The sequence below is a fragment of the Xiphophorus hellerii genome, chromosome 8, assembly GCF_003331165.1.
Source record: "Xiphophorus hellerii strain 12219 chromosome 8, Xiphophorus_hellerii-4.1, whole genome shotgun sequence".
NCBI lineage: Eukaryota > Metazoa > Chordata > Actinopteri > Cyprinodontiformes > Poeciliidae > Xiphophorus > Xiphophorus hellerii.
Genome location: NC_045679.1, coordinates 23,305,489 through 23,564,045, shown reverse-complemented (window position 1 = coordinate 23,564,045; position 258,557 = coordinate 23,305,489). Strand labels below are relative to the sequence as shown.

Here is a 258,557-nt window from a genome sequence, read left to right as displayed (position 1 = left end):
ACGCTCCTTGACACTCTCCTCTGCAAACAACAGGAGTAAAAGCAAACGTTCCGGTTTTTTTTATAAAAGGCAGCTATAACATAACAGTGCCTTGCAAAAGTATTTGTATCCTTGGTACGTCTTTACATTGGTTCATGTTACTACTACAAACTAACCACGTTATATTTAACTGAGATTGTGTGTGGTTGGCCAACAAATGCTTTCATATAGCTGTAAAGTAAGTAAAATGATGTGTTCTTTATAATTATCTAAAGAGTGTGCTTAATATGTCATAATGTATTGACTAATAGCTGCTGCATTAGCAACTTTATCTTCATGTACTTTAGTACTTTGATGACATGTTAGTCCTGGAGAGGACACAATAAACACTGAGAAGGAGGTGTTCTGCTCATGTTCCATGTTTGCTGGATAACTAACAATGCAAAACACTCTTAAGGACACTATGGTGAAAAGTGGTGGCAGCATCATGCTGTGGGAATGACAGGGTCAGGGACGCCGGTCAGAGTTTCAACTATTTAGAAAAGAATCTGTCTCAAAAAGCAGACAGAGACATACCTCAAAAAGACATGCTACAAAAATCTATTACAAAGTAACACATGCAAATTCTTGGCACACTTTTCAGATTTTGAAGCGCAACAAAAGGAAAATGTTGTATAATTTTTCTATCCACTCCAGACTTCCACGCCACTTTTTATCCCATAAAGAAACTATTTCTGTCTTATGTCCCTAAATGAAAACTTCCCAAGAGATTTGTTCTTTCAAATATCCCCTCTTGGGACGTAGAAAGTATCTGTGGTTACATATGTTTTAGATCAGAAATGTCCAAACCTTTCAAAAATGTCAAGTTGAAAGTACTCTGGGGGCCACAGAACTTTTTGTGTTTTTCTTTTTTAACAATAGTAGCAACAACTGTTTTATTTATGTAGTTTTTACCTGTCAAATAAACAACAAACACAATATTTTCACGCTATAAGCAAAACAGTCAGATTTCTGAAGACAAGCGACACGTAAACTATAGATTTAACAGAAAAAGAAACAGAACAATAGACGCTAAAATTTTCAAGTTGATCATTTTTTTCTAGATTGTTTCGTGTCTTTTCATCAACAAGAATAGAATTTCACTCACTCTTGCTTTATTCTGTCAAGTTTATGAAATGGCCAAGTCTGCATTTTAGCTAAAGCGATTGGATGTTTTTAGTCCATATTGCTAACAAATCGAATTAAATTAAATTTCACCCTGGCACTGTTTCTAAATGTGCCACACATTAACCGCCTGAACCAGCGAGCAAAATTTTGGCTATTCTTGAGCTGCGATCCTGGGTCATCCCAAATCGTTCCAAGGGCATCAGATGGCCCCCTGACCGCACTTTGGACACCCCTGTCTCATATTATAAGAGCATTTGATTATTTTGGATTTCCACAATCAACTCACTGAACAACGTGGCAGGAGAACTAGATTGCACACAGGTGGACTAATAATTATGTGACTCAATCGCACTCAATTTTATTTAGCAAAAGATAGCTTAGAAAAAGCACGCCACACTTTTCAGACTTTTGTTTGAAAAGGAAAAAAAACCCTCTTCATATACTGTCTTTGTACTACGCTGTGTTCGTTTGTCACATCAAATCCCAATAAGATACCTAAAAAAAAACAATAGTGCTTGTAACATGTGTAAACATTTATGAGGTATAAAAATTAAATACTTTCACAAGGCAATGTGGTTCTGGGAATCTGGAGTCCAATCTCCAACACACTCGAATGAGAGAAGTGACATAATTTCTCAATGGAGGACGGACGTTTGGCATATCTGAAATGCTTACTGTAGACAGGAGGAACTCTGGATTGTGAAAATGTTCACTTTCAAAAAAGCCGAGTCGTTCCCGTCTGCTCTGGAGATGCTTTTTTTAGGTTTTCTGTACAGACTCCTGCTCTGGATCGGCCTTTCTTTTCACATCCCATTTGCCTAGACATATGATTATTTCAAATCACTGCTGAAAATCAAATTCTACTCAATGGCCTTTAATCCTGCCAGCGCGCTTTATTTATTGTATTTTTTTTTTTTTCATACCCACCCAATCTGAGATTGCTTTTAAATTGGCTTTACAAATAAACTTTGACTGTGCCTTTGATCAGCCTTCACTTGCTTACTGGTTACACACTCCAGCCTCATTAACCAGGCTATATAATGTGTAACTTGCGAGTAATAAATGGCTAATGTGCAACAGAAGTGAATGAATGATCCCAAAGTGGGAGACAAACACATTTCCCAAGCAAAAGGAGACACTGAGTCCTCGTTAAACTCAGTGGAAAAGTTGTAATTCAGCTTGTTTTTTGGGTTGTTGTTTTTTTTTCTCTCTCTCTTTTTACTCTATTTAGGGGAAATTGTCTTTCTTTTTCCTATGTTGTAAAGTCTACTGTTTGAAGGGCAAGTGATCTAGGATTTTAATGACACTAATTTATGCAAACAACATCACATAAACATCCTGTCAAATCTGGTTCCTGCAGACAAAATCTTATCTGTCCCTGCGGTTTTAAAGCCCACACGTCTGGGGAGGGGGGAGAGAGCGGAAGACATTTGGGCTGACCGTACTAAGGCAATTTAAAGGAACAAAACCAAACAAAAACAAATACAGCCGAGCTGAGATAAATAAATTACCGTCAGGACATCTAAGTGATGAAACAAGGATTGAGCAACTTCTTGACGCGTCTGAAAGTTGCCGGGTGAGCGGCGCACTTCTCATTCTCCTGCCTATTGAAACCGCAGTGTTATGAAACATTCCTGTGATTAGTGGGATATCTTGTGACCAAAGGCATGATAGTGACATTACAGAGAGGTGGAGGCGGGGAGGGGTGTGTGTGCGCGTGTGTGTGGGAGGGGGGGGCATGGGCGAGGTTATCACAATCAAAAGGTCCTCTGGTGTGGGCAGAAATGCCTTGGTGGGTTGAATGTTGTTGAAAACTGTGGGGTTTTGTCACAGAGGACCTCCACTCCCTTTGCAAACACCCCACTATAACGCGAGTGGGACGGTTCTCATACAAACACAGCTGAAATCACATCTTCACACACGCGGTCTAAAAAGTCACATTACTTTTTTTTTTTTTTGTCCTTTTCTTACTGACATTAAATCAAAGCAATAATGTCCAGTTTTGGGTCAGTTAGGATTACCTACATTTTTTTTTTCTCTTTTTGCTAAAAGCCACAATAAGGAAATTCAGGAGTTTGCTACTACGTTTGCTGTACTTTTAAGTCCAGATTATAATCTCATGGCTTTGTAAACGGCGGATATGTCCACTCACATCATTTGAGTTAAATGGAGATAGGTTTGAATTCCTTCCATGGCAACACCTCCAGCATTCTGCTTCCTTGCGTGACATCTTGGCCTAATCCTAATAAATCAAACAAAAATATCAAGAAGAAGATCATGGGGATGGACAATTCTGGTTCTTCCTTGGGTATGAAAATGTTTCGGTGCAAATTGTGCAACAGCATCACCAGAACAAAACCAAACAGTCTAGTTAAGATGCTGTGTGAAGAGACTCGTTATTTACAGAGAAACAGGTTCTGGTCTTACAGGTTGCTGAAATGCCGCTCAGAAAGGAAGAAGCAATTACTCCAGGAAAATAAAAGAATAGAAATTAAAAAAAAACAGCATACAGTTACAGAGAGCTATATTTTTATAGCTGTAGTATGGAATGATGGAACAAAATCAAAGCGTTTGACCAGAATGATAATCTTTACATTTATTTATCATTAATAGGATTATTAATGATCCCTACTACGGGGCATGGAGGTGCCAGCATCATGCTGTGGGGTGTGTCTGGTATACTTCACAAAACACACGACAGTGGAAACAATGAAGAAACATTTTGAGACATGAAAAGTACAGCGATGTTTCAGCGCGGCCACCACAAAGCCCTGATTTCCAACCCAGTGATCCAAGTGCCGCAGTGTAAAATACAATTCTCCTAAGGAAATATCTAAAAATATAAAGGAAGTTAAACTTAATAAATAAAACCTACAACTTCTCCGTCTCATTCCACCCTTTAGCAAGTATAAATAATTTAATCACGTCTGACCTAAGACAGGAAAAGTTTGGTCTAGTTTAATGTCAGAAGGTTTATGTTACATCTGTTTGCCGTCAACCCTGAAAAAACTGCTTACAGGGAGACTGGAGCTGGAACATCTGAGTGCCTGAGGCCACAGTGACAGGCATTAAAGAGATGCTTGACCTCGATGACTGAAGAGGATCAGATGTTTTAGTTGTTGTTGCAGGAAAAAGAAAAAAAAAAAAAAAAAACAGAACTATTTGTCCAGTTATAGAACAGATGCAACTTATCTGCTCCCGTCCTCGTTAAAAGCTGTCTAGGAAATCTGTGTATCTTCCACTTGGAGAACATCCTGTGCTCCTCCTCCTGAGGTCACCGACTACGTGCTCAAAAACAGGAAGCGTATGATTGAGCTGTTTGCCGGCTTGTCCCGACCAAGTCCGTATTTATGGTCGCAAGGTTGATTAGTTCAGATACCGGATTCCTGAACCGCAGCAAATTTGTCAGCAGATTTTCTTTTTGCAATTTATCGTCTCCGATGCGAAGACGAAGGTTTAACTTTTACCACTAAAGGAAATTAATAGCCAGAGGTCATGCGGCGCAGGGCAAATTTACATATCCCGTGTGGGAAATGAGCGACAAGAAGCCGCCTTTGTGAATATTAGGAGTGTGTGCGAAACATATGCTACTAAATCAGATTTTTTTTTCTCTCTCTCTCTCTCTTTCACACAGAAGTGACCTGCAAAGGAAGAGGTTGGAACAAAATAAAAGGAAGGGAAACCTTCCTGAGCGTCAGCGACTTATCTTGTGACGCCTGCAGGGTATTGTTTCACTTGCTTCTCCAAGAAAAGAAACAAGGAGGAGGTAAAAATAATAATAATGATAAAAAGATGCATGTTTTTATATGACTTTCTTGTTTGCGGTGGTGGATGTTGTTTTGAATACATGCATACGGTCAACCAACCTGCAGCAGCAGCAAACAGGTCAGCCAACCCAGGAGGATTGGAGTACACTCCACATTTCTGCTCCGTTTCTTGGTTTAGCTGCAAACGCTGCATGTTTGGTGTCAGTCCGCCGCATGTTTTCTTTTGGGATCATCATAGTCTGGAAATCAGGCTGGCCTCGCCACAACAACAACAACCAATGCTGCTGGTCTGGAATAGAGATCACTGCTGTGTTTGAGGTCGGCTTGTTGGAAGACACATTTTAACAGCATTTCTTCTTTGGCGTAAGGCGAAACGACTACCTCAGTGAGTTTGATGCCTCCAAACAAATCTATGATCCCAGATGTGCAATAAAAAGAAGTGACACGGTAAAGTTGCAGTATGTAACTGTTATTTAAAAAAAATATGTTTTTTTCAATAAACTGTCACCATGTCGTGACAGTATGACACAAGACAATCTGTGAAGAGATCGATCTCCTCCACTTCCTCCCAGTGCTCTGCAGAAATGCATCGCTCCCGCTCAAAAACAGCCAATCAGAGTCAGGAGGAGGGTCTTAGAGTTGTCAATCAACCTTTTGTAGTCGCTGCTAAATGTGCTAATTGTGGAGAAAAAAAAAACTTACCGCTACAGGAAAACCGTTTAACCGCCATCTACAGTGGCTATGCTAACTAGCCTGAACATTCATGACAGGCTTGTTAGCAGAGAGGAGGTTTGTGTCCACAAACTTATCAATAAATCTGATATTGATCCTTCCTTATAGGTTTTTCTCTCCCTAATCATCTTTTCAATCAAAATATGGCAGAACCATCCAGTCGCTCATGGTTGGCTGGTCTGTTTGTTTTTATTACTTTGCTACGCATACCAGTAAGTTGCAATGTTTTTGCAATTTAGAAATGTAGAAATACAGAATCAAAAACAGTGATTGAGCTGGTCAGTGTCGTAGGACTGATTTATTTTGAACGCAGCTGAACACGAGGAATGTTCAGAACTATAAAAACGTTTCCTTCATTAGCTACGCATCGCATATTGACCAAAGAGATTTTGCAATTTCATAATACTGTAAAGTTAGAAGTAATGCCCTGCAGTAAAAATTTTATTCGCAGCTGAAAACACAAGCAGAAGTTGCTCCTTTAACAGTGGATGCATGTAGATATTAATCTTTCTGTAATGGTTTAACTGTGTTGTTTATGCTTCTAATGTCGCTCGCAGCAATTCAATTAAGACAGTTATTAGCGATTGGAAAAGAGGCTGAAGTGAATGCAAAGCCTACTGAGGTAGCAGAGAACATCACCAGGCTCTGTGAACGTTGAGCTCTGACAGAACCGGAGGATTTTGTTGACATTCTTGTCGTCCATGAGGACGACTGGAGCGGGACAGCAACAGAAGCTGCACTATCAATTAGACACACTTTAACAAAGAGACTAAAATTACACTGGGTGGCTCATGATGTATACATTTCCAGGATAAGTGGATTAGTAGCCTGCTTGTGTGGGAGAGCGACTGAGACTTCGCAAGCCCCTATGGACTTAAACTCCACAGTTTGAGTCTGTCGGGGCTCCCATCGTGTTTCCACCAGCTAATGAGTCTGGTTCTCTACTTTTTAAATGATTTATTTCGATAAATAATTGAGATATAGAGATCTTTTGCTCTATTTTGCAAAAGAACTCAAACTCCTGGAGAGGTAAAGAGGTAGACCAACACATTCCAGTGTATGATTGTGAAACGGGAGGAAAAGGATAAATCTGGATTAATCTGACAATTATTTTCATGACCCTGAAGCAGTTGCATTCTCTGCTTGAGGGCCACCTTCCAGCAGGACAACAACCATGAACATACAGTCAGAGCTGATTTGACTGGTTTAAACGACGACACAGTCCAGAAATAAAATCAACTTAAAAAGTTTGAGCTAAACAAAGTTGGTCAACTCTTATAGCTGCAGCAAAAAGTTTCTTCAAAGTTTTAATCAGGGAATTAAATCCAAATGCATGTCAGATACAAACATATATTATTAATAATAATAATAATAATAATAATAATAATAATGAAATAAATCATCCAGTCTACTTTTTATTGAAATATATACAATGCCAATCACATATATCTTTTTAACTCTGCAAAGTAGGAAAAGTACTGCAAGGGTATGATTGTTTTTGCAAAGGCACATTCTTCAGCAACAATAGCGACACGTTGTATGTTTGTGGCAGTTATCAAAAAGTTGCTAAATTATTTTTAATAGGGTCAGTTTAACCTCAGATGGCTTCAGCTCTCTGTCTGACAGCTGTCTCAAGTTACTGCCTGAGTAAAAGTATAGAAAGGTAAATGTTAAAAGACAACTTATTTTCCGACAAAAAGATGATCAAATATAGAAATGATTGAGTTACCGTTTAAGAAATGAATCTGGACAGTGAATTAAAGCGTTTAGTCCAAATTGCCTCTTGGTTTACTTTTATTTTTGTCAGTCTAATTTTAAAAACTCTGCTGTCAGCGTGACATCACCAAACCACAATATAGCCTTGTCTGCTTACACTGGAATAATCACAGCAGATAATGAGGAAGTCAATTTGTTGGCCCCTGCGTAATATTAATAAAAGGAACTTTAGTTAAAAAGTTACTAGTCTTCAACGCTCAAATTTATTAGTAAAAATAAATGTTAGTCTTCTTTTCTTTGAGTTATATTTATGCAAATTGAAACTTGGAATTACCAATTAAAACGCCAACCAGGATTACACAGGTATGCAGTAATACGATATATTCATAGACAATTCACATTTAAAGATAATTTGGCTCAAAACAAACCCGACTGCGTCGTATTTCGGTTGCCCACAAAGTGCTGAAAGCGAATCGGTGAATGCGAGGTTAATAAAAGAGGGAAGGAATGTACTTTATGTGGACTTAAGCCTCTTTCACACAGAGAATGGGCTCTAATGCGGCTAACAGACCCCCTCATTATGCTGCCTTTTCTCTATCACACCGAGCCAAACAAAGCTGGCCTAATGGCGCCCCGGTCTGTGTTTACAGAAAGCATGCTGACGTCCTAGAAATCAGAGACTTGAGTATTTGTCACATGAAGAGCGCAGCAAATCCTCGCACCGCCACAAACGCTTAATTGTGAACTGTGAAGCAGCTGCGCGGGGGAAAAGCGTCTGGACCCGACTGAGCTGAGGCTTATTTTCTTCTTCTTCCAAGAGGCGTCAAAAAGCGACGCAGTTCAAGAAAGTCTCAAGTGTAAGACAAATGGGAAAACAGTCAGATATTGCTGGTAATCATCAACTGACTTTATTTATATGTTAAACTGGGCGCAAAATGGTTGCTGTGTTTTTCTTTGATGCTCCGCAGCTTCAGCTCCGAGGTTTTAACCTTCAACAAAAAAAACGTAAGAATAATGTACATCATAGCAAATGTAACAAAGCATTTCGTGCACATTTGACATGTGCATAGAGCAACACGTACAACTATTGTTTCTACTAAAGTAGTAGAAAGAAATAATAAAAAAAATACACATCAAGAAATAATTTCAAAGAAAGTCCAGTGTTGCCATAGTTACAGAAACCCATGTTGTTCATGTTATCTACAACCCATTTCTGTGAAAAGGAAGCTACTTCTTCTCCTGTGACATTTCACAATGGCGGAGAATGGAGAAACAGAAAGTAAGAAAGAAAGAAGAAAAGAAAGGAAGGGAGAGAAAGAGAGAGAGAACTTTAATTCAATATTTTTCCCCAATCTTGTCCTCTTGTCCAGCATCCATGGAAGAAGGTTGATTGTGCTCTAAGTGAATCGTCTCCATGCTGTTTTGGTTTGTTTTTTTTATTTATAAGTCTTCATAAAACTTGTAAAGGCCTCACTAACTGTGTTTCCATTACGCAAAACGTATTCTACAATTTCACCATTGTTGTGTTTCCAATAACTAAGAAACGTAATAAAATCACACATAATTAAGTGTGTTCAATCGATATGTCATTAAAAAAAAAAAACAACATGCCATGTCATCACCATCCTACCGCTTCCTGTTTTCTCCTTTACGGCCTGCGCCAGTGGCAGTCTCTGGTTGGTGATCATGTGACTTGTGTGATGCAAAAAAAATTGTTTTCATTGCAGTTTTGCGAAATAAACACATTTTGATACGGCCAAAAAAAAAAAACACCCTAACAACGTTCTAACACCAAAACCTTTTAAATGGAAAACGAGTTTTTTTTAAAATTGGCATGCTTCCATTGAGCAAATGTATTTTTGAAATGACAAAGTGTGCAATCGTATGGTAAATGGAAACACAGCTACTGAGCTTTTTGCACGGTTGCAAGATGGCCAAGAGAAGCAGCAGCACAAAAACCACAGTTTAAAACTATTTGACGTCTAACAGAACAGACTGTAGGAATAAACCTTGAGAACCAAAACAACGGCCTCCAGCATGTTTCTGGGTAACGTAGGCCTGAAGGCATGATGGAAGCGAACAGAGAGCTGCATTAAAGACGAAGATATGCCGATGACTCAGTTTGCCAGCAGATAAGGTTGGTCATTCAACCTGAGCGCGTAATAAACAACGATGCGTCAGATCTTTCCAGGTCAGATGAAGCTCAATGCTCCCTGGTAGACAGTGACCAGAGCTTGTATAGAGAGACGAGAAAGATCACATTCAGAAAATCATACATGGACATGAAGGTTGCTTTTTTTTTTTTTTTTTGTCCTTATCAAAAGTTAAAAAAAAAAAATCCAACTTCAGTTTGAGCTCAGTGCCACCTGCTCCACGTGAAGCTCAAAAGATTGAAAGAGCCAGAGACGACCCGTTTTCAGTTTGCTAACAGAGTCTATAGTTATTAAAAAGAAAGAAGTTTAATCTTTATTAAAATTCTCACAAACATTCCCACAGAACCTCTGATCCTACACCGTGCTTAATAGTGGGCATTAGATAGTTTTCCACATATTTGTCACTTGTTATGATGTTTCTCCATATATTTAAACTGAAATATAAACAACAGAACCTTGAATATGTACGATTACGTAAATGACCAGAAACTGTTTTATTTGTTTTGTAAAGTGCTGGGAGATTATATGAATGGGACTGCATAAACAATCGGAATTAAACTAAGTGACACCTCGATAGCATTCAATGGCGAAAAGCAGGGAAACGCATCACTGTTAGTCCCTGTTGCTCTTACTACCAGAATAATGCAAATTAATTTAAAACTTTCTCTAAATGATTGTAAATAAATAAACAATAATATTTCATTCCACAGATAACAAAAAACAACTAACATTACAGTCTTGTTACTGTAATAGCATCTGTTATGATCTGCAAGGAACATCAATGTATCCGTTTCACCCTGTTACCTTGAATGACCTGATACTCTAGTTTCAATGCTAGAGTATCATTTTGTCCTAAATCTTAAATGACAAAAATAACAAGCTATTAAAGTTTTACTTTCATTCACTTTAATAACTTGAATAACTCCATGCATGACGCTATTAATAAACACTAATTGGTTGATCTGGTTCAATTTTTCGGGTTCCTGAGAACTTACATGGTTGCACAAAAAAGAGAAAAAAATAAAAATAAATAAATAAAAAGTGAACCTTTGATTTTTGAGCTGCACAAATTTGATTATTTGATGGTTTATTACATGTTTTTTCTTAAATAAATCCCAAATGATTATAAATTAAAGAGCTAATTTTTCTGCAACACTAGAATGACTTTCTCTACAATGCATGGGCATAAGGGTTCAGTTAAAGGAACAATTATGTTGCCACCAACATCTTTTGTTTATTATTGAATAATAAAAGTTGATTGAAATAACTAAACTAGCCAATAGACAAAACCAAAGTGTTGTTGACTTCCTTCACATCGTTTTCCACTTCTGATGAAAATGTGTTGAAAACGCTGGGAGCGCGCCCTGACACGGTTCATGGTGAGAACAATCAAATACCCCAAGATCAATCATGTCATTTGGACTCGAAAGAAAGATCAAACGTCTACGAATAAGTCCCAGACGAGTGTTTTACTTCTTACCTCAAACTCCAACCAGTTTTTTTTCCCCCGATCTCAATCGTCTTCATGATCGCCAGCAACCGTGGCCAGGAATCCAAACAGTACGGATGAGATTTTCTGGTCGTCTGTTAATCAAACCAAACGACTCTTAGACATCCGTTTGGAAGAATCGGCGACTGTTCGTGTGTTTCTTGGAGAATCTTTGAAACACAGATTTTTTTTTTTATCTTAGTGGCTGGAAGGAAAATATATCACATCAAGTTCCTAAAATCTGCCAAAGCAGAAGACAAATGGTCATGGGAGTCCATGTAGAAACATAGTGGAAATAAACTGTCATGAACAGCAAGCACATCTGGAGGGAAGGTACAGCACTGTTGAAAAGCATTTGTCTACTTAAGGATTTCTTTTAAATCAGGCAAACAACTTTTTTGCCGTAGGAAAACAGGTTTTCATGTGGTTATTTATTTTATTAAGAGAAATAAACTCATTCAACATTGACCAGAAGACAGATTGGAGAGATTTGTCGGAGTATTAACCATCCAGATGCATGTAAATGTTTGAGGATGAGGAGCCTGTTTATTGCCTTGCAATAGCAATGTGATTCAAGTCCAGGCTTTGACTTGGCCACTCCAAAAACGTACATTTTCATTTTTTAACCATTCAGAGGTAGACCTGCTGGGGAGATTTGGATTCTTGCTCTGCCGCATAACCCAAATGTTCTTGAGATTAATCTCACAAACTGATAGATGTCTCTTTTATGATTTTCTGCCGGAGAGCAGAATTTACGTCTACCTCTTCAACAACAAGTTATTCTAGTAATCTTGCAACAAAGCAAGCATAGATGGAAGTAAAAAAATAAAATCTATTTTGTCGTTTTGCCAAAGGTCTTGGGGATCCACTGGACAGTTCTTTGTTTTTGTCAGCCGTTGGTTTCTCTCTGGATCTGTCCAATGGAGGCCACTTGTGCCCATACAGTCTGTTGCCTCTTGTTGAATCATGAACAGTTATCTTAACCCATAAAAATCTTCCCTACCAACCATTAGATGCTGTAGTCTCTTTTATGATTTCACAGACGAGTCATAAAATCCAGGTTCAGTACGTACTTTGGTTTTAAAGTCACGGTTCAGTGTGTTTTCAGTCGACTTCAATCACAGGAAATAAATGAAAAGTGACCTGAATGGACCTGTGTGGAGGTAAGGGTTGAGGTGGTATGCCCTTTGACTGACAGATAAAAACAATAAAACTACTTGAAAATGGTCAATATTTGTCACTTAGGAATTTTCAAAAAACACTGTGTGGACATTTAAGAATGAAAACCACTCTGAAGCTGTTTGCAAGTCGTGTCAGATAAAAGCGCAGCTGTTGTGAAATCTCTGGTCAGACGGACTCATCAGGAATCGTTGGACGCTCCAGGCAGCTGGATTTGGACTTCGGCTAATATCGGTTATGTTCATATTCAGCTTGATGTCGTCACGAGCAAGCAATTAAGTGTACAGCGAACTACATGCAACATTGCTGTTGAAAGAGGCACGACCCAACGTAATGTTCCACTTTTCTATCTCCGCTGTAGCTGCATGAAAAACCTTCATGTTCAGTAGAAACAGAGTTCAGTGACAGCTGGGACTTCGCTCTGTTCTGCTTTGGTGTCATTTTCTAAATGGCGTAGCACACATTGAATAACTTGTGTATATTGAAAATAAACACACAAAAAAAGTATGATTTAAATTAAAGCAAAAACAATTTACTTAATACATAGCATAGGAAAATGTTATCCTCTCTACAAAATTGTGTAATTTAATTTAAAAAAAATTTGGGGGGGTTATGTAAAACATGCTAACAAAACAAGTAGACATTTGGTGCAAGTTTGCAAATAAAATTGACCTGAGTGTTAGAAAATTGGGTCTTTATACTTCATAAAATTGATTTAAACTTCTTAAAGTGAAAATTACAAAGAACTGCTATGTGTAAAATCTTGCCGAGTTTGTTCTAAATGAATGGCACTCCAAGTAGTTGTCAGTGTTTATGAGTAGCGGATATTTACAGTATGAATACTTGCACTGTTCCACTCCTACCACTGGTGCATTCTTAAAGGAGCAGCCAGTCTGCTCCTGAATTGCCTTAGATTGAGCTGCTTTCTGAGATCTTTTAGCCCATTTCAAATGTGCCAGGTTGTATTTTGGTGATTAATTATTTCTGCTGGGACAGCAATAATCAGGCCTTGGTGTGGCTGGTAAAATTTAACCAAGCAAAAAACCAGATTCATGAATTATCAGGAGGGGAATGATGTTTTTACACAGTAGAAAGTTGTTTAGAATAGTTTTTGCCATTATACAATCAAATCTTTATTTGAAAACTACATGTGTTTCTTTTTTTTTTACTAATTTATCTGAAAAATGTATGTGTGACAAAAAGTTAGTTCAAAAGAGATCTGTATTTTCCACAGCACTTTATAATAACCCATATATATATATAAATAAAACTTCAGCGCAAGTGAGAAAAGACACAGTCACAGATCAAAAGAAAGACTGACTGGTTTTGCCTGGTTTAGGTCGGGCTTTGCATCGACACATCCGATTACGATTGAGAGAGGAATGCTTATCTTTTGTTGGAGGCTTTAGGGTGATGTCATCAGTACTTTCCATGGCAACACCTGGGCACAATCCGCAGGAGGGCGGGGCACTGGAAGGCGGCAATCAAGCTGTAGTAATGTGGTCCGACTTGTCACCTGACTCACACCTTTTTTTTTTTTCCCCTCTAAAGAAGCTTTTCGACACAAGGCAGGCTTTAGTCTGTGGAGCCAAATAGATTAGCTGCCTGGTGAAGTGTGTAAACACAGAGATGTGCACGAGTGTGTGTGAGCCGCCTGCAGGAATGTGTGTGGGTGTCAGCGGTGTGTGGTGGTGTGTATATATCGTGTGATTTACGGGAAATAATGCCATAAACACAGAACCCTTGCAAAAAGTATTCACAACAGAAAGCTTTACTGTATTGTATTGGGATTTCATGTGATGGACGGAACAAAGTGGATATATTGACAATTTTCATAAAAGAAAAAAATTCCAGTGGTCTAGATTTCTATTCTTATTTCCCTAAATTTAAAAAAATCCAGTGCAACCAACTCACTTCCGAAGTCACCAAATTAATAAAAGGTTGCCTGTGTGTGGGGTTATGCTACAGTTGAAGTCAGAATTGACATTCACCCAATAAAAAGACACATACACATTTCTTTCACACCTTCTAAGCTTATATCAAACTTAAATTCAAAGATTTAATTAGCAAAGTTTGAAAAATCCGACGTTAACATACATTTGGTCCAGCGTTATAGTAATTCAGTGTTTGTTTCATTGTAGCTTAGTTTTATTTTGATGTGACCTTTCGTTTAATCCAATTAGTTTACTTTGTTAAAAAAAAAAAAAAAAGTTTATTGGTTAAAAAAAATTGCTTAGTTTTTATTAGTTAAAGAAGTAGCTTTAGTTTTTTTCATATTTTTGTTGATTTTTTTATGTGCAGTATTCAAAAAGGTCAAAGTACTGTGTTGTTATGTATACATCGATTGAGTAATGAATACTCAACAGAAGACGCCATTTTCAAAAAAGATAAATAAAACAAAACAAAAAAATAAATTCAGTTATTGTTGAACAACCAGCTGACTGGCGTTTTCCCCCAACTTTTGCCATCGCCATTGTGGATGACTATGGAGTGCCGTAATTTGGAGACAGCCGGCGTAAAAATAAAAATAAAAATAATATCACGTCAGTTTGAAAGGCTAAGAATAAGGTTCATAAACACTATGACTATAATTTCAGTATGTTTAAGATAGTTTTACAAATGCACGATGGTTCCCCCCGCCCCATTAATTACTCAGTTTAAAATTCCATTAGTTTTAGTTAACTATAAAAACCTTAATTTAGTCAATATTAGGGATAAACTCTTTAAAACGGTGCGACTTGGGCCAAACTTCCTCAAGTTTCTCGCAGTACTAAACTTAGTACTCCTCTGGCATGTTGCAGCTGTGATGCCGGCGGTGTCGAGTAGATGATGGTGAATACTTAATGAGAAAAAGGTTGACAGCTACTTAGGAAAACCACAGGGAACACAGGGAGCCAGACCCAAAACAGAAACAGGAATTCGGGAGCAAAACGCAGCTAATGCCTTTGTAAAATGTAAATGGGATCTAGTGGATTGGACATCACGTGACTCACGGTGCGCCACACGCGCTGTTGCTTTACGATATATCGGAATATCGGCGGTCGGGGAAATGACACTTCAAGAAAAGAATCTGAGAAGGGGACGCAAAGTTTTTATATTAATTGTCAACACTACCACAGCGAGATGACAAGGTCCAAAGGAATCACATTTCCCAGGTCAGTAAAAAGCTTTAATTAAAATAAGAAAGTGGAGAGCAGGTTAGTTATGCTAGCTTAGCTTTTATCACCTTAGCATGTACTCTTGCTGCGCAGTTCGGAGCATTTCGGTTCAATTAACACAAAAACAAGGCGACCCACATACATTTTCTGACAGATAATCAGAAGTGCAGGTGTTTAAATTAGCTAATCGATCACCTCCTAATGATGCAAAATGAAAATTCAGAAACATAAATCTGCAACAAAATGTTCTGTTTGGTGTTTGTACGTCGTTTTTTTTTGTGTGGGAAATGTTTTTGTGGGGTTTTTTTTAGTGTTAATTCCTGATGCACTTGTAACCTTTGCTCTGCGCTCCCGGGACTGTTGTTTATAGGTTGCCATGGCAACGAGTCTACGCGTGGTGTTAAGCTGACAGAGATAAAAATAATAATACAATCACCCGTTTTTCTACATTTTTCCCAGGACAGATTGCATCATTGGTTCGTAGAACGTGGCGACATTCAGAGCAATCATCAAATATTTCATAGAGCAAATAGGAGTCAAAGTTTGTTAAATTTTAAATCATGGCTCCTGCTAAGTAAAATTAAATTATGGGCCATTATAAAGAGAAATTTGCATCGTTCTCTCTTGTTTCTAGAACTGACAGAAACAAAACTATAGATTTATTAGCAGAGAGAATATATATTTTTACATATCCAAACATCAGCATCTCGGCTTTAAGCCACATTTTATAGAATCCAGTAACGTTGATGGTAACTTTACTCACCAACCAGACCCAAAAAAGGTTTTGCCTCTTCAATATTTGCTATATTAAAGACGCATCATATCTCATCTGCTACGTGTGAGTCAGCAGGACAAAAGGTTTGGCCAACCTACTGAGGGACAGCTGTGGAGTCAAAATCACATCATTGAAAAATACAAAGTTTGTACCGACCAGGATTCATTTGGTTTACACAGAAGTTATGTATTCTGATTTTGAAAAGTTTAATAACATTTTGATTGTTACAGAATCTCATGTTGTTTATGTTTTTAGCACTTGTTAAAATCAGGCAATCAAAGGCAACTATTTGATAATTCTTCACAAAAAATATTACTGAATTGTGAAACTGTTTTCAAGTGTAGGTAAGCATTCAGCAAATACAGGCTGACTCCATAAATTAGAAAAGTTCCTTTGTCAGCAGATCCATCACCAAATGAAAGACGTAGATTAATTAGATTAAGTATGTTTTAACATGTTTATATTTCGTAGCATGTTTAATACCTCCTAACCCCCGCTCCTCTTCCTCCCCACCAACTTCCAACACAAAGTTACACCCTTGTGTGAAAGTGAGGGCAGGAACAATAGACCGGCGCTGATTGGCTAACAGGTTGCAGGTGTGAGGAGAGAGAGAGAGAAAATGGCAGCAGGGAGAGCAAACAGGAGAACTAGGAAAATGAATCGAACTTCAGCAAAGCATAGACACAAGGAATAAATATGGATTAGAATAACTACCTGAAGTAAAGCAGAGACGAGGCTGATCTAATCACAATAAGAAACGCAGAACAATAATCAAAACCAGACTCAAATAATCAAACCCCGAAACCAGCCAGATCCCGTCCTCCTCCTGTCAGAACTGGGCCCGTTTTTGTAGGCCGCCTCACTCGCACACGCCTTTTTCAGATCTGCCCATAAACTCCCTGCCGGACTGAGATCAAGGCTTTGTGATGGCCACACCAAAACACTGACTTTGTTGTCCTTTGGTGACTTTACAACCACTTCGGCTGCATGCTTAGGGTTATTGTTCATCTGGAAGACCCATTTGTGCTTTATCTTCCTGGCTGATGTCTTTAAACGTTGCTTCAATATTTCCACGTAATGTTCTCTGCTCATGTTGCCGTCTGTTTTAGGCAGCGTACCAGTTCCTCCACAACATGATGCAAACTTCACAACTGGAGAGACGGCAAACATTCGAGGGAAAAGATGCTAAAGTGAATTGAAACCAACTTTAAAATTATTTGAGTTACTTGAAAAAATGCCATGCGAGTGGGACAACTAGACTGCAAAAAAACACAAAATCTGATCTTGGTCTAATTTCTTGTCCAAAATCCAAGTAAAAAGGCAAAGCTAATTTATGATTAAGTTTTCAGGAAGATTTTTAGGGGCTTTTTTTAAGTCAATAATTCCTTAAATATTGTTGGGAAAGTAGCAGTTCCACTGGTAGATCATTTCACTTGTAACATCAAGTGTCATAAGTGAAAAAATCTGTCTGACAGCGGAACAAATCATTTTTTATTAATATTGACTTAAATCCAAGGTCCTATGTTTGGCTGAAAAGTTGCTAGTAAGTTAATTTTGTCTTATTTAAGGTGTTCTAATTAATTTACACAAGAAACTAGACAAAAGCTCTTGGCGGGTATCTTGCAAATGCTTTTTGTCCGTGTGGACACCAGCTGCAATTCCATTGACCATAAAATGACATAAATTGGAATTACGACAATAAATTTGCTTGACGGAAACGCGGCAGTTTTGAGAAAACTCAAATGTTTTGATAAAAAGTTTGCGCGCCGGGATGATGTGGTTTTTCAGCCGTACCGAAATCGGTTTGTGTCGTAAAACTGCAACTGGAACACTTTATCCGCATCACACAAGTCATGGGATCAACAACAGGATGTTACCACTGGCAGAAAAGACGATAGAAAAACAACAGGAAGTAGTAGGAAGATGATGGCGCAGGAAGTTTTTTCATGACTTATCGCGAGAACAAACTTATTCACGTGACTTTAGTCGCGTTTCTTATTTAATGGAAACACCGCAAACTGCAAAACTGGGTTGTTTTTTTTGACATTAGTGAAACATCAACAAAGTTTTGCACACATTTGTAATGGAAACACAGCTGCTGAAGCTGGTCAGCGTTAATGGGAAACTTAACAGAGGACAACCCTGGAAAAAAAAACTCTTAGTAGTTGCAAAAGACCTCAGGAATTTGCTAAAATGGCCCAAAGTCCACACCTCAATACAACCGAGTATTGGACTCACATATTCTTTTTCTTCTATTAAATAAAAGTCAGATAAAGCATGTCTGAGCTCGTGGTTGTCAAGTGACAAAATGAGAAATGGTTTAAGGGATATTAATACATTTTGCAAGTGATTTAAAGTAGATGGACTCAATCTTTGAAAGAGTGATGAAAGAGCTGCAGTAAAAAAATAAATAAAAGTGAAGGTATTCTGGAAAGAGACAGCAAGAGTGAATTAAAGTTGGACTACTGGCTGAGCCACCGGCGCTGATGTTTGCCGTCTGATCCGCTCAGAGACAGTTGGCTGGCAACAGTCTGCCAGCCGCAACTGTACAGTAATTCAAAGCATGCGACGTGACGCCGTTCCCTCAGAGCTGAGGCTGCCGCCCACTCACTCACTCACTCACTCACTCGCTCACTCGCTCACATTCACCCACCCAGGTTGAAGCGGTGTATGCCATGAAAGTAACGAATGCACTGAGGCCTCCATTCAACGTGAGGCAATTGTTCACAGTTCCACTGCAGATTTTGGCTGAGGCTAATCTCTCCTATAACTGTGTTAAAAACGGTGGAGCGCCATTTTTGTTTTCTGCAGAGGCCAGACTTTGCAAAACAATAACAATAAATTTGACATGGTGGATTAGTGAAGCAGCATGGCTCTTGGTGGACCCAAAGTTCGTTGTGAAGTTATTATGCAGTCAATGCTGCAAACTACAAACTGCATCGCAGCGCAAGATATTCACTTATTCTGTGTAATGAAGCTTTTCTGGGAATATTAAACCCAAAGCTTTGTTTTTAGGAACTTTTTATGAAAGCCAAGATACATTTTCAAATTGAACAGTGAGCTGAGATGAAGCACAGTGTTAGCAAAAGAGTTAGTAAAAGGAAAACAAGATCCTATCTTTTGTAGGTTGGTTCTCATGAGCTTCACATGACTTGCATTTAGCCCCCCCTCTTCCTTCACCACTTCCCACCATGCACTCCCCCCCACTCCTCTCTCTCTCTCTGTTCTGCGCAGCACATAGACTTCCTGTGTGTCCTGGCCTGAATGGTATGTGCATGGAGTGGGTGTCTGGGAGGCCTTTCATCCGGCATGGAAAGAAAAGAGAAGTAGAGAGAAAGAGAACGGGAGAGTGAAGGAGGGAAAGGACAGAGAGGAGGGGGGGGGGGAATGTGAGAGAAGAGAGTCATCTTTAATCCGTTTGAGTCAGAGCAGTTGTCCAGAGGAGGGGCATATTTGGGGACGGGTGTGAGGGCTCTGGGATGCGTGCGTGCGTGCGTGCGTGCGTGTGTGTTTGTAAGCGTCTGGAGGGGAAGACAGGGGCCTGCTGGGAGAGCCTGCTGCCTGTTTTGCCTTCCTGGGACTGATGACATCCGGCTGGGGCATAGTTTGCATGGCTCAGTGAAGATACCGCACAGTAGACAGGATAAAAATTAACTCCAGTATGAGGGGGAAAAAAAAAAAAAAAAAGGTTAATGTCACGCACATTATGCAAGAAAGCACAAAACAACTCTTGTGACTGGGTTTTTAAAGCCAGCAGAACCTGCAGCCTCCAGGCTGAGGACGGATCTCTGTTTGAGGTCGTCAGACAGGGTGTAGCTGGCCAACGCCGGCTAGACCCTTACTTCACTGTGAGTCTGCCTCATGCCATGGAAATAACACACTCACTGCTCTAAGAGCGGATGGATGTGTGTGTGTGTACTTGTAGAGGACCACTTTCAACATTTTTGCCAACAAAAGTAGGTCATTTGTGGAAATCGAGGACTTTTCCTGGTCCTTTAGTTGTTTTTTTTCCCCAGTGTACTTCACTCTACCAGTTAGGCTTAGAGGAACGGAGTGAGTTAAGTTTTGGTTATGATTAGGAGCAGACTGGTAATGGTTCATGAATGCAGTTAAAAAAAAACGCAGAGTTGGGTAATAACTGGTTGCATCTACTCCGTTATGCTTACCGGTACTTGAGTAATTTTTTAAAATCTAGATTTAGAAGCATTTTTATGATGCTGTACTTTCTTACTTTTACTTAAGTAACCTTGTTATGAATTATCGCCACTCTTACTGGATGAAATGTCGTGGATACTCGACACGTTGTGAGCAACGAGCTCGTTTTATTCAAAAAATTCATCGGACCTGCATTTTTTTTTTGTTAAAGTTTAATAAGTTTTATATTGGGAAAAATAAAACCTGATTTGGAAAATGTTTGTTTTGCCTCATTTTGTAACGATTTATAAGAATTATTTTCATTTTGATCTTTAAAACACCAAACCTTCCACACAACTTAATATTTTAGTCCATCTGATTACGTGATTTTTAAATATTAAATCATTGATTTAATAAAAAAAAAAAATCAAATTCATTTTTACTGTTACTTGAGTAAAAATATGTTGAAGTAGTGCTACTCTCAGCTAAAATCAATGGAAATCAAAACAAAGATCTGAGTTGATGGGAGTACAAGGATGTGTGTGTGGGTGTGTAGGCATGAACAATGACATATCCAGGAAAGACAGCTTTCAATCAGAAGATAGGATACAGCGCCATCTGCTGTTTGGGTGCATCAAATAGTAGATGTTTTCAAATAGTTGTTTAAGTTCATTAGAGAACCTGAATCCACTTGAAGATTGTACTTTTCCTTCCTTATTTATGATGTAAAACTGTAAGATTTTGGCTTATTTAGTCCTTGTGACTCCATGAAACTTTTCAATGCCTTCTAAAAGTTTTGGCACATTACAACTCTGAACGTCATATTATATCCGTCCATCCATTTTATAATTTTTTTTTTTTTTTATGAACAAAAAACCCGAGCTTGCCTTTGTATTCAGACGCCCCGCGTCGGTACGTTGTAGAACAGCTGCTCACTGCCGCTACAGCAGGAAGCCTTCTGCTTGTTTTCAGTTTCCAGAAACTGCCGGTCCATCTTGGCAGAACAGCTCAAGCTCAGTCCGACTGGACCATCTATGAAGATCACTTTTCACATTTCGACAGAGTTCTGGACTCTGGAACATCCTGAGATGTTGAGACTCCGTCCCAGTCTCGAGTCTTTTTAAATCGCCGATAGATTTTCTTCAAGTTCGTCCCTCCCTGTTCTTTGGACCTCTGAGTCCATGCTGAAGAAAAGCGTCGCCGCAGCATGACGCTGCCACCACCACGTTGTTCAGTAGGGACAGTGAGTTTAAGGTGATGTGCAGTACTAGTTTATATCTCCTGTAACTTTGTATTTGTGGGTAAATGTATCCAACAAATAAAACCTAATTGTTGCTTGTTTTTTTGTGGTCTCATCCAATCACTATCCACCATCTTTCTTTATGACTTTTTTCTTATCATGCATAATAAATATTGACGCTATCCACATCTCCTCCTTTGACAGTTTTCTCCACATTTGCAGCAAATTTCTATGTTCAATAATGAGAACTTTTAGGTCGGTGGGTGTAGCATTTTGTCTCGAGTACAAAAGCAACGGCGTAATGAACACACTATCAAATCAAACATGCTTTACATAAAGGACACATAACCTATATAATTAAGCCGCCGTGTTAAATTAATAATACTGCAGGCTAATTAACCAACTTTCCTATTAACATGAGTGGAGTTCTAAAGGTTCAAACGAGTTATAATCATTACAGAAATGTCAGAGGACGACGAGGAATGAGGTAATTAGGTCCTCCAGCCATTGGCTCATAAATGGGATCAAATCTTAATATTCTCTTACGCATATCAGAATGAGCTGCCCACTCAGTCCATTACTGCATATGACTATTTTAATGCAAGTTGTTTAGTTTGGTGGATTTGATTACATATTTCACATTTGCTATAATTTGCTTTTTTCCCCCCCAACCGAGAGTCATTTAAACACTAATAAAGTTCACTGTGGTTTCAAATTGTCTCGAATGGACTTGATTAATACAGAATTATTAGACTTTAATGATTAGATTTCAACACATTGTGGTGATGAGGATCAATGATTCATTTTATAATTTCATGTTGACTCAGCTTTTTGAAATAAGTTTCTTGGGAAAATGTGTACACACAAACTGTTTTTCTTTTCAGACGTTGTTTCTCTATTCCCTACATTCAGATAAAAGAAGTCGATTGTCTCCATAAAAACCCAGGAACAACAGAGACGGCCCACATCAGATGCTAAAAGCGTGAAGCCCGGTGAGTCATGCTTTAAACTCGATTACTTGCTAGCTGTCAGCACATTTTGTGCAACACGCAACAGTTCAGACAATTGGGAATTCTCATTGGACGGCTGTTCAAAGCAGGGTCGACTTAAAAGTTCATTTCCCTCCGTTACAAAACGACACGTACTTTAAAACTTTCCCAGCAGTTGGACAGAGCATTACTGACAGTAGATTTTACTACAGTTGTTTGAATTGACACAACTTCTCAAGCAAATAACAAAATAAGATCCGCATTGCTAAATGTCCGGACTCCGGTGTTTGGTTTTGTGTCAGCGTTTGTACCTTTAATGGTAACAGTATGTTAGCTTCAGGGGTAATTCTCTAAAAAGCTCCAGGATAAAAACTATAACTATTTATGTCGTTGCTATTTTAAAAACTGTTCAACTGCTGTGATTTTTTAAATTTGTTTTATTTAAGAAGTAGTTCATGGTCATTTACGCCGGGGGTTATGGTGGACTGCAGTGGCCACCGTAATTTTTCTTACCAAATTCATACTAAACATGAGAAATAATACATTGTTCCACCCGGGGTAAGTCGTAAATGTCACATTTTTGTGGTGCAAAGAAACCGACTGGCATAATTACTTTACAAAACAAGAGGGAGAAAATGGGGGAAACAAACCAACCAAAATATGACTTTAAAAACAAAGAAATAGAAATAATAATTAAACAAAATGAAAAACAACTACAACAAAAAATAACTTATGGAAATTAGATTAAACATACAATGATGTACAGTACAGACCAAATGTTTGGACACACAGTTGTGTCCAAACTTTTGGTCTGTACTGTACATAACAGTGCTAGACTTTAACTAAACCTCCAATTATTTTTTTTTAAAATCCATGACTCCTAATTGTGCCAATACAATCTAAAAGTTTTCTGAAACAAAATAAATGTTCTAACGGCTCTGAAATCTATTAATAGTTTTAAAAATATTACACAACTGTTTCAATACATCTATTTACAAATAAATTTATTCAGTTGTTTTGTGTCAGTATGTTCAGGTGGCTTGTATGGCTTTGCAAACTTGCTGTAAAACACCAAGCCTTGATTTTCCTTTCAAATAAAACTTCTTGGAGCTGTGAGTAAAGTTAGTATTGGTGACTTTTTTTTTATTCCTAAAAATAAAGTTGCTTATTTTTAATATAAGAAATACCAAGTTAAACGTTTGTCAGCGGCTGAAGTATTCTAAAAATGTTGAACAACGTCTTGCAGGACTGAAACATTGAAAATGTCTTTCTATTGATAATTGAGAAGAGAAAAACGCATTTTTGATGTGCCAGTTTTTGTTGGAATATAAATACAAATAGAATTGTTATAGATAAATAAAATAAATCGGTACCTGGTGGACACTTGTCTTGTCATTTCCTGGAAGAAACAAACTTCCCGGCCGAATGAAAATAACTTCAAATCTAAATCTGTCAGGCGTATAAATAATTCACGCTTTAGGCCAAGAGTGAGCGAGACTCCGGCTTTCTGATCCACCTGGCCAGGAATTACTGCAAGGACACCAGGATGCCGTTCGGGTTGGATAAGTGCGGCAGACCGGCGTCCAAGAGAGGCAAGATGATCACGAACCGAAGGGAAGGAACCGCCATAGCAGCAAAGGAACCGGCTTTCATTAGAACAGTGGAGGCCAGCCTCCATTCCTCTAGACAAGACACAGACGATGCAGAAACGCTCCAGAAAAAGTCCTACGCATAATAGCTGGTTATAAAGTACAGGAGGGAAAAGAAAAGCGTGTATTAACAGCCATAAAGCATATGGCTGGAGTGGTGTAGCCGCTTTCATCGTCTTATTGACGATGACAGCGGAGAAGCTGTGTGGAGACCAGAGTGCCATTGAGCTGCACAGGCCCACATCAAAAGTGAATGGACTAGAAAACAGTTCCGGAGTTAGGTTACTATTTTATTTCACTTTAAAGTCAGGAAAGTCCCTTGTGAACTCATTAGGCGCTGATATCGGCTAAATGTTCATTAAGGTACGCAGCAGGACTCACTCCCTATGGGGCTTGTTCTCCCCACACTCTGGCTGTGACTAACTGCAGCAGTGCATTATGGGATGTATAGAATAATGAGTTGAGTGCTGCACAACCTACAGATGGTATATTAATAATAGAAACACGGAGTCATCAGCTTTGAGCTCGACATGTCTGAACTGAGCTATAGCTAGCATCGTTGTATTGATTATTAAAGAGGCACAGTTGGAGCGCGTTAGTCGCTTATTGTGCTTTTGCTGTTTAATAAAATGATGTTTTTGTAATTAAATTGTAATGTTTTGTAATTGTATTATTTTTCTGGGATATTTAGAGTCACTGAAAAAAAAAAAATCTAGTCTTAAAACTCAAATCTACCAAATAAATTTGGGACAGGCTTTCAGTGTGGATAAAGTGCAAGTTTACAAATTCTATAACAAGGAAGAAAGAGTTGTGATTATTGTGATAATATAGTTAATATAGCCAAACATGTTTTTTTATTTGGATTTTGACATAAATGGATTAATCCATCTATGTCAATTATGAGATTAAACAGAATTAAAGAGAATCCCGAGAGTCAGAATTCTGAGATTAAAGTCAGAATCCTGAGCAATAAGTCAAAACCTATTTTTCTTCTTTTAGTGGCTCTAATCTTCACCCATTTCTATTAAAAAATATTGAGATTATACTTGGATTTGACAGATTCTGTTTAAATTACCCCTGGATTCCAGATAATTCTCAGGAATTACAATCGGATAAAAGCCCGTTCGGAATTTTTCCGACTTATTTACCCTGGGAAGGCTCAGGAAGGTGTGCGCTAAATGTCCCTGCAGCTGTGCATCGTTAGCAGTGACGCTGTCAAGAGGATCGGAGGTAATCAATGAAGAAAAAGAAAAAAAGCACTTTCACTGCATATTTATTTCAACACAATACAATATATACAGCATCAAAATGAAACATTTCCAAAAGGAACAAAACTAAAACAACAAAAGCAAAAGAGAGAAAACATCACCACTGATTAGCAGTATGGCTATCACTCTTTTCCCCAACGTTAACATTCATATGGCACTAAACTCAAATGTTCAGCACAGGATCTGTATTAAAATGTTTCAAAGCAAACACACACAACTGCAATTAAGTATCAGTGTAACTCTTCAACTCATAAATAGTAAAGATTCATTTATCATCTCATATATTAAACATATTTAAAAGGCAGTAGTAGAAACAACAAAATATCTCTCTCCGGCGACACCTTTGCCGACCTTAAACGTCTTTAAGCGGCCACTGTTTTCTAGTTTTCCTTCCAAAAAGCGACGCGGATCTCACCAACGGCAGGCTGTGAAAATAAGACACACCGTCTCACACTCTGAAGCTGAAATAGTAGCGGTACCGGGATAGGCTGGATTCTCGAAAGACACGGAAACACATCTCCTCGAATGTGTCCTTTCCTCGCACTGATACACACTCCGACTCTTGAGTTTCAGGTAAAGGACGGCCGGCGGACACGCTGCAGGCGACGAGACGGCCGCGTCATCTGCGGTCGCCGTAAGTTCCTGGCATCGGAGATAACAGGTTTAAATGCTTCTAGTTTTTTTTTTTTTCCTCTCTCTCAGGAAACGCCTCTGCACCAGCTATAAGGTGAACACTGTGCATGGCAATACGCAACGCAGCTTTGCATATAACATCCTAGGTTCTCGGATATGGAGTAGTAAGAAACAACAACAAAAAAAACAAACATTCTGGTCAGGCCTGTCTGGTTACTCTAAACCCACACAAAGAAGAGGCACGATTCGTACACAGGTAACTATAAAGCTAGAAGTTTCCTTTTATAGTCTTTATACAGATGGAGGCAGAAAACTGGATTGTTATTAGAGAAAAAAAAAAACCCATAATCAACAAAACAAAGATTTAAATTGGGAACAGAAACATGTTTTCAGAGTGAGATTTGGCAGCGGGATATATTGTCCAAGCTTTAAGCCAAAAGTCACACAGGCTTTAAACAAAACCCAAACGTCCAAAGTAATCATTACCTCCAGCGGTGTGTGTCCACAGAATGTTTGAGCTGTGGAATGAGTCAGAAGCTTGTTACTGTTTTGTTATAGATCTGCATAGCAAGGCCAGACTCCTTCCCTGATTAGAAGTCATCACATAAGCCGAGGAATGTAGAGTCGTCCTGATCCGCCTGCCCAGAAAATAACAAGAGCCGGACTAATGCTTTCCACTTTAATGCAGTAAAATGGATTTTTTTAGTTTTATTTTTTTTAACGCAGGTGTTCAGTTGGTATTGGTGTAACTTGAAGGCTCCCCCTTCCTTACAGGTCAATATTTCCATATCCATCTCACAGTGCCGTCTCTAAATGAAACCAGCGGTTTGGTTGCTCAGCTGCCTACTTTTTTTTTTTTTTTCCCATCCTCGATCTTCAGGCAGACAAATAAAAAAAGAAAAACAATTCCTTCTGTCAGATATTGTTCTCTTCTCTGTTTCGGTCTTCATTAGCTGTTGATGTTTTCCTCTAATGAAGCAGAGGATCGGTGCCAAAGCAACTGCTTTACTGCTCTCTACAAGGAAAGCCGAGAAAAATTTGGGGCGGGCTTTTCACGGATTTATTAATCAGTTCCAAAGTCTCCTCTGGTTTCGATGCCCTCTCTCTTTTGGCTGGGATTTGTTTTGTTTTTACTTCCTAAGTAGCTGCCCCAAAGAAATATTTGTATGGAGCTCCAATGGACTGTTTTATCTAATTTATTGAAAGCTATTTCTAGAGCTCAGCTTGATGCAGAAGCGTAAATAAGTATGATGGTTTGCACAATGATGTCATGTTGCCAGAAATGGTTTGGCAGGATTTTCAGGACACATTCTGTGCCTCAGCAGAAATCAGGAAAAAAAAAAAGACGGCAAATAATTGGAATGTCTGGGGCAAAATATCAGGAAACTAAAGAAGTAAAGGAATTCAGATTCTTGATGTAAGAAACGAAGTTAATGGCATTTGTGGGATTTGCCAAAGCAAACCTCTGCTGAAGGTCAGCCTTGGGACTCATTTGCCTACAGGTGGTAATAAATTAATAGTTTTTCCTAAATCTTCCTGGAATATAGCTGCTCCTACTATAACAGAGTTATGAACATTAAATTGATTACCGTTTTGTGTTCTCTTCAAATGTTTTAAAGGGCCAGTATTATGTATTTTCCATTCATGTAGCGCAATTTTATAGCACAATCAAGTAACTACTTTACCTTCAGTTGTTATAAAAATGCTTTACGTCTCAAATATGACAAACGAAATTCGTGTTTGTAGTTTAATACCTTAAAATTGGGTCTCTGTCTCTTTAATAAACTCCTGCTCTTTCTGAAACAGGAAGTCATCACAACATCGCTCCTATATTAACCCTTTAGCAACATTTTCACCGGCGTTTCACTGAGTTCCACCAGGTGTTTGCTAATTGCTGCTCGCTAGTCTGAAGGAGCTGAGTGGAGACGTCGTATGGGACTGCTGCTCTGTGAGGCAGAAGCTCAGGAGCTGCAGCCCAGAGGAGGAGCTTCGTCCTTCAAGGCGGAGCTAGATCCAACCAAGCTTTATTCATAGCTGAGATTAAATGATTTCTCAACCATGCATAAAAGAGTGAAGGCAATACTCCGGGTATTATTTTTGATGAGGGAATAATATTACAACATGACATAAAGCTCAAAAAAGTCATCATTACATAGCACTGTCCCTTTAAATGGAACTCAATCTTCACTAAGAGCCCAAAAGCAGCTCATCAATCAAATAGTGAATTTGAATTCAGACTTATGTTTGTCTGATTAGAAATTTTTTTTTATATGAGGAAAGCCATGAAGATTCTTTCACTGGACGTATGAGGGCAGAAGCTTATTATGCAACAAAAATCAGGACACACTTGGAGCAGCAACATAGCAGAAAAACAATAAAGCACGAACATAAAGGAACGGAAATGACTTCTCTATAAGGGGAGATACTGTTTGGTTTGTACTGTAGTATGGTTTGGAATCCATTAAAATATATCTATGTATAACGGAGCAATCCGGACTCTAAGAACATTGAAAACATTTTCTTAAGCACTAACCACTAACTTCAAGGTATTTTCTTGGGATTTTATATAGTTATGCACTAAAATCCCAATAAACCAGCATGAAAGTATTGGTTGTAACATAACATTAATATAAAAAAAAAAAGGGTTATGGGTTATAAATCCTTTTCAAGGCACTGTACGTCATAAACTTTAGCAGATAATAAAACTGTTGAGCTTTAAGATCCACTTGAGTCCAATTAGAGATATACTCTACATGTTTCAACAGCTGAGCTGAATTCCGGGTGAAATCTTATATATATATATTTTTACATAGTGATATGTAGAGGAGATTATGAACAATAAAGCCATAAGCTCTTTATTCTGTGGTGTTGTATAGAGTGCCTTTGGCCTGAAGAGAACTGCAGGCCCGCATCGTTTTCATCACGTAGTCCTGACTGAAACTCCGTCTCAGCAGTCGCTGAATGAAATGCACACTCGTGTGGTTGAATATCTCAAGTTATTTCCATAAACGCACAAATCAGCAAGAAGTTCCTGCCGCTGAGCCAGAAGAACCACATCAATCTGCATTCATCCGTTACCTCTGTGACTACGAGCCGTGACAAATTCAGACCAGGAGTCCGTCCTGTTCGCAACTCCACACTCAAACGCAAGAAGAGCTGTCAGGAAATCCTCTGTTTTAAAAGATCTGAAGAATCTTTTTTAAGCTTTTGGGATCTGTCAGATTATTGGCTGCTGGTTTCCAGGTTTCCGACCTTATCACGAGAAGAAATCCCAAGATAAACAAGCAAGTAAGCTAATAGCTACCTGAGAGTTTTAGCTGTTTCTCAAAAGCTGCGAGTGGAAAAGGATTGACCTCGTTGAGGGATTTAAGAGTTTTTAAAAACCGCTTTTCCACTCGTCTAGTTATTCAAGTCAATTTTAGTGAGGACAATTTTCTCCACAATTACTGACTCTCCAGAACCCATTGTGTCATTCCTGGTAAAGATGGGTAAAAAAAAAAAGAAGCCTGAAAGCAAATTCACTTTTCATAGCAGTGGCAAAATCTTAAATTAAATTTAGAAAAATTCACCCATTTATTTAATAAAGTAACAAAAAAATGTAAAGAGAAATCCCCAGTGCCATAATTGTTGATATAACCACCATTTGTTATAAGATGAATAAAAATGTTCTGCTTATTTTATGTTATAATATACTTTTTAAGCTGACCACTGTGCCTGGGAACTTTTAAAAAGTAATTCATAACTTCATGCTGCCTCCAAGTATAAACACCATGAGCCACAGAGGCTGTGTTTTTTTGCCACTGGCCTCTAAGTAGAATAATTTTCTCGTTACCACACACAGTAATGAAGAAAAACAAAAAAACCCTCTGAAGCTTTTTGTTACGAGAACTGCAGCACAGAGGAATCTCCTGGGATCTCCGTAGCAACAATTAGACACATTAGACAGAAAAACATTTCTATCCGACCATCACAAACATAAACATGTGCTTACTAAAGCGTGTCGAGTATTTAATTGGAACCATGTTTGGTAAAAATGGAGCTTTTCTGCTTTAAATAATCCGCCTGGATGCGGCATAGACGAAGCATAAACATGAGGCACGGTGGAGGATCTGTGATGCTTTGGGTGAACCAGGTGGATTCTGGGTAGAAAATTGACTGAACATTCGGTCATTCTAAAGGATAATAATTATATGATCATTATGAAACATATGAAAGGCGCTTATACCAAGTACTGGCATCGTAGCTGTCTATAACTTGTTTAAACTATTATTTCTCCATAATAAATGCACTCAAATTACATTCTGAACATAAAATTATGGCACTGAAATAAAAGTTGCATTTATTTTAAGGCTTCTTCCACATTTTTTTTTTTTTTTTTTTTACCAACAGCACCAACAGGTTCTGTACTTTGTTCTTACTTTTTTTTACAAATCTATAACCCAATTCGATATAAAATCATTAGATGGGGGGGATATCAGGGGTCTCTATTTCATCTTTTATTTGAACACCAGATTCCTTTATCGCGCCGTAATGTGAGCTGCCTGGTCTGTAAGAGGTAAATGAGTTAAACAGATGGAAAGCGAGTCCCAACACCGAGTTGAACACAAAGTCACTTTATTATTAAGCTAAGGAGCCACTGATTGAGGGGAGCTTTTTTTTTGTTTTTTTTTTTTAAAGCTGAGTCAACAGAAGATTGTTGCTGGTGAGGTTGACAATGATGCGGTGGTAATGGACAAACTCCGGCTGCAGGAGACTCCGCTCTGACCGCACATCAAAAAACCAAATTTGAATTCAACCATAAAAGAGGAGGAGAAGAAGAAGGAGAAGGAAAAATCCCCAGGGATCTTGAAAATACATCCCACTTCACCGGTGCCAGAAATATGAAGGCTGTGTGGAATGAAGTCACATGTCACACATTAAATTTCCTCCAAATTAACCAGACGCTGATTACTTGAACTCACGGGGTGGGATGGGTTGGTGTGGGTGTGTATGTGTGTGTGTAGTGGGTTTTGGGTGGAGGTAAGTGGTTCACCTCTGGCTGCTTTTCCAGATGAGGCACAGATCAGCTCGTTCCACCTCTGCAGTCTCTGCTTTGATATTTCTCTCTGTCTGCCGCCGATTGAAAAATGCTCCTGCATGCTTGTGGCTCATTCTTAAAATTACAGCTATCAGCGTGATTCATCCATCCATTATCTTCTCAGCAAGTGGACGCGTATCCTTTTAGATACTAATCACCGTCAGTGTCTCTGACCTTATGGAATGGAGAGGAAAAAAAAAAACTTTATATCTTTCTTCGTGTTTAAATCAAAACTGCAGAGACATTGAATTTACACTGAAGAAAATAAATTTCATTAGAAATCTATAAAATGAATGAGAAAATACTGTAAGGATATTTTTTGTTGTTGTTCTGGCCACTTGGATTATTTGATTACGTCTGGTTCTGGAAAGGGTGCGTTTGAAACCGACTCTGTCCTAGTTGAAGGAAATCCTTCACACGAAACTACGAGCGACTGGATTGAGCTCCGGAGCTGTTTTTTGGGGCGCTTCTCAATCGCAGGTGGTTTACCTCGCTGACGAGCTTTCCCAAAACCCATCGGTACCTCTCATAACACAAACACTCGATCTGTCCTCGACTTTGTCGTGTCTTGTGTGGACCATTTGGTTTAGCAGAGGTGTTCCTTTAGTAACAGTCTCCTCTTCTCGGTGGGTACGTCGGCACACCCGATCGTCGGCGTTCATGCAGTAAAGGTCTGTCGGGACTCGGACTGCGCCAGAAACCCTTTTCCCTACCCGAGTCTCGTCAGCTCAGAGTCTTCTTTGCTGCAGCCGAGAGCGCCGGCCTCCCGGGGGGACTGGACCTTTCCGATTTCTTCAAGGGCGCTGGCCAGAGAGTCCAGGTCCCCGGGGTCCTGGTGCTGCGCTTCCCACAGGCTCAGAATCACCGACGACGGGCTCTGCTGGCATGCAAAGTAGCCCAGGTTCCTACAGGTTGGAGAAATGGATGCATTTTAAAAGTAGACCAAGAAAATGATGTGATTATACAAAGAAGGACATTAACAATCGAATAAATGCACAGAGGTCAGGTGATGTTTGGGATTTATTACTATAAATTGACAGAAATGTTTTTTTTCTTGTAGGTGCATCTGAAGGACATCTTAGTGAATATTTACTGTATGAATGAACTGATCTGATTTAAAATAGAAGTTTCACAAAATTCTATAATCATAAGCAGCCAAGAGGCCGATGGTAATCCGGTAATTCGTAGTCAGGATTACAAAATCCATTGAAGCTCGTGGTTGTGATGTGACAAAAAACGTGAAAACTCTCAAAAGGCTTAAAGATTTGAGCAAAGCGCTGTTTGTGCGTTATTTTAGAATTTTCAGTTACAAATATAAAAAGACAATCAGAAATGATTGATGAATCAAATCGACTGACGCATGTCTGATGCATTCCCATCTCGGTGTTCAGTTTGACACCAACTTGCTGCAACGTCAATCAAATGCAGACAACTAATTGCTCAAAGTTAAACGTTTTACATCTAAGAACTATTCTGCACCAAATGCAAGGAAATCTCTGTAACACTTTAATTGACAGGATGTGCATAAGACTGACATGATACTGTCATAAATATGACATAACATCTGTTATGGACATGAAGTCTTTATGAATGTTTGTGACTGTGATCATTAAGTGTCATTTGGTAAATAATGACACTTTTAATGCAAAGTTGCTTTAAAAGTGTCATTCAAAGTAAATTAAAAGTGCTAACTTTGCATTAAAGTATCCTTTTTTACTGAACAATGCAAAGATGACACTATTAATGAAACTTTTAAAGCAACTTTCCATTAAAAGTGTCATTATTTCCCGAATGACACTTGATGATCACAGTCACAAACATTCATAAAGACTTCTTCATGTCCATAACAGATATTATGTCGTATTTATGACAGTGTCATGTCAGTCTTATGCACAGCCGTTCAAATAAAGGTTACCAAATTGTCTACACATTTCCGTCTCTCGTTTAGTTTTACATGTAATTGATTGGCTTTATAAGAACTTATATCTGAGATGATTTGGAGAGTGCCGATTCTTCTTATCTTTGCATTTTGTTCTTCTCAGAGGATTTGTCCGTACTGGAGACATTTTTACTGATCATGTGGTTTGCCTTTTTTGACAAGGTGGCGGCCGTTAAGTCGTTTTATATATAGCATATATATTTCTTGTCTCATCTCCATTTTGCTTTGTAATATGTGTATCACAAGCCAGTCAAAACTCTAAAGCGGAACAAATCTCAGCGGTATTGTGGAATGTATTTTATTTAAAGGAATGCAGAGTAGTGCACAATAGTTTCATCCAACACATGGCAGATTGGTGCGCTGCACGTCAACAAGTGTTTTCCCTCTGAAATATAAGTAATAAATCAGCCTTTATGGTGCAGCACCTTGAAACAGTATTCACACACTTTGACACACAAACACACCTACAAATAAAAGCTTTTGGATGTATTTTGTTGGGGTTTTATGGGACAAAATAATATAAAATAGCACATAACAGTGCCATGGAAGAAAAATGGCACGAGTTTCAAAGTTTTATAGAAATTGAATTTTGTCTATGTTAGTACTTTATGAAACTTATAGACATGAAAAGTTCCAATTTAAGATAAGCACATAAGATGTTTTAAAATGTGAAGGACTTTTTATTAGTTTCCATTCCCTCATCCAGCAGAGACTACTTAAACAGATTATTCCCATGGATGACAGTTCATTCTGCAAGAAAAACAGACTCCCATTTGTTCTTTACCTTCATTACTCTTACAAAATCTCTCCACCAGAGGGCACTGTTTCATCGCAGTGACATTTCATCTTGCTGCCTCTGTCTCCTCTTTTGCTCTCTTTTCCACTTCCTCACCCTCCTTATATCATTATGTTCCCACACACTCACAGAAATAATTACAGAAATCAGCTTAAGTAGGTAGAGACATTCTTATTACATGCTTCTCAGCGTGTTTGACTATGCCATAAAAAAAATAACTCTGATATCCGTTCCCATTTCTCAGCTACAGATGTTTGTTTTCAGACCCGTTTAGGCAAAACTCCCCTAACTGTGTAGTTGGCGCATAGCTTCCCAGTTAACTCGTCTCGCGTTCCTCTAGCCGAAGAGAAACAAAGGCAGTCGCGAGCCAACCGCAAAGATCTGAGAGCGGTCGTGACAATAAGCACTTGGTTATTGACTTCTCTGAAGCACAAGCGGAGATCAGCAGATCTCCAAATAAATAAAATCCTCCCACGCCCACACAAACACTGACCTGACACGAGCTCCGGAGTGTTCAGCAGGGGCGGGGGAAGACGGAGCGCGCGTAGCTGCTGCTGCTGCTAATGAGAGGCGCTAACACGAACACATTTTATCTCCAGAGGGCTGGGCTGTCAGCAGTCAGAGACCTTTCCTCAGATTTCTGCAAGGCACCACATCCGCTTTGCAGCTACTGTATGCTAAACTGTGCTAAAGTTGACCCCAACGCCCTGTTCCCGCCACCTCCCTCCCTTCTCGCCTTCAATACTCGTGTTTTAGATCTATAATGAAATCAGTAGAGTGGTGCGCAAGTGAAGGCTGGTAGGCGATGAAAGATAAAGTCTGACACTGGCTTAATTCCTGCCTAAACGCGCAATTCAGGAGAGCTGTGTTTGCGCTGATGAAGGAGGCATGAGATACGCTGTGCTTCAAAACAAAAGCTTCATTGGAAGATGTGCCAATGGAGTCGACGTGGAACGTGAAAGCTTTCATTCAGACCTGTCTATGTGGAGCTTCTGAGCCAGCAGCTGCCAGTCCTTCCCGTTGGCGTTGGCCGTGTCAAAGGTGGCGCTGATCCGCTGACGGATGGACGGGGGGATTTTGAAGGCCTTTGACCCTGTCTGAGAGGTGATGGTGCAGTCGGACTGCGTGAAAAAGGGAACCGCTCCTTTTTCATTCTGAAAACGGCAGAGGAGGAAAGAGAGAAGACGGAGGACAAAGAGTCACTGAGACAATGCGGAATCCAGAAATGAAAAGCTCATCCAGCGAGCTCTTGAATCAAATCAAGAAGTAAAGTGTAGCATCTGCTAACACCGCAACCAGTCACATCACAATCGATGTATACCGTTTGGTATTTACCCTCTTACAGGTTTGAATGTTCAATTGACTGCTAAGATCATCAACCAAATTTTGATGTCAGTATAAGACTTCGTTCACACGGCAGGCGAAGGCGACTCAAATCTGCTTTCTTTGCCTATTTTTTTTCGCGTACATGCACCTCTCACTCCAGTCTGAGCATCCCAATTTCGATATTTTCATTCCCCCAAAAATTCAATCTATGCCAGTTCCATATATGGTACTAATTTGGATACTTATCCAACATTTTCCAAAGTGTCTGCAGTCTCAACATTTATGTCTCATTTTATTTGGCTTTTATGCCACTGATGTGAGACATGCGTCGTAGTTTTGCACAAGAAGAAACCAGACGCGGTAAATGTGGATGTAAACAATGGCTGAAAATTATGATTATGAACTTATGAGAGAAGTCTGCGAAGCGCATCAGATCAAAATCCCACCACTCTTACCTCCGACTACATCCAGACAGACTTCTTCCCTAGAGATGCTGCAGTCGGCGCTTCACAAAAAGCAGTCGCTATTAGTCGTGCTTTCGTTTTATTCGCTTCCTGCGGGTTGTTCTGATTTTGTAACAGTACTGTCAGTTTTCATTGCTGAACAAACTTTAAAATTTCATCTATTATTATTTCCGTAAACTGCTGTGTGATGTCAACGTTCTTCTGCGCATGAGGGTTGCTTTGTGGTCATAAACCATTCACACAAAAGTCTGATTTAAATATTAGTATGAACAGCCAGGCAAAAAAATTAAATATTTATTTCAGAAATAAAATCTGAATTGAGCATCAAATCCTGCTGTGTTTGATGCATGTAAAGATACCTAAAGATAACCTTAGTATGCAAATAATGCTAACCTGGGTTTATGTGAATTTGTTGCCCCACTTGATAAATCCTGAATTATCTGTGATCAACCACATATTTCTGAGGCAATTTCAGGTAGTTAGTTAGTACTGGGAGCACTGGGAGAAGGCAGTGGAGCTCAATTTTTCCACAGATTATCTGTCTGATACTATACTGTCATGACAGAGTGAGAGTTTCAACAAATATGTAAAAAACATATATTTTAAACATGTATTTCTATTAAAGCTACTTCAGCTATACTGCAGCTTTAAATATGATTGAGAATCTGTGCAATCACCTTAAGCAGGCTGTTCATGCTAAACAACGTTCTGCAGTGTGTTTAGTGGGTGATTACTTTCTCCCACAGAACCACGCTGGCTTAGAAAACTGCAATTTGCATTCACTCTTAACATCTCTGCTTGATATTAAAATTAGCTTGATGAACTGAAACATGCAAGTTACAAAAGAGACAAAAAACAAACAGCAAGTCTTTCAGGTACGTGTTCGCAGCGCTGTATGAGCGCGGCTCACCTCCACGACAGACGTGTAGATCTGGAGTATCTGCTCCTCTCCTGTGACCTGTCGCACGCTGATCTTGCAGGATAGCTGAGACGAGGAGAGGCTGTAGCGCTCCAGAGAGAAGGCACACTGCAGGGGACACCGGTTACTGGCCCACACCTGAGAAAAGGAGAACTCCTGCGGAGCAGAGAGAGACGGAGGGTGGGACAGGATGACGGGATTAGGCTGGGCGAACGGAAAAACTCATTGAATTCGACTCGGGTCGGTTGTTGTTTCTGAATCTCGCTCTGCTGTTCTGCATGTTTAATTACGAGTCAGCGAGTGGCCTTGTTAGCCAATCGATGACGTTAACGAATCAAGAAGCTTCACCCATCAGAAGGAAAATCGGTAGTTGTAAAGTATTTTGTACAGTAACGAGAGAAAATGCAATAATTTGAGAAATATCAGGTGTTATGTGGAGGATGTGCTAAATCTAAAAAAAAAAAAAAGAAAAAAAAAGATCTTGCTAGTATAATGCTAGCACAAGTAATAAACAGTTGATTTATACTCAGCCTGTCTGTCTGTCTATAAGTCCGGATTCAAAAATTAACATCAGTGATTGTTCCTCTTATTACTCTAAATGTTTTCTGTCTACAAAAGCAACAAACAACAGCATGTACCTTGAAGTACTTTCTTTCTTTTTTTTTTTTTTTAAATCAAATGAAACTGAAAATTGGAATAATAGGTTGGATTCAACACTGCTACCTCTATCAGGGCCCCTACAGCCCTTTTCCCCTCTCTTTTATATTAGATTCTTCCTAGAATTAACATTCTGGAATTGGTCAAAACTGAAATAGACAAGTCAGACCTAAAGGAGAAACATAATTCAGTATTTTTCAGAAACATATGTGGTGGCAAGTTAAACTAGCTTTTTTGTAGAGCACGCTTTGTCCCAATTCCACTTTTGCCCCACTTGTTCTGAATATGTGGAAGTTAAGGTATGAACCTATTTGCTTGTCACCATTTCCTGACCTGTGAGGCTAAACACGCATGATGACTTGAGTGGCTTGTTCTGTCATGTTTCTCAGTCTGAGGATGGGTTCAGAAATATCCAGCTCTCTGCGCCATGTAATATTTATGCTGCAGGAACACAGGATGCTCATGGATTACCAATAAAACATTTCCAAACACACTGATCAAGTTTAAAAAGTACAAATATAAGCAAATCTTTATCTGAATGATCGTAGTACCTGTGGTTTTGTAGAAAAGTTATTATATCCCTCCTAAACAAATTGCAGGTTCCATTTTACAAAAAGTTTACAGTGTAAGATTATGGCAACTGCAATAACACATTAATTTAGTTCACCGGGATGCTGGGGGCAAGTGCTAAGGGTGATCTTTTACTTTATAAAGTGGTGTTCTTACGTGGAAAAATATATTAATAGAATAAAACACATTTATCATCTTAAAACGGCAGCATTTTATTTCTTTCCCTGGGGGCTACTACATCCTACGCCTGTTTATGCAGGAAAAAACTGACCAATTTGGAAAAATAAGAAGTAATACTGATCGTTGAACTGTTTAGTTTGCAGAACGTCTGTTCCAGAGCATACCACTTGGTTAAGAAAGGAAAAAAATGTCCAGTGTTTGTTCTATTTCTGTACATCTTGCTAAAAAAAAAACATTAGTTTACCACAAAGCAAAGTCCACGTTATCAGAACTAGTTCATTTTGAGCTTTAACCTCAACTCTAAATATATATGTATATATTTTCACTGAACTGCGTTAGTTTGAGGATTTATTGTCTTATTCTTCTCCTCTCCTCCACAGTCCTGCTGCTAAGCTCGTATCTTAATGCCGATCTTTAGATGGGGATCAATGTCGTGATTATAGAATTAGGACAAAAGATCCCTTAATGCTCACAGTTTGCTCTGCATTTCCACCTCAAATGTAGTAAGCTTTAGAAACCAAAGCTACATCTGCTGAGCATATGCAATCTGAAGCACGCCGTCGCTGTTTCTGCCGCCGCTACTCACTGCTGCGTGACCCAGACTCTGTTGCAGCCGGAACGGGTCAAAACGCAGTTGTACAGATGAATCACCCGCTCTTCAGACCCATCAGAAAAGGACAGCCACTTATAACTGCCTGCTTTAGGTGGCAGTCATGTCTGAATTAGAGCCTGAAGCCATCTTCCTGGTCGAATCTTCGGGTTTCCTTGTTGGTATTCTGGAGTTGCTACGGTGGGCTAATTCTGCTAATAAGATGTCGCTGGTGGGATAAACATCACAGGGCAGAACAGAACATGCAGCATGAAGACCCCTAGGAAGATAACTATGATATATCTGAGTGTGTGTGTGCTTTTTCCTGCCTAGTGGTCATAATTAAGTTTGTAATGCTGTGTGTGTGGGTGAGATAGCTAGCCTCCTACTGTGCCCTTGCTGCTGCCCTTTAGCTTTGATGTGACCAAGCAAGCAAAAGGCGTGTGTGATGGAAGAGTGAGGCTGCCGCTGAAAACGAGGGCGAACGCCTTCTTTTCATGCACATGGTCGCCACGGAGCTGCGTGCGCTTTCGACTTTAATGCCGATAAACTCATTGTAAACACTCCTCGCCGCTTTACACAACAGTAAAGGGTGGAAATAGTCCAACCTGGCAGGTGGTGAAAGGCTTGATGCTCCAGAGTAACCGCGGGACGTCCTGGATGGACACCTGGAGGCTGAACGTGTTCCCCTTAAACAGCAGAATTTTAGGTTCTTCGAGGAGCCGTCCACCCCTGCTGCGCTCCCCCACCACCACCTCCTGATAGGGAAAGAGACAGTTTAATGGGCTTTTTGTCTTTGGCACAGAAGGAAAACAGTTGCCTTACAAAAGAATTTATTTTGCTAGATTTTTTTTACCATCACAGCTGCAAAAATTAAAGGGGCAGTATTATGCATTTTCCAGACATAGAGTAGCATAATCAACTAATGTTAACTTCAGTTGTTATAAAAATGCCATATATACACAGTACAGACCAAAAGTTTGGACACACCTTTTAATTCAACGAGTTTCCTTTATTTTCATGACTATTGACATTGTAGATTCACACTGAAGGCATCAAAACTATGAATAACACATGTGGAAATATGCACTAAACAAAAAAGTGTAAAACAACTGAAAATATCCCTTATATTCTAGTTTCTTCAAAGTAGCAACCTTTTGCTGTGACCTGACTGGTTGCAAGTGGACATGAGTCCAGCTGTTCTGCGAACCTGTCGGAGGTTTCTTGTGAGAACATTTCTTTGAAGAGGTGTTGGTGGTTAAACAATATCCTAAGCTTTTGCACATCTCATCCAAATAGGGAGAGAGTACAGCGCAAACACAAAACGATCAACACATGGCTGCCTACGAAGCCGACAAGAAAGGCATAAATCAGTGAAGCGGCCAAGAGGCCCAACGTAACTCCGGACGACCTGCAGAGATCCACGGCTTGGGTGGGAGAATCGGTTGGCAGCACTGACCAAAGTAGCCTTTATGAAAGAATGGCAGGAGGAAAGTCGTTCTAAAAGAAAGCCAAAAAATAACAACAATAAAAACAAATCCTGTTTAGATTTAAAAATGATTTATGTAAGAAATCCTGGAGAAATGTGATGTGCTAAGTTAATACTTAGCAGAGCTAATCGGCCAATTTCTTTTGGCCGATTTGGAAACACCAAGTGAGACAGACAGCTGGAACTCATCGTACGTTTCATAAAAATGGAGGTGACAGCACCATGCTGTGGGGATGCGTTCATTTAACAAGGACAGGGAAGAAAACCTGCTGTAGTTGCAAAAGACCAACAAACTTATCACCCCAGACTTACAGTTAGTTTGCAAACAGAATGGTTTGCAAACATCAAAGAAAATCTGTGTTAAAGTTTCCCAGTCAAAGTCCAGATCTATTTAGACCAAATTTTAAATTTGTGGGAAAACATGACAATTGAGATGAACAAATACCCTCCATTTAATCAGACTGAGCTTAAGCAATTCTCCTAAAAAAAAAATAATAAAAAAATTTAAAAAATGTTTTGGGCAACAATTATTTTTGTTGCCTAAACAACAAAAATATGTTTTTAAATATTTTCATTGAAAAAACAATCCTGAAGAATTTTACAGGAAAAAATTCCTGAAAATGTTTTCTGGGAATTTTGTGTTCACACTGTGAAGACTTGAACAAACTGTGCAGGTTTATATGGAGATGTTTTTTTCAGTCTTCTAATATCAACAGACGTATTAACAACAAACTTTGTTGTTTTATTACCAAGGCAACCTATGGTTCATCTAAAACATGAAGGCTTCCTTTAACTGTGTTCAGTTTCTTAGATTTTCACCCAAGTTTTTCTTTCCAGTTTTCATTTTCGACAGTAATGCATCGCTCCTTAAGTTCAAAGTCTAGATCTGGTCAAAATGAGCAGGTGGAGAAATTCTCTCTTGGCTGTGATGCAGCTACCTCCTGACAAAAAAAAAAAAAAAAAAACATCTTTTGCAGATGAAAAGATTTCTCATATAAAAATAAAACTATTACTCTGAGCAGAACAGATGAATGTTAAATAACCATGTTGCAGAACACAATTAAGATGGCTCTGTGCTGAAAACCAGACAAAAAAATTTAAAAGAAGTTGTCAAATAATAAAAGAGAGATATGATTAAAACAAGCGATGTTTGCTTGAATTTTTTATGATTGGCTGGAAAACTAAAGTGCATAAAACACCAAGGAGAGAAAAAGAGTGTGGAAAAGTGCTTCAATCAATTTGTACTTGAAAATGTAGTTTTGATGGTCTTACTATATTAAAAAAAGACATAAAATTATATTTAAAAAGTGAAAAATGTCAGTAGCAAACTAAGGCCTGCATGATTTCAAAACAATAAGCAATCAGTATCTCTATAGTCATAGCGGCACATTAGTTAGAGCACAATATTTCACTTAATATCTAAGAATTAAAGAGAGAAATGCTAAGAAACCGCATGCATTTTACCATTGTAGCATTTTCCTTTGAGTGGAAACAGCTATCAATAAATTGTTGGTGCTTGCCCTCTGTCTCCAGACAAAATAGATGCAGTGAAAAAAGGTCTACTGCATGAAAAATTAGCCAAATGCCAGCTTAGAGGCAGGTGGACAAACCCCCCCCCCAAAAAACTAAAAGACTTTGTCTATAAAAGAGAAAAACAAAGGTTCTTCTCTTGGCAGACAAGCACAAAAAAAACAACAAAAAACAAACCAAAAAACAAAAGACAGGGCGGTTGACAGTAATTAAAAGCTTCCCAGGATGACAACCAAAAGAGGACACGATAATCTGACGGAGAACAAAGTAGGCCACACTGAGAGAGGAGAACAATGGACAAAAACCGCAGCAAAAGGAAAAAATCACCTGAAACAAAGCACAGATCAAGCGTTCATACCTCATTTTATTATTTCTGTGTACCATGTTGTGGTTTCTCAACAGGTATGAAGATCCATAAATGATCTGATTATTTAAGCATGATCTGCCATTCTAACAGCTATTGTTTACAGTACAGTAAATGAAGGATAGTCCAAGTTAAACAATAAAGACGAACAAAACTGCAGGGTGTTTCTAACATTTAAGACGTATCAGCCATATTGGCTGGCTATTATGATAAAACAAGTATATACAGTATAACAATGTATTTTTTTTTACTACTATACGTATGTAATGGTCATTGAGTCCCTTTAATGTTTCATACCTTTACAGTTTTAGGTTTTTGGTGTCTGGCATTTTTATGTATGAAATGAGCTTACAGCAGTGCCTATTCATCAATTTGTACCCGACCTAAAGTTATTTTCTATAATCTATTCATAATACACTGGAAAGAAAATACATATGACTCCAGTAGTTAGTATCTGTCAGCAGGAGATTATGCAGTTATTTTGTTTGGATCAGCACAGTGCAGATGTGGGTTTGCATCCTCTCTGCCCTAACGGTGATCAACAATACTTTAAAGCTTTCTGACGCTTTCACTTTTAACTCTTGTAAAAAAAAAAAAAAAAAAGAAAGAAAGAAAAAAGAAAAGAAATGGCACACATCCCACCCTGACGGTAAGCGCCACCGCTAAGCTAACAAGCCCAAGCAACCATGAAGTGATGACGGCAGAATTTGGACCTGAACTCAGCTCAAACAAACTGGATGTTGCCTAGGATTGATGAGGTCCAACCAGCAGTGGACAAATAGGTTCTGTCATTAATCTTCCCGTAAGTTGCCTGCACAAGACCCAAGGCAGTGACTCAGGGATCTCATGGATGCATTCTTCAAACTCCCGGGCGCTATCTGCTCTGGTCATTGACTTGAAACACAAGCTGTCAAAGCCCAGTCCTCGACACTTTCAGGTTGTGTCTCTGAAATGATTTAAAAGAAATACTGAGGAGGTAACTTAGCCATTCGATTCAAGTGTGTTGGACCCCGGGGACACATCTGAAAGTTGCCAGACACCGACGCTCGAGTACTAGAGCGACTGCTTGGCTCAGTGTTTGGCTGGGACTGTTTGGACTGACAGAGCTAATGCCACGGCTGAAAGCAGATGAGGGAGCTTCTCCATCGCTAAAAGACCCAGGATCTTATCATCGTGGAGGCACGAGGAATCAAGGACCTCTGAGTAACGCTGATCAGCGGATTTGGAAACGAGGACGGCTGTTATCCCAAAGTCCTGAATCACAAAGACAAGTTCCAGAAAGTACTAATGGAGCTTGGCTATCAAGGTCGTCTTGATTTTTTGTGGGGCCGGTTTCTGCATTAATGTTCGCTGTCCAGAAAATGAAATTCTTCCCTGAAGTTCAAGTCTTTCAGACTAGTATCTGCATACTTTCTCTTTTTAAATTCAATTTAAAGTGTTTCTATTGGTAATTTTTTGTGTCTATTATGAGCTAAAATAAAAATCTCTCTTCGCACTTCTTTCGTTCATGGTTTCACTTATTAGCTATAGTTTTCTTTTCTCTTCTAAGCAGCTTCCATCGGACAAAATCTGAGATGAAGATTCATCCTGGATACATAGGAATATTTAACGGCTGCTGATTTTAACACACAGCAGCTTCTGTAACAGCTTTAAACTACATTTTAAGGAAATTGTAGAAAACCTTATAAGATTAATTGGAGTGAGAAACTGTGTTATCAGCTTTATGGTTTTCACCAGATGTCAACATTCTTATTGTACGGTAATTCAAATTCATAAGCATGACACGGACTAACCAAGAATAGAAAAAGCGGGACTTTCATCTGCTTCCATTCACTTACACTATATCTGAAGAAAACAATGCAATTAGCACAGCAGAATGAAAATGGAAAAATATATATTCAAGAGCTGAAAAATATATATATTTCTAATACTTCACTTCACTTCTACAGACTAAGAATGAAAATTCTTCTCAGGTAGAAACCTCCCTCAAAAAAGGAGAAAACAACAAAAAAATCTGCACTTTTTTTGACTGTCGATATACTTTTTGGGGATGCTGGATGTGTGCAATTGTGTAGTGTACTTTGCAGATAATTCAGAAGGCGAAAAAAAGAGGACAATGCCAAGTGTGCAGGCTGCCTATCGATTTTCAAGCTCACAGGGGAAATTATTGCATGAAGCACAAAAGAAAACAAAAGCAAGGAAGCAAAACAGAAAACAAAACAAAGAGACCAAATAACCACGTGTCACTGATGGAGAGGTAGCGTGAGTTGACTCTTGGCACCTACATCCAATTTCTCATTGAGTACTTGCAATTTTGTCTCTCAAATGAAGTCAGTACTGATGCAGAACAAGTGGGTAGTGAGAGGCGACTAACGGGACCGTTTCAGAAAACCTCTCGTTTTGTTTGTTTGGCTCAGATGGTACAATGGCTGCTGCGAAATTTCTCTCTGACCGAAAAGAGCAGTTTCAAAGACGGAAAGAAAAAAAAAAAAGCACTTTATGTTCTTTGTGCGGCGGAAGGATGAGGACCGCGTTTCCACACAGCTCCACACTCGAGAACGCGGCGATGAACCCCGGCTCCGTGTCGAGCTGTGCCTCATTTTAACGTGTTCAAGTACTTTACAGATGAAATGTGTCGCAGAAACACATTTAATTAACAGACAGCAAATTAAACCGCGCAAATAAAGGGCAGAGAAGCAACCCTGGAGCATCTGTTGTCTTTGTAATTAAAAGTCCTTCTTTGTCTCCTCGTCATCAAGCGTCTCCCAGTGGCAATGCTACTTAACGAGTGGATCCTCAATGGAGCGCTGCACAGGCTGCAGTTCTTCCACACGCAACACTGCTGGAGCCTTATATCGTCTGATAAACTTGTATGTTACACAAGAAATCTTCAGGGAACCATTGCTTTTAGTCTTACAACTAATGTGCTTTAAGACCCACAGTAAGCAGTTTATTGTGTCTGAAAATATTCAGTACTGCATGGATTTTCACAGGCATGTGAAATTCACTGTGAAATTAGAGCTCCCTCTAGCACAGCCATAATGTTAAAATTTGTAACTTATATAGGGAATTCTTTATTATTTGCATAAAGCACTGAAATAACATTGTGTCAAGATTTTTTTATAACTTACGGCAATCTAGGAGGTTACAACCAAATCGTAGTTCTAGACCTTTTCTTGCCTCTGTCTGCTCAAGTTCAATAAAGCATAGCATCATAAAAGCTCGGTTGCCTTTTAAAGTTTTCCTTTCTTTTCTTTTTCAAATCTTAGCACCTTTTGTTTGATTGCTAGAGTTGTTATTTTGTCTTACAATCTCAGACAAAGTAAGTGAATTTAATAATTTGTTTGTTTGACAGACCTGCTAGCTCATCATGATTCAATCTTTGGTGCGAGGCCCCTTTTTCTTCAGCTAGCTTTGTTGGCTTTATTTGGCACATACTGTTTTACACATTCACTTTGTCTTTTTCTCTCCTCACCTGAACTTTGTTGCCGATAAAGGCATCTGCTTTTCATTTAGAGAATTCTTTCCTCAGGATGAAAAATGACTCAATTCTTCTTATTTCTTGTAAGACTGCCATCCCATTTACAAACAACAAGCTATTTTTGTCAAGGCAAGATATGATGTCTAGTTCTGTTCCTTGTGCTCCTGCAAAACACCATTGCATATCTCCTTTGCATTCAGTAATGTAATAATATAGGCCGCCTTAGCTAAATAATACATTACCTTCCTACAAGTCTAATACTGCAGAAGAGGCCATCTGATCACCAGCTAAGGCGGGCTGCCGCCGAGTCGGATTTGGATTTTAAATAACTTTTGTTCAATCAAGAACGTTGGGTGTAGAAAGAAATGAGAGAAGCATTCCTCAAAAGTTGACAAAAAAAAAAAAAGCAATGTGAAAGTTGTAGCCATTTTAGATAAAAAAATACTTTTTTAATTAAAAAAGTGTCAGGTCAAAATGTGTTTGGCATGAAGAAATTATTGATTCCGAAATTAATGGAACTATTTTGGCGAGGGATTATAGCAACCCGAGCCGTTTCCTAACTGTTGAGCAGCTTTTTGGCCTTTTGAATTTAAATTGTGTGATGAGCTCCAAGCTTTAAGGGTCAAAGCCATTGACCCTAATTTTTAGCTACTTCCACAAATTCTATCTATTTAATAAAGATCTATCAGATTAAAGCCTGGACTGTGGTTGAGTTACTACAAAATATTACCTCCTATCATTAACTTATTCATTAAAAAAATTACTTCAAATGATGTAAATCTACTTGGAGTATAAATAATTACATATACTGCATATGTATGCAACTCATGCAAAGGTTATGCAAGTATTATTTAAATGGCTCAGTAATGACTCAATGTTTAATATCACATTACTTTATGCAGGCGCTCAGTCTCCACAGACAAAGAATTTACTAATTTTGGAAGGTTTAAACCTTGAAGTGGCTTCAACAAACAATATTGCGATCTACTTTCTGATTAATTCACTGACCAATAAGGAGCGCTCATCTGCGTATAAAGCTCTGACATTTCATCTGGGAATAAATAAGTTGTAAAAAAAAAAAACATTCACATGAAGGCAAAACAATGCAACCATTCCCTACTGATTCAGCTTAGTCACTATTCAAAGATGCATCAAAGTAACACACATGTTCCATAGAGGTGAAATAATTTTTCACAAAATTCACCTTATGTGTTAAGACATTTTTAGATGTATGCCAGTTCACAAAAAGGAAAAACAAACAACTGCAGTCTGGTTGTCATTCATACATATATCTGTCTTTGCAGGATCCTGGTGTTTGACTCTATTTTCTTTCTGACAACTAAAGCAGGAAAATATGTTAATGATATCAGCTTTATGATACACTCAAGTTTTATGAGAACAGAGACAGTAAGAAGTATTTTGATGCATGTGAATGAGCTGCCCAAGGCCAAAATGAAAATGTTAGGTGATAATTGGTGTGGAACAAATTCATACGGAAGTGTAAGTCTAGTTTATTTATATTTAGGTGCCGAGACATGTAAGCCAATTATTTCTGTTTTAACCTGAAACGCTAAACATAAAGTAAAAGATAAAAGAACACAACACAATGTAAGACGACACACAGCATAACTTCACTGTAGCTAGCTTCCACGCTAATATCAATGGACTTTTCATATATTCAACCTTAATTTTTTTGCAAAAAAAACATACAAAATATGAAAACAAGTTTCTCCATTCTTCACATATAGATTTTACGAAATCAGTATGGAATTAAAAAAAAAACTTTTATATATTATATTTCTTCCCCGATACCTGAAAGGCGTAGGGAGTGTCGTCCACACAGTACACCCTGAGGGTGAAGCCCAGCGAGTTGCTTAGGTCTGGACTGCCAAAGACGGCTAGCCTCAGTCGCTTGCCGGCCTCCTGGTTCAGCGCCTCCCCCACCAGCGCGTAACGACCCGGCTGCTCCAACAGCACATGGCACGTCTGAGCCTCCAGCAGACAGTAGCAGGACGTGCTCTCCTCATCCACTGACATCACTTCCTTTGGTGGGAGAGAAAAATAAGATAAGTAAATTTAATCGTGAGAATTTTTTTGCAAGTCATTTGATTACTTAACCAAATTACTTACCTTTGACAAATGACTTTTTTTATCCACATTTTGTAACTTTACTGTTGCCATTTTATAGCACAATCAAATAAGTATCTTACCATCAGTTGTTATAAAAATGCTGAGTATATCAAAGATGACTTAAAATAAACAACTTCCTAATTTATTGCCTTGAAATTGGGCCTCTGTCTCTTTAAGAAACTCTTGAACTTTGTGAAACTCTGCCTTCAGGAAGTCATAGCATTGTTAGATCCTCTATCAGTTCTTTAACAACCTTCTGGTCAAGTGAGATATAACTTGAAGTTTTTGGCCTACATGCTCTGAACACATTATCCCTTCAGTGAAACATGGTGGCGACAGCAATATGATGTGGGGATGCATGCAAGCTAGCTGGTCAGAGGTGATACAAAAATGGATGGAGTTTAAAGTTCTAAAAGGCTTCAGATTGGGTCAAACATTCACTCTCAAGTAGGACGACGACGCAAAATTTACAGCCACAGAGCTACAATAGAAAGGTTTAGATTAACGCGTACTCACATGGTACAGTGACCCAGTCAAAGTTCAGTTCTAAAAAGGGGAACATACCCCAAGTGACTTGTATCTGTAATAGCAGGGAAAGCTGTCTATAAATTATTGACTCAGGTGGGCTGGATGCATTAATTTATTTGCAAAATCTTTTGAAATCCACATATCACAATTTCTTTCCAATCGGCCGGGTCTGGCACAACTTGCGCCGGTCTGTTACAAAAAATTCCAATTTGTTGTACCATGTACATCCTCTTGCAGGGCATTGTATCAGCATCGGTATGCTTTCTCAACGTGTGCGTTTTTATTTTTTGCTCTAAACCATTACAATGCGGAATATGAGCGATATTATTAGTGTAATTTACTGATCATTCCCTAGGAAACCTCCCAGAAAACTTCGGATAAGAAGCTGTATGGGGGAAAAAAACGTGCAAATGAATAATGAGGCATCTCTCTTAACAGATGGGGGAGCTGGTAACACTGACACAACGGATTAGCAGGGGGCAGTTGTTTCCAGTGGCCAATTGCTCCTCATCATGTGCTAAGTTCTCCCTGAATCACCTCCTAACGTACCTGCGACCCGGTGGCCCCCTCTGCATATGGCCGTGTAAAGAAAAGCCGAGAGATTTTGTGGCCTACAGCTGCTTCAACCCGGGCCATTAGGGAAGCGGCATACATGACGGATATCTATGATATAGCTCACCCCCCCACCAGGCGGCGGCAGCTGGGGGAGAAATGATGGAGTCAAACAAGTGTAAAAACAAAAAAAAGTGGAAGCTTAAATGGGAATGGCGCTTAGAGGCAGACGGGGTGAAAGAGAAAAGTGAGGGCAAAGGAAAGAGAGGACAGAATGGGAAAGAGACCTTCATCTTTCATTATATCACTAATTTAGAGATTAGGATTTGAGTGAGCACCCTTCCTGAGATAAAAGCCTCATTAATTCTCCATGACAGAGATGGGCCACGGTGCTACATTTGGAAAATATATTCCCCGTCTTAACCTCCGTCTTCCTGTCTGTGTCCGACCTCGCCCCTTCCCGTTCTACGTCGGCGTATAGCTCCCATCAGCAATGGGTATTTTGATAGCTTCCTCTTTGTGCAACACATCTTGTGGCAAATTACATCTGTGTAAATGTCACGCCGAGTGAAAGGACCAGGTAGGCAAAGTCACAGATCCATCCCACCCATCCCACCCTCCCCCTGCACAGTTCAGGGAGAGTCTGGCTGTGAGGTCACTGTGACCTGATGAGGTCTCCAAAGGCTTTCGATGAGGTTACTTAAACATTAAAAGAGCAGAGAAAACACGGGGAGAAGAATGGTGACTGCGTGGAAGCGAATGCAGGTGTCTAAGTGCTCTTGTGCGATGGTGATAGGCTGCTACTCCAAAGGGCAGAGTTGAAGGACTTTTTTACAGCTATTATTTTATTAAAAGAGCTAGATGTGAGAAAAAATCACGGAAATAACACTCTAATGCATCGAGGGAAGGGAGGTCCTGAATCTTTTAAAAGGTGCACTTCACAATTTTTTATTTCTTTTGGTTTTTGCCTACTCATGGACGGCTTTGAGACAGAGATGTCCAATTTAGCCTTTAAAGTGTTTCGAATATTTAATTCTGTTTGTTAAATTGTTTTTTTTTTAAAATATCCTGGCAGCTAGGTGAGATACTTTTTTATTAAAACCTAAATCAAAATAATTCTCCTGTTTTAATCTATCATTTACAGAATATTTTATTCTTTTGCACTTATTACTCGGAGATTAAAAACGAATTAATTGTAAAACAGACACATTTATTCAAGTTAAGAAAAAAGAGAATTTGTATCTTAGTAAAAAGCTACTACTACCATTTACTCTAACAAGCCTTTTGGATGTTAAATAGTATGAGATACAGTTTTAATTACTATATTTTTAATTGTGCCAGACTTAAAATAACTATCAGCTGAAATATAATAAATATATTAAATATTGTTTATATTTACATCATGTTATAATGTTATAAGATGATAACATTATAGCATGTGAACTATTTTTCAGTTCAACACTCCTAAGGAACATCGTAAACAGCATAATGAGGAGCATTGTTGTGATGACGTATGGAAGGCAGAGTTTTGGAAAGAGCAGAAGTTTCTTAAAGTGACAGAGGCTAATTTCAAGGAATCAAATTGCGACATCAAATTGAGGTTTGGTGTCGGTAGATATAAAATTGATATAAAATTGAGGTTTTATCCATCCATCCATCCATCTTCTTCCGCTTATCCGAGGTCGGGTTGCGGGGGTAGCAGCTTCAGAAGGGAGGCGCAGACTTCCTTCTCCCCGGCCACTTCTTCTAGCTCTTCCAGGGGAATCCCGAGGCGTTCCCAGGCCAGCCGAGAGACATAGTCCCTCCAGCGTGTCCTGGGTCTTCCCCGGGGCCTCCTCCCGGTGGGACGTGCCCGGAACACCTCACCAGGGAGGCGTCCAGGAGGCATCCTGACCAGATGCCCGAGCCACCTCAACTGGCTCCTCTCGATGTGAAGGAGCAGCGGCTCTACTCTGAGTCCCTCCCGGATGACTGAGCTTCTCACCCTATCTCTGAGAGCCCAGCCACCCTACGGAGAAAACCCATTTCGGCCGCTTGTATCCGCGATCTCGTTCTTTCGGTCATGACCCAAAGCTCATGACCATAGATGAGGGTGGGAACGTAGATCGACCGGTAAATCGAGAGCTTCGCTTTTTGGCTCAGCTCTCTCTTCACCACGACGGACCGGTACAGCGCCCGCTTGACGGCAGACGCTGCGCCAATCCGCCTGTCGATCTCCCGCTCCCTTCTTCCCCCATTCGTGAACAAGATCCCGAGATACTTGAACTCCTCCACCTGGGGCAGGACACCCCCCCTGACCCGGAGAAGGCACTCTACCCTTTTCCGGCTCAAGACCATGGCCTCGGATTTGGAGGCACTGATCCCCATCCCGGCCGCTTCACACTCGGCTGCGAACCGCTCCAGCGAGAGCTGCAGATCATGACCTGATGAGGCCAGTAGGACCACATCGTCTGCAAAAAGCAGAGATGAGATCCTAAGGCCACCAAATCTGATCCCCTCAACACCTTGGCTGCGCCTAGAAATTCTGTCCATGAAAGTGACAAACAGAATCGGTGACAAAGGGCAGCCCTGGCGGAGTCCCACTCTCACCGGAAACGAGCCCGACTTACTGCCGGCAATGCGGACCAGACTCTGACACCGGTCATACAGGGACCTGACAACCCGTATCAAAGGGCCCGGTACCCCATACTCCCGGAGAACCCCCCACAGGGCTCACCGAGGGACACGGTCGAACGCCTTCTCCAAGTCCACAAAACACATGTAGACTGGTTGGGCGAACTCCCATGCACCCTCCAGGACCCTGCCGAGGGTGTAGAGCTGGTCCAGTGTTCCACGACCAGGACGAAAACCACACTGCTCTTCCTGAATCCGAGGTTCGACTATCCGACGGACCCTCCTCTCCAGGACCCCTGAATAGACCTTGCCAGGGAGGCTTAAGAGTGTGACCCCTCTATAATTAGAGCACACCCTCCGGTCCCCCTTTTTGAACAGGGGGACCACCACCCCGTCTGCCAATCCAGGGGAACTGCCCCCAATGTCCATGCAATATTGCAGAGTCGCGTCAGCCAACACAACCCTACAACATCCAGAGCCTTAAGGAACTCCGGGCGGATCTCATCCACCCCCGGAGCCTTGCCACCGAGGAGCTTCTCAACCACCTCGGCGACCTCGTCCCCAGAGATTGGAGAGCCCAACCCAGAGTCCCCAGGCTCAGCTTCTTCAATGGAAGGCATGTTGGTGGGATTGAGGAGGTCTTATATCTACCTTATTCTTATGAACAACTGAAGACAACAGTTACTTGAGTGTGTAATAAAATGACACAATGTACCTGGAAAATACATAATATTCCCCTTTTAAAAGTTTCGTGCACATACTTTGGCATTCAGTGTCGAAGTTCTGGGAAAAAAACTCAATCTGCTTACTTTTAATTGAAGATAAAACGAGTTCTCTCACCTCCCACTTGTCCTGGATTTGTCTCTTTAACCTGATGGTCCAGTTGTCAGCAGCGACTTCTGCACAGTGTGCTATAGTCATGGCTATTGGACAGGACAGGTCGAGGCCTGGCGGGCCGTATGTGACGGCAGGACTCAAAAAGATCTCTGCCCCGTCCTCCGGCACAGTACTGCACACATGTAAATATAATAACAGTTTTATGCATTTCCTGAACAAATTTACTGTATTAGTTCAGTCACTGTGTGTGGTAAATAAGACATTTAAAACAAGAAATGCCTAAAAAAAAAAATTGGAAACATTTGAACTAAAAAAGAAAAAGATATGGGACCATTCCTAACAAAAATGGAAACCTAGGGATAAGTAAATAAGGCCACAGCTTAATATTTTGTAAAGTTGTGCATGGGCACAAGGTAAAGAACAGCATTCAAAGGTTTACAATAATCCAAATAAGAGGTGATGAAAGCATGAAGATTTTTGTCCATTGTCTTTAATTGGGAGATTTGTTTTATCCTCCTCTGTAGTTTATATTTTCTGTTACATTAAAATTACACACCATAATTTCTGTAACATTTAAACCCAGCCACCTATGCCAAATATCACAGTTTTGAACAGTTTGCCTTTAAGTACACTGATAAAAATCCATCAACCTTAGTGGAAAAGTTAAATTAAAGGAAGCATGGCGTTCCCCTTTCGGCATCTCCACAGATAACGAGAAAGAGTAAAGCCTTTTAAAGAAACGTGTAACCAATAAAGTAAGAATATCTATGTTTTAAGATCAAAAGGATCACGGGTGCCAAGGATTGTTGATCATTCACCGATGTTGGGTTTGAATAGCGCAGAGGTGCCGCTGCAGCTCCAGCGTGTGTGTGCCTGGTTGCTGTTCCTAGGAGACGCATCTTACAGGCTTTAATTATTAAAGCTATGTAAATTATTACAAACTTCTTTTGAGCTAAAATAGGTTTTATTTCAGTTTCAGATCTTATTCAAAATGAAGCCGTCATAAAAAATATCTTTAGGTGGCCAAATGTAATCTCAGCTGGAGCGCTCCTTTTTTTTCCTGTCTTTCGTTATATTTAGGGGATTCTATTATTCAGGCTGCTTTTACCCAACAAGGACAATTAAACTGGTCAGAGTTGATGGGAAGATAGAAGGAGTTAAATACAAGAACAAACCTATTTGGGTTCAAACTACTTGAAACAGGAAGCTAGCGACAATAAAACAGTTGGAGCTACAGCAGAAATGTTGATGGGCTATAGTGACCAAGTCAGAGTCAAAACCTGAATTCAATGGAGAATCCATGGCAAGACTTGAAAATTGATGTTCACAGATGCCCTCCACCCACTCTCACCAAGGTTGAGGTATTTTGTAAAGATGAATGAACAAAAACTTCAGTCTCTAGATGTCCAAAGGCAGTAGAGACATGGTTTCTCTACCAACAAAGTGTTGACTATTGACTTTGTACCCAGTTTTGTAAACTGGATATCAATTTCCTTCCTTTGTCCTCTAACGTTCTCCAACGTAACGTCCCAATAAAATACATAAAATTGTTTAAGGTTGTAACACAACAAAATGTGAAACACCGTAGCTGAACGCTTTCACAAGGCACTGTACATCTTTACCTACTGGTCTCTGTGTAATTAGGACTCGGAGTGTAAAACTTACACATGAACACCGTAAACTCAAATCCCTGGACGACCATAATGAATCAATCGCTGACTAGCTGACGCGCAGACACACAGATAGAGGAAGATTAAAGCACCAAGACTAATGGACAGTGAGGGTGGGGAGGACAGGCTTTAGACCGGAGTGTGTAAGCTTTGTGGGTCGATGGAGCTTATGAAGGCTGCTCTGGCCAGCCTGGTGACAGATTAGCCGGGCCAAGCTGCTCTTGGCCAGGGGCCCAAACTTGGCTGGAAGCCCTAAAGACTGAGAGCAATCGATGGGACCACCATCAGTCATGCAGCTGGCCTGGCTGGATACCTCACGTACGCAGGGCACAACGCTGGTGCTGTTGTCGCTGCAGCAGCATGGGTGTTTTTCGGCATCATTAATATAACTGTGGCATGAACGGACCCTAACGTGAGCGCAGAGATGCATCGCAAATGTGGAGTGTGTGTCAAATCATACACTAGCAGGGACTAACGGAAAGTATCATGCTTATAGGTTGTGATTGTACGTTTTTAATCCATCACCCAATGCACATTTAAATTAATATTGGTGTTCAGTAATTATTCTGAAACCACTACCACTCCATTCTCCATTTGTCTTGCGTTTTAAGTTGTAGGAAGATGTGCAGCCTTAAGTAATATCGACAACACTCCTGCCTCGCCCTTTTATACAACCAATATTGAACCATACACAATTCTGATCTGCAGCTCAGTCAGCCTGCCAAGGCTTTATGTTTACGGACATAAAGTCACCTTCCTAAAATAGTGACCCAAGATATTTTTTGCCTAAGACATCTTATTTAAAACATCACTTAATCTCATATTACATTATGCAGAAGCTCTGTCTGTACTATTAAGATTAAATCATCATAGGTTTCCTAATGCTCGAAGTGGCTGCAGCTGACAACAGCCTGTCCTTTTTGATTAATTTGACCAGCAGTTATTAATGATTGGGGGCATTAATAGAAAATATATGAAACATTTAACTTTCATTCCAGGAAGGCCATGTTCAATTAAATATGAAAAACAGGGAAAAGGAACTGAGACACAAGAAATAAGTAACATAGTCTAAACTGTGATCTACTGATGTCAACACACACAATCTATAAAACACGAATGCATCAGTATATATAAATGTTGGGACAGCAGTTGATGTTTCAGAGAAAACACCATATTTTTATCTTTACATTCACTTACAGTAAAATGGCTGTTTACATACCCAACGCAAGAAGACAAAACATAGGAAACAAGAAAAAAAATGCATGGAGAAATTATGATGTTGTTTAGAAATATACATCTCTGCAAAACATTAACAAAAATAATAAAAAAGATGCATTGCTTTCAAACCTCAAATAATGCAAAGAAAACAAGTTCATATTCACTTAAAAACAACAATACTAATGTTCTAACTCAGGAAGAGTTCAGAAATCAATATTTGAAGGAATAACCGGGAGGTTTTCAACGGGGTTCAGTGCGGTGGTGTCCTCATTTTTTCCAGAGCTGAATATCAGCTGGAAAATGATTGAAAATTAAATGAAAGTTATAAAAGAAGCAATGCATACTCCCTCGTATGGATAATGCTTGTTGTCATTTTCAAATTCAAGTGCTTTAATATAACACCAAATCTCCTCTCATTTGCATTCACCTTCAGCAACTCTCATCATTTTATGTCTGGGTGCTCTTCTTTACAACATGCAAACTGAAGGAGTTATGAAAACTATTCAACTTTTAACAGATGGAGGATTTTTGAGTAACTAATTTATTATATTTTTGAAGATCTGAATCAAAATGATATAGTTCTGCTGGCAGCTGTGCAGATGTTACCCGTAGACTAGATAACATGTTTTGCTTTCGGACTTTTTAACCAACGTTATTCTTCTGATTCAGAGTGCTGTGAGAAGCGTTGTTTCTCATTATGCTGTTACCAATCAACAGTAGAAAATGAAAAGAATTGCAGTCCAAATGTAATTTCACACTTTCAGTCAGGCGGCACCTTGTCCGTACAGCTGCACTTTTGTGCTAATCAGCCCCCAGCTCAGAGGAAACCAAGGTTACCTGCTGCTGAGACTATGGTAATTAGCCAGACTGTCTGTGAACAAAGATTAAAGATGATTCTTTAGCATCCCTGATTGTGGTTATGGGAACAAAGAGCTATCACTGCAGTCATTGTTGGTTACAATTTCAGTTGCTGATTAAGTACGGTCTCGTGTGCAGATGAACATCATGCTGCGTTTCTGCATAAAACAAAACCTCGCAGGATGCAGTTTGTCAAACGTGTTGCTGACAATGCCTTACACGTTATCTATCATGTCCTGAAATAAAGCTACAACGCTTATGGGCTTATGAATTGGGACCTTAATTAAAGCGAACACTTCTCACAGTCTGTATTGGACCAGGCAAGTTGTCAGTGGAGGCAAATGGGGGAAAAAAAAAAGAAAGAAAAAAAATCCTTCTCCTGCCTCTGTGAGTCTGGATTTAATCCACAGAACAGGATGTGAACAGCTGTGGTGTGACAGCCCTTTCTATCAAACAAATAGTCCCCGTGAAAACTGCTGACAGCACTTCCATTTTATTACTAACTTGTCAAATGTTAATACCGAACACGAGACCGCTGTATGATAACGCTGTGTGTTTTACGCAGGAAACAACGAGTTAATAAAAAACGTAACAGATTGAGTGCAGCTTCCATTTGAACCATGAAAAGCTTCGGACTGTTTCATATAAGCAAACACTAATTATTTTACAGCAATATTTTCTCTTTTAATAGTGCCTTAATGTGAAATAAGCCTTCTAGTTGTTTGGTGGAGACCAGCACCACATATACAATGTCTCACAGAAAGTTTTCATACCAGCTACATTTATTACACTTTGTAGTTCCATAGCCACAAAATGCAGTGATTTTTTTTTCAGATGGAGTTTATGAAAGACCAACAGAAAATGACATAATATTGTAAAATGGAGGGTAAATTATAACTTGTGCTCTATTTCCTTTATGAATAAACATTTGAAAATGGTGGCATGTGTACAGAGAAGAATGCTGCTGGGGAGGCAATGGCTTATGTTGGGGGGTAACAGTAAACAAGCATTTAATTTGACATAAATACATAAACACACTTGGCTTATTAATACAATAAGCTTATGATGTAAACAGTGACTTATAGAAAATGCTGAGTAATTATGCTCAGATTTGCATAAACATTAGTATATGTTACAGAAATCTAATAATCAAACGTTTCCCATCTCTGAAGTCTATCTCTTTAAATGCACAATCAATTTAATCAAGTAAGATTAGCAATAGTTCATTACTATTAGCAAAAGTAAAAAAGGTACAGTGCAGTAAAACCACTCTTGTACCTTTTTTAACCTCCAAAAGATTTACTCAAATAAATGTACGGCTGAAAATACGTAGAGGACAGAGGGCACATTTATAGATTTCTGGATCAAATAGAGATATTAATAACAGAAAGTTGACCATTCCGAGGTAAAATAACTAAAAATAAAAGTAAATAACTAACTTCCTTTGTAAGAATGCCCAGGTTTTTTCTTTTCATCCCCAATTATGCACTAGTTTTTGGTTGGTTGTTTAGTTAAAGTCCAAGAAATTACAGTAAAACCTATAGTTGTAATGACTAAAGGCCTAATTTAGTCGATACTTTTCACTTAAAGGAAACGTGTTGTAGTGGCCAGATTAAAATATGCTGATTTAATCTAAACTGGTTAACAGTGGAGATAAGATTTAACAACAATGTCTCTGATTTAACTTCTGCTTTAAGTATTTTTGTACCACAATGAGGACATTTTCAATAAATGTTTCTCACTTTGAATCCTTTTGTAAAGCACTCTTATTTTTAGAACATGTGGCCTGGTCTCTCAGTCTGGGAACATCTCAAGGTGAAAAAAGGGAATTCAATCTGGAGAAATCAATATTTTTAAATGAGCAAAGGCTCTTATGATAATGCACGCAGTAAAAGATGTAGTGACAGCCCCGGAGAGAATCACCATCATGCCCCTGTGCCTAATCTCAGCTCTGCTAAGTTTTTTAATCACTTTTAATTGATTATTTTTACAGCTTTGCTGTGTTTCGATCACTCACTGCTGCTGCCCAATTGCAGCTGCCCTCATTAGCAGAAGGAAAGGGAGATTTTCAGCCAAAAGCTCCACAGTCCCAAAGAGACAAATTTGATGATAAACTGAAGAACATGGAGGGTGGGGGGGAATGGGACGCTAATCAGATAGATAATTCTCTGTGAGCATAGAGAAAACAAATGCAGTGCTTAGGGACTTATTAAATATTCACGACTCTTTCATTCAGGTGATTCGGGAAAAAAAAAATACAACTCTCTTTAGTTCCTCTCTTTATGTGAGTTGGAGGTGGCCATTATGTTGCACTGGGAAGCCTACGAGAAAATCTGGAGGTATGCTTTAGGGTTCAGTTGTAAAAGGAAAGTTTTAGCAAAGAAACTTCGTAAAACTCGCTTAAAACAACCTCCAGCCAAAGACTCAGATGGAACCAATCGGAGACAGGTTTATTCCAAGTTTTGACACTACAGACTCTCTCTATGTGCACAACCAAGAAAGGCACCCCTCGACTTATCCACTTTTGTGAGCCGTATCATATTAGACGCGTTTTGCCACACGCCATGATTTCGTCCTTCAGCAACCTTATGTCCCCTGCTGAGCTCAGACAGTTCACACACAGAAGAAGAAGAAGAAAAAAATAGCTTCTTGATGCCTGGAGGACATGGGGAAGCTCCTTTGAGCACCTGAAACTGAGCCGGAGCTGATCGATTCCTATTCTTTGAGAAGAAAAACAACGTCTTATGTAGATGACCGAGGTTTGAATGGGAAGAAAGGATCCAATTTCTCCCCTGGACTGTGCGGCTGTCAGAAGATAGGCTGTGACTGACAGCTCAGCGGTGCACGGATCCTGCAGCTACTTAAATGACAGCCAGAGAAGTAAACAGCATCAGGCTTATCAGAGCAAAGCAGCAGCTTGGAGGGCAACAGTTTGGCTGAACGGGAGCGACTTAAGGCACAGAAGTGTGCAACGAGCCCGCTAACTGTGCTCTGAGCCACAGCATCTATTCGACCTTGGATGTGTTTCCTCTCCCCTGTGACCCCAGGCACCTAATGGGTGTGTGGAACTGCAGCGAGATGACGGCTGAATTTCAGATGGAGCCAAATGTCACTTCTCTGCCCACTGCTATTTGGGTTCACTTTGGAAATCAAATCACATTCAGAAGCACAAGCAGATACTCATGTCCGTGTGATAACATCTTGTGAGAAATGGTTCGCACAGACATGCTGACATCTTGATAGTGGCTGCTTTAAATCAGAAACATGTCATAAGACTGACTTCTGCTTGTAAGATGTCTTCTGAGGGTCTGTTGCCAAGCAATCAGACATGTTAGACACAGTGCCTTGCAAAAATGTTCATATCCATAGAGCTTTTTGAACAAACCTGACTGTGCTTCAATGGATTTTTGGGGGAACTACACCAAGTGGTGCCTCATGGTCACAGTAAAACAAAGTTGTGTCAAGCTTTCATTCTGTCATCAAGTAGCCATCAGATGATGGCCAATCAATGGTAGGTTGTGGTGTTCAGACAATAAAGGGGCTTCTTAATCATCCATGAGCAGCCCAGTGTCTTTTGTTACGGCCTCTTTATTGTCTGAATAAGGACAAGAAAAAAATCCCCCACACCATTACCCCACCACCGCCAGTCTGAACCCTTGACACACAGCATTAGTGATCCATTCTTTGATTTCATTTACACCAAATTCTGATTGTACCATTTAAATATCTCAGCTGAAATCAATACTCTTAAGATGTGTAATCCAATCTGACATTGTCCAAATTTGTCAAATAAGTGTAGATTGTATCTCTTCCTCTTCTTCAGTCAGTGTCCTTGAATGTTTGAGAAGTTCTGCATTCAGAGACAGTATTCTGCGTGACAAGTGGTTACTTAAACTACTGTTGACTTTCTATCATCTGAAATCTAGTTTCCTACTTCTCTCACCTCTGAAATCAACAAGGCATTTCGTCCACACAACTGACACTCACTGAATATTTGAAGACCATACTTTGCAAATCTTAGGACACGGCCATACCACATTTGTAATCACTTACAGTTAATCCACGCCTATTTGGGGTTGAATATTTGTGGTTTTCTCTTAAAATCTTTGGAAAAAAAATGAAATTTGGGACGCTGAAATACCTAGCCACAATGCTACTAGAGATGCTATTGGCTGACAGCCAATCCAGGAGCTGCATTTATTTTGTTTTGGGCACTGATAGTCTGTACCCCCCAAAAGCAGAAATAAGGAAGATATTGAATGTTAGCTATCTTCCAGTATATTAATACTGTCTATATATATATAGACAGTATTAATAGTGTTTATATAAACATAGACAGTATTAATATACTGTCTATATTAATTCATATAAAGGTATATTTGGTGTGTGAGCTGTTACTAAAAGCAGTTTTAGGTGCTATTAAAGGGGGTATCAAGTATTTGTGGATCTTAGTGTAAGATGATTTATTTTTCCTTTTGAATTAATGTGGTTACATACAAGATCAGTTACTTACTACAGTTGATCCATAGCTAAGGAATTGTGCTGTGCCTTTAAGAGGAGCTGTTTCTTTCTTCTTCGTTGGTTTTTTTTTAGGAGTGCCCGAGACGGGTTCTGTTCTGTTGAAACGGAGGTTGAATAAAAGTCTGGACAGCTATGCTATTCCCTCTCAGTGTTTTACTCTTTTTGCACCCACGACCTCTTATTTTATAGTAACACAGATTTAACTCACATCGCAGTGTTACATTATCACCTATTAGCTACTATCAGGGGGTCCACTGTAAATCCCTTATCTTCCCCTTTTTGACTTTAGCAAGTTGTCTTCACCACAACTAGATACATTAACATATTGGGTAGCTACTGCCTGCTTGATCTTTTATTTATATTAACAAGTAATTAAACAGGTGTGCCTAATATGGTGGATGTCTGTGTTTGTGATCTTTCTCCACCAGGTCTTACTTATCGTGACGTTTTCTCCCCTGAGTCGCAAATTGGTGAAAATCTTACATTCTCCTGCTGCATCTGCATTCTGAAGCACATCATACCCAATCTCTGTCCATCTGACCAAACACCATTTATCGCCTTCACACTGCAGAGTTCACAGCGCTCGCATCTCTTACCAGTCAAGATGGAAAGAGATACTGTCACAGCTATATCTGCAAATAGAAAACAGACTACCGTAGTCATGAAGTGTGTTTTCCTCCACTGAGAGAGTTGCTTAGGGCAGTAATGCAATACGTCTACGGCTTCCAATGTATTTATGACACATCACATCCTCCCCCTGTGGTGTCGGCAAGATGACAAAAGAAGGCAAGCCGAGCGAGAACATGTGCATCTGTAAGCGAGAATATGTACATTGTGTATCACTTTGTGTGCTTCTTAAGAGAGCGTGTGTGTTGTCGCCTTTGTATGTTCCAGGCGCTTGTTTGGCAACGAGACAGCGTGACGGTGTCACGGCAAGATGGATGAGATATGCATGGGGAAGGGCTGAGAGATTAAAAGAGAGCAGCCTGAGAGGCAGACGGCGCCGCCTCTGTGAGAGTCCCTCACCTGCTGTCCTCCTGGTTGATGCTCATGTACATTTCCCAGGTAGTGTCTTCCGCGATCCCCCCATGAGGCACCAGCAGACTGATACCTGTGGAGAAAAAAGGCACGCGAGAGCTGATCAGCAGGCAGCCGGCCGTGCACACACGTGGCACACACCTGCTCAGCTGTCAGGCCTCTTTACAGAGGGTGACAGCTAGCGGGGTGACGGCCCCAGAAAAGGGTGACAGAAGAGAGTCTCGGAGGCCTTGTGAAACCCAATGCTGCCAAGACCGCCTTTGTCGCAAGCAGACACACTTACACGCTGCATCTTTCTTAAACGCGTCCTCGCAAAAAGCGTTAGCAGCGTCGTTGTTTGGTATTGTAAACAATTGCTACCAGTCTGGGGAGTGGAGGAAACTCCTGGAGGAATAGAATGATGAATGTTTGCCACAACTATGTAAAAGTACACACATTTCTTAGCAGTGTTAATTATATGCTTTCAAGTACTGAATTAAAGGCAGTAATTCATATATATTTAGCTAAAGATGTTCTATATACAGCATAAGACTGCTGTAGTTAGAAAAAATACCTTAATGTATTTTATTTGATTTTATGGAAGAGGATGAAAGAGTGGAAGGAAAAGTGGTGAAATAAATTTTAATATTTGTCCCAAAGAGTGTCATTTGTCAGATTAGAAGTACATTTTAAAACTAAAAACCTTTAAGCAGGAACTAAACATACATTTTTTATTTTGTAAAGATAGTTTTTTTTATTGATGTGATGTAATATCCTAATTTTAAATGGCATGTTTCTAAGTGGAAAATTATCATAATTAATAGAAATCCATACCTGTTGAGCTGATGCTTTTTATCAGCTGGGACATGAAAGCTGGTCAGCGTTTATATGGATAGAGCTAAATATAGAGTAAATACTGGAGGAAAACCTGTTAGAAGCTACAGAAGACTTGAGAATGGGGTGTATGGTCATTTTTAAACAAGAAACAAATGCTAGACATTCAGTCATAGCATTTCATGCACCAGAATGGCCAATTCATAGCACAGACTTAATTTTTTTATGAGAATTTCAGAAAATGTCTATAGAAAGTTATTGAACTTGATTCCAGCTTCCCAATCAAAATTCCACATCTTGTGTTTTCAGACAGCAAATTGGTCCACTTGACATCTATTGATTCATATGAGCTGAATATAAAAATCACCCTTTTTAGATTTTCACATTAAAAAAACAAAACTGAAAAACCAGGCCTAATTTTCCTTCCATTTTACTGTTATCCACTGTATTGCGTAAGATTTTAACATAAAAACCACCGTCATTTTGCAAATTGAAAAATTTGAAGATGGTGGTTTGTAAATGACCAAAAAAAATCTTCTGCCACCTTCACATTAAAGAAACCCGAGTTTACACTCCCAGGAGGGTCGCATCAAATCAAATTGCCTCACAGTTGGCTCACCTGTGTTGGGCAACACCAGCCTGCCTCCAGCATGGCCAAACACCGCCGTTGCTTTGTGCAGAGGCCTGCTGAGCGTCTGAAAGACCCGCGGAGTGAAAAGGTTTTTGCCTCTCCTGCCCAGCGTTGTCCCTACTGCAACCCCTCTGTAGTCTGGAGCCAAGCCCCGTGGAAATGTCTGAGGGTGGGACATGACGTGGTACTCTGCCCTTTCCGTTGCCCCTGCGGAAACAATGAACGCTTTGAAATTCGCTTTCTGTAAACTTATGAACTCTGACGTCTCGTCGGTACAGCTGTTCAGCCCAAACAAAAGACAAGCGGCGCTCAGTAAGCAGCTTTGTTTACATTTATGACACGCTCATAGTAAAGCGATTCGCCCTCTGACTGTTCACCAAAGCTAATCCTGAAAGAGCAACCGAAAGTGCAGCAAGCCTGCCTCTGCCAAGGATTTTGCCTCCAGCTGAAACAACGAGCCTGAGGGAAGAGCATCACTTTGCATCCAAAGAACCAGCAAAGTAGAGTCTTTACACGGTAGACTCTATGTAAAAGGTGATTTTTACATCCGTCACGTCTAAGTTTTCAGCATTTATCAGTTGCTGCTTTTCTGTCTTGTGTCAAACTAATACGCTTCAGATTGTCAAACAAATGTGCTTTTTAAATTTGTATTGTATTCATTGTGTAAGAAAAGCTTTCCAAACTAACCGGGCCCTAAGTAAAATGCATGTCACACACGCTCCACAGATGTGACAGGACTTGATGTTTCGCAAAGTGAAATTCATTTCTTAACATTTACAGACACGCAACACGTCTTTGTTATTCGTGTCAACATAAGGTAGAAGATTTAAAAGAGTGTGACAGCTGCTTCAGTTTCTCAGCCGCTGTTGTTGCTGGTGGCACAAATTCATGGAAAATAGGGCAGTTGTTCAAGATCGGCCATGTTGTGGTTTTCTGATATAGGATGTTGCTCCGAGCAACTTTGGAGGACAGAAAAACTCTGTCAACTCGTCAGTCCTCCACATCTGTTTTGTTCTTAGTCTTGTTTTATACTTTTCTTTTGACATCACTGAAGTTACCGATGAGGTCAATATCAATTATTTTTATTTAATAGTGTCAATGGATCTTTATTTGAAAGCCCAAATTATTTTTTAAGCATCTAACTCTAAATATATTTAAATATATTTAAAACGTCGGTCCATTGAACGGAAGAGCTCCAGACCAGCAGGGGGAGTCAATCACTACGCCCTCAGGATTGATTTCTTCGATGTCCAAAAGAAAGATGGAGAAAGGATGAAAAGGTGTGTTATACTTGTGTTTTTTAATGACATAGTCTTTTCTAATATTATACAGCACCAAAATAAACACATAAATAATAGTATGTACTCCAGACTCCCCCTAGTGACATGAAGCACTTCTGTTTTGTGAAGCTTTATTTGCAGCATTTCTAACTTTCTGTTTTTGCCATGTGTGAGTATTTTCCCTTTTGCTTCCATTTCCTGTGATTTTATCTGTGATTGCAGCATTTTTTTTGGTTTGCATTTGTCTTGTTGAATGTAGGTTTTTACTTCTATTTTTTTTCTAATTGCAAAATTTCTTGTTTGTAGCACATTCTGCTGTTGGCTGCTTGTTTTGCGCCTGGCAACCATTGTACAAAAATCCAACATAATGCTCAAACTGGTATTTTCAGGACTAAAATTAAAACGTCTTTTTAAATTACTTAAGTAGGAGCAGCATTCCTCCATAATAATGCTGCTTAAGTTAAAGTTGTAGTAAAATCACTCCTAGATGTACTTTTTTTCCAAACTGTTACTTATGTAAATGTAACTGAATAAATGTAACTAATTACTATTTACCATCGCCTGAGAGCAAATAAATTATCCATGTAAACAAAAGACCCTAATGTCAGAAGTCTTTATAGACAGAGAAATTGCCTGACAGTGAAACCCAAGGTTTATGAAGCTGATATGTGACTGGGGATATTTATTTTTTTTTTGGTGGTACACAACTTGTGACCAGTCAAGCATTTCTATCTGCAGAGTCGAGGTTTCTCAACCTGCCCCAGCTGATACTTCCAAATGCTTGTGGCTGAGCTGCTGCGGGTCATGAAATTGCAAGTATTTGAGAAATAAATTGCAGGTCACGTATTTTAATATCAGTTTTCTGGGCAGCGGTTTTGATGTGTGAGCTCCCGGGCCAGGTACCGCATGTTTTCTTGTTCGGTCATTATGTGCTTCTGCTGTTGCGGAGTGCAATTTATGTCTACTTGTTTACACTAACGTCAAAAGGGTAACACCCCACATAAGACAAAGACAGAGTGGAGTCACGCTGCTCAATCTGACCTCTAAAATTGTCTCAATAGAAGAGATTGGGTAGAAAGAGAGCAGTACAGCGTGTTATGTTGTGTTCTGACAAAGGAACAGCCACAGGAAATAGAAAGCCAATCATTGAAGAATTCTGCGCTTTTAAATCTCAGGGCATCATAAAAGCGGTCTGGTTATTATTAGGTCCTAACATTATTTAAATTGACTTCAGGTCTGCAGAAAATAATATTAGGCCAGAAGAAAGAAACTGTCAGAATCAAAGTCCAGCTTTACTGCTTTCATAGGAGGTAAGAGGCAAAATACCAGGAACATGCTGCTCCTGAAAGCACACGATTAACACATCAGCAGTCAGGTCTACCCTGGAAAAGGTGACCTGTTGGCTGTATCCTGGTCTGAAGAATACTGGTATGTCTTACCAAAGGCATAAGTAATTCAGTTGAATTAAATTTTGTTTACACAGCACCAATTCCCAACAAATATCATTTCAGGACGCTTTACTGAGCGAAACGTCACAAAGGACTGTGGGCTGGGAGACGACACGGAAACTGAAAGTGTTTTAACAGCAGCAGTTTCTCTTTTAGTTTCATCTAGGAGAGAAACGCGGCTAAACAGATAAGTTATGGGCCTGTAGGATGAAAAACAGAGTAGAGAGCACAGCTGGTAACAGAAATAGCGCAGAGACTAATGAAAGCAACTGTATCTCCCTATATAAAGCGTCACAAGGCTGTTTTTGAACAATTAAAAGTCCATCATTCTGTGGCGAGGAACATTAGGAACAGTTAGAGAAGCATCAATAGTCTTCCATTCCAGGAAATACATTCCAAAGGTAAGGTTGTATTATGCTTAGCGATATTGCAAAAAACCAAACAGGTTCATCTCACACTCCACAGACTTAGCTTTTAAAATCTTATTGCTTATGGATCAAAAAAGCTTTACAAAGTATGGCTCATGTGTAAGGAATTCCAAGTGAATGTCTCGTCTATAAAAAATTGCGGTTCAGATCTTAGGTACGCAAACAAATAATTGACGTCAACCTAACCTGCAATGCACTATACTGCTGAAGAGCAAATCACATTTTTCAACACAAACTAACTATTAAAAATGGGCACCTTCAGTCTGTCATAAACGCCTCTGTACACTAAGTTATTCTAAAGGCTAGCAGCTGGTTCATCTTTAGAGACATGATCTCCTACGCAGAAGCAATTCTGCCACAAAACGACAGAAAAAAGTAGAATCAGTGTGTTCCAATGGCCCAGTCAAAGTACTAGATCTCAACTTGATCAGAACTTAAGGGCCTTGCAGAAAGAATTGCATGCAGTACCTAAAAATCTGAAGCAATGTTACGAATGAATTCACATAAAACCCTACAGAAAATGGCCACACTAATTTACTGCTGCTAAAGGAGTTTCTACAAGTTGTTAGTTTTTCACACGTAGCATAGCGGGGGGTTTTTTTGTTTCACAGACATTGAGTGGAATCGGCTGTGTGATTTGGTATGCTCAAGGTTACATCTAAGCAATTTTAAAACCTTGTAAAGAACAGAAGCTGTGGCGCTGAAACAATGTGCTTCCTTTTCTTAGATATTTAGAACTTCAAGAAATTAGCTTGAACTTGTTAAAAAGGATGAAACATACCTCCTTTATGTGCAGTTAAGCTCATCTATTTAAAGGATGGATGAAAAAAAAAAGTCTGTGTGAGATAGAAGTGTTACTGTTAAAGGTGTAAGAAAAGGAGGTGTGCGTGCGTGTGTGTGTGTTTTATTAAGAATCAGAGACGGCTCTTTGCTCTGATAGAATTTGGCAGCTCGTTCCACCAACAGGGAACCGCAAATGAGAACAGTCTGTGCTCAGACTGCTTCGTGTTTAGAGACGGGCATCACCTGAGAGGAGCACGCTGTCATCTTTCAAAGATTTAAATAATTTCCCTATTCAATCTCAACTCATCTTACCGTTTCTTTTCAGAAATTTGCAAGAAAGGGAAATTTAGTAACGTCTATTCAACACAGAAGATCCCCAGCGGGGAGAATATAAAGTATGACCATGAAACTTGTAGTACGGCTCGTCTAAATGAGTCATTAAAAACCAAACAAAAGCATGTAATTTCTGATTTTTTGCTGAACATGTGTCAACAAATAAAGCTCTTTTAATATGCAAGTGTAAAATACACTAAAAGCATATTTATGGAAGTAAATATGTGCCATCAGAATTTGAATGAAAAATGCATCTGAAATTTGAATGTTGTATATTAGTGCTTACTTTTTCAGTGTTAAAATAAATTCAGAATATATTTTTAACCTAAAAAAAATTCAGTGTCATTATTTGTACATGGTTGCAATTTTCATTTATTAAAAAGATTCACATTCCTATTTCAAAGTGATCAAATTTTCAATATACATATTTTTCACAGTTTAAATTTTCAGTGTTAAAAAATTCAGCATATAAAAAATTCAACTTTTCAAAATTCGAATGCAATATTTTCATTGTCCTCCAATTCAACTTGCTCAAATTCGCTGTCTCAAATTCAACGTCTAAAAATTCGCTGCAAAAATGGCGAGGTTACTTCAGGTCACAGACATTAGCAATGGATGTCAGATTCCAGGACCCAGCTGATCACGTGACACAACCGTCATATTGAAGAAATACCAGCATCGCCGAGGCTGGCGACCATGGAGGCGAATGAAAACCCAACGGTGAGTTTAATGCTTTCATATTTCTGTATTATATTTTATTTTGCGCATGAAGTTTGATACATTATCTTAAATCTTGATTTAAAACACGGGTTGGGCCGTTGTTAATCTTACACCATGTAGTGCTAGCATATTACGTCTTGCTACCTCCTAGCCCCCCCAGCCCCTCACCCAATTTACCCCGTTTTATTTCAAAAAGAAATACCACTTGCGCCAAGTCTAGAATCTTGAAAGAGAACTGATGGGTGGCGACTTTCTGGGTTGTTTGATGTTGTCTTAGGTGAGACTGAGACAGGCAGTCTTAGTAAAGTGTAATTTTTCAGGAGATGCTACCGCTAATGTACTAAGCTAATATGGCTGCCTTGTATGCTTCAAGGAGGGGCTGTGAACACTACCGACATTAATTATAACCACAACCCCATTCTGTTCAGCTACTGTATTGTTCAGGTGACTTCATTTATGAATTAATTAAGAAATTTATTGTCATTACAACATCATCCAAAATACTGCTTCTCTTATCTGACAAGTGTTGATATACAATATTAATTTACATTATTTTTACTTTGCGGTATAAAACCTCGTTCTGTTACCTAGCAACACTATAAACAACTCCCTTTGTTTTTTCAATTGATTTTAACTCATTTTCAAGAAAAATATATGCTTGTAAGTACATTTGTTAACTTATTTTAGATTAAATATCATAATTTAATTTATATTACTGTGATTTCTCAATACTGACCTACTGATTTCAAAATACTTTTTTATTTTACTGACAATTTTTTTGACATGTTTTTTTTTTTTTCTCTTTTCAAGGAATTTTTGCTGGATCATATTTTTGATAGACTCCATGATCGTTTGGAGCATGTTCTTGAACGTATGCCCCTGGATCTCCTGGACTTTATCTGCACTCAAGAACTAGTTTTTTTAAAATCCAGAATCAGTTAGGATCGCCACCACAGCTAGAGGATCGGACTGACGTTTCCTTCTGTGCAGTCCCGTTCTGTTTAGGATCCTGCTCAGAGTGTACATGTTATTATTGGTTCCAACCACAGTGCAAAGCAGCATCCGTATCTCTGTGTTTTAGACTAAACATGAAGGGAAACTTGTCCAAGTCCTGTTAGCCACTGTACTAGCCTAGCATAATACTGCCACTTCCTGGACATAAAATTATCACGTTTATACAAGATGCGTATCATGTTTTAACAAGATAACTATCACATTTCAATAAGATACGTATGACGTTATAACGTGATAGCGCTCGATTTTTTCCCCCTGGATTATAGCAATAAGCTTCCATACCAGTTTCAAAATTCACCAGTTATGAAATGTAAAGCAAAATGCTGATCATGTTACCACAAAGGTGAATTTTAGTGTCTTTATGGTAGACATGTTTAAGAACTAAAATGTTCTAAATTTGTAATTTGATTGTTTTTTCTTTACTCAAAAGAAACCTAGTAGGTACATTTGTACATTGTTCTAGGACTTTAAATTTCTTGCATTATAAGAATCAGAAAAAAGTTTTGTTTGTCTTATGTAATTTATTTTCTAATACTTCAAGCATGTATGAACTCATCTAAGTACATTCAATAAAATTTTGCATAAAAAACAATTTCAGTTTCATATTTAAAACTGCCTGTATAAACAGTACAGACTCAGAGAAATGAAATACCTACTCTGAACATTGTGTCATTCTAGTTCCTCTAGTTTTGAATGTGACAAAACTAGAGGAACTAGAGTAACACGGTACTCTAATGAATAATACATATGATTACTATGTATCATATGTATTACATAGTAATCATTCATCCATATGAATACATTGTATGTATTCATATGGATGAATACATTCATATGTATCAAATTCATATTCAATACAATATGAATTCAATACATTCATATGTATTGAATCACGTTCAATACATGTGATTATATGTAATCATCTGACAAAATCAGAAAATTGAATTGATTCTACATTTCAACAAAACTTTCATTTGAACAAAGCTGCTTCACAAACAGAACTGCTACAGCTTAAATGTAGATTTTTTTTTTTTTTACAGGTCGATCATTCAAAGCAAGCCAAAGCCAGTTTGCGTAGAGGAAATGCAAGCTAAAAACTCATCACTGAAAGATTTGTAACTCCTGTAGTGACAAGGAATTCTTAGCGTTTCGTAGCAAGTGGCAGCTGTTGGGTAGTTTCCATGAACTATCTCCACAGACAGACTTGATGGCAGATTTTCCCATCCGGTCCAGAATTTCATCATGTCTTTCAGTTCAGGTGGTGTGGCTGTGGAAGAGAACAAAGCCACAATCACATTTTCAATTCTAATTTACCATACATCCGCAACTTATGGATAACGTTGTATGTTTGTAAGACTAAAGTAACTGGAAATATTCAAGACAGTTTTACTTTTTATTAAAATCCACATCAGTTCTGGAACCACATGTTGAGATAGAGCTAGACTACACAGAGAGAACACACAAACATGCATGCAATTCAACTGTTTGAATTTTGAGCTAAGATTAAAACTGAATTGTGAGGTACCACTGCAAGCAACTAAGAGAAGAATTCTCCTACAGCAGGGGTGTCAAACTCCAGTCCTCGAGGGCTGCAGTCCTGCAGTTTTTAGATGTGCCACAGGTACAAAACACTGGATTGAAATGGCTTCATTACCTCCTCCTTGTGTAGATCAGTTCTCCAGAACCTTAATGACCTAATTATTCTATTCAGGTGGTGCAGCAGAGGCACATCTAGAAGTTGCAGGACTGCGGCCCTCGAGGACTGAAGTTTGAGACCCCTGTCCTACAGGGATGTTTCATTGAAAAGTTATCTGAAAATCTCCAATCAGACACTGGTAACATTACCATTTGCAATTAACTGTTTCAGATATCCTGAAATGCGGCATCTGGTTTCCTTTGAGCAGTCGTCATCTTCATCACTTCCGTCATCTGTTTCTGGCCAAGTGATATGCTGAAGTACCACTTAAGTTTAGTAGAAAAAACTAATTGCGTTGTGTTTAACAGAAGTTTGCAAAGAAAATGTTTTATATAAAAGGCATTTCATTAAAACAATAACAGATGCAGCACCATAATTCCAGTTATTTAAATATACCTCTGGACACAGGGAGGCTTCCTCCAGTGGAAAAAGCAGCGGTACAGCATCAGGCCGCCGAGTTACCAGTGACCATATTGGGATTTCTTTCAAGCCTCGTCTAAGCTGCTTTATTTGTCTTGCGACACGTCCAAGAACCTAATTTAGAAAATGGTAATAGTTTATTTCTAAACAACTCATTTCATTACAGTCATTGTGCTGCTCTGGTAATTGAAACTAATAACAGGGATCAAAGCAGTATACAGTAAAACACAATGTGTATAAAAAATGTAATTCATGTGACACTGAAGATATGACAATCTTTACAATTAACAACTAATGTAAAAAGATTAATCTTTAAAAGTGAATCACTTGAGTTTTGCAAGACCTCAGAGAAAGTATGAGACTGTTCCTCAGATAGGAGCTTAAGCTTAAAAAGCTGTCATTTGTCTAAGGCAATCTAAAGAAACTGAAATAAAACAATTTGTTTGAAAGATTCTACCTCTTACCTTTGATTAGGTTTATAGAAAACACTTAAGATAAATTGGTACCAGACTATTTCAAAAATGTTAAAACAATGGCAAACCTGCACAATTCTTTATCCTTCTGTGTATCAAAATTGGATTTTAAATAAAATGTCATTTAAAACATAAGTTAAAGAAAAAAATACATGCAGTAGAAATGAATGCTGACTCACTGCATGAAGTAACAGCTTCTCAAAAAGCCACTTCCTATTGTTCTCTGTGGGGCAAAGAAGGTCCCATGAATATGCCAAGCTCTGTACTCTTTCCATTTGAGTATCAAAGAGCCTGGATTCTCCTTCGAGCTGCAAAAGACATCACAAATGACTCAGAGGGAAAAAAAAGCAAGAAAGAAAATAATGTAAATTAATATTGTATATCAACACTTGTCAGATAAGAGAAGCAGTATTTTGGATGATGTTGTAATGACAATAAATTTCTTAATTAATTCATAAATGAAGTCACCTGAACAATACAGTAGCTGAACAGAATGGGGTTGTGGTTATAATTAATGTCGGTAGTGTTCACAGCCCCTCCTTGAAGCATACAAGGCAGCCATATTAGCTTAGTACATTAGCGGTAGCATCTCCTGAAAAATTACACTTTACTAAGACTGCCTGTCTCAGTCTCACCTAAGACAACATCAAACAACCCAGAAAGTCGCCACCCATCAGTTCTCTTTCAAGATTCTAGACTTGGCGCAAGTGGTATTTCTTTTTGAAATAAAACGGGGTAAATTGGGTGAGGGGCTGGGGGGGCTAGGAGGTAGCAAGACGTAATATGCTAGCACTACATGGTGTAAGATTAACAACGGCCCAACCCGTGTTTTAAATCAAGATTTAAGATAATGTATCAAACTTCATGCGCAAAATAAAATATAATACAGAAATATGAAAGCATTAAACTCACCGTTGGGTTTTCATTCGCCTCCATGGTCGCCAGCCTCGGCGATGCTGGTATTTCTTCAATATGACGGTTGTGTCACGTGATCAGCTGGGTCCTGGAATCTGACATCCATTGCTAATGTCTGTGACCTGAAGTAACCTCGCCATTTTTGCAGCGAATTTTTAGACGTTGAATTTGAGACAGCGAATTTGAGCAAGTTGAATTGGAGGACAATGAAAATATTGCATTCGAATTTTGAAAAGTTGAATTTTTTATATGCTGAATTTTTTAACACTGAAAATTTAAACTGTGAAAAATATGTATATTGAAAATTTGATCACTTTGAAATAGGAATGTGAATCTTTTTAATAAATGAAAATTGCAACCATGTACAAATAATGACACTGAATTTTTTTTTCATGTACAAATAATGACACTGAATTTTTTTTAGATTAAAAATATATTCTGAATTTATTTTAACACTGAAAAAGTAAGCACTAATATACAACATTCAAATTTCAGATGCATTTTTTATTCAAATTCTGATGGCACATATTTACTTCCATACATATTACAGTCTCTCTGTAATATGTTGTGATTTAATTAATTAATTTTTTTTTTTTTTGTGATTGTTGCGGCCTAAAATTACTTACTTTTTCAAAAAGTAGCAAGTTTTAAAAGCTTTACTTTTGCCATAACCTGGCAGTTGACAAAAAAGTTTACATTGTTGCACATAACCTTTGCAAGAAAGACTTTTGACAATTTCAACATAGTTAATATTTAAAGTGAAAATAACATTTACAAGTACGTTCTTGAAATAGCTCCCTTAATGCAAATAAAATCATGTCACAAAGAGTTGTCAAAGTGCAAAAAAACCAAAAACATATTGCTCAAGTTAACAAGACAGAAAATTTCTAAATGGTTACTGCAAAAACAAAGAAGCAAATGTTACTGTTTAGCATCTTGTAAGTTTGGCTTTTTAGACACATCATGAAACAGGAGGTTGAGTTGAGAAGAGGGCTAAAGGGATTGGTTAAAATTCACCCAAGTTGCAGTGATTGGTCAGAAAAGAACAAAATACAAAAAACGTTAAGGGGATTGGTCAGATTTAAGGAAAAGTTGCAATGATTGCAAGTCTGAATGATGACTGAATTTGCATTAATAGTTGTGACTGCAACTTCCTGGAGGGACTGATGTTAGCACTAACATATCAGGGAACACGAACTGGAGAATCAGTTTGTTATGGATGAAAAGTTTCTTTAGAGACAAAATAAAATATATTCAAAGAAAGGAGAATAAATCTCCTACTACTAGTTGAGCTTTCTAACCTTTCGCCTTCAGATCTGGCAGCGGGTCAAGGAGTGAGTGCTCGGCCATTAACTCCTTGTCAATGGAGTCCTGGAAACATATGGGGCTGGTATATGTACGAGACACTGTGAGATCCGGCTGCATGGATGAGTTCATGAGCAGGGGGTTTGCTGAAAAACACACAGAGAAAGAGTGAATTGTTGACAGCAGATAGATTTCTTTTAAAGACATTTCAACACATTGACACTTTAGACAAGAGGGTTGTTATTACCAACTTATATAATCTGAGTGCATATCAATATAATGTAGTTGTTTTTTTTCATTGTGTGGAAATGACTATCATTTCAAGAATGTCATGCATTTACAGAAATAATGTCTTGCTTAGCAATGACAAACAGGAGCAGCAGGTGGTGTTATCTGATAATCAACTTTCAAAACAGCTATAAAAACTTACGTATTTGCATTTAAATAGTAATAACGTCAGGGCATAAAGGAGAGGATACCTCCATTGAAAGATGTACTGACTTACTCCAGCCAACAACAACAACACCCCCAGGTAGCACATGATTGTGAAATGAAAGGGAAGTGCATGTTTTCTTTATATCTGCTTCAAATAAAAGATGAGGAGGGCATTTATATTTGAAATGTCTGTTGTTCAGCGGGATTCATAATTTCCGAACAGAGGAACTCTGGTACAGCGGCAGAGAAACCCTGTGACCGTAACACAGAGCTGTTTAAATGCTTTCATCAGTGACAATAAAACCATAAGTGATGCACATGGATGGTCAATGAATTATACAATGGACCGGTAGAACGTAGCTCCAAACTGTTCTCGGACTTTCGTCTAGTCACGGATGTTTCTCATAGAGCACATGTCAAATTTTCAGTGGAAAAAATGTCGCGTGGGAGGTGCAATGCTACTTGACAAAGCTACTGGCTAGCATTGGCAAAGCAGCCAGTCCAGGAGCGCCTGGACAGTCATTTTCCTCAGCGTTGATCGGCTGCATCCCCAAAACTGTTTTTAGAGGGAGTCTCAATTTTTTACGGATTTTAGCTAATCACAGACCACTGTGGTCCTTTAGTCCCACGAATACCACAAGTCTTAACTTGCACAAGTTAAAGCAATTAGCTTAAGAGATGATGTTGCAGAATCTAACTTGTGATCTTCTATAGTGGCAGAATCATGTCAAAGTGCTGTGAGTGTAAATGAGATTCTGTGAAAGAAAAAATGATTTCAGGGAAAGGGGATTAAGCGAGCATAAAATATAAAATTAGACTAAATGTTTTTAGCTGTAAAGTAAAAATGTTCAGTGGGTATGAACACCTATACAAACAATGGTGTGACTTAATACTTTTACGGCAAAGTCTGTTCAAAGAGCACATAGAAGATGGGATTGTTTGCTAAAAAGGAATTGGATTCTTCTTTTTATTTGACAGATTTGATAAAATAACATTTTATTTTACGTAAAATGACAACAGAAGAAATGGGCTGAAGTAAGAAATAAAATTTCAGACACAAGCTCAGCAAAGTTTATGTCGGTGTAATATGTTCGACCGACAGGAAAAAAAAAGAAAAGAAAAACTGTAACTGATTGCTGTGATTTTACTTGTAGCAGCATATAACTGAGTGACATATCAGGAGGGGAGCACATGCAGGATATTATGAAGGTTCTAACACAAGGAGCAGAGACCAAGATTAAAGCCTTCTCTGCCACCTGTGGTGTTATCAAAATGAACTGTATTATGCCTGGCTGAGGGCTCCTGCTGTGGCCAACCATAATGCCTGTATGAAAAAAACAAACAAAAAAAACCACACAGACCAAGCCAGAACACTCTAATGTTTTTGCATTTGCAACATGAACATTTCATCCCTGAACTTCACAAAAAAAGAAATTGGAAACACTAATAAACTGATTTTTTATTCTGCTACAATGAATAATTGATTGAGGTGTTGTCGAACTTAGGATGATAAGTTCAAAAAAAGCGCCGTACTCTAAACATAAGCCTTTTTTCTACCATGTTGATTAATGAACGCCGCGGTAGGAGAACAAATATCTAAGTAATAATAGATAAGAGTGAAATTACACAGATTCTTTATATGTTTTACCGTTTGTTTCAACAAAGTTTTATTAGTCGGGCCGTGGCGTTGGTTCCAATAAGATTCAAAAAGCCCTGAATGTTTTATAGATTAAGCCACATTATATCGGTCATTTTAACTCCAACTCAGACATTAAGAATCTCCAAAAGCCTTGCAGTAAACAAACTGAAAAAATAAAAACTGTCATTCTCATCCCGGCTCCTACAGCATTTTAAAAATTGATGCCCATTAGTTATGTCATAACACAAAGAAATGAATGTATAATTCATGACATTACATGAATGCATACACTGTATGGACTGTGTGGATGGTGCTTTCATTCAGATACATTAGCATCAATATTTCAGCATTTTTTATGGTTTTCAAATTAAAATAAATACCAACATGAAAAGGACAAAATCTTTCATCCTTTGCAAAAGTAATCTCTGCTCCACTGTTAATCTTTGGGAAAGTAAAGAGCTAGTGATGATGTGTTTTGTGTTTGTTTCTTACAAAGCCAATCTGCAAGAGTGACATTTTTCTGTCTTTTTGTGTTCTTCTGCTATTTGAAGGGAAATGACATTTTTCATAATGTCTATGCAGCCAAAGAATGACATTCAGAATGCAATATGCTCTCACTTTATTTAGAAGGAACAAAACAGATTTGATTGGAGGGTTTTTTGTTTATGGCTCATTCAAATCATAAAACCAGTTAGCATACTAGATGACTGCCTGGATTTTATTTTTATGCATCACATGTCGAAGTCACGAAATGTATAATTTTGACAATACCAACAATTCGCAGCTTTATTTTCCACTATTTTCCTTTTTTACTCTCCTGATTTCTGAAAGTTAGGTAACAAGTAGAAAACCAACTGCGTTTGAGTTCACGTTGCACAGGAAAGTCAAACCCTATGTGCTAGAGCACAGAGCTGTGAAAATTATTTGTATGCGTTTTATTTCATGTGTTTTTGTGGTTTTGCTACATACATAAATGTCCAGGACCACCTGTATTTCCATTACATATGTGTGCAAAACCTTTATATTTTGCTAATGTCAAAAAATCTCTATTTCATAATTAAAGTGTTTCCATTAAATGAGAAACAAAATTAAAATCACATGTGAAAAAGGTGTTCATGCATTAGGTCATTAAAAAACATCATCCTTAATCTACTCCCTGTCATCTTCTTCGTGGTTTAGGTCAGTGGCAACATCCACCTGTTGATCATGTGACCTGTGGGATGCAAAAAGGTGTTTCCACTGCAGTTGAACCAATTTTGATACAGCTGAAAAACTACTTCATTATACTACCAAAAGCTTTTAGAGAAAAATATGAGTTGGTTTTTTTTAATTGCCGTGTTCCCATTAAGCAAATTTATTTTTGAAATGTAAAAATGTGCAATTTCATGATCAATAGAAAAGCATCTATTGTCAAAGTTTAGCATAAGATAAAGATGATCTGTGTAAAGAGCATTTTTTCCAATGAAGTGGCCCACACCGACCTGGCCGTATGTAAAAAATAATTGAACCTAAATTTAACAACTAGGTTTCCCCCTTGGTGGCAAATGGTGACATCAAAAATTTGTGACAACTGGCAATAAGTTTTGTGCATATCTATGGAGGAGTTAGGCAGAATCAGCCATACTGACAGCTGTTCAAATTCATACCTTGGCCTTTTCATCAAATTTTAGAGCATCTTGACTAGGCCCCTCTAGACAGTTTTTTTTTTGCTTTTCATCTTCGTCCTGCTGCATTATCTAGGAAGGTTTGAGCTTAAAAAAATGACGTCCAGATGTTCAACAGCAGGATTTTCTGATAAGTAAATAAATGTATGGTTCCATCAATTACTGCAAGTTGTCCAGGTTGTGGTTAACTAGACCAGAACCAGTTGACCAGCGTAGTACCCATGATGTTTTTTGTCTGAAATTCTTTGTTAGTAGCAGGGTGCATGTGTTTCAAAAACTAACATTTTTGTCTCGTCTAACAGATGGATATTTTTTATCCTGTTTGGTCGGTAGCTGTTTTGGTCTCCCATAGTTGCCATTTTTGTCCAATTGAATCATTAACAATGACCCTAACGAATGTCCTTGTTGGTGAGGACTGCTAGGCTTTATATGTTATTCAGCGTTCCAATCTCAGTGAATCATCGATGCGGCATTGAAGTAATTTTAGGTGGCTGATCATCCTTGAGAAGATGAACGGGCGAGCATGACTAAAACTACCAAGACATCATTCAAAACCTAAGGTTTGATACATATCTCTGCTTATTTTAAGTGGCTATAAAAACATCTAACAGGTTTTAAAGTTATTTTGGCATATATCATGTAGACTAGTTCACACTCAGAAGTTTGCGTGTCTAGTTTTTGGAAAGCAAGTTGGAATTAGCAGGTAAAATCTAAAACAAAGCTGGAAATTATTTTTTTTGCATCCGACAGTGGAAGTCTCGTAGGTGAAGGTTTAGTTTGAGCTGACTTATCCCTGTGAGACTCGGTCACTGGCTTACCTTGACGGGACGTCTTGAAGCTGAAAGACTGGAAGCCCCCAGTGAGGGCAGAGGAGTCGATGACATCGACCCCGTACTCACTTTGGCTCCGCCGATACAGAGTGACGGCGACGATCAGCAGCACCACGGTCACCACTCCCGCAGCCAAGCCTGAGTACAGGGCCACATCACTGGTTCTTTCCACTCCTTCGAAGGTTAGAAGGGAAAAGTTAGACTTTCTGTCACAGTCTGGGAAATGTTATTGTGTCTAATTAAGACGCAAGAAGCAGCTTCTTCCCTTAGAAGCCCAAGAATCCGTGTTGCTAAAGAATATTAAAGTTGTGGAAGTCGGTGGGAGGCAAATCTACCTCTGTTCCAAACTACATGAGAGCCTTTTTGTTTTCTTTCCACTGCCTGCCTCCTGATGCACAATTTTATTGTTCCTTTCTGCAGAGTTAAGACTACTAATGAGGAACCTCGGAAGGAAGGCGATTATAATCAACCCAACACCTGACTGTCATTTCAAACACCGCTTGGCTCTGGTGGTGGAGGCTCTCTGCTTTCCACTGGGATAATGTGACAAAACCAATTCATTAAATTAGCTCATCGGCGACGATTACGCTCTATCTGCTCCCGCCAGTATTGCGGCGTCCAACTCCACAAAGAAAAAGAGCGAGAGGAAAACAGAAGCTGCTAGCTTGTTCTTGAAAGATAATGAGATCTTTGCTAAAAACAGGACATGCTGAGAAATCCTCTAAGTAGCCTGAAGCTCAAAGGGAAGAAAATTGACAAAATATGCAAAGCGGTATTAGCAGCTACAGTGGCAGGTTAATTGAGGGCTCAGGAAAGTTACGGAAGCCTGAATGCATTTTTCTTACCGTTGGTGACAAATGAAAATACTGATTGTTGTTAAAGGACAAGTAAGGAGAACACGAGCTTCTGGCTCCGTATGGATCAAAATGACACTGCAGCAAATTCCTCATTTCCCTAAACAGCAATTAAGCATAAACCAGTGACTTTGCAGTGGATTTCCACCGACAGGTGTGACCTGGCACACCAAACCGGATGAAGTCAAAATTAAGAGATTTATTAAAGGGGAGCTACGTATTGACACAAGATGCTTTAAATGCTGCTTTTAACAGCAGCCTGCTTAGTTATCTATCCTACAAGGCAAATAAATGTCAGAAAGATCAGAATATCAATGAATTGTCTCAATTTAAAATGTGGGGATTCCACTTGGAGTTAGTTTCCAGACTCACATGTATTAAAGGGATTTATTTGTTAAACTAATGTAGGGCTATATTTTATTTTTTGGTCTATATTCTTCACGTTGCCACAATTGTGGGGTGTATGCTATGTTTTAACAATCAGGCTGAGGCACCATTATTAAGAAAAAGCACCAACTTGAAACACACCTGGTTCCACATTCAGGTGAATTTTCATACATCACTGATAACTATGTTTTTCCTTTTGTATTATTTTATAGCTGAAACATCCTAGTATCCTTTTCTTTGCATCAATATATTACTGGACAAACCTTCACTAAGGCAGTGAAAAGTAATCTATTTTATATGTTTCATCAGTAAATCATAATTTGCCCTCGTTGGAAGTTCCTATAATAACAAGGTGACTTTATTTAATCTAACATCATAAGTGATCGCTGTAAAAGTATGACATTGGTTGCGTATGTTTGCATTATTTTCCTTCTTGATGTGAGCACTGTAAAGGATGTTAGGTCCATGATGCTTACTGAAGCACAAAACACAAAAGAATCACATGTTCTCAATTTTTTTAAATTCTCATTGTTATCCAATGGAAACTGGTCTTGTTGATGGGATCTAAACCTCAACTCATAGTATAAAACAATATAGGTGCTAAATTCAGATAGATTGCACTGGGACATAGGATGCTCCTCTGCTAGAAGCAAGCTTAACAAGCTGTTATTGATTCCTTGTGGGAAAACAAAAAGATATGTGACTTAATATGTCTGAATGTATTGTATAAATGATTATCAATACTGCAGCAAATTCCAGCATTTGTTATTTCTTTTTGATATTATTGAGAAGAAAAAAATATCAAGACTAGAGAGTGCAGCGCATATTGATTCATTAAAATATCTTATATAAGGAAATAATAAAAGACTAAGTGCATTTGTGAACGGATGTGCAAGCTCAGCTTCTACCTCTTCATTTGTCGAGTGTCGCACAAAAAACCCCCCCAAGTAATCCATGAACCCTTCGTCCTCCGCCTATGACTCAGAAACAACTGGGACATTGCACCCCTTGGAAATTTAGGATTAAGAGCAAAGACTGATGACAATGGGTAAAACTGGATTAAGTCTTATTAATGATTACATATGATCCAAAAGAAGTCCTGATGACAGTAATTTCCCAGCCAACTAAAACTGCTGCTCATAGTAATCCCAGTAGGATCAAGAAGCAGTATGGCAGGGATCCAATGTTTAGTCTGTTGAATACATTTATGGATGATTATAGCTTAGCAAAATTGTAAAAAAAAAAAAAAAAAAGGAAAAATTATGTCTTGCATTTGGGGCAAGAAAAAAATAGCTCCACCTTAGCATTTAGTTTGCAGTGTTGTTTCACATTATCCTAAAGCACACGTCAAAGGACGTTATGAGTGGTTGTTTTTTTTAAGAATGTACTGACCATACAAAATACCTACACATAACTACTAAATGCAGCATTTAAAACAATTGAAATCAACATGGAAAATATGTTAAAACTTATGGTTCTCAAGAATATTATGATGAAAAATGTCCAAACAGTGCTACTGTTTATATAGTTGTATTAAAAAAAAAGAACAAAAAGTTCCTCTAGGGGTGTAAAGATTTCCCTTTTCCTGCCATGATTTCCACTGTAAAAAGGATGCTCCTCTCTAAAGTCCTGCGGGCGAAACATTCCCCGATAAAAGAACAATCTCCAATCCTCTATTGTCAATTCACAGAGGATTCAAGTCGATGGAGGTCCAAGACTCTGAGGAGGATCGATTTGGAGGCCCAGTCTACCTGGTAACTCACCATTTCCTAATTGTGCATTACTTCCTGTTCAGATCAACCTATCTCCTTCACAGAGTCTGATCTGAACGCCAATCCTCGTGTGAAACTGCTGATCAAATCTTAGATTTTGATTATTGTCAATAAAATTCACGCAGACTTTTCTGTGGACTAAGTTTTGGGTCAGATTTGAACTAGAACTTTTACAGCAGAGAGAAAAGCAGACATTTCTGAACAACCCTAACCTCAAAATTTACAATCATTGTCCTGAGTTATAAATACAGAGACAGTTGTAGTAATGAGAGTTGTATTTGCACTTCTGGCAGTCTGTATTAAGATAACTCTTCACACGTAAGGAAATTGGTTACTTTATGCCTCACTAGAATGTGAATGCAGAAAAACAAATTACTATTAGCTTGTGATGCTAGGGGTTGTTGGCAATTCAGGAAAAAAAAACCTGGCAAATGTGACAATTTTTTTTTTAAATTGCATCCTGAAGTTGTTGAAACTTTGTATATATATTATTTCTTGATTCAGGTTCTGACATCAGAAGTAAACAGAACATAAGCAGAAACAGGAACTTTTTTTTAAACACTCTTCTTGATCTATTTTTTAAAGCTCAATCTGTTTGAACTAATCTTTCTTTGGCCGATTTGCTTTATTAGCTGTATATTCCAGTTAATTGGCCGTTTCTGTGAATAAGTGATTCCAAAATTTCCTCTGAGGACCAATGAAAGCAATCCAATTACCACCAGCAGTAGTCTTAATACTTTTTTTTAAGTCTAATACAATGTTAACTTCGATCAATGATTTTAGACTCTAAATGAATCAGTTAAAAGGATGCGCTTACTCCTCACAGGTGTGTGTTTGTGGTGTGGATTTAACTACATTAACACGCTGAGATATTTATTTAAGCCCTTTTAGACTATTGTCGCAGATTAACCTCTGGTCATAAAAAAGCTTAATGCTGGTCAATGGATATTTGCATATTGGAAATCAAACTTCCTGACCAGTTAGTGGTCAGAGGTATGCCTTATTTTTATTTTAAATACCTAAATGTATAGATCATTTTGTAGGTAGAATTTTAACCAATTTCGGACAGTAATCCATTAACAGCAGATCAAAATACTCTAATCTGTCAGATACATTTTTTGTCAGTGAGTGGAGTTGACGTTAGAAGTTTAAAATTTATTTGAAAGTTTGGATGACATGAGGGAAAAACTCACCCTGTGGCTTTGCGTCATGGAGCAACTTCCGATCTGCAGGCAGACAAACAAATTAATTTCAGAGTTTGCAGTACGTTTGGAGCGTCGGTTCATTGTGCACGCGTCCCTGCCTGAACACACTGTGCTTAATGTAAGTCAAGTGGATGAATAATGAAGACGGATGAGGGTGTTGGTAATGAGCATGATTATAATGATGATCATGATCCAGCCTGCTCTGCCAAAGATGATAAACATTTAATGTATAATGACACAGTCTTTAAGCATCATGCTTACAGACAGTAATGATCCCCAACTGCCTTTTTTTTTTTTACTTCGTAAGCAGATGACGTTACCCACTCTGTGTGCAAAGGCCGCCCGTGCAGTTTTCCGCTGCCGAAGCCGCGCCGTCGCAGAGCCGTCCTCCATGTTTGGGCTCTGGAGCCGTGCACTCTCTGGCGTGCTGCCTGTCGCAGTCGGAACTACACACAGACCACTCGCTCCACTCCCCCCAGCCTCCATCGACTGAGCGATAAAATGCAGGCAGGAAAGAAAAAAATACATATCATTAGCATAAGGAATTGACAGAACAGACGAGCAAACACAAATGCTACTCACAGAAGAATAAAGCTGTGTTTTTCCTCTCGTGAGTACAGATTCCACTCCAAGTTGACTCTCTCAAAAGTTGTTTGATTCTTTAAGGGAAACACTTTTAAAGTAACCGCTGCGGTACTTACAACGGCTCCTTCCAACGGCCTGTCAAAATACTTTCGGAGTCTTCTCGACTCGGAGCACAGAGACTCTGTTTGTGCCATATCCAATCAAGTCTCCTTCCCGCCTCCAAATGTTCTGTAAGCTCCCTTCCTCCCGCTGATCTCATGAACCCTTTTTATGTCTCCAGACATGAGAAAGAACTCCTCCCAAGAGTGAGAGCGCTGGCTTCCCTGATAGCCAGTTTTATTGAATGTGATAGATGTTTTCTTCAAACCGTACAGTGGTTGAAATCCTACAGTTTGGGATTTATTCAAACACGTCAGCAGAGCAGATGAAGCGTTAGTTGTAGAAGTCGGAAGTTGCTCCGCTGTTGTGGTTGTCTATGTTTTCCAGGTTTCTTTATTTTAATTGTGCTTTCGGTTTCAGACACAGGCCAATTAAGTTCAGGCCAAAAGCTGCCCAAAGATTTTTAAACTACCATCATATTGTGTGAGACAGTACTTCTCTTTGTTTTGCTTTTATTGCACTGAAAAAGGAGAATGAAGTGCCAACTTAAAAAAATTGTGTTAATTGGTCATAAGTAATATAAAGAGGTTTGTCAAACTTAACTTATTTACGCATGTTTAACTTTAACTAAAATGAACTAGAATAAACTTATTTTGATGACTTGTGATTAAAATAAACATATTTAAATATGCTGGGTTACTTGGTCTCCTTTTTCAGTGTATTGAGGCCACCTTGCCTTTAAGGACATGTTAAAACTGTGAGCTGTTTAACTCACAGCCTAAAACTTAAACTTAGTAAGTAAGTTTAAGACTTTTATTTGTTTAATTTTTTTAGGCATGGAAAAAATAAACACATTTAAAAAGAATATTTACAGTTTTTCTTTGCTTCACAATGCAAAGAAACAAACTGTTTCCTGTTTCTCATAATTCCATCCATCCATTTTCTAACACCCTTTTCCCTAGTGGGGTCAGGAGGGGAAAGTTTGCCAGAGACAGACAGGACACACAACCATGCACACACACACACACACACCTAAGGAGAATTTAGAGAGACCAATTAACCTGACTGTCGTGTTTTTGGACTGTGGGAGGAAGCCGGAGTACCTGGAGAGAACCAGGTACATACATGCACAGGGAGAACATGCAAACCATGCAGAAAGATCCCAGGCCGGGAATCGAACCCAGGACCAGGCAACAGCTCTACCAACTGCACCACTGTGCAGCCCTCTCATAATTCCCTTTCTACCAAATGTTTTTTTTGAGCACACACTGTTGCCATTTTCTGAGAAAAAATATTTTGGGCTTTCATTAGTATAATAATCACCCTCAAAGGTAACAAAAATAAGTGTGTTGAAGTGTATCACTATGTGAAGTGCATTTATGTAATGCAGGTTTGCCTTTTTATATTATATTTTTGGAAAAAAATAAACCTTTTAGTTATAGTTTAATTTAATAAGATGCACCTGCGAGAAGCTTATTTGGTGCAACTCCAGACAGAAGTAACAGTGTGGACTGACCAGGAACATTTAAGCAAAAATATTTTCAACCTTCATGTTAAAGTAGCTCAAATTGTCACTATGCATAGGCAGTTTCAATCAACTGTTACCCCTCTCTTTAAAGCTTTAAATGCTGTTTACTGTGTCTATTTATTGTCTTTATTCTTGTCTTTTATGCTGATCTACCTTCCATTAGCATATATGGCAACAGCATATCAAAACCTAGGAAATTTTGATGACTTTTACCTTTTCTTCGAAAACTTTCAGTTGAGGAACTTATTGCTTCTTGGTTCTGTTTGATCACATAAATCCCTGGGCAGAAGAGCTGAGCCTAATTCAATCATGTTGACTGATAAATAACTCCAGGCAAATGTCAAAGTTGGAGTCCTAAAAGCAAACTAACACATTCTTTCTCCTGATGAAAGCCTCCTTGTTTTTGTCAGAACCCAATAGCCTAAATTTGACACTGATATCAGAGAACATTTGATCTTGTGGATCTACCGAGGACGGCAGGGCGTGACTACTGTGGATTATATTTGTTCCAGTGAATCACACAGATGCTTGATCGCATGGGGATCTAGAGAGTTTTAAGATTTAGAGGCTTTTTTCTTTCTTTTTTTTTGCTGTGTTGCCTGATCCACTTGTGAGGTTGCTCGGCAACAAAGTCGAGGTGTGTAATTTTTGTAGAAGCATAGCAGCCACATAAATGCGAGAATCCAAAGGAGTCCCAGCAGAACGCTGAGCTGCTGGTAAGACAAACAGTCCAATTCAGCCCAACCTGCCCAAAGATTTTAATATTCCTGATCTGTGATTTAATGCAAGTGCAGCTTTTTCCATGCATGCTGCAGCGTACGACAACGCACGCATTGCTCTCACCTGGACACACGGTGTTGCACGTGCTCTTCTGCACTGACATGCCCTCGCAGAAAGCTCCGCCGTTCAGAGGCGCTGGGTTGGTGCAGGTCCGCGATCGTTTCTGCACGCCACGCCCGCAGCGCACATTACAGGCCGACCAGTCGCTCCACGACGACCAGCCTCCGTTCACTGAGTGCAACCGAGATTCAAACGGGAAAGCAGTCAACGCCACATTTTCTGTTTCATGTACAACATCGGCGACCGCAGCGCCGAGTGAGTCACAGCCTTTCCGACGCAATGCAAGCTGTTTGACTAATCTGCTAATTTGTTGTCACAGGAAAAAAAAGGAAGCAAACGCTATTGTTCCATTACTAAACATTGGCAATGGTAGGCCTGTCAGAGCCCTTCATTAGCATTATGGAACTTAATAATTGATGGTCTTCAGCAAGCCGCCATAGTGAGAAAGAATCAAGATATGTTTCTGCTGCAGCTTAATGCTCTCGTTGAATAAATAAGAGTACGAGACGGGAGGTCGGTGAAATGGGCAAGGAAACACTAATCAATGCTTCGCTTTAGTCAAAGAAGCGCGATGCAGGCGTGACATTATGATTTCACTCTGCATTGGCCCATTAGAAGCCCGAGAACATTGTTTGCTTGCCTGTAGCTTTGAAAAAGGTATTTAATGCAGGCACAAATAAGCTGTGAAGTGTCACTGACCTCATGGCAGCTGCTTTTCAATCATGAATAATAAGACTCTTGTAAATATTGTGACTGCCTCCAGGCTCGATACGACTGATCAGTGATAATAAGCCGCTCACTAGACTCAAGAGTCCAAAAAGGACCATTTTCTAGTGGTGTGTATTCAGTCTATAGGAGGCAATTTGACACCATAGCATAAGAGATTGACATCTGATTTACCACTGCTTTCATTCCGTGTATTGCAAATCATTTATTATTCTACACTACTGCACTGCGTTTTACTTTCATATCTTACCGTAGACTACAACCATAGCCGTGGCACTACGTCTCTTGGCCACAATGTTGCTGGCAACACAGGTGTAGTTGCCGGAGTCAGAGAGGCGGGCCTCCGAGACGATCAGCTCATGGTCGCCCTTTTTACTGATCACGCCGTCGGCGCCAACGTTCAGAGGTTCCTCGTTTTTCAGCCATTCCACCTAGAAAGAAATAAAGAAAGAAAGAAAAAAGAATCAGATTGCTCTTTTTTTAGCACTTCAAGTACGAGAGGAGGTGCACTTCCTGTATTAGCAACTTTTCCACGAGCTGATGAAACGCCGCAGTACTAGGGGCTCTCTAATGTGAGACTTTTCAGGAGGATTACGCTGAGATAAGAGCGACGCGCGCCTTTTGTTTTATCATATGTTATTATGGAAGACTGTTGTACAAGTGTGTGATTTTGATTAGTATTTTGGAGCACGCTGCTCTTTTTCCTGCTGCTGCACACGGCTCCAAGTCACACTCACTACAGCACCCCTGATAAGATGTGTAAAAATAAGCGGGAAATTAGATTACGTTTTCACAGCACCAGCATAATCTCACACTCAAATTTTCAACCTTTGATTACGTTTGGAGTTTTTTTTTCTACATTCTTATTAAATTTTTCGATTCCTATCAAGTAAATAATGCACGTTTTTTATACCTTACTTTTTTTTTAAAGACTGATGATGATGTTACCATCAAGCACAGGGAAGTTAAAGGCCAGCTAATCTGAAAATGTGGCAATGCGAGACCATAGTAAAAAAAAAAATAAAATTAAAATTAGTTTCCTTACTTTTCATAAATCTTTTTTTTGTGCCAATAAACATGCAAAAAAGTGGGTCACAACTCTGAGTTACAACCCAGAACCATTTTTAGCTGTTAAGGATGACATGGTGTTTATCTGTCAACTTTCGGCAGACGTATCAGAGCCTGAACTCACTCAGAGATGCTGTGATTATGCCATCAACTTGATGCAAGTGAGCACAGTGGCTTATGCAAAACAGGCCGGTTTTTACAATTTATATCAATTTACATGATGCTTTAGAAGGTTAATTATGTTAAGATGCTAATTTTGAATGATAGAGCTTGTACTGTACTATGCTCCTTCAAAACATCTCGGGGAAAATGCTTCAGGAGAATGAAATATAAGCAAGAATGCAACGATATCAAAGTCTCAAAAAGACTGTCAGATGATGCTACTGACAGAGAAAGAAAAATAAGTGATATAGGGATGTTTACCACTGCGTTGCATCACTTCTGTAAGCTTTGAGAAGTGAAGAGACCCGCTGCCCGCAGCGTTAAAAGCAAAATCTTTGTCTATTGATGTTTGCTTCGAGATTTTAGCTCCGTGGCCTTGGAGGGCCTCCTTTGTCGAGTACTTTGTTTTCCATGTTTTCAGTGGACGACAAGTCAGAACTTTAAAATGAGACCAGCTGAGCCGCAAACAAAGCTCTGCCGTTGTAACGTATGCAGATTAAGGTTTCTCGGTGAGACAAAGATGCTCCTGTCGGGAAAAGACGGCTGTTTTGATGGAAGCACATGTTGCTCTGGATATCATGCAGCATTAATTGTGCCATCTAGATAAACGCTCATCCCATATGCTCAGGATTTTATAGTATGCAAAAGAATTTCAAGTTTTAAAACACCACATTCAAGATACAGCCTTTGAAGTTTTTCCCTTCCTTGGTCAACTTTAAAAGATCAACTTTTTGTGTGTTTTGAATCTTTGCATGGTGTGTTTGCAACTTGAATTTTTTGCATCTGAAGTTCAGCTGTGTTTCTGAGACTCACAGCGATTTTCACCACAGGATGTCTGCAATGGTTCAATACTTGGGGGATTACAGCCATTCACTGCTAATTTCCTCTGGTTTTTTTTTTGCTTGCTAAATTGACAAAATCTCAAAAGTTGTTATAGAGTTTACTTTGATAGGCAATATTCCTAAAATTTTGAGCAATTTTCACTTTTTGACAGCAGTGTAACCTCCTCCCTCCTCCTTACTTTTCTCTTTCCGAAGGACTAATTGGAATGTGCTTTCAGCTCCAAATTATCACGACTTGTTGGTGATTAATGTTCCACCGAGTGTTTTACACAAATTTTCTATAATTTTGTTGTCAACTTTCCAGTTCTTCTTTGGAAAGTGTCACTGGCGTCAGATTTTAAAATGACCCCCACATCAAAGAATTTTGTGTGTTTTATCCATTTATCTACTAATGTGATGCAGACTGTTTATCAAGCTAGTAATATTTGCCTGGAATATTTACTAAAGTAAAAAGTTGGACTAATTTATTATTGACTTTAACTCATAGCTTACCAAGTATCATACACTTTATACTGTGGGGAAAGTTTAGCCAAAATAAACATCTAACTCCAATTACTTAATTTAGTGGGGTAATTTCACAGTTCACTTCTTATTTCTGAGCAAGGTTGTCAAGGACCTTCTTCTATTGAGTTGTTTATAATGGCACTTTCAAATGTATCTCTAAACTTTATTGACAGTGTCATGAAAAAGTCAATTTATTCCGCTGGTTTTTATTATATTCAGATAATTAAGCAAATTGTTCATTTCATCCAAATATATTCGGAGTAAATTTAACATTTAAGAGTTCTTATTCTTAAGTTTCTTTTATTGAGGGAAAAACAGCAATTTAAACCAGGCTGACCCCAAGTGAAAAAGTAATTGCCCCCTAAACCTATTAGCAGGTTGCACTGTCTAATTGCCATTAAGCGTTCGCAATAATTGGAAGTGAGTTTCTTTTTCTATCAGTAGCAGTATTTTTCCATTGGCCAAATAATTGCGCAATTTGACATTAAGAAAACAAATTCACTTATTGGAGACATAGCAATTTCAAAAAAACTATTTTTTTTGATCAAATGTTTTGGAGCCAGGATGAGGTATTTCTTAATTTGGTGGTATCAAAACTGGTTTATTTTGCAAAACTGCAATGGAAACTCTTTTTGTGTCAGAGTCACACAATCAACAACCGGATGTTGCCACTGGCGCAAACATGAAGAAGACAACAACAGGAAGTAGTTGGAAAACCATGGCGCAGAATGTTATTTTAATGATTTGAATGAAACGTTCCAGATTTTCAGGTTTATGTTGTCAATTACCGGACGTTTTCCAGATGTGGTTTGAGTAGTTTTTTTCCCCACCCTCTAATAAGTGAAATTGTCAAACTCAGCTCCAAATTACCATGACTTGATGATGATTAATGCTCCACCGAACATTAAAACATTACAACTGCTTTTTTATATTTACTCTGACTATCCTTGTCAAAGTACACGTGAAGAGCGGAAACATTTCTTTGTTTAAAAAGTAAAAGAACAACAATGAAATCTGAAAGGGTGGAAGAAAGACTTTAACGCTGCACTGTGTACGTCAATTTTAACCTCGGTTATAAAAAAGAAAGAAAATACCAGAAATAGTTGACATTGATCAAGACGAGATGGGGCCCATTCTGCAGTAATTGCAAAATAAGTAGTTTGTAAGAAAGGAAGCACATTGCTGACAACAACCCAGAGTGAGTGATGTAGTAGGTAGGTCACATCCACTACCGTTACCAATTCATTGTCCGTGCACCGAGTGAAAGTAATAAGGAATTACAAAATAAAAGACACTCTGTTGATGCTCCCTTCCTCGCATGACTGGCTCTGTAAATTGCTATTAATGCGCCACTAGCATGAGCTGTTCATTGAGAGGGACGAGCCGGAGCGCGAGGAGTGGGGTTTGATTTATGGCCGTGTGTTTGGGGATTAAAACTCCGCCCCCGCTGGGAGCTCCATGTGTTTGTGCATTGGCGAGGTGGGGGCGTGTGGGTGGAAGGGGGCGTCCATTTGCCAGAGAAATTTAACAAGAACCACTGAACTTGGAGATTGCTTTGCTTTTTTCCAAAACCCTTGATAAGAAAAAAAATATAGAAGTCAGAAAATCGATAAATCAAGAGTCACGTTGTCACAACTTTGTGCTTTTTTTTGCCTTTGAAGGCTGAGGAAGTCTTTCATCATGTGGCTTTAATTTAGCTTTTTTTTTTTTTTTTTTACAGGACTTGGCTTCGGACCTTTCAGCACGCACTAAACAACATTGGTGGGTTGAATTGGTCCATCAGACAGCCTTATTTCTTAAGCAATGTTTAAGTCCTCCACCCATGTTCACCAAAACTGATCAGCCGATGAACCTATGAATAAAATAAAACAGCAAAACCACGTCTTCCATGTATGCTGGGGAGATTTTGTGTGAAAGAATAACGGAAAACAAAACTCATTGATGAAGTGGGTGGAAATAATTCTTGCCTTGACCAAGTTAGAATCATGCTGAAAAAAGATTCCACCTCAAGCCGCTCTTTAATTTCCATAATCGACACTGGTTCTCGGAAACAAGCAGACATGAAACCAAAACCGCATTTTTCAACATGGCCATATGTTTACTCAGGTAGTGATCAAGCAACAAATGACATTTAAAGGAAGAATCATACATCTAATTGAATGTTATACTCTTTATTGTCAAGCTACATAAAAAAAAAATCTTTCTACAATGTACCAGGGGAAAAGGTAATCAAATGGGATATTACTATAAACAATTTGCAACTTTATAAGCATAATAGTATGGCTTTTATTTCTTAAAGTTAGCATCCAAAGGCTCCTGTTTAAATTGGAAATGTGTTTCCATTTATAGTAAAAAGCAGCTAAACTAAAAACCATTTCCCCACATTTTATTAATCTTGATGGAGGAGTAAAAGGCGTTGGAGCTTAACCTCCAACCCTTTTGTTCTTGTCGTCAGATAAGATGCATATTCATGGAAAAACGTTGGAATTGAACTAGACAGGAACTGAATTTAACGCCTGGGTTGTGCGAATTTAATACATTTAAACATTTAGCAGATAATACCACCAAAGGAATTTCTTTAAGACTTAAAGATGGCCTCTGACAAAATATGCATGTCTAATTTCTGACAATGAAGCAAAAACAAATAGCTAGGAAACCGTGCCGCAGATCTTTTTTCTACATTTACACCTGATCTGAATTAAATCTATTGTACAAAGACAATAACGTGCGTGCTATTTAAAGTCCGAACTCTAAACATAAATAATGCAACTTGTGATTTGGTAGATTAAAGGCATAAATAAACTGAAGAAGTCCAAGGACATCTGCATGTGAAGACTCCAAACTGAGAGTTACTTTTTACAGAAATGTGGATGAGTTTTAAATTTATTAGAGTTGCAGAGCTGTCCTTCCGGAGCAGGTTTATTAAATATAATGATCCAATGCTGATGTCTGAAACCAGGTTATTTGAAGCTGTTAAACCAGATTTACAAGCTGATGAAAGTTTGTAGACTCTTTATAACTAGAGTAGGGAAGTTACAATGCAGATTTACTGACATTATGGTCCAGCTGGGATTTGACCCTTAGCAGTAAAGAAACACATTTTATGACAGAAGCATCACTGCATTCAAAGAAACTCAGGGAACAACTTTTTTTCCCCACCTTAAGAATCCATGTGTCATTTCACCATACAGGCATTCACTGCCGGTCTCTATCTGTTCAGCTCACTAAAAGTAATGGATCAGGGCAAACTTTGCCAAGATATCGCTTAAACTAAAGTTCTGGCCTTGCTGTACCAATTCATACTTGGAGAGTCTGCTCATTATTTAAAATAAAAATCTAAAATTTTAAGGCAACTTCCTCAAATCTGTAGTTTTGTAGGTTTCTCACATATTGTCCTAACTACAATTGTCAGTGTTTTTTTTTTTACTTATTGGTATTTTCTTTATGACAGACCAACACAAAGTTGTACAAAATGATGCAATGAACTCAAGTTCAGTCAAATCAGATGGAGATACATTTTCACATCTTCCTAGTTTGTTTGACTGTTTCCTGTTGCTTTTTTGCACTAATTTATTGTATTAGGCAACCGTCACACTATCAACAGATTATCCTACATGGGCTGCAGATCTCTGCTGATCCTCCAAAGACACCATGATTCGTGCACTGTAAAAACACAGAATCTCACCAAGTATTTCTGGCTCAGGTTCTAGTTTTTGAAATAAGAGAAAAGTAACCTTTCACCAAGACACAGAAGCTTGTTTTAAGTCAATAGTTCTTTAGCATTAATAAAAAAAGGCAGATTATTTTACTTGTAACAATAAAAAATGTCTAGATACAAGTCAAAAAATCTACCAGGGGTCTAAAAAGTTCCTTGTAAGCTAGTTTTGTCTCATTTCAAGTGTAAAAACTTATTTTTTACTAAAAACGAGACAAAAGTAATTGATAATATTTTGTGTTTTTGCAGAGTGGCTGCCTAATGTTGAACATAAATGTATGTCACACAGTCAAACGTTTTCATATCACATTTGAAAACCATGCATCGTTTTCTTTCCACTACCAAGCTATTCTCTGTTTTGCGTCAGTCGGTCACATCAAATTCCAATTGTGAAATTGCTCAAGGGGTATGCATACTTTCGCAAGGCAGCACAAGTCATCTTTATTCAGTGGCGACATTTACAGATTCCCAGAAATGTAATTGTTTTGTTTACACAGTCTGCCTGAAGGATGATGGCAGCGAGGCGACAAGTGAGTTCTTGCCACCCTCGAAGGTAAAATGCATCATTTATGTGTTTTTTTTTATATCTGCCCCAATCTTGCACCCGGACTTAAAGCGACTGCCTCCTAATCAATCTATCTAGTTGGTATTGATAACCCGTGAGCTGTGTCTGAGAGAAGTAGTGATCACAGCCGCTTTGATCTGCCCTTCACTAAGGATCATTCACTCGCTGTTTTTGCAATACTGCTGACTTGTTTAGGATGATACGTGTCTCGGAAAATTATTGGTGGTGTTCTCATGTTTGGCTGTTTGAAATCTGTGCGGTTGCGTGCACATTTTCGGATGGGTTGGTCTTCCCACAGGCATCTGGGAAGCTTGCGCCGATGGAACCCGAAGGGATAAAATGTTTTTTTTTAGCACGGGCTTACTCATAAAAGTCCTATTTTTGAAATGAAGTCAGTGTCAGAGGAAATTATATAATTATTAGGAGGAATACATTTAAAGCTATAATTAGCCCTACTTGGACTGATAATGAAAGTGTTTGATTGCGATTCTCTCTTTTGTAAGAAGCATCTGAGCGCCATGATAAAACGTGGAAGACAACGGCAGCAGAAAGACGTAGTTTAATTAAACCAATAAACATCAATTGTTGTCTTCCTTAATTAAACTGACCAAATAATCTTGAATCTAATTTCTCAGTGATTGCTGAGAGTATCGCAATTCAATTTTCTTAGCTAGATCTACAATTTCTTTTTTAGCTGGAAAGTTTTTTTTTCTGTTTCATGCTTATGCTTTGATCTATCTATCTCATTCTGCTCCTATTCCTTGTTCGCTACAGGATGAGCATAATCCCAGAGCAGGATATGCATGCTGTGTCAAACCTGGAGTCTCCCCTCTGGGTGGCTGGGGGGAGATTGGGGGAGATGAGGGGAAGCGATAGAGATGCACATGCTGATGAGAAGGCAGGGACAGGACAGACTCAAATGAGCCTGATAAGCCCCGCGCCTGGGGAGGAACAGAAACGGATTTGCTTAATTGGCAAATTTGTTCCACTTAGATAGCAGCGGTTGGGTGCTGAACAACACCTCGCCTTGCCCGGCAGACCGGGCCCCGCGGGGCGAATCTGCCAGCCAGGTGTCAAGGTCACGACGTTGGCCATTAAAAACCGTCGTCAAATTAAGATGGAACACGATCATGTCCGTACATCTCAGACTTTCCCTAAAACGTTTTGTCTTCATTAGCGGCCGAACGAGACAGAGTTCACTGTGGGTAGGGACTCCATGAACTACACAGAGGAGGTTTTCTCCCCCCCCCCCCCGCCTTTCTTTTCAACAGCTTCATGCTGTTTTTGAAGATGTTGAAAAGAGAGAACCAGCCCACCTGAAGCACCGTGCAATGGCATCATCTTAACACACAGGGGAATTTCCGCATCTCCTCGGATCAGATCGAAACACCGATTTTCATCAAGTCGAAGTCAGAATAAATTCCATACTGCGTCATAACAAAAGGATGACCGAAGTGACTGCAGTCAGATAAGATTGATCTCTAAAGCGGTGCGGGTGTTGATCGTGCCACTGCAGAAGCTTCAGTTTTGTGTTTTTGTTCAGAGGTGGACTTGCTTGAGTGCTTTGGATCAATGTACTGCTGCATAATGCAAGTGTTCTTGAGCTGAAGTCCACCACTGATAGTCAGACGTCACCCTTCAGGATTTTCTGCAGGAGAGCAGGATTAATGGTACCACTCCCGGGAAGATTCACCACTTTTCCATGGCTTTCTATTGGTGGGTGATGGCTGTCAGTGTGGCTTGCTGGAGACCCAAAGCCTTAAGCCTGGTTCACACAGCAAGATAATTAAGCTGATTTTTGATACAGTCTTCCCCTTTGGACAATCTTAAGGATGCCCATATTAACATGATGCCTGAAAGATAATCTTATGAGATATTCCTCCTTTGTATGCTGAATAAAGAGCGACCTAGTAGAATGTCCTGACTACTCCAACCTCAAATTGAGGATATTCAACATGCTGGATTGTCTTGGCAACAATGTGTAGCCAAACAGAAAGCAAAGGGGAATCCTAAACATGGAAGACAAGACAACTGCTATGGCGCAGCAGAAAGCATAAGACATGCTTTTTGTGTTTTGTTTTCCTTCGTTAAAAATTGTATACTGTATTTACTCTGGACTCACGTTTGACCTCAAGAGGTTTTGTGAGATTTAGCACCTGACATCTGAATGTTTGTGGGTGAAATCTGTTCGTTTGCTGTCTTTGTCGTGCGGCTTTACACCAACGTCTGGCGTTTGTCAGGTCTTAAAAACCAACCGATAATTTAAAAAAATGCTACCTGTTCTTATATTTAGTTTAGTTTATTTAGAATAAAAAGCTGCCTTTACCTTTTTTTTATTTATTTAGGCCAGACCTATTGAACTGATTTACTGATCCTATAGTTCAGGAAACGTTCAAGGCTGGATGTGGATAGTAAAGCTGGACTACAAAAATGGGGGCTTTGAAAATATGTGTTTAAAGAATGATGTATGCTTGCTTGATTACTGTCAATGAAAATATTAAAACCATTAGCATATAAGCATTAATTTGTACCTAACAGCCTTCATCCTCCAAAGAAGTACAGGAGGAGGTTATTGTTTTTAATTCACATATCTGTAGCAAGAGTTTGAAGTAAGTCAGAGAGAAACATTTTAAATATTGTGTCCCTCAGTATTTTGTCTCAATGAAAGCTTTAAAGCAACTTCTGCTATATGGACAATGTTCTTTTTTATTATTAGTTTTATTTATTTGACCTTTAATTATACAGGTTGTCTGATTGAGATCCAGGATCTCATTTACAAAAAAAGCCTCTTAAACTGTATTGTTTATCATTTGAATTACTTTTGAATGTTTTTGTTGTGTCTAATTTTTATCTGAGTTGTATGATTTTATGTGCTACTGTCAATTTGCACTAAAACAACTCTTGTACAATTGTACTCATAGGCAATCCAAAATGCTTTGAAGATAAAAAATTTCCCATAGCAGCCTTTCATAAAATAAAAGATGTTATAATTCAGCTACAGGTACCATATTTTCATGTATATTAATCAGGATATAAATAGTGGGACAGTAAAATAGTCTAAATAATAGAGGAGTTCTAATGACCTACATGTGTAATTATTTAAATGGGAGGTGAAAGCAACATGAAGGCAATTAAAAAGCAATTTGCTGACTTTTCTACAATCTGATTCAATTAAGCACACACCTTCTTCCTTTCCCCTCCCTCATGTCTGCACTCTGCTCTACCTCAGTCATCTATGACTTTTTCCTCAACCCACCAAAGACTGTCACGTCATCACATTAAACAAATGAGGCCTCCAAATTTGACAGCAACATATTCCATAATCCAAGGTGTATTTTTTGTGCCTGTGGTTTATCTTTACGTTGTATATCAGAGTGTTTTGTTTGTCGCCTCATAATTACATTTTAAGCACTTCAGATGACTTGGGATGGGAGGCGTGATGATTAATGAGGCTTGGTTTAGAATACTAGGATGTTTAATGCGGGACTAATGATTGTAAAACACTTTCGCTGAAGTTACCAGAGGAATATTTCTCCCACAACTACTCAAATTTTAGTCTAAGCAGACATCCACTCAACATTTGGAAGATAGCGCACTAACACAGCAGATGGTCATTTTTGGCTTTTCTTGTAAAAGCAATATTTCTGACCACATATTTATTTTAAATCATATTTACACTTAGGTTTGCCATGTATGTGTTTAGTATTTCTTGTAGAGTGTCACAGTAACCACATAATAGGGCAGAAAGAGAGATTAGCTTCAAATGCTAATGTCACATAAAAATGACATTAGCTTTAAAAATGTGTGATATGTGTGTCACTACAGTAAACTATACGAGCAATTCATGTGGTTAGTTGGTAAGGTCTAGTCTAACTCGGTGAAGAAACGGAAACTACTAAATTGGAAGAGTTTTGTTTGAGGCTTCAGCATCTGCTGAGTGCCATTTTTAAATGATCTATTTAAAATTGAAATGTATCACAAACAGATTTAGCATGTGAAACGGAGACCTTAAAGCATGTGCTAGCTGCAAAGTATAAAACATACTCTTTAGCTAGTTGGTAAAGTTAGCTTGTGTCTTTTAGCTACTTTGTTACATTGTTTCTTTACAGTTGTGAAAAATTAATATACTAAGTATGTTAAATTTTAACATACTTGAGCATACTTTAAGTCAGATTAATCATGAGTATACTTCAAATTCACTTAGGATTAGTTAACTTAAATTGTGACATTTTGGAACAACTAATTTTGTGCTTAGTTATAACATGAAGCTGAATGATTGTTATAGTAATAATCATAAAAGTCACAATAAAATGTATAAAATAATTATTTCTGAAATCAACGTAAGTTTGTTTATATCTTTACTGCACTGTTTATAATTAAACGAAGATAATTAGCATTTGGAAGAAAACTTACCACCAGCTAGCAACACGTTAGCAGCCTTCGTCTCTACTTTTAAGGCAATATTATGCGAGTAAAAATGGCGAATTTCTGTTATCTTCTCTGGCTTCTTGGCTTTTCTTCTTTTTATAGCGCTTTTCAAAAAAACTAAAAGTGTGCAATACCGCCACCATCTGGTCTGGAGTGTGAACTGGAGCTAATGTGGTTTACAGTGATCCCTCGCCACTTCGCGGTTCACTTATCGCGGATTCGCTATTTCGCGGATTTTCATAATGCATTTTTTTTTTTTTTTTTTTTTGCATTGTGCTCTGCATTCTGATTCGCTAAAAACTCACTCCCGCTTCTTGTATCAAAACATGCTACGAATTGTGCTATCATTTTGTCGTCTCGTGCAGTTGTGTACGTACGTAAAACAGCTTGGCAAAGTTAAAATTATCTTGTAATTTCGAACATCTCCTAAACCCATAATGTCGACGAAACGGCCTGGACCGACAAAAGCACCTGCGGATGGGACCAAACGGCGGAAGATGCTACCTATCTCAGATAAAGTTAAACTTCTGGACATGCTAAGGGAAGGTAAAAGCTATGCAGCCGTTGCTCGCCATTACGGAATCAATGAATCTTCCGTTCGTTACATAAAGAAGGATGAAAAAAACATAAGGACGACAGCAGCAGTCAATTTTAATACGAATGCAAAAAGGGTTGTAACTGTCCGCAACAAGACCATGGTACGGATGGAGACGGCATTAGCTCTGTGGATTAATGACTGCAGGAAAAAAAACATAACCCTGGATACAAACGTTATCTGCACAAAAGCGAGAATGCTGTATGAAAACTTTGCTGTCAGTGACGGGGAAGAGGGAGAGGATGCCGGGCCCTCAGCAAGTGCTGCTGACAAAGTGCCAAGCGCATTTAATGCAAGCAAGGGCTGGTTTGAAAAGTTTAAGAAACGCTTTGGACTTAAAAATGTTTGTCTGCACGGTGAGATGGCGTCTGCGGATACCGCTGAGGCAGAAGCCTTCGTGAACAATAAATTCAAGGCGATCATTGAGGAGGGGGGATATAAGCCCGAACAAGTTTTTAACATGGATGAGACTGCCTTATTTTGGAAACGAATGCCCTCCCGCACCTTCATCATGCAGGAAGAAGCCAAAGCCCCAGGATTTAAAGTTCACAAAGACCGTTTGACCCTGGCTATGTGCGGAAATGCCGCAGGTTTCATGATTAAACCGGGGCTGATTTACAGGTCTAAAAATCCCAGGGCGCTGAAAAACAAAAATAAGGATGATTTGCCTGTTTACTGGATGTACAATGCAAAGGCTTGGATGACAAAAGCGCTCAATCTGGATTGGTTCAAAAACTGTTTCATCCCGGAGGTCAAGTGTTATTTGAGAGGAAAGGGACTGGACTTTAAAGTGCTTCTGCTCCTTGACAACGCCGGAGGTCACGGTAATGATTTGGCATATGATGGTGTGCAAATCGAATTTCTGCCGCCAAACACTACATCCCTGATTCAGCCCATGGACCAAGGAGTCATCCGTGCTTTCAAGGCTCTCTATACGCGCAACACCCTGCAACATCTTGTTGACGCTATGGACTCGGATCAAGATTTCTCACTGAAGGACTACTGGCGTGGATACACCATCGCATTGTGTCTCCAAAACATTCAGAGGGCCATTCAGGAAATGAAAACGGAAACTCTGAAGGCCTGCTGGAAAAAACTATGGCTAGAGGCAGTGCAAAACGCAACCGGAGGCTCGCTTGACGAGGTCCACCAATCTGCCGTAGAAACAGCTGTGAATCTGGCTAAACAGATTGGAGGAGACGGCTTTAATGACATGAGTCCGGATGACATAAACGCCCTGATTGATGGAGACGCACAGCCGCTGACCGATGCAGAGCTGGCAGAAATGACAAAGCCACAAAGCGACGATGAAAGAGAAGAGGGAGAAGAGGACACGAGAGATGAGGAGGAAGGACTAACGCTTGGTCGCTTAGCAACCATGGTGCGAATGGCCACTGAACTTAAGCGAGTAGCTGAGGAATGGGACCCTTTGATGAGCCGTTCATTACAGTTCTCCAACATAATCGATGGTGGCATGTCGGTCTACAAGGATCTTTTTGCAAAGAAGAAAAAAGAGCGACAACAGCTGCCTATCACTATGTTCTTCTCCCGAACAAACACACCTGCACCGCGGGCTTCAGAAGAAGAGAACACTGCAGAGCGCAGTCAGGATGCAGCGCCCCAGTCTGAAGAGCAGTGAAACGGCCTACACGTGAGTCACTGTATTTGTATACATGTAATAGTTGCTAATTGTAAAAAAAAAAAAAAAAAAAAAAAAAGTTTTCTATTTCGCGGATTTCACTTATCGCGGGTCATTTTCGGAACGTAACCCCCGCGATAAACGAGGGATCACTGTACTTATAGATCCTACATCACACATCTGAAAATGGATTGGGTAAAAACAGCTTCCGAATACGGGCTTGTAATCAACTGGGAATTTTGGATTATCTTTTATGTTAATGCACTGACATCTGGCACACATATCACAATTTGTGCCATTTCCTTTATACATATTTATATTGATTGTCGTTTTCTTATCTTCTTGCTTTATTTTATGCTCCCCGTGGTAAATGTTTGTTATCTTCCTGAATTTTGTTCACAGTACATTTGTATTGTTGTTTTCTATATTAAATAAAGTTTAAAAAAAAAAAAAACAGCTTCCGTGTTTTAGTTAAAAAACTGAAAACAACAGATCATATTCGGAGAGATGTCAAACTGAAGATACCTGCTACATTTATTGTTAAGGACAAGTATTGTTTTTGTTGTAGCACCTCTGTCACTAAAGTGTCAATGTTTGATATTTTGGCATGAACACATTAGTTACTTTGTTAAACAACATTACATCAAGTTCCACTATAAGGATTTTTTTTTTTAATTTTTTGCCATTTTAACAAAAATGGCAAAAGATTATTAAGGCACCTAAAAAGGCGTACTTTATTAGCCTAAAGTATACACTGAGATATAATTTAAAACATACTGAAATTAATAATTTAAAGTAAGCGTTAAGTGAATTTTAAAAATGTTTATTTTGAGCATATAGTTTAAAATATACACAAAATATCTTTGACAGATATTTTAAATATCTTTTAAATATACACTTGAACAAGTGTATATTTACTCCTGGGCAAATACATATTTTGTTCACTTAAAGTATACTTTTATTTAATATAGTTCTTAAAAGTGTATTTTGGTAGAATTACATTTCAGTGTGTTTAAAGTTATAATGTCAAAATTGGTACAACCATACTTTTAGTATACTTCGTATATATATTTATAGGTACTTAATACTTAGTATACTTCAAATGTATTTACACAAATGTAAATATATTTGAAATATGCTAAAGTATTTTTTTTTTCACTAGGGTACGCCATAAGCAGAACTGATAGTTCTGAATATTCAAAGTTTATGATCACTGTTTTAATTTGTAGATTGAAAGCGGCACTGGAAGACTTAAAGGCACAGCTTTTTAGTCAAACATTAGAAAAGTATTTGCTCAATCTGAATCAGTAGTAGATAAGTTTCACATCAAACACGAAGAAGCTCAGAGCTCATTCTGCTTACACAAAAAAAAATGTATTCTAAAATTCCCCAACACAAACAAGTTGAAGCTTATCCCATTTTATTCCGTTTTTAGACATTTTCAGAAGATATCTTAAATGTTGGCACATTATGTAACGTGGTGATTAGCATATTTACTAGATCATCATGAATCATTCACATTTTGCCCCCTGCCTGCTTTTTTCCCCATCTGTTTGCTTCTCTCTTACTCCTAGAGAACCAGAAGTACTTTAAATAAAATCTTCAGAAGGTTATATTCTAATCGACGTGCCCTCATTCACAAATTGCAGCGTTTCTATGCCTGGACTGCTTAAAAGACTGAAACTGTTACATAAAGAATTTGTGTAAGTGAACTGGAGTCATCTTTGCAGTTATTCTGACAGTGTTTTATGTGGAATGATTAGCCAGAGAGCAGACAGCTTTAAAACTATTTTGTCGTCCGTCATTCTCTCTGCTGTCCCTGCAAGCCAAAACAAGGATGCACTCCGTCGTTAGAGGACAACTCAAAAGAACTTTTAAAGTTTAACTCAGGAAGGTTTGTATTTCTTTGAACTACATTTAAGACAAACTTGGAGAGCCACACACGTTATCAATAAAATATTAGAAAAACACAAGCATAGAGAGGTGATGTGTGTGCGCAACAGCCTGACAGCACAAAATAAACTGGGTCTGCCCTTGTGAGAAGACACTAGCAATGCTCTTCTGTAAGAGGCAGCTCAGATTTATCCAGAATGTCTCAGTGCACACTGTTTATTTTGTAAAAACGAGCATTGTTTAGTGTTTCTTTTGCGTTCAAACAGAAGAAGTACACTCAACATCCACAATGAAAGCATGGTGGTGGGAGCATCATGTCGCGGTGATGCTTTTTTTCCCCCCACCAACCACAAGAAATCTGATCAGAGGGCAGGCGAATGGAGCTAAAAACAGAAAATTCAAGCAGAAAACCTTCCAGAGGTCACCCTACAACAACTCCACAGGCGAAGAAATGCAATGGAATATTTAGATCAAATCCTATTCATGTATTTTCAAATGACCTAGTCAAATATCCAACCTAATTGGTGTTTGTGGTGTAACTTAAAATTTGCAGATGTTTTTAATTCGCTCAGTGTGAGCTTGAGTTAATTAGGATTTGGAGATTTGCAAAGCTTGAGGAGACATACCCCAAAACACTTGGAGCTGTAATTGCTGTATTTGCAGGAAAACAGTTCTGGCTCTGCCTTTGGTTATCCTACCAATGGGATGTGCTCAAAGATCTTCCAAAGGTAGGCAGCCTTAGAGGAAGCCGGATCAGATGACTCAAAGGGTGCCTCCTTTTGGATGTTTGCTGGGTTGGAGCTTGACTGGTAAACTGAGAGCTTTTCTTTTTGATTTGACCCCTTCTTCACTACCCACTGCAGACAAAAAACACCAATCCATCCGTCCATCTCATGATCCATCCAAAACAAGACACCAAAATATGTGAATTTTTCAGGCAAACCCCCATCTGAGACAGTCGTGAAGTCCAACACACACCTTATGCTGTGAATGGCCAACCTTATATGTTGAGAATGTAGAGAAAACGTCTCTGGCTCCATTTAACCCTTCCAGATCAAACAGATCGGCGAGGTCCCAGCCAAATTTGCAGTACTGTAATCCCACCACACTTTGCACTATCTAAAAAATTCCAATGGTTTCTGAAAGGGGAGACGATATTGGCTTTCCAGCCAATATCGGGTTTATACGGTAATTTCATCCCCGCCATAGCAGGGAGTGAAATTAATCTGGATGGCATTCTTTTAATAGATAGTAAATTACAAAAATAACTCGCTAGATGTTGAAAGTTCCAGTTGTTATGGATAAATGGCCAAATGTATTTATTCACAGGACATTTAAAGAACTGCGTACAATCAAAATAAGCAAAAATATCCAGGTGGGGATTTGAAACTTAGGTCATAAAAGGTTAAACAATGAACAGATGTTCATTGAGTTCTTGAGAACTTCCCTATACTTTTGAAAAGGTCCGTGGGGGAAACGGTTGTAAGCTTTCTCTACATCCATGTAAACCAGAAAACAAGATGGATGGATGGCATTCTGTCTCTGTGGTTGTTTAGCACACAGGTTGCAATGTGAACTGACAGGAGAAAGAACAGTTTAACTTAAGGGCGGTGGAGACAGTCCTCCAGATTATCTTGCAGTTTATTCTACCATGCAAGAAGAGAGAGATCATCATGGTAGCGTCCTGGTGTGTGTCTAACGCAATGAGAAACACAGCCCAGTTTTACACACACTGAAGTCACACCCCACGTTCCACAATAGATGCTGTTCCCCTCAAACTACAGTGCAGTAAAACAGATCCGAGCTGATTTTATTACAGCCGTGCCCCAGCTACGACCCCATCTAATCCACTACCTTTATCTGTCCCACTACCTTTAAGCCGTCCTTTCATCTTCAATATTCTTCGCTGTAAGATCTGTAAACAGTGCCCCGGTGTATCCCCAAACAAGCCACACATTTTCCACATGAATAAGTTTTCACACAGATAAGCAGATTTAACAAATGTTGCAAAAAATTTAAAAGTGCAAGAGGTACTCGTACTTTTGCAAGACCCCCTAAGTAAGCCTTTGGGTGTACGTGAATGAAAGCAGCCTAACACCAGCAGTGTAAGAAGCAAACAATAATGAAAATCTTTATAAGAGCAAAGGGTCCGTATATCTCAGTGCCAGTTAAAGTTTAACATGATGGCGGGGGGAGAAAAAAAATAATCACACTGAAACTGCTCTGTCTATAAAAAGAGGATCTAGTTTAAACTCTTGTCACTATTAAAGTGAAGAAGACTTAAGCTGTTTTGCTATGATCGATTCTCTGTGGTCTGACTTACAGTAGTGTGCAGATTATTGCTTCTAACACTGCTGGGAGCGATAATGTGGCGTTCTCTGGTGTTCATTAACATCCCGCGCAGCAGCCCAGCAAACCCCCGCATGGTTTGGTTACAGCCAGACACAGATAAACTTTTTTCCCCCCCCTTTCTCTGCTCGCGTTGCCTATGACAACTTGAAAAGAGAGGAGACGTAAGGGGATTTCGAGCCGCAAAGTCGGCCGGCGAGCGCATTAAAACAGCACCGAGCACAAAGTCGGAACTTATTCCATTTGCGTTTTGTCAGCTGACTGAAAAAATTAAGCGTCGGGACTCCTTCGACGTTGCGGAATATGAAAGCTCGCTGAAGATGTGTTGCAAGCCGGAGGGGGCCGTGAAAGCCTTAAGTGAATGTCATGACCAAAATAAACACGCCTCTGAACACAAACAGTGTTTAATACAGTAGATCACGCTGCATCGTGACCTCGATTCCTTAAAATCTAAGCTTTGGCGTCTTACTGAGGGAAGATTCCACTGCGCTGTCCATGGAAACGGCTTTAACCTCCTGACAATGGCTGATGTCACCAAAAGAGAAAAGTCCATTTCTGCTTCTGGGCGCCAGTAATTTCCATCTAGGTGTGACTAATGGAGGCTGCTGGATTTGTCACTGCATTATTTACTAACACCATTCTCTTTGTTATCCACAGTCGCATTAATGAATGCATGAGGAAGTGCCTATTTGATGACCACAATGCACGGGGGAAAGTCGTGGTACACCAATGCTCCATTTGTGAGCGCTGAATGATTCATCAGACACAAACACACACACCCACACACCCGTGCAGGGAGAATGGACACACACTTTTACATATTTATGGAGCCTGTTGATATCTGAGAACTCTTTACAGACTTTGCCTTTTTTTCTCTTTCAACTTTTAGTAAAACCATAATACAGACCTAATAATGCGAAGGAAATAGAAAAGTTCAGAATATTTAATGAATAAGCATGTTGATTTTCAGCTCTGTTCATACATTATTGGGCCATAAGTTATTGTGATTAAAGGTCAGTGCTGTCTCTTGAGAACTTTGTAGCTATTTTACATTTCTGGGAAAAACGCTTGTTTATTATACATGGTTTCATTGGAAAGGTTTCTGTGGACTAGTTAAGCACCTGCAAATCTTGATTTTAATGTTTTTTGCATTTTTCAAAAATCACAGAGTGAATTATAACTGTGGTTTGTTTTCTATTATGCAATGATGTGAAAAGGTACTGTGCTACTAGTACTAAAGGTGAAGTTATTTGGTAGTGACTAGCTTACGGTGATAAATGGACATTACTTATTACTGAAAATGTTACGCAATTATGCAATTTTCTTACCCATAAAATTAATAAGGTTTCCAGATATGTGATACATTATTATCTGTTTAAAATTATTATTATTTTTTTTTGCAGTTTTTTTGTTTAAATGAAGTCACTGTTTACCTTGCGAGGACCTGAAGAAACCTCATCCTCTTACACAGTTGATGTATCTTTTAGGGCTGTAATGATTCAAGTACCTCGATTATTAAAATTCCTTGAGGAAAATTTATCTGCCTCGAAGCTTCGTTAAATTATGTTTTATTATTTAGTGCATCGTGTTCCGGCCGGATCATTATTTGTGTTGGGCAGTGCTCTCGTTTCCGCCTATGAGTTGTTGCTAAGTGCTAGGAGGATAACGTGGAATTTTCCTTGTTTTCTTCGGTTTTTGTGTCACCAATAAGCATTCTTATATAGCCCGGCACGATGGTTGGAGAATGACAGCTTTTCTCCTCCCAGAACCGCTTGGCCACCATTTCAAAGCGTACGGTGTGGAGAGCGCTGCTGGTCTATATATGAGTGAGAGACAGACATCTGATTACTCGATTAATCATAAGATTAATCGATAGAGTACTCGATTACTAAAATATTCTTTTACAACACCCATAATATCTTTATCTATTTGACATATCTTTGACATGTCAAACTACTAGCCATCCTCTTCTCATTGGTTGTGTTTTCCAGGTAGTGTTTTCTCCTAAAAATGTACATTCTCACAAAAAAACTGAGAAAAAAATACACCAGGAGCCCATTTTTGCAGATGTTCAGACACAGATTGTTAGCTGCAGCTGGATGTTTTGCCAGCAGCAGCCCCCTGCCTGCACGCCACCCAATTAGTGCCTGAATGTACGCTTAATAAAGCCAGCGGTGGTACAAGAATCAAAAGTCAGTAGTGTGAGTGTCAAATAACTAAACAGGGAAACAAAGTAAGAAATCCAATTATAAACTGGCTAACTAAACAAGGGCAGACTTTGAATTTTTTTGTGATTTTATAAAAATGTCACATCGTATTTTCCTGCCAGTTGGGTTAAACACCGTCTGAAAGCTTGTGGATATCTGTCCATCATTGTCATGGCTATAATCTCTAATGCATGTACTGCTGCCAAGTTCACTTCCATCTTTCTGAGACAACTTTCTGTCATTCTATTTAATGCTTTGTGGATTTGATTTACATAAATAACAGCAAATAGTAAGGTGGCAAATTTGGTACTGCACGTAACATAGGTTTTTAATGTACCAATGTGATCCTCAGCGTGTTCTTTGTGCACTAACTGAACCGCTTTGAGTTAAATACATGCAAGAAAAATGCTGGTCTCTGAAGACAGCCTTGGGCTTCACTCTCTGCTAATTAAAATATAATTGGTTAACTCTTCTGCTAATTTCTGAGCGAAAACACGCACGGCTTTGGTCCTCTTTCTCGGCATGTCCTTCTCCGCCTTCAAAGAGCAGCTGCAAAACTAGGGTTGAATATCTTGTATTCTGACGGATTTCGTTTTAATAAAGCAAATATTAAAGACGAAGCATTAAAACCTACGATCTTGAGAAAACATAAGATGACATTACGCATGCAGGCCTGCAGAGATTTTTTAAGGATAAAAACTCTTTTGAGACTTTTCCAGGAAAAAATGTTAATCAGTGAAATGAAATGAAGTTCGGAAAAAAAAACCCACATGGTTGAATTGATTGTGTTATAACTGTCTTTGTTTTTGTCGCAATGTCTGACCTACCAACACATGGCCATAAACATAAACTGACCAGATTGGTTACTCTGGAGAGATTCAAAGGAATGGAAGATTTCTCTTTTAAAGTAGAACATCTTTTGTTAAAAGAAAGCCATGTTTACAGGTTGTTACAATCTGTGTAGGAGACATACTTACATATTTATGTAAAACGGGCATACCATGTATTTGTCTTTAGGAATACATTTTTCCATAATATGTTAATTTTAGGACAGTTAATCAAAATAAAAGATTGAGGAAAAAATGACTTGCATTCTGCTTTTTTTATGATTTCACACATAACAGAAAACACATCGAGTTTTGATTCTCACATGTGTTTGTATGTAGATCATTTTACGGTGTTAAGATGTTTACTTCATTACTTTCCGTGAAGTAGTTTAACTCTTTCTCCTGTCTTTTCTGTGCATTTTGTTTTAGTTTTTTGTTATCAGACCATAGCATTTTCCATTCAGATTGTCCATTTTCCACCATTCCCTCAGTTCCCAGTTTAGATTATGATCTACATTCTTTCCATGCCATATTCACATTTCCACTGTATTTAAGCTCCTTGATATCCATCTGTCACTGCTAGATTTTACAGTGGCTGTCGCTCTGGTTTGCTTGTGTATTCCTCCTGTTCCTCATGTTCCATCATCTGTATTCTGAGATTTTATCTGCATTTTGGTTTGAAAACCCTAATGACGACCACTGAGGACGTTTTAAAAATAATTATTATTTTGTTTTCTTTCAGTGTAGGTCACTCTTATAATTTCCTAACCCCTTGTAAAATTATTTGTTACAGTTCTTGACTCTCACATTCTTGTAAATGTAATAAATCTAAGCTCAAAATCACAAGCCTAACCGTAATGGAAACCTAATAAAAGTTTTATTGTAAAACTGCATTTTCATAGGTGAGAATAAAGGTCCAAATATTTACATTTTTCTTTCAACACTAAGCTTAAACTAAGAACATTTTATTTAATCAAACAGATATTTGTTGCCTTTTTTTGATTAAATACAGAAAAACTGAAAAACAAGCTGGATCTGAATTAGAAAAACAGTGACATAGATCAAGAAATGCTTTGATTTGAAGGCCATAATAATTCCTTTGATCACAAATTTTCTTTATAGATCAACCACCCCAAATTTTTCTTTGAACCTTTCTTCTTCTTCATTTTCGTCAGCCTCAGCACACCAAAGGTGGCTGTTGCCTTTTCTCATCTCCTATGATTGCTTTTCAATGAACTTTGGTAATAAAGTCATTGCCGACTGATGAGCTAAAGTTCTGGTATCAGTGTGTCAGCAGCAGAATACGACAAGAGGCGTCAGATTTAAACAAGTGAGAACCGAAATCCTCGGCAAGTGTTACGTAAACCTCATTTGCACGCTAAAGATCCTAAACATGAACAACAGCTCACCCTAATTTACAAAAGCCTTAACTTTTCAACATTCATAACCTTGTGATTAGCGTATTTAAAAGCTCGCTGTTTTGGGTGTTGTGTTTTTAAAATTGGAGGGTGGGATTGGCGCTTTGTTTTTGTATAGATCACAGGCTGTGTCTGTTCGCAAATGGAAAGCTTCAGATGGCTGGGCACACAGGCTTTGATATTGACATATTCCCCTGCTGAGCCTCTGCATGAAGGAACACACAGCGAGCGGCAGCAGCAGAACACACACCACTCAACGAGACTGTCCACGAAAGCCTCATTTTGTATTCATAGTAAAAATTAAAAAGACCGTGACAGCTGATTTTTTTTTTTTTTGTTCTCAGGCAATTATGCACCCCTTTAAGACTGAAAATTGCAAAAGGAAAAATATGCCTCTTCACATTTTTATTCTTACATTTTGTCACTTTAAAAACCACAGCCTCCAATGTACTATTTTGGAAAGTAATGTGACAAAGCAACACAGTGGTGAATAGCTGTAAAGTGGAATGAAAGTGATCAACTGTTTTTTTGTTGGCTTTTTTTGTATTTCACAAGTAAAAAATGAGAAGAATTGTAGTATTCAGTATTCAGATTCCTCTACATAAAATCTAGTCAAACTAATTGCCTTCAGTAGCTGGAGGTCAGCCGTACACAATTTAATCTCAGCTGTTCACAAACCTGCATGAGAGAAACACCACGGTGAAGACCAATAAACGCTGCAGACAGGTCAAGGAGAAGGTCACAACGAAGTTCAAAGCAGGGTTGGGTTATAAATAAATATCTCAGAATGTGAACGCCTCATGGACCCCTGTTTTATCCATCATCCAAAAATAGAAACGAGTGTGGGACAAATGCAAAACTACCAAGACACGGTGTCCACTTATGCTGATAGCCTGGACAAGGAGAGCATCAGTCAGATAACCAGTCGAGAAGATCAAGGTCACTTGGAGATCCGCGGCTCAGTGAGGGGGATTGGCTCACGCGACGACTATATGTTGTGAACTCCATTAAGCTGACCTTTCATAGAGGAGTGGCGGGAAGGAAGAGATTGTTGAGAGAAAGTTACATTCGCAGCACGACATACAGCACGTAGGAGATACGGCAAACATGTGGAGGAAGGTCAGAGAGCGTCAGAACATTTTGGTCAATAGTTTAAAAAGTGTCAGCAAGTCCACAATCCAATGATTTAACTCTAAACACGTTCATGTGTTAAAATCACCCAATGCACTGCAAAACACTTCATCTTACCAATTATTTTTGGTTTAGTTTCTAGTGCAAATATCTTTGTACACTTGAAATAAGACAAAACTGACTTACAAGTAGCTTAAGTTAATAAATCATTAATATTGATAACAAATGACTTGTTATTTTACTTATAACAAATCATTTTTCTTATATTCTAAGTGAAACAAAATCTGCCAGTGCAGCTAGTACTTTTCCATCAACATTAAGGAGTTATTTACTTAAAAGAAGTGCCTATGTCTTGCTGAAAAGTTACTTGTGAGTTAGTTTTGTCTTAATTGTAACACTTTATTTGAAAGAGGGTTCCTTAATACTGACATGACACTGTCATAAACATGGCATTACACCTGTCATGAAAATGAAGGCGCTTGAATGAATGTTTAAAACTGTTGTCATGAAGTGCCATTCGACACTTTTAATGCAAAGTTGACAATTTTAATGGACTTTTAATACAACTTTGCATTAAAAGTACCATTATTTACCGAATGACACTTCATGACAACAGTCATAAAGATTCCTGAAATCTTCATGACAGGTTTTATGTTTATGAGAGTGTCATGTCAGTCTTAGGGACACTCTTTCAAATAAAGTTTTACCGTGTTGATTCAAATGTACGAAGATGTTTGCACTAGAAACAAGACAAAAGTACAAGTTTGTGCTTTTGCAGTGTGGATGTTCAAACACAATCTAAGAATGCTAGCCTTTTCAATTTTAGTGAATTTCTGCCACTTTGCAAATAAGAATAGGAAAACATACAAGTCTTTAGATTTGCAAAGCTGGTAGAGATTTATTACAAAACATTTGCAACTGTAAGTGCAAAGGTTTGAACCCAGAGGGACCACCCTTTTCAGATTTTCAAAACTCTGAACCAATTTTCTCCCTCTTTACAATTATGAACCACCTTGTTTGGGTCTATCACATGAAATTCCACAGTGGATGAATACTTTTGCAACGTATACAGACATATAAATCACCCCCAACAATCTAACTAATGCCTGACACGCACACAGAACTCTAAAAGCTCAAACTGTCTGAATCTTCGGCGTACAACTAAAGACCCCTCTGAACTGAAACGTAAAGTGCAGATGGGTCTCTGACATGTTGAAGCTGCAGAGCGAAAGCAGATTCTCTCGTGACAACTACGAGTAAACCAGACAGATGACAGCTGCTCTCAAGGCAACACAGGGTAAAATGTTTCTTTGAAGAGCAAGCAGCCCCTCACCTCAGCCACCGGCACTCCCTCTGGGGGACGACAGTGCAGAACAATCATGCCGTTCAGAGGCACCTCGGTGCCCTGGGGGTCCTGCTCAAAGTTCTTCCTCAGGTCTAGAAAAGACAATGAAAATTCAACATTTAAAAAACCCAAAAAACATTAGCAAGCAACAGAAAATGGTGCGCTTGTACATTTGTGACCTTAAAAAAGATTGATTAACGAATGTTTGACATGGAAAAAAGATTTCAGAGAAACACTGATTTCAGAGACAGTCGGGTCAACGTGGAATCAAAGGGAGATGACGTCGCTTACAGGCGATGCGGACGCTTGCCTTGCGGCTCTTGGAGGTCCCCAGGTGGCTCCAGGCGACGCACAAACACCAGTAGTCCTCGGGGCCATGGAAGTCCTCCACCTGCTGACGCGACACGTTGATCATCACTTCGCGGATCTTCAGCCCTGCGGACCAAAGGAACGATGGCTCAGATTAGCTTTCATTACGTCTGCGGGTCGATGAGTCAGGGAGACGGAGATGTGTGGAGACAGGGTGATGAGTCAATTTCAAATCTGATAAGATTATCAGCGGTAAACAGATCTGCCATTTGTCAGGAGCAAAGGGAGGAGAGGCTGGCTTGTCAAGGCGTATCAATTTCTGGGAATTTGTTTGGATGACATTTTTAACCTGCATTCTAAGTTCATATGGCGAAAATTCATGGAGGAGTTTGCTTCGTTTCTGACAATTAAATTCTTTGTTGTTGTTGGTCTTATAAAGCTTTATTGTCCAGAAAATGTGGATTTTTCTTGGTGCTGGATAGATTTTACTGTGTAGGGTTTCAAATCTTCCACTCCCTGCACACCGCGGGATATTTATTCTGAAGTGGCAATAACTAATTTCCGGGAAATGCATTATTGGGTAAAGGAGCAGATCAGCTTCTCATTGTTGCGAGCGAGAGCATGATCAATCATCTTTTTTCTTTGTAAAGATCTCAAAAAGACCACAATTCACGATGTGGGGAAAGAAAAACAAAACGGCTCGACTGAGAGCTGCTTCTGTACACAAACGCTTTCTATAACCGTCAAATCCTTTCAATTTCGCCAGCCGAACTTTGACCTGAAGTCACACGGGTCGTCCGCTAATATCCGCATTATTGTCTGTGATGTGGCCTGTAATGAGCCAGGCATGAGAGGGAGATTTTCTAAGAGAATTAAAAAGGAATTTGAAAAGCCGGGGATTTCAATAATGCCAGCCTATGTACAAAACATGACAGGATTGGGCCATTAATGTGTTGTATAATAGGGGCTGTTCCACTGGTGTCCAGGAAAATTGCAGCCTCCAACAGACGCCTGTGATTCTCCGACTAGCCCTGCAGAATCCGGCGTTCTCAGGCAGCCAAGTTGAACAGATTTTTAATACGGTGCTATGGAGTTATGAATAGCTAATGTTTAGTGTCTGGTGTCCAAACTCATCACTCCCCGGAGAATGCAATTAAGGCTGCACAGTGGAGGGATGGAGAGGGGGGTTGGATGGAGTGGATGGAGGGGTGAAAACAGCAAATGCCCACCAGAATGTGGCGTTCTACAGTGTAGGCGGCATGTCTGGTGTGTTACCACTGAAAACAGACAAAATCATTCCTATTACATATTGTGTTTTCCAGCCACATAGTGGTATCTATGGCACAAACAAATAACTATGTCACCTTCAGTTGTTATAAAAATGTTGTATATATCAAATGTGACTTAAAAAATATTTTTGACTTGGTAATTTGACGCTTTGAAATTGCGACAGTCTCTTTAAGAAACTCCCGTTCTCTCTGAAACTCCACCTTCAGGAAGTCATCGCAACATGGCTCCTCTTTTAACCCTTTAATGTTTTGACCAGTGAGAAGTAGTTTGTATCATGAGCCCAGCACATGTGCAGTTCCACCAGGTGTTTGCTAATTGCTGCTGGCTAAAATTTCTCACTTGTGCTAAAATTTGAGTGTTGTAGCATAATAAAGTCAGAAAAACTTGACAAAAATCAAAATCAGCATGTAATTTACTTGTGTTGTTTTTATCTTTGGGTCTATAAATAAACTGAGTTAACTTGACTTGACAGCACCCCGAATTGTTTTTTTGTTCAAACAGGGAACTGCTTCCTCCTTTTTTGAGTAGAGACAAATTCTGCCTGACAGAATCTGTTCTCACCCCCGATCTAAGGAGTAGATTAGCATTACAACAAATACGACGTTATGATTTAATAATAGTCTCATGTTGCTTTAATATTTCCTTCAAGTAAAAGACTGTAGTCTCAGCTGACTTGCAGATACTGAGGGTGTGATGCTCAAACATCTTAAGTTTAACCCAACTCAAGGATTTTCTGTTCTTGCTGCAGGGTTTAATCAATGTGCTTCAGGTAATAATTGTTTTTTTTTCTTCTTCTTCTTATCGGCATTATGCTGCCTGTACGTTTTCAAGTATGGCTGCCGTGTAATTAAATTTCTCTTAGCAGTGTTTGAAGTGTCAAACACAGCTGGCAAATAAAGTAGAACACAAAGAGTGATTGTTTAACCGGTTGTTGTTTTTTTCATATGCAACTATAACATTGACATACATTTCAATAAAACTGTAAAGCAACCATCTGAGCCTGAGCAGATAGTTACAATCCAGCATGTAAAATAATATAGATTATATAACAGTAGTAATTACTCTTTCAGGTAGAAACAGGCCTTTGTAGACAGTTCGCAGAATTTCACAATCATGGTTTGACTCCTAAAGATCGTCTTCCTGTTGGAAGGTCCATTTTTGTTTTATGCCTTGGCTTATTTGATCTTTCACAATCAATATTAGGACACAGAAAGAGTATTTCACCCAGCAGCAGATTCAAGAGAAAGTCATATTTCAAATTATTACACAATCACCACCAAGCCTTACAGGTAGTGTTGTAAGAAATCTGCATTAAATATGTATGCTGTTGTGGATGAAAGGCTGTCTTTGTCTTTTACCCGCAATCCATTTTTGAGTCAATATACAGTTCTTCTAAAGTTAACACAGACCATCCTCCTTGTAGTCAAATTACACTGGAGTGCAAAAATATTTCTTTGGAAGTTGTCTATGTTTTTTCAACTTAATTAGGACTATTTGCACTGCTGAATCCAAACATGACTTCAATTTTCCCTCAATCAGGTCAGGATTTTATTCTAATTTGATTCAGAGAAATCTGATCTTCTGACTAAATTGATGACATTTTTGTGACATTATCAGTTCATTTCTCATCCACAAAAATGAGAAAAAAATTGTTTTCTAACAGTGTATTGATTAAATGTTACAAACTTGGATTTCTGTAAATTGAATAATAAACACTGAGAAGGGTAAGTAGATGTAAATTGAACATTATGTCTTCATTGTGTAAAATTCTCCGTCTCTTCTATGTCCTGATGGAGTCTCTCCTCCTGATCATCACCCATTGATCCCAGATTCTCAGGAACCTGATCCAGTTGTAAGAACAAGTGATGCATTTTGATGCTCATGTTGCATCCATAGTTCAGAAAGTTGACCCGATTGAGCAAAACCAATGTGATTTGTTTGGATTTGGCACATCAAAATGACCCTAGAAAACAACTGAAAAACACCAAACAATGTTTTGGGTGTTGGCCTGTGTAACTAGTTTACATTTTTATTTAATAGTTCTCAAAAACTTTCGCAGAGCTGTTTCTGTCTTAGTTTTGTGAAGCCCACACACGTCAAAAGCAAAATTATCAACATTTTCCAAGATGAACAAGTGTTTGCCTTTTTAAATATACTAAAAAAACCTTCATCACTGGGATGGACGAACATTTTGGTGACACTGTTATAGCACGCCATTAATGGGAATATACAAATTATTTGCTCGAAAACCTCCATCTAACTAGGGCTTTCCAGGGTTTTTCTTGTTCCTCAAACTCAGACACAAGCTGTCGAGCAAAATGACCGTCTCCTATCGGGAGCAACTTAGGGTTCGCTTTTGCCAAAAGACAGCCTGGCATGTGGCTGTGAAAGGTGAACAAACTGCATCACCGCTCGAGTAACATCTGGCCCGTGGGGATTATGAACCGGGGATAAATCAATCTAAAAGAATTAGCAAAAGTGCCGATGCTTAGGAATTACACGACAAAAACAAATTCCCGCAGTAAATTGTAGCCAACTTAACAAATCCTGTTCAGCAGCACGTTGTTCCAGCAGCTGTTCAGGGTTCGATGGAAATGGCGGCCCCTTGTAGTTTACTCCTTAATCACCTGGACCTGCACTTGTAGAGGAGCAGTCGCTCCACAGGCTTTTCTCATCATGTCGTACATTGCAAGCAGCAGCTTAGACATGGGCAGGGATTAAATGAAAACTATTAAAGTGAAATGAAAGGTTATCTGAGGGAGCCTAATGAAGTAATGAAATGTTCTCTGAAGACACTGTAATCCTCCGCACTGAGTTACTAATATTATGTACAATAAAAGCCCTCCTCTGTCTGCTTCTCCTTGCCACGGCAACAAATTAGTCATAATCAACATGCCTGATTAAATGAGAGCACAGCAGATTTAACTTTGGGGAAATAAAAAACATAAGATTGGTTTCTAGGAAGGGGGAAACTAATCAGAAAATGGGATTTTCCTCTATGTCAGAGTGCCAACTGTTGCTCAAAATTTGCATGAGCAATATGAAAGTATTTCTTAATTTTTAAAATCTGTTATCTCCCTATTGTATTCAGAAACAACACAGTAGAAGTCTGCCAAACAAGCAAAACATGACAAATTAATAAACAGGACCAAATGTAGCTTTGACGAATTTGTCACTAAATATGGGTTTGGCAAACAGATTGCAAGGCTTTTTAGTGACTTCTTCTTTAGTCATAAGGACTTTCCTCATGAGGTTTGTAAAGTGATTCTTCTTCAATCTCATTAACTCAAAGTGATCAGCCAAAAACACACTGATTTAGGTTTTTTCTTGTTCATGAGTCCCTCTGACTCCACATACTCCAAAATGAAAAGCACAAGAGTCTGTTGACTCCAGGAAGTACTAATATCTAATCTATGTGAGAACTAATCTGCACCTGCATCCTCTTACAGTGTCGCTCTTCCACATTAAGGTTGAAACTGATGGTGAATGTATTGAAACCTCCCACATTTAAAGAAACGCGGTAACACTTTATTTGAAGGGCTGTGCATAAGACTGATATGACACTGCCATAAATATGACATAACGCCTGTTATGAACATGAAGAGGTCTTTATGAATGTTTATGACTGTTGTCATGAATTATCATTGGGTAAATATTGACACTTTTAATGCAAAGTGGCTTTAATAGTTGCATTAAAAGTCCATTAAAAGTGACAGCTTTGCATTATTTGGTAAATTAATACACTTTAATGGAAAGTTGGCACTTTTAATTGACTTTTAATGCAACTACTAAAGCCACTTTCATTAAAAGTGTCATTATTTACCCAATGACACTTCACGACCACAGTCATAAACATTCATAAAGACTCTTTCATGTTCATGACGGGTGTTATGTCATATTTATGATAGTGTCATGTCAGTCTTATGCACATCCCTTCAAATAAAGTGTTTCCAAAAACGCTTCCAGATTGTTGACAAAACACCTCAGAAAAGTTAGGAGACCTGCAGTAGTAGCTTTGTGGTAAGGCTTAGACAGAAACTGGAAAAAACTATGGGTGGATAGACATAAATAAAACAGGCTCTTCCACATTTGCCCTGATCAAGCTGTATTCAAATGGTCACTGAGATGATGGAAAACGTAGGGCAGACGTTGGGTTCTTTCACACCAGGATGGTTCAGTGGACTTTGCCCTATTGGGCGGAAAGTGTCAAAAACTTTCCAACCTTCTTTAGGTTCAGTTCACATTTACGATGAACTCTTAAAATTAGAGTAAAGCACCAGGATACAGCTTCAACTGCTAGCTAGCAGCGCTATTACAAGAAGCTGCCTAGTAAGAGACCATGAAGGTGAGACAATGAGCTAACCAACATGTTGAATGCAGCAGTAAGGTAAAAGAGTCCGTGACGTGTTCTTATGGTTACACTTTCGCAGAACAAGGTACCGCAAAGATTTCAGAGCTTTGAGATCAAAACTATGTTTGAATATCATTTGTCATTTCCTCCCTCGGGTTCTCTTTCTTTCTTTCCTTCCTTCTGTTCATGGGATAGTTTGTTCTTGCATTACCCACTAACAGAGAACCATTCCACGGTTCATCTGAATGCAAAGCACAACCTACATTTTCAGGTGGCCCAGATTTAGCTTGTTTTGGCTCTGCCAGAGATTGGATATGCTTTCACACCTTCCCAAATAAAGCAGGATATCTGAGGAAAGCAACTCTAGACTGTTGAAAGTGACCAATTCAGAATGAGGGAAAAGATATAGAGATTTAGTGTAGACAGTATTTCAATTCACATGCAAAATGAAAATAAGATCCCATATTATACGCATATTATACAATAAAAAAAAAAACATGTCAAGGGAGAAAGCAAAGACGTTGGTATAACATCAAATGGTGTACAGATTTTTTCAGAACAGTGATTAGATTTCAGCTGCATGGTTGCTAATAAATCTCAGTCATACCAGAATGTGAGCTTTTTAAAATCATATAATTTCTTTTTATACATTGAAGAAATGTCTGTTTTTAACACTGCTCATGCACTTTTATGTTGTGCTGTATACTACAAATGCCTGGCTGCAAAACAAATTTCCCCCTTGGGGTACAACAAAGTAACTGAACTGCACTGAAATGCCTAAAGGAAAACAAACATGAAGACAAAAAAAAAAAAAAAAAAAAAATCACAAAACTTCTTCTGTACTGGTCTTGGTCTGCAGATAAAATTCTGCTGTTTTATGATAATAACCTCCATAATTGCACAATCACAATATTTCACTCTCTCCTTTCCCTGTCAACGTCCAGGAAGCATACATCAACAAACGTCAGGCTACGTTATGATCAATGTCAAATTGCAACATGCAGCTTTCAATTTCCAGACACTGCTGTGCGAGTCTGATGCCACGCTGATGGATGGATTTTCTTTAACATTATTTAAATACAGATGGATTCCGTAACATTAGTTGCAGTGATGAAAATGATAACTTCCGTTGCAAAGATAGCTGGAATGCCCAAATTTAAGTGAGGATTTTCAAAACAAATATCACTCTTCAATCACTATTAAAAAACAGGGACTTTATCACATAAGATATCATAGTTCATTTGAACACTTTAAATATGACTTTTTTAATTTCAAAAACTGCTTTACCACAGGTTCTTCAGCATGTCCTCAGTGGAGCACAGCCCTGATTCTACACACCAGAAATCCCCCAAATATGGTGAATATATGCAGCAACCTCCCAGGATATTGGACTCAAAAACCATATGTCTTGTCTGACATGTTAAAGTCCCTGTGAATATGAACTACTATTAAACATTCAAAAATGCATTGAAGTAGTCAATATCGACTTTTAAGAAAATATGGATCTTTAAATATTGATTATTTTTTGCTGTCTTAAAACTTGAACATGATTATATGAAGAGTGAGAACAGCTGCAGTCATCAGATAGTATTCTAGTTATTTTCAAATGGTTGATATTTTTGGTTATACTGACTCTACGGGGCACAATTATAAATTTTTCAATCCAATTTATAAATGGAAGTTGATTGGTTGATCAACTCCTCATGGCATCTCCCATCAGGGAACAGATTTCTCGGATTCGGGTCAGAGAGGACCTGGCAATCTTTCGGGTTCGTCTGTGTTAAATGTAATTTTGTTTGAACTATCAGCTTCGCTTTGTTCCTCCATTTATGCTTAAAATAAATAAACATACCAAGATATTGTTTCAATACTTCGAATAGAATAGCATAGAATTCAACTTTATTGTCATTGCACTGTCACGAGTACAAGCAACGAGATGTACTAATATCTAATCTATGTGATTAGATATTAGATGTATAACCTTGGACTTATACATAGTGTCACTATTTTTTATTTTTTGGCTTGGTCATTCATACTACTAATTAAATGTGACCGCAATCAGACTTCTGTGGGGACGAAGAGGAACACTGGCATCACACAGTAGTTTGCAGAAGTAATAAATGTATACTGCCATATATGAACGGATTTTAAAATTGTTGAGCAATGGAAAGCAACAGTTTGGTCACAAAACTAAGGAAGCCGACTGCAACTTCTGTAGAGAACTCTGTTTGGATGTGTGATTGTGATGTGATGCACTTCACAAGCTTTTTTAAGATTGTTTACATCCGGATTTACCATGTCTGGCTTCTTTTAATGCAGAATTATGATGCACACATCATGACAACTACATGAAAGTTGCATAAAATGCAACATGACCTTTCTGACTGCAGATGCCTGGAAAACTATAAAATTGTACACTGAAATGTTTTTTAAATGTATTAGTTTAACGCAAACCCCAATAATTCCCTAAGACATAGTTTGAGTTTATGAAAGTGGATAGTTTATGAATCCTAGCATAACAGACCATGCTATATAGTTTTCATTTGAAAAAGAAAAAGGTTACAAAAATGGTTTGTGTTTTCTCACAATGAGATTTTCATCTTTGATAGTGAAATTAAAGACATCATGAGTACAAGCGCGTTGGTACCAAAGTCACTTCTGGGTAAAAATACAATGACACAAAGAGAGCTGAAGAAAGGTTCCTGCTTTTGAAGGTAAACAATGGAGCAAAACCCAAAGAACAGCTCGACTCCCAGGTTCCTTCGCTTTTTGGTGGAGATCAAAGAACCCTGGCCTTTTTCTTTTTTTTTTTTCAAGCAACCCAAAAGGACACTCGGTGACAGCATGCTGGAGTGATGATCCAATAGCTGCTCGGCCCTGCTGCTGTTAATGGACACTTTTCTGCATTCAAGAATGAAAACATCGATTCGGCTCCCTCCACGAGTTTCTCCCTCGTCGCTTGTTTATTTTCTTCCACCTCTTTTTCTCCCCTGCCTTCCCTTTAGGCTCATTACAGTTCTTCATGACGGAGCGCCGCAAAGCCTTGACAGCAAACCTCAAGGTGGAGTGGGTTCCACTTGCTCATTCAATCATGTCTTTTCATGTGTCTCTATAAAAGAGTCCAAAAAGAGAAATATAGAGAGGCTGATGTTCTCTTATCTTATGCTACTCTCTGTTTCTTTTCCCTTTGCCTCTCCCTGGTCTTTCTCCCTCCCAGCTCTGGCCCATTGTTTTTTTTTTTTTGCCTTGGCTCACTGGATGAAGAGGCCCTGAGAGAGCCGAGCGTTGCCAGCTACAAGTGGCTTGATCCGATCCTCTGTCTTGGTCCGGCCCAGCTCGGTCATGTCTGTCTCTTCGCCGCGTTTAACTCCACAGCAGAGGAGTGGGATTGTGTTTGTTTGAGGGATCCTCACGAGGCGGCTGTACACATAACGGGTGACACGGCGTGGGCAGCCGGGTTGCAGCGGATGGATGTAGCTTTCGGAGAGGGTCTGTCCGATGTGAACCCAGCTTTAGGAAAATGTTTGTGAGACGTGACACTGTGCTGTGTGTGTGTGTGTGTGGGGGTGTGTGAGAGAGTGTTGGCCGGGGGCCAGACACAGATGAGCCCTCCTAGACAAGCGTAGCATGCTCCCAGCAACATCATCAGTCTGGTCCCAGCTGTGTTTATCATGTTAAATCCCAGCACCGAAGAAGGCGTGGTGCTCCACACATAAAAAAACTAAAAAATCATGATAATTCGACCATTAAACTGCTACAAGTTCTCATCCGAGGCTTTCTCCTCAGCTGGCTTGTTTATGTTTTTCTAAAAGCGGCATGTTTGCCTATTAGGGCGTACTTGTGCATATGCAAGTAGCTTTTACTCAGTGGGCCACTTAATTTATTTCATTTCCATTTCTCTAACTAACAGTTTGTGACACAGATCCCTCGGGGGCATCTCAATTCTCCCCGACTGGTTTTCACCTCTCTCTTTTCCCCTCTGCGCTGCGAGTTCAAGCAGAGTTGATGATATCTCGCAGAGTTCGAGGATCAGAATACACATCGTTTGACGGGCCATCAACAGGAATAGACATCCACACTTCCTCTACCGACCCTGCATTCACACGCTTACCTCAATCACTATCTCCTTATCTCTAAAATCTACTGGAGCTTGATCTCTTCCTCCGTCTCGAGACAACCGACGTGGTATCGTTTTCGGCCTCTCTTTCACTCCTCCATCAACTTCTGTTTCCAATGTCCTCTTTCTCCTATTATTCCCCCTTTCTCTTATCTCTCCATCAGGGTATCAACCTTCCAGCCGGAGCCTAGAGGCACAGATATCCCCTCTGTCCCACCACCCTTCCTCTCTTCTTTTCTTTCCGTCTGCCCTTTGATAATCTCTTGAGTTGTATCACTCATCTCCATCTTTTAGCCCTCTTGCAGTACTATCTCCTGGTGTGAGTCGCAGCGAGAAATACGCTGCTGGGATGTTTTTGTTTTTGTGGATATTTCGGAAGGCCTTCCAACAATCCAGAGCTAACTGATTGATTCAGTCTTTAAGTACTTATCCCTGGGATAATTCGAAGGAGCGAGTTGTTTTCCTGAAGAGAGGGCTGAATCAGTATAGTGATAAGTCAATAGGATATCTGGCTCAGCCTCTTTCCAAAAGGCTTGGATAATTGCAAAAACCCACAGCCTTAGAAATGTAGCTGTACTGAATTTGAATATGCCCTGCACAGCCCAGTAACAACCTTTCCTGCCAGAAAATTTACAAATCGACAGCATCTACTTATTCTGTTATCTATATTTAAAAGCTTTTCAACTTTCATGACAACTAAATCGAATAAAACTTCAGACAACTGCAGAAAATTCCATTTAAATTAGATTCAATTTATGTGCACACCAAAAATGTCTATTGATGCATATTTAACACTTACCCTTACCACTATTTAGTAGGCGGAGTTATGTTCAGTTAAAGTTTTTTATAATACAGATTATTACAAAAATAAATTCAGGTAATAACAGGTCAACACAGGGTGAAAACACTGGAGAAAGTCGTATTGTTATAGAAAAATCCACTTTATTCTGCTTCAGCATATGGCTGCTAACATGAAACAGAACAAAATTTGACCAGAGTGCTGGTAGGCACATGGTTACCCGTGGATTTGCTTAAGAATGTACATATAATTAAAGTACAATAAAATATTTGTCATTTGCATTTTATGCTGACTCACTCTTACATTATGCACATAACAATGCGTTGTTAACAAGGGGCTCCTAAAGTGATTTTTCTTTTCTTTCATTTGAAAAGGGGGAAAGCACTTCTATTGCCAAATATTTCTCACACAAGGTCAAGATAAATAGATGTTGTTAAATATGTAAATGTTTTTCGTATGGCAGCAGTGAAGCTGTGAAGAAATGTCTTGATGACTCCATATTGCTTTGCGTGCTGATTTGATTTTCCTGGTTGTTATAAATGATACCTTGGGGACAAATATGAAGATAGTATCAATTTGATGTTTTTTTTTAAAGCTCAAAAGATTACATTTCTTTTGGTAATACAGCACATTTCATTCATCCCTCTCCTTTCTGCTCTCTCTCCATCTATTAATGATCAGAATCAGCTTTCTTGGACAAGCTTAAGCACAGAAACAAGAAATTTGATTTTGGTTCCACTGTCTCTCTGGTGGCTCATTTCTGCAATTAGAGCTCTGTAGTGCCGGCATGAAGGTAAAGGTTTAAACAGTTTGTGATGTTAGGGTCTGTTTTCTGTTTTCTAATCTTAAACCTGTACACAAATCTCATCGCCACACATAACAAATACAGCGAACCCTCGCTATAACGCGGTTCACCTTTCACGGTCTCGTTGCTTCACGGATTTGCATCGTGCATTGTGTTCTGCATTCTGATTGGCTAAACAGTCTCTCCGCTTCTTCTCTACCTGTGTGTCAACAACGTTGCGGTTTAATATGTACACGTACGTAAAACAGCTTGCCAGATTTAAGTTTGCAAATTCTCTTGCAATTTCAAGAATCTTTTTGCCCAGAAGAAAAAAGAGCGACAACTACTGATAACTATGTTCTTCTCTCAAAAAAACACACCTGCACCGCGGGCTTTAGAAGAACAAACCGCTACAGAGCGGAGTCAGGATGCAGCGGCTCAGTCAGAAGAGCAGTTAAATACACGTGAGTCACTATTTGTCCAACTGTACTTTGTATTTTTTTTCATAATCATTTTTCATTTTCTCCCATTCTAATCCAATGACTCGGGTCGCGGTGGGGCGGCGCTGATCTCCGCAATTTGAAGCCTTCACTTCGTATTGATGATTAAAATTATTATTTTACAGTACAGTATTTATTTATTAAAAAAAAAAATTTGTTTATACAGTACTTTTATTTGTTAAACAAATGGTTGGGCCTGTAAAAAGGTTTTGTTCTTCGGTTTCAATGTATTATGGAATATTTCATTGTATAATAATTGTAAAAAAAATAAAGGTTACTACTTCACGGATTTCGCCTACCACGGGTTCTTTTTGGAACGTAACCGCCCAGCGAAAAACGAGGGTTCACTGTATAGGATAGTTAGCAATATAAGATAAATAGTGGTGCAGAATTGCCTTTCTCTGAATGTGACACTGCAGCATGGACAGTGATCACCAGCTAAACCAGCATGAGTCATTCAGCAGAATGTGTGTCATCACTCTGAAACACCATATTTATTGCAAAAAACCCCAAAAAACCAAGTGGCAATGTGTAACGACACAATGATCACATTACATAATCTCACTCTATGCCATGCAGACATTGCTTTTGTGCTCATGAAAATGTACCAACCATCAACCTCACCTTTGCATGTTTTCAGATTCTAAAAAAATATTTGAGCACTTTGGGTCAAATATTTAAGTTCCAGTACCTGATATTTAATTTTGAAAACGAAAAAGGACAGTTTCATAAGAAAAGTAAAATGATGCTATAAAAATGCGTGCATCAAAAACTGTTTTATTAAGCCAACCTTCAAGGTATGAGACAGGGAAGTGTGTTACTGCAAAAGCCTCGCTAGGATTTGAGTGGGTGGTAAGAGTATTGCTGGTGGTAGCTTGGCTGACTTTGGTACAATTCAGAGGAAATTTTAGAATAAACTATTCAGGAGATACTTAATTAACTACAATGTAGAGCTAACAGGCTGAGCAAGTCAAAAAGATGAGTAGTTTATGCAGAAGTAGTTTTGCCTCAAACAGATATTACTAAAAAGAAATGCGTTGTAGAGAACATTTTAACAACCATACTCAACTTGAAGGTGGGAATAATGCCAAACTCAACGTACCCATGTTCTGGTTGGAGACTGGAAACTGGCAATTCAAGCTAACAACAGCATGAGTCTGCACTTTATGCAAACACCAAGTTCATAAATAGAGGTAGTATAGAGCTATCTGTGCAAGAGACTCAATTCATCCAACTATCACTTGTAAATGTACCATTTAAGGTCAGGGCTGTTAAGAAATTATTTACCAGGATGAAACTTGGCTCATGTGATTAGTAGCACTATATCAGGATAACATGGCAATGTTGTTTTGTGGAAGCAAACCAACAAATTTGTCCTCGATTGACCGTCTTATACCTTTCCAAATGCAATTGTGCAAACTCTTTTTCTATGAATGCCCATTCCTCAGGCAGATTTATTTCACAAAGGATAGACTTCCAACTTCAAACTGTGGAAGCTCAAATCTTAATGGCTTTAGGTTGAGCACATCAGGACACAGCAGCCTCTGACTTCCCGCTGCTGCAGCCAAAATCCCACCTCATTCACCTGATTCCCCTGAGATCAGATAATAGTCCAAACTAAGCTACTATAGGCTCTAAGGATAGATCAAGGCTGATTCTACTTAAAACTCTCTTTCCTCTCTCTCTATTTCTCTCTGTCTCAGTCTATTAATCCACTTGTGGTGATATTTGTTCCAGCTATTTTGGCTGAATTGGCTGAATTATCAGTAGAGACACTGGGGGCGGAGATGGTCAGAGAGTCTGCTGCAGTACATCAAACTCTCCGGGGTAAATATTTGCACAATAAGAAGTGTATTTCTGTCTTAATAATAATCACTAAACGTGTTTTCAAGCAGAGTTTGTAGGAAGGGTGCAGTATTTTAAAATCAATTTCAATGAGAGAGTGCTTACAAGTTGCTTCGTTTGCATGAGAGTATTTTCTAGAGCTCGGAGCGCCGGGTTTTCCACCTCCGTCCATAATTCATGTTACATTTCACATGAAGTCACTGGATACAGTTAACATTAAACAAGAAAGTTTGATTTAGGTTTATGTAGCAGCCTGCATTACTGTCAGTCCTGATTTTTCAGAAGTTTTAAACTTCCTGCAAGGCCACTTGCCGCTAGCAATACTTTAGTGTATGCATTACAGAGTTACTCGTCCGAGACAGTTGTAAACACACAGAGGAAAACTGCAACAAGCACCATTAGGACAAAAACAGCAGTTTAAACTGAGCAAGATAATGGAAACAAATTACTATTTTACTTTGCCGTTAATAGAATTTATAAAACACAAAATATGTTTTAGCTTTAATGTTGTTTCTCAGCCACAAGTCTCACTGAACTCTACATTAAAACATGGAAGGCTGATTTCTTTTTTTGTTTTACAAAACTGCGAATTTAGAACTGCAGCACTTAGCACTTATCAAATTGCAATACAGTGTTTACAGCAATAAACCTGCTTTTTAAACCTCTTAAGCAAATAGAAATCTGGAAAGTTTGCCTTGCATTGGTAATCAGCCCACAGTTCAAAAAGTCAATGCTTTCTTTCGCTGCACTTAAATCTGAAAGACTTTTAATGTGTGGTTCAATTATCTTTGACCATAAACAGACTAAAACTTTTGCCCATTACGCTACCTTTCAAAACAGCCTAAGCTTGACGTGACAAAATGTAAAAAAACTAAAATAAATCAAGGGCCTGTAACAAAACACCTAAATTGAAAGTATTTATATCGTATTAGCATTATGCTGCTTTCTGTGAAAATAAATTCAAAAGAAAAAAAAAAACATGTCACAGAAATCTGTTCATAGTAAACTAAATTTGCCCTCTGATGGACTGAGAACTTATCCTAAGTCCTGTCTGAGGACTTATCCTCAGACAGGCACCGCATAGACGGGTGTGTTTAAATAAGAGACGAATGGATAAAAAAGATGCTAACACAACATTGAGGCGTTGCTAAAAGCTAATCATGAATTGAGCAATACAAAACATTTTCTTCAGGATCAAATTTGTAACTTGGAAATAAACATTGTTTTTAGTTTAACAGAATATCTCGCGTTGTTTTTCCATTCATTATCAAAACTAATTCAAGCAGTTTAAGAAGAAGTCTTTATGTCCAGCTAGCATGGTTAGCTAATGTCAAAGTGAAGTTTGAAGTGGACATCTCTGGACTATAATAGTTTCTGTACAAGTGTGATGCAATATTTTGGCTGATTCTGTTCAAATCTAAAAAACAAAACAAACATGCAGGATAAATTTGCATTTAATCAAACTAGGTCTAAAATGGGAAGTATTGATTAACGTCACTGTGAAAAGGAACATGTTCATATTGATTCATTCAAGTCCAAACAGGAATGAGTGGCTGCAGAGTAACTGCAGACTTTTTCCCATACATAGAGGAACTAAATTAAATCTGTCATTATGTCAGTTCAGGAGACACACTGTTGACTCACATCACACCAAGACCTCACGCTGAAAAACTCACACAATTAGAGGTTCCAACTGTTCTTCATTTTGTTCCTCCATTTTTAAATTATTGTTCGTAATTAAAATAATAATAATAATAAAGAGTTAGCAGTGGGTGAATTTACTAATTCTTCAGTCTGTTTTTTTGTTAAGCAAAAGTCTCAACTGTTTCTGAATTATTGATGTACAACAAAACTGGCAGGGCAGCTGTGTTGCTTTTATGGGACACAAATATTTCAGTGATCCAAATTAAACAAATTCCAGTATTAAGACACCAAGAGTATGACAGAAATTCATACATTTACACAGAAACTACAGTAATAGTCTTAAATTAGAATATACATTTTGGTCAGTCTTGTTAGATAGCTTTAACATGGAGTTTATGTTACGTCTCCATTTCGCTCTTCTTTTATTAAAACCTTAATTTATCCAGGTGGGTCGATTCAAAACCAATTGTCAAACAATACGATAAAGACCTGGCCGAGATTTGGACATTTGTGCTTTCGCCATTGACATATTTCTGTCCTAAAATTGCACCTGTGAGTTGTTTTCACTCCATAATTATGAAAACTCCAATTTGTGAAGAAATAAAAAACAAAACAAAACAGTTTTTCAATTTTAAGAGACTTAAAGGGGCCGATAAATTCAGAACAAAAATAAAACACAACGGTAGTGTAGAGACAATTAGATGATTCAAACAAATCTTTGCAATATGATGGCAAAAGTGACGTAAGTTTAGCTCGCCATGTTCGATAATGTGCCTTAAAATGTCACACCATCTGCCTTCAGTAACTGGTTGATGCTCATTATTTTCCCGTCAATAAACTCTCATTTCATTCAGACAGCATTGTTGTCTTTGCAAAACAAACTCCTGGCTCTGCTCTTATTGAGCTGTTTTAAAATGCCACACTGATCGCCACATTTGTTTAAAAAGATGGGAGTAGTAATGAGAGTTTCTGGAAAAGTTGAATGTTTTTATCACGGCCCACTGTCATGTAGCTTAGTTTAGATCTTTACTTTTTAATTATCCAAGTAATACCTTTTTGTATCATTTTACAATATCTGTTTTATACGAAGGTCATTCCCGCATATGATGTGAAATGCGGGCACATGATTTAGTCCAGCTGTGGGGAATAAATAATAATAAAAAAAATCTAACCATTGGTGTGTGTGTGTGTGTTTAACATCTAGCTAACTTGAGATCTGTTGAGCTTTAGGTGGATTGAGTGGCTTAGAGTAGCAGAGCTGTGAGGTGGTGAAACAGTTATTAACAGGGCTAAAACAGATCCACATCAACTTAGATCAGTGTGGTTTTCCCAACCTGCAGGCGAACAGCTACCCTTTATGCACCAAAACTGGTAACTTTTCTTTTTTTTGTAGGCTTAAACTTTCTCATTTGAGTTGTTTTTTCAATCCAAAAAAGTGGAATAGATCGTTTTCTCAAAAATCTAAACATTTCTGAAAGCAAGTTAAAACTAAAAGTTTTAGAAACATTTTACTAAAGAGGAGCTGTAAACTCTTTGACTTTTGTGTTGACCTGGTGGAAACACAGGAATCAGAGGTAGGATTACCCATAGCTTCCTATCTTTTATCCATAAAGATTGCACTTGCCTCAATGGACAATGGACTTCCTGTGTGTGTTTTGGACAGTTTACCCCTTTAAAATTGTGTAACTTTGAAACCTGACTTTAAGAGGCACAAAATAGAGCCATCAGTCACAGGATATTTCATGCCACTTAAGCCTCAGTTCATACCCACCAAAGGTACATTTTGTACTGTGGTTAGAGTTATTTGGGGTTAATTGCAGAGCCTATTCTGTCATATTTCACAAGAATCAAGTGGCCCATTAAATCCTCTTTGTCCACTGAGCGGTACGACATGGGTTGATGCAGTTCGGTATGCTATTTTATGGTCGAGTGTTTTAAGGAGTGTTACCATTACCAGTTAGCCTCTCACAGGGTAGGCGGAGTTAAACCCAAATAGCTAACGTAGCGTCATACTAGTGGATCAAGAAACGTGACGCACGTGCCTCGTTGTGGTCATAATAAATGTAGTTTTTCTCTCCCCAGTAAACGAACTGTTTCGTGTGATGACAGTAGCTCCACCATAACCGTAGCGTACCATCGTCCTTTGAACCTACAGTTCAAGGGAACTCAGGAAACTTGTGGTAAGAATTGGTTGTATGGGAGACATTTTACAACTGAAACAACAAAATGTACCGAAGCGCATTGACCCGCTCAGTGGAATATAGATGCCGCAATATAATATGCAGTACATGCTTTCATCCATTGTCTATACTTGCTTATTCTTGTAAGGCTGGATGGCACAAGTATCAGAGTTCAGTTCACCTAAAATAAAAATTATTTTGTAATGTGGGGGAAAGATGGAGTACGCAGAGAGAATCTCATACATGCACAGAGAGAACATGCAAACTCCATGCAAAAAGACTCCCATCTAGTATTTAAGATAAAGAATATTTTTGCTGCAAGGTAACAGTGACAAAAACTATCCCAAATGCAGCCAACTGTCTAGTTTCATTATTCAACAAAATACTTACCTTTAAAGAAAAATAAGCTGGCACACGGTTGTTTATTTATGGATATGAAATGGACAAAGGAAAGCATAAAATGGCAATGCAACGTACTCTGAATTGTTTCCTCCTCCTTTGACTAACGGAAGGTTATTTAAGTTCGGGACATTTTAAAAGTGAACTGGCTGAGAACTAAACTTTCCTATGGTACTTTGCTTTATGGGTGATTAAACTAATTTGGATATGTTTGCCCTAGGGTATTTCAAACTCAACACTTATACTAGCAAAACTATTCAGTATCAGTTATGGTACGTCTTAATAAAGAGTAGAAAAACACAACCAAATCCTCAGTTTTAGCACCATTTTTATTGTCGTATTGATAGCAAAACCAATATGCTGAAGGCAATCAAGCACCGATTCAGAAACATTCAAATAATAAAAGTGTCACTTCCCTGTTTTGCAAAACAGTAAACAAGATAAGAGTCAGATTGTTTTTCCCTTGTGGAAGTATGTGGCTTTGATTAGATTGTCCAATTATTTGTATTTTTACTATTATTACTTATATTTAGTGTGTATTTGTGTGTTTTTATTTCCCTGTTACCGTGATGTTGACACACAAATGTTCTCTCGGAGGAACAAGTGAGGGACAAATGAGATTATTGTATTCAAAAACTGTTTTGTTTTTTTAAAAAATAATTTTGTCTGTTATTTTTGGTCATTGGCACCAGTCATCAGGCCGTGTAATCATTTCATCAAATTGCAACTTTCTATGCCAGACATTTGGCTAAGCCATGAAGTTGAGTTGAGATAACCATCCGGTGATGAGTTAGATGAGGTGGTGAGCAGCCGATCTGATGACTATGTAATGAAATCACACAGAGGATCACACAGGAAATTCATGGGGACTGACTTCGCAGTGGAACTGATGTACTTAAACAACTTAGCGGCGTCAAAGTCAAAGAAAGGATGAGAATCCACCCTGAACTCCTGAAGGATGTGGAATTTGTGCAACACTGGCGGGAGTTTGGGGGCACTTGCAAATCTTTTTGAAGATCCCTCATTTTTAAAATTTCTAATCCATATTTTAATGTTGGATTAGGAACAAACTGTATCCCCCTGATGACATTATGCTAGTGAGGCCTGGAAGATCTTAGGATCTCTGCAACCTATTTCATACTCATGCTTATCTAATGCATTGAGACCAACGTTTACCTTGCGAAAGTAAAAGTTCAAAAAGTAAAAGTAAAGGATTGAAATTTAGAAAATTATCAGGTAAAATGACTGCATGATGTTAACAAATCCAAATGAAAACAGTCTTCTAAAATGAAAAGTTAATTGGTTTATTTTCATATTACATTTTTAGTTAGTTTACCAAAGATTTAATTAATGGTATATCATAAAATTAATTACATGGCAATCACATTCAGTCAGCCAGCTTTCTGCTGAGCGAAACATATTCTAGAGTCTATCCATGAAATACAGGAAGCACAAGTCAGGAGAAGACAGTACCGTCAACCTCTAACGTTGCAGCAGTGATTGCTTTGTCAGAAGTGGTGCGAGTTGAGTTACATGCACTGCAGCATGCTGCTTTAAATAGATACAGTCTACACAGACCAAGTTGTTGAGAGCGCGAGTTTACTTTGAATTTGTTTTTTGAATCAATCTATTCATTGTCCACAGGAGCTGGTGTGTACCTGCAGTGGTCATTGGCAAAAAAGTGGCGTATACCCTAGACTGGTCACCATTCCAACACAGGGCAAGATCAATTTCAAGTACACTGACATGATTTAGAGACGAAAAACTTTTGGAATCTGAAAAAAATCTCAAAAGATGACATGTTTCTAAAAGGATCTGACAGATTTTAAGAAACCAAGAGTCACACCATGTTGACAGTTCCTGTTCATGCAAAGCTGAGGCATTAAGTCACAGAAGATTAGCTTACAGGTATGAAACATCTTATTAATCTGCAACACATTATGCGGGATGAAAAACGTATAAACAATCAATGTCAGCTTTGCACAGTGGATCTAGAAAAAGTGTAAAATATGTGATGTAATGAGACCATGATGAGTCGCTGAACTAAAGTGTGTGTACACTCTTGAAACGATTTGTGCGATTAAGTATTTCTCCTGTTTTAGTTGAATTGTGCAGAATATTTCACAGTAAACATGGAAGATGTCTAGAAATGATTCATCATTGTTTCACATGTTTACGCAGCAGAAACCTGGTGCTTTAAATGGGCAGTGTACATCTTTTACGTCCACTATATGTACGTACTGTGTATTTCAACATCAGATGGTCATATATGTCCTTTTCACAGCATGTCTTTGTATTTTTCTCACTGTGTTCTGAAAGGGGGAAATAAATACACAACATATAATGGTAAAGCTCCATATGTCTCCCTTGCAGCCTTTATATAGCCATGGTTTTTGTCCTCTGCCTTAAACCCTCTGGTCAAACAGTGTTAAGGCATCTGTTGTTTTGTCTGTCTCCATTTAATTCACAGGTTGCTGCTTTAATAACTACAGCCCCCTGCTCACTCCAGAACCCTGGGGCCATTCCACCAACTGAGCCACACTATAATAGCTTGTACTGATCTATAGCTGCTCCACAGCCTAATACAGACGAAGCTAGATGAGGAACAAGTTGTGTTTCAGTGGACAAAGGGTATTTATTTTCACACCAGAGGCTCATAATGCTCTACAAGTTGACACAGGTTGTGGAAGAAAAAAACGAAACAAAACCAAAACCTGAGAAATGCTCAATAATCCTCATTAAGGCCAAAAGCATGCTTCAGTGGCCATGAGATGCTTTGGCATCCGGGCTAAAATTCAGATTTAAAGAGATATTTCTGCCAAAATGTAATGAGAAGAAAATGTAAAAGGGATTGAGGTCAACAAAGAAAGGGTATATTCATGAATTGATTAAGACAACAGACAAAAACACAAACTCTCCTTTCTCAGCCAGCATGAAGCAGACATCAAGCGAGTTGAGGGACTCCTTGAAGCTTACTGGGGACGTTCTCCTGAGAATATCCAGTTGTACTTTCAGTTTTTGTCTCCGCTGGCATTTAAAGGTTGCTTAACTAACCTGCTGGCGACTGGAGGCCTGCCCAAAAAGAATATTTGGTTGTCTGAGGAGTCCAGTGTAGCTTTTATTTGCTTTTCTATTGTGTATTGTTATTACTACAATGTTCTATATATGTTTTTAGGGAATTTATCTTAAAAATACTTAAACTACTGCCAAACATAAACCTAAAACAGAAGCTACACTTACCTTCATTTGCTGTGGCATGGACACACATTTTACTTGTCCTTTGTGTTTTTTAATGATATACGAAGAAAGTTATCTGATTTAAAGCCATTTTCTACTTGGAAAAGGAAGAGTGCTCTCTGAGTGTGCAGTAACATCCAAGTGTGGGCTGTCAAGGATTGGCCATCTCTAGTATTCTTAAAAATCAAGTGATATTGGAATCAATGCGGGAACATTTCATTCTTTACAGAATCCTTTGAGGTATAATGCAGAAAGACTTTTCAGATATTCCTCTGTTACACCTGAAGAGCACTTTGTGTTTATTTTGGAGCCCATCTCTGTGTGAAGTGATGTAATGAAGAAGAAAAAAAAATTCACAGGATTTTGTTTTTTTACCCAATTAAAAAAAAGTGAAGTCTTTTCATACACTCTTGTTCCAACAATTTCCTTTTTTTCCTTGCAACTGATTTTAGATGACATTGTGAAACATTTGACTCCACTTTCTGTCATTAGCACAATATATATATATATACATACTGTATATATGTACATATAAATCACACAGTACTCACATATGTATAATATAATATAGTTTATAGTATAGTATATTATACTATAATAATATAGTATAGTAATCACACATGTATATATACAGTACAGACCAAAAGTTTGGACACACCTTCTCATTGAATTCAATGAGAAAGTGTGTCCAAACTTTTGGTCTGTACTGTATATATATATATATATATATATATATGGTATACATAGCTAGTAAAATAGATAGATAACTAGATAGCTGTATAGATTATTTACAGATTGGTTACACTGGACAGTATTTTGGGGTAAAATATGGAACATAGGCTAGCACTTAGGTACAACAAGCTCTCCAGATTGTTTTAAAACTCCTTATAAAAAACATTGTAATGTGACCAAATGTGAAACAGTTCAAGTTATTAATTCGGCATTAATGGATAAATGCAGAATTATCCATTAATAAAAGAAACACAAGAGAGGTGTTGGGGACTTTCATGGTGTGTGAAGGCGTGTAAAAGATGTTTGTATGCAAACAGGGGAACAGGATTAAGAAGGACATATTTCTTGACCACTTTTTAAGTAAACCATGTAATTTTTATTGAGCATAAAATGCTTTGTCTCCGATGTAAAAGACTAGGTTCAATAAATTGCAAAGCATCTGGTATGGTTAGCTTGATTTCCATCCATCTTTTAACAATTTGACTATATACCCTCATCTAATTGTTATATTTTGTACATATTTATCGCATCAGCATTGTTTATTTCCAGTTTTTCACACCATATTTCGTGCTGCTACGTTTGGTTTGTTACGGCTCTTTGCAGTAAGGTGAGCCTGCATCCTGTCAGCAGGCCAGAGCCTGGTCCTTCAGGTCGATCATAAAGAAGCACCAACGGCCAGAAAAAAAGGGCCGAAACACAACACATCAGTGAGCTGTTGAACCGATCACAGTCATGGTCACGGTCAAAATTTGCTGACAGGTATTGTCTCAATAAATCCTGATTTTTTTTGTGTGTGCGTCTTTCTGGTTCTAGAGCCGAGTGTTAGGACACATTTCTTAAACGCACTAGTCGAATAACTGCTCATGCAGTGATGTTAGTCAGTTTTAATATGGAAATGCAAATTTCATTTCACTAATTCAACAACCAGCAACATATATATTGAAAATATCCAAAGATAAAGGGCTGAAAAATGAAATCTCTGAGCTTTGCATCCATAAATACACTGGCGCATACATATTAATTTTGCCACTCTCATAAACTCTTCCACTGCTCTTGCACTGTTTACATAACAGAGACAATGAGCTAATAAAGAACCACTTACACTAAAGCTGAGCAAGATCAAAGAACACTTTATGTAACAGGATGAGGAGGAAGTTATGTAGGCCAAGACGACCGTTAACAAGTAGCGATGATCATGTTAACAAAATCAAGACAAAATGTAGCATTTCATTAGCTTAATATAAAATAGATCAAACACAACATTACATTCTTAGCATGGTATAATCACAACCAATACTTGGGGTAGTCTTGAAATAAGAATTAAAGATGTTTCATCATTATTACATTGTGGTGGTTAGCATTTCATTGTTATTTTTTTTCTCTAAATTACTTGAGAATAGTGTTTTTAAAAAAAATGTATTATTATTATTATTCATATTACTGTATCTCACTGATTCCCTGGGAGTAGACAGACTAACAGTGTAAAGGAGAAGGAGGGACTGACAGACGGAGTTTGATGTCGGGTCTTTTATAATATGAAACAGCCAGACTCTGAGACAGGCTCCCTCCCTGGTGTCTGGGGGTAGTTTCTATGTGAGATCTCGAGCTTTGAATCAACTCGCTCCTTCATGCATCTAAAGATAGTCAAGACTTCTGGAGAGGTCCTGGCAAATAATTTCAAAAAATTAAATATTGAAAGAACAGCTGTTTTTTTTTACTCCGCTTCCTCTTAGCCCTCGGTACTCTCTGTTCTTGTCCGCCTCTCCTTTTGAAGAAGCTCTGATCTTACTGTTTTACAATACAGGCAGGTTAGGGTTTCTGGTTTTATTTTTTTTGTCTATTAATAATAAAAAACATCAGCACCATATGTTATTATTATTATAAGTATTTTTGATAATAAAAAATACTGCTTAGGATTTGTTTCGTATTTAGTTATGTGATCACATCTTCCCACCTTAGTGTCAAATCCTTTGCAAAGATGAGTCTACAGTTATTGTTTTCAGCTGTACTATTGAACACTTTCTGAAAATGAAACGTTGTAATTCTGCAGGTTGGCATTTCAAAGACATTTCTAAACATCAAGACAGTTTCACAGAGGATACAAGCTACTGCATGAGAAGATAAAATGTTTCCATGCACGATGATCTCCTACAAAGATTCAGAGTGCACAGAGGAAAGACATAGTGAAAGTAATGTATGGATGTGACATCGATTTTCAGTTATTTCTTATCAAAATACACATTTTAATCGAGCTACTTTAATCAAATCACAGCTGTACTAAAGGTAGAGCAAAGGTCCTAAAATGCATTCAGCTGGCATGTAAGAAATATGCAATCGCCTCCACTGGTAAAATAATTTACGACGCTACAGACTGCCTCTGCACATAATGTAGGGTTTAAATTCTAACTTTGCAAGAGCCGCCCTTCTTTAGCACTTTTTTTTTTACCCTTTCAGCTTGTCTTAAAGTGACAGAAAACAGCCTTGAGCACTTGCTGGGAACAGCTCATAAACTCAATTTCTTTGACAGAATCACATTTTTTTTCTTTGCCAACACTCGCATGTACTAAGGACTGATAAAAAAAAATACATTAATTTGAAATCTATCCTGTTCAATTCTCCTGCGTGCTGCGGCTAAAGGGATACATCCTGACAAAGTCCAGATCCCAACAGAGCTTGTTAGGTTATGAGATACACTCCTGCACAGCCGCTTTCCCCTTCCTGCATCTCTCCCAGAGGAAACCGTATGAATGTCGACATGGAGCCAGATGGAAGTAAAGCTATGAAACAACACTAGAGGCAGTAAAACTGTGGAGGTCCATTGTTAATTCTGGTGGGAGCTATTGCTTGCTGCTGTCTTTTAAGTGAACCATTAACACTGTTGCACAAATAACAGCAGCAAAGGAAGTGGTGCAAAAAACGGAGGTAATCCTGAGCGGACATCAAAACTGAAAAAAATAAATAAATAAACGAGTGTCCAAAAGGCCTTGTAACGCCTCATGACAGTATCCATACTCCTTTAGCTTTTCTGCTTTTTGTTTCATCAAAACAATGCACTTTAGTTTGTCGTAGTTTAATAGTCTAAACCTAAAATTGGGTGCAAGTAGTGGAAGAACAGTTTTCAAAATTCTTAGCAAATACATGTAAAGTGTTGCATAGGTTCGGCTTCTTTTTATCTTAAATTCATATATAAATTCAGTGCAGTAGTTGGTTTGAGAACACAAAAACACCACAATGAGCAAAGAACCAACAAGTCATAAAGTTGTAGAGAGGTTTAAAGCAGGGTTATCTTATAAACAATATTTTAAGCTTTAAGCATCTCATGGAGCATTGTTCAATGAAATATCCTAAAATACAAACAGCATGGCAGAACTAGGCTTGTCACAATAAAAGATTTTGCGGGACGATAAGTTGTCCCAGAAGTTATTCCAATAAATGATATTGTTTTGAGACTGTTTAAGTGATATATTGATAATGGAAATGCAAATACAGCCTCTCAAAGATCAATAAACTTTAATTTCAACAGAACATTTAACATTGGTACTGGAAGACATTTTAAAAATCCCAAAAAATTAACAAAACAACCAAAAACAAAGAATAAAATGAATACCGAAGTGTCTAAAAATAAAATGTCCCTTAAAAAAAATGGGCTGCTTGAGACCAATGAGTCAGACTGAAGCATTTTGTCATCCAGACTTTGAAATAGCTAGAGATGATAAAAAAAAACAATCATGCAAATGGAAATGATCAAGCTTGTTCTAATTTATAACGCAATTAATTGAGCTACTGCTTATTACGACAGGCCTAGACACAGACAGCCTACCAATACATGGCAACTAACAACTAAATTCACAGGCTGGGCAAGGAGAGTATTGATCAGAAGCAAACAAGAGGCCCATGGCAACTCTGAAAAAACAGAAAATACCAGGTGAGGGAATCTGTAGACGATAAAGCTATCGGTTGTGAACTCCATAAAAGTGCTTTTTACGCAAGAGTAGCAAGAATAAAGCCTTATAGTTGAGAGGTAGCCACAATAAGCCGACTTCACAATTTGCCACAAGCCATGTAGGGAGCACAGTAAACGTGTGGAAGAAAGGGCTCTCTTCAGACAAGACTGAAGCTGAACATTTTTAGTAAAGCTACAAATCCAAACAAGAAGGATCTGTTGGCTAACATTAAAAAAAAACAAACATGTGGAGGCACAAAACTGGACAGTTTATCTCCATTGTGAAACATGGTGGTGGCAGCATCATACTGTGAGAACAGAAGGATCAGATTTGAGTTTCACGTTTCAGCAGGAAAACAACCTTAATCTCCTAAAACTCAAACTCGTATTTCCCCTTTGATATTTGGGCTGATTTTTTATTGCAATAACAACAAATGACCTTTTTACAAGATGTAGTTTCTGAGAGAAATTGTGTTCTTCAAAGCCTCAACCTGGGCTGCCTACAAATACATGCAACCCTTTTCAGATTTCTACTTGAATAAACATTGAAGGTGCAGATGTTTTCCTCCTCTTCACAATTGTGTACTACTTTCTGTCACATAAAATCACAAGAAAATACATTAGTTGTGACATGTGAAAATGTGAGAAAGTTCAAGTCAAATGGATACCTTTGAAATTAACTGCATTTAGTATTCTTTTCATGTAAGCATACAAAAGGACCAAACAACAAACTACTGTCAAACTGGATTTTTAAAAAAAAGGAACTTTATTGTACCTTATCTAACTTATCACATGGAAAGACACAATTACAGCTCCGGTGCATTGTTGGAAAATGTTTATGTTTTTTAGTTTGATGTATAAACATGAGAGGATTCTTTCTCCCATCCCCCTCCCTCTTTGGGATGATGCAACAAAAACAGTCCAAGGACTCGAAGAGGAACCATTTTCCTTGTGGTTTTAATGGATTCACTTGAAGTTAAGACAACAACAACAACAACAGCAGCAGCAGCAGCGTTTCAGCAAGTTGCATCACTTACAGGAATCATATGGAGTTCAAAGTCTCATGCTAAAACTAAACAAGTTGGCTCAAACGTCACTTTAGTTTAGATGAATTGTGACACGTGGTGTAATGGGAAAAGTATTTTGTGAACATTGTCATGAGGCCACATTGGAAAAGGTTAATAACTGAAAATGTCATCATCATACAATTACAAAGGCGTGACTTTACATGAATGCCAGCACGTTACGATGTTATTACCAACTTTTGTTCTGGACGCCAAAATCCATTCTCAGATTGGTTTTAGAGGAAAATAACACAAAAAAGGTGATATGTTAAACTTCCACACAATTTCCTCCTAACCTTAGACAAAGCCGTGGGCTCATTCTTGGTCTTCTCCATACATTATTCATCAGTTTGGGTGAAAGGTAGAAACAGAAGAAAGCGGTAGAAATCAACACTCAAAGAGTCCTAATCTAAAATCCAAATAAAAAATCTGCTGAAAAATTACAAAGCCCTTCTTGCTTCTTCTTTTTTTTTTTTTTACTCCTTTTTGCTGGATTTCAACCTGGAATTTGCATTCATTCAGTTAGCAGATGCTTTTATCTAAAGTGACTTGCAAGGAACTACATTCAAGCCTCAGCACACCAAGTGCCTCTGGCATACACATTATGTGCTATTTAAAAAGAGACAGTACAAGTGGAACAGGTACAGAAGTGCAAATGGAGAACAGGTTAGGTGGGCTTGAAAGTGCAGGCGAAGGTTGAGATGACCATAGAGGACAATATTTATCAAAGTAATTCAGTGGTTGGGAATGAGCATGAAAGTGGATTATATGACTGAGCGGGGTGCAGACCCCACTGTTATTCTATGGGCATGGGTTGTTTACTTCAGTGTGAGTCTGCTGGGTGACTCATGTCCCTTATTGGTGGATTTAACATCAGACATGTAGGCATATTGTGAACCACTTGCAGAGGTTTCACAGTGAATGCTGAGAGAACTGCTAGAAGAGGATGTGAACAGTAGAGACCAACCTGCAGCAGACAGTGGTGCTTCTAAATGCACAGCAAATTAATTCAACCCTGCAAGCTCTTGGCTACTTTTTGCTCTTACATTGCCGACAAATGAAACGCCAAATAAAAGAGAGTGTCAGGCTTTTTTCATTTTTGGACTGTTGAGACTATGCATCAACCAGCCAATTCCTACACGGCTGCCTTGCTTATCCTTGACCCACACATCATGTGTTCATTAAGGTTAAAATACCTGTCACGACGTCAGTGTGCTCTTGGGACATGTGCTGGCTCTGGTGAACCCATTCACCGTTGCACTTGAAGAAGATTTGGAGCGCGGGCCGGGCCTGACACCTGAGCTTGATGGGGTTGCTCTTGATGATGTAGGCATCGACGGGCTCCTCCAAGAACCGCGGCAGGGTCCCAGACTGGCCATGTTGCAGGGCTTCACCTCTGGGGCCTGTAGGGGGAAAAGAAATGAAAAGAAAAGAAGAGTGAAACGGAATCCATAAACAAAATGCATCGGATGCTATACTTGTTTATTTCTGGCAGTAAAACAATTGGTTTCAGACATAGTTTTCTCCAAAGTGCCAACATGTAGTTATCTTTTGATGAAGCAGTATTACAGTCCAGAACTAGTTTAACCAGTTTAGCAAATTTACCATTTTTATTTCTCGCCGTGATTGTGTGGTCTTGTCCCTCAAAAGGCCTCTGCAGTCACAAGATCTCAGTCCAATAGAGCACATTCACAACGTGGGCAGAACAAGAGATGTGCACCAGGGATGTGCAGCCATCAACAGCTACAAGACAACTACGGTACTCTTCCCACTAAACCACAGTTGCCCCAAATGAGTTGGCCTGCTTTCTCGATTGGTTTGAAGTCAGGACTTTGTGCATCCCAGTCAACTTTCTCCAAACAAACTCACACGTCTATGTTCCTAAACGAAGCACAACATTTTGGACATGTCACCCATACAAATGACTCCTAAGGTTTTGACAAAACAAAGTCCAGTGCCTTGGTTTAGCCACTGATGCACAGACATTTCAAAACTGAAAATGGTCATTTGGAGATTTTTTCTAAGCCTCTTTGCTGCAGCATTAAGTGCTCCTTTCACTAAAAGTAAGGACTCAAGTCGTTCCCTTGACAAATGGTGCCAAGCCAAAAGCTTCACCAAAATTCACATCATTAGTAACTTTCAAACAAAGACTTGTTCAACATATTGTCAGACAGAGGGCAGATTCACTCCAGCCTTGTTCAATCCACTTTAATCAGATTCTAGTTCGTTTGCCTAGAGAGTCTGGTACATTTGGGGAGGTGTGAATGTGCCATCGCACGCTGATGCAGACCAAAAAAAATGCAAACTCCGGTCTGCCTAAAAATCTAGGTCCCGGTTTGGTTGAAGTGAACTCTGGTATGGTTCAAATACATATGTGAATGCCAAGCAGACTAGAAACCTCTAGCGGGAAGCAGACTATAGCGCAAGGCATTCTGGTTGAATATAAGCAAAACAAACTTGTGAGTTTATTGTTAGCTGGAAAAATTGCTTGTGGTCTTTTACCAACAACAAAAGAGAAATCCTACAACCACTAAAATCTGACTCTGCTCTGTTTTTGCTTACATTTCACAAAGAAAGAAGTTGCACTCATGTCTTCATCAGAGATTTTCTTGTCTTTTATTTCAGTGGTTCTTGGTGCAGCTTCACCACATGTGAGGGAGGAACAGGTTTTTCAAGGATTTGGATCATTTGACACAAAGCAGTGTGAAAGAGAACAGCAGCAACACCAGCTGAAAATGTAACAAATGTTGCAATTTTTGTCCCCAATCGAACCGTCTCTACTGGACTATCAGGTGTGAAAACACCCAGAGAGACATGATTGATAGAGTCCAGTGGTGCCAGGCTTCACTTAATTGCATCTGAGGTTTGACACTACACTTGGTGATGTAAGGTATAATGCACCTCCTTGGCAATTTTTCTTTTTTTTTTTTTATCAAACTCTTTACCCATTGCTCTTGCTGTAACCTGAAAAGACTGAAGCTATTGACTGAAACCATTGACTTTACACACAGTTGGTGATTCAGCATTCGTTTTTCCCAGTATGTAATGACGGCACACAGAGAAGTCAAGGGAATTTGTAGTTGCAAGAACATTTCACAAAGGAGTTTATTCCACAGGTGCCATCTTATCACAGTAATATGCCTTAAGTTGCAGAACCCCTTGCAGCGACCTTTCTGTTCATAAGAGTTTATAGAAGCATTTTACATGACACGGCGCCTCTGGCCAGGAGAGTGATTGCAACAATAAATTCAATGATTTGGATGGGTGTCTCAATAAATATGGTGTGTTACTTGCATATGAAGCATAAATGGATTACGCTTGAAATGTAACATCCTCCCGAATACTGCATCAAAGTAGTCCTTTGAAACTGCAATAGTAGGCATATCATTAAGATGACGACTGTGATTTTTTAAATATTGTGCAGCTCTATGTTTGCAGTGATGAACATATTTCCATTTAAAGCGAAGGTTGATCTACATCCATAAACAACGCTTTGATCTCAGACGTCGGTCCTCACTAAAACAGTTACTTCAGTGGAGGAACTCGCAGACAAGGTGCTGCAGCACATTAACAGTCATTACTCCCGCCTTCCTCTGCCTGTTTCAGTCGGCGCACGTTTTTGCTGCTTCTGAGTCCCACAACTGTAATTATACTCTGACTAATCCGCTAGTTTGGTGGAACATCTTTCATGCAAGTGTGAAGAGTTTATTGAGGCAAACCATCCCATACACTCTCACCTCCCCACTGCACACTCCATGTTTCCCCACAGTGATGGCTGTACCTCTGAAAAGCCCATCAGGATTAGGGAACCCACTCTCTCATTTTCTTCTCCCCCCCACCCCTCTCCAGCTAATCCCATCCTCCTACCTTTCCTTGCTGGATGTCTCCTGATGGAGGGAAATAGATAAAAGACACTCTGTGATTCCCCGGCTGTGAAAATCACAGAACTTGCTCGCTGTTCGTCTACCCCTCTGTGGGACGCGTTCGCATTCTCTGCCGCGTTCGTGGAACGGGAGCTGAACAAAGAGACATGCTTTTAATTTCAAAATGTCTAGCCCCAGGCAAGCTTTTCTTGTTTGGAGTGCTCCTCTTTGTTTTGCACGGGCAGAACTGACACGGTGTGTTTGTGTTTGGATGGATGCAAAACACAGACATGACTTTGCATCGAGGCAACGGTAGATGAGAACAGGAACACCCAAATACAAAGGCTGTCAATCCCAGTTAAAGCCATTCGCAATTATGACATCTGATAAATGGATCGGGTCCCATGTTATTTTGGCCTACCGACAGGAAAGTTTAACACCGGTGACTATTACAACTAAATGATATCAACATTAGAGATGATTTCAGATTTCGTTGCCGTTAGCAGTCTGTTCACTGCTCTGATTTTTCTCTTCCATATTTCCGCTGGGATGTTTCGCGGCAGACAGATTAAGAGAGACACATGAAAGGAAACTGGTGCCATTTAACCCCGGGCTGGTGTCGGCATGTGAGGCTTACAAGCACTCAACTGTCCCTAGAAACTGCATAACATTGTCTCCGGTCATGAAATTGATGAATATAAATCACAAACAGCAGCGCGGAGTAGCGGCGGCAATATTTATGTTGCAGCGTACTATTTTAAACCATACTGTGATAAGGCTCCGCGGAGCAGTTTCGTGAAGAAGTGTGATGCCGCTTGACATTCTCACAACATTCTCTCATTTACATCCTGGGGTTGGTGCAGGGCAGTTATTGGTTCATCTTACCACAATATGTTTCCCCACCGCCATTCAGGAGACCGCTGAGGCCTGTGCTTCACAGTTTTCAGAATGATCTACAACCAATGCTTCCGTCTGGCAATAACACATAAGGGGCACAGATACATTTAGCCAACTCAGAGAGAAAACAACATATCACTGCCAAAGGGCTGAGTGATGGCTCTATTTTCTTTCCCTTTCTCTGCCTCTGTGTCTGCCTTGCACATAAAGGCTTCTACAGGAAATACACGCTAGTCGTGAAGCAACTTGTCAGGAAGCAGGCACGTTTTTGTCAGACGGAGCAAACACTCGATCTCTTTACATGCTAAATTAAAAAGTCGAGGAAACTCAGCGACAAAAACATATTTCATTAAAGGGGGATACAGGTACATAGTGCCATTTTATACCACAATCAAATAACTGTTACCTTTGGTTGTAATGTAAGTGCTGCATGTCGAAACAACATCAAAAAAATTTGACTTCAAATCATAGCCGTGTCTGATGCCTTGAAATTGGCCTGTCTCTTTAAGAAGATCCTATTGTTTCAGACACTCTGCCTTCAGCACAACTCAGCAATGCCTCTCCATGCAGTCTACAAGCGTTGTTAGGAGCATTGTAGTTTTTATGATAAAGTCAGCAGACCTGCAATTCTACCAGGTGTTTGGTAATTACTGCTGCTGCTAGTCTGGAGGAGCATATTGGGTAAATAGGCGCCGCTTTGCATGAACAAGCATTAATGATGTTATAACATGATATAAAGCTCAATAAAATAAAATCATACATACATACATATACACCCCCCCCCCCCCCACACACACACATACATATGTTATAAAAAGCAGATTTTGCATCATAATGGAAATACTCCTTTATATGTCAATTTACATTGTACTGTGTCCTCTCAAAGTATTTCTTATATGTGTTCAACATTTTTCAGTTTCATCACATCCTAACCAATAATCAGGCAAGTTTAAAATAGGTTTTAGGTCATCAACTTATATTAAAAGCTTTGAACATCTATTGAATTTTGAACACTGAAACTTAAGATATAGTGGTCATCTTAAGGTGACTGACTTGGCAAAGAGAATGTTGTTGAGAGAATCAGCCAAAAGTATTGGAGGAGCTCTGAGGCTTACGGAGCTCAGGTGAGATAAATTGTCTATAGGATTAATATTAGTTAGACACTCAACAAATCTGTCATTTATGGGAGAATGGCATAAAAAAGTCGGTGCTGAAAGGAAACCATGAGAAATCCAGATTCACAGTCAAAAATCTAACTGACATGTTTCGACTGGGGTTGTTACTGTTATGTTAAAAAAAACTGAGCAATTCAACAAATACAAGGCAGAAATGTTGGTTTCTAGATGTGTCAACCAGGTAGACCTGCAGCTGTAACTGTATGCAGAGGTTTGCTACTACCACAAAAAAGAAATTCTGATAAAAACTATATTTTTTTGTCGAAATATGATAAAATAAGCTGTTTTTTCAGTGCACTGTGGTAACAGTTCTGAGAAAAATACCTTTCTTTGTATTAGAAATCACCTCCTCAACATTATGTGCTGTTTGTAATATCTGATTAAGTTTTATATGTCATCACATATATTGCTTGGGTCTTGTGCTGCAGACAGAACCGTTTACGACTTGCAGTATCTTTTGTCTTGAAAATCTGCAGAATGTGACTGGCATAATTTCCTGCAATAATTTTCAGCATTTTGCTTCATTACCTTTATAAATCTTTCACCGTTAAACGTCTCTTCACACATTCACGGCGTATCTACGAGGTTTGCAGTTACCGACCCGTTCTGATTGAAGGAACCGCCAAGATTGCCCCTGTCTTCTTTAGCCTGAAGGACGAATTGTCAATGACTTATAAAGCAAGTGTTACATTTTGAATTTTCTCTCTGTCTTTCTCCTGCAGTACATAATAGCTTGAGTAGGTCTAAAATTCAGAGAGGATGCTTGATCAATCAACCGAGCAAAAGAGTAAGAACAGGAAAAAAAAACAACATTTTTCGACATGTACAACTCATGTCAGGTTTGTGCTCTTTCAGACAGAAAGTGGATTGTGCTGCAACAAGGTCAACCAGTTCCATAAAGAGTCCAATCAGACAGTATAGCAGTAATTCTACACACATTATGGAGTGCTATTTGGCAATAAAATTGTGACAGGTGAATAATTTTAAACAATGCGATGACAAAAAACTGACATTTTGATGTTTCTGTGAGCAACATTTAAGTTGGTAAATAACAGAAGACAGAATTTATTGTTTTATTGTGAATCATTAAATTGAAAACCAATTAATGAAGCACTGAAAATGCATAATTAGGACAAAAATGTATGCAGAAATTCAGAACAGAGTTACATGGTGAAGTACATTTGCCTATTGTATCAGATCGCAAAATATCTTTAAAAAACGCATCCCACAGAAACAATTCAAAGCAACTCAATCCTATGATAAACAGTACTTTACATACTATGCATGTGAAACCAATACTAATAGTTTTGGTAAATTCCCAAGACATTCGTTGACATTTGCAGAAAATGTCAATGAAAACCACTGATAACTGTTGCCTTACATCTTAGAGCATCTTTCGAACAAGTTGGAAAGATGAACAAAGACTTCAATCATCTGACGTTTCATCCATAGCTTGAGCTGATCTTGGCTCTGCTGACGGGATTCGGTTTGCACTAGAAATCAAAATGGAGGAGAACAACTCATGGGAGAATACCTGTGCTATGGTTGGGTAAACTATCTAAAGGTTCAGGACGTTTACTACATGTGCAAAAAAGAATCCAAAGCAATCCATGTCAAACATTTGCTATTACCCACCTCAAGTGTTGAGATTTGAAAATCTAATAGTGTCTCACTGAGGAATTTGGATTTACAACTGAATATCTCAGTCCAATCCAGAAAGCCCTGAAGGTTGAGATTCTGTGGCAGACGAAGTTTAGAGATATTTACACTCACGTCATTATAAGGTCAACATTCAAACCAGATCTGCTGAAGCAGATCCCTTCCAAGAGAATTTATGAGGATGGAAAAATGTTCACGTTTGCTTTTGAACCTACAGTAACCGATGAATTACACTTTAGTTCTGCTGTTTGCAGGTTTACTCTGTGAGTGTCAGCAATTTATTCGCCTCTTCACAGTACATTATTGTAATTGATCTGCTATGAAGAGAAGAGGACAAATTCAAAAATGAAATATTTACAAATGCTAAAGACTAATTATGCCTTTAATATTCTTTCCTGCATTACTTCCGCTGCATGTTAAACTCGTGTCAAGAAGAACCAGAGGCGTTGTGACTTGTTACTACTTCTGTTCATACAGCAGGCAAACTAAGGTGAAAATGATAACAGTTTTCCTACTTGAAGTCAGGTAGGTGTCAAGCAATGGAAGTGTAAATATTCAGTGCAGAATATGAGATGATTTGTTCCTCTTGCTGTATTTCAGCAACTTGTGCAAATTTTAATTTTGGCATCAAGTCAGAGTTGAACTTTTCCAAAACGTTTTCTGTTTTATGCTGCACCTTAGTGACGGTTTTGCACAAACGTGTAGCAGCACAGGAAAAAATTTACAAAAATGCTCAATGTTAGGTTTCTATTCACTTCTTTAAAATGCTAAGTAGCTAAGGATGTCTATAAAAACAGAATCTTATTTTGTCTACTGAGAAATTCACCTTCAATAAAAGAATTTAAAAAATGTTTTACCTAAATAGATCACGTGCCAAATTAAAATGCCCTAATCTGTCACGGCATGAAAACACAACTAAATGATTTTTTTTAAGGTTTTATTTTTAAATAATGGATTTATCTATACATTTAATAAAAGTTAAAACATAAATACATATTTTCTTTATATATATATATTTGTCATGGATTTCTCCAGACAGTGAACCTCTCAGTTTTAGTTGTGGTAACAAAAAGTACATGCTTTGTATTCTGATGTAATGTTTATTGCTTGTATCATATTCTTTACTGAAATGCGTTTTTATGGTGCAAAGAACCTTGAAATGTGCTACAACAATAAACTTGTCTTGACTTTGCATGAGAATAGCTTTCGGCTGTGATTGATGAATGTTTTTTTGTTCCTGTGTGAAGTGAATGTCTTTGCACTAATTTAGGTGAACTGAAAGTATGTGAGCAAAAAAAAAAAAAAAAAAGTTTTTGTAACTATTTGTGCATCCCTTTGCTCTCAGGGTGGTGATTCCCCCCAGTTTTTATTAGCTTAATATATGGCAAGATTTTATGGCATGAAGAATAATGAGAGGGAAAGTTGTCAACACCAGAAAAACAAAACTTTTAATGTTTTCCTGTTATTTCCACACCATATAATAGAATTATACCTACCTTTTTTACTTTATATATATACAGTACAGACCAAAAGTTTGGACACACCTTCTAATTCAATGGGTTTTCTTTATTTTCATGACTATTTATAAGGCAAGAAATCCCACTTGTTTCCACTTATTAACCTGACAGGGCAGGTTGACCTATGAAGTGAAAACCATTTCAGGTGACTACCTCTTGAAGCTCATCAAGAAAATGCAGAGTGTGTGCAAAGCAGTAATCACAGCAAAAGGTTGTTGCTACTTTGAAGAAACTAGAATATAAGGGGTATTTTCAGTTGTTTTACACTTTTTTTGTTTAGTGCATATTTCCACATGTGTTATTCATAGTTTTGATGCCTTCAGTGTGAATCTACAATGTCAATAGTCATGAAAATAAAGGAAACTCATTGAATTAAAAGGTGTGTCCAAACTTTTGGTCTGTACTGTATATTGTTGTTGTTGTATCAACCTTCCAGACCTCTCAGGTCTTCTGGTTCTGGTTCCTTTAAATCTAGACTAAACCTGTTAGAGTTGCTTTAGCGACATAATAAATGAAACACTGACCAACATTTTCAGGTGTAACAATGGCACTTGGCAATATGTAATCTTAATGGTTTTCTCAATTGTTCACTGTGTGGTTTCTTCAATGACTTTGTACTTTTGTGTTTTTATGATGTGAAGAACTTCGAACTGTCTTGGTGCTGAAATGTGCTGCACAAATAAACTTGATTGATTGATTGATATATGGTATAAAAGGCAGGGAACCCCCACTTATCTCAACAACCATACAACAGTATTATGTATCATGGAGTAGCGCTTCGACATGGATTAAACAAATCATTTAATAACTTGCTGAGTTTCCCAATTAAGAATCAGCACCAAAAGTATTATTATTATTATTATTATTATATTTTTTAACCATAGTAACATTTCCCTACCAGGTTTACAAAACGAGGTGTACAATTTCCTGTTAAAAGAGAAACCTATTTGTAGATCTGATATTCATTATAGTCGCCTTGTTGTAAACAGTGACTTTTATAAAGTGTGTCCGTGTAAATACATGAATAAATACAGCTTGGCAGTGGTCAACACTGCATTAATTACATACACCCGGATGAGGTGGGCCCCTCATAGGCAGAATCAACACTAATTCGTGCAGCAGATGGATGGGCCAGTCTGAGGAGTAGAGGTGAAGCTAACAGAGGAGGTGGGGGTGGCAGAAGATTGCCGAAGCAGATGATAGGTGGGTGTTGAGGATAGTGAGAAGCACTGGGGGAGCATCTGTTCAGATCATACGTGTCCATGGCAAGAAGGTAGAGAGAAAAAAAATGCATTAATTCAGAAGATTTTCAAACATGTTGAACGTAAAATGCAACTACAGTCCCATCATAAGGGAAGTACTTTAAGAGACATTCAAAGAAATAGCTAAAAGTTGAATTACTCCACATTCTAACAACAGACTCTATGCTGTGTTAAACATGACTATGTGGGTCATGTTTAGTGTTCGTCACCCAAGCACATCAGGCTCTTCCCACCCAACAACCAGATGGTGTTTGCATCTCCTGGATGTACACAAACGCTCTCCGACGAATGAGGCGCGAGTAAAACTTCTGCACAGTTCCATTTCCTCCTTTGTTGTTAAGCAAAGCTTCTCTGTAACTTAAGACAAAAAGAAACTCCTTAAGATCTAAATCTCCACTCCAACATATGATGTCTGTTCTGCAGCACATGTCCGCTGTGACTCCCAGTCCCTTTAAAAACAACAACAAAAAAACTGCCTGGTCTCGACAGAAAGAGATGCAAGAGCGGTTTGTTCAAATATTGATGTGAAACCTCTCATCTGTCATCCCAGGAACCAACACACACACACACACACGCACGCACGCCCCCACACACACCAGCACATTTGACGCATGCGCTGATTGCATGTGTGCCACGACTTGAGCATTCCCAAGCAGAGACAGTTTTCCCGAAACACATGCCAGATGTCCAATCAAAACAAAAATAAACAAATGTTGATTCTGCCCTCATTCTCTGTTTCCCATTTATGCAACTTCTTCCCCCCTTGTGTTCATCTACGAAACTATTTTTTTTTTCCAAGTTAAACATCATCATTAATACCAAAGTTAGACTTTGTTCCCATCCATTTTACGGATCATCTAAGCTTATATTCTTGGTAAGTCTGGAGGAGCTAACGAGAGCCACACTTCTTTGTAGAAAACTTGTTGCAACTCCAAAAGACAAATTTGGACCCTGAACACACAGAGCCAGAGCTGAAATGGTTTAGATCAAAGCTGGTCAAAATGATCTTCTTTGCAATTCTTTAATTACTGTAAATAAAATTAGGCAGTAAGGATTAGAAACAATGAGAGGAAACGACGATGTGAGATATGCGTCCATAGCTGGTCTCAAATGTGTATCTAATTGTTTATAAGCCTTGTGATGTGCCACTATCCTTTCTAAAGGATTCTAAATAATTAATTCTAATTCTAATAATTCTAAATATGTTTCGAGACCATGCAATTTAGGCGACTCTTAGAGAAGCGGCCATCTTTGGCAGCACCCTGAGTCATGGAAATTGAAGCCAAGGATGCAAATAATAATAAAAAAAGTGATTGAAGGGCGTTGTTTAAAGCAATTTTTGCTTTTCGGCCTTTGCTAACTTTTCAGAAACTGCCAATTTGCTCCGACAAGACGCCTGCCACAAATAATTTGTTAAAAAAAAAACAAAAATAGCAAAAAACTCCCGTCTGTGAATCTCTGTAGACCTTGTAATGCAGCCCATGGGAACTCACTGTGCTTAGGTGGCATCAAATAATAGGGCCCTTAAAATGTCTCCTGGGTTGCTTCCTGTGGCTGGAGGAGTTTTGTTGCAAAATTGAAGGACCACAGAAAAAAAAAAAATAAAAAAAAATTGGGGGTTAATTTGTAAAAAAACCCAAAAAAACAAACGGCAATAATTGCATCTGTGTTGACCAGAATGTATTCAGAGATCAGGATTTAATTAGTCCATATGCTAACGTTGTATAATTGGATTCACAAACTTAGCTGTTTTTTTTTTTCTAATAAAAAAAATATTGTGACCTGGTTTGCTTCGTGTTGTCATGACTCCATAAAATCCCTCTATGAATTCATATTCTGCTTCTCTAAAAAGCAACAGCAAAAACATGTTTGTTTCCAAAAAATCATACTACTGTCTTTTGTTTTGTTTTTCTGCCGCTGTGTGGATATACCATTAAGCACGCACACAACCTTAGTGCGTGCATGCGCGCGTGTGTGTGTGTGTACAGTTTGTGTGTACGGCATACAAACACCCAGGTGGTATATGTGTCTTCATCGGTGTTGTGACAGCCTGCCAGCCTGGTTTTGGCAGCTGAGAGATAGTGCTTCCCTCAGCTCTCCCGATAATCAAAGAGTAAACATACTGAAGCAAAAGTGGGTTACCTGGATGTCAAACTGACAAAAAAAACTCTATAATATCAACCACCCTTCTATAGGACTTGTTCACTCTCAGATTGATATTAAGAGGGAAAACAACTTATACCAATAAATGGCACATGCATTTGCCTTTCGTGTTCAGTATGTCGGTGATCCCTCTCCAAGACTTTTCAGCCACTAATTCACACGAGGAAAGGTGGCTAAAAAATACAGTATTAGAAATAAGCTACGGACTTGAGTATTTTTTTTCCCAGAGTGTGGAGATAATCCCTTCCAGATCCGGCCAAAAATGTCGCCTTTTCTTCACCGAAAAATGCTTCGCCATCAATAGTGAGCCGCACCGCGTTGGATAAAAGCTCTGTTCTTACATGCGACAGTTATGCCTGAACTACTTTTTAGGTTGTTGTTTTTTTCTATTACAAATATATCAAAATAGGACTTACTGTCTGAGAGAAATGATGTGTTCATTCAAGCTTTGTTGTTTCCTTTGAAGAGCAAAAGCTGGCAGAAGTTGGATGGATGGAGTTGATGGTGTCATACTTAGTTCTTGACTTATAAGGACTCTGGATTTGCAAAATGACGGCACAATAAAAAAAAAAGAAGTTGTTAAGATTTGCATTAGCCAGAAATAAATACAAATATGGTAAGACAATGATATGTTGAGGAGAAATAAGTTCTAAATAATCTAAGTCTCCAAAAAGTATTTATCTCCCTTAACATTTTCACACTATGTCACATTAAAAAGCACCAAACTCTCTGGGAGTGTATTATGAGACCACAACAAAATACATAACTGTGATGCAGAAGGAGGAAAACAGATGGTTTTCAAATTCATACTATAAAAATTTCAAGTGTGGCACGTATCTGTATTTTTTTTTTTTTGTACCCCTCCAGGGGGTCTTTTGTGGGCTCTAGTGTCCCTTATATGACAGTAGGCTGACAGGAAACGGGGAAGGAGAGGGGGAAAGACATGCGGCAAATATCGTCGGGTCCGGGAGTCGAACCCGCGACGGCCGCGTCGAGGACTCAAGGTCTCCAAATATGGGTCGCGCTAACCGCTACGCCACCACGGCATGCCCCACGTATCTGTATTTTTAAACTCTTTTTAAAATTATTTTGAAAAAAAAAATGGCGCAAACATTTTCCTTCCTGAGTAATCTACTACCACGAGAACGCTTTTCCTCAACATGCATGATGGTCGGAGTCGACTGGGATACGCGGAGCTACATAAAGGGCCGTACTGGAAGAAAAGCTGCGAAAAGACGTAAAGCGGAAATGAAATATACCATTCTTTTGATATAAACCAAAAGAATGGTTTATATTAAATAGTATTGTCATGTGTTTCAATGGGGTAGTCAAAGTTCAGACAACGGTTCTTTTCAGATTATGTGGCAAGGTTTAAAAATGTATGTTCACAGATGCTCTCCGTCCAATCAGACTCAACCACGTTACAAATATACCCTACGTTGTGATGCTCCATCACATAAAGTCTCAATAAGATGCAGGTGTAAAAATTTGAACAAGTATGCAAGGCACTATAAGAACACTTCTATAATATATTATATGCTCGATATAATTTGGATTTTACAAAAATATCAACAAGCACGAACATCGAAAACAGGAAACAATATCTACAGATATTAAGTGAGATTGAAATTAAATGGAGTCATTTTAACCTTTCTCACCTCTTCCGTGAGTTTAATTAACATTAACAATAGAGAACCAGGGTGACATGCCAAGCAATCTTCAAACTACTAGACGATGGGATTATATTCCCTTTCTCTGCCCGTATCGCATGACCAGCGCAGTCACTTGTGAGTGATGGCGAACGGAGATACGGTGCGCCTTTATTAACATGTTGTATCCGGCTGAATTATTACTTCATCTATCAAAGCTCTCTCGCTCCACTTTTGCTCCGGCGTCGTTTAGAGCCGCAGCCTCTGTTGACTGGCAGTGATAGCAGACAAAAGAACATAATTGCTTACTTACTCCTTCCCATATAGGCTTTGATTCATTTGATCTTTTCTGACAGAGAAGAGACAGCGACATAATTAGAAGCATTGTGTGACGCATGCGACTTTGGCTGCGATCACGCCGGCATCCTGACAGCTCTCTCTAATGTGAGTGCACTTTGTAAGGAGTCTTCATAAATAAGTGAGATTCCAGAAAACAATCCTCCCAATAACTCTTTTTTTTTTCTCTCTCTCTCACTCACTTTTCCTGAGAGCTTTGACTGTGACCACAGATGCGAGTGGGACTTTATTATTAAATGGATTTATGAATAAATTACCGCTGTGTGGCCCTTATTCGAGGGGAAGTCTGAAGTATCAAAATTTATTTCCATGAAAGCAGTTTTGCATTATTAATAAATGTTTGGGAGTGAGGAAAAAAATGTGGTACATAAAAAAAAAAAACTTAAGTCTTCAGCAAAAGACTTGGGGGAAACTCATTCTGTGTTGTCATTAATAATCACTTGGTATAATGTGCTAGACTGATGGTGGAAGGCAGCATATTGTCGAGTTGTTCGCCTTTTAACTTCCATTTAAAACGTAAAGTTGCAGCGGATCCCGCAGGTGTAAAAATTAGCATATCTTAGTTCAACTTTTTTGCTCCTTTTACAGAGAACTTGAGAGAGTAAACACTCCAGCTCTTGGCCTCATGTTAAATGTTTTTATGTGTTCTGGGTTTTTATTGCAAAAACGTTATTTGGCAAAGAAAAGGCATTCAAAATGATGCACTATTTTCTCTAAATGTGCTACAATATCAGATGATAAAGTCTCTATAAACATTTTTACCTTAGGGATGATCACACACCAATCCTAAATTAAAAAATGTAGAAAAAAGTTTCCCTCTGACTGGTATGACAGTCCACATCCTTAGCAACTAGCAGGAATAAATGGTTGTTATGGAGTGAAGTCGGCCCCCCCACCTTCTTCAAATCAGAAAAAAATGGTGTCAAACGTTTGTGTTGGTTTGTGCCGCTATCATTTTAAAGATATTAAGAAATGTTTCCAGAGGTCATTAAAGGTCAACCAGCACCCCACTACCTTCTGCAAATCAGACACAATTGGTGTCAATCAATTTCACTATGTTTGTGCAGCAAAAATTGGTGCTGCTTTGACTTTGAAGATATCAATGGGAGTTTAAAAAGTCAACAGGTCAACACCCCACCCAACCAAATGCTATATAATCAAAAAAAACCTTAATTTCACTAATTTTATCAAAGCCAAAGCAGCACAATCAAAACATTTTGCTGCACAAACACAGCCAAGTTGATTGACACCAGTTTTGTATGATTTGCAGAAGACTGACCTCTCATGACCTCTGGAAACATTTCATAAAATCTTTAAAATGATAGCGGCACAAACAAAAATTTTAGCTGCACAAACCAGCACAAATGTGGCACAGACGTTTGACACCATTTTTGCCTGAGCTTCACTCAGGTTTAATTTGGATGTGGATTGCTGTTTTGTCACAAAATGATAACCCATCAAGTTCAGCTGATGTTCTGCCGTTATGACTGAGTTTTCCCAAACAAGCCTATAAAGTCCTCTGCTAAACAGCATACAAGCTGCTCACAAAGAAACCAAAACATTAACATGAGCTCCAAACTATACACAGCAGCACTCAAACAAAAAAAAAAAAAAACACCTCCACGTGACATGAATACAAAGGTCGAAGGGGTTCACTGAACCACCCACAGCAGGCAACACTGCCAAATTCTCAATAGCAGAGACCACCTGTGTGTTCCTGTGGCGGTACACTGCTGCTTTGTCGAAGAGAGCATCAGTGCACTGTGCAGCAGGTGTTTTTTTTATGTGGTCCAGGATCAGTGAAAATCAACCAGTGCAGCTCAGGTTGCCTTTGTTATAACGACAGGTGTTGACTCACTGTTTTAATGGGACCTGGTGTTGTGTTTGTGTCGGATCAATTGAGCTCGCCATTGAAATTTGGCCCCTTTTTTTCAACCATTGACCTCTAACCAGTGATGCCAGTAACGCGTTATTCTAATCTGATTAATAATTTGTTTTTAGTAACAAGGAATCTAAAGCGCCAGTCTTTCCAATCCAGTTATCAGATTAAAAAATTACTGAAAATATTAAAGTTTGAAAAGGCAAATAAATGACCAAATTTCTGTATTTATTGACCAAAGTTTCAATTTAAAAATGTGTAGGATCTACAACATGATACAAGTATAACAATTATGAAAACAGTTTGTGATCATTTATTGCATAATGCGCCACATTATTACATTGTCCTTTCTAAACAAAAGAGCTACTTTAATAATAACTTGTGCAAAATATAATATTGTTAAATAAAGTATTGGATTCAAGGATTTTTGACATTTTGTGTCAATTAACACGTAATGCAGTATTAATGATGTTTTATTGTGTTTTGAAGTCAGATTTTGTTACATTATTACATACTGTGGCATTATTACATAACACAGTGTCACAAGCCCCCTAGTGGAGGACGGAGCCGCTACCAATCGATCCATTAGCTGATCGCTGATGTACAGATAATAATCTTCTTGAATTACGGGACACAAACACTAATGCAACATAAAAAAAATTACTTTTCAGCAATATTCTTACAGTATTTACATAGATTTTTAGGCTTATCTCAGCTAATATGAATTCTTATTTATTGGAACTTATTGTTACTGAAAAACCTGTTTATAACACTGCACAGAATTTTTTTTGTTCTGCACGGGGAGTATAATAATAGTCTTCCAACTTGTTAAACTATCTGGCTTCAAAAGTGCTACATTAAATTTGAAGAAACATTTGATGTTTCAACAGTGGCACAGCCAATCTGCCCACTACAGAGTTGCCCTTACTTTTTCGAGGTAACTATGCCATCAGTGCCTCTGACAGGATTTTTCCATCAAATGGATCAACAACACCAGGATTCTTCAAAAGGAACGTTAGATTCTTCAAAACACAATTAGGATTTGTGAAATCTATTTCCAACAAACATTTTTTGTTTCTTTTCTTCCCAAAGAGATCAACAGCTTTTGATTAAAAAAAAAAAACAGCTGAAAAACCAAGTGATGAAAACACAAACCATTCTCTGACTTGTGACATGGATTGCAGAACAAACTTTCATTTCAATAGGAAGAATTATCAATAGAAAGTTTTAAAGTTTAGCTTTAAGGATTTATGAGCGCTTTGAACATTTTCAAAAGCTTATCTATCATTTGAAAGGTGCTGTAGCATCAGCCACTATCACGATGACTCATTCAGCTCCTTTAGACCCACTTCCACTTTTCCCTCTGAGAATTAAAAAGGATAAAAAAAACAGGTCTACATAATCCTGCAGTCTGCCATATTTTTTTCTTTTTTTTTTTTCTTAACAGCAAATGGCATAAGACAAAACCTGTCTGACGGTGACAATGTGGCTTGACTTTGCAGATATATGTGTAACATGTCATAAGTAATTCCAGAAAGAAATACAGGGACTTCCTGGTATTTAATATTCAGACCGATCAAACATCTGGACTGTGCTCTTCTATGTCCCTCAGCCTTCTTGCATACATGAAAAGGGAATAGCTGCTGAAAAATGCAAGGCAGTGTACGACTTTATCCTGCACCTCTTCTTCCACCAAACAACTGTCTCATCTCATCTGTGATTTTCTTTAGAGAGCAAAGGACAGAGGTTCAAAGCAGCGCATCACAGCCCAGCCCGCCCCGGTGGAGGTCTTCAAACGTTACTTTTAGCCACCCCAGTGATGCCGCCTGAGTGGATGGTGAGCATGTGAGGCAGCCGACAAGCCTCGCCGTACTTGGCACCGTGCGCGATCAAGATAGCATCAATAATAAACAAGGGAGCGATGTCGAGGTGAAGGTAGTACTTAAATCAGATAGTTTACAGACTTCTGCTGAGCATGTCATCTTCTGTTTTTTTGATGTGATGAGAAACACTCAGCTGTAAAAATATCTCTAACAAGCTCATTCAGCGGCAAGAGGGCATATCTGATTTCTGCCAGAGCAAGCGGCGAAAGGGCCCTGCTTCACTCCGCAATACATAACTGATGAACAATTTTCCATTTTTCCCCCTTAATAAGTTAAGAGTCCCGGCGAGCCGTGCCAAGGATTCCTGATGAATCTTTAAAGGAACAGAAACAGCCGAGAAAACAATGAGAATTGAAGACTTTTCGGGCTGAACGCCCTCATTTGTCAAGCTTAGATGGACACGGCGGAAGTGTGTCGGGATAATTTCTCTGCCGCCTCTACGCAAACAATGCCTCCCTCCAAAACAAGCGAGCAAACGTTGAAGGTTGTGAGTGAGGGATGCTCAGCACCTTGTGCGGCACATCCTCTGCACACAGTGTCCCAGATTCCACCTTATGCAAGCTCATTATTTGTGTGCGCCAGACAAATAATCAGGGAAAAGACGAAGGCACGCTCATTGCTCATTGTCAGGTTCTTTTACTGACTTAAACGGTGAGCTTGCACTCTGGGCGTAATTGCGTAAGGAATTTAAGACGAAGGATGCTGAGTAAAGCCGGCTAACTCCTCAAACAGCCACATGTAGGGGATGTGGTATGAAATATCAACCAGGATGTTTGAAAAAACATTCTTGTACAGAAGGGCTTATTTTTACTCTGTAAAACCTTCCTAACTTTGATTAAAGATTAGAAGTGTATAAATCTACACCAACAATCAACTCATAAAAAGACCTGGACAACCCGCAGCGCGATTTCTTTAGTTTGTTTATCATACGGGCGTACACCTCAGTTCTGAGTCTGCTACATTGCCTTTGGGCAAAACAACAAGCACAGCACGTCCAGTTGCGCTTATACTCTGCACACTGTACAGTAGCACATAGGTTGGTGTTGAAACACACATGGAAAACGGATCCGTTCAGAAGTTGCACATAGAAAGCCTTCGGATACTATAAAAGGTTGCACCTTTTGTTAAGATTCTGACTTGCAATTTATGCAGTTTTTGTATATTTCAACAGTCTGCACAAGTTTCCACAATTAGAACTAAAGTAGGCTTTTTGTACTGTGATCTGAATAAAAGATTGTATTTACTTAAGCTTCTATTAGAAAAAAAGAAGTTTTAAAATCAACTCCTAAGACTGGATTGGGTGTTAAACTGAGTCAAACAGCAGTGTTACAAGCCAGACTTAATTTTTTTCTGAAGATGGAAAACCTTAAGACAGAAAGACAACTATCAGTGCAGCATGCCATCACTCAGTTACCTCAGATGATAGTGGAGAAAGGAAGTAGCTCTCTCACTGGTTGATATGTGACAGTGTGCTGAACATCCACATAAACCCTTTATTATAATAGTTTATTGTATTAATGCACTCTGCATTAGTTATCATTGTTAAATGCAGTAAATGTGCAACATTTAGCTAACAGGCTACATTTCATCTGCAGTTCCTGTAGATTAAGGGTAAAGTGTCTAAAAGATCAGAAAGCATTAAGCCCAACAGCGTTTGACCTAACAAGTAAACAGTGAGGAACAAAATAAAAAATTAAACACACAAATTTTTAAAAGTATTCACTGTTCTTTATGATACGATTTAGGAAGTGTGCTAAATATAACACGTACAGTAAAGGAGGTGTGTCAAACCTGCTTGTTCAAATGCTCTACGTGAAGCTTTACAGTCACTTTAGTGTTCACCTTTGTTCTAATAGCACTTCTAGTCCTACAAAAAATTACTCTACTCTAAAATATTGCAATGATGAAATTACATGGACCTTTTCAGATGTGTAGTAATATAAAGTGCAAACAAGAATGGAGCCTTGTAGAACCCCTAAAGCAAAATGAAGGTACGGCAATTTGATCTTGCAATCCCAAACGTTTTGGTTCCTGCTTGATAATTATGTTTTCATCATTCAGAATTGCTCAGACGACAAAAACTAAAGCATCAATTTACATAAAACGACATGATGCTGACAGTACCGATTGCCTTATTTAAATGTATAAAGACTGTGTCAACACAACGCCCTGATCGAGAAACATTTGAGTTTTTCCATAACGACAGTTTGCTGGCTGTGTGAAATTGTAAGGTCAGAAACCAAACTGCACAGATTGCAGGCAGTAACCGTTACCCGCCTCTCTGCCATGTTACATTGAGCTGTGCGTATACTGATTTGTCAGAAGTTAGCTACGTTGCCTTAGTCCATCAGCTTTAAAATAAGAGCAAGTGTGGCGACTTTTCAAGCAGATGGTGCGACAGCTTGCTTAAAAGACAAGTTAATTAAAAAAAAGTGATTGGACATATGGAGATATATTTGTGGAATTTTAAAAAATGGTATTTGGACCATATACGTTGCTAGTTTTGGATCTTTCTTAAGGAAACCGTTTATTTTTGCCGTGGGTTGTTCACGTCCCAAACACACACCATGATCACTGCTACGTAGAAAGCAGAATCAAGACTCTACCTCTTTACTTCAAGGAAATAAACAATAAAGAATACATTCGCATTGAACTGTGGGACAGACAGGATACCTCAGCTGTTATAGTTTTTAAAATACATTATATAGAAATGTGGATTAGCATACGGGTGAATAAACCCATGTCTGGGCAATAACCTTGGAGAAAAAAAGATGTGTTGCTTCTGAGCACACAACAGATTTGAGTTTAATGTTTAGATCCATCTGATGATTCTGTGGCCATTTCCTTTTAAGTATTTAAATCAAAAGAAAAACTGAGCCTGACAACAGGCAGTTATAATTAAATGTGATTATATTTATCTGCACAAAACAAAGTCTGTCTTTATTACAAAGACATAAAATTTGTGCCATAGAAGCTATCAAATGGAAGCCCAGAAAGCGGGAGTGGCAAAGAAAAAAAAAAAAGAAGAAAAAAAAAAACATGGGAGTCACAGCAGGTCAAGGTGAGGCGGCCACCTAATCTTAAAAACATGAGAGAGGGGTCCGCGGTGTGTCGACCTGCACGGGTTCTGCTTATGCAGCTCGTCAAGTGTGTATCTGTATGCCTGTTTGCATGTGCATGTGTGCCGACGCATAATGTTAGGCGGGGGGAAAGACGAGAGGTGAGGAATGGCGGTGACCTGAGCTTTTGAATCGAACGAGAGAGGCATAACGTGTGCATGTGCTTCACGTCTGCATCCATCAAAAGTATGTAAGTCAGCAGAAGTGGACACCCGCCTGCTCACACGCTTCTTGATTAATGGATATATTCAGCAAACACCTCGGATTATGACTAATCCCGGGCATCGACTGGCCCCACAATGCATTGTGAGTGGGCTAAATGTCAGAATGTGATCATTTAAATTTAAAGCGATTCATGGACAAATTCTTTTTTAATTAAAGATTATTTTGTGACATTTGTTGGCCCGCGCTGTGGACCGCACAGGGTCAGGATGATGAGCAATGGAGTGATATTGTAATTTAAAACCCAGGCTGGCGGCAGGATCAATATTAATTTCCTTCCTCTATGCATAAACATCAAAACCACAGATTAGTACTCGCACTTTATTAGAAAGCACGAGCATATTTAGAAGCAACTATGATTCATATGATAGTAATTAGGATATTCATTAGCTGAAAATCTTTTCAGCTCTCATCGACCAGTCTTTTAAGCCAAAGGGACGATATTTGAGTCAAAATCTATTGGACACAGAGGATCCAATTGCATGAGCTTTGTGACTCCTCCAACCCCACAATAAATCGATGGGCAGCCGTTCTGGAGTTCGCTGCTTGTTAGCCGGCTTGAAACAGCTGTCTTAGCCTCCGCGTTGTGACTTTCCATTGCCATTTCTATTTCGTCCAGTGTTCCAGCACTACTTTTAGGTTCATTTTGGGGTTTATCAGCGCCGGTGCACTCAGGTGAGTGAACACAGCCTCCACATTCACTTAGGCTTTTCAATCTCATTGTGACACGGTCGAATCAGGAGAGTGCACAAGATTAAATCGATGCCTTTACCGCTTGACGCAGCATTCTCTTCCAGACCATTTCCTTGGGTGCGCCATCTGTCACTCAAAACCCAAACAGGCTTCCTCTTTGTCTCCGCTTTCCTCTTTTTTTTCTTTTCCTCCTTCTGTCCGCCTTAACATAATCACCTCTTCCACGACTGCACTGGTCTCACGAGACGTGGCCCGCTCGCCGTCTTGGGAGTTCATAATATCTATACACCGGGGTGGTGATGGTGAAGGGATGACAGAGGTGACATAGCAACACACTGTGCCAGAAAAAAAAAAAGAAAAAAAAATCTAATTTACACTCGGCTCCACGGGTCAACTCAGGAGACCGGGTTCAAGCATCTATCAGATAAATTGACTTTAGGGTGCCTGCAATCTAGTTACCAGGACAGCAGAAGGCAGAAGCCTGCTGTCCTGCCAGCTAAGTGGCTACAACTAGTATATTGACTAGGACTCCAGGAGAAGAAGAAATATCCCCAAGCTTATATAAACCTCTTTTTCTTTGGTTGAATTCCTAAAATCTGAAAAAAAAAACTCAAGTAGGCACTATTTTTTCATCCATCACTTATAAAGGCTTTATGCGGTTGTGAGTTTTTAGCGGCTGAGCCCATCCACTGCACAAGAGATACTTGACACCTGAGATAGTTCAACAGTGCTTCACAGGAGAGACAGATTCAGTCTCTCTCTTATCGGCTTGGTCTTCTTTGGTTATTTTTCCCAGCTGCTTTTCTTGCGTCTTACTCTGTTCCACTTGAGATAACGACATAGGAAGCAAAAGATGGAAGCCAAGGAGTAGTCAAGGCAACACAAATTCAGTTTACAGTATACTTCATTGTATAATTACGCTAAATATATTTTTGACATTGTGCAGTGTGTGTATAAATCTCTTTTCTGTACAGGTTGCATTATGTTTTACTTTTGCAGAAACAAAATTCTTGCAGTATAGCTTCTGCGTGATTCTTAGCCTCTAATTGAGGTGTCCATATTTTTTCAAAATTAAATCTCAAAATCTGGAAGAGTAACTCCAAGTCAAGACTTTAGTCTTTTGTTCCAAGTCTGAGCCAAGTCCATAGCCGCAGCAATAAACATTTCCTCATTGAAACGTTTATTGCTGCATGTCATCTGTCTATAAAACTACATTACTGTAGGCTGTGAAGTCTAATCAGACTCTTTTGTTACTGTTTATTTGTTTGCTGTATTATTATTATTACCTACTAATTCTGCCACACAAATACTTATCAAGACTTTTCTGTTGCAGAATATTTTATTTACCACACAAGGGAATTTTTATAAAATGCAGAAAATTCTTAGAAATTAAGAAAGTACTATGTGAACACCATTAAAATGTGGAAATGTGCATTTGTGTTCGGAGAAACATAAAGGTGCAGTGCAGAGTGGGTGAGTGCGAAATATAGAAAGTCAAATTTCTAAATTAGCACAACAGGAAGTGCTCGACAGGAACAGTTTGTTCTGTAAGGAAAATATTTTACAGAATTTGGTTGCAGAAATAAACGTGTAGTTATTGTGATGTAACATAACGATTTGCAGAAGTTTTTGGCCAAACTCATCCTTTCACAGTAAAATGGTCACGTTCCTATCAGAAGTTGCGTGCAGGTGGATTAGATGAGATACTAACTGTTTGAAGTTCAGGAGATCCACACTTTTGTTTCTACTAGTATGGTGATACCTAATAGTGAAAGGTAACCAGCCAGAGATTTTATCACCTAAAACGTGCAAATCTAATTAAAAAAAAAAAAAAAAAAAAGCATACAAGCCACATATCAAAAATTCACAACTCAGGGAACATTTTTACCCCTGCTGCTGAAGCTGAATAATTGTCAAAGCTGAGGTATGAGAAAATTACAGGGAGTTTTTTTTTTTCTAGTGGCAGTTTCTTTCTAATGGGAATCTACTGAACAGCTGCTTAATGGGATGTCCTTGAAATCCTGATATCAGCAAACAGAGAACGCTGACGTATTTTTTGAAAAAGAATCCTGCAATCACTTGAAAATGTCTTGGAGACCTATAGCAGCCTTTTAAACACACAGCACCCCTGGTAAACAGATGTTCAAAAGACAACAAGATGTTCCCTGACTGAGCAGTATATGCACAAAGCGTATATTTTATTCATGCTGCAGAGGCCCGAAGGAAACTGTTTATTAAGTATATCTACACAGCTCCAAGGGCAGCAAAACAGAACCTCCTCAGAGCGCGATGACTGATAACATCAAAGAAAGAGGTCTTTGTGCGGACCCTTACAACCGACCAATTAATTTAACCTTCATAACCAGTCGCAGCATGCCGAAGCGCAACTTAAAGATTTATTTTGACTCCGCTGTATAATTTATGACGCGTTGTGTTGTGCTCAGAGGGACGCCACCTCAAAGAGAGTTTCTCAACAGCTCTCATTAACCAATAACCACGTCCAGTTATGACACCAACACACAGAGGGGGCTGTAAATAAAGCTGCCCTTTCACAGAAGCAAACAAAGCGGCAACGTGTCACGTCCGTGTTTTCGCTCTCCTCAAACGCGGGCAATTAGGAGCATCGAGCCAAGTGTCGCTTCAGCCGCTCCTCTGACCTTTCTTTAGCTGCTGACCACCTGCTCACATTGCTCGGCCATGTCTTTATTCGTTCGGCCTTCCTACATAAGATAGGTTTGTCTGTGCAGGGCAGAGAAGAGGCTTGTTTTGTCTGTTGTACTCAGCCACAGCTCAGACGATAGAACAGTCTTCAGTCGTGGCATGTGGTCAACGCTACAAACTACTTACAGATTATTTCGGGTGAAACTGAGGGAAAGCGTCATATTTTCTATTCGCCAACAGTCGGAGGGTCCAGCGGATGAAGTGAAACACCAGAGATTGATGGTCAAAGCTTCTCTATATGTGTCACAAAATTTCAGAACTCCTAACAAAACAGTAAAGTTCTCCATAAATACACAGAAGTTTTTTCCACATTATGTGAAATACCAAAGGTTTACAGCATCTTTTTAATTTTTTTTACAAGTAAAATTTTACAAGCATTTGTATTTAACTCCTCAAGTCAATATTGGGCAGAACATACCGTTATAACTGCCTGTCATTCAGAGATAGAAATTTTTGCCCCATTTTTTCTTTGAAACTCTGTGAAATTTGATAGAAAGAATCTAAAAAAAAAAAAAAAAAAATTCAGTTAATTCCTCAGGTGGACTTTGACTATGCCACTCTAACACACAAGTGTGGTTCCATTGCAGCTGTGTGATTGGTATCATTGTCTGCCTCGGTCTCAGGTTTTTCACATTAACGTACTCCTGCAATTTATCTTTTAGCTTTTAAAGTAAAATGTAAGTGTGACTAAGTCTGGTGGAGTTACCATAGCAACCTGCTATTAAAAACGCACGAGAGAATGTTGACAGGTAAAATTGCTGTCAGATTAATACAAAGCCGCATGTCTTAAAATTGATGAAGAAATAACATCTATAATTATTTCCATTTGCTTTGTGTTCGTATTCTCGGCATGACCTGCCTGAAGGGTAATTCTGACGTATAGATCAATTTAAAATCTCTTGATGATTGTGTTTATTTCCTGTCACATAATCCAACAGCCTGTCTCTGGAAAGTACAAATATCCTAATCTTTATGAGCAAAAATCTGAGGTACATTTGGGGCTTGAATAAAGCCGTTCATTTATTTTCACTAAAGGAAGAATTAAAGCAAGTGCAATTCATAATGCTTTGGCGGTAGTCAGGCTACGCAAGCATGAGGCTGACTCATTGTTTGGTCTGTATAAAACACTTGTCTTCCTGTGTGTCGCAGAGGGGGAAATTAATTTTAGATGAATGAGAGCAATTTGGCTGTTTCCTACGGTAGATTTATATTATGAGGTTTCTTTTTTTTAAGGATCTGGTTATGACCGCTACTCTAAATGTGTGTGTGAGTGTGTACAGTGAACCCTTACAATACTGCAGCCATAGGAGCAAACATGTAAGTGACTGGAATAAGACAACATTTGGCTTGACTGGTGACAGACAAGTTGGAAATTCTTCTTAAAAGCTGCTTAATTGAAGAGTGTAAAGGCTATTTTTTAAATCTAGTTTTGTAGTTTTTATTTAATGGTGTTTTAATTGTTTGTGCATTTTAACTATTGTTAAAATGAGGTCTCTCTCAACAAAGAAATTGTATCCCAAGTGTCTTCTTGTACAAAAAAAAAATTACAGTCTTTTTATTTGGTCAATAAATGCATCACACCTGAGATCTAATAGGCCACACTGACACTATCAAGTTGTTTCTAAAAGAAGAATATTGAAACTAGAACTAGATATTCACCATTGTTGAGGTGTTTAAAATGAAGTGATGTAAGATTTAAAAAGAAAACTCATTAATCTGCATGTCATGCCAGTTGACTAATTCAGGCAGCGAAAAAGTGAAGGAGAGCAAATGGTAGGTCGCAAAAATGCTCTTCTTTTGTTTCAACCTCGATCGGTCATGGAATAGGATGGATTTGGAAAGTCTTCTCATCATTTTGTCTTTGAAAATATCAGTAAAACCTTGGTGCAGAGGGACCCCTCACTAACATTAATAACATAAATCATGGAGAATCAGAGAAGTACAATAGTTGTACTTCTCACAGTTGTGACGTTACACGTCAAGTAGAAAAGAATATCCAAAACATAGCTGGAATTACTTAGGAGTAAAATACACTCTTGATGCTTAACATTGAGTAAAATTAATTTCACTTAAACAGATTTTAGAGAGAAACGAGTACTAAGCTTACAGTTATGTTAAAAATGTTTTGAGTTTATGCTAAGCTGCAGAGGACGCGCCTCTACAGCTTAGCTACAATTTAACAAGGTTAAGAAAGTATAGACTAGAGATGGATGGTTGGAGGCTCAGGGTTTGTGGTTAAAAAAAACTTAAATTAAACTTTTCTTAAAAATAAGTCATTTCTTATGACTCTAGACTCTAATATTTCATCAATCAAATCAAAGCAGTTTTTATCTGAATACTGCCAAATTCCATCAATGTGAAAATACTACATTTTCAGTATCATTTAACTTTAATAACTACTTATCAAATATTAATATATTAACAGTTTATTAAAGGGCAGTTTCATTGATACATTCTGCCACAGCCGGCCCTTCGAGGACATCCGTGATCTTGTTCGTTGGTAGAATTACAGTGGAGAAAAGAAAAAAAAAAATGCAGTTTCAAAGTTGAAACTCTCAGCACTGCTGCTTTTTTCAAAAGCAACATGACAGCAAACTGCTCCGCACACAGATTTAGGTTGCATTTGTTTGTTTTCTGCTCTGGAAAAAAAAAAGAAAAAAAAAAGAAGAGAAAGTTGTCAGCAGCAAACGCGGAGAAGAAATGTTGGCGAATAAAAAGCGAGCGAGATGCTAATGCATCAGTGTGCCTCTGGCGTCTGATTCCACGTCTCCATCCTTTATTTGTGGGCTCCGGCATCTACGCAGTGACAGTAGGCAGAAAAAGAGTGTTTTATGGTATCTTATTGAGACACCCTTGACGATGACACCTCCTCAATAGCATTCCTGTCTCCAGCTCCTTAGCACCTCTCCACCACCCTCACCGCACCCCGCCTACTTCTTCTTCCCGCTTTTTGGCTCCCTTCCTTCCACGCTCTCTCCCGCTGTCTGTAAATCACCTCCCTTTTTTCTGCGTCTCATCTTTTCCCATCCATCTCTCTCAATCATCTTCTTCCATATTGCTCTCTGTCCCCACAAATCTTCCACTCCTCGCATCCGAGCACTTCCTCTGTCCGCTGTCCTCCTCGCTTTATATCACTCTCCCTCTTTACCCCCTGCCAGTCCCTCGCCTATTTTCCCCATCGGAGTGGTACAGTAATGGTGCACTCTGTCACCGCGGTCATTTCGGCATCATACCCCAGAGTGGTTCTGTTTACAGCTGAAAATCAGATACGCGGGTCCAGAAATGCCGCGAAGAAATATTCAGGGTTTACTCATTGCGAGAAAAAGATCTACAAATGTACATGTGAAGTAAATCATGATGCGTACAGACTTAAAAGTAACACGCGAAGAGAAAGTGGGCCGCATGACGGAAATGATAAGTCACAGCCTTACAGGAGACGGTGTTAGAACGTGCCATTAAAATATCAGATTTCTTTGTGCACACCCAAACTTCATCTCAGTGTATCCCACACTGCAGCTTCCCAACAAATGAGTTTCATTTACGCATGCAGAAGGAGCAGCACATCTTTTGCCCAGGCTTTAATTACACCATACTCAGACAAGTCATTGTGGCTACAATCAACCCTCACAGCCATGCTGATCAATATGAGGGGAAAAAACCACAACAAAACCCTGAAGCCATTTATGCCTGTTAGCATACAGACAGGAAAGAAGAAGAAAGTTGAGACACGCTGAATGGTCTCGTTTTAGATCTTTGGTGCTTCTTAAAGTCGGATTTGGTTTTACGTTTGTTTTTTCAGGCAGACTAATGTGAAATGGTTTTCAGTGTGGTTTTTGGAAATAAGAATTTTACAAAAGAAAAATCTTGCAGAAATTGCTGGAACTTTTGTAAAATGCCCTTTCCCCCCCCAAAAAAATATTAAAATACAGAGAATTGTGTTGAGGTAGAAAAAGCATCATTCAGAAAGTGAGGGCCGGATAAATACAACCAGCCGGGTCAGACTGGACAGTACGGGGGAACTCAGAGGCTAAGACACTGACTGACTCATCTGTCCCTGCCCTGATCCACCAGCAGGCACACAGAGAAGATTGCTCTCTCAATGCATACTGGTCAGAACAGTATCCAGACAATTTAAATTGATAATGACAAAGAGAAACGAGGAAGGCATGTAGAAAATGTGTGTTGAGTTTAAGTTAAACAGTAATATGGGGTTGGTAAAAGAATAAAATAAACCATGTCACTGCCCACAAACTTTGGAAAAACATTTTTTTCCTCTTGTACCCGGACGAATCTTGCTCGGTCTTTGCACATTTGAGAAACATTTTTAAAGCACAATCATCCTGCTCACACTACGGCTTGTGTCTTCTTTTCCCGACGGCATAAGAAGATGTGACACCGTAGATAAAGAAATTATATCACTTCGACAGGCTGAAAAACTCCATCCCCAATAACAATGTTACTTAATCTCAGTTTATGCGATGCAGATGTTCTGTCTGTGCTGATGAAGATTTAATCACTTTGGTATGCCAGATCTTTTGAGAGGCTCCAATGGAAAGCAAGCTTAACCTGAGTAATTTAGCTCATAGAATCTGTTTTGCATGTTTTTAGTCTCTTTTTATGGTATTTGTTATGTTTAAATGTTTTTATGTATTTTGTACAGCAATTTATAGTACTTTATAACTGAAGCTGGACTAGATTGGGTTAACTGACAGAAAGACAGACAGATCTGTACACAACCACTTTACATGCCACGTCATCAGCCTGCACAAAGGTAAACATGGCTCTCATGTTCCTATTTTATTTAACTATTGACAAAGACTACCTGTCACAAATTATTGATTTGAAAAACCTGTGAGCTACACTGCAGGAAAACCAAATTCGGCATGTACCTAGTTTGTCTAAAACAGTAAAACTGTCAACTACTGTTTCTTTTTTTTTTTTTTTACGTGCACAAGAAAAAACAGTATTTTCAAAAATATAAAAAAAAAAAAAAAGATGCCTGTAACGATGTTATCAGTTTGCTTATACCTAGATCTAGTCTGAGCATCTGCCTGAGGATAATAAAAAACAAAATCATAAACCACACTACAGAGACAAACCTAAAATGAAATGATGCAGACATTGTACCATGTATAATCAGGTAAATCCTTCCATGCAACATAATGTCAACCATCTTGATTATTCCAATACACATCCTGATTTCTAACCATAATTGCCAAATGACAAAATGTTTCTTCTCGTCTCTTTGTCTCTGAATGTCACGGTTTGCAACATGTCAAATGTATGATTGTGATTCAGAGTCGACCTATCGCTCTGTTCGATATGTCCTTCAGAGCAGCAGGAAGCTAGCTGCTTACTGTTAGCAACAACCCTATCACAATGTCACTTTTACAACCTCCATCCCAAAATGCACCTAGTACATGCCACACGTAACTGACAGAAGTTAAGACTGCACATTAAAAAAAAGCTTAGTTTTCTCACATTCAGATCCTCATAGCATGTTTTTAATTGTGTCAAAATGCATGGGGAGACAGAAACCAGGGTTATAGCGGTTTTTAGATTATTTAATAAAAAGAGAAACATCAAGTTATACTGTTAAAATGAGATTAACCAAGACCCTTTTTAGAACGCGTGGAAAAGAATCTAAGATCTGACAAAGAAAAAGTCAATTTCCCCAACTCAAAGAAAACACAGTATTCTCTGCCATGTGTGATCTGACTGCATCAGATGCCCTCCGCTACTAAAAAACTAGAGAAGGGAATCATAGTGTGGCAAGACGCAGGGTGAAATCACTCAAAAGAAAATACCCCCACTACCAAAAAGTAACACATTTAGATCTATTTCGAAGATAGAAATATGCTGAGTTCACAGGGAAAGAAGTGCAGCTTGCCATCACAGGTTTGGAAAAATATTGGAACTAATGGTGATGGGAAAAAATTAGCAGATCGGGACAGCCGTCCTTCCATCACACTACATTAACTCTGACTGCGTCTCAAGGCGAGTCAGTCAGAAACGAGGGCGAAACGCGGCGTTGCGGTCAGATGCCTCACGTTGTTAAATGTACGGTGGAGCAAATGTACAACAGAGACGGGCGGCACACGGTTGCAAACGTCAGCTTTTTTTTTTTTGCGAGGGTCATTTCACTTCACTTGATCCTGTGACATGGCGATGATCTCCATTTTGTCATTTTAAATTGTAATTGCTCTGAGTACGCTGGAATACTGTCAGGGAGGGGAGGGAGGATGGCAGGAGCCAGAGATGGAGGGAAAAAGAAAAAAGGAAAAGAACAAGGTTAAAAGGTTAGGGAAGCTGCTCTCAGAGGGAAGAAAAAAATATCTTCATTTATTTTTGTGTTTTACTTCTAAAAAGAAAAAGGAAAAGAAAAAAAAGGAAGGCAGTCATGTCCTGCCTTTCTTCCGACTCCCCTTTTAGAGAGTCGGATGATAGAATATCTGATTTTCATTTTCTCCAACTACCCCTCTATCATCCACTGATAGGACTCACGTAATTATACCTCAGCTCTCTTGGCCATAATTACAAGCCTCCAGAACAAAAACACTTCAAGTCCATCAGTTTTCCTTCATCATAATTCTCCTCTGAGGCTGCTGCACCAGTCTGATGCTTTCCTCTGGGAGGCAAGGTCATATCTGCGCCTGGAACTGTCCGATGACAGTGTCAAGGCTGTGTCCATTAAAGGCTTTTCATGTAGTCACATATTCATTATAGAAAGAGTGCTTTAGCTGGCTGGCTGCTTTTTATTTGAGACAATACTGCCATGAAAGCCCGGCGTCTCTCCAGTCTCTGTCTATTAACTACCAGAAAGTGTGTCCGGGGAGCAGTACTTAACCTTAAAAGTCACGGACGTTATTTTTAAAGCTGGAGACAGAAACCATCATTTCGTGCGAGAGCAGCTTCTCGCAAGAGGCAATAATCTGGGAAGCAGATTTATCTTGCCCACAAGTCGGGTGAAATCGGAATGCAAACGTGCTTTAAGGGTTACTTTCCATCGATATGATGAAGGACTTTACAAGATGGCGACAAACAGGGACTTCAGAAAGAGTCGGGGCCCAAATGGCGTGCCAAAATGTAAATGATTTTTGATCTTTTCAGGCAAAAAAAAAAGAAACCATGTAAATGTAAATAATGATAGAAACCATCATTACTTTAATTCTAGTCAAGTAAAGGGTGGAGAGACTCAATGAAAAACAAACACCTAATATAAGTGAAATGTAGTCACTTTGTTGACAGTGATAAGGAAGATGCTGCTCTTGCTAATGGCAATATCAAAGCATTTTCCAGATTTTTCTTTTACAAATAATCTAAACATTGTCCAAAAGAGAGGACTGAAAATTCAGTGTGAAATTTCTTATTTGAGTGTCCTACAGGGAGTCATACCTATCAATGGGTAAATAAAAGTCCATCAAATGTGGAATTATTTAATTTCCCTTTGGGATTAATAAAGTACTTTGAACTGAACTGAAAACAGAAGACGGAGAATACGAGTCTTTTCAGAGAATGTCTTAACATGAGAAGAGTTGAATGAGTACTTTGGGTTTAATATATGTTTGAGACTTTTATTTTGAAGTAAGAAAGGAAGCAGCTCTTGAGAATCCCTATTCTACACTGCACAACAGAAAATGCATTTTTGGTCTAGTTTCTAGTGTAAATATATTAGTATACTTGAAATAAGACAAAACTAACCTACAAGTAGCTTTTCGGCAAGACTTGTTTCAGGTCAATAATTCTTTAGTATTGATTACAAAAGACTAGTTCCACTAGAAGATTATTTCAAGAAGAGATTTTTCCCATGTTATGTGAAGTCTGCCAGTAGAACTAGTACGTTTTGAATATTAAGGAATTATTTACTTACAAAAGTTACTTGTAAATTAGGTTAGTCTTATTCCAAGTGCATTGAGATGTTTGCACTTGAAACTTGACCAAAAATACTTGATCTTATTTTGTGTTTTTTTGCGGCGTATTGACAGAGTCGACTAATAAAGTCGAGCTGGATGATAACAGTCGGGCCAAAAAGCACGTAAGAAACTTAAATGGTTTGCCAGCATTTTCGGTAGGCTACGCGATGACAAAACGAAGCAGGAACAGAGTGGAAAGACGACACAATGATTCATAAGCGCAGTGACAATTCTGCAAACGATGCAGAAGTTTTCATCTGCCTCACATCTTTTCATAACTGGAGCTCACAGTTATTTCTTGGGCCATGCCAGCATTTGATTTCAGCTTAAACTTGATTGAATGTGAACCAGATTATTCCATATCGAATGGAGGATCCTGAAAACACTATTTGAAATTCATGAAAACTTTATTTTATTTGTGAGAACTCCAAAAAAAGTTATATGTGTAATGTAATAAAAACTGTAAATATTTACCAAGAGCATATTTTTAGGAAGAAAGCCACTGCTATCAACAACCGTGGTGTTATGTTATTTGTTGCTGCACAGGTAAACCAATAACCTCTGGCTAAGTTTTTCTGTTGGTCCATCAGTACATTGTGTTGAGGTTGCCTATTGATACCAACAGTATTCAGCAGCTTGTCGACATTCTTCTTCAACCTGTCAGGTGTCTGGGCACCAAAGCTGTCCGTAGCGCACAACCAGCCTTTTCTTATCTGTTTGTTCAGTTTCTTTGAGCAACCGACTCTGCTGCTGCTGCACCAGCAGATGGCTGTGGAGATTATTTTACTCCCTGCCAGAAGATACAAGATAGGCAACATCTCACTGCAAAAGTTGAAAATCCCAAGCTTTCGTTTTTTTCTAGCAAGTCTGCTCTGTTTCTTTTTGTAAACAGCCTCAGCGTAGCTTCCCCGATCCAGTCTGGTGACGAGTTTGACAGCCATGTAGCTCCAAGTAGTCCTGCCCCCGTCAAAGTCTGTTCTCAAATATGGAAATTAAAATCTCTCAATCCCTCGCTAATCTGATATTTCCTGTGATTCTATATGTGTCCTGTTGTCATGGCTGTAATTTTAGTGTTCGGAGGAATGTGACAAAGATCAGTCAGGCAAGCACAAATTGTGAAACGCAGAGACGATCGGTTCAACCCTCGTCTATCGAGATGAGATATGGATCATGACTGAAAGAGTGAAAGATTTTATCCCCTAAATAAAAGCAAAAAGCAAGATGATGATCCCAGCTAAGTTGGCTTAGGGGCTTCTGGCATCGTATATCAATACCTCATGGTCGCTTCCCTACAGAGAATAAAAGAGACCACAGGGCAGATCCAGACTCTCTAGCAGGGCTCACAGTCAGCTTTATTAACAGAGTACTGCCTTACTTCTGTTTTGTGTAGGCAGAAACAGTATTCAGAGATTTTAATCCATGTCAATATGATAGAATGACTTGTGGTTGAGTTTGTGGATGTTTAGTCTTTTCATCCAGTTGTACCCGTTCTCCATTTTTGTAGCAACCTGCACCAGGACTATTTTTTCCCCTCTTAAGCATATTAACGATTAGAGGAATACATATTCCAAAATGTTTTCACCCTAGCAAAAATGGCTTAAAAGTTACATAGATGAGGCGAAACTTTGTAGTTGCATTGTGATAGAATGCATTTCCTTTATGTCCTCTTCTTCTGCTACTTGTTGTTGGATAGGAGAGGCAGATTTTATCATTTAAACAGTTTAAGATAAGAACTGCGGTGAAGACTTTGGTTCTTGAGACAGCTGCTGAGTGAGGGTTAACCATTGATTTATATGGCCTTCAATAGATAGTAGGATGAATCCAAGTTTACATATTGCTTAATGTCACAGCAGATATCAAGACTCTTCAGACCAAGCAACATTTTTCCAGTCTCATTGTGCAATAAGGCTGTGAAAACTGTAATTTCAGTTTTCTATTCTTAGCCAACAGGACTTTTACCTTGTGGTCTTCTGCTGATGAAGATCATTTGCTTCGTTGTCAGACATTCAGAGATCGTCTTCCGATTACCTCGAAAGCAAAATGTGCTTACTTAGAGAGCTATTGGCTTTTTAATCTCTTGAACCTTTTTCTGTTGACCTCTGACATCATCAAATATGTTCTATTCCATTAACTAACTGGATATCCTCTCTTTTTTAAATCTCAACCAACGCTAAGAAAATGTATCACATTACACATGTCAACGAATCAAAGCACCGACTCACAGTTTATGAACAGAGAGAATTTAGAAACTTATTGCTGGTCTACAAATGAATGAATAATGTATCTACATTCAATTCAGAGTAGTTGGTCAGGTATGAACCGTGCAGAGAACGAGTGGAAGCAGCATTTAGTGCTACAACTCTACAACAAATGTGGATAAACTATTAGCTCATTACAACCAGTACTAAAAACATTACAGTTTCCCACAGCTTACCCAAACACTCCGAAGTTTGCTTTATCATTTCTTCAACGTTTTAGCTTTTGGTTTGCCTAATTTTTTTTCTTATCACTTTGTGTAACTGTCTCACACTCGTAGGTTTTTAAACTTGTGCTTTTGGTAGTTTCTTCTGTTTCTATCTCTGTTCCTTTGTTTTTCTAGTAAAGCACTTTGAATTAAGTCTGTATGAATGGTTGTATTGAAATAAACATGCTGAACTTGCTGACTAAAAGTTGTGGCAGTAAAGTCAGATGCTAAAATAACATTTTCTAAGAAACATCATTAAATGACAGAGCAGACATGTTTCTTTTATCTCAATTTGTGACAAACATGCTTTCATATCTTGATTTTTTTTATATATATAATGATGTTTGGAAGAAGTATTATTTCAGAGTATTCCATATTGACCAAGGAAAATCTGTAGAGGGTGGATCATGTCTGGAATTAATAAAAATTGAGGAAATGCAGCAAAATTGCGTATAGAAGTAGAAAGGTTAGACTCCTAAGTGTCTCCCAAAGGATGGACTGGGTCAGATTTAAATCGATACAAGAGCAAGAAAAACCAATTCAGGAGACTTTTGAAATAACAACATAGGATATAGGGAATAATGGTAGAAGGTGAACTAAGTGAGGTTAATTTGGACGAATGTATAAAATGAGTGCTTTCTCACAAAGGCATAAGGAACATTAAAGTGTGGTAAAAAGCTAAATAAAGCTATTGATTCAAATCATATTGATATTCAGATAAGACTAACAAAAATTAACATGCTTGTTAGAGTTGAGCCACACCAAGACGCTAACTAAATTAGGATTTTTAATGAACGCCGAGGCATTAATATTCTTCCAGTGACAGCCGGTTTTAGATTGCAATCAGTGAAGGGATTTGAAGGGGAAAACACAAAGCAAAAAGGTTTGATCGAAGCACTTATGCAAATATATGCTACACTTCTTCTACCTGTAAGAAAAAAAAGTTCTTACAGGCAGCAACTTACCTGCATCATCTAAAAAATATGTCAAACTCAAGGCCCGTGGGCCAAATCCTGCTCGCCGTAGCTTTCTATGCGGCCCTCTAGATCCTAGACTAAACACTAAGTGTACTGAAATATTATTTTATCAATCAAATCAATGACATTTTTATCTGTTTACTACCAAATTATATCAATCAGTCCCTCTAGTTTCTTGACTGGAAATTCAAACAAAATCAACAAATCCCCGCACTTTTTTTGAGGTAAACACAGAACTGGGAGTTTATTGCAGATTTTTCTCAAAAATTGTCAAGATCATTTTTACTTGTACTAACCAGCTGCCTCAGCCTTAATTGATGTCAGATTATAGTACATGATCTGTACAGTGAGGAATAAAAAGCTGCATGTACCGTCATAAATAAGCTCAAATATTTCCAAATTAGTACCACAAACACAGATTTTTATTGCAAATCCGCAATAAAAATCTGTATTTTTATTGCAGATTTGCAGATCCCCCCCCAAAAACATATAAAGTACCATAAAATCTTGGAGGGACTGAAAAGTTGTTCAATAATATAAAATTTTAAGAATTCATTGAAATTTTAACAGTTTGTGAACAGGTTTTATTTATTCTGGCACAACCGGCCCTTTGAGAGCATTCATGACCTTGATTTGGCCCAAAATGAAAATGAGTTTGACACCCCTGATCTATACATATCTACATTTGCATGCAATATTGTTTTCCATGTTTCACATAATAGTATGGAACACAGTATTTAGAGTTTGAGGAAATTTGCTGGACTTTTGAAAAAATTAGTTACATAAATACAGCTTAGAATTTAAAGAATAAAATCCCATAATTTTATAGGTTTTTTAAAAATGTTTTGCTGATGTGTTGAAGATCAGGTAAGGTAAGGCCTACTCTTAAAAACGGCCTTGCTGATGACATCACTTAAGGCAGGAGGCGATTAACCAGACAGTAACGGCTCCATTTGTGTTTTCCTCAACACTTTTCCTTCTTTGTTTGCACATTTTAAATAAAATTCTTCTGTTTACTAGTATTCTGTACAGTTATAGCAAAATGCTTGAGCCTCATATGAGAGCACTGCATGGATTTCCGACAATTAGATAAGAAAACACTGGAATGCAAACGCAAACGCTCCAGAATCTAAGCTGAACTCTTTCAGCTTAGAAAGAGTGGGTCGTCCGCCACAGTGTTTACACTAACGACAGCTGATCAGTTCGATCCTTGTGCCGCTTGTGATGTCCTCAACCCAAATACACACAGCATGTTTTGTTTCTTCAGCGCGCTGCATTGGGAATCCATGCTTCATTACCGAGCTGCAATGCTTTAACTGGGACAGTACATTTCTTGGAGAAAAAACTAAATAAATAACGAGCAAACCACTGCATTGTGTCTTCGAACAAAAAAAAAAAAGTAGATTTTTTAGCAAATTGATAAAAACTACAATGCATGTAATTAGTAGCAGCTCACTGTTTCATACACTAGGTAATATAAAATCATATTGATCAATGCCGCGGATACAGTAGTGATCAAAAGAAGCCCGTTTCTTTCTTGCAGTAAAATCAAATTAGCCGCAAGAGGCAGTTCATTAAATGGCAACATTAATGCATCTGTCTGGTGTGACTAATGATGCTGCAGACAAACACCTTACTATGGGAAGATTTTAGAGGAGCCTCCCATTGTTACTTTAATAACCAAGGTCAGCCCATAATAAAAAAAAACAAAAACAATTGCACATATAAGAGAATCAGCAGTCGACCAGACACCTTGTTTACGGTTTTGCTTAGACAATCAAATGCTGACAACAGTTGTAAAACAACTTTTTCTTCCAAATTTGGTTATTTCCACAGCGTTACCACAACAGCAGCAAAGGACTCTTTCTACAAAACTGCCCATGTTGTGAGCAGCACTTATTTCTCCTGAAACACCTTGAAATGTGAGTCATCTACACAGCACAATACCACGACTGAAACCAAGGGAGTTAAGAATCTTCCTTGATTCTTAACTCAAGAATGCATTTAAAGCATGTATTTAAAAACGCCTGTGTTTTTTGAACAGCATCAAGTTATATCAACCTTAACTTATCGAAACCAAAGATTTTCCATCATTTCATTCCCAGAGGAGATGAAGCGTACAGATGCGTGCTGCAAAGAACTACGAGTGCAGAATGAGTTAGTGATAGAAGAGCACAGCGGGCGATTATGAAGGTGACTTTTATAAGTGATATTGGTATTTATTTGCAGCAGCATTTTAAGTGTAAAAAAAAAAAAACAATGAAGCAATTTGTTATAAAACAGGCCATGTTAACTAACTATGCGCTTTATTGTTCATGATATACAAAATGCATTTTCCTGCTCACTGCTGACTTGCTAAATGAGTCTTAGTCACATGGGCAGCCTAAAGGTTGTGGTTTTATTTTAAGAGAGTTGACATGGTATGTTTCTTAAAGGTTATTGTTTTAATAAAGTAATTTATTAGGTGTATTCAAGCGCAGCGTATAACTCTGCTCAGTCTATGTATGAGTAGTAGAAGAAGGATAATAATGTCTCATTTTTCTGCTCTTTAAAACACCAAACTGCAAGTGTTAACAGTAAACAATAATTGACTGTTGTTGATTAAACACTCTTTAGAAATGAGAATATGATCCAAATTCTGATGAGATTTTGCTCATAACTCGTCCATTAGTAGTTTGATATGTATTATTCTGCTTTGATTTCAAATATGAAGTCCACTCCAAAAATGGTTTTATATGACAGCCCACATTTGGTTCTCCTTTAATCACACAAAAATGTCAGCATTTCTCAAAATAACTCCTTTATTAAAGTTGCAATATCAAAGCAACAGTTTTTTTCTCTTTCTGCAATACTACTGAAGCTCAAGTGTGAAGTCAAAATTGTCTGGTGGTGTACTGTATATTACGTTCAAACTTAGGAATTTCTTCTAACGTTGAAGCAAGACATTTATAGGTTGTTGGTTTGTTAAATGTGAGTGAAGATGGCCACCATCATTTTCTTGCTTTTTTGCACAAACTTGGTCAATAAAATGTAAAAGTTTATTATTACCAGACTTACTATTGTAATAATCGTTGCTCGATATTAATTTGATTGTATTTAATTTGGTAAAATCATGTTGAAGTTTAGCTTTTGGCTTCTTTTTTTTTTTTTTTTTTAAAGTGCAGTTGTTTTTTTTTAACCTGATTAAACTTTGGACAACCACATTTCCAATCCTGCGTAGAGGTGGTTTAAATGGGTAAATCAATATCCTGCAATGCTTAAAATGGTTTAAACAAACTCCTGCACAAATGATTACAATAATGCCTCTGGCTAAGAGCCACTGCGGGTATTGTATTGTGTGTAAGAGCGCACCACCAATTTAGCGATTCTTTTTACGAGTGCAGGGCTTTATATAAAGCATCACAACCTGATTAAATACTATGCTGTCTGTGTGCACTTCAAAATCCATCTACGATACATTTGGCTTTCTCACTTTATGCACTTTTTAAAACAACCTGAGGGAGAAGAAAGTTCAGAGATGCTGAATAATTCAAGCGGAATATGAACGGCAGCACACAGTCAGAGAGCGCCTGTTGACCTCTCGTCCCCAACTGGACCCTGACTTGTGGCCAGACTGTCAGTCCATCAGCGTACCACGGGAGGTGAAACTCGCAAGCCGCATCTGTAAAGTTTCGTAACAAGATCATTTAGTGTGCCAACGAGGTCCCGGAGACAACCAAGAGAGCGACGACCGCAGCTGGTCATTATCTGCTCTAGTCACCGCAGAATCGTAAACAGATATTTAAAAAGAAGAAGAAAAAAAAAATCCAATCTCAGGTAGATCTCCTCAGATGTCCAGTCGTAATGCTGATGAAACTCTCGTCCGTTTATCATGACGACATGGCTTTATCTCGGTCTATTCTGTAAATGCGGCTTGAAAGAACATTTGGTTTATTTACAAGGGCCTTTATGATGTACCTCATAATGCCGGTGCTGATCCAGCCGGTGACCTGACACGGCTGCACAGACACAGCCTTGAGCCTGAATAAATAGCACACAGCTATATCTGTGTCATTACAAACTGGTCCTCATCCCCCGCTTGGACCAGTGGTCATCAGTCATCGGGAGTGACTTTATCTCTCGGAGGTGCCAAGGATAACGGCGGCACGGAGACCTTGCATGGTGACCCCCCGAGGGATGACAGTGGGAGTCCTGATGAGGTGAAGGCACAAACAAAATGAGGGGAAAAAAGTGCGACAGGAAGAAGAGGAGAACAGGAGATGGTGATGGAGTGATGGAGAAAATACTATTAAAGGTAATGAATGTCAGTGTGCCAGAGCTTCTGTATGATTGAGGTTCCTTTCGCCAATTACCATGACAGCCAGAGGTCTGGTCCCTTTCTCCTTCCCACAGGGGGAAAAGTCTGATTCCAGTGCCAAACGCTGGCCTTGTTAGAGGACCCAATAGAGATTGTGGCTTTAACTCAAGGTCATCATTTTTTAGATAAAGAGCCGTGGCCTCTGCACAGCGGTGGGAGCGGCGACCGAGCGAGCGCTTAATTTCAAGAGAGAGTTTGATGGTCATCTTGAGGGCGCGAACCGATGACCTCGGCATGAAGTCATCAATCCGAGACAAACAGATAGAGGGGGCTGCCTTTCCACCATTTGTGATCAACAATTTTTAATTTTTTAAATCAGAATGAACTCAGAGCTCGAGTCAGAACACATTTTTTTTTCACTCCTGCTTTGAGGGGAAACTGAAAGATAATTAAAACGTGATCCATCCTCAATAATTCGGCGAAATGTTTCATCAGAACGGCATGGGGTGTTAATTGCGCAGAAATTATTCAGAAATGTCTTGCCTCCCAACAATCAAAACAGGGAAAGAAAATTAATACACCTATACATCAACCCGCTGATGAATTTTCTGAGCCCCGAGCAACAAAATAAATAAATGATTAAGGTTTCAGAGTACTTCACAAAGATTATTTCAAGTACTTTTTTCTTTTTTTTCCCCACCCGAAACGATGGAAGTTTCTGGAAACTAATGAAGCACATGGAAGGTGTACAGAATATATTTGACTAATAATCAGTCAAAATGAAAGCTGGTGTTCTGAGCAAAACAGAACAAAATCTGGAACTAAGAGCTACAGCCACAACTAGCTAGTGTTTTAGACGTAAGGTAATTCAGCTTTCTATACAAATGCAATAAAATTGTACTGAAATGATTTTTGGATATGTAACAGCCTTAACAAACGAAGCTGCTAATTGTGGGATTAGCTAAAAAATATGATTTCAAAAACATATTTAAAAAAAATATCTTTCAGTTTTTACTGTGATAGTATACACTTAGCAGTAGCTAATTGTAAGTCATCAAAAAAAAAAAAAAACGTTAGAAAGTATCCCTACTAGTTTTCAGGGATTTCTTGCTCCAGAAAAAGTTTGTAGATTTTTATATCAATGCTATATATTTATTTATCTTTTTAAATGTTAGAACAGCACCAATTGTGAATGATGAAGGCTGCTTTTGTTTGCAGTTTTAAAAAAACATTTTTTAGCCATCTTGAGTTACTAGAAACCAAGGATTGCTGCTGCACACATACAAGCTAACAGCTCTGTCTTTCTGGACACGTTCAACTTAAATTAAAGATGAAGTCACAACTCTTAGAGATGGAATTGGATCACTAAGTTATTACGGCACATGAGCTGCAAGTTTAATATAGTTTCTACTTTTCTAATCTCGGATCTTTTGAATGTTTTAGCCCTGCAGCACTATTCGTAGGCACAAGAGCTTTGCTGATCGCCATCTCATAAAGGAATGAATTCAAATTTCTGTATATTTCTTTAGAAAAAAAATCCTTGATATGGTTATTTCTACAAATTAAGTGTTTACCTGTAGTTGTACAAAAAACCCCATAATAATATAGTCCTTTGATATTTAACTTTTTTAATTACTCGTCTTAAACTCTTAATATCAGTGAGTGAATGGTAGCTGGATAAATCAACCCTGGATGTTAATTACTAAAAAGCCCAAAACCAATGCGGACAAACAGCTATGGCAAATTAGCATTTAAACAATTTCCCTCCAAATGCATAAATGGAGAAATCTTCCTGATGTTGCTCTGTGATGTGCTGCCAGTCTGCGAGGCCCATGATGAGACGCTAGGCTGGCGTGGCAGCCAGGCTGTCTGTGGAACCCCAACTGTGTCCATCTGTGAGTCCATCCTGCAGGGACTCACACTGGGCACGGCTGATAGCAGAAAGAGGACGACGACATGGGGCCAGAACATGTGGGCAAAACATAAATGGAGATGGTGTGCACACGAAGGAAACCAATGAACCGAGTCCCAGTGATCTGAGACTGGAAGTAAATGACAGAAAGATGAGCCGGAAGGAAAATGTGAGAAATTTGCACTAAAGGTCAATTTGGTTTATAAAAACACTAAATTATGTGAAACTACAAACTAACACATAAGATGTATCGTTATTGTTTCAACCAGCTCTTAAATGTATTGTTCTAGAGAAATAGGAAATACGTTTGTAAACAATAAACACCAAATGTTGAAAACAAACAATGAAATACTAAAATGAGAAGGAAAATAACAATCCTTACAGTGTTTGCTGCGTTTTATCTGGAACAGTATATGGCCAGAAGCCATTTTCTGCTCTGGATTTCAATGAAACATAAATTACACATTTAGCTTTCCTTTGCTGCAGTATGTAAGGATTTTCTCCATGTAGGTTGCATAAAACTCACACTATTTGTCACACAATACGCTTTAAGATTAAAAAACAAAACTAGAAAGATAAATATGATAAAGTAAAACATTTCTAGCTCCATTTTTGTTCGTATTGAATCCCTTCCTCAAGCTCTCTCTTGGGAGACTGTCATGAATCACAGAGATGAGTGTGTTGCACTTCCAGCAACATACTCATGGACTGAATACAAGCTGGGATTATAACTAGTGGCTCAAAAATTCACTGCATTGTAACAAGCCTCACTTAGACTGCAGTGTGTCTTTTGTTGTTACTAAAACATAACAAATGCATCGGAAAAGAATCAAATTTCTTTATGTTTAATGACTGTAGTTTTCTGAATATTTTGTACCACACCATCTTTCAAAAGTTAATCATGTAACCATAATTCATTTGTAGTCAAAATCACTTTCAATCAAAGTTGGTCCAAAAGACTATGAGGTAGGTACAGTAGGGACTATCGCTCTTTTTACTATGAAGACACTAAGTGAATAAATGGCAACAGTACAAATGTTTAAGAAATGACAGTCTAATTTTTTTCAGGGAAAATCCAAACATCAACTGTCTTATCTTACTACTTTAAGCATCGCTTTAACACTTGTCAACACTTGCACAATTCGTTTCCCTAAAACTAACAGTCGCTTTTTAAACTGTCCAGAAAAAGTTTAGTTAGCAACACTAACTAAAATGTAACATTAAGTGTGTAATAGTAGCACTGAGTGATAAAAAAATAAGTAACATACGAGGAAAAGGATGATACGTCTTTACCACATGAAGCAGAAAGAGTAATACTTCAGGTCATGTCAGTTGAACTATGACCACGACAGGTTGCTGTCATTTTGACCACCGTGTTGATAAGTAATTGTAGTTGTTCTGTCAAAGAATAAATCTTGAACATAGTCTTCATCTAGGAGCACCTTCTACCGCCAGACTGACAGTGGTAATGTCCTTCTCAATGGGGGAGTTTAAACTCAATATCAACCACATAAAAGAATCAAGTTGGTGTTTCCTGTCTCATTTACTGTTTTGCCACAACATCTGTGACTAAAAAACCCCCCCAAAACCCCCACTGACTGTGTATTAAATAGTAAACCACTCTAACGTGATGAATTTTCATTCTGTAGAGTGAAATGCCTAGAATTTTGGCAATATGATTAAAGATAATTTTCCCTAAAACTGATCCGTTTCAGAAACTCCTTTAATGAAGTGATTAAAAATGTTAGCCTGGTTTGCTCATGAATAAATCCATGGACTAGAGGAGCTATGTGTGCATGGATCCTAACATTCTCAGTAATCCCCTCTTTCTACAACACTGCAACAATTATTTTAATGCTTAAAAGAAGCGATTTCCAACCGGTTTTGCTGTCAGTGTCTCATATTGTATTTCTACACAAAGCCTCCTCCCACTGCCCACCTCCGAGCCAGACAGTGCACGTGCACACATACACCCACACGGCAAAATAATCCATAAATTTCCCACTACATTTTTCTTTCCATTAAAGAAAACAAAACACCCACTTTTGCCTGCCTACATCTGATGAGATGTAGCAAGGTGCTTCTTTTTCATGCTGCAAAAACAGAGTTCCAACACTCACTCCGTTGACAAATACTTGTCAAATTTGGCAGGGTGAGAATTACGTGACAATTCAGGTAATTCGGGTTTGTTTTTCAGAATGTGAAGGTGAACCCATACAAAACAGGGGCATCCTGCAATTTATCAGTTCTCTGATGATTTTTTGTAGTAAAAAAAACCCACTACATATTATTCGTTGTTATCAGAAGGTATTCTGGAGTCAAACTGACTAAAAGACAAACCCTGAACATACAGAACTAACCTACTCTATGTACTACATTAAAAAAATTAGGGATGCATCAATTTGAAAATTTGGACCAATACAATATTGGAAATTAGTATTGCTTCTATAGCCTATAACCAATATTTATCCTGTACTGCATCATTATTCCTCACATGTGTAAATAAATACCACATGACCCACTTCCTGCCCTCTGCCTCCAAAAACACAAATGGCAACAAGATGGACATTAATATTGGTTAATATCGACTCAGTTTTGCTTACTTTGTTAAAAAAAAAACAAATATCGACCAATACCAATGTCAATAACAATATACTGTGGATCACTACCAAAAATCACAAACATGACAAAGGGGGAGAAGTTCCAAAAAAGAAACAATATCCAATAATTTCAAAGAAGTGATCCTTACTGTTTCATTAAGCAGTTGTTACTCCTAGGACCTTTTAAAGTGTTTTTTTTTTTTGGGAATATCAGATAGCATAAATTAGATTCATTTTGAGTGTCCAATCCTGTCCAGTAATTTTCAGTCCTAGTAGTCTCAGAGAGTCTTAATGATTGACTATTGGCTCTTTTCCACCGGCACTTATCAGCATGGCTAAGCTCACCTTAACTCTACACATTTCTGGTAGCTTTTCATTACAATTAAGAAACAGCTCTAGTGGGTGGGGTCGTCATACAACTGGCTGGTCCCAGAGTCCCAAAAATAGTGCGGTGATCCGTACACAGCACAAACACGCCACAAAGCAAATAGAAGTTAGCTGAATATTCTACTCAGTCTGCAATAAAAGACTCTACATTCTATGTCAATCAGTGACAGATGGGCAGACGGACATTAGGAGGGTTAGAATTGAACCTAGGATATCATATAGACAGTGTCTACCTACTTACGATCAGCTGACTGTACCCCAATGGGAGGGACATTTGACTGACAGTGGTTTGTGATTAAAATAATACCACTTGGGTTTTTTGAGGGGCTGAAGTCAAGATTATTTCACAATTATTTTTGATGCATTTAATGTAAATTAATGAATATAAGTATTGAGTACAGTATATATCTCTAACTTGGTATATTTGCCTTGAATTATTTTTCTTGAGGCTTTTTACAAATGCAGACTCAGTGCCCCAGTTTTTATATGCCTTTTGATTTAAGAAGTGGCAACTACATCTAGGCTGCTGGTCTAGTTCAAGAAACTTAATAAATTCTCAATGAATGCTGGCCAAAAGCACAGCAGTCCTTGTCCAAAGCAATTAATGCTTTCTTTGAACTTCTTGGAATTTCATAAAAGACCCGATCACTTGCTTATAAAAGCAGTCTCTGAGCACTTAACTTCACAAAGACTGCTGATAATCCAGTAAGTGCTAATAGTCTAATTCTGACAAGTTTCTGTGACATCCAAAACTCAAGAAACCCCCTATGGTTGAGGAAAACCCCCAGGATGGGCATTTTAATTTGTTTTCTAAACCCGGGCTGATTACCATCTGCATGATGAACGTTGATAATTGCAAATGCTACGCCCCTTCAGAAAAGCCCTGTGAACCGCCTCCTTTGGCTACGTAGATTTTAGTAAGTAGCACAAGCTTCTTGAGATCTTTACAGCGGATCAATTCCCTACAGCACCCCTTATCAGTAAATGAAGTGGTGGATCCTTATCTTTGTTGAGGAATGGTCCACATGTCCATAGGATGTACGTAGCTCCTTACTTAATGTCCTTAAATAACATCTTATGTTCCTCAATTCTCACTTTAGTTTTCTTCATATTTTATGTGAAATCTACATGTTTTTCTCTGATTCACAAAAAAAAGATCCCATAAAAGTGCCTCAGAAATAACTAGACAAATGGAAATGTTTTGTAAAAAAAAAAAAGAAGAAGCAAGATTTATACTTCCGTTTATAGAAAACACACAATCTGTTTAAAAAGGTAAATCCTCTGAAGTAGACTTACTTCAAGGATATAACCAAACAAACACATAAATCCTCAATAAACTCCCGCAGTCTGTTCCTTTCAAGTTTATTAGGAGACAAGAACCTCTCCTTCCTTAGAATTTTGCACCACAGAGTAGAAAAGAAACGCAGACCCTTTAAAAATACTAGTCTAAACCCAGAAATGTCCAAAATGTTCCATCCATAAGTACTCAGTAATAGAATAAAAGCCTTGTCTTACATGGTGCACAAGTAAAAACTAGAGAGATGGAGCTAGGGTGCTTTTTTGATAAAACGGGGAGAGAAAAGCAGAGGATTAATCTCAGATATAAAACATCTACAGAGCAGAAATGTAAATATGTGCTTTATAAGTTGCAGACACAAAATACAAACAGTGAAGCAATCAAAATTTTTAAGATGATTTTCCCTCTGATTTTCAATACAGCCATGACCTTCCCATCGGTATGGCATATTAGGCAAAACAGCATAAACAACGTATCAAACTGAAAATAAATTACTTTTTTCTTTCTCACTCATCTGGCACACCATCATCTATGTCTACTGCAAAGACACCACATCCAATGGGGTGACTATGTTGGCATTGGCATACAAATTGTGAAGTCCTGAAAATGTGAACATAAAGGGGCACTAACAATACTAAAAAGACTATTGCAACATTACATTGAAATTTAAAAATAATTTTTTACTCACGTTGAAGTTCAAGGTGGAAGTGTCAGGGTTTGGGCTGTGATTCGCTACGTCAATCGGCGAACAAGTTTCCTTCTCCCTTTTATCACATTAACTCTTTTTCAGAAAAACCAAAAGTCACCTCGAGCTACCGTAAAATCTCTCTTTCTGAAATCGAGTAAGTTATTTATTTTTAGTGCAAAATTAATGCAATACTTCAAAATGTGCACAAAAAAGTGTTGATAAAACATTGCTATTTGTCGCTCTCTTGCAACCTGAATGCAACAAAAAACCACAGAAAATGCAGCTTATGTTGTAATAACTTCTACCAACTCTGTTCATTTTAAAAACCTTAATGAGACTAAAAATAGCTAATTTCAGGTCTTCTTCAGTCTGCAACAGCATCCACACTGGATAGCGTTGCCGTCAGCGCAACCAGGGTCGATAAAGCTAAAAATGTCCTTATTCTAGTAAGCAGGTTACTAGAATAGAGATTCTCAGTGAATCTCTAAAAACATATTTGAATTTATAGTAAAATGAAATCCATAGCTAAAATACAACAGTTGAATTCCTATTTCTTCTAATGTAATGTAAAAACTTAATTTCTGGCTTACTTCTGTCTCTCCAGAATTTTGTTGAATTTTGCATTCAGAGTTTTTTTCTTTTCTTTTTTAAATTGTTGACAAGCAGTAAGGGAGCTAACATTGGGAGAGAAATGTGTCATTTTCGGGCCGGGCTGGCCTAGAGTATAAATGAGAAATGAAGCTGGTTGAGGGAGCAGGTTTCCACACGCCTTTGCCAAGTCCATCTGGATTCTGCCACACAACTGTCAAGAGTAATTATTCCCCCAGAGAGTTGCATCTAATGTTGGCCATACAGCTCGCCTTACTTTGCATGCAATATTCTGAGACTTGTGTGAAAACGTTGCTATGCAGGTGTAAGAATGTGTTCAGAAATCAGACGGTCATTGTGTGTGTGTGTGTGTGTTCGGCTGGGGGCGCGGGGAGATATTTTTGACATCTGATTGCGCAGAATGAACAAAGCCATTCATTTGCTTGGCCTGCTTTGAAGCACTTCATCTCAATTTCTACAGGCAATTAGGGTTTTTTTTTTTGTTTTCTCCCGTTTTACGTTTCCGCCACAGTTTCAAAACTAGGCAGGCAGAATTAACGGCATGAACGCTCAAACGTATGATCAAGTGACCCATTAGCCTAGACTAAATTAGTTATGTGTGGCTCTTCTTTCATGCTCAGTTTACTTTTGATGAAAGCTTTTAATGCTCTTTCTGCTGGTATTCATACAATAGCCATTATCTGCCAGTTCTCTAAACACATTAATAAAGAGACAGATTGCACAACATTCATCCGCAGTGTCATTACAGCTTTTGTCTCGTGTGCAAACAGCACGAATGAACGATTCTTCCACAGCTTCATTATTATTATGATTTATTGCCAACCGGATGCCCAGCTGCTAATATGCATCTATTTCCAAACAGTGTCAAAAAGAGAATTTTAGAGACACAAGAACGTCCAAGAAGTTAGAAAAGAGTGGAAAAAAAAAAGAATAACACTTTCTTACTGTAAGTGTACTGTCTGGGTATTATTGCATGCATGACTCCACAGGAGGAAAAAAAAAAACGGGAGTTCCTCTATTCAATACTGAAAATACTTCAGAGGCTCGCTGTCATTCTCAATGCATCAATGAGAGGTTGAAATATTCATAAAAACGAGAGAAGTCAAAGGGCAAGTCAGTACTCAGTACCTCCTGTTGTCTGAACTGTTTTTGCCAAACTTGACAGAATGCTTGGTTGGTCGGGTTGGAAACTGGCAGAGCTTCTTTTCTCTTTATCTTTTTTTTATTCCCCCTCTCCCTATCTCTTTCTGAACCGAGGCCAGGGTCCTCTTGGGCCTGGCGCTATTGTGCTGGAGGAAAATTGCCAATCCGGACTACTCTGATTGAACAGTGCAAGCAGGAGTTTTATGAAAGAGCTGATTTGCTATTCATTACCTACCTTCTCGCACTCCTTTTTCCCACGTTCCCCTATTTTCCATTGGCTGAATGTGCCACACTCCAACTTCCTTTCTTGGTCTTTTATTCTTTTTATTTTATGTTCACAGATTCCCTCTCTGATGATTCTCCTTGAGGAGACATATATATATATATATATTCTTTTTTACTTTGATTCTGGGTCTAAGCGATCCCAAAAAGAAACTTTGTGACTCGACATCTGGTTGGTACAAAATAAAAGATGGTGGTAGATGGTGTCATTTTCTCCCTGGAATAAGTTGGGCATGAAACGACCGACGCTCCAGAGGGATGAAATGACCACCACCCATGTGGAAAGCAGTAACAAGGTTCTTGCAAACAGTCTATTTATGTCGGAACATTTAAAAGACACAGAAGAAGGTCAAAAACACATGACGTGCAAGACTGGATGGTGTTTGCTTCAATAGGCAGCGTAATAAATCTGCGCAACTACCTACGATTTAAACAGGGAATGTTCTTTTACTCACCAATACAGAAAGGAATGGTTTTAGCAATTATATCATACCAAAGTGTAAATAAATGTATGGTATCTTTTGGTGAATTCAGTGATTCACTGAAAAATCTTATCTATTCTTATTTGTTGCAATTCTAAGTGTTTACCTTGAAACATTATAAATGATACATATACATATATATTAATATTTTTTTGTTTGATTGCTGAAGGAGACTAAAATCCTTTTTAATATTAATTTGTGCTAATTTTGCCGGTAAGATCCTACAGCTTGATAAATAATTTGTTAGAAGATATCACCGCCTTAAGGCAATTCACTGTTTTTCTAATGCAATGAATGTGTTGTTTCTTCTTACTTCATTAATAATGGTGATTTTGACACTGACCTAAGTAATCCTAATTATTAATTTTTTTCCATAAACGAGCATCCCTACCTACAACCCCAGTCGAAGTAAAGGGACAAACAATTTAAAAACCCAATCTTGAGCACATCAAACACCATCTGAAAAAAGATCTTAGGAGAAAAGTTTTGCAACTTCTATTCATTACTGAGAAAAATGTTTCAGTAATAAACAAAGGAATAATTTCCTTCTTTTTTTCTTTGCCTTTTAAATTGGGTGCAGGCGTCAACCGCAGTCGGAGCCAATTGAAGAGGTCAAACAATAATTTCCACATTCATCGGCGGAGAAGCTGTGTAACAATCCTCGTTATAAATTTATCTCGTATGTAGAAGCATATTTTCACACTTTGGATTTGTTGAAAATGGAAAAAAGTAGAAAAGTTTAAAAACTTTCGATTGCTAAACTGAAACGTCACCTCTGAACTGTGACAAACAAGACCGGACAAGTACACAAATTAATGTTACGAAGTTAGGAGGATCTGAAAGGAGAAGAAAGCTATCTCCAAAGCTTACGTGACAGCACCAAAGAGTCGCATGTTGGAACCGTCATGTCTCTAAAGCAGCCATCAGATGCAATTAAAACCGGCTGTTCTGGAGGCATGCCAGGAAGAAGACTTTCTCTATATGCTTAGAGTTTACTTAATGCTTTCTGGAACTATGCGATTTTTATTCAGATGAGCTTTTAGGCAGCAAACACTCAAGGTGAGTTTGATGTGAAATAAAAAGCACAGTTGTAAATGTACATCCACACGTAGAACAGCAAATTATGGCCATTTTTAAAGTATGGTGGAGGACCCATGATGATGTGGGCCTGTTTCTCTTCTCCAGGCACAGATGACACCTTGAGCAGCTCATTTTGAAGCGACGTCTGAGATTCTGTTTTCCCTCTGCTGAACTATTTCGTTGATAGTGTTTTGAGATTAATACACACAAAATTGAAATGATAGAAGTGAGATTAATTGCAGACTGTGAGCTAACAAAGAGAGACACAATCTTTATATATATTTTTATATGTATTATTTATATCAGTCAGAAAAAAATCCTCCACTGAGTGGTTTCAGAGAAACCAAAGCAGTCACTAACTGCTCAGATAAACCTTTTCTATAAAAAAAAATGGTTTAATAATTAATAGAATCCTAGGTGAATTTGTTCAGAGGGGATAAGCTTTTGAAATACGTCGGGTCTGTTCTCCGAGAGGCACACCACGAGAAAATTTACCAACCCCCAGGAGAGGTTTCACTAAAAACGGAAACTCCACGAGAGTGAAATCATTTCATTAAGAACCTTCACGACTGGAAAAGCAACGTTAGCCCAGTCCATGCAAACATTCAAGCACAATAAGTCCACGAAACAAAAAATTGTTTTTGATAGCACACCTAAATCCTGTCTAGTTTAAGTTAAATGCTTGTTGATAAGCAGTCCTCTCGATTCTTTTTTCCTTTTTTCTCTTTATTTCCATCACTGCTCACATAAGTGCTTCTGCAGATAAATTCTGAGTCACTACCTGAGGTTCGTCATTCCTCTTTGGAGCCCAGGGACTCGAGTCCCTTTGAGCAGCATCCAGAGCTTCTGCATCCAGAGTTTATATGAAGCTACAGCCGAACAGATGGATGCACAGTCAGAGGCAAGATAAATCTTTGTTTTCTTCTTTCCACACATTTACATGGTCGTGCTGTCGTTTCACAATGTAAAAGAAATGAGCATTTACACTAAAACAAATTTCAAGTTAGTTCTCAGCATATTATGAACAAGATGCATGTAGAGATTTAAAAAAGGAATGAAAAAAATTCAGCTTTTTCTGATTTTCTTGGAGCCCTGACTCTGATTTTGATCAATTCTGATGTTCTAAGGACTGTAACCCGCAAAGATGCGGGATCCCCATAAAGACGGTAGTTTTAAATTCAAAAGAAACTTTTGTAAATGCAATATTATTCCTTTTTAAAATCAAACTGTAAAAAGTGGATCAAAGTTATTTGTTTTTTTATGACTAAGAGTCAAAAATTGTGGTAATTTTTGGGTTCAATGCACGTTTATTGCAGTAGTTGATCAAGTAAAAATCGCATGATTTGGATCTCTTGCTGATTGTTGCCTGTCTAATTAATTGACTATAAAACAAACTAGAAATCTTGGAGACTATTTTCAGCTTTGAGGGAACCCAGCTGTCTTCTTCGTGGCAAGCCAAAATGTTTTCTCTTTCCTGTTAAAAAAAAAAGAAAGAAAAAGAAATTTCTCCAGTCCGTATATTTTGCTAAAAGTACGTTGTGATCGTTTCTCAAACTAATTTGGAACCGGGCTCATCTTCCTCTGTGTAGGCTGTGAGTCTGTTTTAAAGTGATTAAGTCTTTAGTCAGACAGGGTACTTTTAAAGCAATTACACTTTAATGAATCTAACTTTGTTTTTTCCCCAAGGTTTCAGGCAGTTAAACAGAAACACCCAATTCAGAAAAAAAGCCAAGGCTGCTTCTTCTGTGGCATGAAACACAAACATTTAAAAATGTTCAAACAGCATATTTCATCTCATAGGAAAATAGGCACTCAGAAAATCTTACAGATTATTATTTTTTTTATTATTTTACACTCTAACTACTTATCCCAGTGGCTTAATTTCTTTAGAAGTCCTGAAACAAATAATTAAATAAATGGGGCCCGTTTTTCAAAGCACTTATAACAGCAGTAAACATTATTTGCTGTAAACGTATTAAAGAAGCTCAGTTTCTCCTTAGAAAAACTTCACTTAGATGTCAAAGTGTTTTTTCTAACTCAATCACAAATTTTTCCCTGTTCAGCCTTAACTGCATATCAATAATAAAAAAAGCCATTGTTTTAAATAAAGCTGAAAATCAAACATGATAGCTGGAGTTATTGAAGTTTCTCTATCTGTTCATCAGAAAATGTTACAGAAATCTCTTGATGCTCTACTCACAAAACATACTCAGATCATTTTTAGTGCTCAAATACTGTACCTAGCATGTGTTAATATTTGTATTATTTTTTTAAATTAAAATTATTATTGAATTGATTCAGTGGGATAAAAATGAACTGCTGATGTAGCACATGATGAGAATTTTGTCAGGTTTAACACATCGGATTTCATGAAGAAAGCTTTAAATACTGTTTCGGTTTAAAAATCCACCTCAGCTCTGAATGGGTAACCTTACAAGACAGTATTTGCTGATGTTTTCGGCCTTTTGAAGCTCGTTTAGCCTAATAATTTCTCACTAATGAGGTGTGCATTGGTTCATGACAGTTTAATGAATGTCACAGCTGCAAAGACATGATAACTGGGTTTGAATTTTTATGGTGGTTTCTTTCTTTTTAACTCCACAATACAGCGGCAATGTCACATTATTGTTCACAATGTATTGTGTTGGTGTCACAAAAACTAAGAAAAATCCCTCAATTTGGAGCTTTTACCAGGTGCACAATAACACCACATCATGCAGATCTGTCAGTGTTTGGAAAGATTTGCTATCATGGCTGAACATAATAACCAGGAGGATGAAATAGAATTACTTCTGTTTAAGACAATTTAATTTATACCTCTTTTGTTTTGTTTTTTTTAGGATAGATGGCATGTTGGATATTTTGCTAAAATTAATTAATAAATTGACATTTTTAACATCTAGTGAACAATATAAAAGACTGCCTTGAAGCTGCTTCTGTTAATGTTGAACAAACATATTAAAATGGAAAATTAATTCTAAATTAAAATATTAACATTATAGATCCAACTGTAAATATATTGGCAGAACACTCCTATTATATACAGGACCAGATAACCAGGCAACTGATAGATTTGGGATTTTAATCGTAAATAGATTTGTTGTACATTTTACCTCTAAAACATATTTAAATAGATTAATTCACAAAGTAATTGGCATTACTTTGGATTGATTGCGCTGCCTCTGCCAATGAAGCTACTTGAGGGGTTTCTACAAATTGCTGTTTTTATTTAATGTTTTCATAGAAAACATTTTTTGGATTTTAAAGTTCTTACATTTTTTTTGCAGAACTCATTTCATAAATCACTACATTCTAATCATACATTTTATTGAATTTCCTCACCTCTCATTTAAATTCCCATTAATTTCTTTCACACCGCACAGTGAAATAAAAAGTTGACCTCAGCTAGCAGAAGTCAGCATGTTTAATAACTTAATTAGCTGAATACTTTTCATCATTCGTGTTGCACTGGAAGCAAAACAAAAAAAAAAGCATAAGTCATTCCACTTGCTTAAAATATCACATCTTTTGTGGCTGAGATAATTATCTGCTGCAGTCCAGCAGCCTTTTCAGGGTGACCATATGCAAATGAGCACAAAGCCAAGCTGAAGAATTAATAATAACGTATTTATAATGTCCTTTATCTTATCAAGAACGCTGTGATACTCTGAGTTTCAGGTATTATATTATATATATTATGTTATACTGAATGAGGTCAACATCGTAAAAATGAAATCCATAGATGAAAATCAATGGCTAAAATAAAAAAAGTCATCTTCATGTGTCACAATTTTTACCCTTTTTATGAAGTTGTTGGGTTAAAAAAAAAAGTCTAAGATTAAAATGATATAAAATGAAAATTTCACAGGAAAAAGAATCAAATTATGATGCATAGAAGGCAGTTTGTTTCTGAATCCTTTTTTTTATTATCATACGCACCACAGAATCATTGAATTAAAATTCAATAGGATCTAAGCTGCTTCCCAAACGGTTTTGCACCAGTGAACTGTGATATGACTCCTCTGCTCCACTCAAAACCCTGGCACCACAACCCACCATACCATTTAAGCCAATCACGACAACTAATATGTATTAGTTTATGATTAGTGTGATGCACTCATAGTTGATAAAAGTTTAGAAAATGCACATTGTACACCGTTTAAACATTTGAGATTACCAGCTCACTCAAAATACAAAACAACATCTAGAGGTCTAAAATGGAACCTTTTAGATTTCACCATATTTTGTTGTCTCTTTTCCCGCTCATTACAAGGGTAGTGTTATGTATTTTCTAGGAACATTGTGCCATTTTATAGCACAATCAAGAAACTTTGCTTCATTCAGCTTTTATAATAATGCTGAATATATCAAATATAACTTAAAAGAAATTTTACTTTGTAAATTACCACCTTGAAATTTGGCCTCCATCTCTTTAAGAAGCTCCTACACTTTCTAAAACTCCACCTTCAGGAAATCATCACAACAGTGTCCCTCTATTTACCCATTAGCAACATCTTTATCAGCAAAGAAGCTCCTGTACCGAGCTTCGCAGACACACAGTTCCACCAGGTGTTTGCTAATTGCTGCTGGCTAGTCTGAAGGAGCTGAGTGGGTTTCTCTGTGAGGCAGAAGGCTTTGGAAACTGCAGCTCCAAGGAGGAGCTGTGTCCTCGAAGGCGGAGCTAGGTCCATACAGGCGTTTTGCACAGCTGAATGGTTGCCACAGGAGATTAAAAGATTTTTCAAACACGCATGAAAGAATAAAGGCAACATTCCAGGTATGCTTTTGATGAGGGAATTGAATTACATTACAACATGATGTAAAACTCAAAAAAGTCAATTTTACGGCACGTTTAAGACATACTTGCGTAATTGTTATGGGATGCAGCAAATGACTTTGTTTCAGGCACTCATTATGCAGACAGAGATATGCTCTGCTTGTCCTGTGGAAACTATTAGATTAATTATTGAGTGAACATATTTCCCTCTCCTCTCCATCCTCGCAATCAGCTTTCGAGGTCCACTCCCTGCTCACTGAGCTGATTCATTGTCCCCATCATGACAAGCCTTTCCTCAGTTTTTTTTTCTTCGTTTTTTTTTTACGAAACAAGACCTGCAGCTAGTTATGATTGTCTTGATGGATTTGTGCAATTCGACCGGCTGCCGCTTAATGAGCAAGAGACGTAATCAAAAGTGGAGAGAAAGGGGCTCGAGTTTTCAAACTCGGCTTCGCCTCTGGATCATTTCACTGAAAGAGCTCCTCCTTGTCATTTTTCTCCACAGCCACGCAGAAGCGAGCGGTTTACACAGAACGAACGGCGGTCGATGCATCATCCGCTCCTGCATGCTGACGGCTGGTGAAAAACAGGAGTATTTACTGAGTCGGGGAGCCATTTACAACGGTAAATATGTACATCCCCGGCAAGTGAAGGGTTGATGGTTTTTGCAGCCGGTTGACATCTGATATACAGCTGCATCCAGAGAGAGGGGCTGATCAAGGCCACCTCTATCACTCAACCAGATAATCTCTGCACCCAGGAAAACAAACGGTGGTCGCTAGCTAACCTCAATAGTCTGCCTCACGTCTTCATCTTGTGCAACCATTATCCTTCCTAGCTGTCCTCAGATTTCTGTCCAACTAGGGAACACAATTACTGTCTGGGGAAGAAAAAAAAATCTGTTTATGCATTTCTTGAGATTAAAAACATCAAATAATGTTAAAGATATTTGTACATTTTGAACCTCTGCAAAGCAGTTCTGGATCATTTTGTTCTTTGGATGTTTAGATTGTGTCACAGAGACATACGAGTCAAATAGGGCGAAGCAGTCATTTCTGTTGGAAAACAGAAACCATGAGGGTTACAAAAATGGTTCTCCGGGGCAATTTATAGACCTCTGCTGTGGTTGGGATATAAGAACAGAGGCGTAAATTGCTAGTTGATGGACCCCAAGAACAAGATGGAGCCTTGGATTCTGTTCATACACAGAATAAAGGACACGAGCCAGAGCAGCCTGCTCCTCTGGTTGGGTAAACAGCAGCTGACATGACTGAGTAGATTGAGATGGATAGAACAAAGCCTGGGCTGACCAGGGCGGCTGAATGCCTCTTCTCCAATATGGAGCATGTTGGATGCTTTGATATTCATGAGTTGGTTCAAGGGACTCGCCTGGTATCTGTGATATATGACAGCAGAAGGAGTTGGCCGACTGTGACTTTGTTATACGTGCAAACGAAGATATTTTAAGACATGTAATATTTAGCACATGTTTGCAGTATTTCAGCTTCCCAAGCTGTATTTTCTTTCGAATACTGCAGATATGCTCTACGAAAAAAATCCACGAATAGGCGAGTTTTTCAAGCACAATTTGGAGTTATGTTCCACATGAAAAGTTGTAAGTAAATCAGTAAATACAAAAACACATTTATGCAAGGATAGGCTGTAGTTAAAAAATAAAAGTGTGCATGACCTTTGTAAAAAATGAACCGATTAGGATTTACATTAATCTACGGTCTTTCATAAACTGGCATCGTTAGCTTTGTCCCGACAATACTTCCATACTGATGCTGGGCTAATGCTTGGATGTTTTGATCCAACTTATAAATGACTGGTCTTGTAGCATATTTTGAGTTAATCATGTCAGAAAGATCTGTTGCTTCATAAAGTTTGTCCTGGCTTTAGTTCTCAGTCTCAGGTCATGTGCTGCAAGTCTTCCCGTTCTCTCTCCTCCCCACTTCCTGTATGAACTATTCAAAAAAAGTTCACTTCAGCCTAAAAATATCTTTAAAAGAATAAACGAAAATGTTAACTGTACTTTCCAAACTATAAGGTGCACTTAAAAAAAACCTTTAATTTGATCAAACAACAACAGTGTGCTTTACAATCCGGTGCGCCTTATTTATATATTATTCTGGAGTAAAACAGCCCCCGTAGTGAATTAATATGGATTAATTCTTGTTGTTCCTACTGACCTCAAAGCGATTTTGTGTGGTACACAGCACCCACTGCCAAAATGATTGTTAGATTACATTATGGCTACTGCAGTCAGGAGCGTCTCAGAGTATTACGTACTGTCCTTTGACTGACTGACTTATCTGTTTTGTTTCGTTAAACGCGCCATATAGTCCGGTACACTTTATATCTGAAAAAAAGATAAAAAAATTGGCCATTCATTGACGGTGAGCCTTATAATCCAATACGTCCTATATTGCGAAAAATGCAGTATCTTTAACATTGGTCAATTTTGCAACTAGTGTTTCAGCAGCATGGAAAGACATCCCGCAGAGAGACAAAGAGCTGCAGCGGCTAATGCACTCTGACTTTTAGTGTGAAAAATGTGTGTTTTCAACAGGCCAGAGAATCAGTCATTTCTGGTGGCCAGCAGATTTCTTGGTGCACCTCTATTTCCTTGACATTAGTAGTGATTATATCAAAAATCCAGGTCTCGCCTTAGGTCTAAGGCTGTAACTACAACAGGTACAAAAGCAGAATAAAGCTTTTAGCAAATTCAGAACTAAAGCAACTTCCTTTTCAATTAGAGAAACCTACACAATGATTCAATGCACAAGTATAGATGTATACTGAGAAATAATATCAAATGTACAACACAGCGAGGTGTAATTTGTGATTCACACATGCATTAAAGGAACCTCGGACTCTCTGAATCAGCCTGTCACATAACATAAACGTTAGATCTTATGTAGTGAGACGTGCTTGTGTTTGCATGGAGCCATGTTTATACGACGTAATGAGTAAGACGTGGGAAAACACAAACAGACTGAAAAAAAAAAACTAAACTAAAAGAAGGGACAGAGTGAGTAATCGAGAGAGAGAGAGTGAGGAAGAGAGAAAGAGAGAGAGAGACTCCCAAGTTCCCTGCTGGCAGCGTCTTTCATGTAATCTGAGCGACCACGGGGCCAGAAAGAAACTTTGATCGGAAATATTTTCTCCAGTCCATTTACAGCTCAGGGTCTGGTGTGTTAAAGCGTGTGGGCGTGCGTGTGTTTGTGTGTGCACATTTTCTCCATACAGTAATGTGGAGGACATAAGCAGGTCACGCAGACACATGCCTCATTCCACTCGCAGCAGACCCAAAGGATTAATTTAACGAGCTGTCGGACGCTTGTCCTATACGGCCCTCGTTAAGACCATCATGCAGAATCTCCATTTGACTGCCGCCTGCCGTGACTAATTGACTTATTTTGCAGGCCTAAGCAGTACTGAAAGCTCTCATATTTCATATTTATCTCTTTCTGGAGTAACGTCAGAAAACTTCAGCCCAAGCAGGACACGGCGCTGCCTTATGAATACCAAAGAACAAAAGAGGTGGATAATTGGACTGACCACACAGGGTGGGGGGGTGGAAAAGAAAACAGGAGTATTTTTGTCTTGATTTTTATTAGAGTTTAAATTAATGAATGAAAGGAAAATCGAGTTGCAAATAATTCCCGATGTAGAAACAATTCACCATGACGGCCATTATATCCTTTCATTTCCCCTAACATTGTATTTAATCAAGATTAAACAGGTTTAAAGCATGCTGCTTCCAGCCCAGGAATAGTAATGACTGCATCAATCAGGCTTCACCTCGTACTGGACTAATATCCAGATAAATTGACTTGTTTGTTTCTCCACTGTCAACCCATAGCAAATATTAGCCTCATCCACTCACCATATCATCCTGGCAGAGTACATACATTGAGACTGGACGTGTCAAGACACAGCAGAGCTCCCCTGGGTGTCTAGGCAGGCTTAAACGGCCATCTTGTTGACTTAAGTGCAGTTTCAATTTTCCTTTTTTTTTCTTTAGTTAGTTTTTTTTTGTCACGGCTTGAATCGAGAGAGGAGCGAAGGGGTGCACTTTCACATTTAACTTTGTTTGCTTGTGAAACTTTAGCAGCTCATCTTTGTTAACAGTTGAAAAAGCAGTCACTTGGTGCTGCCACCCGCTCTCACCCACACAAAAACACACATCACCTCAAATGCCACATCGCTTCACTCTCTTCCTCTATCTCGTGCGCGTACAAAAGCAAACAAAATGCCGGAGGCTGCCGGGTGTTTTATTCCGCCGTGCCGTTCTGTAGTTCCCGACGCAAATGGGCCAATACGTTTGCGTTAGCTGGTGGGGGCGCGCCGAGAATGGATCCGCGGCTGTGTTTTATTAGATCACTATTGTGTTTGAGGACATAAAATCTGACAAGTAAATGGAAACGCATGGATCACGTTCAGAAAAAAAACAACAACAAAAAAATCGATAATAAAGACAAGCATGTGGCGGCCGGTGTTTGGCGCGCGCGGGGCTTTGTGTCTCATCTCTTCAGGCAGAATACCAAACATATCTCACTGCTTTAATAGAGTCGTGAGTCCACGTGAAACATCAATGGCACCCTTGTTCATTCTTTTTTTTTTTTTCCCAATCGCACAGATACACCCAAAAAACCCTGCTCCTTCTGCCCCGGCCCTTCTATCTGGTTAGATCTGCGCAGATGGATTGACAGTTTGATTGGACACGAGAGACACTGTACTCCCTATGGTACGGGCAGATGTGCTCTATATGCAAGGCAATCAAGTAAAACTGAGCGGAGAGCACAGCAGCTTCTCTACACCCACTCGCACACTGAACTAGCCTTAAGAGAAAGAGAAGTGGAGGAGGATGAAAAAGAGTGGGATGGAAAGGTGATTATGGTGTTTGAGGTGAAGTATGAAGGTCAAAAAAGAGAGAAACTGTAAGGAAGAAGAATAGTTAAGAGCCAATAAAAAAAATAGCTGCAGCGGAGAGGACGGAGCAGAATTAGTTTCGGTAAATGAAATTCACATGCGTAGATTTAAAAGAGGATCGAAGAGAAAATTGGACAAGTGTTTTAATTGTGAGAAGGAATTAAATTAACACTGCGACCAATTAGTATGGCCTTTAAAAACTGTTTTTGGCCCCTGAAAATATCCCAAAGTCATGTTGAAAAGGTTATTTTAGATTTAGCGAGCCAATATTACTAGGGAAATGCCATTTTTATCCTTCTAAAGCCATTTCGAGGAATTTGTTGCAGACTAGCGACAGCTCGATACAATGCCTTGAGGAAATATAGTTATAAAGTCAGTTTATTATACAGCTTGGTCCAAGGCTGTAAAGTTGTTTGTGTAACACGAATATAACACAAATGCAATATTGTAATAATATTGCTGTGTGTAATAATTATGGTCATAAAAGCTTGTTATTAGCAATAAATAAAAGAGTTAGCGGTTTTTAAAAAGCAGAGGACAAATAATTAAATTGTTACGGCCATAAAAAGTTTTATTATGGGAATTTAAAGAAGTGAGGAGATTTTGCCGTTTTTAACAGTTCAAAAGTAACAAGTCATGAAAGTGATGATGTCATTTGTCAATCAGCGTGCTGATAAACTTTGCCTCGCGTTTTAACCCGCCACACATCTTCTCTATTCTCCTTTTGTTTTCGCTCAGCCAAGCAGCTTTTATAATAGCTGAACTACCAAAGCAGCAGCTCTTATTCACATATTTTAATGCTTTCCTCATCAGACAAAAAAATTGCAAATTTGCTTTAAAAGTTAATCATTTACACCATAAGTGTAACTGTGGTCACATTTATTACCTTTAAGTCAGGACAGACAGAATTTGGCAGGAGTTTATTTGTTTTGCCCTTTAAATTGATGCTGTGCTGTCAAAAGCACACAACATACTGAAAGCTGAAGTTGTCTTAGACAAACATACTCACTCACTGCCCTTTTTGATCATTCTATAGCCAAAAAAACATAAGAAATCCACCAGTGGCCTATAGATGTTTGGTCAAAAAAGGGTTAAAACTCAACACAAGGTTCCTCTTTAATTTGTTTAACCGCATTAACTCACTAAATCTTCAGTCATGAAAATTAAAGGCAACATCTGCGCTGCTATTTATCTGTGATGTGGAACATCAAGCTTCATCAGCTTGTCTCTGCAGCATATCCCACCCATAAATAATAAATCTGGGGTGCAGAACTTCAATCTATTAGTTGTGATGGTCAGGGCATGAGTCTTCAGTTTAAATCCGTTATAGTGAAATCGAAGACATTACAGCCGAGTTTAAAGCAAGGAGCGAGCCAAACGTTATATTATCAATATCAGCCTGAAAAAAAACCCCCTGCAAAAGTGTAACAACTAAATTGCGTCTTTGCAGCTGTGTACACACTGAACAGACACCAAGATTGCCTTGAGGCAAAATGTTGTTCCCGCTCTTTTCTGTATGAAATATCCAGTTTGCCCTTTAAAAACACAGTAAATCTTTTGTTCAACCCCAAATAGAGAATCTGTAAGAGACACCAAGGTCCTCACTTCAAGTTCACAATTTAAAAAAAAAAATGGATTCGCTCAGTTCTGAGTTCTCAAAAATAAAAGAATAAAAAAAGTCTTCTCATGTACAACACGGGCAATTGATATGGCTGCATTATAGAAAAACTGAATGTCTAAAACTGGTGCAAAAAACCCCCATCCTGCATATACCAGGTATATTTTTGCACACAAGTTTCTCCTCCTCTACTTTTTTTTTTTGAGTCTGTGAAATAATCCTTTGCAAAATTAATTAAGCAGAGTGCTGTTCTTTTGTTTTAGCTGCTTGCAGCTCTTTCTGCCAAAATATTGTGTGACTAACAAGGAAAAACCATCCTGTTTCTGTCACGCAAGTCTAACTGAGATGACGTTTTACCTCACTGAAATATTCAGTGTAAAATCAGTGCTAGTGCTCTGAAGTGTACGTCTGCTGATATACTTAGAACACATCTATTTGCCTCGCCAACCAGTTTCCGCCTGCAGTAGAAACATGAAAGAAGCTTTGGACTTTTATTTTGAAAAAGCTCATTTTTACTCAAAAATGCAAAACCGCCCCCAACAAGGCCTCAAAAAGGCACTGAATCTTTTATGGCACACTTAATTATCTTCAACACACACACACACACACACACCCCTACACAGATACACAGTATCGTGATCTCAGAGAGCTGTGGCACTGCTTCTTGTTTTAATGTCTAGCTCTATGAAGCCAAAAAAAAAGAAAGAAATAATTCTCAAGACCAAGTAAGTCATTAGAAACTTGGTTACTGTTATGTTTTGCTGAACTAATTCTTATTTGACAAAATAACATAAAATGTAATAAGTGGTGTCTTGGAGTAACTCTAGAAAAGATGAGCCAATTAGATAAATCAAAAAATGTTGTAGAAAAAAAATGTGCTAAACTACACGTAGCAAATAGCAAAAATATCCATAACCCCTAGAGGATTTTTATATCTGGTCACATTGCAGCTTTAATCTTTAAGTTTTTGGGAATGTATTTCAAATGGACCAACACAAAATGGTGCATGGCTGTGAAGGAAAAAAAAGATGTCTGAAAAGTGTGGCATGCATTAGTATTCCATGAGTTTTGAGGTAAAAGTCTACAGCATTTACAGCTGAAAATCTTTGGTTCTAGCCAATTGTGCAACATCTGAAACTCCATTAGAGTGTATAGAGAGCATCTGTGAAAAACAAAGCATTAAGTATTGCTACATATTCCCAATTGGACTTTGACTGGGACACATTGTGCTTTGATCTAAATCACTGTTGTTCTGACTATATTTTTACTGACTTTGTCAAGGATTGCACTAATGCTCCATTCATTTCCTACAAAACTTAAACATCTTCCCTCTCACTGTCCCAGTAAAGCATTCCAATGGCATAAAGCTGCCACCACTATGTATCAAGATGTGGATGTCGTGTTCAGGGTAATAGTAAATATTAGTTTTCCACCGGAAACAGTTTTATCAATGTAGAATAAAAGTATAAATTTCGGTCTCCTCTGATCAGGTCAGATGACCTTCTAATGGATTTCGTTTAACGTCGACTTTCCTTTTGCCCCTCTCATATAAAGGCCAGATACCATGGCTCTCTTGACTACTTTGCTATTTAATGATCTCAGTTAAGGTGGACATCCATATCTTGGTAGATTTGCAGCTATGCCATTGGCTCTCCAATTGTGGATGGTGATCGGTGAAAATGCTCCAGGTTTTGTTTTGTAACCTAACCTGCACTTAAATTTGTGTTCTAAAAGTAAAAGCCTTCACAAGCCACCTGTTTTACGGTCCTTTACATTGACCGTAAAATTGCGTAGACTGGAAAGACGAAAATAAATTCACTAACGGAAACGCGGCGATTTCAAAAATACTCACGCGTTTCACGACAAATTTATTTTCACACATTTATAATGGAAACGCAGCTGCAAATGAGATTAAATTACTAACTAGGTGACGAAACAAATGCATGCCACAATCATCATATTTTTCAATTTGTTCCTCATAATGAATTTCCAATAAGAAGTCCACGGCTTCAATGTGACAAAATGTGGAAATGCTCAAAGGAAATTAATCGCTTAGAAAAAGTGTTTCCAGTTCAGCATGTATGAGTTGGATAACAAAAAGTCATTTATATACCAGATGCATACATAAAGATGTTATACAGAACAAAACTTCCAAACAAAGGACAGAAGAACAAACCCCACCTGTACGTGTGTTGACTCAGCAGAGGTAGAATGCAAAGGAAGCAGCTGATCTGAAGGAAAATAAATATTTGAAAGCAATACAGACTGCCAGGGAGCTTGGCTGCAATATTTTCCCATCATATGTTGAAATGTGACTTGGTTCCTGAAATGTTGTTTTCTCCCGTACAAATACGCTATTACCACAAAATGAGTCTGAAAAGAGACAAATCAAATGAAGCACATAAATTCAGAAAAAAAAGTTTTATGCTCTTTAATTCCAGCCAGAGACCCGCCGCCGTATCCATCTCTTGCTAAAGTGATGTCAATACCTATTGTCATTGCAAAAATAATCATATGGTTTGTTTGTTTCAGCATTAAAATTTTTTGTGTAAAAGTGAAATTTAAATGAAATTTGAATTATTACCTTGAAGATTGACTTTTTTCTAGGTCTGAGCTCATTTAATGAACTGGTTTTGGATTTAGGCATTCCAGTATCTGTCCTAACAGGCATTCATGCTCCAGGTTAGCCACAAGGCTCACTTTATTCTATCTGTTTTTCTAGTTGATTATGTTACAAAACAATTAAAAATTCAAAGCTTCCTCTTAAAGTTTCAAGTTTATGGCCGGCATATTTACCTAGCTAGCTTTATGAACACCAGCGCTACCAACACATGTTGCTCACACAAATCTAGATGTACTGTGTTGGACGCAATCCATTGATTTTGAATGACTTTTGTGCATCCTTGTTGAAAACTCAAACTATTTCAACGGTTAGGTTCTACTTCACTCCTCTGTTCAAAGTGTTTTTCTCATTCTTGTCATCCACTCAGACGCTTTAACCTCTCGTCGTCTCACTTTCGATCCCCTCCTTTTTCCGCTTCTCTATCACCATCTTCAAGCTCTAACTGCTAAGGCCTGTGATTGCAGTGTTCGTCCCTTTGGACGAAAGCAGATGCTTCTTTTCCTGAGAGAGGAGAAGCTCATTTAGGCTGTTCAATCATGAAGGAACTAGGATGTTTCCGGTGTGTGTGTGTGTGTGTGTGTGTGTGGGGGTGTCTATGTATGTGTATTTCTGAACATATGATAGATGGGACGTACAGAAAAGTTAAAGCAACAAAGCATTAGTGCAAAACAGATTTAAAGACAGGTTGTACAATGGGTAGTTTCATTTGTTCCGACATCTGTGGCAGTTCAAGCACGTGGCGCATGGAGGAGTGATGCACAGAAAAACTGGAAAGATTGAGACTAGAAAGAGAACAGCAGAGGCTAGTAAAGGATTGTACTCCCCAGCGTGTTGACAGTGAGCCTGACAGTTCATTAATCCAACCAAATCCCTCCGAAGTTACTCAAGTGTGGATTCTATTTTCAAATTTCCTATTAGTTCCTCTTTATGGATTAAGCACTGAAGTTCACGAGTGAGTGCCCAGACCCAGCCCTGGCCCGGCTCATATAATTGGCTTGTAATGGATTTGGGGTCGTCTTTGCATCACTGATAGGGATAGATCCAAGGCCAAAACGTCTGCTTCCCCATTTCTCTTTCCGAGCATTCCAGACTCCAAGCCTCTGGTTTTTGTATTATTCCTTTTCTTCGTTCCACATTGTCATTTCTGTTTCCGTGTGCGGCTGCATCCTTAGCTGGAGGACTGTGGCGGGGGAACGTGACATGGCTGGAAATGAAACATGTCAGGTGTCATGCAGCCTTAGGGCCCCTGTCACAGGCAAGACCCCTGATTCATAATCTCCCACCCCCACTTCTGCAACCTCTTTGTTTTCTCCAGCGTGTTTCTCGCTTTCTGCTTCTTTGGGGATTGATACATTACAAGCAGATTGACTTGTTTCACCTAGAAGTCATATTTTAAGGCCCGGGCCGACTCTTCTTGCATTACAACGACGGAAAAATATGGTGGACTAGTGGACCACAACAACTTCTTGCTGTGTGGAAATTGCTTTATGGAAAAGCAGATATAACTTGCATCTGTAACGGTTTATTTCTCAGATAACGATGTGCCTAGGTCTGTCACAATAATCAATAAATCAATTACTCACATGGTAAATTAAAACAAACTCACTAATTTCCATTGGCATAATTAATCATTCATCTCTTTTTTTTCTCTTTCTACCAAAAACTGGATGATAAAAGTCTTCAGTTTGGTGCTTTGGTCTCAACATACCTTTTTTTGAAGGATAATTTTGTTTACAAAAGCTTCAAAATTCATTGTATTTGTTGTTTTGCATATTTAAAATGTTCCTGTTCCAATGTTAAACGTTAGAATTTAAAGTTTGCTGATCTTTTAGAATGTGCCCTTGCACTATAATTATGCCATTACCATCTTATTCATTAAAAATGGTCTCAAAACAATATTGTTTATTGCAGCAACGTCTGGAACAATTTTTCATCCAGCAAAATTTGTTATTTTGAAAGCCCGAGATGTGGCGCAAAAATTTGTTTAAGCTTGAAGACCTTGCGTAAGGATATTGGAAGATTTTGGAATGATGAACTGTCTGATGAATCAAATAAAGTAAAAAAAATGTTTTCTTTGCTCTATTCAGCATCAGATTAAACAAAGTCACAGTAACAAAGCCCCTTATTGTTTTCTCCTTTTTAGAAGAAAATTAACCAGTTTATACATTTTTCTGGATGTGGGGGGGAAAAAACAGTCATAGGAACACCAGCCATCGCTCTCATCAAGGTAAACCTGTTTTAAGACTGTGATGTTTAGTAGATAGTTTATTTCTATATTTTTCTCTAAAATCTAATATAAATACTAGAGACGATATGCATAACATTACACAAGTTTTAACAATTATTGTGGTAATTTTAGGTATGCTTACATGTTTTTATACACAAGTAATTACCCCATCTTAGATTCTTAGCTTTAGATTTTTTGCTAAGCAAACATCATGAGCCCACATTGTGTTTGCATTACCATAATATCGAAAGTGAAGGTGGGTGCCAAGTTTCACCTGTCGTCCAAACTTGTCAGTTCATGTCAAATCAAGATAAACTAATAAGGCTTTTCTCAATAATTGCTTGGCATCCGAACTTTTGTGGACAGGTCGTCATCCAGACACATGGTGTGAAATCTTTCAGAAACCTATATTGCATAATTGAATACATTACTACAATCATTTCCATTGAGGAAATGATCTAAATCATTATTGTAATGTTCAGTGGGGATAGTTAGTTTATTCACCGGAACAGATATGGAAATTGCTAACAAGAACACACGATAAAGCTCTCTCCATTTCCCACTAACAAACAACGGTGCAGCAGACGAGAAATTTGAATTAACAAGGTTGGAGCCTGCCATCTCACAGTCTGATGGTCCCTAGCCAATTACCACATCATAATGAGCTGGTCAAATACAGATGCTTGCTTACATTCATTTAGGATGCAGTGCCAAATTGGGTATGCACCTTTTTTTTATGCACAGGGTGTGTGTGTGTGTGTATGTGTGGTCCCCACACTTACATTGGTGCTTCTAAATGCAGCAACAGATATGCAGAAATAAAGTGATAAGGCTGCAGTAGAAAATGTGTTTATCTCCAAGTTTGCAGAAATAGCAGCAATTTTTTTTATAAAGATAGTTTCTTCAAAAACAAATACTAGCAATAACTGTGTGTCACATTGTCAAGCTTAAAAGCAAAATTATTGTTACTTAAAGCGTCTTCTACAATTATTCCAACGTTTTTTTGTTTTTTTTTTGCATTTTACAATTTTTATTTGAATTTCATTGGGATTTTATTCCACTGTTTAACAACAAACATGAGAGAAATGTTCGCCCAGTCTCCTTTGCAACATAGATCAGATTGAATCTAATTAGCATCGCATAAATTTTTAAGTCTAGCAAAAGACTGTCATTTGGAATTGATTCTGTATTTAGACTGTGCAACTCAAGAAGACTGTATACTTTGATCTGGCCATTGTAGCTCTGGCTGTATTGTTTTCACACTATAAGATAAACCTCTGCTTCTGATTCAAGTCTTCAGCAACATTTAACATGTTTACTTCCACAACTTTCCTGTATTTGGTCACATCAACCTGTCCATGAACTCTAACCAGCTTCTTTTTTTTTGCCACCCACAGTGTTTTACATGTGGGCCAAAAGTTAAATCTGGTTTCTCTGACCAGACCATTTTCTTCCATGTGTCCCCAAATTTTTTTGTGGAAACCTGCAAATGACTTCGTCTGGGTTTCTGAACTTTCTTCTCATTAGCCATATATAAAGATTAGATTTGTAGAGAGAACATTTAATGGTTACATGAAAACCTGCTGACAGGCCAGGACTTTCTTACTGCATAGCAGCACTGATAACAGCTGAACAACCATGCAGACAATAACAATTTAGTTAATTTTAGCTTAATAATATGTCAACAAAAGGAAAAAACAACCTCTAATATTGATTGTCAGACATTTGAGTAGTCTGTGGACAGAAAAATCACCAGTTATTGTCTAAATTTCTATTGGTGTGCTATATTAATCCATTGTAACTCAGTAAATGTCAGCCAGTTTAAAAATTAAATATAATAATTAAAGCAGCATGAAGGAATTCCCATCTTTTAGAGTTCCTCTGGTTATTCTGTAATTTTCTCAAGTTTCTGAGTCCCTGCATGTAATTTCAAAGGCACCTAGTACACCATGTCTTTAATATGGAAATGATTTACTGGCCTTCAAAAGAGGCACGGAATGCTTTAAGATATGCAAGGGACAAAATAAACACCCCCAATGAGATGCGCACTCATGATACGGATCTATGCAAATTAGGGCATGTCTAACAAAATACAGATAAGGAAATTCTGACCTTCAAAGTCATGGAAGTCAATGAACCAGCTGTTAGCAAATCCTTAAGAGTCAAATATGGACGATCCAAGAAGAAAAGGGGACTACTGGGATGGATTCAGGGATTTTCAAATCCAGGCCTCGAGGTCTGGTGTCCTGCAACTTTTGGATACGCCTCTACTTTAACACCCGAGTCAAATAGTGAGGCAACTAGCAGGACTCTGGGGAATTTGACCGTACCAAGGAGGTAATTTATCCATTACATTCAGATGTGTTGGACAAGGGACATATCCATAGGTTGGAGGACACCGGTCCTTCATGCCTGGATTTGAAGATCCTTGCATTAAAGCTGGCTGCGGGGCTAATTAGGATGTGGTATGGATGTAGGAAGTAAGAAAAGACGAGTCCTTCTTGACCCAAGCTTAATCAAAAACAGCCAATGAGAGCCAGGTGGCGTGTCTTAGCGCTGTCAATCAACCTCCTGTACGCTGCTCAACGTGGTAGTTGTGGAAAAACAACTTTGCGTGATAGGAAAACCGTTTATCTGCTGTCATCGGCAGCTATGCTAACTAGCCTTAGCCTGGCAGCCTGGCCTACCACCACCTGCTCTGATGGGTTGTTTTTGATTGTCTGGTGTATTTCTGCTGTTAGCATTGGGAGCACTGGGAGAAGGCAGAGGAGCTAGATGTTTTCATAGATTTTTTGTCTTATGTTATATTGTCCCAACATAATGATAATTTTAACAAATATGTGAAATCATTGTTTTTGTTTTTTAAAATAAAAGTTACATACTGCAGCTTAAAACTGAGAGCTGGTGGACTACCTTGTGGAGTAGAAAGGTAAGCTTGTTTTTTTTATTTGTTTTTTTTTATTTAATGTTCATGTTACAGATACCAATTGAAAATCTTTTGATCCCAAATATTAGGGACAAACTAAATCAGCAGAGTTCCCTCTAGTGGACATAAAGAAATCAACAAAGAAGTAACTGAGGCGGGAAAAAAAAAGCTCTCAGCTCCTGGCAACTGCTTCGGGTTTTAATGACGGCCTTTGCTCACAGACAATGAGGTAAAAACACACTCTCTTCAAGGTTATGCCGCTATGTTAACATAGCAAAAGCATCCAGCCATTTCGTGTCACTTTATTTAAATTTTTTTGGGTGCAATAATATCTGCTGCAGTGTGTTTGCTGTTCAGCTACATTAACTCTTTATTTATGTAACAAACTGTAAAAATAAGCAACGTCTCCTTCACTGTAATAGTCATTGTTATGTCTGAATGATGAGCTTGCAAAGAATCTAAAAAAGAAAGCACTTTATTTAACATGAGGACTTGTCCAAACTGTTCTATTATTTAACTTTTAAGGAAACAGCAAACAGTAGACTGTTTACTGAATAACTGGTGGAAAAATGCGACTGCTTCAGTGATCAGTAGTTGGGTGATTAAGATGCAGAATGGCTGCTTTTTAGGGAAAATTACAAATGTCTTCAAGCTTTAAAAAAAAAAAAAAATCTGTATCCTAGATTAGGTTCGTTGAATTGAAAATATGAGTGAATGCCTCAGATTAATTCCCAAAACAATTTTTAATCCTCTCAAACACATGCTTAACTTTCAAAACTTGCATCAACATCACTGGGACAAGATTGTAAGTTTGTCATAATAAACAAGCAAAAAAAGGCATTTAATCTTTGCCTTGCATAAATTATGTCTGTTTCAATGATGATGCTGCCTGACAAAGACAGTTGTTTGTTTAGTTTCTCTTTCTGACTACACCTTGGACAAAAATCGGAAAGCTTTTTTTATATCTTAGGGAAAAGTATATATTAGCAAGTTCATCATGGTTGTTCTGTCCTTATAAAGTGAAGTTATGCAGTTCCTTATCAGATATGTTGAGGAAGAAATCCATATACCTTGACTTATGAGCCGCGATGCACAAATATAATCCCTCAAAAAGTGAACTTCCATATTCCGATATGCTTCCAGTGTTATAGATGTTTGATCCGTGAAGAGCATATGGTTTAATAAAATATTCTCACGCAGCTATTTTTGATTTCAGATCTCGGTTTTCAGCGTGTCTCAGCAGACCCGGTTTAGCACCGGAGTTATTTTTAATAAGAGCGAGAAACCCGTTTCCCAGAAAGCACAGAAATGAACATCTTTGTGTGCTATTTTTTGTGCCTGGTTTTCACTGCTTTTTCCAAACATTGTGTAATTCATTAATCCCACTAGATAAAACAATCTTCTGACTGACCTTCATGGTAAAACAAAAAACAACAACAACAGACTCTAGCCATGTAGGAAACAATATGATTTAACAAAGTCCTGAAATTAACCCCTGGGCAGACAGAACTGATTAATTAACTGATTAATGTTGCTGGTTTAGAAGGCAATTACAAAATTAGTTCATCAATACTAACCTGAGGACCTAAGTTAATACGGCTCTTGTCTTCTTTGTAATTTAATTTAGGCTGGTTAGTTCCTAATTGATGACTGGTCTGTGGAAGAATTACATTTTGATGCGATACATACTTGCAGCTAGTCATAAGTTACAAAATCGTTTCATATTTGAAAGGAGACGATTTTGTTGCTTTTCCTCCACTGAATGGCTGTGTTTTATTGTAATGCATGTGTTTACCGGGCATAGAGCCACCTCTATTTGCTGTGTTTAGCCTCGGGATCAGCAGACCAGCATTCTGTCATGGTCCAGCAGTCCGGTGTCTGTATGTTTATTTTCCCCTAAGTATCAGTGTATGTTTGCGTGACCAGAGCCGGGCCAAGTAGAATTGTGTGCTTTATTTATTTTTTTTATTCCTCCGCTCTTCTTCTCTATTTATTTTGTAGCCCTATAACCAAATCCGAGTGATCCTTCTTAAACTGTGCGACAAAGCGCTGACACTTGAAGCACACTAAGCTTTTTCCAATTACTATAGCTGGATTTTTGACTAAAAAAAATCAAATATTTCCATTACAATCATCAGAAATATTCTGTTGCCATGTGAGACGCCCACTGTTTCAAAAAGAGGAGAAAAAAACGATCGGTTGTAAATAGTAAAAGATAGCTTTAAGTAGTTTTCCATTTGTTCTCTGTGTAATTTTAACCTTGCTGACAGAGAAATTGGAAAATAAAGTGTTACATGGATGACAGCAGAGTGATGTGCTTTCAGTACAAAACCATTCATAAGGCTTGTCCTTGTAACCATGGAAATGGAACAAAAAACACCACGGAGGTCCTTGTGCTTGATGTTTCTACATTTTTTTTTTTTTTTTTTTAGATTAGAGATATTCCTTCCATGGCCACATTATTGCAATTCTTTTAAAGTGGCTGAAGTGGTGCAATGATTTTCCATCTCTGATTAGCCTTTGAGGACAAAAATTCTTCCCGCAGATAAAAACTATAACACTCCCAGCCGGCTTCTTTGCCATTTTTCTTTAAGGACTCGGTCACTTCAGCAGAACGAGCCTGCATGATGGGCCGCAGGAGCAGCTTTGATTCCCTGATCACTGTCTGCTCACCGCCTCATTTTTGATGCCATCAATTTAGATTCTATTACAGTCCCAGCTTCCAAGTCCCTGTTGTGGCACTAATGCAGTCCTTCCAAGCTGAGCTTCTAGTAAATAATAAAAGATAAAAGCCCGTCATGATGGATTGTTAGCACTTGCGTTACAATGATATTAGCAGACACTCTTAATGACCTCATGCACCAACTGATTTGACTGGTAACTTATGCAATAATTCTTTCAGGGCTTTGTAAATACACTATGAATATAGTCTCTTAGATTGATTATTACCTTATTGTGCCTCCACTAGATTTTCTACCGGGCCAATCAGCAAACAGAAGGAAAAGTTGTGAACGATGACGTTGATTTTCTGTCCCATTTCAGAATTGTAGTCTGGCTGTGGTTTTAGTAACGGCAGCTATGGAAGTGAATGAAGCCGTTCAGTCTGTGTTTGCCATTAATAGCCGCCGTGTTCAGCTCTCCACTTCTTTCTTTGCAGTGCAGTATAGTTGTTTACAGCAAAGGCTATTTTTGGTAAGCTTCATAGCATCAAACTGGCACATTGCATGCATCACAGGTAAACATTAGCGACTGGGTAAAACTGAAAACTTCTACACAGTCCATGCCTCCAGGAAGCAATTTTTACACAAGAGCTGAGAGTAACGAACCAAAGCAAAGAACAAGGGGATAGTTTTTACCAGACTAGCGTTCTCTATGAATTTATGACAGATATCTCCTTTCAGTGGAGCCCTGAAAACCAAACCCAGAAAATATCGATTAAATTTCACACTTTTCGAGAATCCAGAGAAATCTTGTTCGCTGCTTCTTATGGTTTTTCTTTGAGAATTTTACCTTCAAAGAAATGTCCTCTAAGTTTTTTGGCTTGGGAAATTCCACCTACACATTTTTCCTTCCTTGTAAAGCTCCTTCCTTCCTCATTGCTGTCATCTTCTTCCATTTCAACTTTTATATCACTGTCCTTTTCTCTTCCTTTGTCCTCACCACAGACGAGAGAACACTTAAAGGAGTAAACGACTGTAACTCTGCTCCTCAGTGAAGGCTTTAGCAGCGGTTATTACCATATGATTATTAGTGATGGACAATTGGCCTCAAAGTTGTTTCATTATGAAAGAGCTCACTGGGATCTCATTAGCGCTCTCAGTCTAAGGGCTGCTGCTCAAGCCTGCTCTGCTCCGGGGAATTGCATTTCGATCACCAAGTCTGGAGTTAACAAGGCAACATTAAAGTAATGTGAAAGGTGCAACAGCCAAAAAGAGACAAATTAGTAACCTCCAAGAGTGTCAGAGGTGCTCTAGTCATATAAATAAATTATAAGAGCCATGCTGGATCAGAGGGCTCCCATGTTATCTTGCAGCATGGCCTGGTGCACCTGCACAGTCCTTGCTTGGCGTGCACTGCAACCCCTGATGCTGTAGGCATTTGCTTTTCTTTTATCCTGACAGGAGCATCCATCAAAAAAAATGTAATTTCATTTCTTTTCAGCTGTTGATAAAGTTGCTGACTAGTGCCAGTCCTCCCCAAAGGATCAATAGCTGTTTATACAAATAATGTAGGAAAGCACAATACACCAGTCGCATAGCTGGAGGTGACTCTCTCCAAGGGCGGCTGTGGTGCTATAGAGCCTGCATTGTGGATCCACTCTAAATTAACCTCATAAACCTAAAAGAGCAACAAGAGCGTGGACTGACATTTGAGGTTATCACAAACTGATTCTATAATTGAACACAGTAATTGTTTATGCATACACCTCATAAATTTACAGAACTCTTTGTTAGCAGGTCAAGCTATTTTTTTGTAGAGTTTAACACAATGCTAAGTACAGAAGACCTAACAGAATTAGGAAGAATTCACACCAGCCCTGTTTAGTCTGCTTTAAGTGAACTCTAGTTTGTTCGTCTAGAAAGTCCGGTTTGTTTCGGAAAGTGTGATTATGCAATCGAACTCTGATGAACAAAAAAGTGAACTCTGGTCTGTATAAAGACCAAGGTGTCGGTTCGGCTGAAGTGAACTACGGCACGGTTCGAATAAATACTTAGATGCAAGTAAATGAGAGACCAAATGATTTGGTTTGTTTGACACAGTGCAGTGTGAAAGCCAACTGTAGCAGCTGAAAATGTAACAAATGCTGCCGCTGTGGTGCCAAATCAAACCAAGGATACCAGACTACCAGGTTTGAAAACACCCTTGGAACAGTAGCAAGCAATTTCTGAATGTTTGTTGTTTATTAAACTTTATTTGTTCCCTGTACAAACATGTCAAGGGCGCAACTACCGAAGACTAAACTCTACTTGAATGTGAACAGTTTCAGTATCAACAGCACTCACATATATCAAAATACATCTGCTATTGTCTTCCAGGGACCGATCCAACTTCCTCTACTGATTCTTTGTTAGAATATCGCTCAACTTCCCCATATGCAAAGTACCACAATCACGATTCATGTTGCTGAACCTTATATCTTAAAGCAATCCGACAAAATAAGCAGAACATTTAAGAAACATTGATTCTGTCCTACAGAAACAAAACCAAAGACAACAAACATGAATGAGAAAGATGGCAAATATTAAGCGCAAGAGCTTTGAGTTAAAGTAAATGTTAAATTTTTAACCTTTGCAGGATCCTTTGGAGTTATAAAACATACACACAGAAGTCTAAATTTAACTAGTAGTATGAACGACAGCGCAAAAAACATCAGCTTTTAAGAAAAGCATGGAATTGGGCATAAAGACCTGCTGTGTGAACGTAGCCTTAGCTTTTCACAACGTGCAGACATGTAAGAAGCCATTCAAAAGAATATAAATTTTCTATGTGAGGGCATTATTGTGCTTTATCCTGTGAATTCTTATTCCATTTTTTGTTCTTTTGGATTTACCACTTTGGACATCCTTGCTTACTGCTTTTAAAGTGCCTTACAGATAAAGTTGAAGTGGCATTAAGGCTGCAGGAGAATCGTAGAGAACAAAACCTTCAGCTTTTAATGTCGTTTCTGTCTTCTCGTGCTATCTCATACTATTCTTACGCACATATTTAGTTGTATATTTTTCACAATTAAACATGAACATTTAAGAGTTTTTTTTGTTGTTGTTCAATCTTCAAAACGAGCTCATTTTGCTACCAAGAAAAGCAGAAAGTTATTCTTGTGGGGGGTTTTTTGAGTCCGTTACTTCCAACTTTCTCACAGTGTGATCACCCCACAAGTAAATCTGTAAAAATTATAGAACAATCGGTGTCTTTAAGTGCGATTTTGAGAAATAGCACTGTGGTTATAAAATCAGCATTTTATCTGAAATGCCTCAGGGGTGTCCGCTGGCTGACATGCAGTCCTTTCGTTGCACTTTTTACTTGACAGGTACAGGAAACTGATTTTCCTGCCTGAATTAAGTAACAAAAAAAAAATATGTGAAAGAAAGACAGAGATACAGTCAGGGCAACTTTACCTTTAACAAGGAATAGCTATATATTAGTAAAGATTGAAACAGAATTATTTCATGTTTACCACCTAAACAACTTGAATTAAAACTGCTGTCCTAGCATACACTACTCAACATTCAGGTAATTAGGTTTTTCTTCAGCTCGCATATGATTATGTCAAAGTGAATTTTTCAAATCCTGCTGTTGATAAGTTTCTAGTTCTGTTTAATTCTCTGCTGTGTTTTCTGCTTCCAAATTTTGAGACTACATTTGTAGATGGTGCCACTTTTATACCCCCTGGACACCATCTGCAGTAACAACAAAGTCAGGGTCCAAAAAAACAAAACAAAAGAAACACTGAATGCATCAGTTTGGCTGTTTTGTACGGAGCCCCTGAAGGGACTTTGAAGGAAAAAATAAAAATCTTGTGCGCACCTGATAGCATCTTGTGTACACAATATCTGCTGCGCATGAGATGGTTTATTGTTTCATTTTTTCCTTCAGTGTCCCTTTAGGGGCTCCGTATAAAACTACTGATACATTCTATGTTGAGTTTTATTTAGATTTTGTAGTGTAGTTTAGTTTAGTAAACATGGATTTTCATTCTATATTAAGTTTAAAGCAAAATATTTTAAAAATATATATGTTTAAGGTGAGGAGAGAAGCATATACACCGTGTTCCAAATTATTATGCAAATTGGATTTAAGTGTCATAAAGATTAAATCTTTTGTTGTGTTATTAAATTTCTAGATGGTATTGTGTGTCAGGGCTCTTTGAATCACTATAATTAATTTCAGAGAGCTGGGTTGATTAGTTTGTCTGGTGAGCTCAATTAAAGAAAATCTACTTAAGAAGGATGTTCCACATTATTAAGCAGGCCACAGGTTTCAAGCAATATGGGAAAGAGAGGATCTCTGCTGACGAAAATCATCAGATAGTGTAGAGCCGTATGACAAGGTATGAAAACATTAATATTTAACGAAAACTGAAGCGTTATCGTACTGTGAAGAGATTTGTGGCTGATTCAGAACAAAGATGGGTTTGTACAGATAAAGGCAGAATGAGGAAAGTTTCTGTTAGACACATTCATGGGATTAAGAGAGCAGCTGTTAAAATGCCTTTACAAAGCAGCAAACAGTTATTTGAAGCTGCTGGTGCCTCTGGAACCTCAAGGTGGAGGATCCTCCAGAGGCTTGCGGTGCATGAACCTACTATTGGGCCCCTAACCAGAGCTCACAAGCAGAAACGGTCTCAGTGGGCCCAGCCGGACATGAAGATTAATTTTCAAACAGACTTGTTCACTGATGACTGCTGTGCAACCCTGGATGGTCCAGATGGACGCAGTAGTGGATTGGTGGTGGACGGTCACCACGTCCCAACACGGCTGTGATGTCAGCAAGGAGGTGGTGGAGTCATGCTTTGGGCTGAAATCATGAGGAGAGAATCATTGGTCGAACCCTTCAAAGTCCCTGAAGGTGTGAAAATGACCTCAGCAAAGTATCTGGACTTTCTGACTGATCACTTTCTTTCATGGTTCAAAATGAAGAGCCGAACCTTCAGTAGCAAAATCATCTTCATCATGACAATGAAGGTTGCAAGGAATACCACTGTCACTGGCTGCTGAGGGCATAAAAGGGGAGAAACTCATGGTGTGGTCACCATCCTCCTCTGACCTCTGACCTCAACCTTATTGAGAACCTTTGGAGTTTCCTCAAGCAGAAGATCTGAATGCAGTTCATATCCAACCAGCAGCTCTGGGAAGATATTCTGACATCCTGCAAAGAAATTCAAGCAGAAACTTTCCACAAACTCACAAGTTCAATGGATCAAGAATTGTGCTGTGATATCAAAGAAGGTCCAATGTTAACATGTAACTTGGTCTATTAAGATGTTTTTGATTGAAACAACTTTTGATTTTAGTACATGTGACCACTTAATGCTGCACATTCAAAGAATGACCATTTGCAGTTCTTAATAATCCATAAAATGTTTAGAAAATCTGCTGTGCACAATAATTTATAACAGTGCATTTTGAGTTTTTTATTTTTGAAAACAATACTGTTCTCATGGGGAGCTTTATTCAGTAAAATTTGATTTATACTGTAATAGTTCATGACTTGAAAATTATACTGACCATCATTTTCATTGACCATTTAGAAAAATCTGAGAAAAATATCATAATAATTTGTAACACGGTGTAATTATCAATCAGTTCCCTAAAGAACAGCGATGTCTTGCTGCGCTACAGTTTCTCCCCCACAGTGTATTTTTACCCATCAGCCATCACCATGCTGAAGTGGCCAATTTCACCTTGTCTATTTTAATTTAAAGCTAAACTTATATCAAGATTTATATCAAATGAAATATACATTATTATTTATAGTCTTTTTTTAAGTAGGATATTGTTTTCATCTGGAGAATTACACCCAAATTTTGTTGTACACTGGCTCCTCTTTTGTATCTTTTTGTCGGTTTATATCATCATCTAATAAGTTGTAATAGTGCTTTTGACAGGAGAAACTATGGCATCTAAATGTTGCCCCAGGCTTTGTGGAATTTCAGTTTAATATTTAGATTAAAAAACAAATAATTCCTAAACAAAGCGATCAATAATCACTGCACTCACTGGTGATGCACTGCTCTCCTAAGATTTTTCTCAGCTGCATGTTGAAGCTTTACTATTCAGCACGGAGATTTGGCATTTCACTATAAAACCTCCCACACGTTTTCTCTAAAATGTTTTCCAGTTCAGTGGTTAGAAAACAATTCCACCTGCATGAGAACTTTCTGCCCCGTCTCCCACCTTTACCACAACACCATCGCCTCCCCCTCGTCCTCCTTCTACCCTCTCTCTCTCTCTCTCATTCACAGCTCAGGCACATGAGCAGGCTTTGGAGACACAACCCCGAGGTTTGTGGTTCTTCACTCAATATTTCCCTCATCAGAGGGAAGCGGCAGACCGACAGCAGAGAGGGGAAGAGTGCAGAGACTGGCTCTGGGACAGTAATGAGTGGCTTGGTTGATGTGCTATAGGCTAAACCTCCAACTTTGAACCCAACATCTCAAACACAGCAGTCCAGTAAGCACTTCTTACTGGACTCTGTAGGCAGGTAGTGTGTTTTTAACACACTACCTGCCTACAGAGCATGGTGTGCAGGAGGGAATGTGATTAATTAATAGCATTGATTGAGTTCTGATTCTTTGCACTACCCTAAGGTTATAATACACAGGATGTCAGCTAACTCCACATGCTGTATGAGTGTAGCAGTATGGGGGGAAAAAAAAGATGGCTAAGAAAATACAGTGGAAGTAATATACCAAGTCAGATAATGATGTCAGGATGGAGAAACGTACAGCAGAAACCCTGTAAACACACAGCGCCGCGAACACAAAGACACTGGATACGATGGGGGGGGAAAAAGTACCAAAGACATAAAAACAAGTGTAAACTGAATAATAAAGCGCAATATCATCAACTCACCTGATGGAGTAACCAAACTCAACAACCTCACATTTTAATATCAGCAGGAACTCAAGCGCAGGTCTTCTAAGTGGGGAGGGCATTTATAAAACATGAACTCAGCTTTTTTTATTCAATTATTGAACAAGTTCCCTTTCACAGGGAAGGGCCAGTTGTGAAGCAGCAGAGGAGTTTTAAGCTTTGCTGAGGACAATAAATGAAAGAGCAGAAGTGACGATAAAGAGAATAGAGCTAAACTTTAAATGACATTTCTATTTAAATGCACAGCTCTCCCTTCTGCTACCATCGGGGCGGAAAGAAGATTTCGTGGCTCTTTTGAGACTTTTTATTCTTCTTCAAAACAACATCGCTAATCTGAAGGGTATTAAATATGCAGCATAAAGTTGCATGAAATATTGACCACAATTCAAAGCTTATCACAGCTTATCCACAGAACAGATTTTAGCTTGTTGTGGTGAAATTAACACAGATATGATCATTTGTAATGTTTGTAGAAAATTAACAAGCAGCCTGCAAACCAGGTGGCTATAAAACAGGAGACCAGAGTGCTTTCCTAACAATTACGGTGATTTGAAAAAGTATTTGCACCCCCTGAAATTCTGAAAAATGTGGTGTGAACTTGTATTCTCGCCCCCAAATTAAAATCTACTTTTACAGTTTGCCACAAACTTTGGTAAGAGGAGATCAAGTCTTAACGTTTTGGACTTTACGTAAAATGTGAGGCAGAAAACTAATATTGTACATCACAATGAAACTTCAGTATAATACTGAGGAAAAAAAAACAAACATGGTGGTGACAGTTTCATGCTCTGATCAGATGAGACTAAATTGAATTATGTGCAGAAGTCATGCAACCAAAACTATTACTGTACATTATCCTGAACACACCTCACTGTGACACAGTGTTGGCATATCCGGTGGGGACACATCAGTGTTGGTCACAGTTAAAGGGAACAAGGATGGACCCAACTACTTAAAAGCTACAAAAGATTTCAGACTACGACTTTAGATCAAAGCATTCTCAGGTTATCATTCATCGGTTTTGCAAAAGAATGATGTGCTAAAACAAGTAGGGACCCAAGGGGGGACTGAAAACAAAATGTCATATTTCTGTGCCAGATTTTTATCTGTACAGTACATTTTTAAAAATTGGTTTGCCTCCTCACAATTATGTGCTGCTTACATTTAGTCTATCGAATAAAATCCCTTATGGCTTACACTGAAGTGTGTAGCTGCAGCGTGACAAAATTGTGAAGAGGCACAAGGCACATGAAAATTCCTGCGAGGCACTTTAATGTACTACCCACACAACTTATTCTTGCTCTGATTATTCAGTTCAACAGAATTATCTTTATTATAATTGAATTAAAATATAAAAACTAAATGATTTAAAAGTTTTTCTATAAATTCCTATTGTTTTAACTCAGACTGGTGGGTAAGGCCAGGTATAGCACAGCGAATACAACATTAAATTTGCTTCCACTACAATGTGGAGCACACTGACTGACAATTAGCAAATTTTCATTTTAACCTGTTGCCGGTGTCTGAACTCTGCCCAACGAGTCTTTCACAAGGATTATCATTAACTTCACTTTTTATCTCAACTCCTGCTGATTGCATGAGCGACCCAACGTAATTCCTCAGTAATTGTTTGGGCTGTAAAGTGTCTGCGCGTCTGATGGGTCCAGTAAGGGACACGACGGCCCAGTTTCCGTAAGTGATGAGAACGCGGGGAAAAATAGACCGCTTGATTACCCCTGACACCGCTCAATCTGCGCTCCTGCCATTCAAGGTTACTGGGGCTCTTTACATGGTTGGTCAAATATAGAAGGACACAATTATGATCTAGTTTTCCCTGTCTTCATTTTTAGCTCTGAAGTATGAAGAGTTTTTGATTAACCACGCGTAAGGTCAGGTTGGAATTGCGTCGGAACGAACACCTGTGACCTCGACAACTGGGCCCATCAGCCTCATTAATACCGACATCATCATTAGTATCAGGGTCATCAACACCCTCAATTACTTCCGCCACTGCCAGTCATCAGTAATGTCACTGTCAATGCTGTCACCATCAGTGTCATTATCCCGAGTGCCGAATGCTAATTTCTATTTGATATTCATCACTCCACATCTGTGAATCCGAGATGAGCCATTCCTTCAGTAACAATTATTTACTCCCAGCGTTTTACCATTCAAGCAGGAGTGCCAGATGAACAGTGAAGGCCGCAGCAGCCCTGAACAAAACACTCCCAGGAGGAGAGGGTACTGATGGTTTTTCTAATGCGTAATGAATAAAATACGCAGAGTGGTGGAGCCGTCCCTCAGGATAGGAAAACAAGAAGCCCTACTTCCCCCCCCCCTGCCGCCACCTCAACCTCCAGCGATCCCAGACTGGGAAAAAGAAGAAAAAAGTGGAAGTTAATGCATATATTATATAACTAACAACACCTGTCAAGGTCTGCAGTCATGACAATGCAACAACCAAATGAAATCAAATATAATTAGATACATTGCCGTTGTTCTCTGAAGCGTAAAGGCTCGTGTCGAAGAACAATATGCAAACAATGCAAACACGCAGCCTGCTGACCCACAGTAAACGTATGAGAGCACACACTGAAGCAGAAAAACATATTTTTATTTTGGATTGTGTTTATTGGGGTTGGGGGGCTTTAAGCTCAAAAAGCTTCCCGCTATTTGAAGTAATTGTAATTACCTTTTGAAGCGCTCCATTCCATTTTTACGGCGGGATGAGAGCGAAGCAGACTCAATGTGTTTCATCTGTTTTCTTTATGTACTGACACTCCAATTACCAAGAAACCTTGTATGAAGCCTCAAAAAAGCTGAGCACTTGCTCCTTTCAAACAGGACTGGCTTTCCCCTTCTTTTTTTCTTTCTTTTTTTACATCCCCCGGCACACTTTCATATCTATCAGCGCTCTTAAACTTAGACTGAGACTCAAACCCCATTACTGTGTTAACACTTCATTCCACTTTAAGAATCAAAACCTCCTTTTATTCTTCCTTTAACAAAGTGCTGTACTGAAGACACAATCTTCAAACTCCTAAAAAAAAAAAAACATTTCTACTTGTGAAAGTTAGGAAAGTTTAAGAGATGTATGTTTTAAGATGTTTTACTTTTTGATAGCTGGAAAAAAAAAAACAGTCACATTTTCTCCACAGTTACCACTGGTGTTGTCTCTCTTGTTTCTCCATTTGTCAAGCTACTGCACTTTAAGACCCCGAGGCTCACAGGAGCATAAACCAGAGTGATACAGGATGCTGCGGATTCATCCTGTCTGCTTACATTTTAGGTTCTACTATATGGAACAGTGCAGTCAAAAATATACATTTCTGTGTGTTTCTACAGCTTAATCTCCAAATATTTTGCATTTTGTTAATTTGAGGAGAGATATCTTTGAATGAGATCTGTCTAATTGATTTATAGTAATGTAGGTGTACATTAGGAGTAAAAACGTCAGTCGCAAGGTCTTGCTTTTTAAAGCTATTTTAATTGAAATACCAATTATAAATCTTTACAATTTATTTTTAATAGCAAGGTTTTGAGAAAAATCTTCTAACTGTCTTAAAGTCATTAATTAATAATCTTACCGACAGTTGAAATCAACTTCCTCCCAGTTTAACGAGGACTACAATACAGTTCTTTTAATTACGGATGCCCTTATTAGGATTTGTGTCCCTGATGCCAATCTTAATTATTTATGGTTAGACATATGCTGATACAGTGTTCCAGGTCAATACTTTATTAAAGTCAACGTCATGTAGACTACATGCTAACCTTCGATCAATGACATTGTGATAAATACTGCAGTGATCATTCTTTTGAAAGGAGGATGATATTTACACATTCAGCTATCTTCTTCAACAAACGCATCTCTGTTGAATATGTGTTCAAGTTGAGGTGTTTGCTGTAGTGTCAGGCTATTTGATATGTTTGCTCAGTTTTTATATGCTGCTAACATTTAAATTTAGTTCCATAAACTTTGCTTTGAGTGTCAAACAACATAATAACTAGGGGCGCACCAATTTATCAGTGCCGATTTTTATATGTGAAGCCGATGTTATCAACCTCGGCAAAGGTCTAAAAATCAACCACTGTGCTTTTCTTTTCTCCAGTGAGAGACGTTTGACTGACAAACCGGCCAACCAGGTCATGTCTGCACATTTACAGTTAACAATAGTTACGCCATTGTTGCCAATTCAGCAACTTTCTCGATATATTAAGCAAGATTTCAGACAAAAAACTGGTATCGGCCAAAATCGGAATCGGTAAGTTAGGCTTTTTAAAAGATCGGTATTCGGCAATCGACCAGAAAACTGCAATCGGTGCACCCGTAATAATGACTAAAGTTTCAACTGCACTGCAACAAAAACATTACACATCTTACAACAGCAGCTACTGACAGCAACGGTTACAAATAGCTAGATTTGAAAATGCTTCAATCAAAACCCTGACCCAGTTTTAAGTTGCGATCAAATCAAGACATTGACTCGAGAAAATTCAGTGCAACTGAATTATTATTATTATTTAAAAAATTGACAAGTAGAAAATCATGATGGAATATTTGTCCCCATCAGTCAAAATGACAGACATTGAAAAATAAGCTTGACGGGCTAAAACGTTTTTCTTTCTACTTTCCAACTATTGCAGAATTGTGACCAACTATAAATGGTTTCAATTGTCTTTTTCTCTTTTTGGTATCTCACAGCAAATGTTTTGGATGGAATGTGTTAGTATCCTGGATTGGTGACACGTCCAGAGTGTGCCCTGCTTTTCTTGCCCAATGATCGACATCAGACCCCATTGCAAGGATAAGCAGGTTTAGATAATGGATGGATGGGTTTTAGTATCCATAGTGACAAAACGGATAAAACAGAGAATGACAGAAGAAACTGAAATGGTTGCTCAGATCATTCTGGAAAACAATTGGCAAAAGGTGCAGAAAGAAACTACAAGCAAAAACCAAATAAATAAATAAATACTTACAAACCATACAAACTCTATATGGTTTGTATTCTACAAACACAGGAATGAAGAACAATACATAAGAAGGGAGTATGTAATATATACAATGTTTTCCACAGGCAAGCTAAGATGTCATTTAGGAAAAGACAATCTTGCTCCATCAGATGTGGAAGTGGTGAAAATCAGTGCATTTTACCAAATTAGTTTTTGACTGACTGAGTCTTTTCTGAATCAGTGTAAAATAATTACCACGAGCAAGTATTTCCCAGGGCTGAACACTTTGTTGTCGCAATTAATCACTTAAATTAGCTCTTGAAGATTTTCTGGAGCAGAACAAATGGAGAAAAACAATGCCCTTATTGAATTTTCGTTCTATTTTAAGACTTTGTGTTTCCTCCGCTATGATATGCTGTCATTGCAGTGCATTAAAATTCATCTCTGAAAGAAAAGAGTCTAAACATATTAGTATAGAGCTACTACATGAAAATAGCTTTCCATTTAACATCCCAACTGTTTCACAGTATAAGAATTGGTTTATAAGCTATTGTTTTTCCCTCTAGTAAATTTTAACAAAGTTATAAAGTCAATGATGTGCTTAAAACATTGACACCTGTACAACATAAACAGCAACTAAACACACACTGAAGAAAAAGTGTAAATGTCTACATTTTTTTTTAAAAGAAATGTGTACAACACGTACTGTATGTCTTTTCTGTCACCTCAAGGTTAAACACAATCTTCAGATTTGACATAAACATGGATACTGACTGATTCAGTTATAATTGGATGGGTTAACACAGTGAGCTCCAAATAAATAAAATAAATGTTGCATCTTCAGAAAGATCTATTTTTTCTTATTAAAGAAGTTTAAAAAATTTCATTCAAGAGTTTTAAACCTTCAGCAGAAGGAAAAGTTTTCAGATTATTTTCTACAATTAGAAGGCAGCTGAGTTTAACAATGCCATTAAAAGTTTTTCTGTGTGTGTTTCTCAACCAGGAGGCATCTGTTCAATAACTCGGCTGCTCAATGTGTGCCACAGACAGACTGCTTAACTTATACAGATAATGGTATCCCTGCAAAGCCATCATCAGTCTGTCTGGAGTGCAGTCACACCTGTTCTAAGAGCGAGCGCGATACGACCGCCCTAGAAAAACGGCAGGTTTGACGGAGCCTAATTGCTGAATGCAAACATATCTCCTTTTAAAAAGGTAAATTTTGTACCCTGTTGCTGAGCACAACATTTCTGCAACCCAAAAAGCCAAGAATAAATAAAATAGTTCATTGTAGCTACGCAGCCACCTAATTGCTGTTCCATATGGTCATCTTTCATCACGCTTTAATGTTTTATTACTGGACATAAAAATAAAGGCAGAAACGCTTGTGTAAGATTATTTTTTGAAGACTTTGGTTCTCTAATATGTTGAAAAAATTAGGACCAAATATATTAAAATATGAGTCCCGTTGTAGTTGAATATAAAACAATTATCTACAAAAAAAGAAAATCCTGAGCGGCAAACGAAATTAAATAGAGAATCTGAGTGTATAAAGATGAAAATTGGTAAAAAAAAAAGTGGCTGAATGTGTTATGAATCCCGAGTTATTTAATAGTTAATCAGTCTAAAACCTTAACCAAAAGATTATATTTTAATCATCCTGAGATGCAAGTTTAATCATTTTTTCTCTTAACAAGGTAGTGTTGGATAGATACATTCTGTTGCACGGATTCTTAGAAACCATCATGTTTTAGTGCGAGTTTTCAGTGACCACCCTCTTTTCATGGAGTGCAGATCATGAATACAGTGACATGCAGCCTGTAATAGGAAATAAAATACTTCAAACAACAAGAATTAGTTGGACTGTGGCGTAGGTGTATAGCACGCTGCTGTTTTTGAAACGGTGGGATGAAAACAGAACTGTTCAAATTACGACAAAGTGCAAACCTACCTAGAGAGGCAAGATGGGAACTTTGCCCATTGAATATTTAAAAAAAGAACAACTGCAGGGAAGCAGGAGGCGAGAGGAAGCAGAGAAACGCAAAGGGCATGGAGTGAAATGCCTCTAGGACAAAGCCCCCCCACTCCTCATCTTTGAAACAGTAAAACAAAAAAGTACAAGACTTGGAAAGCCCGATAAAGGAGAAATGAGCTGAAGAGGGCACCTCGCGGTCTCCCACACCCATCAGCTAGCAGTGGGAAGCAGGCCTGGATGTGGTTATTCCGCCGGGACTATCAAGCACGGGTCAGATCGATGTATGCCCTTAACGCAGATCAGAGCTCGACAACTCCCCTCGGTGTTGGCATTTCTGAGTGAACAGCAATTGCCCACCTCCACAAGAGTGAATAACATCAAAAGTGATGGATTTCAAAAAGCTTTGTTGTAAATGAGAATCTGGAGGCAATGATTAAACCGGGTAATACAGCCAGCCAGTGCTTGGGAATCAAGCTTGTAATACACAGATTAAAAATTTACAACAACAAAAAAAAAACTCAACCCTCGACACTTTGCTGTAATCGGATACAATTTATTTGCTTATGTATGTTGATTGGAATTATTTTCATCTAATTGTGTGTTTTTAGCTAAAGATTTCATCAGCAGAAACTTTGGTTCTTGCACTTATTTTCTTTTAAGGAAAGCACTAAACACTTTCATTTGATCCTCTGAAATTAAATGTTAAATATCCCACTTGAACCATTATGGGAAACATTTTAGGTAAAATAAAGTAAAACATGTAATTCTAAAAGCTAAATATAAAAACATTTTGAAAAAAAAAAAAACATATTTCAAAGGGTCCAACTTATGGTCTGTCACAATTATTTCTTTATTGTCTAACTGAAATTATCTGAGCCGGTCATGAACATTTTTTATATTTGCACAAAACATTAAATCCCCAATTAAGAATAACTTTGTTCTATTACATCAGACAGGTTGGCTTCTCCAGATCATGAACCCTGCGTCTTTACACGGCATGCTCTGTGATTATGGAATCAAAAGGGTGTGGTTTACAACCTGCAGGATCCACCCGGGTAATGAATAAGATGTGTTGGTAGATTCCCACAGAGGAATTCCCCAAAGAGCTTTTCAAATCCTTTCAGTGCTTCAAACACAAGAAACCTTGTTGTTATCTGTATCAGACTCTGCCGGGCAGCATATTCCTCAGATCAGACGTACTTCGGAAAAATTATGCGATACATCTGCTCCCGCCACAGACCAGGGGCTCCTGCTGCTTTGGCAGCTGTCTTTACTTTGTATCACATTACTACCTCGCATTTGTATCACAATCCCATATTGTCTCTTACACTTTATAGTTGTTTGGATCATATTACGGGGTGTAGGGACTTTTACTACCCATTCCATACCGGGTCTTTACAGCCGATTACAAGGCGTAAAGACGATGTGTAGATCACAACGCAAAAGGATAATTTGAAAGAAGCTACTTTGACTCGACTGTGACCTGTATGGAGAAAAGAAAAACTTCACACTGTTTTGTATCTAAGCTGGCAAAGGAGGAAAACACACAGCCAAGTTGGGGAGTAGGTGTGAAGTGGGTGGTATTGTTATATTCCATAGCGATAATAAATTGTTAATTCAACATACAGAAAGAGAACATAACATAATAAGTGATCAATCTACAGAATTTCATGCTCTTTTATTTATGTTGTTAGCTCTTTTATTGTAATATTGATGTCATTTTCCTGCAACAAAATCAACTAGTTAGAGAAAAATAAGAGCCATCTATTTACATTGAGACAAAACTAGCTCCTAAGGTTTTGTAGCAATGTTGTAGATTTCATAATAAAAAAAGGCTTTTAATTAGAAATGCAAACTTCACATGATTTACATTTCATTTTCATATTATGGATTGCTTTCTTGCTAAATTTAAAGGTGAGCTCCTTAAATATAATAAATATTGTCTGGTTTAAATTAAAGTTTAAACCAGGCATTAAATTAAAGCGTTGCAGTTTCAAACTGAAACTGGTTAATGAAGAAAATCTCTCCTAAACTTTAAAAATAATGCACAAATTAAGTTAGTGCTCCTGAATCTGGATTTGACACGACATCATTTCCTTCCTTTAAGGTACAAGTCATAAACGCACGTCTGGAAAGGTTGACAGAGTCTAGAACACCTCATGGGGAAAAGAAAAATCATGCAACGTGGTATTTTAGGCCCAATTACCCATATGTTTGTGACAACTGACCTTTTCACACTGGTGCACTGCCTGAATGTCCAAGCAGCAACAGTTACCGGCTATCAAAAATGGTTTATTGAAGTGTTTATTCTTAGCCTTTCCCCCAAAGGTTAGATTAAGCTTTCACACTCACTGCCCATCACCTTTCTAAATGCATGTTCACAAATAGGGCGACATTAAAGTGGAGGAATCCGCACATGTCTGGCGAGTTGAAATCCTAATTTCCTAAGTCTCTTTTTCTCACATCAAATGCGAGCTGTCATTCAACCGTGACATAGTTATATTCCTGCTGTCTTCCAGTTCTCTTCCAAATGAGATTTTACAGCAGCTTTTAATTCTTTTGTGGTACATTACGGTTTCAGAGGCAATTACCCAGCGATGGGACATTTATCCTAAAATTGAACCATGCAACTTTTGACTAAATTGCTTATGGCCTCCTGTGACCGGTAAGATACTGATAATATAAAACTACTGAGAACAGTAAATTGCAGTGACATCACTTTCTGGCCTTCCTAAAGGCTAAACATTTGGCAAGGTAGACAGGCAGTTCTTATCTTTTATGTTATTGTATTCAACGTGTCCAAAGTTGTACTGCAGAAAATTTAAATTGAGCTTTTCTTGATGGAGAAAGATTCAATTCATTGTCTATGGATTAATCCTATATTCAATCCATAGACAATGGATCAATCCAAATATTGATCAATCCAATGGATCAGACAAAGATGGATTGGTTTTTTATCCATAATAAACAACCATGCACACACACTCATATTTAGGGACAATTTAGAAAAAAAACAAATACCTAAACAGTTATGTTTTCTAGACAATAAGAGGAGGGTGGAGTTCCCAGAGAGAACCTCCACATACACATGGAGAACATGCAAAGGTGAAGACCTCAGACTGGGATCCGAACCCAGAACCTCCTTTTGTCTTGTGCAACCCAGGAAATGACCAATTTAGATTAATGAATTTAAAATTTAGTCAGTTAATTAAACAACAAAAATACCTATTATATGCAGCAACATTCTTAATAGACTCACCAGAAAGCAATGAAAGATATGCAGATGGCTCTGACTCAGTAAAAACAAAACAAAAAACACTACTTTAAAATCAACTATCCTGTGAATTTCCAATCTTGCTCCCACCTGCATACATAAGTAATGTGGTTCATGAAAGATGGCTTTGCACATTTTTCTGTAGTTGTTAAAAAATAACCTGACGTTAAGAGCAAAGTAAACAAATGCAAGTCTGTGAGAGAAAACCCCTCTCACAGGTCTTGACATGTAAAACCTTTCATTTTCAATCCACTAAAATGTAAGATTTGTGAAACACGCAAAGCAATATAAGACGGCATCAAGGAACGGCAAGCTTTTTCCTTCTTGGATTTGATTATCAAAAAATAAACTTAGAAGAATCACATACGAAGCACGTTTACAGCCTGGAATATATATGAAAGAATGAGGTTCTTTAAGTTTATAGTGAAACAGTTAAAACAGTGAACTACAATATTTTTGCATCGATTAATTTCTGTATGTGAACTAATCATGCTATAAGAATACCGATATAAGCTCTAAGCTTGCATCCAGACGGCCTCTATTATTTGTTTGAGATTGAACGTGTGCATGTTCACAGCAACCTGTCCTGCTCAAGAAATTTTTTTGGCTCCTTTTGCTAAGATGGTTTAGTTTTAGTTTTGTAGAATGGACTTTAGATGATTTGTAAAAATGATGATGGATGGATTTTTTATGGTGGAGGACGGCCGACGGCCGACGAGGTTACCACTATTGACTGAATTAGGATGCAAGGAATGCGGTTCGTTAGTACACGGAAGGTAAATGTTGTAAAAGTTGAAATATTGTTTGCCATTTTGGGACTGTATTCACTGTTATCTGACTACAGTTTTTATCAGCTAGCAGCGTGGTTGGTTGGAGGGAAGTCCGACCAGAGCAGCAGTCAATATTCCTCGCTTCATCTTTAAGCCTATCGGCCACAATCTGGCTGCTGATTGTCACTTAGCAACCATGACTTCAATCTGAATCCATGTTTTTAAATTAGATAAACTGATGTTTAATTCAACCCTGTGGATGACACGGATCCCAGTTGGCAGGGTGGCGAGCCAGAACCTACAGATCTGTGTGGAGAAATGTTCGAATTGCTTGAACAGATAGACCAATTTTTCAAGTCAACGGGTGAACGGACAAACAAATACAAACCACTGGACACAATCGGTCGACCAATATGACTATTAAGACTCAATTGAAGAGAATAGTTACCTTATTTCAAGTGCAATCTTTTTTTATTTTTGTTTAATATTTAGTGGGAAATGTTTCAAATTTCAGAAATGTTCTGTAAAAGAAAAAATCAGAACTCCAGTTTTTTTTATATATGCTAATATAAATCCATCACCCAAACATTGAGCTTCTGCTGCTCTAACTAATCGTAGCCAAAGGTTATATTGACTTTGAGCTGACCTGCAGGAAGCAACTACAGCATTATTTTCTCCCGGTAATATTGTTAGACATGGATGTTTTTTGCAGCTGCATGTATAAATGCAGCATGTCCTCCTACAAACAAGCCTGTTGAGTTTTTGGTTTTGACTAACTCCATAGCAACGTCGCTTGACAAACAAGCAACCTGCCATCTATACAACAAAGCAGTGGGATTGTTCAAACATATAGTGGAAAAAACCGCAGTAGTTATAACCGTCTACTTTGATGTAACTATCAAAGTAGTTGAGTTTGTATCTATAAATAACTTGTTGTCCCTTAAACTTATAAATTTGTTCCATCTTATTTTATAGTTGGCCATGATGCTATAGATTGGCTTTGATGTTGTAACTTTGCTTCACATGTTATCCTGGGTTTGTTAGTGGTAGCATTATGTTGAAGTTCATATCCAAGCATTTGCTTCTGAAGAAAACGGTATTGAATCCTCAATTAATCTGAATTTTACTTCTGCTAAAGCTATTTTTTGGCACAACGTTTCTGTTAATGTTTGTTTATATTTGCATATTTAGATCCTACATCCAGACAGGTGTTGGGAGGGGTTGGCCAAGCACTTCCTGTTTGCACAGGTCGATGATGTCATTGATTGCATCACTGGGTACAACCAAATGAAGGGTTTTCTTTTATTGTATAGTACCATGACCTTTTGAGCTGAACTGTATCAAGTGTTTTGTGATTTAATCGAGTAAATGAGTTTGTACCTCAGATTATTAATTGTATTCTTGCTTCGTGTTAAATTTTGTTGTTCAGTTAGTGTATTCCAGTTCTGTATAAAGCCAGAGTTTTGGAAATGGGAGCTTAAGATGAGATGTCATTAAATAAAATTAAAATTTATTAAAATCCACCCAGAAGAAACTTGAAATGTCTGCTGATGCTGTGTATCTGCAACCTTCCTTGACACTTTTCTTACTCTACCTCACAGACAGTGCTGTGAATAATAAAACTGGTCAACCAATGTTACTGCATTTAGTTTAGGGTAAGTTTGTTAAAGCTGACTAGTTTGGCTAATACTATTGTTTGGTCATTGACAGATCTCCCAACATTTGAAGGAAAATTCTACTGAACAGGTGTCATCAGGACAAGATAAAAGCAATTTCATTTTAAATTTTTAACACATAAAACATAACTGTATGCCATCCCATAATACAATAATATTCTATTAATATTCTATGAATCAAGCTTTCATTTATTGCGACAGCTAGTGTGTTGACGAAGCACTTTAAGTGCATGTAGCGTTTGTCGCGTATTTAAAATTTATTGAGGGATTGCAAGTTATGAAAGAAGTATATTTTCAAAGTTTAGGTCAAAACAGGATATTTTTATATGAAGACTTGACAACACTTCAAAAAAAAATTCACAATTGTGGTTTTGCACTTGTCTAGCTATGAAGGGTTCACTGAAAGGAGCCCATTTGATTAAAGTCAGGCACCTTTTTAGAGCTTTTTTCTGAGCCATTGGTTCTGCCTGCATGAGGAAGGCTCATGAGAGTAGAAAGCTGAGATTTTTTAAATTGGGGATGTACTGTAAGGGTACCTGACTCCCACCGCCCCAGCCCTTATTTTAGAAGCACCGTCTAAAGGTTAATGCTCTGCTGCTTGAGGGGGTTAGGGAGAAAAAAGAAAATCAAGCACAGAGACCTAAGTTCTCAGGTTGTATCTTTTGGTGACTCTACAGTTTAATTTATACTTAGAAGATGAGATTTACTGGGACTCTTTTAAAACAAGTCAAAAACACAGATTGTTCCACACTTGTGTTTTGTTTTTTCCAGTTTTTCATCAATTTTCCTTTGTGTGTTTTCCTTGGGGGGAGCTAAAATAAATTCCTTAGTGAAAGAACAACTAAATTAAAGGGAGAAGTAAAACATTTTTATTAAAAAATATTTATTAAGTTTGCAGCTGTGGGAATAAAGGTATACTGAGGGAGCAGCAGAGCAAAATTGGTTTCTGTTTATAATTTAAAAAATGGCTTAAGGTCATTAATACTCTTGTGTGCTTCTTAATCAGCGAAGGTGATGCATAATTAAGTAAACGTTTGAAACAATGCGAATGAGGCTGTGTGTATGTAGTTTAAATATGTACATAACAAAGTCCATAAATAGACTGAATAAGGTTAGGTAAATTAATTACATTAATTTACTCAGTCCTTCAAATAAATTACAATTCACTTAATATTGCTACACATGTCTGAAGTGTCATTTGTAATCACTTCCTGTTACTCTTATTTCAACATAGCTCTCATTTTAAGAACATAGACTAAGACTGTACAATAAGCTCTAATCAAATCAAAAATCTAATCAAATTTTATTTGTATAGCACATTTCAGCAGCAAGGCATTTCAAAGTGCTTTACATCATATCAAACACAGAAACACAATGCAACATAGAATCAACAATCAATGTTGATGTTCACCTTGCATTCAAAAGTGTTTCTAATTTTTTATTTATTTTTTTGCTGCTTGTCAAGCTTTAATCCAGCTATGGTTCAAATATTATGAGTTTTTAAAGCTTTACATGACAGCTTTTTAAGACAGAATCATTCCAGAGAATCTAGGATTAACAGCAGACATATATTTCATCTGGTCCCATACAACACATTTTTTATGAAAACAAGCCACAACAAAATGAGCTGCATCTGTAAATGTATCCGCTGCATTAGTTTCCATTTTGGAAATTTGGACCACACAACACGGGAAAAAAAGCTGAAAAGGCAATATTTTATTTCTCTAAAAGACGAATTAGAGCATGCAGAAATTCTAGACATTTTCCTAAAATGACTTTAGGTTTGAGGAATAGGAATAGAAACCTTGTGTTTCTCAGTATTTATAGATCCTAAGTGCAGCAGCAAAAGTTGCTGAGTTTCAGAAATACTCAAGGTATGTGACCCACAAACTCATTATTATAACGATAAATGGCACAAAAAGTATTGCATTGCAAAGCAAAATAGTAGAAAATAGGCTCTTTAGGTGAAAATAATGAGTAAGGGGTGGGCGATTTCAAGCTAATGCCTGCACAATGATGGGGAAAAAAATCAGTGGTGGACATTTCATTAGTAAAATTATTTTAGTAAGAAAATAAATGATGTCTGTGTGAGGTCTTGAAGCTACTGAGTCAAAGTGCCTTTGTTCTTGTTGTTGCCGGGGGCAGCTTGATCTCTGTCATACGACTCACCCTAGAGCTGCAGCTGCTATGTGTTTTCAGTATTTAGCTGTCAACTCGCACCCAACAACCAGACCACTACAAACGTGCACACTGCAGGGTCGAGCATCATACTCTTTTGTAGACCTGACAACTGCTCTTTTCTGAATCGGTAGTAACTGCAAATACGCGGCGATATCGGCTGTGACCGAATTCAAACACTTTTCATGCCTGGTGATCAAAAACCAGAAATCCAGACACACCGGGCCCAAACGTCTCCAGCTTCAACTGACAGCATTCTGCAGTGTGGATGTTGTTACTGAGTGAAGAGCATTTAAAGATGGTGTTTTTTGATATGAGTGAGGTGTTTGAAAACGAGGTCAAAGAAAGCATAGACATGTAAGAAGACAGTATTTTCTTTGACATGAGATATAAATAATTAATAACCTCTTGCTTAAGGAAAACCAAAACATATGTTGAATGATTATATTATATTAGGTTGTATTGTATATTATAATAAGGAGAAATTACAATTGACTGAAATCTTACTTCTTACTAAAAGCTTTACAACAAATGGAAATCAGAATCTGATTATTTCACCAAGTTTGTGCTCACAAAAATAATTTGAGTTCAATTCCACTTTGCTCTCAATTTACGTCACAAATATAAACATTTTGATGGTGGTAAGAAGCCCTGATGCACAGCAGCCTCATACAAAAATATAAAACGGGGAAATACAAATAAAAGCACATTTTTGTGAACGTACACATATACAATGTTTTAACAAACCACAAAAACATGGCAAGTGCAAGAAATGAAGAAACTCCTGTTCTAACAATGAACACATTACCTTTATCTAGTGTGACCTGTTAAAAACGCAACAGCAAACACTGGTATGTACAACCAGTAGCAAAAAAGGACAAATTTCTGCCATTTATCTGATCGACATAATCTGTTCAGCCTAATAATGAACATATAAAACCTGTCCTGTGATAGATGATGAAATAAGGAATCGTCTAGGTTGGTTGCACTTAAATTTTTTAGAGTCAATGCCATCTCACAAATTATCAGGCTCTTTCTTACCCATTATACCTATACTGCCTCATATGATAAGCAAGCAAACTACTCAAATTTGATTTGTTTTCTCATCATGCTGGGTGGAAAAATAGTTCATGTTTAATAATCTGCCAGGTTTTCTATTCTCAGTGACAGTTGTTTTTGTTTTGTTTGTTTTTTCTTTTCCAAAAGTGGCACTAAATCTCTTCGGAGAACGGCAAAGAACTGCTCACCAACACACTCGAATGCCTGTGTTGGATTGCTTTAGCTCAGGTTTTCCACCAAAAAAAAAAAAAAAATCTTCTCCTGCTCCCACACCAAGTAAATATAAATATTATATACCATCAGAGTAACTTTCTCAATGTTTTGTACTTCACTAGCTTAATACCACTCATAGCTGATTCATTGTCAAACACTTTAGGTTCTCTAAGTCTTACCCAGTTTGATTTCCAGGAGTTTTATAGTTTGTCACAGGGATTGTAATGTTTCTAAGCCCTTAATATTTTACTACTACAGTGTTTTACCTCACAAATCTGCTTTACTGTTGATTAAATGACACCAAAGCCTCTTTGGAGAACCACTTGAGAGCCTAACTATCACCAGTGATACACACAACGCAGTTTGAGAAGCAACAATCTAGGTGGTTTAATTGGAGATTGATTGACCGTTTCCACTGATTATCACTAACAATGCTGCAGGTCAAATTTGACAGGTCGCTAAGAAATGAGGATGCCCATTTTATTTGTCTGGGGTCCTCACTTTAGAAAAGACTGATGCATAGTCTTTACATCTCCTGTTCATTGACTTGTTTTTACCAACATGGAAATAAATTATAAAAAGAAGACAGAAAGTTTTTTTTTCCTTCAGGGGAAAAAAAACATATTTTTTCTCTTATTTAACTGAGTTTACAACAGTTAAATAAGAAATTAAATAACCTTACATACAGACACATCCAATAAATTGGAATGTGCATTTTGATGAGGCTTGTTTGTCAGCTTAAAAGTACCATTTGAAAATAACATTTATTCAGGTAAACTTTTCAGTAACCCCACATTTTAGTATTAAGATGTTTATTTAACCGTATAAGATGTAAGTTTCAAATCTCCGCCTGGATACTTTTGCTTATTTTAATTGTACGCAGTTTTTTAATTGTCCTGTGAGTAAAAATATATTTGCTCATTTATCCATAAAAGCTGAAACTTTCAATATCTAGCAAGTTATTTTCTATTAAAAGAATGCCCCTCAGATTGATTTCACTCCCTGATATGGCAAGGTGAAATTACTGTAATTACCCAGTACTGGCTGGAAAGTGCAACGTCTCCCCTTTCAGAAACCACTGGAATTTTTCAGGAAGAGCAAAGTGTAGCACTGCAAATGTGGCTGGATCGCTGCCAATGCGTTCGATCTGGAAGGGTTAATGGTCTGCTTTAATATAAATACTTCCAATATTATAATTATATATATAAAACTTAAATAAAATATTACAACACTTTTACATGCAGATACTAGATAAGATTCAATATCTGAATTTTACGTTAGAAAACAGTCAAAAGAAGTATGTACTATGAAAGATACAAAGTAAATTTGCTAAATTCTGTAATTCATCTACAGGAAAATTGAGGCAAAATGTTTGAGTGGGAGCAAGAAATTAAACTGCAATATGTGACAACTGAAGTGCACCCATGCAATCAGAGTTTACCAGCCATCAAGGAAAAAAATATATTTTTAAAGCGTCTCTTGCAACACATTTCCATTAAAATATCTTAAGACTGGTTCAAATATTTCAATGCAAATATGTTCCAAAAGTAGCTTCATAAATAGTTCCCTCATTTGAACATCTGTTTACGTTGGAGAAAGAATATATTTGGTGTCAAAAATATATCAGTAGCTGGGCTTGTATCTGACTTTAAAGGTGGAAGAAAAGAAAAGCTTCCCCTGAACACCTGTCACTGATCTCAATTGAAATACAAGAAGTCTGAAGGACTTGAAAATGAGACGAAAGAAAGCACTTACACAGGGCATCAGTATGGGTTAGATGCGGTGCAAGTATAACTTTTACAAAAATGGAATACAAGACACTTCAGCTGCATCGCCCTGTGGGTTCTCATACTGTTCTTTCATGCCAGCTGCTGAAATAGGCAACCAACTCTGTGAAAATATTACTTCATCCTGAAGGTGGCTATTTGCATCAATAGAAGAAAGGAAGAATAAGCCATGAAAAGTTAAATATAATGTCACATTAATAATAGTCGTAGATGGACTCGCTCTGGAGTTTTCATATTTTTCTACAAGAGTCCCAAAAAGAAAGACTGTATAAAGTATAACTGACCATGGCTTTTAATGATGTGGATGCTAGATGTGGTAGTAATAATACAGCATAGTTGAATTTGTCATATTTTGAGGAAAGCAATAAAGGATGCACTGATGCCCCTTTCTACACTGTAGAAAATATCACAGGCTCATATCAGAGCTCTCAGCTGAAGGAAAGGGTAATTTTACTTAATTTAACATCTTAAGGGAGAATGGTAGCTGGACCAGAGTATTTTTGTCACTCCATTCCCCTTCATGTTCCACCTGCTCTGTACAACCCTTCACAGAGATTGCTCCAGGGTTGAAGCAAATCTGGGGCTAAAACCAGTTCTGCTTTCCTGACACAAACCTCACTTTTAAGAAAAGTCTATACATGTTAAATAGTGTTTAACTTGGAGTTATTCCAAAAGCTTTTTGGAAAAAAGAAATTATGCTAAGAAGGTGGACAGTGAGGCTTTCACCCAAAGAACAGTATAAACACTGCCAAGCATGTTGGTGGTAGCGTCATTCTAAGACTGGTATGTGTGCACTGCTCAAAGTGGGTGGAATAATGAAGGAAGACTGCCTCCAAATTATTCAAGCTCAGCGCTCGAAAATAAAAATTATCACCACACATCAGAATTGAGTTGGTGATGAATAAAGAGAGGTAATATTAGGATTGTAGAAAGGCCATTACCTCAACCCTGTTAAATCATTGGATTATTTATCTATAGTTGTACCAATTCTCATTAGAAAAGTGTCTAGATATCGAGCCAGAATTATAACAGAAGATTATTGATATATTTTAGGGTGAAGGTTTTATATTAAAATATTTAATCTACAATACAGTATAAAGGAAGTGAATTATATGTGATTTGTATGAAACAGGTGATTGATTTTAAAGACAATGGCTGTCAACACGCCTCTGCATCAGTTCTGTGTTTGTATTAAGACACGTCATATAGATTTTAATACAACTGTAAATATCTTCATGATAGTTAACTGACCCAATATATTATGTGTTTCTCCTGTTTTTAAATACAAGAGCTGTTTTGTATGAGTGTTCATCTTTACTCCAAGGCCGTAAACCTAAAGAAAAAGGTAGTCTCAGTTATAAACCTGTTCTTTTAGTAGATGCTACATATGAAAAGCAGGTAAAGTGAAACACAAAACTCTCAGCAGCGTGCAAGTAAAAAAAAAAAAAAAGAAAGTAGTTTCTGTAAGGAAAAAATATATTTAAAACTGATGAGTCAGAGGAGTCCGCAATCAAGGTGAAGTAAATATTCTGATACGTATTCTTCACAACTGCGCTTTCCCTCACATACGCTGATAAAGCTTGATGGCTTGGAAAATTAACATTGCACAGGTGCATGCATTTGCATTTACGTAATGCTGCAACATTCCCTCATTACAGATATAAAACATGCGATGTGTCAGGACCAACAAAACTTTTTTGCACACAAAAAGAAATCTTGAACAGATGAGAATGAGCAAGAGTTATAAATTAGTACGACTGCATGCTGTGTGGTTGGGGATGCATACAAAGACAAATCAATGACACTAAAAACCACAATTAGACCACAAAGGATCTTTTTGTCATCACTTCACTCCCAAGATTACCCTTCTGGGAACAAATCACATTAATATTTATGCACACATACAGAAACAGAAATGCTCAGGACAAAATGTGACTACAAAAATAACACGAGCATAAAATTTTTTAAATAAGTTTTTCTTCCCTTAAATAATTAAACTTAAAACAAAACTTGGTAACAAGGATCCCTGTGCATTTCACTAGCGTGCCAAGGTAACGCCAACAAAACAGCCTTGGTAGAGGCATGCTGATGTCATGTCTGCTTTATGACATTCACTGCTTCATTATTATCAGTCAGTGAGAGAAAAAGTACAAAAATGTAACAAATGTTGTAGCTTTGGTCCCAAATTGAACAGAGTCTACTAGACTATCATGTGTTAAAACACCCTAAATGCTTCCTTATTAACAAAAGGGCATTTCAGGAAGTATTGACAGCTGGGGTAGCAGTGATTGGGCCACTGAATGAATATACTCAAGCTTAAAGTTGGCTTTATGTCTCTGCAATAAAAGAGGATATTATTCAAAAGGCTTTTTATCCATCCTCACTAGAGTGCCAATAAAAATGGTCGGGCCTGTAATTCATATCTGCCATTTTCTTTGATTAAACAAAGCTCTTTATTATCTACCCTCCACTGTGTTGTAGAGATGTAAAGGCAAATAGAAAGGACTCTTCTAAATCTCTATCAATATAACGGATCAGCCCTTCTTATGAGTCATGGAGAGGAAAATTGGGCCTCATGAGTAGGTGGGTTAAAATGCTGCCACAGAGAGCCTGAAATTGGAAAGAAGGTGGAACAGCAAATATTCCTCAGCAGTCACTTATTAAAACGCAGCGTCATAACCTAAGTTTGCACTTCTTATTGAGTTGAGCTCATTCATTAATTTTAAGACCGGAAATCCAAAGTCCAGGCTTGTTTGAGGAGTTGGGCATCTTACAGCTATAATCCCAATTAGCATGGTTGTTTTAAATGCAAAGAAGGTATTTGATAAGGAAAACAGAACACCTAAATGTTACAACTAAATCAACTATATCAAGTGGAGCAGAAAAACCCCTAAAAGTGATTTAGGTTTTATGTTCACAAGTCATTTTGTTTAAAGTCCAAGTCAAGTGTCAAGTCTCTAATGACTAAAATAAACATTCTTCTCTTATCAGATGGATGTCATTCAGTCTATTACACCACATATACCTGTAGTTTATGGAACCAAATCAAATCTGTCTTAACACAAACGGTAAGCTGTTAAAAGTATGGTAAGTTGCTTTGACCAGCATTAATGTTCTGAGTTCTCATCAACGAGTGTTTAAGTACACATTGGATGCCAACTTTAGCGTTTTTAGCAAGCCAATGTTTGCTACTTCCTGTGTTTGCACAACTTTCTCACCTTGCCTGTCAATGTCATAAACAATCTGAAAGTGGTGGGGAATTAAACGCTAAGGACTAATTCATACCCCCAAGTCCCAGCTCCGCTGTCCGTTCCCACCTTCGTGGCGTAAATTCTGTCATGTCTGTCTGCACAGTGCGGCACAGTAAGACTATTCATGAATGTCTATGTGATGCCCAGATCTTTGTGACATTTCTCACAGTGACAGCAATACACCAGTTGTAAGGGAACCGTAAACACCGGAGAGGAAAAAAAACAACTACTATTTTCCCCCAGTTGGAGTATCTCTCTCCTAGGAACCAAAAAAGAATACAAAATTGCATTGGCTTCCTGGTAAGAAAAATCACTTCATTCTGTCTTTTTATATTTCTACTGCATTATCAACCCTTGTTAGGCTTAAAAAGAAAACTGTGTCCCTGAATGAAATTCTATGGCTGAAAATAGCTCCGTTGGGCAAGTTGCTGTCGGAGCAGTCCAACCATTTTGCAATCACAGACATGGACAGGTACATTAGTTTAACTGGTGAAAGTTATGCTAACTGCAGCTGAAAAGTTCTTCAAGAAACATACTTCCTGTTGAGGGAAAATAAGTGACCTTTCAATTGTGCAACGTTTGACAGGAGGTCTTGTTTAATCTCTAATGAAGAGCTTCCTGTGTTGGTGATGCCAGAACGACAGAAATTATTTTCTAATCGACTATAAATTAGACAACTTAGAGACCAGACAGCAGGATTTGAGTCGTACTTCTTGGCAATAGCAGTAGGAAAACAACTTAGAGCAAGGATCAAAAGCAACAGAAAAAAAATATATCTTTAGAGAAAAAAGGAAGAACTGTTTACAGCGTAAATATAGCGCTATATGTTTTTGTAATCCGATTACTTATTGCATAACTTGCTGCATAACGGGAGCCGTTAGTGAAGACGCTGTTATTTGATTAAAAATGAAAAGTCTGACGTCAGTCATCCATCTGTCATGTCAAGTATACATGTATATAGCTTAGCTAGTGAGACGGCACAGAACAGCATGTTTATATCTTTTCAACACTAATGTTATTGTTACCAATGGTTGAGATTTTGGCTTTAGAGTGACACCGTAAAAAGTTTTCTACAACCTTAAAATACTTCAGCTCACTTAAAGGGGTCAAACATATTTCTCCACTTTTTACACAGTTATTGTGATGCTACAAATACCCAATAGTATAACATTCTCATTACGTAAGGCAAGTTATAAAACCCATACAACTTAGAGCTTCACAATATAAACTACAAGCTTCTAAGTAATTAAAATATTTAATTCTTAATATCCTGCTTGCACACATTATTAGCTTGATGATGATATTTGAAGTGCTGTGCGTTGACTCTTGTCACAAATTATTTTTTTGCAGTTTGACAGTCTTTATTGGCCCTTGATGCACACTGCATATATATTTTTGTGGCTGAGATGGTAAAGTTATTTTAAAAAATTGGTATGGAAACTATAATGACAAATCAGAGTTAACAGCAAGGAAAATATTGGTTAACTACAATAGTCACAATATTCAGCAGCAGTAATATCACAATTACATGTTTTTCTAACATAGTGCAACTTGTTAGTAAAACTATGAATTCCAAACACGTTAAATTTGAAGTTTAAATTATAGACCATCAACTCTCCTGTGATGGTATGTACCGTTACCTGTAATTAAACTGCAAGAAGTAACGATCCAATTATATGTACTTAGCACAATATTTCTCATTTTTATATGCAACATGATAAATGCATTGCAAACTTAAAGAGGCTGAATTCACAGCAATGATTGTAAGAAACAAGCAGATTCAAGAAGCTTCATTGTGGATAGAGAAACAAAAATTCCCCCTGAATTCTAATAAATGTGTTAAGTATGCATACATGTTTGCCTTGTTAAAAAAAAAAAGCTTGTTTTATTTCAGATTTTTATGGATTTCATAAAACATTAATATAGAAAACAAGGTGTAAAACATGGAATATTGTATATAGGATTACAATTAGCTATGATGTCTAGTTATTTAATGAAAATGGTCAAATAGACTCCACACCAATGGGGGAATCCCTGTGGGACGGGTAATAGCATCACCAGTTCTGTTGTGCCTTTGGGAGTGTTCTCTATTAGCCTTGAAAACAAACTAAGTAGTTCTGTAGGTTATCATACACCTTGTAGGTCAGCAGAGAGAGCTGAGTGTCAGGGGTGCATTACTCCATTATCTGGTAGCTACACTGTAAAAAGCCTGCAGCAAGGACATTAAATGCAAACTTATATACTTGTACTGATATTGTATTCTTAGTGCTCAGAATAATAGGGGATTCTTAAACTTTTTTTTCCCCCCCAAAGGTCAAAATCAGGGTCAGGGTTGTCTCAGGAGCTCTATATGCAAAGTCCGCATGTGGACATTAGGAGAATTTGTGAACATTTGTCTCTGTTGTCCAGATTGTCCAAATGACCCAATCACAAATTTAGTTATGACAATTTTGTTTTCTTGTGATGTAAGATCTGATTGCTGCCATTGGTTGGTCAAAACCAGAAAATGATCCACTGAATGTGGATCAGGACCAGTCCAGGTAGGAGGTTAGAGCCCCACCATAATGTAATTGGTCCTCTCAAGAACCCGCCCACACACAAGCTTCACAAAATCAAACTGGAAGATTACCCCGTGGAGAGAAAAAAGGGATCTGTTTGTGCAACCTGCTTTGCATCGATTAGCTCACTCTATCTAATCAGTTTCTTTACATTTTCTAATCCCATTTCTTTCCATGTAAAGATTCCCATCAGATGGGGTGGTTTCTGAGTAAACCATACAAATCAACATTAAAAAGAGGTTTACTGAGGAGATAAAGTCTGAAATAAATACAGGGTGAATGTGGACTGCCGATTGGAATTGGTTTTGATAATCACATTCTCTGGACTTGTTTGGATTACAGAAATACAGCATGAATTTGCAAGGGAAATGCGAGCAATACGTAGATATTAACAAATCTCTAGAAGCTTTACGGGGAATTAGAATAAAAGCATCGCTGCAGCTTCAACGTGACAGTCAGCAGCAGGAAAGCTTTCAGTGGAAACACTCGTATACCCCTTTTCTAATCAAAGAGTTGGACGTACTTGATAAACAATGCATGCCAAAAAAAGTTGCAACAATATTCTGCTGCATAACGGCTTGTTTTTTTTGTCTACATTCTAATTCATGGCATGCTCATTTCAAGCTGACATTTCAATTTCAGTTGCTCTTTCATTTCAGTGCTTTGAGTATGGGTCTTGTCAGCACATGTATGCGTAGGCTGAAGACCATGACAGGTGAACACTCCCCCCCCCCCCCCCCAAAAATAAAAAATCATCTGAATGAAATACTGTAGATGTGCAACAGTGTGATGTGCAGTTTCTCACACAAATAATAGATCTGTCTGTTGACACCAAGAACTGATTCTTTTGCAAAAGTAAGAGATATTGAGGAAAAAAAAATACTTTTTCTTTTAGCTTGGCCAGGTTAGCGTAATACAATCGACACTTGAGAATTTACGACCTTTGTTGAATTTCAAATGCAGCGTTTTTCTGATCAGTAAGCCTAAGTTACAGCATCATATCAAACTCTAAACTCAAAATAAGCTATATGTTTGGAACAAATGCCATAACATTACTGTGAAAAACTGCATATTCTACAAAAACTTTCCCGGTACATCAACAATCTGGCCTCAAATTGTGCTGATTTTCTAAGAAACAGACTGAAAAATGTTAACCAACATAACAAGGTATCCGTTTAATTTTTGTTTTTTTGATTTGTTTGGATGTGGGGAAAACAGCAGAGCTGTAAAGTTCAACAGGAATGCAATAATGTTGCAATATCAGAATGACGATATTTCTTGTTAAAGTGAAGTGTTTCTGGTAATGCATGGTTTAATGTCAACATGTCACCTTCTGGTGAAGATATATGGTGCCGCCCCGTCGTATCTGTGTTTGAGACGCTTATGCTTATTTTAGAAAGGAACCAATTCTCCTTTTTCTCAACAGGCTGGCTGACAACAGTCAAAGCTTTTTCAAAAATTAGAAAAATCTTCGGCCACTGCTAATTGTTTGTGTGACAGTTTTCTGGTACGTGGTAGAAAACAGAAACTGTAACAGTCTGGCAAATAAACAAGATACAGAGGAATTTTGAAAATACAACAACTAGCTAACCAGTAGCTGCAAAAAGTATTTGTTTCAATTTTTTTTCTTTTTAGCCGGTTTTTATTTGTGTTTAATTACATCTACTTTCCTGGGGGGTTTTACGCATAGTTTGTCCATGTAAAACTTTAACATTTCTACTTATATAATAGATCTTAAGAAACATAAAATGCGAAGCCCTGCAAAATGTTATTTTTATTTCAACTGGGGCTGAATCAAGATAGAATGAGGCTGAAATAGGCAAAGCTATTTATTGATTGCCCTGTCTGCTGGTTGAAACAAAAGTACTCTTTAAATGAATGTATCGATGAGCCGGATAGATGTTATCTGTCTTAATGACAAAGGGGAGTCCTTGGCTGAAGGGGAACCTCATCAAAGCTACACATGCATAACCTTGCATCAGTGTTCAGAAAGAAAAAGGAAAACATTCAACCCCAGGAGTAGATAAGCTTTTAAATTAACCCAAACAAAGTTCATACAGAATGAAAAGAAAAGATTAAACTAAGTCAAGAGGTCATTTAAATGCATCTTTTTCTTTTGAAACGCTTAATTCTTTATTGGTTAAATGTCGCTCAATATAAACGAGTGAAACATGAAACTGATGTCGTCATAGGCTTATAACACTGGCACCAAAGACAGGAAGCAGAAAAATGCCAAAAACAAAACACAAATCATCAGTTTATCATTACAATAATGAGAAAATGCTGAGATTTTTAAGTTAAATCGATAGACGCATCCCCTTTCAACTCTATTTTACACAACGTCATACAATCCTACTTAAGCCGCCCTCGCTAGATGAGTAAAAGGAGCAGCTAAGAAATGCCATGGTGATTGTTAATAAAGACACTATTTGCTGATCATAGCCAAAAGGGTCTAAAATGTGATGCAGAGCACCTTTAAAAAGGGACAATACAGCAGGCATGCTGGAAGTTGTGCTGCCTAAGCTTTAGCCTTTTATTAAACTCACTTGCTCTTTGCTGCTGAATACAAACACAAAACAATGTAAGAGAGGTAAACAGCTGAAAAGGAAGACATTGTGAATCAAACTAAACATAGATGTGCCTTTTGTCCCCTAAAGATTACTCTCACTGTTCAATAAGAAGGATTTTTTTTTCTTGGCAAACCAGCTGGAATTTCTTTAATGAAAATGAGGCAAGCTGCAGGGATTCCAACATCATCTTCATTCTGCTCAGTCAGGTGCAGAGAAAGTAGTAACACCACCCCTGAGATTTTATTTTTTTAAAGTTTTGTTTTTGTTTTTCAAATAACATCTTAGCATCTCAAAATATCACTGATCGCCATACCAATAAGATTTAGGTGGTTGTTTTGAGAGGCAATCAATGACTTGGGGATGTTAGTCAAGGGTTTTGTGTTCTTTGTTTTTTCTCGTGTTGCGTTTCTCAAATCCGGGTAACTCTTTTACTGCATTATTGTGTTATAGTTCCTTTCGTGTCTTAGTTTAGATCACTTTGTTAGTTATCCTCCCCCCTCAGTATACCTGGTCTCCTTCTGCCACAGCTGCACCACATCTTCTTTGATCCATTCATCTGGTTCCTTTGTCATTTTTCCACCTCTATTCAACCTCCTGCTTCTTGTTTTGTTCCATACTCATGCCCGTTCCATGCCCTGTTCCTTTCATAGCAGCTCTGTAAGACTTTATTTTCCATTACTAGAAACTTATCACTTCACCTTTCTGCCTCTGGTCCTGCCTGCTTTTAGGTTCAACCAGGAACCAAACATGACACAATTACTAGAAATGCTTTGGAAGTGAAAGAAACATAAATACAAAATTTTATGCAACATTGTATTTCCAGTATATTCTAGCATTGCTTTTTTAAGCCCTGTTATGAAAAACTGTTTCCAACACAAGAGGGACGGGAAGATATGTAAATAGAAGTCCTTTGATTAAATTCTAATTTATTAAAATATCAGCATCACCACAGATGCCAAAAAAAATAACAACAACACGTACACACATACAAAGAACAGCAGCAGTGATGCAGTCATATCAACAATGTCCTAATTTACACATGACATGTGGTAACATCTTGAGAAATTCCTGGGAGGGTTTATGTCTCACAGTCACACGGGCAGCATGGCGAGTGTGTTGTCTGCATTTGGCTAAGCTGCTGTTTCACAGCATGGGACTCTTCACACCACTGATCTTTCTGCTACTGTGCTGCTACAGTCAATCTACTGACAGCACATTCACTTTAAATGCTACTAATTTGGATTATATATGCTAATTTTTATGTAACAGGGAGTCAATTAGGTTTAAAAAGTAAATACTGTAGAACTGACGAGAACATGAGACGATTCCTATGAAATTGCCAACATGTGATGATTCAACAATCGAGTGGCTTCTATAGTACATTCGAGTACAACTCATTGATTGGATTGTCTTTAATGTATTAAAACGACTTGGTAGGAAATACAACAAATATTTTAATCCACAGTCTTATTAGAATAGAAGTACTTTATTCATCCCAGCAGGGAAATTACTTCGCAGTTACAGAATAGAGACAAGACACAATAATAACTACCACTGAGTAGTAGTTGTAGATAAAATAAAATATAAAATGCTATAAATTGTAAAAATATAAAATGCTGTTACTATAAAAAGAAACTTAAGAGCAGTCCTTGCAAAGATTCAAAAAAATGCAGATATGTATATGTAAATATATGTACAGCAAGTGTGCCACAGTGCAGTTGTGCAAAATTGGACTGATTAGTGCAGAACAATGATTATTCAAAAATTCCTAAATGTTAACCATTTCTAGTGGTTTTGATTGTTGGATAATCCATCTCACCATCGATCATCTATAACAGTTTATCTTTAAAAGTGCCTACAGTTAAAACTATAGTTTCTTTTGTGCCTGCTGCTGCTATTATGCTTCATAACATAAAACCGTAAGCACCGCTTCCAACACTATTGCTTATTACTCTTTGTTGATGCCGACACTTAAAAAATTTGTTTGTTACTGTTTTCTTTCTTTTTTTTTATGTAGATGTTTGATGAGTGGACCTGCTGCAAATAAATTTCCCATTGGGGACAATAAAGTTACGATTTATCTTCAACTTTATTCATTTACAATATCTACATTCAGTTCTACACCGGCGACTTTTTGAAATAATGCAACACATTGGCCAACTTACTTATTTTTTATTAAAATATTTGTTTCATTTCTATTTCTATTTGATTTTGTTTGTAATTTATCTTTAATAGTGGGAGTATTAGCAGCTGGTCATGCTAATACTCCTTTTTTCCCCTCAACTTGTATAAAATAGTCTATTTTAAAATAATAAAAGCACCAAATGCATTTATATATTTTCACATTTCCACCACGATCTTTGGCGTACTTAATTTGGAATTTATGTGATACACCAACTTGAAGTAACACATTATTGTAGAGTGAAAAAAAGGATACAAGTTATTCTATTTTTTAGTTATTCTATAAAGAGAGCCTGACTAATTACTGTGACGCCTCTAAATAAAATCAAGTGCACCCAGTTGCCTTCAGAAGTCACCTAATTTTGAACACTGTCTACATTCTCCTTGCTCTGCTGTATCCTTGGTAGTTTCTTTAGGCACATGTTGGTTTATGCACTTTTTTAGAACAGTGTTTCTGAACACTCACTCTGTTGAAAGAAGATTGAACGACTCTGAAGAGAAAGCATCAAGGACCTTCCTAACTGCTCTGTGCTTCAATTTATGAATGATAGAGCCTTGTTGGTTTTACAACATTCTGCCATGCATGACTTCAGAGTTATTATGCAGGTTTCATATGCCAAGAGGGACTCTTAAACCTCATCTTGTATTTCTGACACCTACAAAAGAACCAAACAGAATTTCAGAACATATAGTGCTGAAAGAAATACAGCCTGAGCCTCTTTCTTTTTCTGCAACTTGTGTCACTGAATTTTTGCTGTTGTTGTTCTAAGTTAGAAAGAGTGAGAGCTGAAATAAATTTTAAAAGAAAAATAGAATATATGAACACATTTTTATCATTTAAACATGGGGGGAAAAGCAAGAATTTTGTACAAGATTTTACTTGCGCACATTTATTTAATTTATTTTCTGGGCATGTTCCCTATTTTTACTGAAACTTACTTTTCTAAAGCAAGTTAGTATAAACAACATTTTCTCCACATTCCATAAATTAGGGATGTTCACATGATTACATTGACCTTTCTTTTTATTTGTTTCAAGATATTTTCTGTCTTTTCTTTTTTTTTTACCCTGCACCTAAAGAAAAACAAATCCTTTATAATGCAAATTAGAAACATTCAATATATAAGCATAATGTTGGTATCGGTCAATGTTACTCATTTTTAGCACATCAATATTGATCCCATAAGTAAAACTGGGTCAATATTAACAACTGATAAGTATTTCCATCTTGTAGATGTTTGTGCATTTGCTTAAGGAGGAGAGAGCGTTGACCATGTGTTATTTGTTTGGTCATGTGACAATCATGCAGCGTGGAATTGTGGGATGTCATTTTTATGGTGTCAGAAGGGTAGAGAAACATAAATAATGTTATAGAATTGGTGCATATTGTGTATCAACCATTGTGGTCATATCATCAGATATCAATATCAGTCCAAATTTTATATCATTGCATCCCATTAAAAATATTTGACAAAGACTTTTAAACATAACCGGCCTGTCAGAGGTAACCAACGGTTACATAATTAAAACAAAGAGTGTCTGTTGTAACTGTTGCTTCTTGGGAAAGCTTGAAGTTTTAACAGAGATGCAGTGATCAGGGTTTCCCTGACCAATACTAATTTCTGATTTTCTTTGAGCTCTGATGTGGATTGCTATTTTTTTATGTGTTATGTATTATAACACATAAAAGAGGAAAAATGTGCAGCAGATACTTTGATGCAAGAAGAAATTTTAGCTCCAGTGGAAAAGACATAAGAATATTATCGGCTATCCATCAAAGCATATGCTACCAAGCTATTTAATTTTTATTCATCTCAACAAAAAAAAGCTTCAAAGTAAAGCCTGATGGTTGACTTGTTTATAGACCAAACAAGAGTAGTTTTTATGGGCTTAAAGAAAATTTTAAAAAATAATCCTGATATCTAGACGAGTGATTGGCAGATCTGTATACGTCATTTATAGACAACTCCACACTGGGGCAGTGCATTTAGTCAAATAATTTTAATGACAACTCAAAGATTCATTTAAATTGTCATACTATAAAATTATTAAAAATACACTTAAGATGCCCCCGCCCAAAATTATTTTACAAGAAATTAGAATAAATGTCATGACTGAATTAAACCACCTAACGCATGTCTTTTCTGCTGGGTCACAAGAATCCAATACTTGTTAGAGACAGAATCCTTATGAGAATTAATTTTTCACTTTTTTAGTAACCCACTTTATTTTTTTACAACTAAAAGGAAAAAAAATGAAAATATATGCATGCATATTGAAAGTAAAATTCATAGCTTTATGCCAAAATTGGCTTCAATGGTGAAGGAATATGGTACATCACATCTAAATCAAAAACCTGATGAAGACCTGTTGTTGTTAATTGTTGTTCATTTTAACAATAAGATTCGTTTATGGTCATTGTTACTACTGGGTGCCAAAAATACTCCCTCTCTTTAGGATCAAAGTCATTAAATATGTATTTGCTTTTGATTACTCTTGAAATTAATTCATCAGGAAGAGCAGTGACAGGCCCTCGCTGTTACTGACAAAATGCTGTGGCAGTTACTGATAACATGAGCTGCTTAAGGATTCTGCACTGTAACCTTCCTATTCGTCTTTCGCTCTCCCTGTGGTTTTATTCCTCCACTCCACACCGAGCTCTCCTTTCTTCTTCAGTCAGGTGAGTTGAGAAATGATACACAACCCAAGCATTTGTCAGAGCTACAATCCACTGAAACTAAATTACATTGAAAGAAATTGCGAGAGAAGAGTGGGCAACGAGAAAGGATGAAGGGCTGAGGCATTTATGAAATAAATGCACTTTAGAGGGTACAAGAGTGCAACATATCGGCACAAACTGGAAGTTCAGAAAGAAAGACAGAAAGAGAAAGACAGAAAAAAGAAAGATAGATGTGTGGACAACATTTCTCATTGAGGTAAACAGTGTATGGTTTGAATCTAACATTTGTGGCAATGCCCTTGAGTTGGCCAGTGAGGCATTGAAGAGTGCATTTGGGATGGGCAGTTATCTCCAAGGCTTTCCTTTCAGCGGTATAAAAACATAACAGCAATGCCGGGTCTTGCTGAAGAGAAAGCCTCAAGGCTGAGGAGAAGAGGCTGCAAGGCAAATCTGCAAGAGGTAACGCAAATGGCCCCACTTGACATCCTGTCATTGTCTCCACACCCTGACATACATGGAACATTAAAAACTAGCACTGTGTCGAACGATGCATGCATGAAAACACGCAGCACGTGTAACTGATGGGGAATAGTTAAAATATGATCCCTAGACAAGTGTGTAACTATGTGAATGTCTTTGTTGATGCAGTCCAGAGTGTCTTGGAAAACCATATAAGAGTTCATAGAGATGTATCTGTTCTCTTTTTTAAAAGCAGGTAATATTACTTTATTACGTTAGCATTAATAATTCAGTGCAAGTATGGGGTAATTTTACAAGTATCTTTAGATCAGAATTTGGGCCAGAATATTCAGTACTTTTTGACAAAAAAAACTAAGGTACTATGTCAGAACAATTTAAGGTTGTAAAACTGAAAAAAGACAAGACAAACAGGAAATTGGAAGTAAAACAATCTTTACATAAACACAACCTTATTTAGCCATTGAAATGTTTATGACTGAAAGAAGGAACTTTTTTTAAGGAGAAAACAAATGGTGATTCCTTCTTCCTTATAGAAAAAGCTAAATGAAATCCTCAAGACTCAACAAAATAGTCATACAGGTATACCATAAAACTTCACTGCTCTATTTTAATATCTTACAGAATACATTTTCTTGTACTTTAAAGCTTCCCAGTATAAGGTTACAAAACGCTTTGCTTTAAAGTCCATTTTCCCTAAGCAGTACCCCCTACCCGTCTTTGGCTCTTGGTGAGCCTGGTTTCCTTTGAATGTCGAGAGGAAATGATGGGAGAGGGGCTTGATGGGTTTGAATAAAGTAATGGACTCCCTTTGAATAATACAGTAGTGAAGTGGGCAGTATGACCACCATAACACAACTGTGGATGCCTTCCCAACTGTGCCACTGAGTTCATATCGTGTGAAACGTCAGTGAAATCAAACTCGAAGCTTGAGCAAGATTCCGGCAGTCATTTTTGAGATAAATAAAACATGTCAGAGATGACTCTATTGCCCTTTATTCTCCATTCTCTGGCTCTCTTCTTGCCATCTATACAGTCTTTTTTTTGTTTGTTTTTTTAACCATGCCAGACCATGAGGCTTTTCTACCAGCAGGTTGTCTGGATTACATGTTCTCCCAGGTGAATCCTCAACAAAGAGCTTGCTGAATCATTTTGATCAAACAATAAAACGAAATTTCTTGTATTGTGCCTGGGCTTTGGAGCACTGCTGTGTTGTTGTGATGTAAAATTTGCAATGCAAGACATTTTAGTTACAAAAGGGCTGAAAATGGTGTTTATTCAGCTGAACGTGATCTAAGGTTAATTTGGCATTCGTAAGGAAGGACACCAAGCTGCTGCTCCTCCAGCTTCTCTATACGTTTAGAGATGCTGGTGTCTTGCTTTGGGCAAACAAGCTACACATTTCAGACCGACGTGTTACTTTCATTTTGAAACTAAGCTTATCAGTGCCTAAATAACATTTTAACAACATACAAACCTACAACACTATCTGTAAGCATTTGCATCTCAGCCACAAAAACTATACCGGTGGCAAGCATAAAAGACAGATAGGGGGCATAATACAAGAGCAAATAACACGTTAAAAAAATGCATTAAATTGCATTGTGGAATGTAAACCCAAATACCATCCAAACGAGGGTTGAAATGAGTGAATACCTGATATCCAAGAGCAAGTGAATGTAGTGTATAATGATGTGTGAGCTACATAGTGCTCCCTTTCCCTCAAGTGTTTGGCTGGTGGCGGGGAGCAGGTGACGAGGACCGAGGGAAGGAGAGTCCTGTTTAATGACCAGGTCATGCGTTTTAAACAGTGCTGGACAACTGGAGTTAAAGTATACCAAGAACTGGGTTTAGCAAGTAAACTTCACAGATGTTTATTTCCTCAAAGAGTTATCATTTAAAGCCTAAAGCCAAGCAATATCAACGATGGGGCATTACAACAATGGAAAACACCCCAAAAACAGCAGAACATGTCAGTGTTGTTATGCTATACTTTTAGCTTTTGGTTCATATTAAAGCCTTAAGACTGAGAGGTGAGGCATTGGGAATAATAAACTGCATGTAGAGGATCTAAAAATTACATTTCCACTAAACTGCAGTGACCATAAAGAGAGATGCAGAGAGAGGTAGCACACCTGCAGCATAATTAGAACTAAGTGACTGAAAGTATAGATGTATTTATCCCCCACCCCCAACATAGCTGCAAGATTTAGAAAAGCATGATGTGCAAAATTCCTGGTTTTCCGCTCAGACATTTTTGAATGTTACTGAATCTGTGTGGTTGGATGAGTCACAGCATAAAAGTAAAGCCACGAAATTCCACTTTTTACTAAACTGAGATCTAAAGTTATGTGCATTATTACACACATTGTGTTTACAGATTCAGCCAGTAACCAAAATTGGGCTCAAAAAACTCCGCTTACCAAGTCAAATATGTATAATATAAATAAATATATACAATTTCACTGCTTATTAGAATACTAAAATATTTGGCAGCTCCTACTATACATGAAAGTCATCATCCAAGCTGTACAACTCTCTTGACTTTGCCACTTTTACTTCTTTGCTATTAAATTTTAAGTTACTAACTTCCCCCCCCCCAACAATTTGAAACACGATGAAATCTTTACATGACAAATAAAGCCTGCATCAGGAAACAACAGCCTCTGGGAGCCTTTATGAGATTCACACTGTTCTAAAACCAATAGAAAGTTCTGTAATTACATTAGTCCGCAAATGTATGTGCAGTCACTCTATTTCAGCTCAGCGTGAGCAACACATCCAACTTGTTCTGTTATTTACAGTGGGATTATTTCCTTGCCCGCGCTTCCTCTTACTGTGTTTGGGTATCTGATAGTGCTGAGCGGAGCAGCAGGGAAGACAGGTTAGGTGACAACAACAACACTTATAGGCTGAGAAAAATGTGTCTGGTGAATGAAAGTGCAAAAAAGATTTCCCGACAAGTGCTAATCCTCCTAGCGCCCAAAACGAATAAAAACGAAGGGTCTGAAAGCCTGCCAAAATGTCTGCGTGTGGCTACAGCGTTGGAGATATTAAAACGGCTGCTTCCAGTGTCAGAAGAACATGTCGTTGCCAGAACATCAGTAGCTCACACCCTCAAACTGTTAATGCTCCAGTTCCAACACAAAAGAAACTAGCTGTCAACTTAGAGAAAATGCTGAATTACATTTAGTCACAAACATGTTATGAGTATCATACTGAGAATCGGTGCTAAATATATCTTGGTTCAATATATATATATATATATATATATTCGCAAGTACAAGACGCATGATTGACACTGGAGATAAATAAACACTGAGATCTTTAAATCTCTAGAGAAAAACAAGTGTTTTTTTCCTAATATGCATATTTTTGTTAGAGAACTGAACATTGCAATATGATTCATGAAAAGTAAATGTATCACTTTCATAACAAGGCGTATGAGAAGAAGTAACAAGAGAAATCCATTAAAAAAAAATAGAGAGTAACAAAATTGAAACATAGCTGTTCTTTCAGAAAATACGGATAACCTAACGAGAAAACTGCAGGGAATGCAAAATGTATATAGGTAGTTTTTTTTTTTTAATTCAACCATAACTTAGAAATGCTTTAAAATTCTTCTATTTCTTTGCCCTTAGAGTTGCTTTTCCTTTGTGCATCCTTTCATGTTTGCATAATGTACTTGACTGCTGACATTTATATTATTGAAAAACATAAATATTTATCACAAACCGCCTGAGTAAGAGCCATCGCCAGCCAGCAAAAAGGACCTATGCAGCTTATATAAACTGCCTCCTCAAACACAGAGGCACATTTTACTTTCATGCAGTTGTAGCATTGTTTCCCTGCCAAGCCCTGGTCACTCTTTCTGAACATCACAGCAACATTTCACGAATGTAATATGGTCACAGTGGAGATGCTACAAAATGCAATTGCAAGCCTGTTTTTTTTTGTTGTTTTTTTTTTTAAAGGTCATCTCCAGGACCTTCCATATATCACAACAAAAGCAGCCTGATCCTTGCATGAAAAGCTGTACTTAAGATACTTATGCTTAATCTAATATGTATGCTATGCAAATTTCCAAGTCGAAGCCAATTTCAAAACTTGCGACGCAAAGAGATGAAAACCTTCAGGGCTACTTAACTAATTGACTTGCAAATGCTGCTGTTACACTGGCATGCAAGTTAAATGGAAGTCAATGGGTCAGCATGGATTCACCCAGAGAAAAAGACTTTATGATCATCCACTCCGCGGCCAAGATTTGCAAGCTGCACGTAACATCTAATTATCATGTATTCATTTCTGGACAATTTTGCTACTAAGCAATTATTTTCCTGCATCACCAAGCCTACAGGAGAACAATGCATCCTGTGTGAAAACAACTGCCCACGCTTTTGGATATATGTGAACCTGCTGAATATCACTATTTTTCCCCTCACTAAACTCTGAAGGACCTGTCATGTAAAAATGATGTAAAAAAAATAAATTAATTAATTATAAAAAGCGCACATACGCAGCTAAGCACTAGTAGACACTTCTTCACTCACTAACATGCAATTATTTTTCGTGACCAGTTTTAATGCAGCATAAGAGGAGCAGAAATTATTCAACTTCATGTCTACACAGTCTAAAACATCAATTATATGTAATTAAACACGCCAAGCAGACGCAAGCAGAACAAAAAACTTGCCGTCAATAAAATCCAGTCGTACTTCTTATGAAGTGCACGCACGTGAGAAATAGGAAAATTACTTCTTTTTTCCCCCCACTTCACCCTCCAAGGTAACTACAGCCAGCGCCAAACGAAGCAACATTTCCATTTATACACCTTTGAGTTTATTCTCGCAGACTTGGAGCTCGTTAAAGTCGTGCGCTTACCTCGAGCTAACGTCGCCGGGACTTGCAAACCAAGGAGCACGAGGATGGAAAAACTCCAGCAGCATCCTCCGGAAAACTGTCCCATCACTGCTGTGCTCGTCTCCCTCCCTGTCGGGTCTGGGGCCACCTGCCGCGGGTCTGGAGCATTTGTCGTCCCTCTCCACACCCCACCTTTTTTTATTTTTATTTTTATTTTTTTTTTTTAAACCGGTTTCGGTGTCCCGGCGGGCTGCTTGCTAGTGCGCACAGTCAGTCAGGTGCCGAGCTGTGGAGCTGTGAAGCTCACCTCGCGGAATCGCAGTGCGGTGACTGGGAAAGAGACGGGAAAGAAAGTGATGCTGAGCTTTGAAGCTGCCGACACTCAGCTGAGCGAGAGCGGAATAATCACTGAGCGCGCGGCGGCCAGCAGCAGCAGTAGTGGCTTTTAGGGGTTTTCGGAGGAGGAGAGAGAGAGCAGTGAGCAAAGCGAGAGAGAGAGAGAGAGAGAGAGAGAGAGAGAGAGAGAGGGTGGACCTGTTGAGAAATAAAATGTGTGGATAAACGCACGTGCGGTCGTTTGTTTGTTTGCCACGAGCAGATACAAGCAGTCAGATTGTTTTAATTGTTTGTTATTCACGCCTCGTTTTCAAGACAGCAGTGTGGTGGCCGATATCGGAGCGGGTGTCTTGGGGTTGGGGTGGGCTCTTACAAATGGCTTTTGAAATTGCGTTTTTACTAATTAATGACTATCTGCAGCCTTTGAGCATATGGCTTCTGATTGGTGTCCTTTTGCCAATTAAGCGTGCATTATCTCCGTTAAACGAGGCTATGGAGCAAGATAATATAATTCATCTTGCACTGTAATGATTAGAGCTTCTATTTCTCTTTTATATTAGAAATGATTGAATATTCTCTTCTTAAGCAGAACATTAAAGCCGGAACGGACCCGCGGTGGTGTGAGGCTCTGAGCAGGATTTTATTTAAAGGGGTTGCTTCCGGCTAAGTCATGACAATTGCTGAGAGTTGGGGGACGAAGGACAAAGATTAATGTTTTATTTACAAGCAATCCAAGAAAAAGAGAAAAAAAAAAAAAAACTATTAGTACCTTATAATGAAAGTGAAAATGTGACCGCAGCTCAGGCAACATAAATTATTGAGAAGTATTGAAATATGACTCTTCATGCTGCATCTTGTGCGTATATTGGCACATTTGTAAAACCAGCCAGGGACCATAAACAGTGACAACATTTTCCTATGCTGCTCAGATTACATCTAATTTTTTTTTTCTTGTCTTTGGCAATCCCTACAAAAATGGAACCCAGTTTCTACCACCTCCTAACAAAACTGGACGACTTTTTGGCAGGAAAAAAAAAAATATATATATATATATATATATAATGTTACTCATTAGAGATAGAATTAAAATTAACTCGCCAATCAGTTTTTTTTTTGTTTAATTTTTTTTTACAGATACCAATTTCTGACATTCAGATTTTATTCAGCTATTAAAACTTAACCCAGTCACAAGGGACACACTGTACAACTGACAGGTAACTTTTTCTTTTTCTTTGTGGCATCCATTACGCCATGCCATCCTGAGCAGAAAGCCATATTAACAATTCCAGAAACATTTTCGTTCATCGTTATATGTTTCTTTTTGAAATTCTTTATATTTTGTATACTGTAGAGCTAGCTTTGTATCTGAAGAGGAATTAGCATTTAAATGGCATTTTAATGCTAGATAGCAGAGGATAAGCTCATTCTTGCCATTGGGTAGGTTTGCTTATTAAATGTTTGTTTTTTTCTTGTGGTTTATTTTAAAAATGTGGATTTCTAAAGTAATTACAGCAGTCAGATTGTTGTGGGGCACAAATTAACGATTCTTATTGAAATGCTGGGGGAAAACACTACAGTGAAATTAAGATGCTTCAGTCAAGGACCTCATGCACTCACTACACACACAGCTGAGCAGTTTTATTGGCATCACTGGATTTCTTTTGTGTTATGGCAAAAAGATAATTCTACACTGTTTCTAAGATGGCGCATTTAACCATAAAAAACAAACAAAAACAAACGTGCCTTTTCATTAGTAACTGTAAATGGCTCACAACGAGCTGCTGCTGTCATCAGAAATGTGACGATCCTTGAAAGAAGTTATCCTTCTCGACACAATCCGTCTGCAAATTACACACAGTATTTTATTAACTTGTGTTTCTGAGACGTATATGTGAACGTAGGTCTGTTTTTTATGCAAATCGTGCCACTTTAACCCTGCTTATTGCAGTATTGATGGAAACCTCATTTGTTCATTTCCTCCGCTTGGAGCTTGGGGTTCCACTGTCAGGCGAGGTTAACTAGATAATAACCCAAAAGAGACCCATAGGCCGTGCATTAAGTATTTCTCATGGGCTGAAGGCTATTGAGCTAACTGTCAGACTATGAACAAAAGAAAGGCATTGGAAATGTTTTTGCAAAACAGCCTTTTGTTGTATGTTTGAGTTACAGCTCAAACATACAATTTGTCACATTGCGCTGCAATGTGACAAATTGAATTGTTGTTCTACTTGCCAGAGTTATGAGTAACTTGTAAATAATCAGTACATATGACGGGACACACGTTACATATTGAAACAACAATAATGCTAGCAATATCCCCTTGCATCTCTAATGGACTTCACATTGTCCCATATTTGTGTTAAAGGCTTTGAAAATTAAAAAGCGTTTAAGTGTCTCACTGTGGAAAACAATGATATTGATGTTGCTAAGCAACAACTAATTTATTTATTTTATTTTTACTGTAGCAAGCCAACTGACAAATCCAAACAGCTGACTATGCAGGAGGAAGATTCTTGCTCTGTGCAGATTATTATCATTCAATTCAAAAATACTTTACTTCTCTCGAAGGGGGAAAAAAAACATTGTTGTAAGCATCTTCAAACAGTCGATGATGATGATGATGCTGTAGACAGAAAGGCTCTTCAGTAGCAGTCAGTCTTGCTGCAAATCTGAAGAGGCCTCTGACCGAAGACAGTTGCTGTGTGAGAGCTTTGCTCAATTTCCAGACTGCAGAGTGGTGTTGGAAACAACTGACTGGATGATGCAGGTGAAACCAGAGTCTTCCAGGTCGAATTTATGCCAAGGCTTCATTATTTTGTTGAGACAAACTCCTCCCAAACTGCACAGCATCAATAACACATCCCTCTTTCAGTGCGCCAAGATACCAATCGGCTCTGTGGAAGCATTGGTATGCAAGTCTTTTATAAGATTTTTTTTTTTTGTCTTTTATTCTTTATATGTTGTGTTGTCTGTGTATCATCTTTGTGGACCACGAGTCTGTTGAATAAAGTAAATCAAATAAGCCAAGACAACCTATTCCTAAATTACAAATATCAAATATGAATAGAAATATGTTCTTCCATGAAAACATGCTAACAGTGTAAACATTTTGATATGTTTTTATTAGATAAAGACTACAAAGAACACAGGTATTAAGTCATTCAACACCACTGAAGCTCTGATGTCTTGATTTCTGACTTCATTTTTCAAATCTGTTATCAGCTTGTTTTGGTCCGTGTTGTACTGACAGCTTTACGGTTTGTTTTGTTTTGTGGAATCAGTTTTCACAGTGTTTTTAAACTTCGGCGTTAATGTCTCTTTGTCTTCTTTGTTCCGAGGAAAATCGCTTCCCCTCCCTCCTCTGATGTTAGCTAGCTTTGCCAAGCCTATGTTTATCTCGTCTCCGGTTCCTGCTTGCAATGAAGTTATTTTATTCTGCATCGTGTCCTGACCTCCAGCGTTTGGTACTCCGTCTCCATCTTCACCTTTAATTGTGGCATACTTGCACTCAGAAAGTGTAAAACACACATTCACAGTTTGATAGAAGTGTAATGTTCTGCTTATAAGAAGATGTACAAGGCCGTTCTAGTAAACAAATGACTTAATTATAATGAAAATTCATGAAATAGATGTGATTACATAGAAACAGAAACAACATTTTCCCTTTAGTCACAGTTATGTATTTTCAAAGTGTTTTAATTATTTTTTCTCTGTTTTAATAGAACATTTGCTGTTTTGGAAAAAGTGTATTATTATTATTATTATAAGATTCTTCATTAGGCTTG

General features: G+C 38.2%; 1 protein-coding gene and 1 long non-coding RNA gene across 4 annotated transcripts; both read right to left on the bottom strand.

Annotated features, from left to right (window-relative positions):
• Window positions 1–26,040: 26,040 nt before the first annotated feature.
• LOC116724175 (netrin receptor UNC5D-like) lies at window positions 26,041–254,869 on the bottom strand. Of its 3 annotated transcripts, none has more exons than XM_032569631.1 (18): window positions 254,458–254,867; window positions 139,276–139,482; window positions 111,177–111,320; window positions 110,874–110,977; window positions 86,448–86,628; window positions 85,475–85,642; window positions 82,744–82,908; window positions 82,408–82,440; window positions 78,190–78,375; window positions 73,630–73,779; window positions 62,807–63,025; window positions 61,363–61,447; window positions 52,073–52,241; window positions 47,222–47,452; window positions 39,154–39,303; window positions 36,541–36,705; window positions 34,816–34,994; window positions 26,041–32,010 (listed from the first exon to the last, which is right to left on the bottom strand). In XM_032569631.1, exons 1-18 carry the CDS (start codon window positions 254,540–254,542, stop codon window positions 31,815–31,817), a joined length of 2,817 nt encoding a protein of 938 aa, XP_032425522.1. In that variant the 5' UTR covers window positions 254,543–254,867; the 3' UTR covers window positions 26,041–31,814. The 3 variants fall into 3 exon arrangements, with proteins under 3 accessions (XP_032425522.1, XP_032425523.1, XP_032425524.1); XM_032569632.1 differs by having other exon boundaries at window positions 78,271–78,375; window positions 254,458–254,866; XM_032569633.1 differs by lacking the exon at window positions 34,816–34,994 and having other exon boundaries at window positions 254,458–254,869.
• On the bottom strand, window positions 69,816–72,613 carry LOC116724177 (uncharacterized). Its single transcript, XR_004340115.1, has 3 exons — window positions 71,593–72,613; window positions 70,670–71,054; window positions 69,816–70,091 (listed from the first exon to the last, which is right to left on the bottom strand). It is a non-coding gene; the product is annotated as an uncharacterized LOC116724177 (long non-coding RNA).
• Window positions 254,870–258,557: the final 3,688 nt, after the last annotated feature.

What these genes read in the sequence shown, in the direction of transcription:
- LOC116724175 (XM_032569631.1), bottom strand. Translation starts at nt 254,542, where the DNA reads ATGGGACAGTTTTCCGGAGGATGCTGCTGGAGTTTTTCCATCCTCGTG. An exon ending in CTTCAAGACGTCCCGTCAAG is followed by an intron (nt 73,780 to 78,189) that starts GTAAGCCAGTGA and finishes TGTGTTTTTCAG; the next exon opens with CAAACCCCCTGCTCATGAAC. An exon ending in GCTGGTGTTGCCCAACACAG is followed by an intron (nt 61,448 to 62,806) that starts GTGAGCCAACTG and finishes TTTTCTCCACAG; the next exon opens with GTATCAGTCTGCTGGTGCCT.